The following is a 283314-nucleotide window of genomic DNA, read 5'->3' on the forward strand; positions in this document are numbered from 1 at the left end:
CCTGCAGACTTGCATAAAGAGGCAGTTTCTTTCCCAGCCTCCCCAAACCCCGTTCTTCTAGGAACCCTTCTTCAAGGGACTAGGTACTAACGGGAGATGTGTTCCCACCATCTTTTTTTTTTTTTTTAATGTGTATTTATTATTGAGAAAGAGAGAGAGAGAGAGAGCATGAGCGGGGTGGGGGGTGCAGAGCTAGAGAGGGACACAGAATCCGAAGCAGACTCCAGGCTCTGAGCTCTCAGCACAGAGCCCGACGCGGGGCTCAAAGCCACCAACCGTGAGATCCGGACCTGAGCCGGAGTTGGACGCTTAACCGACTGAGCCACCCAGGTACCCCCCCCCCCGCCCCGCCCTGCCCATCTTTATTTAAGTTGAGAAACATGTGAGACACACACAAATGTGTGTGTGTGTGTGTGTTTAAATAGGCTTCACGCCCAGCATAGAGCCCAACACAGGGTAACTATGAGCCACCCAGGTGCCCTGACGTTGTCTTTTACTAGATTCCTGGGTGATGTCACTGCGCTGATTGGAGCAGGGCCCGTTTACTGAGCCCTTACTGTGTGCCAGGCTCTGTGCTGGCTCTGAGAATACAGTGGCAGATGAGACAACGTCTGACCTGGTGGCGTTTGTAGTTTTTTTGGGGGGGGAGGGGGGAGTCAGTCATAGAATAATCACTTTCACCAGCAATTAGGCGATGGCCTAAGAAGTGCTACACAGGAAAAGTCTGGGGCGTTGTGAGGCCCGGGGGAGCCGGGGTACTTTCTGGGTGCACCAAGAAAGGTCTTTCTGGGAGGCATAGTCAAGCTGAGACTCGAGGGATGGGCGGAGCTTGGCTGACAAGATGGGGTGACAGAGGCCTGGCAGGCCGAATGTCTGTCACAAAATCAAGGCTGCAGTGAGTGACCCTTGGGTTGCTTTGCCAGGTGGCCGCTTTACTGAGCTCCTGTTCTGTGTCCTTGTCATCTAAGTCCCTGTCTCTGAGAAGGGATGGGAAGTACACAAGTGACCAGGATTCAGGGGTGGGCAGTAGATAGACTCTTTGAGAGCACAGAAAGAGTCCATGAGAGGGGCAGAAAGCAAGGGGGTGACAGACGCGTGACTCTCATGGAGGAGATGCCCCAGTGGCATGACACGGGCATTCCAGGTCAAGGAAACAGCAGGACCAAGGACACAGGGGCTGGAGCATGGGATTTATTCTGCTAACTGTTCATGAGGCAATTTTCTCAGGAGCGTAGAGACAGGCAGGAGAAAAGTGGGGACACAGCTAGCAAAGGAAGTTGGAACCATATTGCTGCGTTGCCAGTGACAGAAACTTATGCCAAACTAGTTCAGATCTAAAAAAAGACAGATCTACCTAGTGGCTGTTACGGCTTCAGGCACAGCTGTATCCAGGAACCTAAAGGTATTTTAAAGACCACGTCTTCTAAGCCTGGCAACACTGACCGGGAGGCAGAGAGAGACAGAGAGAGAGAGAAGGAGAGGCACATGTTATAGTTCCCGCCAGGACCCCGGAGTTGGTGTGGCTGGCCTGGCCAGGACCACATGGCCCGCCCCAAACCCACTCTTCTGCCTCCTGCTGGACCTGGGATGGAGGGCAGTCCCAAACCGCATGATCCAAAGGGGGAGATTGTGACCCCTCCCCCGACTCCCAGGAAAACAGACAGCAGAATTCCCGAAAGAAGAGAGAGAAGCTGGAAACCCAAAGCACCGACGCGCATCACGGGAAGGTTTAACGCTACAGTGAGGAAGCTGGTACTTATTTTAGGAGGCCATGGGAGCCAGTGAAGGTGGTGGGGCGAGGGGAGCGACATTATCATCCAAGCTGTTCTTTGGGAAGAGACCTTTGGGAGCGGTGGCGAGAGAGGTGAGGGAAGGTGATGGTGGGGGCCAGGAGGCTGGGGACCTGTCGGAGCCCAGGCAGCGACTGCAGAGATGGAAAGAGAGGGCTGAGCGGGAGGGAACTTGCTGGGGTAGGGGGTGTGCTGGGCGGTGGCAGGGTGGCCCCCAGCCTGCTGGCCGCTTGGTCGGGACAGGGGCCTGGGAGCCACCCTCAGGAGATGGTGGCGATTTGGGGAGGACGCGACCCCAGGCGACGACAGGGCTTTGGTAGGAGAACAGAGGGGCCTGTGTCTCTCCTCTGAGAGCATTTGGGGGCCAGTTGCGAATCCCATGGGCATTTGCGCTCTGACTCCGAGGAGGGTGGGTCCTCAGAGCGTGATGCCATTTTCCACAAAGCTTTCCAGATGTTTGCTTTGTTGGTTTGCTTTATTTATTTATTTTTTTTAAGTGGTAACAACAGAGAGAGAGAGAGAGAGAGAGAGAGAGAGAGAAAGGCAGAACCAAAGTTGAAAGTGAGGAGCCCTTGAGCAAAGGGGCCCGAAAGGTGGGGGCAGAACACACTGGAAGCTGGGGGTGTGGCTCTTGCCCCCTGTGGTCCCCTGCCCATCCGAGGACGGCTCGTTTGCTGTCCTTCCCCTCTCTCTGTGCCTAGGGCCTCGACATCCCACAGGAAAGGAGCCCTCTAGGTTTTCTGCTGATCCCAGCCCCGGTGACTCAGACGTCCCCGGGCCTCCCGCTCCCATCCAGAGGGCGGCCGCAAGGGCTTCCGTTGAAGGATCCCTGGGGAGCAGCTCCTTCCCTAGTCGCCCCAGCTTGGAAGCGTGGTTCCTGGAACCCGGGCTCGGTATGAAGCACGGCTCTACCACTGATTAGCTGCGTGACCCCGTGAGAATCACCCAAACTGCGAGCCTCAGTTTACGTGTTTGTAAAACGAGGGCTGTAGGTTGCCAGGCTCGTAGCATAAAGCTGCAAGGAAGAAGCCAGAGGATGCCTGGACAGCTTTCAATATCTAGTAGGCATTTCCAAATGGGAGGTTGGGGATGGGTCTTTTTTTTTAAATTTTTAAAAGTTTATTTATTTTGAGAGAGAGAGAGAGAGAGCACAAGTGGGGGAGGAACAGAGAGAGAGGGAGAGAGAGAGAATCTCAAGTAGGCTCCACACGGTCCTCGAAGAGCCCGGTGTGGGGCTCGAACCCACGAACCGTGAGATCGTGACCTGAGTCAAAATCAAGGATCAGATGCTTAGCTGACTGAGCCACTCAGGCGCCCCTTGGGGATGGGTCTTTACTTCACAGGTGGTGTCGTTGCCAGCAGGGGAAATCACGGTGTGAAGGAGCGTAGTGGGGTTACAGGGTGAACTCCTGCCTTTGGGCCTTGGGGCTGGCCTGTCGGGGGAGGCAGGCCAGGGGGCATCTCTGAGGTCTTTATCGAAGGGTATGTGTTGGGCGTCAGTTCAAGCCCGGCTTACCTCTTGGGTTCAACTAACCTGGTCCAAACCAGGATTGCCAGCTCAAACAGAGGACACTGAATCAAATTTGAAGTTCAGATAAACAATAAATAAAAAAAAATTTTTTAGCATAAGTATGCCCCCCAAACTGCATGGGACATACTTATGCTACAAAAAATGAATTCATTGTGTACCTGAAATCCAAAGTTCCCCTGGGCCCTGAGCAACCTTACAGACTGACCGAAGCCAAAGGAGGGAGCTTACTATTGATGGGTCCAGACTTCAGACTTAGATGGATAAAGGGGTTCAAACAGTGGGACTCAGATTCGGCTTCTCTCTCTCTCTCTCTCTCTCTCTCTCTCTCTCGGCTCTGCTTTCGCTGCCCTGACTCCACCCGGGCTCACCCCTCCTGTTGCCACGGTGGCCACATCCTTCCACCTTCCTTTCCGGCCGGAAGGAGCGTGACCGTCCGGGGCCCAGCGCAAGTGTGACACTGGCCCGGGCTGGCTCACGTGCTTGTCCCCGGACCGGTCCCAGGGGCCAGGGGAGTTCTGTGTGCTGACCGCCGTAGGCCTTGGTCACCTAGCGCCTCCCTCTGCCCCCTCTTCTGTTTGTTTACCGAAGGACGTTTTATTATTTCGCTGTGGAACGTGGCCGTGACTACGGCAGTTGCATTTTCCCTTTTTTTCCCGGACGGCACACGTCCTCTGGTTCCCGAGAACCCTCCATCAGTTGTCGTTTGGGGAATCTAGTTCCCGACGACGTCGGTGAGACTGTCCCCGGTGGTGCTTAGCGGTCAAGAGCGGGCTCGTTCTGTCATGGGTTCTTGCTCAAGGCGCTCGCCTCCCCCTCGGCTTCCAGCCCGCGGGCAGGACATGTGTCTTCGTTATCACGCGCAGGACGGGGCGCGGGGGCGGGGGGGGGGGAGCAGGTGTCGCGCGTGCATGTGGAGCGTGGGGACGTCTCCTTTGCAGACGGTAAGGCGGGTGCTACTTTGCAATGCCACTTACCTGGAAGAGAGGATTGTGTCGCCTGAGGGCGAAAGGGGGGTATGAAGTTCCCTCTGGGGTTGGAGACAGACGTCTCAAGGTCGTTCTCGTTGGCACCACTGTGGGGAATCCAGATGCCTGTCGGGTGGCCTGAAGAAAAGGAGGGATCTCCTTCCTCCGCGTGATCTGGGGCACCGTTTCTAGGTTTCAAGCTCCGGTGGATAAAAGAGGAGAGAGAATGTTACAAGTGACAGAAAACCTAAGTCAGCGTGGCTTACGTGAAAGAGAAACGTCTGCGGATAAGTGAGAAGCGAATCAACTTTCCTCTGGCTTCGGGTACGGCTGGATTCGGGGGCTCAAATTTGCCAGCAGCACTTAATCTCTTTCAGTCCCTTGGCCTCGCTCTGGGTCGCCCACGTTCTCGGACATCTTGCTCTGTAGGGTGTGGAGCGTCGAGACGGCTGATGACGATTCCAGGCAAATGTCCTTATATCTCAGAAGGAGAGACGGAATGGAGGGGTGAGTGAGATTCTCTCTTCTAACAGTCCAGACGGACCTCACTGGCCTGAGCCCATCACTCTGAATGCTGATTGCCTGTCCCAGGAGCTGGGGATAGAGCCAGCCTCTCCTGACCGCATGAGCTGAGAGTCAGAAAGGTTTGATCCCAAATTAAGAGTTGGATTACTTGTTCCAGAAGAGGGCAGGGACGTTAGGGGCTGGCGGCAAAGCCGATGAGTGTTCAGAGGGACCTTCCTGCAGGAGGGTCCCCAGTCGGCCATGGCATAAGGTCCCTTCCCCCCCCCCCCCCAGGCTCCTCCAGTGGAGGGTTTGGGACTGTTTCGGGTTGGGACCTTGAGATTGCCTGTCTCCGGCGTCCCGTGCTCGGACTTCAGGTGTGGGGAGAGAGGCCAGCGGGAGGCAGGCCCTCCCCGCAGCCTTTTGCTCACAGCTCCCATTTTGGTTTTAATGACTTTTGCTCTTATGGTTGATTACAGTGCAACTTTATACTGCCTGCCCGAGTCCAGGTTGAGTCGGAGCCATGAAAAAGAATCACGCTGAGAGACTCTGCCCCATGTAGCCAATTCTGCAGATTGAAGTGTCTTTGCAAAAGGAGAGAAAGAGGGAAGGAAGGAAAGAAAGAAGGAGGGAAGGAAGGAAGGAAGAAAGGAAGGAGGGAAGGAAGGAAGGAAGAAAGGAAGGAAAGAGGAGGGGAGGAGGGAAGGAAGGAGGGAGGGAAGGAAGGAGGGAAGGAAGAAAGGAAGGAAGGAGGGAAGGAAGGAAGGAGGGAAGGAAGGAAGGAGGGAAGGAAGGAAGGAGGGAAGGAGGGAAGGAAGGAAAGAGGGAAGGAAGGAGGTAAGGAAGGAAGGAAGGAAGGAGGTAAGGAAGGAGGAAAGGAAGGAAGGAAGGAGGGAAGGAAGGAGGGAAGGAAGGAGGGAAGGAAGGAAGGAAGGAAGGAGGGAGGGAAGGAAGGAGGGAAGGAAGGAAGAAAGGAAGAAAGGAAGGAGGGAAGGAAGGAAGGAAGGAAGAAAGGAAGGAGGGAAGGAAGAAAGGAAGGAGGGAAGGAAGGAAGAAGGGAAGGAAGGAAGGAGGGAAGGAAGGAAGAAAGGAAGGAAGGAAGGAGGGAAGGAAGAAAGGAGGGAAGGAAGGAAGAAAGGAGGAAGGAAGAAAGGAAGGAGGGAAGGAAGGAAGAAGGGAAGGAAGGAGGGAAGGAAGGAAGAAAGGAAGAAAGGAAGGAGGGAAGGAAGGAAGGAAGGAAGAAAGGAAGGAAGGAAATAAAGAAGGAGAGAAGGAAGGAGGGAAGGAAGGAAGGAAGAAAGGAAGGAGGGAAGGAAGGAAGGAGGGAAGGAAGGAAGAAAGGAAGGAAGGAAGGAGGGAAGGAAGGAAGAAAGGAAGGAAGGAAGGAGGGAAGGAAGGAAAGAGGGAGGGAAGGAAGGAAGAAAGGAAGGAGGGAAGGAAGGAGGGAAAGGAGGGAAGGAAGGAAAAAAGGAAGGAAGGAAAGAGGGAGGGAAGGAAGGAAGAAAGGAAGGAAGGAAAGAAAGAAGGAGGGAAGGAAGGAGGGAAGGAAGGAAGGAAGAAAGGAAGGAGGGAAGGAAGGAAGGAGGGAAGGAAGGAAGAAAGGAGGAAGGAAGAAAGGAAGGAGGGAAGGAAGGAAGAAGGGAAGGAAGGAGGGAAGGAAGGAAGAAGGGAAGGAAGGAAAGAGGGAGGGAAGGAAGGAAGAAAGGAAGGAAGGAAAGAAAGAAGGAGAGAAGGAAGGAGGGAAGGAAGGAAGGAAGAAAGGAAGGAGGGAAGGAAGGAAGGAGGGAAGGAAGGAAGGAGGGAAGGAGGGAAGGAGGGAAGGACATAGATAAACATAATTCCTGGAGTATAAAGCCCCCCAAGCAGGGCCAGTCCTGCTACTTCGTCCTGCTGCGTCGGGCCAGGTTGTGTGTAAGGACCTCTCGATTCACCAGCTCAAGCTCCCAGACACTAAAGCCTGGGCTGCAGAAGGCGCTTCTAAAGAAATGGCAAATGGTTCCCAAATGGGGCAAATTAAGAGACCTTCCAGAGGACTTGGATCTTCCCCCATCTGCCTGCCATTTTGGGGAGAAGTGGCCACGCACACACGTGAGCTGGGACTGTAGCAGCTTTTGGATAAAGAGTCTGGGAAGTCGGGCGCATTCGGTCCCGAAAACGGATGCATCTAAGGTAGTAGTAAGCTCCTGGTTTTTCTCTAGAGCTGGGTTAACAAACTTTGCGAGGGGCCAGAAAGAAGATGTTTTCAGCTCTGCAGGCCATTTGGTTTGTTGCCAGTCAGTTGCACCATTCTGCCATTTTATCATGAAAACAGCCATAGACAACCCGTAAACAAATGTGCCTGTCTGCATCCCAATAAAACTTTATTTATAAAACCAGGCCACGGGCCACATTTGGTGATAGTTTGTCAACCCTGACTTAGACCAAAGAAATTGTAGAATCAGCAGAGTAGCTTTCTGAGCCAGAAAGCTGGTATTGTTTTTTTTTTAAGGTCGGCTTTACTAAATTATAATTTATATGCAATGAAATACATGTTTTATGTGTACCGTTCAATCAGTCAATACAGAAGATCTCCTTTGCCTTTTGCAGTTGGCTGTCCCCTGCCCCCCGTCCCCTGCCCGGCCAACTGTTGGTCTGATCGCCATCCTACGGATTAGTTTGGAACGTGCCAGCATCTCATAGAAATAGATGCGGCGCGCCTTGCACTAGGGGCGCCCTGCCCCTGCTCCAGGGTGAGGCTCTGTCCTCCCTACAGAGGCGGACAGCCCCGGAGCCTGCTCTCCCCGGACCGGATCACGGCTCGGAAGGCAGAGAGCCCCAGAATCAGAACAAGGGCTCCTCTACTCAGGGGCCCGGAGCCACCAGCCAGGGCTGGGATGAGCTGTGTTTACCTTGGAAGGCCCAACCTCTTTTGTAACACTCACTCATTGTTGCCAGGAGCCCAAAAATACTTTTATTAATGGAAAAACAGGGATGGCTCCACAAAGAAATATTTTGACAAGCCCGGAGGAGCCAGCGGGAAGGTTCAGAGCACATCCTCAGGAAGCTTGGGTTTCTTATCTTCTAGGGAGCCCGCCGGGGGGGGGGGGGGGAGAGTGCAGCACGCTTCTCCCAGCAGGGAGCCTGCCCCATTTCCGCAAGAGGCTCTCAGGCACGGCTTCCTGGGCTGGATCGGGCTGGGTTGATTTTCTGCAACGTGGCCCGGTCCACACCCCACCCTGCATACAGCTCCTGGAGCGGCCAGAGGGGGTGGCGGGGGGGGGGGAGGGGACAGTGGCATCACTCCTGGTGACGGCCCCATGCAGGTGTTCTCCCTTGTGGCGCCTTTCCTTTGACTGCAAATGAAGCTTGGAGCTGGCTCCAGACATCTCTCCAGGCTCCCAGGTACCTACCAGCGCTCGCTGGGCGAGGCAAGTTACCACACGCTTTCTTAGCTCTCCCCGAACCAGCTCTCTTGGACCTTAAGCCTCCCTCAGTGGTGCCAGGTGCTATTTTAAACACCCCTCCGTGTGCTGACTCCTCACAGCAGTTCTCCAGTTGGGCGGCACCCCCCCCCCCGTGCGGATGAGGAAATCGGGGTACAGAGCAGTTAAGTAACTCGCTTAAGGTTGCAAAGTTACGGAGAGGCAGTGCTGGGATTTGTGCCTAGGCCAGCTGGCTCTGGAGCGTGACTCTTCTTTCTGAAGGTGCATATGTGATCCCATTCCTCGGTGTCTCTGTACTTGACGTCTTTGGACTCTTAAGATAAAATCCATGTCGGTCAGGACAAGTTTAGTTGTTATACTGAAGATCCCCAAATCGCAGTGGCCTAAACAAGTTAGATATTTATTTTTCTCTTAGAAAAGAAACTGGTTAGGAGATCCAGGGTTGCTGTGGAGGCCCCATGATGCTTAGGGACCCGAGCTCCTTCTAGCTGGCAGCTTTGTCTTTGTTAACTGAGTTTCTGCCTCATGGCCCCAAAATGGCTGCTTGAGCTCCTACCATCAAGTCCCCATTTTAGCAAGAAGGGAAGAAGGGGAAGTGGAGAGTATGTCCTGTCTCTTTAAGGGTTTGGGGCGCCTAGGGTGGGCCCAGTCGGTTGAGCGGTTGAGCTTCCGATTTCAGCTCAGGTCACGATCTCACGGGTTCGTGAGTTCGAGCCTCGCGTCCGGCTCTGTACTGACGGCTCAGAGCCTGGAGCCTGCTTCGGATTCCGTGTCTCCCTCTCTCTCTGCCCTTCCCCCACTTGCACTCTGTCTCTCTCTTTCAAAAATAAATAAACATTAAAAATTTGTTTAAATATTAAAACAACCTTAAGGGTCTGATTCCAGGCCCTCCCACCATGTGGCCTAGGGTAAGTCATTTAACCCCGTTTGAAAAGGGAAAGTAGTCAAACTTCTTTCAAAGGTTATAAGGATTAGATAAGTTAATTCGTGTCAAACACTCGGAAAAGAGCAAAGTATTCAGTAAGACATTTTAGTGATTGTTAATATTGACACCATTCAGATGACACTGTTCATGAAGGGGACTAGGCCTAGGTTATATGGCTCTCCCACGAGTTTTGTGGCTCCCCAGGCCTTTCCCGTAGCAGCACTAGCACCCTGCTTTGTAATGTGCGTTGACCTCTCTTGCCCCCACTGGGTGGAGAGCTCCCTGAAGGTACGCGCTGTCCGTCTTGTTCTCCCACTGTGTCCCCAGCAGCAAGTTCAGGGTCACGTGGGAGGTACCCGGAAATCTTGGCAACTGCGTGAAGGAATGAGTATTTCCAGTGACAGGAGGCTCACTCCCGTAGAGGATACTGCCTCAGGGCCTTTGCACATGCCGTTCCCTCTGTTTTCAGTGTGCTTCCCCAACTGTCTGCATAACCACTTCTCCTGTTTCACTCCGCTCCGTGCCACCTGTTCGGTGGAGCCTTCCCTGACCATCCTGGCTAGAACCGCCCCCTTCCCCCGTCTCTGTCTTCCTGTTCCGCTCTGTTTTTTTCTTGGCACGGATCGCCACTCAGCGGGGTCGTCTGTGTTCACCCGTTCCCTCTCTCCCACTGGACTGTAAGCTCCACCGAGGCAGCATCTGTATCCATTTTGCTCACAGCTGCATTTGCAGTGCCCAGAATGTTGCAGGTATGTGACGATATTTGTTGAATAAAGCAAGCAAGCAACAAGATAGCCCATTTGCTTCTTAAAGCCCGAGGAGAAAAATTCTCGGTATATGCACCTCAGTCCTTTTGGCAAACGGAAGGCCCGCTTAGCTCTCAGAAAAGTGCAAACGAGATAAACCTTTCCTCCTCCTTTTCTGTTTCTCCTGCCCGCAGAAGGAGAGAGGCGAGCCAAGCCGATTCTCTCTCACTCCACGTCAGCTCTCCAGCTTCTAGGAAAATCTTCCCCATCCCCGAGGGCCCGGGGCATTCCGAGGGCCGCCTTTGGCCTCCTGCCGCATCCCGGCTCAGCGATCCTGGAGCGGTGGAGGGAGCCCCGCAGAGGGGGCAGGCTCTCCCTGGAAACTTGCTGTCAGCAGCCTGATGAGCTGGCAGGGAACGTCCGGGGTTCTCTCCAAATGCCTTGGAAACCTCCCTGTTGGGTCACATTCCGGCTTGGGGGACCCTGGGATTACCAGGGCTCTCGGCGGCGGCCAGCGGCCGAGGGGGAGATGGCGAGATTCAGCACTTCTGAGTTGGAAAAAGCGGTACTGGGTATTATTTTGAGAACAGTCGGTCATGAGAACCTCCAAGAGGGGATCGGGGAGGCTATTAAAAGCAAGACAATGTATTTTGAAACGAACCAGGCTGGGGAGACACCTTGCTCTCTGCCACGACCACAGAACGGGGAGTTCTTTCCAGATGAGGTGAACCTTTCCATCCCTTGGAAACGGGGAAAGCCTCTCCAGCTGTCCAGCCACCGCCCCGTTCCTTCTCCCCTGCCAGCCCCGGTGGAGAATCCCATCCACCTCCTCGGCCACGTGATGGGGTGAGGGGCCTCCCGAGCCAGCTGAGAAGGTGGCCGGGGCAGGCGTGCCTCCCTGCCGTTCCCTGGAAAGCTTTGAGAGGGGCCCGAGGCACGGTTCGGGGCCGACAGCCGCGGCCCAAGTTCGCGCTCTGCCCGCCGCTTACCGGTTGGTGACCTGGGGTCTCTGTGCCTCAGTTTCCTCACCTGCAAAACGAGCATGGCAGTCTGCGGAGGGCTCGGCGAGGGCCCGTCCCGTCGACCTCGCTCGGCGGACGCGAGATGGGACCGTGGCCCGAGCAGCACATACGACGGGCATGCCTCTCTTCTCCTGGTCCGGTGCGGAGACGACTCGTAACCACGCAGACAAGCAGAGGAGATAATGTCATGTTCTGTCCCTCACTCAGCCAGCCTTTCTGAGGTCCGACGGTATGCGGTATGGAGGTGCTGAGACAGCAGCGAGCAAAACAAAGTCCCTGTCCTGGTAGAATTTCTAGTTTAGGTGGGAGACAGGGGAGACCTGTAATACGCCATTGAGTATACAGTCTGTGTGCGGTAAGTGGTAAGTCCTGTACAGAAATACGACAGGGCGTTGAGGTTGAGATCGACGGGGCGGGGTTGAACTTCAGGGCAGAGCTGCTGGGTTTGGAGATGAGGGTCGTAGAAGGATGCGTTCATAGGGTGACGTTAGAACCGGGACAAAGAGGATGCCAGAAGCCCGCCGTGAGCGGTCGGGGGACACGGGGTTCTGGGCAGAGGGGAAGGCAGCACAAAGGCCACGAGGTGGGGCCAGGCCAGGGGAGGACGGGGAGGCTGGGATGGGACGGCGAGGGAGATGAGATCAGACAGATGCGTCGGCCGGGGTCTTGGAGGCCATTGTGTTAGGGCCTCTGTTCCCTCCAAACTTAGTGGCTTAAAAGAAAACCAGTGTTGGGGCGCCTGGGTGGCTCAGTCGGTTAAGCAGTCGACTTCGGCTCAGGTCACGATCTCACGGTCCGTGAGTTCAAGCCCCGTGTTGGGCTCTGTGCGGACAGCTCAGAGCCTGGAGCCTGTTTCAGATTCTGTGTCTCCCTCTCTCTGACCTTCCCCTGTTCATGCTCTGTCTCTCTCTGTCTCAAAAATAAATACACATTAAAAAAAAATTTAAAAAAAAAAAAGAAAACCAGTGTGAATGATCTCACGGTGTCTCTGGGTCGGGAGCACATCATTAAGGGGGGTGATGTGGCCCCATCATCTGAAGACGCGGCTGTTGGCAGGAGGCCTTCGTTCCTCACCCTGGGGACCTCTCCAGAGGGCTGCTTGAGTGTCCTTCCAAGATGGCAGTGGGCTGCCGCAGAGGGAGGGCCCCGAGAACGCAAGGCAGAAGCCACAGACCCGGCCACAGAAGCCACACACTCAATATCCCAGCGTGGCACAGAGCAGGGCCCCCTGGGACCCTGCGGGAGGCTGGCCGGGACAGGCCGCAGTGGGTGCTGGGGAGCCTCTGAAATGGCATTTATGCCTGATCTGGGAGCTTGTATAACTGCTGTCTGCAGTGGCAAGACGGTGGTCATTTTCGCACAATTACCGAGTGCTTATGACACCGGGCCTTTGCACTTGGAAGATGCAATGTTTTCAGACCCTCACATCTCCTGGCGACTAAGTACAGCTCCAGGGCGGGTCCCGGTGGAATTCCCCGGGTGGAGAGAGGAACGGGGACGGGAGAGGAGAGAGCAGCGTGGTTGGTGGAAGGCCCTGCAGTGGGGACGGACGCAGAGGCTGTGCGGCTCTGAGCATTTGGGGGGCACTTCAAGGGGGTAAGAGGTGAGCGCTGAGGCTGGGGGGGGCGGGGAAGATTTTACGGGTCTGTAAGCCTCACACGGCATTCTGGACTCTCTCCTGAAGGTGATTAGATCCCAGTGGGGGGCTTTAAGCAGGGGAGAATGCCACGATGGGACGTCCCCTTCAGATTCTGAAGTTTAGGGAAGATCGTGCAGGACAGAGCGAGGGGGCCGCCATGGGGGTGCCCCGGCGAGGAAGTGTGGGGGGGCGGGAAGAGAGGTGGATGGATTCAAGAGCTTTTTAGGAGGGACAGTGTGGCAGCGGAGGGAGGGACAGAGTTAAGGGTGACAGCCACCAGTTTCCTGGCTGAGGCAGCTGGGCAGTAGGGGCCCCTGGTCGAAGCTCCCCAGCCCCACCGGCCACCCTCGGTGAGGTCTCTAGAATTCATGGTCCCCGCGGACAGTTCTCTGCTGCTAGAGTTCACCGCTGCCTGCTCGGCACTGCGGGGCCTTACCGAGGACAAGGCGAGGCCCACGTCCCCAGTTGTGTCCCCACCCCATTCCCACCACTTAGCCAGTGTCAGGTGCGTGGGATCATGCTGGTAGGCGAACAGGTATTTGGTGGGGAGTTTCTCAAAGCAAATGAGAGGCAGTGTAGCCTAGCGGGTAAGAACACGGGCTCTAGGGAGGGCCCGGGTGGCTCAGTCGGTTACATGTCCGACTTCGGTTCAGGTGACGATCTCATGGTTCGTGGGTTTGAGCCCCGAGTCAGGCTCTGCGCTGACAGCACGGAGCCTGCTTGGGATTCTCTCTCCCTCTCTCTCTGCCCCTTCCACGCTTTCTCTCTCTCTCTCTCTCTCAAGAATAAATAAGTAAACGTCAAAAAAAATTTAATGCAGCAGGAGGGCCGGTTGAGGCGCCCTCAGGGAAAATCCTTCTAGATATGCCTGGTGTCGAATCAGTGGTTGAGGCAGCACCAGGAACTGGTGTCTCAGCAGAAATACCTATGTTTCTTATTTATGAGGCTGTTGGGGGGGAAGAGAGTCTAATAAAAGGCTTCCCCGGTGATTCAAGGTCTCCTGCAGCCCAGATGTCTTACAGTCTCTCCCCAGGCCTTTCTCCCCATGGCCACCTGGACTCCTTCTATTTGCTTTGATTCAGCTTCTTTTTCGCTTTTTCCTCCTATGCTGGCCCGTTCCCACCCCAGCTGAGAGCTTCTATTTTGGGAGTTTTCGTGGATAATTTAGTGGGCGGAAGCTCCCCACCCACCCCCCTCGGAGCATCCCTTAAAAAAAGGGAGAGTGCTCGAGAGAAGTGAAAAACAGTGGGTGGTTCAGTTCAAAAGGACAAAATATTTCTTGCCCTGGCACTGGGAGAGGAAAGAAATTGTCTGAGGAACCGAATAGCTAAACTAAGAAGCCGAAAGCTGCAGCCCATAAGGGCAAATTAGGTGACTCAGCCGCGACTCCCCCAGCTCCCATCCTTGCAGTATTAAAGAGCTTTAAAAGGGAAAAATGCTTAACTGTGACAAAGAGTGGGCTCCATAAAAATGCGGCTAATGCCGATTGTACCAAGCTCCAAAAGGCGGCCCCCTCTCGGCCGTGCTGGGCACCTGTGGACATCGGGACTCGCCTCCGAGGCCTGAGCCTGGGTGGCACTGAGTCTAAAATCATCCCCGATAATGAGCCTTGCAGAAGAGGACCCCGTGTGTGCTACTGTCCCGCCTTGCTTCTGGCCTCTAGGACCTCGGCTCCCAGGGAGGCCTCTGGGAGCAGGGGCCGCGGTGCCAAGAACGTGGGCTTTGTCGCCAGAGTTGGGTTTAGGTCCAGGCTGGTTGTAGGAACGTCAACTCGGCGAGCCTCAGTCTGCCCATCTGTGAATGGGGCTCACAGCTCCAAGCCCGGCGGGAAGGTGAAACGAACGAGATCCTGCAAAGAGCCTCTCGCGTGGCCTGGAGAGCACAGCTGTTTCATAAACGGAGGCTTTTGGAGGTGGGGGGCACGGACTGCAGGGTCAAACAGGGTCAGTCCTGGCTTAAGCACTGCTCGCGACTTGACCGTGGGAAGGTTTGTTTTAGTATATATTTTCGCCACTTATCATATGGCTTCGTTGTTCTTAGCATCACGTTCTTATGTCAACTCTGGGCAAGGCATCAATGGTGGCCCCGTTTGACGGAGTGGGTAAGTGAGTGTAGCAGAACCAATCTGCCCTCGATCCTGCCTCTCGGGTCATCCAACCCAGTGCTGCCCGCTAGAACTTTCTACAGTTAGATGGAAATGCTCTGTTCTGCACTGTCCCAACTTGGTGGCAAATGGCCACATGTGGCTTTTGAGCACCTGGAGTGTGGCTCAGGCACCAAAGGACTGGTGTTTATGTTTTATTTAACTGTTAATTATTTTGAATTTTATTATTATTTTTAAAAAAATTTTTTTTTCAACTTTTATTTATTTTTTTGGGACAGAGAGAGACAGAGCATGAACGGGGGGAGGGGCAGAGAGAGAGGGAGACACAGAATCAGAAACAGGCTCCAGGCTCTGAGCCATCAGCCCAGAGCCTGACGCGGGGCTCGAACTCACGGACTGCGAGATCGTGACCTGAGCTGAAGTCGGACGCTTAACCGACTGCGCCACCCAGGCGCCCCTATTTTGAATTTTAATAGCTACACGTGGCTAGGGGCTACCAGCTCACACAGCACAGGGCCAGCCCCTCCGGTGTCAGGGTATCACTTTGCCGAGTCAAGAGCAGGAATCCACAGAGGACTCGAACTCAGGGCCGGGCACACAGTCGGTGCCGGATTTGGGGCCGGCTAGTCCTAGGATTTCTAAGTAGAGCGATCGTCCTCGGAAGACAGCGGTTCACCATCTTGCCTGCTGTCTGGACGGCAAAAGGAAGCGGAGTCCCGACTTTTATTCGTGCCTAGGAGACCACCTGGAGCCAGCTCGCCCAAGGCTTTCCCAGTTTTAAAAGTGAAAGATCTGCGTCCCGGGAAGCCCCTCAGTCCTCGCAAACCAGGGCGGCCGATCGCCCTGTTCTTGCCTCAGAGGAGGGGGTGCAGAGTCCTCAGGGTTGGCCGGGGCGGGGCGGGGGGGGGAGGAGCTTCCTCCGTAGGCTCACTGCAAAGAACCTTCTCCCTGGCCTCACAGGCAGCAGCCCAATATTTGCCACATCGAGCAACGGGCAACTCATCTGCCCTCTGTGCGCCTCAGTTTCCCTTTTGGAAAGTCGGGGAGAGGATCCCCCGCATAAGGTGGTACAGGGCCCGGGGCACAAGTAGCAGGTGGACGGATGTGGCTGCTCTTGGCGGGGCGCAGGCTCGCTTAGATCCTGCCGCTGGAGGCCATGCTGGTCAATGCCGGCTTCCAGGCGAGGTGGGGGGTGGGGTGGGGGTGGGGGTGAGGGGGGCTTTCCACGGTTGCTCTTTGAGGAACAGCATCTGCAACCGAAGTGGTCACGTCTGAGAGCTCAGCGAGGTTGTCGTGGGTCGAGGCCCGGAAACAGAGTGGTCCCGCCGATGGAGCCAGCTCCCTCCAGTGCCTCTCCAAGTTCCAGGCGATCCGGGACGGGGTGGGGGTGCTGATGAGTCACCAGCCCCGGTGCTACCCACAGTTTTATCAACAGGGTCTGAGATGGCCATTTGCAAAGCTGGCTTCATCTGTGGGCCCGGGGTTTCCCACCCTGCGTGCCGGTAGAGGCAGAGCTGGGCCGTGCAGACCGAGAGCGTCTCACGGTGGCACCCCTCCCCCACCCCCACCGGCCTTCTGGGGTCCGTGGCCTCTTGATGGGAGCCACGCGTGGCATCCCGCGGACCTTCTTCGGGACACTGTGCAAAGTTCATGACATCCCTTCCCTTTATTTTCCTGTTTATTCAGAGCATGTGTAAACACATGGGTTGCCTGGTTCCCGCGTCTCTTTGGCCATTTCATTATTGCTGGAGCCTCTGAACATCACTGGAAACCTTGGGTTTTCTAAATGAATCTAAAAATAAACTCTTTGAAAAAAAAAATCTTGGAGTTGGAGAGTTGACACAAGGACCGTTATTTATTTCTTTTCCCTCCTCCTCCCCTCCCCCTCCTCCCCCTCCTCCCCACCACCCCTGCAAAACAAAACAAAACAAAACAAAAAAAAAAAAAATGGGGGCGGCCAGAGGCCTGGAGGGACCTGGAGGGGCCCCCTCGGGTCAGTGTCCAGGGGGCCTTGACCCCCTGGGGTATGGGTCTGAGCCCGGGGCAGCTTGCTCGGGGAGAGAGGCCCCCCTTGCAAAACGGGGGGCTTAGGCGTGTGGGGCACGGGTTGCTGAGCGCCGCGGCGGGCGAGGGGAGGCGGCGGCCCGGGCGATGCTTGCAGACGGCCGCGGAGCTCCTGCAAGGCCGACTTGGACGCCGCGCGCCCCCACCCTTCTCCTCGCCGTCGCCCGCCTCTGCTCCCTCTCCCCGACTTTTCTCCCGAACAATCAGGGACTTGTGCTGGCGGCCGAGGGAGCCACGGAGCTGGCTGGCCGCGGAGGAGGCGACGTCATGGATTCCTGAGTGTGAAGTTTGCAGGAAAGCCCTTAGTTTTGGAGATGGCCGGGATCCAGCGGTTTCCATGGCGCTGGATAAACAGGAGGAAACAGTGAGGGAATCCCGTTATTTTACTGCATTGAAAGCCTATAAACACGGAGCGCGGGGAAGGAAGTCGCGTTCCCTCTCGAGTAAGCCCGAGCGCCCAGCCGCGCCGGGAGCGGGAGCGGGAGCCGGGGGCCGGGAGCCGGGAGCCCGGAGCCCGGAGGTGGGAGCCGGGAGCCGCAGCCGGAGCCCGAGCCGGGAGCCGGGAGCCCGAGCCCGGAGGCAGGAAGCGGGAGCCGGGAGCCCGAGCCCGGAGGCGGGAGCCGGGAGCCGGGAGCCGGGAGCCGGGAGCCCGAGCCCGGAGGCGGCAGGCGCGCAGCTCCCGGGCCGCTCGCAGGCTCCTGGGCCAGCCCGGCGAGCATGCTTTAGGGAGGACGGGCCCCGCGGCTCTCCCTCTCCCACGGCGCGCCGAGCCCCCGTCCGCCCCCCGATGCAGAGAGAGGCTGCGTTCAGACCGGGGCACTGCCAACCCCTCCGCATCATGGGGTCTGTGGACCAAGGTAAGCGAGCGATCGCCTCCTGCTTCGGTCTCTTCCTCCTCCCGCCCTCCAGCCCTGTCCCTTTCGCTCCTCTCGGGCAGCGCTTTCGGCCCCGGGCTCAGGTCGCGGGGAGGCCCGGGGACCGCGGTCTCCTGGGGCGCGCGCGCAGGTAGAGGGGCCAGGAGGAGAGGTGCCCTCGCCCCTGGCCCAGGAGGGGAGACCGGGGGCGGGGGGGAGCCAACGTCAGGCCACTTGGCAGGGGGGCAGTGAAGGGTCCCGAGGCCGGGATTCCCTGGGCAAGTCTGTCGTGAGGACTGTCCCCTCGGTGGGACAGTGGGAGAGGTTCTTGCTACTAACCCGCGAGCTGCTTAACCATTTCAGCACCGGGCTTTTGACAGGGGATGCCTTTCAATTTCATCATCATCCTCCTCCTCCTCCTCCTCCTCGTCTAGCTTTTTTTTCTTCCTTTAGGAGAACACGCTTGGCATTTTGCTGTATAATAGATACAGTAAGGAGGGTTTTGCTTTTCAACAGTTAGAGCGGCACATGCCCTGGGACATTTAAACAACTTTCTTTCCCCCCCGTTTGATGTGCCTGGTGGATACCGTCCTCCGACTCCCCTTTTAAGTGCAATGTACCATCAGTTTGTTTGGCGATCTGATTACACTCCCCTTTCTGGGTTTCTGTCTTTCCCCGTCCTCTTGGAGTCAGCCCCGGAATCATACTATTTGGACCTTACGGGAGGGGCTTAGCCTATAAGAATATGATATGAAAATAGCCATCCGGTTGGGACAGCGGAGGGCTCTCGGCCGGACGCTAACGACGCGGGCGTTCAGAGTGGGAACCAGGCAGCGTGATGTGTTTTTCAGAGGCCAGCCGGGCGCATAGCGGGGGGGACACTGCCAGAGGGCAGGACTGCAAGAGTTAAGTGAAATAAATATGCGTAGGAGGAGTTAGCCTCGTGTCATAAAATCGGAGTTGAATGTAGGTTTTGTGCTCTGTGTGGCTGATTAAAGTTCTGGGGCAAAAGAAATGACAATTTCAGTAAATAAACCTGAAGGGCTTTTTTTTTCTTTTTTCTTTTCTTTTTTTTTTTTTTTTTTTAAACCAGAGTGAGGCCAAATGCCTTGGGTTAGGTAAATGGTGTGCTTTCCACAGCAGACCTCAGTGACATATATTTTTAGCCGAGCTGCACTTTTGAAAGCAAGCCCTGCCAGTGCTTTGAACCTTTTTACTGGTACCAGTTTATCTTGTTCTCTGCTAGTGGTCAAGCATGTGACAATGGTGGCCAAAACACATTACTAACATCGCATCATCTGTAAAAATGATACTCTCGGCCGGCTGACAGATCTATTACGGACACGAGCCGGCTTTTATTGTCATACAAACCGAAAAGTGGTGTTTGATGTTACGACGGTGGGGGTGGCGGTGGGGGACAGACGAATGCCACATTCAGCTGTATTCAGAGAGAGAGAGAGAGAGCTTGGAGGAGAAGTTGGGCTTCTGTTTTACTGTGTGATCCAACAAGCCTCACATTTTATTGAGGCGGTTACACCCCTGCTCTGGGTTTATGAACTCGCTCCTCTCTCAGGGTCTCGAAGGATGGGTATTTTGGGTGTGCACATGCATTGCGACCCTCCCTGGCCCGAACTCTTGTGTGCAGGGATTGTGAGTGCGTGCGTGCCACTGTGAGTGCACGCATGTGGGAGACAGGGCCCCGCATTGTTCCCGGCAAACCACATTTAGCATGCCAAGGCAACTGGGCACACAGAATGCAATCCCAGGCATCAAAGACAGCTGGCGTGAGTCGTTTCCCCCATGTCCTGCCCAGGGGTCTCCCGAGGGAAAATCTCATGCCCTTTTAAACTCAGCGCCACTGCGCTCCTAGGAATAGACCTGTCGTGTGCATGCCGATGGGTGGGGTCAGCAATAGTGAATAGAAATATTTGCATGGTAAGAAAATACTGGCCTTGCCGGGCGGCGTTGGGTCAGGGTTCTGGGAAAGACTGAAGATCTGGAAGAGGTGTATTCAGGTTCATCTGAAGTGGGAAGATGGAAAGTATTTTAGGAATAAACAACCCCAGGGCGGACTCTGCCCAACCCCGGACCCAAACTCCCCGTCTTCTGCTTGGATTAGAATTTCTGCTTTGCCACATTGCAGCTGGGTGATCTGGGGCAAGTGACTTCACCTCTCTGTGCCTAAGTTTCCACATCTGTGAAATGGAGCCAGTAACAGCGTCTCCCTCACAAGTTGTTGCGAGCTTCGGCGAGGTGACACACGTAGGGCACCTGGTAAACATTGGCTGCAATTCCTTTCACCTTGAAGATGCAAAACAGTGACATCTCGATACGGAGGCTGGATGTCACAGCGAAAACTCTTTGAAGGGATGCGGTGCTTTAAATCTCTCAAGGTACCCTTTTACCTTACCGGAGCTTCCCAGTGGCGCAGATGGGGCTGAGATCACGGCTTGTAAAGCGTTGTTTCCTCACCTGCAAGAGGGGAGAAGGATCGTGGTGACCCGGTGGGGCCATCGTGAGCATCCACGTGAAATCAGGCACACGAAATGCTTCCCTCTGTGCTTCACGGGAGGTTAACACACACTAAATGCTACGATTGCCTGACGGTCGAGGACCACGAGGGCTATTGTGCCTCAGGTCACACAGCAAGTTAGTAGCGCGATGCCTGGCACGTGACGGTGGTGAGGGCAGACACACACGGGCACTGGCTGGGCATTTTAGAAGTATGAAGTCATTTCATCTTCAGGGCAACTGTATATGCGTGGTAAGTACGCAATTTTTGTCTCCTTCACGGAGGAGGGGAGTGAGGCACAGAGACGTGCTGTGACTGGCCAAGTGTCACCCAGCGGGGACGTGATGGAGCTGTAATTTGAACCCAGCCTCTCTACCATGGGCTCTGTTGTCCCTGGAACTCATTAATATTTAAAAAAAAAATTTAGTGTTTATTTATTTTTGAGAGGGGGAGGGGCAGAGAGAGAGGGAGGCACAGAATCGAATCAGGCTCCAGGCTCCGAGCTGTCAGCACCAAGCCCGACGCGGGGCTCAAACCCACGGACCGTGAGATCATGACCTGAGCCGAAGTCGGACGCTTAGCTGGCTGAGCCACCCAGGCGCCCCTGGGACTCATTAATATTATTATAGTTTGACAGATGAGGAAAGCGAGGCAGACCTGACCCTGGTCCTGGGATCTCTTCCCAGCACCACATTGCTCCTTGACATATCCCGGGAGGGAAACAGAGAAGTGTGGGAGGATGGGGAGGGAACAGGCATCATCGTTAGAGACAGGGAAACTGAGGCAGCAGCTGACTTGTTTCAGTTGTAGGATGAGTCAGGGAGAGCTTTTTGCCCATGAAATCACAATGTTTCCACTTCCACTCGAGGGAGACAGTCCCACGATGGCCAGGAGGCTCTTAAGTCGGCACTGCCTCCTGCCTGCCCTGGACAGAGACGTCTCCAAGGCCCCTCCTCCTGGCTAAGCCCTTCCATTCCCCCCACCCCCATCGCCCCACCCCCACCCCCGACCCCCGCGAGACCTGTGGGTCTCTCCCTCTTTCCCCAGAACTTCAGACAGCAGCATTTTTTCCAGATGCTCCTCCGACTACCTTCATTAAAAACTTTCCTTAACTGGATTGTAAGCCCCCTTAGGACAGGGGCCAGGTCTATTCCTGTGACTACAGTGGGGCCCCGGTGACATTTCTACACTGGAGAGAGGTCAGTCGCTTGGGATCCGAGTGACCTGAGGTCACATCCTGCCTCTGCCACTTGTTAGCTGCATGACCTTGTGCAGGTAGCTTCACTTTCCTGTGTCTCAATTACCCCACATTGAAAAGGATGACGGTAATAATACGAAGAGTAATAGCTGATACATTTAACATCTGAGCATCAGCCGGTCGGAACAGCAGAAGCAGGTCCCAACAGACTCCCCCGCTGGGTCAGGCTTCAACCCTTTATTTGCTGAGTTGCAAGGAAGGTCCCCAGGGAGCAGAGACCCTTGGAGGGGATGAGGGCAATTATTTATTCGTCTATGGAGAGTTTCAATCTTTTAATAAACAATATGACCGTCAAAGTGCCCACTTCAAGATAATTGCCGTCATTATTACTGTGTAACTCATTAGCTCAATATTTACTCTCCACCCCTCCCCCCCCCAAAAAAAAGAATCCAAAATAAAAAAAACAATTGCCAGGTGCTTCCTCATGGATTTTCTTGTTGGAGACGTCTCCCTTACTACATGCACGACTGATTGAGTATTTCACATCTTACCTGGAAGAAGCCAGGCAGGTTTCTGTTTTTGTTCCTTTGTTAGAACAGGGATTTAAGACTCTGACTGCCCAGACGGGACTGATTGACCCCGCCCTGTGCTGGTCACACGGGGGGTAACTGTCCATGCTTCCCTCCTGTCTTCTTTCAGACTTCAACTCCAGGAAGCAGAAGCCACAGCTGTCTTGTTCACTCCTGTGGCCCCAGTGCCTGGCACTTAGTAAGTGCTCGGTACTTTTTTGTATTAAATGGGTGGACAGGTGAATGAAGGGATGGATGGATGGATGGATGGATGATGCACAGGATGGGTGATGTGACTTGTTAGGGCCCCAGAGCTAAGATAAACTCTGGAGCAGGGTGTCATCTGTTTGGTTCACTCTCGTTGGCGTCCTTTTCATAACACTGGTGGACTTTGACTTTTGCATTTCCCCCCCCAAGGCTGGTGACCGAAGCAAGGTTCCTCCTGGGCCATCCAACAGGCACATGCTTCCATGTTGTCTGCAATGAGTCAGTCTCAAAGAGCATGGCAGCTAATGCTACTTGCCGACTGTCGGCTATGGGCCAGGACCCCTCCTGGCACCACCCCAGTAACCTCACACCGGCCTGAGAGCTGTCATGCCCTTCTTGCACAAAGAGGTCCGGTCACCGCCCCCCCACCGCCAGGGTCACACGGCTAAGTCACAGAGGCTGGGTGCAGCCCGCTCTACCCTGTTGCTCCCTGTTAGGTTGAATGATCGTAACAACAAGGTGACCTGTGTTCTGTTTCATACACATTCTGTGCGGCCAAGCACTTTACCGGTATTATCTCAGTGGCTTCTCGCAAAACCCCCAGGAGGCTGGTATGGAATATGATCCCCGTTTAGGGACGAGGAAACTGAGACGGGGAGTAGTCGAGCCATTTTGAGGGCAGGCCCAGACCCTGCTGATGCCCAGAGCTTGGCGTCTAATGGCTCACGGTCCCCGTGAGACGGTGAGCGTGAGAGGGGGCCACGTCCCCCTGCAGGACCCTCCACAATATTTGGAGTGGGGCTGGGGGCTGGGGACTTCTCCCGCCTTCCGCCTTGACTTTCTGGGCCACCCAGTAACTTCGGGCAGCCCCCATGCCCTCCCTGTCTGATCTCCTCCGGCACGACGGACCTGTCCAGGGGCCCAAAGCCTCTCTCGGCAGCCAGGGCTCCACTGGTGCCTCTTCGGTGACTCAAGTGCTCCCATCGCTGGCACTGCTGCTGCCCCCGGAGCCAGTCTCTGCCTATTCCACTCACTCCTTTTGCACACGCGCCCCTCAGGCCCTCCCTCTGCCCGGGCCAGCCTGTTCACCTGCTGTCCCCTCCTTCCACACCTTTCCTCAAGGCCCAGCTCATTCTCGCCTCTTCTAAGCAAGCTCCCTTGACCATCGAACTCATGTTCATCAACAATTTTGGAGCATTTGCTATGTGCCGGTTACCATCCCAGATGCTGGGGAAGGAGTAGGGAATGAGACAGTCTGCCTTCATGAGACAAGCGGCGAGCAAGTGGACCCGGGAATATCCAAGATAGTTTCAAATGGGGTCAAATGCTAGAGACCAAAGTAGGAGAATAGAGCTGGGAATGACTTGGCATAAGCACGTATGCACGTATGTGTGCATGTGTGTATGTGTGTGTGCATATGTACGTGTACTAACATACGTGCGTATGTATGCATGTGTGTATGTGCATGCATGTGTATATATGTGTGCGTGCATGCATGTGTATATGTGCATGTGCACGCATGTGTGCATGTATGTGTATATGTGTATGTGCATGCATGCGCGTATGTATGTGTAGGCATGTGTATATATGTGTGTGCATGCACATGTGTGTGTATTCCTGTGTATATACGTGTATGCATGTGTATGTGTATATGCATGTGGGCATATGTGTATATGCGTATATATGTGCATGCGTGTATGCACGTACTCATGTGTGCGTGTATTGTGTGTATAGATGCATGCATATGTGTATGCATGTGTGCGTGTTTATATGTATATGTGTATGCACGTGTGCATGCATGTATATGTGCAAGTGTGCATGTGTGTGCAAGCATGCATGTGTACACGTGTGGGTAATGTGTGCACATGCACATATATGCACACATGCACATATATGTGTGCATGTATGTGTGTATACGTGTACGTGTACACGCATGGGTGGTGGGTGGGAGTATTCGTTTCCTATGGCTGCCCTCACAAGTTACCACAAACTGGGTGGCTTAAAACAACAGAAATCTATTTTCTCACAGTTTCGGGGACTAAAAGTTTAAAATCGAGGTGTGGGCAGGGCCGTGTTCTCTCTGAAGGCTCTAGGGGAGGACCCCTCCTCGTCTCTTCCGGCTTCTGGTGGCTCCTGGCAGTCCTTGCTTGTAGATACATCTCTCTGGTCTCTCCATCTGCCCTCACGTGGCCTTCCTTGTGTATGTGTGTGTCCCCCTTTTTTTTCCATAAGGATACCAGGCATTGGATTCGAGCCTTTAGTTCGAAAGAGCTCACCCTAACTTGATGACATCTGCAAAGACCCTATTTCCAAGTAAGACCACATTTCCAGGTACCTGGGGTTAGGAACTGAACGTGATTTGGGGAAGACACACAGCTTCGAAGAGATGTCTTTTTCACTGACTTCTGAGTGGCCTGGGGTTTGCCTATGAAACGTTTGGGAGAAGAGCATCCAGGCAGAAGGAAGACGTCCCGAGAAGAGAGATGTTCTTGGAACGTTCAGTGAGCAGCGAGAAAGCCTGTACGGCTGGACCCGAGAGGGCCGGGGAGTGTGATAGGGGACGAGATCATGGAGGCAAACCAGGGAAGGAGCAGCTTGAGGTTCACTCTCAGGGTCATGGGGAGGCGTTAGGGGAATTTTAAGCAGCAGAGGGTGTGGTCTCGTTAATCTTGTAAAAGCTCATGCTGACCATTAAGTGCAGACGGCCTCTGGCGGGTAAGAGTACGTGCTCCGAATGCACCTGGGAGGCCGTGGGGGTGGCCTGGGTGGCAGTTACTGGTGGCTGGGACCGGCGTGGGGCAGACGAGGTGGGGAGAGGTGGTACTTTCCAGTCCACAGGGTGTGAGGCTTTGTGGTTCCCGAACTGTGTTCCCTCGGGGTCCTGGGGTCCTGCAAGGAATGGTCCCTGTTTTTGGTGACGGGAGTAGATGCCACTAATTTTGTGAATAATACAGACCACTTCAGACACATCTTGCCCTCGGTCTAGTCGAGACGCCCCAATTCAGCCCCTCCTTCGTCCTCTGCTATCACTGGGAGTCATAAGACTTTTTTTTCAGCGTTTCATCTTGGTCCAAAATGTCCCTTAGCAAATCCGCCCTTAGCTAATAACCGAGGAACAGTGTGACTCAGTAATGAATATCAGACTTGTGTGGGACAAAACCATTTCCGTGGTGGCTTGTGTGACTTTAGAAGTGACATCACGACCTACTCTGGGCCTAGTTTCCTTAACTGAAAAGTGGATAATAGGAATCCTTGCACATGGGGAGGGGGTGCTTGGAGGTTTAAAGATCATGTCTGTGATGCTCTCAGTGTAGATAGAAATGGTCAGTTCAGGGGCGCCTGGGTGGCTCAGTCGGTTAAGCGTCCGACTTCGGCTCGGGTCACGATCTCACGGTCCGTGAGTTCGAGCCCCGCGTCGGGCCCTGTGCTGACGGCTCGGAGCCTGGAGCCCGCTTCGGATTCTGTGTCTCCCTCTCTCTCTCTGCCCCTCCGCTGCTCATGCTCTGTCTCTCTCTGTCTCAAAAATAAACAAAAACAAAAAAGTGGTCAGTTCACATTAGCTGCCGTGTTATTGTTTTAAATTCAAGTTCGTACTTTCCTTCAGCCTCATAACCTTCAAGGCTGTCCTAAAGGGGATAAACCCATTGTCTGCCAGATCTCCGGGGTCTTTTCTGTGGGTTCTGGATGACCTACTTCATTCACTCACCCCGTGAGTTCAGAGGTGTGTATGAAGGGTCTGCCAGATGCAAGGTAACAGCTAGGCCTTATGGAGAAAGCCCAAGGTATAGAAGACATGCCCGTTTGCTTCTGAAAGTCAGGGAAAGATTTTTCCTTTTGTAAAGTCGGGGAGACAATCATACATGAAGCCATTTACCTGCTAAATCACTAAAAAGTTTAAGCGAGATCTAGTGATCATTTTGACAGAGAAATGCAAGGGGGGGGGGCAAGAGCAGGTGCCACGTGCATCTTTGGGGGGCCAGGGTGTGAAGCTGAGGGAGGGTAGCTCTGAGGTCCCCGAAGTCAGCTTGCTGTCCTCATCACTCCCCGACTTCAAAGAGCACGAAGCAAACACGGCTGTCCCGGTCTGCAATGACTACGGCAAGGGAGAGAGTGGAAATGAGAAACACAATTCTGGGGAGGCACGGTCGTCTAGGGGGACAGCCCGGGTGACAGAAAGGCAGAAGAAGGCAGATGGTTGAGAAATGGTTGTGGGGCTGGGCCCTGTCCCCTAACCTGCCAGCCCTTCGTCGCCTTCAACAGCAGCAGATGAAGCTCCCCGCCCCCCATGGCACCCGCTGCTTAATTAAAGGCAAGGGCAGCGGGTTTACGGGGAAGGTGAGTTTGCCGCCACACTCCCCTGCTAAGGATCAGTTTCGGAAGGCAGAGGGGAACTTCCGGGAAGCAAGGCGTCAAGAGGAGAAACACAGTCGGGACGTGCTGGGTGAGCAGGGACCAGGTAGGAGGAGTCAAGAACCCGGAAGCTGGGGTCTCAAGCTCACAGGCTCACGGGGACAAGGGACAGCTGTGGGGGGTTGGGGGGCTACCTTTTCAGTAGAACCTCGCTCCCTCAGAGCAATCCCCTCCTGGAGATTGGTTTTCTCACAGCGGAGAAGTCCTCTGCAGACTTTAAAAGATGACGTAGGTGGCAGAGTGGAGTAGAAGTCGGGTCTCAAACCGGTCTTGCTGTTCCCCCCATTCATAAGGAGCTCGTTCCTGAAAATGGCTTTTGGGGGTGGGGGGGGAGGGAGGCGAAACATAAGGAAACCCCAGAAGACTCCATAATCGAGATGAGTAATATTTTAAAAATCAAAATTGATGTCAAAAATCCATGCTAAACCAAAGATAAAAACAAAAAATTTAAATCAAGACAGGATCAGTATTACTCATTTTTCCTTTAGCCTCAGGCTCCGGAATAGTTTGCTTGCCATGGATTTTTTTTTTTCACATTCATTTTGATTTTTTTGTTTTTTAACTAAAGAAATTTTTTAATGTTTATTTATTTTTGAGAGAGAGAGGGAGAGACAAAGCGTGAGCAGGGGAGGGGCAGAGAGAGGGAGACACAGAATCTGAAGCAGGTTCCAGGCTGTGAGCTGTCAGCACAGAGCCCGACATGGGGCTCGAACTCACAGACTGAGATCGTGACCTGAGCCGAAGTTGGGCGCTCAACCGACTGAGCCACCCAGGCGCCCCTTTAATTTTTTTTAATGTTTATTTTTGAGAGAGAGAGAGAGAGAGAGAGACCTAGCATGAGTGGGGGGAGGGAGACACAGAATCCAAAGCAGGCTCCAGGCTCCGAGCTGTCAGGACAGAGCCCGATGCGGGGTTTGAACTCACAAGCGGTGAGATCATGACCTGAGCCGAAGTCGGACGCCCAACCAACTGAGCCACCCAGGCACCTCATTCATTTTGATTTTTAAAAACATTTTATGGAAATACCATTGATTTGATGGCTGAGATGTTGGCATTGCTTGAATCTAGCCTCATTTGGCTTGTCCGAGTTCCAGGCCCAGGGGAGTCCAACGCATCCATCTATAAATTATAATATTAACATCTAGGGTGAGAATCCCAGGATGTGCTTGATGTCGAGGCGGGATTGTTTCTGGAATCTGGTGAAGAATCTTCTTACTTTTTGGATTAGACTTAAAAAAAAAAGGTTTCAGTGCCTACATTTTGTAGTCAAGCTTTTATCACCACGGGCGTTGTCAAGATGTGGAGTTCGTGATGAGAATCGTGACTTACTCGTTGAATTCTGCCATCGTGCCGGCTGCCTCATTTTGCGGGGCCCGGTGGAACGTGAAAGGGTGCGGTCCCATGTTCAAAAATTAAGAATCTTAAGACGGTGACGGCAGAGCCAACTAAGCGTAGGGTCCTTCTGAGCACGGGGTCCTGTGTGACTTCACAGGTTGTATCCCATGAAGATGGCCCTGGCTGCCACCCGGGTGAGCGTCAGAGAATCCTGGAATATTAGAACCAGAACCGGGGCTCAGGTATTATCCAGTTCACTCTCCACCCCCCCCCCCCCCCCATCTTACAGATGGAGAGACTGAGGCACAGGAAGCCCAGGTGGCTTGCTTGAAAGTTGCAGAGTGAGTTAGAGGAAGAACTTGGATTGGATCCTGGGCCTCCCAGCTCTGGGACGTTCCTTATTATACCAGAAGGTCCCCTCCCCAACCTTGGCCAAACATTTATGTTTTCAGGACTGTGGGTGCCATTGACCATCAGGGAGGTCAGTGGGGGTGGGGGCAGTGGTGACTGATTCCGATGTACCAGTCTTATTTTTTTTTTTAGAGAGAGTGAGAAAAAGAGAGAGAGCCTGCATGCAAGCAGGAGAGAGGGGCAGAGGGGGAGAGAGAGAATCTCAAGCAGGTTCCACGCTCAGCACAGAGCCCAATGTGGGGCTCGACCCCATGACCCTGGGATCATGACCTGAGCCAAAATCAGGAGTTGGATGCCCAACCGACTGAGCCACACAGGTGCCACCCCCCGCCCCCCAGTCTTGCCATAATAACCCCAAGCGCATATTTTCTATAACAGGACATATTTCTAGAAGTATTTTTTTCTTTCTCACCAAAAAACATGTACGGGCAGAATTTCCCTGAAACCACTGAGTCAGATGAGATGTTTCTCTTATAAAAATGATTACAGGTGTCATAACCACTCTAGAGGTTGGGCCGCTGATTGTGCAAAACACAATTTAAGTCCCATTAAACTGAGGAAAGGTGCCCCTGCTGAAGCAGGCTCAGGTATGGACTGATCTCTCAGGAGAAGCTATGATGGGCACTGCTCTCTCACCCCTTCCTTCCTTCAGCTGCCTTTTAGTGGCTGCCTGCCATGTGCTGGGCACTGTTCTAGGATCTGGGGATACAGTCGGAGTACTGGATGCCCAGGCAACTCTGAGTTTCAAACAATGAATCATATTTAGTTTAAATAGGTCCCAGGTAGGGGCGCCTGGGTGGCTCAGTTGGTTAAGCGTCTGACTCTTGGTTTCGGCTCAGGTTCACGATCTCACGGTTCCCAGGATTGAGCCCTGCAGCAGCACGGAGCCTGCCTGGGATTCTCTCTCTCTCCCTCTCTCTCTGCCCCTCCCCGACTCGTGCTGTCTCTTTCAAAATAAAGAAATAAACTTAAAATAAATTATGTCCCATATAATATATGGAACATACTTACACTAAAAAAAAAATGTGTTGTGTGTCTAAAATTTAGATTTAACTGGGTGTTGTGTGTTTTTAATCTGCTAAATCTGACAACCCCAGATAAACCAGGGAGCAAAGCAGACCCACATCCTTGCCCCTGTGGGGCTTACATTCCAGTGACAAGAACAGGCAATAAACAGGTGAGGAAATATACAGATGAGTACCATATACTGTAGAGATGTAGGCTTGGAGGAACACGCGTGCAGGGCCAGAGAATGCTAGGGGGGGCTATTTTTATTGGGATGGTCATGGAAGGTCTCTCTGAGGGACGTTTGGGCTGAGGGATGGACAAGGTGAGGGAGTGGCCTGACAAATATCGACAGCAGTAGTTGGTGCAAAGGCCCTGAGGTGAGGCCACGATTGGCATGGTTGAAGAACAGGTGGACAATCAGGGTGGCAGAAGTGAGTAAGAGAAGGGGAGAGTGGCGACAGATGATATCCAAAGAGAGCTGGGGCTTGGGGCAGCTTCTCCAGGGCCTTGTAGGTCAAGGTGTTTGTATTTGATCTTAAATGTAAGGGGAAGCCACGGGAGGATTGATCGGATCTGTATTTTGAAAGGATCGCCCGGGCTGCTCTGTGTAGTGGCAAGACCGGGGAGGAGGCTACTCCTGCAGTCGTGCCGGGAAGTGGGTTACTGGGGAAGGAGGAAGAGGCCTTAGGTTGGCCAGAAACGGTCGGGCCTAGGTTCCATTTTGAGGCTAGAGATGCCCAGCTCTGCTGCGGGTTTGCCTGTGGGTGTGAGAAAACAACACGGGTCCAGGACTACCACTTGGATTTGGGTCAGAGAACCGGGTGAATCGGGGAGGGGGTGATATTTGAGCTGGGAATAGCAGGAGCGGGGAGGTTTGGACACGTTCGGCTGGAGATGCCTGTTGGACGCCCACAGGGAGTGCTGGGTTGGCAGCTGGGCCTACGACCCCAGATTTAAGGGGAGAGGTCCGGGCTGCAGATAAACAGGGGCTTTAGACCAGGAGGGACAAAGGAGGGAGCTGTGAGCAGTGAGTGGGTCCCTCCAGGGCCAACCCGAATGGGCCTCAGGACTCAGGGCCCAGTGCCCCTCGCATACTTGTATTCAGGTGGAATCAAATTTGTGCTGCATTTTAAGAGGAAGCCTAGAAGGGGGAAGGATGGACCAAGGATGAGGGTACGCACGTGTGTCTGTTGTGTGCTGCCTCCGTTTCCATCTTCGCTGCTGTGGCGGCAGCCCACGCTCCCGGTACCCCTTGCCTGCATGGTTACAGGCACTTCCTAATTGGTCTTCTGCTGCAACCCTTTACCCTGCAGTTTCTTCACACAGAACCCAAGCAATTGTCCAAAAACTTGACTGTGATCTTGTCGCACACCGCCTGATCCTGCTTGGTTGCTCCCCATTGCTCTTATGTCCAGAATTCTCCACGTTGTCCCAGGGCCCCCACTTACCTCCCAGCCTTACCTTACACCTTCTTCAGGTTCCTGAGCACCTGCCACTCCAGTCTTCCTTCGGTCCCGCCAACGCTTCATACTTCCTCCTGCCTCGGGGCCTTTGCACATACTGTGCCGGCTGGCTGTTAGTTCTTCCCCTCACTGTCGCCTGGCGACTTTCTGGTCTCTGTGGAAACATCACCTCCTAAGGAAGCCTTCCCTGAACTCCCCATCTACACCAGGTTTCCTTGATATAAGCCCTGTAGCACCTTCTTTTCTTCGTGGCACTTACCTCAGTGTGCAGTTACACATTAGGGTCAACGCTCGTTGAATTGAGCCGAATTCCTGGCCCAGGGCCAGAGCAGTACAATGTGTGACCAGAAGTTTCGAGCTCTCAGGGGCCTCACTGGCTTCCCCTGGCACTTGTGTTGGAAGGGCTGGAGGAAAACGAAGAGGCTAGGGTTCTGCAAGGAGGTCAGCGGCAGGTCAGAGAGGAGGTTGACAGAGTTGCAATGTCAAGGCCTCCGCCCCACCCCCGCCCCCTGGGATGGCCCCTGAATGCATAAAGGTCACGCATTCTGCTCCCCGTCCCTGCTCCTAAGAGCACAAACTGTGTCTTCCCCCTCAACCCCAACCCCCACCCTTCAAGGTGGCCCTTAGAGGAGGAACACCTGTCACCTCCCACTGAGCCAGCAGAGACTGGGGGCGGGGCCTGGTCTGAACCTCTTCCCTTGAAAGAATTCGGATCGTGTGGGTGCAGATTCCAAACCTTAGAAGGTTTTAAAATATATCCTCTGTTCAGAGGAAAAACTGAGGCCGTTACGGCCTTGTTCAGAGTGTCCTGAGCCGCCCTTCCTAAGGCCGAAAGGTTTGTAGCACTTCGCCAGTTGTCACATGCTCTTCCCTTCATTATCTCATCTTGCTGGGTATCTCGAGAGGACGTTGTTCGGGGAACGATTGAGGCTCTTGCACTGACAACTGGGTGGCCAGAGTAACCCTCAGGGTGGAGGAGCCTTAAAAAACCTAAGGAACTTATTCACATGGGAGAGTTAAACTCTCTTTGTCCATCCATCCCTCCATCCCTCCAGCCAAACGTCCACTTTTTTTTTTAATTTTTTTAACGTTTATTTATTTTTGAGACAGAGAGAGACAGAGCGTGAACAGGGGAGGGGCAGAGAGAGAGGGGGACATGGAATCTGAAACAGGCTCCAGGCTCTGAGCTGCCAGCACAGAGCCCGGTGTGGGGCTCGAACTCACGGACCGTGAGATCATGACCTGAGCCGAAGTCGGACGCTTAACCGACCAAGCCACCCAGGCGCCCCGAAACATCCACTTTTCTATTGAGCCATTGACTGATCCATCTACTATCATCCAAATATCTACTCTTCCATCGATTGATCAATGCACCCATTGATTAATCCACCCACCCATCCATGCATCCATCCACCCACCCATCCATGCATCCATCCACCCATCCACCTATCCATGCATCCATCCATTGATCCATCCACCCATCCATGGATCCATGCATCCATCCATGCATTCATCCACCCATCCATCCATGCATCTATCCATCCATCCATCCACCCACCCACCCACCCATCCATGCATCCATCCACACATCCATCCACCCATCCATGCATCCAACCATGCATCCATACACCCATCCATGCATCCACCCACGCATGCATGCATGCATGCATGCACCCATCCACTCATCCATCCACCCATCCACCCATCCATGCATCTATCCATCCATGCATCCATCCATCCACCCATACACCCATCCATCCATCCATGGATCCATGCATCCATCCATGCATCCATCCACCCATCCACGCATGCATGCATGCATGCATGCATCCATCCACTCATCCATCCACCCATCCACCCATCCATGCATCTATCCATCCATGCATCCACCCATTCATGGATCCATGCATCCATCCATGCATGCATGCATCCACCCATGCATCCATGCATGCATGCATGCATGCATCCATGCATCCACCCACTCATCCACCCATCCATCCACCCATCCATGCATCCATTCACCCATCCACACATCCATGCATGCATCCATCCATCTACCCATCCACCCATACACCCATCCATGCATCCATCCATCCATCCACCCATCCATGCATCTATCCATCCATGCATCCACCCATCCATGGATCCATGCATCCATCCATGCATCCATCCACCCATCCATGCATCCATGCATGCATGCATCCATCCATCCATCCATGCATCCACCCACTCATCCATCCATCCATCCACCCATCCATGCATCCATCCACCCATCCATGCATCCATCCACCCATCCATGCATCCATCCATGCATCCATCCATCTACCCATCCACCCATACACCCATCCATGCATCCATCCATCCATCCACCCATCCATGCATCTATCCATCCATGCATCCACCCATCCATGGATCCATGCATCCATCCATGCATCCACCCACTCATCCATCCACCCATCCACCCATCCATGCATCCATCCATCCACCCATCCACCCGTACACCCATCCATGCATCCATCCACCCATCCACCCATACATGCATGCATGCATGCATCCATCCATCCACCCATCCACCCATCTGTGCATCCATCCATGCATCCATCCACCCATCCATGCATCTATCCATGCATCCATGGATCCATGTATCCATCCATGCATCCATCCACCCATCCATGCATCCATGCATGCATCCATGCATGCATCCACCCACCCATCCATGCATGCATGCATCCATCCATCCATGCATCCACCCACTCATCCATCCACCCATACACCCATCCATGCATCCATCCACCCATCCACACATGCATCCATGCATCCATCCACCCATCCACCCATCTGTGCATCCATCCACCCATCCATGCATCTATCCATGCATCCATGGATCCATGCATCCATCCATGCATCCATCCACCCATCCATGCATGCATCCATCCACCCATCCACCCATACACCCATCCATGCATCCATCCACCCATCCATGCATCCATCCACCCATCCATGCATCCATCCATCCACCCATCCACCCATACACCCATCCATGCATCCATCCACCCATCCATGCATCCATCCATGCATGCATCCATGGATCCATGCATCCATCCATCCAAACACCCACTCTTCCATTCGTCCATCTATCCATCCACACGTCCACTGGACATAAAGCCGTGTGTGAATGAAGCAGTCATGCCCCCTGCCTCAGTAGGCCTCATAGGCTAGAGGAGATAAAATTCTCTGGTCAAGCCTGGGTCATTCATCCACTTTTTTTGCCAGAGGAGGATGGGACAAGTTTTGCCAAAATTGTGTCAAGAGTAGTTTCCCAAAGGAACACCCTGGGATGCTGTTATCAGAAGCAGGGAACGATTCCAAGTAGGAAAAATCAACAGATGTCTACCTGATTAGAGGATGGGGAATGAGAAAGGACACATGAGGGTGACAGCAGCCCTTATTTTTTTTTTCTATTTAAGGGTAGGCTGGTTCCTTTGTTTATCCCTGACCACACTTCAGGGTCCTGTCCTAAGGACCCCAGAGCACCCACCTCCTTCTAGATACTTGGCTCTACGTGTCCCAGTCTGGGTCATCACTCTCCCCTCCTCCATCTACATTTATCAGATGCCCTAAGATGTGTGTTGGGATACATCCAGTGTAGCTGTCCTTACGGTTAGGAACCAATGAACAGGATCATTTTCTGCTCTGACGACCAGAAACTCTGGCTTCTGGAACCCTGGAAGTTGGCAAGTCCTGAGCCCAGCGTGGGTCCCTGAAATGAGAGTCTAAACCAGTGCTACACATCCCTGACCGCACGCTGGAAGCATCTGGAGGGAGCTTTTACCAAACCCTGATGCCCAGGCCCTGTGTTCTAGCATTCTGATTATAACTGGTCTCCGGTGGGGCCCAGCCATTGCATTTTTAAACAGCTCTCCAGGTGATTCTAATACACAGCTTGGGTTAAGAACCACTGGTCTCAGTGCCATTTGGAACCCCCTATTCATTGCTGTGTCTCTTTGCTTCCAGGATACACGCATGATGAGGGTAGAGATGCCGTCCTGTTGATGGCTGCATCCCTGAGATCTGTAGCAGCTCAGGTACCTGGCAGGTGCTCGGTGAATAGTTGTGGAATGAATGACAGTCACTAGCTTTGCACAAATGCCTTCATGGAGCAGAGCGGTGAGAATGTGAAGGATGCACATTCTCAGTTCTTTCTGGCACAGGGGGAAGGATTTGAGTCATTCTCCATGTGAGGTCAAGTTGTGGCTCTCTGGGAATCTTTGAACCTCCCCCATCTAATCTTCTGATGCAGAGATTTTCAACACTGCATGCACTTTAGATTCGTCTGAGGTCATTGGGGAAAAACAAACGGATACACAAACAAAAAACTTTGGATGTTCTGGTTCCGTGGGCCCGGAGTGAAGCTTAGGCACATGTAACAAGTGTTCCGGGTAATTCTAACATGCTGTACGGGTCGAAGACCACTGTTCTACTCTCCCTTTCTGCTCCCGTGAGTCTGTTTTCTGACATCAGCTAACTTGGTCCGAGACCCCTGGAACTGTTTTATGGGGGTGGGGGTGGGGTGGGGGTGTTACTGGATTCCTATGTAGCGTTCCCCAAATGTACCTGTTCACGACATTCACATTGGGTGCCTATTTAAAAATACACATTCCTGGGGCGCCTGGGTGGCTCAGTCGGTTGAGCATCTGACTTCAGCTCCGGTCATGATCTCATGGTTCGTGAGTTCGAGCCCTGCGTTGGGCTCTGTGCTGATATGATAGTTGGGAGCCTGGAGCCTGCTTCAGATTCTGTGTCTCTCCCTCTCTCTCTGCCCCTCCCCTGCTTGCGCTCTGTCTCTCTCAAAAATAAATAAACATAGAAAAACACACACTCCTGAGCCTCTGCTCCAGACTTACGGAATCAGAATTGGAAGCTCCACGGAGAGGCCTGGGATCTGTCTTTATAACAAGTGTCCAGGTGACTTGTTAGCTGCCCACCTCTCTGAATGCACTGCCCTCTTTTCCTTGGCAAAACAGCCAACCCCTTCTTGCTTTAGGATTCATTCCTTTGGTTCCTGCTGCCCGAACACTCTTTCCCCAGATCAGTTAGGTTCATCCAAATGTCCCCTCCCAGAGAGGCCCTACGTGACCACCCAAGAGAATAAGGCCTCTCCAACAGCCAGCCCTTACCCCAGACCCCTGGCGATTCCCTCTGGACACTGTTCAAGATGATCTTTGTCCTTTCGTTTATCGCCTTCATGCCTGCCCCTACCCCCACCTTGAACGTCCCAGGTCGTTAGTGTCTGGGTCACGCTGGGTCCCTGGCACCAGGCACACGGTAGGTGGCCAACGAGGTATAGATGTAAGAGTGAGGCTTGTACTCTCAGAGTACCTCGCGTTCTTTCTCAGGTCCTGGGAACCTGCGGTCAGGGGTACACAAGTGACTGTAGGTCAATATCATGCCACAGCTGTGGGCACCCAGAGGCACCTGGAGACTCAGTCTGCCATAGAAGGGATTGGTTCCCCCCTCCCCCGCTTAGAGGAGAAAGGAGGGAAAAGATTGGGAGCAGCTGGGCAACACTACAGGTGGCAGAGGCTTTGGCGTTGGGTCCTGGGTCCCGCAGAGCGCGCAGCCTCGCCCGCGGGGAGGGGGGAAGGGGAGGCCCCCAGCTCGGCCTGGCCCGGTGGCTAAGCGCGGTGCCCGGGCGGTGCGGCCGCAGCCGGGGGAGGGGAGGGGGGGGCGGTCTCCTTCCTCCCGGGCGCCGGCCGGCCAGCCCCTCCCCCCCCTCGCGCCCTCCCCCGAGTCCCCGGTGGCGGCCCCGCCCCCGCCGGCCCGGCCGCCCTGTCCCCGCCTCCCCCGCCGCGGGCAGCAACAGGTGCCTCCCGGAGCAGGAAGCTCGCGCCGCAGCCGCCTCCGCCGCCGCTCAGCTCCCCGGGCGCGTCCAGCAGCCGCTGCGCCAGCGCGCCATCCCCGGGGCCGCGTGCGTCCCCGCGAGGACAGCGACCCCGCCGCTGCCGCCGCCTCTCGGGCCCGCTTCCTGCCCCCTTCGCACCCCCGGGCGAGGGTGCCCAGGAGCAGGCCGAGGCCGCGCTCGCCCCCGGCCCCGCCACCCTCCCGCCGCTTTGCGCGCCATGGACGCCCCGGAGCCGCAGCCCGACCCCGACGGCGGGGACGCCCCAGGCCACGAGCCCGGGGGCAGCCCCCAAGACGAGTTCGACTTCTCCATCCTCTTCGACTATGACTATTTGAATCCTATCGAAGGTCGGTGAAGGCTCCCCCGGCCTGGCCCCCTGAGCCCGGGCTGGGGCTCGGGCCTGCGGAGTGGACACAGGACCCCTCTGTGCTCCCGATGTCACACTTCCCGGGGCGAGGGGCGTGGGGTGGGGAGGGAGGGGTGCGTCTCCCCAGGTGAGAGGGAGGGCACGAGGCATCTGGGACTGCTGCCACCCACCCTTAGGGGGCGGTAGGCTCACTCTTGCCCAGTAGGGCGTCAGTCTGCAGTTACTCGGGTCTCCTCCCTGGGGGTCGCCGGTAGCCGAGCAAAAGGTGGCAAGGGGCTCAGCTGGCCCCCAGCTGCAGAGTCGTCGGAGGGGAAAGGAAGTGATTTGCCTCTGGACGGAGGCGGTGGGGAAGCCAGACAATGGAGTTAGCAGGGAGGGAACCGGGGCACAGAGAGGTGGCAACGGATTCTCCTCTGTGAACAGCGCCTGGGAGCCGAGTTTGTTGGGAACTTTGTGCTGAAACTAACGAAGAAGTTGTCTGCGCCTCAGACGCAGGAGGTTCAGATGCTGGAGGTTGGCGCGACTTCACTGTTAGGAAGCCTTCCCGTTTCCTCCCTGGTTTTGGCCGCCAGCTTTTGCGATTCCCCCTAAAGGGATCAGTTTGAGCTTTGTTAAACAGTGATCCCTTGCCCCGCTGTCCTAATGGATGTGGGGTTGGGGGAAAGGCCGGCCTGCGGATTGGATTCAGGCAGAAGCCTATTCCTGCCTAAACTAGCTGTCAGTGTATGTGCCGAAGGGCCCTCTGTGGCTGGGGACTTCCCCAGGCTGGGCCGGCGCTCTTGCTTACCAGGAGCATTCGTCAGAAGGAAAAGGAGGTCGCATGCGGAACCTTGCTGTATTTTTCTGGTTAGCAGGTTGTCTTGGAAAACAACAACAACAAAAAAAAAAACCACCCGACTGGGCTTCCTGATTTTGACAGCCCAGCCCAGGGCTTGTCAAAGCCTCCGGGGCAGGCCTGTTGGTAACTTCCAGATGCACAGGGGCTTGGCCGCATCCGGAGGGCAGGAAGGGGTTGTGTAGGAGGACTTCTCACAGACATTTGGGGGCTTGGCGTTTCCCGGAGATGCTGTGCTAGGCAGGCGAATGAGAACTTTTCACTTTCCTTCCTTCGCTGTCTTCACTGACCACCTTAGGTGAGGGGCTTTTGCTTTGACTTGGATACCAAGCGAAGATGGTAATTTTGGCTGGAGATGGAAATAATTAGCAAGCAAAAGAGACCAGTCTTCTCGAGTTGCAATCTGGAGGCCATCCTTTGCTTTGAAAAGATACAATTAAGAATCTGCAAGTGATCCCTTTAAGGTCCCTTTAACATCCGTGGTCTTTGTTTGGTAAGATTAAAGTCATGTTTTGCAGGGAACTAATACACCCCTCCCAGATTCACAATCAGCTAACTTTTTTTTTTTTTTTCTTTTTTTTTGCACGGGGGAGATTTCCGGGGAAATAGTTTCCAAGCCAAATCTGATGGGAGGTGCTTTTTATAGTTTTTTTTGGCAAGTGGTGCTTGGTGGCCGCCAGATGGGTGTCTAAATGGCCACAGTGGAAGCCCTGGAATCATTTAAAAAAAACCAACAAACTTTATTTTTTTGGTAACAGTTTTGGATTCACAGAAAAGTTGTCAAGACAGTACAGGGAGTTCCCATATACTGAGCACCCGGGGCCCCGTTTTGTTAACATCTTATATCAGTATGGGTATATTTGTTATCGTTCATGATCCACTATTGATGCGTCGTGATGAACTCAAGTCCATACTTTATTCAAATTCAAGGGGTCTTTGTTATTTTTTTTATTTTTTGGGGAACTTGAGTTTTGAGGAGCACCGGTTAGATACACCGTAGAATTGTGCCCGACTTAGGGTCTTTCTGATGTTTCTCTCCTGGAAGGACTTGGGGCTATGGGTTTTAGAGAGGAGGACCACGCAGGTGAAGTGACTGTTTCCATCGCATCATATCAAGGGTATGTAGTATCGGCCTGATTGATCAGTGTTGATAATCGACCTTGGTCAACTTGGCCACAGTAGTGCTTGTCAGGTTTCTCTGTCGTAAAGTTACTCCTTTCTAAACTTGGCTCTTGGGAAAGAATTTCCTATGTGTGCCACCCCGCCCCCCTTACGGAGTGGGGAGTTTGCTCTGGAATCTGTAAATAATGATTCCTTGCTGGGAGCACAGAAGCATCATGGCCGAAGAACAGAGCGGGTGTGAGCCTTGAGAGGCTAAGCGAGCTCTTCCAGATGTGGGTCTGGCTCTGGCTTACCCGGATGTTCATGGGGTCACCTCTCTGCTTCTGAACGGTGGCTCTCTCCAAGGGCTGCCACTAGCCTTTAGCTTGCTACTGGGCTTTGTCCCAGGCGACAGTATATTGGCGATGCCTGTGAGGGCTACCCTTAACTCTGTGCATGAGTGAGCTTGGCAAGAGTCCAGGGAGGAAAGAGCCCGCTAATGGGACCGACGTTGTCAGAACTGGATGACGGGACTTACGGATTTGGGGAAATTTGGATGCTTGTTTTAGGGAACTGTAACATTGTAGCAGAGGCCTTTTAGCTCCTGTAATAACCCGCCAACCCTAGCCGGTGGGCCCTGTGGTCACCCTCATTTTACAGAGGAGGCACTGAGGCACAGAACGGTGGAGGAATCTTCCCAAGAGAGCAGAGCCGGTAAATGGCAAAGTTGAACCCTGAACCTGGCCGTCTTGCTTCAGAGCGAGCACTCGGAACCACTGTGTGAGGGTTCACTATTCGTTTATCTGATGAGAGTTACGTAGAGCCGTTTGTAAAGGGCCTGGCACTTTGGCAAGACTGGAGTGGAAAACGTTTACCACCAGAGTGACCCTGGGCGAGTCATTTAACCTCTCCGGACCTTGGTTTGCCTATCTGTCGAAAGCTGAAATACTACTACTCTCACAGGATTATTTGCCTTGAATGGCTTGACCTATTTAAATCAATACAGAGTGTGATTTGTTGCGAGCATTTTATTAAACCCTTGGCTTTGTTAATGGAGGTGCTCAGTTAACGTGAGCCGTTATTCGTTTACTCCTCCAGCTAACTATTGAGCACCTATTGTGCCGACCCTATCAGGAATACCTCGTGTGTCATCTTCAGGATCGAAGTGTCTGTATTTTAATGTGTTAAGGAAGTATCCACCCATTCCTGTTTTCTTGAGAGTTTTGAAGAGGAATGAGAGTTGAATTGTGTCATAGACGTCTTAGGGTCTGTGGAAGAATATGGTTTTATTCTTCTTAGATCTCTTATGCTCACTTACATGAGACTTCGTAATATTGGAACATTACTGCCTTAAACCCTACTTGGTCACTGTGTATTATTCTCTTCTAGCGGTGGGGCTGGTGTCTGATAAAATCGAAGATTCCTGTCAGTGGTATTCATGAGCAATACTTGTCTGTAATGTCCTTTTTGGTGTGTGGTTTGGATTTCTTTACTTTTCTATGCTCAGGAACAATGGATGTGCTGTTGGGACTGTCGCATTTCTAAAGTTGGGATAGAATTCCCCCATGAAGCCATCCGGGCCTGGTGCCTTTTTACAGGGTTGGGCTAGGATTGCTTTCTCTGTCATGTGTGGGGGAATTAGTCGGCTTGCACTTTGTCTGCTGGAGTCCATTTTGGTACACCGTATCTTTCTAAGAAATCATCCACTTCATTTATCTAGGTTTTCAAATCTGCTTTAGAGGCAGGCAAAGTAGACTCTTCCTATATTTCACCGTCTCCCTCGGTTGAAAAAAGTAACAGAAGGAATGGGGACCACGCTGTGGGAGCCCTGACCTCTGCTACTAACCTCATCGTGGAGGGGAGAGACCTGTACGCGTTGCCAGTGGACAGATGAGAAGCTTAGTTCCTTAGTGTGTGCTTGTGAATTCAGCGAAACGAATTATTCTCCCAATGTGTAAAAACCCTGGGAGGGCTGGATGGCCACTGGGAGTCCCCGTCTCCTCCAGGGTGCCACATCTCCTCCGGACCATCAGGGACTGACTCCTTGGGAGTGATCGCTTCTGGGAGGCCTCAGTGGGTCTGATGTGTCCCTGCTTCCCTTCCTTGGAAGCGAATGCAAACGGCACCAACCTTGACCCTTCAGAAAGGCGAATAGACTCCTGGCCATTGCTTGTAGAGTCTGTTCCGGTGGTCCTTAAACTTGCTGGGTCACAGCCCTTGGAAAAGCAGACAAAAGCCACCCATCCTACATGCACCCGCTGTAGGAGTGCGTGTGCACAGGTATCCTGTGCGTGCATGCCGCACGTGAGCATAACCCCTGCACGCCCCCTTCTGCCCTCCACGTGCCCTTTAGACCATTTTCAGGTACAGTCCCAGACCCCACCGTAGTCCCTTCCCTCGTGTCACCTGCCCTTCCACTCAGGAACACCTGCTCTTACCCCATTCACAGGGGACAATTAAAACCTGATTCGTTCAGCAAATAACTCCCTGAATGCTGGTTTTGTGCCAGGCCCTGTGGGGGTGTAGAGACCATCAGATGTGGTCCTGCCCTTGCCTGGCCCCGGGGCCGATGTGGGACAGGGCCTGGTAAACAAATAGGGACAAATGAGGTGCTGGGATATGGTATCATGAGGTGTTTTTGGTGCTTACTAAAAATAGAGTTCTACCCTAAGCAAGCAGTCTCGCTAAACACATGTGACATTCAGAGACATTGCCGTCTGCGTCGAATTAAGGACAGGCCTTATTAAGCCTGCTTTGTACAAATAGCGTCTCCAGGTGCAGCTGGAAAGGTGGAATGAAGGCGAGGACTGAGCGGCGGCCTTGTCAGGGAGGCGAGGGAAATGGGGAGCAAGTTGCCCTCATCATTCTTCACTATTGAACACCTGTCATCCACGCTTCCAAATTAAAGGCCCTCTGTGCTCGAGGCGACCGGGAGGGAGGCTCTTCAAACCTTGGAGCAGTGTTATTTGGGTTGGTTCCCAAGGCCTTCTAATCCTGTAAGGGGATGAGGTTGAATATATTTGAAAAAGGCAGCATTGTGGCCCGGGGTTCTCAACCCTGGCTGCACTTGGGACCAGTGAAGTCAGACTCTTTTCGGGGGCGGGGGGGTCCGTTGCCTTTACTGAGTCATGCAGCGGTAAATGGCAGGGCAGGCCTTGAACCCAAGCAGTTGGGGTCCCGAGTCCCTGCTGTCAGCACTACAACTCAGCCAGAATGTCACGGACTCCGGCTCCGAGGGGTCCCATGTATGGTAGCACGGGGTGCATTCAGTCCTTATATTTGGTATTTATAGCATGGTCAACGTGGCTGCTGTCCCAAGGGGATTATACCTGTGCGGCAAAAATAAAAATGGTAAAGGACAGGAATTAAATGGGCCTTGTGCTGTTGTTCTGTTGCTTTCTGTATCCCGCTGGATTATTGGGCATGCCTCCCGGGGTGCCTGTTCCTCCAGCTCCGAAGGCGCAGCGAGTCAGACCGCCAGATCTGAAATCAGAAAACCCTGACTTGAAATTCTGACGTTGTGGCCTCCTGCCTGCGTGACCTTGGCCAGTAAAAGTACCTGGCGTTAGTAAGTGCCCAATCAGTAATTTCCAAACGAATGGATGAGAAGTTGAATAGTTCCTTGATGATGGTCCACCCACGGGCGTGCGATTCTGCTTCTCGGGGTTTGTGTTTTCTCACCTGTGCGGGGGCGGGGGGGGGGGGGGATGGTGGTGGCAGAGCTCACCTGCTGGACCAGATGTGCGGCTACCAGGAGGCGGGCTGTGTGCAGATGGGCTGCTGCTGGCAGTGGTGATGGGCTTTGGGGGAGCGTCCAGCTCTCCTGACTTCCCGAGGGCCTTGGCTCCTTGGAAGGGACAACCTTCACCTTGGGTGAATGCTGAGCCTTAAGGGAAGGGATGAAGAGTCCGGTCCTTGGTGAGGCGCCCCTGGCTGCCGGGCTTGAGTGGGCGTTCTAGCAAGGTGTCTTACTTAAGGCACCTTCCATTCTGACTCGAAAAAGTCTCATCTGGCTCCTGTCTCAGCTCTAGAACTTGGCCGTCTGCAAAAACTTTCTCAAGTGTCCAGACTCCAGGGCTTGGATTTGTCCTGTGGCTGCCTCTCTTGGGGAGGCAGGGTTTCCCCAGGTGCCCTGCCCTGGCCCCCTGGGACCCTTGAGCCAGGGCCAGGAAGGAGCAGCCCTGGAGTGTGCAGTATGATGGATTCTTGTGGCTTCCCCCCATGAAGGGACTTCCTCCTGCTCTCCTCCCCAGCACAGGAAATAGCCACAGCAGCCTTCGCAGAGCTCCAGCCAAACTTAGCTTCCTCAGGCTGGCGTGGTTTTTTTTTTTTTTTTTTTTGTGCTGATTGTTCAAACTGAGCTCAGGGAAGGAGGCAAGATGTGACCCGGGGGCTCTTCCTGGGAAGGGTTCCCAGGAACCCCTATGGGTTCCCCCAAAACAAGAAGATTTTGTCCTGCACTTGAATGATGAACTTTTCCCACAAGAGGGAAACAGAGATAATGATAATTGACTCTCACGTTCCCATCACCCAGCTTCAATAATTACCAGCATCAGGCTACCCTTCTCTCACCCCTCTCCACCCTGGACATATTCTCTACACTGGGGGTGCGGGCCCCCCACTACTTGAAACCAAATTCCAGATGGTTTAATATTTTGTTAATAACTAGAGTAGTCAGTAGCTCTCAAAGACAAGGACTCAGGGACAAGTCAGACGACATTATCAGACCTACAACAGCACAATAATGGCTTAATTTCAGATATCTAGTTTCAGATTTCTTGCTTGTGTCACAAGTATCTTTTTGCCGTGAACTCGTTTGAACCAAGATCCAAACAAGATCTTCGCGTTGCATCTGGTTGAGGGGACCGTGGCGTCTCTTTTATTCTAGGAAAGTCCCCATCAGTCTGTTTTCTTGCTATTTGTTGAAGAAGCAGGGTGGGTTCTCCACATCCCGGACTCTTTTAACAGGTTCCTCTGTCCTTTGCATTTCTTATAAACCGGCATTCAGATCGAAAGCCCCCTGCCTTGGACTTTACATGCCTTCCCCCAACATCTCCCCCCGCCCCCGCCCTGCCCCATGTCGGGGAGGGGATCTAGCTTTCCAGGGCAGACTAAGCTGTGCACAGGACCAAGAGATGGCTTTTTCTCCGAGTTGGCATTTGGGACTCTCCCTGCCTCCTCCTCCAAAGTTTGGGGAGAGAACCCGTTTTCTCCCCTGGGCCTGTTTGAGTTTAAATGCATTTCTAAAAGCCAGCCCTTCCCATGTGAATTTTAATTGAGCCGTGGCTGGGGAGCTTTCTGAGGGGAAGAAAGTCGCCTGCAAAGCTCAGGATTTATAAAGGTCCTTATCAAAACAAACCTGCTTGGGCATGCCTGCAACAGGGGGGATGTGGAATGAAGAGGGGAAGAACTTGGTCTGCAGCGCCTCTAACCGTGTCTGTAAAGACTACAGAAAGGGGCTGTTTACCTGTGTGATGGGAGGAAGGTGGGCTGCAGGTCTGAGGCCCGCAGTGGGGGACCACCCCTCTGTTGCCACGGAGGAAGGAGGAATGTCCCGAATGGCTGGGGTTGGCAGGGCCACTGATCAAGTGGGCCTGCCTCTGGGAGCGTGGCACCAACATGAAAACTGGGGGGAAGGTGTACATAAAGAACCTGTCAGTCCATCAGCTTTTAATTTTAAATCTCTGCCCCTGGCCCAGTTCAGGGGCCCCCGCTGTTCTCCAGGCGAAGTTTCCACCTGGATTTCAGGTTGGCTCGAGGAAAGGTGGCAATCGGCTTTTCAGGCAGTGCCAGGGGCTTGGGACTCAAATAGGGGTGTGGCTCTGAGGGGCTGGCATGAAGGTGAGGGGTCTTTGCTGCGCTGGTTAGAACGCGTGACCCCCACCGCGTCCCCCCCTCCCCCCCATTGCAGGCCTTTGACGGAGAGGTGGGTTAGCCCCAGTGAGCCTTGTTTCTGAGGCAGGATTATCTGAAGTCTATTTCTGGTTCTGACCGGATCTTTCCTTCTCGTTTTGGTGAGGAAGCTGTCAGAGCCTTGCTCTCGGTCACGCACCACATGACAAGTGTGGAGGGACGGACTCTCCTGTTAGAAATGGACCTCATCGAAGTCAAGTTCGATGTCAAATGGCGGTCTTCTGTATTGTTTTTATTTCTTTAATTTTTTTTTAACGTTTATTTATTTTTGAGAGGCAGAGAGAGAGAGAGACAGAGCACAAGTGGGGGAGGGGCAGAGAGAGAAGGAGACACCCAGAATCCGAAGCAGCTCCAGTCTCCCAGCTGTCAGCACACAGAGCCCGATGCGGGGCTCGAACTCACCGACTGTGAGATCCTGAGCTGAGCCAAAGTCGGACGCTCAACCGACCGAGCCACCCAGGCGCCCCACAAATGGTGGTCTTTTTTAAAAATGGAGGCAGTACAGTCTGCTGACTGGATAAATAAATTACGGTGTCGTCATATGGGGGAATGCTGCCAGGGGTTAAAAAAGAAACCGTGGCTGTATATTAGCACCTAGTCTCTGAGAGAAGTCAGGCTGGGTGAGTCCTTCCGCCTGGGTTAGGGTTGCTGGCTGGGTAGGGCCACAGGGGAACCCTCGGGCAGAATGGAAATGTTCTAGATCTTGAGTGGTGGGCATAACCATGTACAGACACGTATGTAAAAAAGGCATGAGATGTACGTTTCATGCTAGTGCGTTTTACTGCACCTGAATGATGTCTCAGTTTGAAGTCCAGCTCTGCCCCTGATGATCTTGTGACTTTGGGTGAATCTCTGCATCCTGAAGCCTCAGTTTCTCTGTAACGCAGAGGACTTGATAACACCTGCCTCCTGGCTGGGTCGGGGGGGGGGGAGGGCGGGGGAGGGTCGTAAGCTGCGGAGAAGGAGGTAGTACACGTGAAAGCTTGCGGCCCAGTGAAGATCAGCTATCCAATGAATAAAAGTAGGAAGGTCTCTGAACTTCTCGAAAGCGGCAGGGGCCCATGGGATGACTAAACTAGCAGGAGGTGGTTCTTTGCACCCCAAGTTAAGAATGGAGATGACTCACGTCGGCTCGATCTCCGGGCTCTGCTGCCTCCGTCCAAAAGCTGACCTTATGCATGAGGGTTGCAGATTCCTTACACCTCTCTACCCCTCTCCAAAAGGAGTAGGTGTCCGCCTGTGGGTGCATGGGGGTTTGCAAACAGACATGCCCGCAGCCAGTCTGTAAGGCTTGCAAGTCGTCCTGGGTCTTGTGTACTGGGCACCTGGCCTCCTGGCAGCCTGCCTGGGAAGCAGGACGGAGCCCTCTTTTCTGTCCTGTCTGGTGAAGGCAGACAGCTGTCTTAGCTGGGGACAAGGTCAGCAAAGAGCATAGCGTTCAAGGTGGCTTTTTCCGGTGGTTCCACGTTGACGAGACAGGACGGTAAACTGCCTTTCTTCCCTTGCTGGCGTTTCTGGACCTGACTTATCTGGATGGAATTTCTCGCCTTTCGTGCCCTGCGTCTGTGTGTGTCATTTCTCGAGTGACGAATGTGACAACCTGGTTCTCTGGCATTAGAATACACACGATTCATTGATGGGGCATCCAACCCCTGTGCGCGTGTGCGTCTGGTGGGCGTGGTAGGGGCCTGGGGGGCTTTTGGGAAAGTTTGCTGGGCACTGAACTTCTTACTTGAAGGCAGCCTCTAGCTTTTCAAAGGTCTTTGCTACAGGCGCTGCAGGCCGCCAGACGACAAAGCTTCCCCTTCCTGCTCCTTTGGGTGATTGCTCACAGCAACCCCCCCCCCCCACCCCCGCCCTCGGAGGTTAGGAGAGTCGTGCGGTGGCGGGAGGTAGGGCTCATTCCCTCCACCTTCTCCCCTTTCCTCCGCCTGTACTATGTGGTGCCAGGTTGTGGCATCCCGAGTGCTGCCGTGGCAACAGACTATGTGACTCAAACCCAGGGCCTGAGACTCGCAACACCTTGGGGTGTGAGCTCATCAAGTGGTGGGCCTGCCGCCTCAGACAGGGATGGCCCGCAGCCCCGGGGCCCCGTTGCCAGGCCGAGGGGCGTCTGGCTTTCTGGGCCGTGACCTGACTCCTTGCCCCCAGGTCCTTCAGGCCTGAGAGCACTGGTTCTCCTCGTCCCCCTCCCCCCGGGCCTCCCCTCCCCCCAAGGACAGACCCTGTGTAGGTTCCCTAGCGGGGTTTCTATTTTGATCATTCTATTCTGCTTCCTGAAAATTCCACCCGCCCGTAGTTCTAGGCGGAGAAGATGTTCTCTTGCTGTTCCTTTTTTTTTTTTTTTTTTTCAAAAGCGATCTGTTGGCTGGTGGGTTGGCACTGAACAGCTGCCTCAGACTTGGCCGTGTGTCCCCGAGGGTGAGCAACAGGCCCGAAAGAGGCTGGAGGAGGAGAGGCCCTGGCAGAGACCACAGTGTGGCCTGACGGTGATTTTAAAATAAATCGTTGACTCAATCCTGGGGCAAATGGAGGGATTGTGGATATTTCAGAAGAAAGGAATTCATGTCCTCGGTTGTCAGTTGCCTCCTGATGGGACCCCTTAGAGCATCTCCAATTCTTTTAGAAGGAAATTAAAAAAAAAATTATTTAGAGAGACAGAGTGAGTAGGGGTGGGGCAGAGAGAGGGAGAGAGAGAATCCCAAGCAGGCGCCACACTCTCAGTGCGACGTGGGGCTCGAACTCACGAACTGTGAGATCGTGACCTAAGCTGAGACCAAGAGTCGGACACTTAACCGACCGAGCCACCCAGGCGCCCCAGAGCAGCTCCAATTCTTGGGGTACCTCATCTCCCCAGTTGGATACCCCATAACCCCCGTGTTGGGGCTAAGGTATCACCGTCCAACAAATAGCCCCTTTCATCAGTAGCAGGCTGGAGTAATGGTTATGAAGGAGAGGAGCCAGACTGCCACTTGGAAGCTGTGTGACCTTGGGAACGTGCGTCCCCCTCTCTGAGCCTCCCTTCCCCATCGGTCAAGTTGCTTCATAGGGTTCTTGGGAGACCAACGTTTAACGCACACACAGCGGTTCTTGGCGTAGAGTAAGTGGTGTAGACACGTTAGCTGACAGGTTAGACGTCGTTTTCGTTACTGCCGGCAGCTCCCTGGGTCACCAACGCTTCTGTGAGGTTCGGTTGATCGGCTCCCAGATGGCCCGGGGGAAAGAGTAACAGCATAACACAAGAGGGGGTGTTGGAAGCCTCCTGGACCCCCTCCACATGTTTTCTGAAGGTCAGCAGAAAAAAAGACTCCCAAGTACAGTGAAACCTTGGTTTGCGAGCATGATCTGGCCCGGTAACATGCTTGTAACCCAAGGCACTTGTGTATCAAAGTGAATCTCGAGACCCACTGGCTCACGTGGGATTATGTGACGTTGGGCGTCACGTACGACTTGTATTGCAAGATACTGCTCGTTTATCAGGTTACGATTTGTTAAAAATGGTTGCTTATCTTGCAGAACAAGTTACTCACAATCCAAGGTTTTACTGTACTGACTAATCCCTTTATTTTCATAAAACATTCTTAACTTTCTTTTTTTTTTTTTTAATGTTTATTTATGAGGGGAGGGAGGGGCAGAGAGAGAGAGGGAGACCCAGAATCTGAGGCAGGCTCCAGGCTCCCAGCTGTCAGCACAGAGCCCGACGCGGGGCTCGAACCCACGGACCGCGAGATCATGACCTGAGCTGAAGTCAGACCCTCAACTGACTGAGCTACCCAGGCGCCCCTTACTTTCTTTCTTTTTTTTATAATTTTTTTTTTTTTAACGTTTATTTATTTTTGGGACAGAGAGAGACAGAGCATGAACGGGGGAGGGTCAGAGAGAGGGAGACACAGAATCTGAAACTGGCTTCAGGCTCTGAGCTGTCAGCACAGAGCCTGACGCGGGGCTCGAACTCACGGACCGCGAGATCATGACCTGAGCCAAAGTCGGCCGCTTAACCAACTGAGCCACCCAGGCGCCCCCCGTTACTTTCTTTTTTTTTTTTTTTTTTAATTTTTTTTTTCAACGTTTATTTATTTTTGGGACAGAGAGAGACAGGGCATGAACGGGGGAGGGGCAGAGAGAGAGGGAGACACAGAATCGGAAACAGGCTCCAGGCTCCGAGCCATCAGCCCAGAGCCCGACGCGGGGCTCGAACTCACGGACCGCGAGATCGTGACCTGGCTGAAGTCGGACGCTTAACCGACTGCGCCACCCAGGCGCCCCCCGTTACTTTCTTTTAAGTAGGCCCTACACTCAGTGTGGGCTTGAACTCGTGAGCCAGGCTGCCCTTTTCTTTTTTTCTTTTCTTTTCTTTCTTAAATGCTTTTGAAGGCATTGGGGGCTAGTGTGTGTCACAGTGGCAAGTTGTAAAATAAAGCAGTGAGCGCAGAGAAAGGGCGGGATTCTCATTTAAAAAGTCATTCTTTCCATAATAATAATGATCCACTCAGACCCACTTTATTGAGTGCTTCCTGTGTGTGCTTTGGGCTTCATGTGGATGAGGTGAACTATCAGCTTGGTACTGTCACTGGCTTCACCGTGTGACCCATGAGGACTCGGGGGTCCCCCTGGTCACAGGGCCCAGGGGCGGGGCAGTGGAGTGGGGGTCCCCCGACCCTGTGCCGAGCGAGGCCCGGATCTCCGCGCAGATGCCTTGCTGAGGTGGGGCCGGAGTGGCGTCCCCGGCACCCCCCTCCTGCAGCCTCCGATGGTGGCGGAGACCTCCCCCAGCCTTCTCAGAGCCTGGATGCTGGGGTGAGCCCCCGGAAAGCCAAGGAGGGAGGGCGCTGACAATTAGGGCTGACGGTGGGCCGATGTCTCGTTTCTGAAGCATTTTGGGTTGGAGGGCCTGATTCCCGGATTACTGCTTGCATTGCTCTCTTGGGCCTCTGGTGTGAGCGGGGCATGCACGGGACACCAGCACTGTATGCGGCCGTGGTTCTCAGCTGGGGGGCGGGGAGCAGGTGTTCTGACTGCGGGACGAACTTGGCCACGTACCTGGAGATGTCTGTGGTAGTCACAGCTGGGAGCACGGTAGGGATGTCACTGGCCTCTAGTGGTTAGAGGCCAGGCGTGCTGCTAAACACCCCCCAGCCCCCTCCCCTTCCCCCAACAGAAGAATCCTCTAGCCCTGAATGCCACTAACTCCGAGGTGAGGAGCCCCGGCCTGGCGATTGATGGTGCTCTCCAGTCTGCCTGGGTTCGAGCGTGGGCCCTCCGGCAAGTCCGCTCCTTGCGTCTCCGTTTCCTCGTCTGTAAAAGGGGAATACCCAGTGCCCACCTCATAGCGGGTTGTGAGGATAGAATAACTAGGTGGAGTGTGCTTACCACGGTGCCTGGCAGGGAAGTTCTCAGTAAATGTTAGCTGCTTTCCCTGTTGATTATTATGGACTGACGATCCCTAACCGCCTTTAAAAAGCTTACAGCCCCGTAGGGAGACAATTGATAGACTTCATTACACGATTCTGCAGGTTTTCTGGGAACACAGAAGAAGAGCTTTCCGATCCAGACTAGGGAATCAGGGAGGGCCTTCAGGAGGAGGTGGCCCAGGTGTAATCTTGATGGGCAAATAATGGCTTGCTAGGAGAAGTGAGGATAGGGGGCCTGGAAGGGAGTTCCAGGCAAGGGGAACAGCAGGTACAAAGGCCTAGAGGCACAGAGGACTTTGGGCAGCAGCCTCTGAACCCCCATCACGGCTTCCACCTTCTTCCTCTCTCTGAGCATGGATGCCTCAGGGTGGGCTAGGTGACCCATGGCAGGTGAAGGGGTTTTATGTGCTCCACTGGTGAGGGCATCACATGTAATGAGTGCCATTTTTTCTTGCAGCGCTCCGTGGCTTTGAACTAGTCCCAGGTAGAGCCTGTTAGGTGCTCCCTTATCTTTCTAGCACTTGCCGTTTCCTCCCTGCCCCCCTCCAGCCTTAAAAAAGGTAGGCCTCCTGGGGTTGTGGAAATGTCCTACAGCTTTATTGTGGTTGTGGTTACAAGAGTATATAACATTTGGCAACACTCCTCAAACCCTACATATTCAAAATCTTCATATATACATACTATCTCCATAAAAAGGGAGCATTCAGGGGCAGAGAAAGGGTGGGCCTCAGGGTAGAGCCTTTGGCCGGCCACGGTGTCTCGAATCTTGAATTGAGTAACTTTTATTTTTATTGTGTTTTTACCCTACCTTCTATTTATGGAGGTGACACAGATTTTCCATTTGTGGTAGAGGTATAAAGTTTCCTTTTAAAAGAAAAAAAAAATTAAAGTACTGTGTGAGTGAATTTAAATAGAAATATTAAGTAAATAATATTTACTGGTAGTACGTGGATATAGCAAAGATTATGCAAGTGGTTAAGAAAAAAAAAAAAAAAAAGGATTTTTGGAACCCTTTCTGAGAAAATCTGGTGGCTCTGAGATGAAACTAACTTTGTCCGGTTGCTGTGTGGGCACAGCCATGACCCCGAGGGGCTGGCTGTGAGGGGGGCAGTTGTGTAAGGAGAAATAGAGAAGCCCAGCTGCTTAAAGAAACGTGTTCGTCCTGAGCCGTGCGTCTGGGATGCTTACTGTTAAATACCCAGAAGACTGAGAATGGAACAATGATAAATTACCTTCACATTCCCTGCTTGCTGTGAAGCTTTCAGAATCTTGAGAGGAAAAAGAAAGACGGAAAAACTCAGCTGCTCGGATTAATTAAAACCAGTGTAAATGCTCTGGATGCTTTTGCTCAGCAAGCCGGCCTTTCTGTTCTGCGCAGCCTGCCAGCGAGGGTGAGTGATGTGTGTTTTCAGGGCCGAGTTTCTGCGACTGTTCGCATCAGCCCTGAAGCGGGGTGTTTCTGATGAGATGTGATGCGGCCCTTTCTGATAAGGCCAGAATTTTTGCTAAGAGACGTTTTGTGGTTTGTTTTTGCTGGTTCGCAGGGCAGTGGATTATCAGGATGTCGCGGGACCCGGGTTTGATGTTGATCTCTTGCTAGAAGAAAAATCTGCGCTCCGTTACCTGCCAGGAAGGTGTCCGTGTGTGTGTTGTTGTTGACTGGGAACGTGAGAACCTACAGACGCTAGCTAGAAAAATCCCAGCCAGAAGTGACCAAGGAAACGGATCTGGTTTAGTGCTGTCCTGTTATGAATGGGCAGGTTGAGACCTGGAGTCGGGGTGAGGGTCTCTTCCAAGGTCACATAGCTGGTTGGTGGCAGCATAGGGCTAGGTTTCAATTTCCTGCTTCTTAAACCAAGGTGTCATTGCCGTGTATCCTATTAGGCCCCATCACCTTTAAAATAAAATAAAAACCTGATTCTTTTGGGAATTGTGTTTCTTTTCTCAGGGTAATACAGGAAACAGAATCTCTTTTGGGTGTGCCTCCCCTGCCTGATGACTTAGTTCCTTTCCCTGGAAGAAGTCCCTGTTACCTATAACTTGCAGAGAGAGGCTGAACACCCAGCAGCTGTGTGTGTGTGTGTGTGTGTGTGTGTGTGTGTGTGTGTGTGTGTGTGTGTACATTCTCTTATCCTCTGTTTTTGTACTGTGCATACTGTAGGTACCTTGCTTTTCTTTGACCCTGTGTCTTGTGGTCATTTCATATCAAGGCTGAAAGAACTTTTTAAACCCTTTATATAGCAGCATTGTTTTTTGTTTTAAACATTTACACTTGCTGTAAACTGTACCTCATAGCAGCTCACAACCTTTTTAAGTTTATTTTTGAGAGAGAGTTTGAGTGCATGAGCAGGTGAGAAGCAGCGAGAGAGAGAGAGAGAGAGAGAGAGAGAGAGGGACAGAGGGAGAGAATCCCAAGCAGGCTCCACACCATCAGCGCAGAGCCTGACATAGGGCTCGGACCCACAAACTGTGAGATCCTGACCTGAGCTGAAATCAGTTGATTACTTAACTGACTGAGCCACCCAGGTGCCCCTGTTTTTGCTTTTTTAAAGTTTGTTTATTTTGAGAGAGCCAGCGTGAGTGGGGGAGGGGCAGAGAGAGAGGGAGACAGAGGATCCCAAGCAGGCTCCTCGCTGTCAGTACAGAGCCCGATGTGGGGCTCGAACCCACGAACCGTGATATCATGACCTGAGCCAAAACCAAGAGTCAGATGCTTAACCGGCTGAGCCACCCAGGCGCCCCCGTATAGCCCATTGTTGGAACAAACTGGAATTCAACCCATCCCCAACTGATGGACATTAGATTGCTTCCCGTCTTTTGGGATTACCGACAGGGCAGTTTGCACATATGAGGGTTTATCACGGAATAAATTTTAAGTTTTATCTATCTTTGGGAGAGAGAGAGCTCGTGCACGCATGCGCAAGTGGGGGAAGGGCAGAGAGAGGAGAGGGAGAGAATCCCAAGCAGACTCCCCACTGTCAGTGTGGAGCCTGATGACGGGCTCGAACCCACGAACCGCGAGATCACGCCCTAAGCCAAAGTCAGACGCTTAATTGAGCCACCCCGTGCCCCTGCAAGATAAATTCTAAAGCGACATTGCTTGGTTCCAAAGATAGGTATGTTGGAATTTTGGTAGATGTTAACGAATTGGCCTCTCTCGAGGTTAGATCTTTCTACCGTTTGGGTTGGATATTAGCATCTTTGAGTAGTAGTTGAAATATTTCACATAGACTTTTCTGGACTCCCCCTCCCCACCTTTTTTTAAAATTCAGCCAACCGACACATATTTTGGGTGGGGCTGTCCAGGTGCTAGGAAACTCTAAGGGGTGAGAGAGCCCTTATGGAATTTCCTGTTGGTAGGGGTGGAGCTGGAGGTTGGAAGAGAGGCAGGCAATAAACAACTTCACAATTTCTTAATTGGAATTCCAGGAAGTGTATGGACAGAACAGAGAAACGTGAGTGGTCTCTGATCTAGCCAAGGAGATCAGGAAGCCTTCCCCAGCACACGACACTTTAGCTGGAAGGAATGAGCGGCTTTAGTTATGTAGAGAAGGGGTCTGGGTGGGGTGGGGGAGGAGCAGTTGTGGCAGAGGGCACCGCAAGTGCAAAGGTCCTGAGGCAGAAAGAAGGTAGGTGCTTTCTAAGAACAGAAAGTTTGGCTGGAGTCCAAGGGAGAGTAGAGAGAGGTGAGGCTAGAGGTGGCAGGCGGGGCCTGGCCTGGCTGGCCTAGTTGAGATCGTTCATCTTTATCCTAAGACCTGTGAGAAGCCGTTTCGGGGCTCTCACCTGGGGAGGGGGTACCCTCTGGACCCCATGAGATCAGCTCAGCTAAACCAGGCAGCATTTACTCCACGATGGTCCAGAAAGGACACCGAGGAGGCAGAGGATCACCCGTGCAGCTATCTTGGCTCCCCAGGGTAAGGGCCAGGCATCCAACTTGAGGAAGAGGTCCCATTTCTGGCTACATGAACCTTGGACAGGATTCTTCCATTGTTTGCTCACTCAGCAAATGTTTATGGACAGCCTGTGCTAGGTATCTGGCACCCAGTGCTGAACCTTGATAGATATGGCTCCGGCACAATCTTCTATAAAGGGCCAGATAACATTTTAGGCTTTGTGGGCCATAGAGTGTTTATTGCAATTATCAACGTGGCTATTGTTTTTAAAATTTTTTAATGTTTATTTTTGAGAGAGAGAGGAGCACGAGTGGGGCAGAGAGAGGGAGACACAGAATCTGCAGCAGGCTCCAGGCTCTGGGCTGTCAGCCCAGGGCCAGGCGCGGGGCTTGAACTCACAAACCGTGAGATCATGACCTGAGCCCAAGTCGGATGCTCAACCGACTGAGTCCCCCCGGGGCGCCCCCATCAACTCTGCCGCTGTAGTACAAAAACAAGCCACAGACCGTACGTAAACAAACAGGAATGGGTGCTTGCCAATAAAACTTTATTTACAAACACGGTCCGTTTGCCTGCCCCTGATCTATCAGGATGAGACTCCCTAAACAGATAATATCGGATGTGTCAGCTGGCAGCGGGTGTTAGGGAAAAGGGGTGGAGAGCGACAGGTGGGGATGGAGGGGGTCTTTCTGATGGGCCGGTCTAAGGAAGCGTTGGCTGAACAGACACATGAAGGAATTCAGGGAAGCGGCCATGTGAAGATCTCGGGGGGAGGGTTTCCAGCAGAATGAACGGCACTTGAACTTGAAGGCGGGAGATATCTGAAGAAGAGGTCAGCGGGGCCGTTGCTGAGTCAGGCTGGGAAAATGGGCAGGTACGAATAGTGAGACAGACCGGGGCTCAGGGGCTTCAGATCACATTTGGGAAAGCCTTCAAAGTTTTGCAGGCGGGCATGTCAAGGGGCTACTGCATGGCGAACAGACTGGAGGGGGTGAGGACAGAAGTGGGGAGCCCAGGGAGGAGGTGACTGACGTCCAGGCGAGAGAGGACGGGCCGGCGTCTTAGGCCAGGGGGGTTGTGGTGCAAATGTGGCTTCTGCTTTGACAGTAGGGTCGTTAGGACTCGCTATGGTTTGGGTGTAGGAAGGCGCGTTAGAGGGGTCAGGCTGAACCAAGCCCCCACAGGGAGGTGGGAGGGGCCTCTGCTGAGAGGAGGAGCTCCCCCAGGGTCAGGGTGCTGGGCGGAACAGCTCCTTCCCTCCCTAAATCCACTCTCCAGAGTCCGTCCTTTGAGGTGGCAGCAGAAACCTAAGACAGAAGGCCGCTACTAAAGAAAAATCCGGTCCTTCTGCATCCGCTGTTTTTTTTTTTTTTTATAGTTTGGGACACCGTTTAGCCGTGGCTCTGCCTTTTGAGGACCAAGGGGCTGGTCTGTGGGATTTCTCATCCTGCTAACTCTGTGCCTCTGGGTGAATCCCTTCCCCTCCCTGGGCCCCAGTTTCCTCGTCTGTAAAATGGCACAAGATAAGCTACGACTCAGGGGTCCTGGTTTTAAACGAAGCCACTAGTCACCCTTGAGCGTGAGCGGCTGGGGTCTGAACCCAGAGCTCCTGGGACTCAGAGCCGGTGCAGTCTGCCTGTGCGTCCCGTGGCTGTACCAAACGTGCAAAAACGTTGAAACGAGCCTGCGTCCGTGGTTTTCAGACCGTGGGTCCTGACCCACTGGTGGGCCAGGAAATCTGTTCAGTGACTTGTGACCAGCACTTAAACCAAATAACCCCAGACAAGGGGAAAGGTTAGGGTAAGTACTGTTTTTGCGAAGCTTCGTTTCAGGCTCCAGGAGAGAGGGCGTGAACCGAGTCGTGGAGTAAAAACGCGTTTCTTCCCAGGGTCCCCCTGAACCAAAAGTTGGGACGTCACTGGCCCGGGGCGTCCTGCCGGGCCTCTGGCTAGGGCAGCGTGGCTTGGAGGAGCTGTGCTCTGTGCACCTGCACTAAAATCTTTCCGCTTCCATCTCTGTCTTCAAGGAATCGGGGATGAAGTGGCCTCCCTTTCCTCTGGTGAGGGAAGGAGGTTCCAGCTCGGGGTTTGGCAGGGGCGGCGGGGGGCGGGGCGGGGGGGGGGATTATTAAGAAAACAAAGAAGAAAAACAGGAGCCAAAACCCGATCTGGGATTGTTCTGCCCGGGAGTTCTGTTTTAGAGGCTTAAAAAGACCCCTCCCTCCCCCCCTTCTCTTTCCAGAAGAACCGAATGCACATAAGGTCGCCAGCCCACCCTCCGGACTCGCATACCCCGATGATGTCCTGGACTATGGCCTCAAGCCATACAGCCCCCTCCCCAGTCTCCCTGGCGAGCCCCCCGGCCGATTCGGAGAGCCGGATAGGGTAGGGCCGCAGAACTTTCTGAGCGCGGCCCAGCCAGCCGGGGCCTCGGGCCTGAGCCCTCGGATCGAGATCACTCCATCTCACGAACTGATGCAGGCAGGGGGCCCCCTCCGCGGGAGAGACGCTGGCCTGCTGGGGGAGCAGCCGGCCCTGGCCGGGGCGGCCGCCAGCCCGCGGTTCACGCTGCCCGTGCCCGGCTTCGAGGGCTACCGCGAGCCGCTTTGCTTGAGCCCGGCTAGCAGCGGCTCCTCTGCCAGCTTCGTTTCCGACACCTTCTCCCCCTACACCTCGCCCTGCGTCTCGCCCAATAACGGCGGGCCCGACGACCTGTGCCCCCAGTTTCAAAACATCCCTGCTCATTATTCCCCCAGAACCTCGCCAATAATGTCACCTCGAACCGGCCTCGCTGAGGACAGCTGCCTGGGCCGCCGCTCGCCCGCGCCCCGTCCGGCCTCCCGCTCCTCGTCGCCTGGCGCCAAGCGGAGGCATTCGTGTGCCGGGGCCCCGGTCGCCCCGCTGCCCGGAGCCTCGCCCCAGCGCTCCCGGAGCCCCTCGCCGCAGCCCCGGGACGACGGCGCCCCGGCCGGCTACCCCGCCGCGGCCGGCTCCGCCGTCCTCATGGACGCCCTGAACAGCCTCGCCGCCGACTCGCCCTGCGGCATCCCCCCCAAGATGTGGAAGACCAGCCCCGAGCCGGCGCCCGTGTCCGCCGCCCCGCCCAAGGCCGGCCTGCCCCGCCACCTGTACCCGGCCGCCGTGGAATTTCTGGGCCCCTGCGAGCAGGAGGAGAGGAGGAACTCGGCCCCCGAGTCCATCCTGCTGATGCCGCCCACGTGGCCCAAGCAGCTGGTGCCCCCCCTTCCCCTCTGCAGGTGAGCGGGGCTCCGAGGGGACCGGTTTCCCCGGGGGTGGGGGTGGGCGTGGGGGTGGGGGGGTCGTGGTGCTTTAGCGTCTGGGACAGGCCGCATCCACACCCAGGCCCTCCCACCTCCTGGCTGCCAGACCTTGGCGGGCGTGGCGGGGTTCAGTTCTCCCAGCTGTGGTTTCCCCGTGGGCCCCCGTAACTCCCCAGGTGGTCGGGAGCATGCCTGCGATGGCCCCTGGCCGGTTCGCGCATTCGTTCGGGCGACAGGGTTTTATCAGGCACCTACTATGTGCCAGGCGGGCACTGTTGTGGGTGTTGGGGAGGCCGTGGTGAACAAACCGGGCAGAAATTTCTGCCTCCGTGGAGGGGACGTTCTGGGAAGCACAGAGCAAGCCTTTATATGGGGCATTTACCAGCCTCTGCTAAGAGGAATTGGTGGGTTTTCGCATCTGCTGTCCTCGAGGAGCTTGAAATCGTGGGAAGCCGAAGCGCTGCGTGTAGCTGGCGGTGTGTAGGCTTTGGGGTCTCCAGGGACCGGGTTTGAGTCCTGGTTCCACCCCTCGGGGGCTGTGTGATCGTGGGCATGTCTGGTGCTGCCCTCCTGCTGTGTCCATGACAGGCATCAGTAGTCGTGCAGGACGGCTTTCTCATCCAGCATCTTTGGGATGCCGTGCCCAAGGCAGACATTGCTAATCAATCAGGATCCCCTTTCTCACTGAGCACCTTACTAAACCTTGGCTCCTTCCCTGTGGGTTAGTCCCCACCTCATTGTTTTTTCGTTCGTTTTTTGTTTTTTTGCAAGGTGTGAGGATATATATCAAATTCTTGGCACGAAGCCTGCACAAAGTAAGAGTGAAAAGAAAGGGGCAGCTGCTGTGTTTTAGAGGGGAATCTTCTTATCAGGGAGGCACTTTAGAAAGCACTTTCTCCTGGATGAGCCTCGTCCTAGAAGATTGAGCTCCCAATGGTTGTTAGAGGAATGACAGTGACCATAATAATCACCAGCATTTGAGGATGCTTGCTATGTGCTAGGCACAACTCTAAGTATTGCCCACGGATCATTTAATCCTCCAGTAAATCTAGTTGGTATTATTTTTATCTTCATTTGGATGCTAAGAAAAATGAGGCGCCCAGAGGTTAGAAGCACATGACGTTCCATGAAAGCGAAGCTAAAAATCATCCTGACACTTGGAAAACCATACGGTAATAAGATGAGGCCGTTGATTCTTCAGAGCGTTTGCTTTTAGCAAATGGGAAACTGTTTTTTTTTATGCAAATACTAAATTGAACACCAAAATAGATCTTGGTGGGGCTGTTGTGATTGACGAGGTGAGAGTAGTCGAGGGCTCTGTCCCCCGGGCCTTGCTTATCCCACACCAGACCAGAGGGGACCACAGGGGCCTTCCAGTCTGGCCCTTCTTCCCGAGCGGTTCTGAGAACACCGGTGCCATCACAGGTCGATGGGTGTTCCTTAGAAAAGGAGATTCTGAGTTTAACAGAGTTAAACAGATATCTTTATGCAGGGGCCACTCCCAGCTGTGGACACAACGCGCAGTAATCTCAAAGGCCGTTTGGCCACGGGGCTCTGAGTTCTGTGACCAAAGTCGTATGGAGCCACCATAGGAAATGCTGATCAAGGCCAGCGCCTGCTGCAGGTTGAGAAGCCTGGGCTTGGTGAGGCGAGCGGACGTGGCCACGGTCACCCAGCTAGTCAGTGACAGAGTTGGAGACTTAGAATCTCAAATTCTTGACTCCTTATTCTTTCTGCTACAGACCAGTCTGTGAAACGTGGTTTACTTAATGGTTGAGATTGGGGAGGAACAGAATATAAAATATGATTGTGCTGCATTTGTCTGAGACTTTATAAAGACTTTATCGTTTGTCCTTCCTTCTCTACTCTGGGTCCAAACGATACTGACCACTTTAGTCCCTACGAGGGCCAATTTGTGCCAGCTGATGAGATGTTTGTGACAGTTTTCTGTAAGATCGAGAAGATAGGACGTTCAGGGAAGTCTCATGATAACATTTGTTTCCGGGTGTGTGGGGCTGAGGGCTGGAATTCAAATGCAGAATTTCACATTGGCTCTGATGGTCTAATTCTTAAGATTGTATTGTAGTCGTCAAAGACTTGTTCCGGAGCCAAACAAAATTTGAAGTTGATACTCGGAGATAGCCCACTGGGTCTTCTCCTCCCGGAGTATTTTTGATACTTCAAAAGATATTAGAACAGGGGTGAAGTGATATTTTTATGAGCCTTATTTTGCAAATTAAAAAAAATTAACCCGCATGATGAGAGTGTGAGTGTGTAATACACATGGCACCTTGGCTGCGGGCAGAAGCCAGAAGGCATGTTGGGACCGAAACTGAGGTGGATGCTCTAAGACTTCAGGGCAAGGGGGTGGGGGGGTGCTTCAGGAGATGATCTAGTTGCAAAGAAGAGATGGAGATTTGCTTGCATTGTGACGACATAATTTGAAGTTGGACTGCATGTTCCAGTTGGACTCCAGCACTGATGGAGTTTATGGGGTCCCACGGCATTGCCCTTGGTACTGCTATGATGGAGAAGGAATGGAATTGGTTTCGTTGCAAGTGCTTCCCCAAGTCCAGTTGATAAGGGTAGCTTTTAGAAGCTCCGGGCTTAGTGGAAAAGAATATCCTGATTGGATTAACGATCGGTGCCACATGTACAAAATCAGGACATAGTGACACAAATCCATGCGTTTCCAACTTTGAAGCTACTTTGAATATGCGGGGCTTCTTTGGAATAAGACTGCTCACTCACTTATTCATTCACTTAGCCATCCAGCCATCTACCCACCCACCCACTGACTACTGACCGAGAACCGATCAAATATCGAGTATTGTTCCAGAGCCATTCTATAAGTGAGATATTTTCTTGGCCCTATTTTAAATAAATCAGTAAGATAAGAAGTAGCATATCTCTAGTAGCATAGAGACCTGCATGGAGCACTGGACTGAGAGTCAAGAGACATAAGTTGGAGCCTTGTAATCTTGGGAAAATATCTGTGTCCCCTAAGACTCTGAAGGAATGGTCTAGGTAGATCATTAAGACCTCAGCCAACTCTTTAATTACATGATTCTAACCATGTGTCAAGTACCTGTTGGGTGTGCTGGGTAGGGTTAAGATTCTATGAGAAAATGAAACTTAATGGCTGTCATTACAACTTCAGATGTAAAGGCCTATATGTCTAATACTATGACCACAAGTAAATTAGAGTATAGGAGATAACTTTGAAATATGGAGTGTAGATACAGGGAAACATGATTATAGCCTGATATTTATTGAGTAGTTATTGTGCTAAGCTCTTCATGTGATCTCCGTAGCTCCATTTCACAATGGAGGAAACTTAAGGCCCAGGGAAACTTAATAGAGGCATCTACTCAAAGTAGCTAGAGGTGGAGCTTGGACTTAAACACGGGTGGGTACCTCCAGTCATGTTCTTGACTTCTCCTCTTCCTTTAAATTTAGGGGTCCGGGTGGTTTGACTCATCCCTACCAAAATCAGACACTTCTCTATGGTTAGATGTTCTTTACTGGTCCTGATAGCCAATGGCTGTGACTAGAAATGGTCTCTCCTTAAAAGCAGCTTTTAATCAAGAGCATCAGACTTGGAAATAACTGAAACAACTCTCAAGTGCCATCTGGTCCATTTGATATGTTATTATAAGACACTGGAGATAAAAGAGGTGAGGTTACTTGCCTAAGGTCACATTGCACATCTGTGACACACGTGGGCTCCTGATTTCCACTTCAGGTAATTTCTCCCACACTTACTCCTTTGGAAAGGAAGAACATTCTGGGTAAGGGGTGATTTTTAGAGGAAGGAGATGGTACTCCTCAAAATTCCCAGAGGAAAAGGAGTGGTAACATTTAGAAATATGCTAGAACTCACATGTAATGAAATTAGCTTCCTAAACTGAGATGTCAGTCACACTGTTTTCATCAAAGGTGGAAGAGAAAACAAAGAAAAAGATCTCTCACTTGAGTAGAATCCTACCTATCCTGTCTGAGAAGTCTGTGCTTTCCGACAGCCAGTACTTTACTCCTGTACCCTCTGACATGATTTTTCAGAAAAGGGACCATTTATGTTTATTGTACAGGTCGACTGGTTCTGATTTCTTGTACACACGACTGATTCTGTTTCCTCCTTCAGTATTCCAGTGACCGCATCCCTCCCCCCGCTTGAGTGGCCACTCTCCCACCAGTCGGGGTCCTATGAGCTGCGGATTGAGGTGCAGCCCAAGCCACATCACCGGGCCCACTATGAGACAGAAGGCAGCCGAGGAGCTGTCAAAGCTCCAACTGGTGGCCACCCTGTCGTTCAGGTATGGACTTGAATTCTTTTCCTTTTTGGGTCCTTCATTTCTATTAAGTGATCGATTTTCGCTCAGCCACTGCCTATTATTTGTTGGGTTGTGGTATGTATCTCGGCCTCCTACTCGTCTAACAGATGGGAAATTTGAGATGGAATTAGTAGGATCAGAAACTAGTCCAGCTACTCAGAGACCAGAGAAGAAAGTCTTCCTGAGCTGGATAAGGATAGAAATGATATTCTTAAGTTATTTCTTCTCTTTCTGATTGAAAAACTGCTAGAGTTTTGCAGGGGTTTGTGTGTTGACAGAAGGTTTCGGAAGCCATTATTTTGTGTTTAAATTTCAGAGGAGAGTCCACTGAGGAAAATCCATACACTCTTGTGAAGTATAGAAAAACAGGGGAAAATTAAAATGAAACATAACAGAAATACTATTAGCACTTCGACCTATTTCTTGTTGCCTTTTTTTCTGTTCGCAAACATGGCAGTGTCTATTCATATACATTTAAATGTTTGATATTATAGTAGCTGTTTTTCTGATTTTTAAAATATTATACCATGAGCGTTTCCTCCAGTTTTTTCTTCTTAATCATTATCTTTTACGTCTGTGGCTTTTGATTTAACCTCAGTTTTTCTTTCAGTCAAAATAAGTAGAGAAGTGTGCGTTTTTCTGCAAAATAATTCAAGTTGAAATTATCTTTCTTAGTTGTGTAATCTGTTCAACCAGGGAGTACTGATTGGTGCCCACCAACCAACTCGATTAAGCAGAACCTTCAATACGTATAAATTTAACTTTTACTTGTATTTGCCTTAAGGTGGATGTATTCTATGATAAGAATCTGATGTAGTATGCATGAGAGCCTCTAGAGAGGTTGTGAAAAAGGCGGATTCCTAAGCATCCCCTGAAACTACTCAATGAGACATTGCATAACATGAGTAGAGCTGAGACCAGCAAACAAACAAAAATCCAAAATCTCTGAAATCTCCATAGGTGCTTTGGGTGTATACACCTGGTTAAGGACTTTTGTGATAATAATAGGAACTTCCACGTCCTGGCAGTTGCTTTTTCTGGAGTTGCCATCACAGCTATTTTGCCATTTGTGTTTATTCATTGCTTCTTTTCCTTGACCGTGAGCCACACCTTCCTTTCTCTTTGCATGTTTAGTAATTGTTGACTATATTCCAATATTGTGATGATAATATATTTACTGGACAGAGAGACTCTGGATTTTGTTATCTTCCTTTAAAGGCGATGCAGCAGCTGACTGGCCACTTTACACTCGCGTAGACTTGATTTCACATTTTGTTATGGCGGATCTGTGGCAAGTCCAAGGTGTTTGCCATGCTGTGTCAATAACCTTTTTGGGTGCTTGGTGGACGTGACTCCGCGCCGGTGGTGTGGAAGCTGTCCTCAGACAGGGAGCTGGAGGGGACAGGGGCTTCTGTGTTTCCTTTCCCTCAGTGGCCACAGTCTTAGGCTGCCTGCTGTCCAATGCCTGAAAGTTGTTGACTTCTAGATGTTTGTCCCGATTTATAGTTGTTTACGGTGGGAGGGCTGGTCTGGTACCACTCACTCTGGCATGCATGAAAATTGTTTTCTGGGAAGGGAAGTCTTCGTATCATTATTGGTCTAGGCTTATCTATTCTAGGACGGGGCTTCCTGGCTCAGAGGGTGGTGTTACTCTGTGTGTTGGAGTCAAAGTGCGTCTGTGTTGTTTAGTAATGGTAGGGAAACTCACTCATGGCAGATTAGAAGAGGGGGACTGTATGAGGAGGCTACGACTGCAAAACCAGGCTAGGAGACTCAACTCAGAAAGAAGCCAGACTTGAGACCGGTCCCCAATGTACTTCTTTGTTCAGTCAACCCATTCGGCAAGTGGATTCATTCACTCCGCAAGTATGTGTTGAGCACCGACTTTTTGCCATATACCGTGCTCGCTACGAAAATACAGTGAAGGATAAAAAAGAAGCTATGAGCTCTTTCTTCCTGGAGCTCACGGTCTAGGAGCAAGAGTCGTCGGCTAAATCGTCACACACAAATGGTAGAAATACACACGGTGGCAAGTCACACACAGGAAACGAGCGTGCGGCTCTGGGCGTGTAAAACGGAGGAGCCAGTGGAAACGAGGGAAAAACACACGCTAAGATTTCCCTCAGGCTGGGGCTGAGGAGGGGGGGGAGCGGCAGGTGCAGGTGCCTGGAGGCAGAAGGAAGTAGAGGGAATCACGTTAGAGGAGCAAAGGAGGCCAAACATAACTGGAGCATGAAGGACCAGAAGGAAGGGGAGGGAGGGAGGCAGGGGCCAGGGTGCGCAGGGCCTGGGGTAGCCAGCGGGGAGAGTTTGGCTTTATCCTGAGACGTGAAAAGCAGGAAGGAAGCGTGATCTGACTTGGGGCTTGGACGAGACCCGGCCGGATCGCCCTGTTGGAGGAGGAGCTGGGATCAGGAGAAAAGTTAGCAGGCTCTGTCCGGGGTCTCTGTCCTCCCAGGGCTGGGTGGTATCTTCATGGCCCGATCACTCAACACACACTGCTTGAGCACTCCTGTGTACCAGGCACGGTTCTAGGCTCTGGGCTGGGTGTGTACAAAACAGCGAGAAATTCTCAGCCTCGTGAGCTTAGGGTTGCGCAGAACGATCATAATAGTTACTGTGCAGCGTGCATTTACTGTGATTCAGACCCTGTTCCAATGCCGTGTGTGTTAATTTATTTAATCCTGAAAGGAGCCCTAAAAGCAGGTCGCAGTTAGGTCAAGGAGATGTCAAGGAACTTGTTCAAGGTCAGAGCTGTCGAATGGGCCTGGGATTTGGACCCACGGGCCTGGCTGTCTCTGTGTTACAACGTTCCTGATTTTTCACGTCTCTCTTCAGACCATCTTCCCCCGACTCCACACTCTTACCAGGCAGAGAAAGCCTGGGGGGAAAAACGCCCACACCTCCTGCCTGTCGATTTTATGTGCTGTCCCCGCACTGCCTTTTTGGGGCCCAAATTGTGATTTCTCAGGGAGATTCTAATTGGCCTGGTTGGGAAGGCCCACTGGCCCAGTTGGCTTGGCCAGAGAGGTTGGACCACGTGCGGTGGGCTAAGCTCTGCTTACCCATTCGTTTAAGGCTGGGGCCGTGGAACGTTCCAGAGAAGGGAACGGGCTGGATGTGCAATTCGAAAGACCTCTGCTGAGCTGTGTTGAAGTTCATGCCCGTCTTCTGACAGCCCCCAAGGAGCCATCCCTCTTCTCGCTCATAACTTTGAAAACCCAGTGCATGACTTCAAGGTTTGCGGCCACATTCTCTAAAGATACCAAGTGGAGTCTTTTTTTTTTTTTTTTTTAATTATTTGAATAGATTGTGTTCTCTTCAAAATGCAATGTGCTAACCACTGATTTTTAGCATAGTAAGTCGGTTTTTAAAAACCTCTTTGAAAAATGGAGAGGGGACTTGGGACAAGTGCTCTTACCCTGTAGGTAGGAATGAAAACCCCTTTCGAAATTTGGAGGGTTGCCCTTTCGTTCCCAGAAGAGCAGCGTAGCCCTGTTTTGTACTTTGCCTAGCTGCTTCTGCTGGTTTCTCTCTTGATCTGTCTCTTATCTCTACATCTGTTTCTATTTCTGTACTGTACCACGGCTCCTTTCCCCCCTCCATGATTGGTCCCCACCCTTCTCTTTTTTTATTTACTGCACCATAAAACTTCACTTTTTTTTGCACGCCTAGTGGTTTTATGCTCCTCTTTATAAGAAAATAAAATGAGTACAAGACCCCTTCACTTCTTTACATGTAAAATTTAAAATCTTAAGCATATGCCATGTTTGGCGTTGTGTCCCCCCCCCCCCCCCGAATGTCACCTGGTCTTGGAAGGAAGTCTGTTCTAAACCTTAAATGCTTTCAGATCTCCTGACTCCTTCATTTGGCAGCTATTTTCTTGAGGACCTGCTGTGTGCCAGGCACTGCGCTAAGTGCTGATAATATAATGATGGGCGGGATGAATACAGTTTCTGCCCTGATGGAGCTCTGGGGGCACTGGAGGTGCAAAGTAGACCAGAATGGCTTGGCGTGACCGTTGCTGAGCTGTGAGTGGCTCAGGGAGGCAGATGAGGGCAATCTGGAATGACACCTGGACTCTAGGGCAAGACATGCTGAGCGGTGGGGGAGCCCATCTGTTGGATTTACAACATAAATTTATGACTTACAACTTCAACCCAAGCAGCCATGCCAAGAGAATACTTCTATCTGCTGTAGAAGGGAGTCTTGCTGAGGATGTGACTTACCACCTGTGACCTAGAGCAGGTGACAGAGCCGGCGAATGAGGAATGATGACCTTCTTCTCTCTGTTTCTTGGTCTCTCTGGGTAGTGGTGGGAGAGTGTTCCTGGCATAAGGTACAGTGTGTGCAAAGGTCCTGAGGCAGGGAGGAACTTGGTGTGTCTGAGGAGCTAACGGAGGGCCAGTGCCCCTTGAGTTTAGCTTGGGGGCTGTTGGGTTGGCGGGGCCACACTGTGCAGGACTCATAAGCCAAGGTGTGGAGCTTGGGTTTTATTCCAGGGGAAGGGAGTAACGAATTTTAGGTACGGGAGGAAGGTGATGCTGATTTACTGTTTGTAGGATCCTTCCGGCTTCTTTCTCGGGTGTGGGTTAGAAGGGATAAGGAAGGGAGCAGGGGGATGAATTTGATGGGCTATGGTGGTACCAGGTGAAGACGGAGGTGCTGGGGACAAGGCAGCAGTGGGAGGGGCGGGGAGGGGAGGGATTCTACAGTGTCACCTTCAGGACTCCGTTCTGGCCTAGATGTGGGAGGTGAAGGGGCCCCTGGGTACAGGATGGTGTCCTATGTCATGTGGGAAGACTTGGGGGAGGAATCATTTTCTTAGGAGAAGATTATGAATTCAGTTCGGGGCGTAGGAAGTCGGCAGGGCTTGTGAGGTGTCTAGGTAAAGACGTCAACAGGCGGTTGGACTTGGGGGCCCAGAGCTCGGAAGCAAAGTGCTCGACTTGCTCACCCTCAGGCCTGTGGAACGGCACAGGGCCACACGTGCCACCACTAGGGGGCTTAGCGTGGAGCCACGTGCAAGGGTTTATTTCCCACCCCCGGATAGGACCCTGCATCTCTCCAGAAGCAATGGACTTAAGGAGGGAACCAAAGAAGAGATGGGAGAAACAGTATCACCAACTGACAAGCTGGTGGGGGCCAGGCGACGAGAAGACATGGCTGAATTGGCCAATGGCCAATGCCAGGGACCAGTAGGGAGTGGTGGGGAGTAGGGCACAGCAGAGCGTGCACCTCATCTCCAGGAGGCAGCCGCTAGTCAGCCCCCGCTGGGTGTACCATGTGGGAACGTGGGTCCAGCATTGCCAGGGTTTATAGGTTCTTTTCGGGAGAAGCTCAGACTCTGAATTTTCATGTGAAGTTTCTGGTTGTTAAGTTTTGGCTGCAAAAATCAAACCTTGTGTGAGATTTGGCTCAGGGCAGATGCCCTCTGGGGCAAATGAGGCCCTGAGCTGCTTCAAGGTTTGTCAAATAGACAGGGAGATAAGAGGGAGGCTATATTTGTACAATTTCTAAGAATTGTCTGGTTAGGGAAGGGGTAGTGTTCGCAGCCAGGCTCCCGTTGTTTCCTTTATAAAGCTTTCAACCCCTTTGAAATCGAACAACCTTATGGCACTTGCTGAGGAACCAGGGAGTCTCAGTTCTGTGGCCTGACTTTTGACCTGCAAGGATCAGATGAGGAAGGGAACCACCTGACTCACCTTGAAAGAGCCCCGTGCCCACTGGCAGCATCCAGCTATCGTTTCCTCGTTCTGTTTCGGGGCAGGATGCCGGGGTCCTTTGGTGGACAAACCTAAGGGGAAAAGGCTGCTGTGCCAAGTTGGGCCTTCCGGCATTTACACAGCTCTGCAGCTTGTGGGATCTAATCACACCCCGGTCGATAGTGGCCTGTGTGATGCCATTGCCGTGGAATCCTGTCCCGGCCTGCTTCCGGACCCTTTCGCCATATTCCCGCGTGGAAGCGGACACTCTGTCGTATTCCTTATCCATCCCTGTGCTGGGCTTTCAAAACACGCTATTCTTCCCACTCTCTGGGACTTGTTTTCAGCTGAAAGAATGGCTGGAAAGGCATCCTTTCCGTTAGAAAGTAAGCAAAATGAGAGTGTTTAACCTGGGCACACATCTCCAAAGACCATTCTTTCAAACAGATGTTCAGACATATGGGAAAAACATGGAAGGTTCCTTTAGGAGAAAGCCCTTGCCGATGCAGAAACCCGATCTCTGTTTCACGAGGGGGAGCCCCGACCAGCTTCGAGCTCCGCGGGGTGGGGAGCAGAGGCCGGGGGCGCACCTGTTCAGGTTACCCCTCCCCTCGCCTCCATCCGGAGGAGGCCAGCCAGGTCTCCAAGCTTTCATCTGTTGCGAGGCTGTGCTTTTCATCCTGTTGGATTTTAGCCTTTAGACTCTCCGCGACTCACTTCGAATTATGTCTCAGAAGGGGCAGAAAGAAGCCAGGTGTAGTCTTCTCCTTACGGGGCAAAGCTGCCGTCGTCACAGTGAGCAGTCTCCTTTGGCAAGTGGCTGTGCACGTGGGCTTCTCGGCGGATAACCCAATTTTGTGCTTGGTGAGCCCCCCCCCCACCCCCCCCACCCCCAGGCCCCTCCACTTTTAAGATAAGAAACAGGAAGCCGGTCTTACAGATGCTAATTTGTCTAGAAGCTACTGCGTTTGGTCCTCCGGAGGGTTCAGTCTGGCCTTCCTGGGGAGGGAAAGGAAAGCCAGGTGGCTCGAGCTTCTGAGACCCTAGAGGTTCCTTTACTCATTCATCCGTTTGTTTGAAATATTTACCAAGCACCTTCCATGCGCTAGGCACCGTTCCAGGCGCTGGGAATGTGGCTGTGAACAAAACAGACAGAAATTCCTGCCCCCGTGGAGCTGACGTTCTGGCTGCGGGGAGATAAACAATAAATCTACTAAGTAGGAAAGTTAAATAGTATGTTGGAAGGTGATAAGTGCCATGGGAAAATGACCAGGCCAAGGGGAATTGGGGGTACTGGGAGGGGTCAGATCGGCCTTCCTGAGAAGGTGGCATCCGAGCAAAGGAGGAGAGAAAGGAGGAAAAGGCAGGTGCAGGGGGCTGGGGGGTGAGTGCTCCCGGCTGAGGGGCCATCTGGGCCCAGCGTGCATGGGCTGGGGACGCAGAGGACTTTCATTCTGGGTGAGGTGGGAGCTGGGAGGGACGGGGTGTGACTTTAGTTTTCTGGGCATCTCTGTGGCTGCTGCGTGGGTGAGAACTGATGACGGGCCCGCGGAAGAAGCGGGAGGAGGGGATGGGTGCTGCCGCGGTCCAGGTGAGAAGGGAGTGTGGCTGGGCCAGGGTTCGGGGCGGAGGGCACCAGAAGCGGTTGGATTCTGGGTGTATCTTGAAAGCCCGGGCTAACTGGTTTATTTGAGAGATTGGCTGTGGTCGGGAGGCACGGGTGTGGTTGTAGTCTTGGGAAAGGCCTGAGTCCCCAGGGCTGAGCCACCCTGCCCGTCCCCACAGAGACTTCACCTCCCTTCAGAGGGAAGACGGCCTGACCCAGCCTTGTAAAGAGGGGGATGGGGCAGGGTGGGGACGCTGACGCCAGCTTTTAGAGGGGCCACCCTTACAGCTTCTCTTTGGCTCTGCTAGTCTCTCGACGGTAACACTGGCCATTAATTTAAAAACCCTGAAGAGCGCAGTCCAAACCCAGTGCGTCTGTGGAGCAGATGTGGCCTCCTGTGTGTGACCTCGAGTGGGCAGGGAGGCTTTGCGGAGGACCGGAGGCCGGAGCTGACCTCCAGGGCTGAGCCGGGTGGAGGAGAGCGGGTGTCTAGGGCAGGGCCGTGTCCCGGTGTGGGTGATGAGCAGGTGTGAGGCTGGATCCTACCGGGCTCGCAGAGTCCACATCAGAAGGTAAACTGTCACAAGTCAGTGAGACCTGGCCCCCAGAGGTAGGGAGAAAACAGACAGCTTCCAGAATCTTGGAGACACAGTCATTCCAAAGAGAGTGATTAAGTCGGAGGCTTGCCCCATGTCTGGCAACCAGTGGGAACATATAGAGCAAACTTGATTTGTCCCACAGACGACTTTTTGGGTCCCTCCTACAGGCCGGGCACTATGATGTAACAACGAGAGCTGCACTTATAGAGCACTTACTGTGTACTTTCCTTAGAGTGACCTACTTAATCTTTGCAGTTACAACTCTCGTTTTACAGACAAGGGAACTGGGACACAGGTTAAACAACCTGTCTGATGTCACCCAGCTGGTGAGTGGCGGCATTGATCTGGACAGAGGAGGCCCGAAGCCGGAGCCTCCATTTAACCGCCTGCCTCTTGGAAGAAGAAAAAGCAAGTGGCTTAGAGCAAGGCAGTCCTAGCGTTCATTGGCTTTGGGACTCCGGGTAACTGGCTGGGTGGCATTTTCTTCCGTTGTAAAGGGGTGAAGACCTGTGTCTTTCAGACTGTTTGGCTGCGTCCTGAGTCGTTAGGATGCTCAACAGAAGCGTCCAGCGTGATCCTTGGCACAGAGCGGGCATTTGATCTGTTCTTTGGTTGAGTAACGTAGCAATTGGATCTGGGATCTTTTGAGCTGTGCTGGCCGAAGATTAGATGCTGGTGCCTGTTCAGGCTTTCTCTGGCTGAGTTAGCCGAATCTGAGACTCATCTAGGGTGCTGTGAGCCCTCTGAGGGTCGTTTATTGCTACGTTGTTTGTTACACGTGTGATCTTCATCCTTGCAAACACAGACTGAGGTGGGGCTGTAATTCCCATAGTACAGGTGGATAGGGAGGCACGGGAGAAGTTGACCGACATCGTTCGGCTAAAGGCAACTAGTATGTTGCCCTGACCTTGGCTTTTAGCTTCTGGGTTCGAATCTTTCCACTTACCCATTCATTCATCCGTCACCTGCTCCCAGCCGGCCCTGCACGACGCCCCAGCACAGAGCACTGCAGCTGGGGTTAATGCCAGGGTAAAATGGGACGGGGCTGAGCAAAGGCTCCTCGTGGCAGCTCTGGGCGGCCGGTGCCCGGCTGGGTGTGACTGGAGCCCCGGGCCCAGTGTTCCGCATCCAGGTCCCACCCTTGTCCCCACCTTCCCTCCCGAGGGACCCCAAGCGAGGCAAAAATTTTCTCCGGCCCTGTGAGAAAGGAGGCAGCTGCTGGAGGTGGGTTTTCGAGCACCTCTCGGCTCCAACGTGCCAGGAGAGAGAGGGGGAGGTGATGGCTTCTCACCAGGGCCTTCTTCCCTCTGTGACAGCAGCAAAGCTATTCTCCAGATCCTGGGAGATAGCGGGGGAGGTTAAAGTCGCTACTTCTGAGCCTCCGGGAAGACCGTGTGCTGACTGCCCGTGAGCATGTCTATTTATTGAGCACTTACTGTGTGATAAGCACGTCACATGGACTGGCTTAGGCAGGACTGCTGTCCTTGCTCTCCGTATGGAGAAACAGGCTCCGAGGCCTTGAGTGCCTTCTCCAAGGAGCACATGGTCACTAGTGACCTTGACTGAGCTTTCCCTGTGTGCCTACTGCAGCAGGTCGTGGCGCTATTGTTAACCTCATTTACAGATGAGGAAACTGAGGTTCAAGGTCACGCAGCTCATCAGAAGGGATAAGAGCCAGGCCTGCCTCCTAGTGTCTTTGCAAAGAGTAAATGACTCACTGCAGGGAAGTGTGTGGAACAGGGCCCGGCACACCGCAGGTGCTCAGCGTGGGCTCCTTGTTACTGTTTCCGATTATTGTCGATTTTCTCTGCACCGTCCTGTTAGGGTAACAAAGGGGGCATTGATTCTTCTGTGGAAGTTTTGATTTCATGCCACGGTTCTGGAGCCAGGATGGACACGGATTCAATGCCGATGGCATGGGTGACATTGGTGCCCATCGTGTGCCCGTCACGCTCCGTGCGCAGTCAGAGGACTTGCTCACGGGCCTGGGGTCTGGATAAGGTGGACCAGAATTTAAAAGCACATCTGTTGAGCTTCTTGGCCAAACCATTTCCCCTGTTCTGTGTCATCCTCAGGCCTACATTAGGTTTGAAAAGGTGTGTGTGTGTGTATGTGGGGGCACCCCACTCCTGCCCTCCTTACGCGGTCCAGTCTGAATCAGGTTATTGGGATGACCCCAGGGGGAGAATAGCACCTATCAAGATCTGCATTAGATCGCGAATTGCTTTCCGTCTATAAGTGGGTATAATGCTGTCATTGTTTCTAGGTAGTACTTGGAGGCACAGCGAGGTTGAGTAACTTGCCTGAGGTCACACAGGAAGTGAGTGAGGTGCAGACTGAATCTAGGTGGTCTGGCTCCAAAGGAAAAATAGGAACCTTTAATGGCCTTGAGATAATTTACCAGGTCATTCCTTGGGGGCTCTTGTTGTTACTTAAGTATTTTGAAAAATTCAGGAGATAAATCCAGTTTGGTTGAGCATCCAGGCAGATTTTTGGCTCCTGCCTTCCATCGTGTCTCGAGGCCCACCTGGCTTTTTCCCTCCTGTTCACTGCCGCCAACAGCCCCCCGGCCCCCGCCCCAGGTGCGGAGAAACAGCTGGCTTGTGGGTGGGTGGTGCTGTCTCCCGGGGTGTGGACTTCAGTGGACACACCCCACGTGTCCTGATGGAAGGGCCTGGAAGCCCAGAGGCCTGCAGGTTACAGTCCCTGCATGGCCCCTTAAGGCATTTGAATTTAACTCTCGATTGCAAGAAAGGCATTTCTGCTGATTTAAAAGCATCCCTACCCCATTACTTCGTTTTTATGGATGGCGTAGCCTGCACTTGGGACTTGAGATGTTAGCACCTCTGGGGAGTAGGGGGCTGGGGGCCAGCCCCCCACGGCAAACCTGAACGATCAAACCTGTGTCAGCTGGCCGTGGGACCTACCTGTTGGCTCTCCAGCCTGGATTCTTCTCACCGCACCAGTGGTGTGGTTGTGAAGGATAATCGGACCGCCTGAAGCCTCAGTTTCCCCAGTGGCAAGCTGGACAAAATGTTGCTTGGAGGATTTCTGTAAGACGATCAGCACAGTGCTAGGTGTCGACTTCCCTGGTTTCTCTTCTAAATTAAGCTTGAAGGCAGGAGATGCATTCGCAGGGCGTGCGCTTCCCCGCAAAACGTAGGTTTCTGTGAAGGGACTCCCACCTCCCAAGCGTCCTGAGTTGGCATTTCATGTGAAACCGATTCTAATGAGTATCATTTTGAAACGTGCGTCAGGTGAACGTCCAGCGGTGGCTTTTCCTGACCCCAGGCTTGCATCGCACACACGGGTCGTGTAACACCTCTGTGCACGCGGATCCTTTCTCCCTCCATCGGAAAATGATACGTTGAAGAGAAAAGCGATGGGAGCCGCCCATGGTTTAAAAGCAGCAAGGAAAGTGTTGCATAGGATCATGAGTGTTTTTCGGTTTATCTCTTAATGACTTAACAAACGGGGGCGCCCGGGTGGCTCAGTCGGTGAAGCGGCCGACTTCGGCTCGGGTCATGATCTCGCGGTTCGTGAGTTCGAGCCCCGCGTCGGGCTCTGTGCTGACGGCTCGGAGCCTGGAGCCTGCTTCGGATTCTGTGTCTCCCTCTGTCTCTCTGCCCTTCCCCCACTCATGCTCTGTCTCTCTGTGTCTCTCAAAAATGAATAAATGTTAAAGAAATTAAAAACAAAAAACACATAGTGATTGGGCCCCCGCCACATGGCCAGCCCTGTGCAAGGTGCTCCCACCGTTTGGTCCCCGGGCCGGCAGCACAGACATCCCCCGGGAGCTTTGCTAACAGTGCAGAATTTCAGGGTCCCCCACACTTGCTGAGTCAGAATCTGCCTTTTTACAAGATCCGCAGGGGATTCGTGTGCATACTGGAGTCCAAACGAAGCACATTCTTCCAGGATCGGAATTGTCAAACTAAGCCAGCCAAAACCGGCCTGGCACTGCTTTCTAAATAAAGTTTTATTGGAAGATAGCCACGCCCCTTTATTTACATGGTTTATTTACCCTCGAGGGCAGAGTGGAGTCCTGGCCACGGAGACCATATGGCCTACAAAGCCTAAAATGTTTACTGCTTAGCCTTTACAGAAGATGTTTGCTGCTCGGAATCGGGGTCAGAGCAGTGACCAGAACGGAAAGAACTCCAGCTGTGCTGGAGCTGATGTTCTGCTGGAGATAGACATACAGCAAACCAAAAAATCGCCGATCGGTCAGGTAGTCAAAACGCAATAAGGGGGCACCTGGGTGGCTCCATCCGTTGGGCGGCCGACTTCGGCTCGGGTCATGTTCTCACGGTTCGTGGTTCGAGCCCCGCGTCGGGCTCTGTGCTGACATCTCAGAGCCTGGAGCCCGCTTCGGGTTCTGTGTCTCCCTCTCTCTGGTCCTCCCCCACTCATGCTCTGTCTGTCTGTCTGTCTCTCTCTCTCTCTCTCAAAAATAAATAAAAAAAACATTAAAAAAATAAAAAAAAAAAAAAACAGGAGTAAGAAAACTGGCAGGAGAGGGGTGGAAGATGATCCTGAACGGGCAAGGATGCTATTTAGAAAAGGATGCTATTTAGAAGAGAACTTTTTGAAGGGTTGCACTTAAACTTTTTTTTTTTTTTTTTTAATTTTTTTTTTTTCAACGTTTATTTATTTTTGGGACAGAGAGAGACAGAGCATGAACGGGGGAGGGGCAGAGAGAGAGGGAGACACAGAATCGGAAACAGGCTCCAGGCTCTGAGCCATCAGCCCAGAGCCCGACGCGGGGCTCGAACTCACGGACCGCGAGATCGTGACCTGGCTGAAGTCGGACGCTTAACCGACTGCGCCACCCAGGCGCCCCGCACTTAAACTTTTTGAAGAGTGCAGTGAGAGAGTAAGTGTGTCGGCTGTCTTGGGGGAAAGTGTCGTGGGAGAGGGAACAGCCAGTACAAAGGCTCCAAGGCAGGAGTTTTCTTGCTGTCCACACCGTGCCTCAGTACGGAGGCGGGAGCTAGCCAGGTCTGATTTAGAAGTGAAGTGTTGACAGCGAACGCGGGTTTTGGTTTTCAGTTTCCACATGACCTTTGCTATGGCATTTTAGTGCCTTTTTTGAAATGTAGGCAGAGGTCCCCGTCTCACAGCACAGGGAAGGCTTCTGTATGTCCCTGGGTACGGTTGCACACGCTGTGCACTGCAAAGGGCGCTGCATGGCAGGAGGGCACTTTTCACGTCTGCGTATTTATGAAGACAGTGTCCTGACACATGCCTGCTAAGAGTGCAGAGGAGGAGGTGTCTCTTGCTGAGCAGCATAAAAGTGCCAGACAACTTAGCAGTGGCCCTCGTGGTATAATTCTTAAAAAGAGAAAAAAAAATCCGAGTGTCAATGTTTTTAGGTTACAGACGTTCATCATCGGTGCCTGCACTGGTTACTCAGCTCCCTTACGTTCCCTGCATGGCCCCTGAAGGCATTTGAATTTAACTCTTAACTAGCACTTCTGCTGGTTTAAAAGACATCCCTGCCCCATCCACTTCTTTCCTTTTCCAGATGGGGTTTCCATTGCTTTCTCTTCCCCACCGTCTATCAGGCCAGACCGCCTGGGACGGCAGGTGGGGAGTCTTGTCCTTTTCCACCTTGGCCTGTGTGTGCTGTGTAACTTCAGCTCACACACTTCTCCTCTCTGAGCTGTGGGAGCCTTGGCTCTGCAAAGAGGGGGTAGTGCTCTGTAAGCTTCCTCCCACCACTGCGTTCACAGAAGCCTGTGACTCACATTATTAGCAGGTACCACCTGAGTCGAAATGCCTGCATTTAGTTTTGTTGCCTTTGAGGTGGGAGCTCCAACCTCTCTTCAACCTGGCCTGCCTTGACTTGCACGGTTTCCTAGCTCCCAAGTTGACTCATTCCGGGACTTGAAACTGGGTTTTTTTGTTTTGTTTTCTTAGAATTTGGGGATGAATGAGCTAGAAGGAGACTTAGAAATCATCGAGTTGAGTGCCTGGTATCTCTGATTCATGTGTCATTTCACTGAGGGCTTCAGCTACCATTTTGTTGAGGGCTTTGGTTACCATTTAACTGAGGGCTTCTGATGTGTCAGGCCTTTTGCTAAGCTAACGTTGTGTCATTCAGTCGCACACTGAGTGCTTGACTAGGTACCATCACGATTGGTTTGCAAATGACCAGCTGGAGGCTCAGAGAGGTGGTCAGAATTATGAAGATTACACGGTGACTGAGGCAGAGCCACCACTCAGACTGTTACAAGCAGAGGTTAGGAATATATTATTTATTGAGCATGTACAATATGCCAGACATTGTCTGAGCACCAGCTGGCATTACCCATTGTAACCTTACCAATTAAGTCCTGTTATTTTACAAGGGAGAAAACTGAGCCCCAGAGAAATGTGTGACTTCCCCAGGATAAGGCTTATGCCGGTAGTAAGAGGAACCATTTCAGATTTCTGATCTCTTTCTCCTTCTCATGCCCTTCTCTTTGCTCTGCGAACTTTTAGTGCATCCTGTTTACCTGTTGGCATCTGTGCCTTTGGTGGCCACTGGCTTAACCATTTCTTACCACCTTCTCTCTGCTCCCCGGGGCCAAGCCATCGTCATCCCTTGTCTGGGTGACACCTAGAGTTTCCCCACTGGTTTCCCTGCCTCCGCTGGTGCCCTTTGTCCTGTCTGCTCCCCACACAACAGCCAGAGGCATCCGTCTGAAATGCAAATCAGTCCACACCCCTCTGTTCTGAATCCTGTGCCTCCCCATCTCAGTAAACACCAACTCCTTGCCATGGATTGCAAGGCCCTGTGTCACCTGGTCCCTGCCCCTCTCTGTGCTCTTCCTCACTCACTCCACCCCTGCCTTCCTGGCCTTTTGCTATTCCTCAAACACTCCAAGAGGGTTCCTGCCTCAGGGCCTTTACATGTGCTATTCCCCCTCTTCTGGATAGCCACCTGACTCTCTTCTAGGCTTCACTCGGGTCTCACTTCAATTGTCACCTCCTCAAAGAAGCTCTCCCTGATTGCTCTGTCAAAATAGCTACCTCTTCCCCTGCCACCCTCTTTCCCTGTACTTGTGATGTTTTTATTCCTAGCCTGACACATTCCTCCTTTCTTCTTTCCTTCCTCCCTCCCTCCCTCCCACCCATCTATCCATCATTTCCCCCCCACCCCTCATCACTGCTCCGGCCCCAACCCCAAGCGCATTGCCTGTCACACGGCAGGCGCTCAGTCTGCTGCATGAACCACTGTTCCTTTGAGGCATCGGCGAGCCCCACTTTGCCTGGGCCCCTCAGACAAGCGGGGAGTTCGGGTGATGGATGTGCTGACACAGGCAGTTCCTCGGTGGCTTTCCTGTGTTAAAGGGAGTGCAGGAAGGATATGACAATAATTAAGGAGAACCAATTCAGTGCCTGGGGACGAGCCCAGGCTTCCTCTGCCCCTCGTCCCTTTACCCAACGTGACTTTGGGCTCGCCTGAGGCAAACAGAAGCGTGACTTGATGGAATAGGGCATAAGTTAGTTTTATGATGATTAAGAAGAAGAAGAAGAAAAAAAACCCCTTATTTTTCACTTTCCTTTTTTAATCAGTAAGTATGCTGTGGGTGTTCCCTGTGGTTTTTCAGTCAAAGAGAGGATTGTTGTTGAGCTCCGAGTTCCCCTGGGGCTTCAGCTGTGCGTGTGTCTAACTTTAACTTTGAACTAGTGCTTTTAGGGCTCTGCTCGGACGGGGGTCCCGAGGTCCGTCTCGGAACAAGGCAACAAGCTTGGTGATTGTGCCCAGATCTCGCCCCATCCTTGTTCTGTTCCGGTTATAGCCCCTCGCAGCCCCGTCCTGCCCCAGAGGCGGAGGGGAGGGGACCACGTGGTGGAAGGCAGGGGGCTGCAGAAACTGGCCCCCGAGGGGGGTCCTTTGCGTGGGGACACCACAAGTGGCTCGTGTGCATCTGTGACACGGAGGCGGTTTGGCGCTCAGTCGGGGTCTCTAGCAAGTGCCGCCAGGGGGGGGAGAAACGATGCGGAAAAGGGTTGTGTGAACACAGGACCGTATTCGGCCCACACCGTGTCCGCAAAGCAGTGCATGACGCTTACCTTCTGTGCCCCTGCTCTCACACGCTCTTTCTTTTTGTGTTTATTTTCCCGTGCGTGTTTTTTCCTGGCCAGGGGAGCCGGAGCACTGACTCCTTGACTTTAGACCCCGGGTCGTCGGGGATGTCAGGCGCCTTGCGGCCCTCTCCTCAGCCAGCGGTGCGCCTCGGAAAGTGCGTGGCCGGGTGGGAGGTGGGCTTCGGGAAGCTCTGACTTGCGGGGGACCTGGGCGTGTGAGTCCTCCCTCGTGGGCAGCCCCAAGCTCCACCGTGGGCACTGGGGAGGGAATTCGTCTCCCCCCTCCCCACGTTGAATCGCTGAGAGGCTGCGTTCTGTCTGAGCTGAACGTTAGGGTCCCGCTCGAATCCCTGTAAGAAAGGAGGCTTCGGGGCTAGCTGGGATTCTGGCCCCACGGAGTGGGGTCGGGCCTTATTTTGCCCATTGCCCATCTGGAGGTCACTGCTAACAGCCCGATGCCCGTGGAGCGACCGGGTGTCCATTGAGGGCCCACGCTGGCCTGCGTTCCAAGCGTGGGGGACTCGGGGGCGGGCACACCCGGTACAGGATGTGGCCGGCCTCTCGACAGCCGTCGGTCCCCGTTACCAGAGGGCTTCGGAGTTTGGGCGGCCCAGGCCTCGCTCATCCTTAAGGAGCTAGAGTGAGCTTTTCCTTTTTACAACAGACTTCATTTCCCTTTCCTTCGAAAAGTTCTTCTTGGCAGAACTGTGGCTTCTCCGCCTCTGAGCTCCCTGCCGCAGGAGGCGAGCACATCTCCCTTGCTGGGGAACGAGCCGGTGGGGGCCACCCCCCCCCCCCCCCAAACCTCGCAGGTCCCGAATCCCGGGACCCGGACGGGGTCCCGGGAGAGACTCTTGGCCCGGATCGGTTGCTGACGATGGAATGAAAAGCTACCGAAAGCGGTAGCAAAGGGAGAGGGTGTGGGGTCGTTAAATAAAGGGCAGGGGGAGCCGCCGGCCTCTCAGGAGTGAAGCACAAATGAATCGCTGATGTGCGCTGCGTCCCCACTGGACGGTAAAGGGAGCATTTTTTTTTTTTTTTTTAATTTTTTTTTTTTCAACGTTTATTTATTTTTGGGACAGAGAGAGAGACAGAGCATGAACGGGGGAGGGGCAGAGAGAGAGGGAGACACAGAATCGGAAACAGGCTCCAGGCTCTGAGCCATCAGCCCAGAGCCTGACGCGGGGCTCGAACTCACGGACCGCGAGATCGTGACCTGGCTGAAGTCGGACGCTTAACCGACTGCGCCACCCAGGCGCCCCATGGGGAGCATTTTTAAGCAAAGAGGAAATATAAGGAGGGCGTGTAACAGAAGAGCCACGGGGCCGGGGAAGCATCTGGATTTGCCTCTGATTCCCAGCTGTACCCTTCCTGAGCTGGGTGCCTGAGGCCGCTCACTCAGCCTCTCTGAGCTAACGTACAAGCGCTGTCCCTGAGGCAGGGCTCGGCGGGGAGGTGGGCAGGGCGGGCCCCGACCTTCCTGTGACCCTCCTTCCGATAAATCAGCTAATGATGCCGTGGAGCTGCCTTCGAGAAAGGTCCGAAATGAATGACGATGACGGCGATGGTGATGATGGTAACTGCTGATATTTATCGAGCGCTTACTGAGTGCCTGGCACTGTTCTCAGCTCTTTGCGTCTGTTATATCATTGACCGCTCACCGCAGCCACGGGAGGGGTATCTACGGTTAGGGGCCAGTGCCGGAAAGCCCCGATGAAGGTTAGCTCTCAGAGGCCGATGGGGCCCGAGGAAGCTGGTGGTCACAGCCCCCAGGTCTGGGTCGGGCTCTTTGCTAGTGTTTTCTACCCATCCCGGTGGGAGAGCGTCATGCCTGGGGCCTCGGTGCCGACGTTGGCACGGAAGGTGGGGGGAAGCACGCGTGGACTGACTGCGCCCGGTCCCCTGTGCCAGCGCAGCCAGCCCGTCCTGTGGGACGGCCAGGTTGCTGCTGCCTCAGAGCCACCTGAGGTGGGGAGCTGGCCGGTGTCCAGGGCCTGGCGAATGAGAATCAGGCTTGGGGCTGAAAGATGCCGGCCACTGAGTGGCTCTCTCCCTCGAGAGGGCGGCGGGCTCACAGCGTCCGTCTGAGACGTTCACCCAGGAGAGGCGAGCAGGGTCACCTCTGAGACCAAAACGATTTCTCTGGGCTGTCGTTGATGTCACGTCCTGCGAATGTGACGCGCCACGGAATCCCCTTCTGCGTCTGCAACAGCCCCGCGAGAGCATGATGAGAAGGAGAGCAGCGGAGATGACGGATGACGTCTGCCGAGCACCTGCTGTGTGCCGCCCCTGTTCTGAGACCCCGTTCGTCCTCCCGAGTAGATCAGAGGGACACCGTTTCTCTTTCGCCTGTGTGGAAGCATTTTCGGGGGCGGGGGGGTGATCCGAGTGACTTTCCCGAGGTCAGCAGCCAGCAAGATCGGCGGCTCCGACTTGGGCTGGGGTCCGCCCACTCCCAAGCCCCCGGTTCTACTGCTCTGAAACCTCTTCTTCGGGCTTCCTGGTGGCAAAACCAGGCCCTGGGTGGCTTTGGCGGCTGGGCAGATGCCACGTGGCTCACCGGAGGCCCAGGCTCGGAGGCACGTTGTCGCATCCCCAGGCCGCGAGCCCCAGCGCCCTGCCGCGATTCCGTGAGCCCGCGGACACCCGGATGACCAGGGACGCGGGGCGACATGAAAGGAACACGCTCGGCCTTGATGGGGCCCAGCCCCCGGCTCGCTGGAGGCAGTTGAAAGGAAAGCTCCCGATAAGGAGACACTTTGTCATGCCTCTTGACAGGCCGTGTTTCCTCCCCTCTGTGGCCCCAGCCTTAAACCCCTTCCAAGTCCCTGGCGTGGAGCCTCGGCCACCCCGTGCTCTGGTGGGGCCGTGAGCGGGTGGGAGTGGGCCCGGGGGGGGGGGGTGGATGCCAACCCTTTGAAACCACCCAGAGGGCCCCACGTGGCCCTTATCTTGGCCCGTGGTCGTTTCTGGGCCGGAAAAGGGAAGCACAGAGAGGAAGGCCTTTCTCCTGTGGCTTTTGTGTTTGGTTCGCATTAATCGAGGCGGGCCCGGGACTTTTGTTGTCTGTTTTCCCACTTTTCAGCGCCAGGATGATGGATGACTCTCGGGGGCTGGCAGGCCACACGCCATGCCACACTCACGCACGCTCACGGCCGGCGGATGTTCAGACTGCCGTGCGGCTCCCGGACCAGGCGAGCGCTGTGCCAAGTCTGAGCGGGGTCCTCCGGCCCCCCAGGGCTGCCCCGGGGAGCGCGGCCGTGCCAGGGAGTGGAGGGCTGTGAATTCATTCACTCCGGGGCCCTGGCAGCCGGTGGCCTTGTCTAGACAGGAAGATGTGTGTGATCGGATTCGAAGACGGGGCTGTAGTTCCTGCTGCGGTGAGCAGCAGCCTGGAGCCCTGGGGCCGGGGGCGGGGAGGGGTGGGGGGAGCCCAGGCTGGTGGAGGCAGGGGTGTCCGTGCCCCCACAGGAGGCATAGAGGCCAGGAAGGGCAGAAGTGATACAAGGATGGGCCATGGAGAGAGGGGACCGGGCCAGGACAGGAGCCTTACGCTTTTCGCGGGGAGCGGGGCTGGGGGCGTGTGTGCGCCTGATCTCAGAGGGAACAGAGTGACAAATGGGTGGGCGAATTGTCCAGTGCGTATTCCCACGCACAGATGTGCATAGAGATGTCCCCACCCGCGGGGCTGTGCCCAAGCCGGTTTGTACTGGTTCACGGGAGCCGATGGTTAAGTTTTCAGGAATTCTACCACGTTTTACTATATAATCTGTGCTCATTTTACACCCCCCGTAGCCACAGGGTGGGAAGAGCGTCTAATGCTGTGCTCCTGGACGGCTCTTCCCAGCTCCGTGTTCCCTGACGTCATGCCCGTGGCTTGAAATCAGCCACGGTGGGAGCATTTCCACCCTGGAAATTAGCGAGCACCACAAATCCGGCCCTTTGCCTCGGAGAACCGGTTGTCACACACGTACCAGCCCCCTGCTGTATAGCCCGCAGGCACACACACGCACAGAATGAGGAACACAGACAGACACACAGGCCAGCAGCTGCTTGAACAGATGCCGCTTTTGTTTCAGGAAAATGCATCAAACTTTTATACATTGGTCGATTTTTTTTTTCTTTTTCTTTTTGTCTGTTCCCTTCTCTGCATGCAGGACCCTTCTAGCATCCAGGCAGGGCAATGGTGTGTTTTCCTCTTGCAGCGAAGTCTATAGCAGGACTTCTTGGCCCCTTGAGCAGAGGTTTGCTGAGCCTCTCCTGTGTCTGGGCACCGAACCCAGGTAGTTTTTGTAACTCGTCCCTTGCCCCCCCCCCATCACCCAGGCTGGGTTGTGTTTTTCCCTAGCCCCTTCTGTGATCTACTCTGTATGTCAGTCCGTATCCTGCAAACTGGGGTTCCCTGGGAGATGAATTCTTAATCGGCATTTTAGAAAGCACTTCTGTAACTATTTTTTTGGCCCCTTTGTTTTGTCGTGTGTTTATGTGCGCCTTTGATTTCTGACTGGTGATCCTGGTTTCCTATTTATGGTAGTGACATAAAGATTGTCCATACATTTCTAGAAGTAAAAATAGGAGTTAATTTTAATTCTTTTTTTTTAACGTTTATTTTTGAGAGAGAGAAAGGGAGACAGAGTGCGAGCAGGGGAGGGCCAGAGAGAGGGAGTCACAGAATCCCAAGCTGACTCTAGGCTCCTAGCTGTCAGCACAGAGCCTGGCGTGGGTTCGAACTCATGAACTGCGAGATCATGACGTGAGCCGAAGTCGGATGCTTCACCGACCGAGTCACCCGGGCTCCCCAGAAGTTAATTTTAAAGACAAAGATTCAGTAAAAGCTCAGGGACATGGTTGGAGAATGGCTGAGGTTTGGGGAGCACTGTTGTGGCCCCTGTTGTGTGCTGTCCCCTGCCTTCCAAAATAATAGGCACAGATTATCAGTGAGTGGTCAAGAGAATGGGCCTTGGAGCTAGACCTGCCAAGGGTGGAACCCTGGCTTCTCCTTGCCTGGCTGTGTGACCTTAAGCAAATTGCCTACCCTCTCTGTGTCTCACTTCCCCGTATGAAATAGCAGCACCTGCCTCACGAGGTCGGCATGAGGATTGGATGAGTTGGTAGATACCAGCACTGAGAACAATGCCCAACATTTAGCAAGCACTCAAGACGTTATGAGCTGCTGCTGTCCTTGCAGTTGGCATTATTACGATTAATTATAGCGTTCTCTTGTGATACCAATTTTCCTTAGCATGGCTTTTTTTTTTTTTTTTTTTGGTGGGGGGGGGGGTGGAATAGACAGGGTTCAACAAATATTTGTTGACTTGACTTGAATTTTAGATTTTTAGAAAGCTGCCAGGCCTGGCACCTTTCGACCAGGAAAAAGCAATTGGGAAACCAGACAGAAAGTAAGCAGCAATTTTATTTCTAGCAAAAGCCCCATCGTTACTCCTGTGTGCGTCAGACAGCCGTCTGTTCCCCCATGCCACCACCCCCCTCCCGGGAATACCTTTCTAGACGCTCCCTCAGATTGTGCACGAGAGGGCGGGGAGCCTCCTGGATTGACTTGGGTGTCGTCCCCCGATCTATTTCTGAGCGGTTGGATTGCTTGACTTTTTGTTTAGGGCAGTTTCTTTCAGATTCCCTTTCAGTACTGGCTCTTCAGAGAAATCATTTTTGGTGGGGGAAAGACACCTATAAATCAGACATGTGCTCTGATCTGTGGATCTACTGTTTGCATCTTGAGTTTTTTTTGTTTTTTTTTTTTTTTAATTGAGGTTCACCTAACACGGTTGTCTTCTTTCCACTGAGGTACAGTCAAGGGGAACATGGAGGCATGGAGAAAATTCCATTATGGTGGTAGAAGGATGGGCCTTTCAGTTAGGCCTAGAGCTGTATCTCACAGAAATCCAAAATCACAGTTCCTTAAACACTCAAACATTGATTCTCTTATGTGCAAAGTCTAGAGATGAATGATTCAGAGCGCTAGGAAGCCATCAGGAATCCAGACTCCTTCTCTCTTCCTGTTCCACTCAAGGTTGCCTCGTGGTCCAAAATGATTGCGGGAGCTGCCACCATCACATCCGTGTTCCGAGCAGAGAAATCCCAAGGAGGAAAGAAGACAGGGCAAAAGGGGCCCGCTCCCCAGTTGGGTTAGCTTCCTCCTGGGAACCTGTTTGCAAGTTCTCACCACACTTCTGTTTGCATCTCATCGACTCAAACCCAGTAATGTAGCCACATTGATCTGCAAAGGGGGCTGGGAAGTAGAAACTCTTAGCCAGGCTCATTGTCACCGGAGACGATTGGGATCCTGTTACTAAGGAAGGGAAAATGAGTAACGGATAGAGGGCATCTGTTGACCTTGAAGAAGAAAGATACTGTAACCCCATTTTTATCATACAAGCTTAACGTTTGGAGAGATGGGGTATTTCGTTTCTTACCTGATTGTCTATTGCCTGTGGTCTCAGGAGGTGAATGTTCAAGCTGGAGACGTGACAGGGCTTTGGGAGAGGTCCATATAGGATGCCACCAGAGAGGAGGGCAGGAAGGGTCTCCTGTGATGGCTGATGGTCCCTGGGGACATTTGAGATTCTCTCTTGAGGACCTGTGTGCCAAAGTCAAAACCCCCAGCCCTCCCTCCCGCTAGTCCTATAGTTTTCAGTGCTGAGTTGCCGGCATCTAGAACTGTGTGAGGCACATCGGAGGCACTTTGTCTATAGTCCGTAAAAGAATAAGGGAACCTGAGCCTTTTTTGCCTCGTCTGTAAAACCCGGATGAGTGCCTGCCTCCTTCTGGCCTTTATACATAGAGCATGTCCTAGGAGCCATGGGGACAGCAGGCGCCATAGTCCTTTAAAAGTCAGCGCTCAAAATTCTGGGCGAGGTGCAGCTCTTACTTTTTAAAAAGTTCTTTTTTCTTGTAACTAAGGTAATATATGCTCATCGTGCAATGTTTAGAGTATACAGATCACTCATTAATTATTAGGTACCTACTGCATGCCAGGCTCTGAGTCCAGGTGAAACATGAGGTGTTCATTCCATTGAGGAAACAGACATTGAACAGGTTAAACAATCAATAGGATCATTTCAGGTTGTATTATTTATTTGTTGGTTTATTCTTTAAATGTTTATTTTATTTTGAGAGAGAGAGAGAGAGAGAGAGAGAGACAGAGAGACAGAGAGACAGAGCATGAGTGGGGGAGGGGCAGAGAGAGAGGGAGACCCAGAATCCGAAGCAGGCTCCAGGCTCTGAGCTGTCAGCACAGAGCCCGACGCGGGGCTCGAACTCACGGAGTGTGAGATCGTGACCTGAGCTGAAGTCAGACGCTTAACCGACTGAGCCACCCAGGCGCCCCTGTGATAAAGAGTTTTAAAGAGAAAAAGTAGGTAATAGGAGAGAATGCCTGGGGAGGAGGTTTACTTTATGTTGGGGTAGTCAGGGGATTCCTCTCCAGGGATGGATTCATTTAAGTTGATTTTTGAATGACAGTAAAGAACCAGGCACTTGAGAATCAGTGAACATTCCAGACAGAGGGAACAGCAAGTGCAAAGGCCCTGAGGCAGGAGAGCTCAGATATTTGAATGATGAAGAGGCCTGTATGGCTGCCTGCAGTGGCCGAGGGAAGGAACCGTAGGAGATAAAGCTGGACAGAGAAGAAGGAATCCGATCATGCAGGACCTTTGCAGGGCATGGAATTTGAATTTAATTTTTTATGCACTGGGAAGCCATTGGTGGGTTTCAAGAAGAAGAATGATGGTACCTGATTTACAGAGATCTCTCTGGCTGCTTGTAGAGGCTATTTGGAATGGGGTGGGGCTGAGAGAGAAGCAGGGAGATAATCAAGGGGGTGGGTGCAGTGGTCTAGACCAGAGGTGGCGGCCGTGGGACCCCGGGGAGGTACAGGAGCAGGTGAGAAGTGACGGGCTGGCAGTTCGGCCAGTTTGATGGACAAGGGGTGGGATTTCAGTACAGGATTCCTGCAGAAAAAGCATAATTGAAAAGCGGTTCTCACGGGGGTGGTTTTTGTCTCCCAGGGGATGTTTGACGGTGTCCAGAGACGTTTCTGATCCTCACGGCTGGGTTGCAGGGGTGGGGGGTGGGGGGAAGCAGGTTACCGGCATCTAGTGGAGAGGCCAGAGATGCTGTTGAACATCCTACGGTGCGCAGGGCGGTCCCTGCAGCAGGTAATGAGTGATCCGGCCCCCAGATCAATAGTCGCCTTTGGTCAGTCCGCCAAGGCTGAGAAATCCTGACTCGCTCGTTGTTGTTTTTTAAACCCCGTGTCTTTTTTTTTTTTTAATTTTTTTTTTTCAGCGTTTATTTATTTTTGGGACAGAGAGAGACAGAGCATGAACGGGGGAGGGGCAGAGAGAGAGGGAGACACAGAATCGGAAACAGGCTCCAGGCTCTGAGCCATCAGTCCAGAGCCCGACGCGGGGCTCGAACTCACGGGCCGCGAGATCGTGACCTGGCTGAAGTCGGACGCTTAACCGACTGCGCCACCCAGGCGCCCCTAAACCCCGTGTCTTAAATAAATGATGGGGGACCCTGATAATCCCAAATGTTCCCATCTATCCAGAGAGGTCCCTGTGCTGTGCGGTAGTTGTTCGGTAGGACACAGCTCTCCGCTTGACGGCCTTTCCCCGCGAGGCCCTCTGCTCAGTGAACGAATGAATGAATGAGTGAGTGAGTGAATGAGCGCGGGAGCCGCCTTCATAAAGAGGTGAGTCAGAGCGGGTCGGCCCCCAGTCTTCCATCATGTTACGAAAGCCAGGCCCCGTGCGGCCGCACACAAGAACGGGCTCCTTGTTCCTGTATGATGTGATTTGTTCATCTGCCAGCGCGCCCCGCCTCTCCCCAGGTCACCGGCCGCGGCCGGCTTCCCGCCGTCTCGCCGTGCGCAGGGCCCAAGAGCTGTGCGGGGGCCCTCCAAAAACCCACCCTTTGAAATGAAAGAAACTGGATCTTAAAATCCCAAAATAGAGTACGGAAAGGTACACCTCACGTCTGCCTTCCCCCTTTCCCCCTCGTGGCAAAAGTGACTCAGAGCTCTTGGTCTGGATCCAGAGAGACCTGCGCGGCCCTGGGGCTGGGGGGCGGGGGTGTGATTGTGTTGGGGACGGTTCTCACCTTTCCGAGGGCCCTCTTGCATTTCTGGAGTCCGCCTTCCCCCACCCCACCATCCCGGGGAGCTTGCTCAGCTTTTGGCTGCCGTGAAAAAGGAGGGGCCGGAGTGTATGTTTCGCCCAGATGTCCCTGTCTTTGGTGGAACGTTTATGTAAAGCTGAACCGTGGTTTCTTGGCGGAGTTTTTATCAGTGTTCTCGTGGGGCTGCCGTCAGGGCGGGCAAGGTAGAATTCTTGCCCCAGCATCCTTGGGGTGTCCACATGCTGCCGGGTCGGGTACCCCTAGATCGGTGGGTGCACGGACGGGCCGAGAGCTGCCTTGGGTCCTCAGCTGCCCCCCTGTGGGGCACTCGGTCCTCTCCCCCTTCCCCGCTTCTCCCAGAGCCCAGGCCGCTGGCAGACAGTATATCTCCTATTCCTCAATATCAGGCCAGAGCCTGGAATGAGACTCCGGGAGAAACGTTTTTGAAGTGTGCTGTCCCTTCTTGTGGGGTCTTTGGGTGAACACACAGACGGGCTGGGGGGCATCGCCCGGGCCTCGCTTTTCCCTCACCATCTCCATGAGGCTGCCAAGTCACTGCACTTGCGACTCTGTCGCTGCCTGGAGAAGAGATTGTCAACTTCATTTTTCCAGCCCGGGTTTGTCTCTTCTCTGACTTCCAATGGACTTGGCTTCGTATAATATGTCTCTTTCACGGTGAGACACATTCCTGCAGACTGGCTCAAATGGTAGTGAGTTTAGGCGGACTCCAAATGTGGGGATTCTCTTCCAGACATGAATAAGCCTCCTCTTTCAGGGTCACTGGAGGATGAATCACTCGGCAATATGTTGAGCCACATAGGAGCCTGAGAATCAATCTGTTCATTTATTTACTCAGCAAATATTTATTGAATGTCTACTATATGCCAGGTAGTGCTCAAGGTGCTGGGCCACAGCAATGAACAAATTTTCATTCTAGCGGCAGCAGGAGGTGGGGGGGGGGCGACAATAAGCACAAGCGTGAGGGGACACTTAGCACTATCAAGAAGGAAATCAACAGGAAGCTATAATGGGGGCGACAGTCGGGTGAGGGTGGGGGCTCTACTCCAGCCAGGCCGCTCAGAGAAGGCCTTGAATTTAGCCTAAGGTCTGATGAATTGGGAAGAACCGGCCACGGGCAGACGTGGGGGGAGGGTGTTCGAGGCTAAGGGAACAGCCAGTGCAAAGGCCCTGAGGTAGGAGCAAACTCAGCCTGTTGAAGGACCGTCACGGAGGTCCAGGTGGCTGGACCAAAGTTGGGGCGCTGAAGCTGGTGACGTGGGCAAAGACCAGATCATGCAGGGTTTTGTAGGCGGGGATGAGGCGCTTGGATTTTAGTCTAAACATACCTGAGGATCGTTACGTTTTAGGGCGGAGGGACCACCTTCAAGATGATCTCTTCCAAGAACCGAAACTAGCGAAGAGGAATTTGCCAAAAGTCACCCAGCCATTGGTGGGAGAATATTAATAAAAGCTGATATTTATTGAATGCTCGCTGCATGCTTTGGACGTAACTCACTCAATCCTTCCAACAGCCCGGTGAGGTGCGTCACGTCCTTAGTCCCATTTACGGATGAAGAAACTGAGGCCCGGAGAACTCCCTAACTTCCCTTCCATGACCAAGGGAGTGCCAGGGCCAGGATGTAACCCCAGACAGTCTGGCTCCAGGGCTTACGGCCCTGTGTCACAGTGACCCCACTCGAGGAACAGCACAGAAAGACGACCTGAAAAGCCCTCATTTGGCTTAAAACAAAAACAAAAAACAAAACAAAACAAAAACACCAAAAAACCCCCAAACGCTGACTCAAAGAAGGCTTGCATGTTTTAATCCAGGACTTCCAGACTCCTCTCTTGTATGACTCAGTCACTCCTTGGCCAGAGAGGGAGGTGGTCTGGATGGGGGGTGCAGATGGGGAGCCACAGCTGAGCTGACATTTCTGTCGGGTTGGACCAGAGGCTGGGGGTTCAGGGCGGAGGGGGGCGAGTGAGACCCGAGAAGGGAAAGCTGGTGTCTGTAGCCCCTGACGAGGGGAGGGGGCTTTGTGTCTTTGTTCGAAGACTGGGGGTGGCGGGTGAGGAGGGGAGAGGAGGAGAGGGTGTGGCTCTCGGTCCGGAATCCCGCTCGCTAATGTACCTCGCCTCTGATCTCTCCATGGCTTCCTCGGGGTTCCCGGTGTGGACATGGTAATTGGAGACAAATTTAGCGTGTTTCGGGCCATCAGGCCTCTCTTCAGGCAGCGTGCTTGCTGTGCGGTAGATAGGTCTGTTTTTAATTTCCAGTGATGCGAGAAATACAGAATGACTTGCTTCTTAATTTAGAATCCTGAGAGGCACTGTCTTGTTTTGTTTTCGAGCCTGTGCCACATGTCTAATTCTCCGTCTCTGGGCTCACCATGTGATTCCACAACGTGGCCCCGTCCGTGGGTGTCCACGGCGTGCCGGGCACAGAAGGTCTCCTGTCCGGCTGGGGGCGCCCCAGCTCGGGTCGGAAAGAGAGACGTGGGCTCCTTTTTCGTCACACGCTGGAGATGCCGTCCCCTCTGTTTGGAACGGGCGGTCCAGGTACCGGTGGTCCGACCAGCTGAGCCCTCCCCACGCTGAGCAGGACGCAGCGGTCGCTCCGGGCCAGGAAGGTAATTTGAGCTGGAGCGGAGGCAGTGTGGGCAGCAGAGCATCTCTTGGTCAGGGGGATGGGGATGGTCTGGAGAAGTTGCAGCCACTCAACCCCCTCCTGTGGGGCTCTCCTCCCTTCTAGTGTCGCTTACCCGTCGAGCAACAGCATGGCATCATCGTAGGCACTATAGGTGGCTCAGTGAACAAGACAGACAGGTTGCTGATGATGTAGTTGGAGGAGGCAGAAAAAAGCAAATAAATACACCGTGCGAGGTCAGTTAGCGGTAAGTGGCTGACGTAACGTAAAGCGGTGTGGGTGAACGAAGAGTGCGAAGGGTGTGGGGCACCGTATTGGGGTGGGCCGTTGGGATGAGGAGAGGCTTGAACGAAGTGAGGTGCGGGCCCTGTGGGTCTGGGGGAAGAACCTTCCAGACAAAGGCCACAATAAGTGTTGCGACCCTGAGGCAGGAGGGCTCGTTGGAACACAGCAAGGCCAGTGTGGCTGGAGCGGAGGGAATAAGGAGGGTGGGCTGGGAATGGTGAAGAAGGGACCAGATCATCCAGGATCTTCTGAGTCCCGGGAGAGACATCGGCTTGTTGATCTGAGTAAGACGTTTGCTGTCGGTGGGGAGCCGGGGAAAGGGGGGTGGGGGTGGTGTTGAGCCGGGGAACAGGATCTCTAACTTAAGATTTTAAAGATCGTTCTGGCTGGTGTGTGGAGATGACACGGGGGGAGGGGGAGGGGAGGGAGGGCGGGGAGGGCAGGGATGCATGGAAGCAGGAAGGAGGCTACTGCACCAGTCCAGGCAGGAGACCGTAGAAGCTGAGACCGGAGCGGTGGTGATAGGGCCGGTGAGAAGCAGTTAGATTTCGGGTGGATTTTGAGCGTTGAGTCACCAAGACTTGTCACTCGCCTGGATGTGGCATGTGGTTTGCTTCTCTCTTGGTTTGTAGGCCCCATACCCCGAACCCCAAGGGAACCTGCTGGTACTTGGGCCTTCCTCTTCCTTCGCTGAAGGGTCCCACCCTGGACTCCTACCCCCGAGGTTCCCGTGGGTGGGTCCTGGGTCTTTACTTGGCATGCAGGACGGGATGGGGCGTGCCTCTATGCCTTGACGGCTTCAGGGTTTCTTCCTTGTGGCCTTTAAAAGAAAGGTCAAGATTCACAAAGAGAAAAGCGGGGAGGGGGGGGCCTTCTTTCTTTGAAAGAATGTTTTGGCCTTATTTAAAAAAATTTTTTTTAACGTTTATTCGTTTTTGAGAGAGAGACAGAGGGTGAGCAGGGCAGGGGAAGAGAGGGAGGGAGACACAGAATCCGAAGCAGGCTCCAGGCTCCAAGCTGTCAGCACAGAGCCCGATGCGGAGCTCGAACTCACGGACTGCGAGATCATGACCTGGGGCAAAGTCAGACGCCCAACTGACTGAGCCACCCAGGTGCCCTGGCCTTATTTTTTTTTTACATTATACATTCAGAAAATAATTTTTTCTGTTGAAAATTTAATCATTTTAAATTTTGTAATCATTGTAATAGGTTCAGGGGAGCTACAACCACGGGCTCCTGGGACAATAGAACTTCTCCCTGGGAATGATCAAAATCCAGTGGACATTTTAAAAAATAGCATCTGATTCTATTTTTATTTTAAATTTTATTTTGGACACACACACACACACACACACACACACAGTCCCCACCCTCACACCTTCATAACAGAAATAGATATATTCGTTCTTACTATTGATGGTACATTTTGGAGATGATTTTATATCTGCATATGAAGCGCTTCCTTAGAGTTGCCCAGGTTGTGCACTGTACAATGCCAACGGATGCCCTTCATAGTCACTGTCATGTCAGTTCCTAGGATACTCATTCTTCACCGTAACAGCCTTATACTGCGTAACATATTACTACCAACCTAACCAGCCCTCTTTTGATTGGGCCCAGTCTTTTGCTATTTTAAAGAGTGCTGCGTTGAATAACCTTGTCCTTTGTTTTTTTCTGCACATCTGCCAGGGTATCCTCCGGCCAGCCCACTCAGTAGCAGTAGAATTACATTTTTAATTTTGGAAGATGACCGCAAAATCGTGTGCCACGGATTTGTCGGCACCCCCTTTCTGCGGGCTCTGTTCTTAGGTTTATGTATTTCAAGCAGGGTCACCACCTGGGCGGCGCCCTTGTGCTGTCTGTGGTGTCAGGGCACGTAGGGCAGATGAAGGAGGCCAGACCCGGATCCGCATCCCTGCTCTGCTGCCCGCGTGCCGGGGAGGGGGCTGCTCACGTCTCTGAGTTTAGCTTCCTCATCTGTAAGCGGGCAGCTGCATAGTTCCTGGAACTTTACAGGGACGGAAGCGGGGAGACAAGCAGCGATTGATGGGGCAACGAATTCTATCTGGTACTGGTGGTAAACGCAGCAAAGGAGATGGTTGCTGAGGGGCCCCGCCCCACCTGGGGAGCAAGGAAAGACTTCCGTGGGAGTTAAGATTGGAGCCACACTCCGCAGTGTGACCAGGAGTTAACTAGGACAGAGGTGGGGGTGGGGGGAGATCGTTCCCGACGATCAGACGCAGGGAAGATCCTGTAAGGGGCCGGGGCGCACGGCGGGGAGGGGCCGGGCCATGCACGGCATCGCGGCCAGTGGGAGCGGGAGAGACTGATGGCCAACTGAAGGGTCTAAAAGGTCATCCTGGCCGCAGGACGGTGGGCGATGGTGGGTGGGGACTGGAGGGGAAGGTGGGAGTTGGGACGAGGGAGGAGGCGATGGAGGGAGAGAGTGCACTTTAGGCAATGGAATTGACAGGACTTTGAGGTGGAGCCTGTATGAGGGAGAGGGATTAGGATTTAGGGTCAGGATTAGAAACCCGGGAATTAGCATTTCTAGCGAAGTTAATGTGTGCTCCCTAGATGGGTACGGAGTGCTTGTGGGTTGCCTGAGGCGAGAGCAAAACCATGGTCTGGTTTGCCTGGTTGTGTGTGTGTGTGTGTGTGTGTGTGTGTGTGTGTAGGTCTGGGGGGGCGGCCTGTGTCTGGGGGAGGGGGTTGGGGGGCAGGCATGTTCCACACTCTTCGCATCCCAAAATAAAGGCGGAATTTGGGATGCGTGCACATTTGTAAAGATCTTCTCCCCACATGCCTGTGGCAGAGTTGGGAGTCGCAAGAAAACACCCTTGGGCGCTTTTCTCTTCTTTCAGAGTGGAGTCTTTGAGGACGGTACCAATTTCCTAATATTCCAAATTCAACAACAAAAAAAGCTACTTAACATTGTTAAAGTTTGATTTTGGTAAAATTCAAAACAGTTTCTTTGGCCGGTTGCCATGTTGAAAATCAGTCCCACGTTTTGGACGCGGTGGCAGTTGTCCATCTGAGAGTGTTTAAAAAGCTCTGAGCGGAGTCGATAGAAAAATCGTTTTCAAGGAAATGTCCTCTCCGAGCGCTCGCTGCAGTGTTCATAGCAGAGTTAGAACTCATAGGAGAGTTAGAGCGAGCTCACTGCCCAGCTGGGGGGGGGGTGGGGGGTGGGGAGGTCAAAGCTGTGGCCTGGAATAGGACGGAAACGCCAGGGCGAGGCAGGTGGGGCGGGGGTGGGGGCAGAGTTTAAGGCCGCGCTCTCTCCCGGGCGCCTGCCTCGCATTTAGACAGTCCTCAGAACCAGGCCTTCCTTAAATCACGTGACCCTGTGCCCAGGCACCTGACCCGGTCCTGCTAGTCTGAGCCCTGGATACCGTGCGGCCGTTTGAGATCGCCTCATTAGACAAGATTCAGTGACAAGTGACAAGGGGACATGGTCACCCTGTATTGTTAAGTGGAAATAGCATGTAAAATAGAACCCCAGATGTGTGGGCCTAGCGGAAACGTCTGGAAGGAATACATTAAAAGGCTTACTTATTTTGAGGGAGTATTTCCTTTATAACTTACGCAGTTTTCCTATGGTCTGTTTCTCCGACCATGAATGAGCTGTCACTCACTTTTCCTTTGTCTTGTTGTAAGGTTAATATCAACAAAGATCGGTGCCCTTTTATCGGTGCACTGGGGCAGTTAAACTGCTGTTGGGAGTGGGAAGAACTTGAATTTGGCAGGGGGTGGGGGTGGGTGGGAGGCAGGGTCTGATGAGCCCTCCCTGTGAACATGTGCGCCTCTGAGGAGTGGACACCGATGTTCCCCTCTGGGTCCTTTTTGCTGAGCTGGGGGGGTGCCCCTGCCTGTCTTGAAATGCCTCCTCCGGGTTCCGGGAGAGTTGGCCTTTTTCTGAGTTAAGAGGCAGGTATGACACAGAGGAAGCCGATAAGGCCACATCCCTGGGGTTCCACCCGGTGGCTCTGGGGCTGTAGGGTTTTGAGGAGGTCCCTCAATCCCGCCGAGCCTCAGCTTTCTCGTCCAAAAAAGGAGGAACCCTGCTTTCCTGCTGTGCAGATTCCACCAGCTATGCCACTCCCTACCCGCGTCTCAAACCTCACGATGTGCTCTAGAGACATCCCTTCTTCCTGGAACCCTGTCAGCCGCCTGGGAAATGACAAGAAGCAGACCTTTCGCTCTCCCCTCGGCTGCAGGAAACGGAGCCTCTTGTGCTTTGGAGACCGGCTGACCTTGAGCTTCTAGGTTGCAGCAGGAAGGTGATTTCTGCTTGCCCGGGCCCCTGGGAAGACCTTACCTTTGGAGAAGCCTGGAAAGAGGCCTCGTGACCGAAGTCTCCCTAAAATGGGGACCACAGGGTGCAGGGGGCCTTAGGGGCCGATCATGCCATCCCAAGACACGAAGCGCTCTGGGCGAGATCCAAATCGCTCAGTTTTTTGGAGAAGCAAGTCAATGGCTACGCGCCCTTCTTACCAAACCTGCAGATTGCTGGCAGGACTGTCCCGAACGAGCACGCGGGGCCCTGGGCACCTGCTGGTTCTTCTCGGGGAGGGGAGGGTGGAGGTCCGAGGGTGGAGGGGAAGCGTTCTTCTCATTTCATGCGAGGTGGCGAGCTGTCTTCCCTGGGCCCTGCCTCCTTCCAGCTCCCACGTCAGAGGGGCTGTTAGCCCGCAGAGAAGGCTGGGTTGACCACCCACAAGCATGTTTCGGGTTGTTTTCCACTTTACCGGGCTTTCGCAGACAACCTTTACCTTTCCATTCAGTTCTGTAGTACCACCTTTGTGTTCTGAGTCAGCCTCCTCGGGTGACCAGGAAGAATCTCGGTTCACGGGCACCCTACGGAAGTCATCTTACTTTGTCTTTGAAAGAGCCCTGGGGAGTGGGAGGTGGTGTCCCTGTTTCACGGGAGCATTTGAAACTCAGAGGGGCGGAGCCACTGCTCCAAAGTCACACAGCTTTTCAGAAACCGAGGCAGGATTGAAATTCAGCCGTGACTGGCCGAGGGTGAAATCCTTTCTTCTTTCTCCCGAGTCCAGAGCCCTCTCCGGTGTCACCTGGGAGAGGGGGCCTCTCAGTGAGGTGGGCACCCATCTGCTTGCAACGCAGTAGCTGGTCCGACCCAACCAGGGGGAGCTCTGGAATGCAGAGGCGTCCTTCTTGAAGGAGTGGGTTTCTTCCTCCACAAAGGAGAATTTTCTGATGAATTTTCTGACGCCCTTCTTTCTCTCCTTCCATCCCCCTCTTGCTCCCCCAACACCCTTGATCTCACAGTTGAGCCCTTACTTGTGTTTCCTGATGTGCATTTCTGCCCTGTAGTCCTAGACCCCAGGGCAGCTGTAGACCCAGGTGGCAAGGACACGGAGCATGTGTCGGTTAAGGGGGTGGCCTCAGAGCTCGGAATCCACATCCTAACTCCGTCCTATGCTAGCTGTGTTAACTGGGACAGATCGCTGGTCTTGCACAAGCCTCGGTGGGTCCAGCCTACGCAGAGCTGTGACGCACGTAAATCATCGAGCTCGGTGCTGGGCTTGTGGGATATGCACTGAGCTGACGCGTCGCTGTTGATGGTGACCACGAATCCAGTATGTTTACTGATCACGCTGAACACGGTAAACAAAGTTCCTGCTACCAAGATGCCTGGACCTCGTGTTTCGGTGGGGGAGAGAGATACTAAGCAAACAACTAACAAAACAAGAAAACCTCAGGTGGTAATGAAGTCATTGTGCCAGTGGTGTGGTAGTGAACCTTGAACATCCAATTCTCTGGGGGAAAAAAGAAAAAAGAGCCTCGATTTGTAGCATTTGCCAATTTTGGGGGTATTGGTATCCCTACTGTGGGGGACTTCAAGTGACCAAAGTGGCACCCACTGACTCTTAAAATTCCTAAAAATTTAACAAGTGGGTCTTGTAAGGCCCCCAGACCTGGCTCCAGCCTTGGGTGTAAGTACATAATGTGTTTCGGGAAGGATCTGAAGAGCTCTGAAAATGAACTGTACCAGCAGAAGGGTGTTCTAGGCAGAGGAGGGCTGTGCAAAAGCCCTGAGGTTGGAGAGAGCTGGGTGTGCTCCAGGAGCAGAAGGTGGTTGGTTTTGGCAGGACTCAGTGGGGTGGAGGGAGAAGTGACAGACTGGGCTGGCGGAAGCCTCCTAGACCACGTTTGGATTTTATTCTAAGGCCACAGGAAGTCTTTGGAGAGTTGTAAGCAGGGGGAGTGTCTGTGTCTGATTTGCACTTTTTTTTTTTTTTTTTTTTTTTTTTTAAAAAGGCTCTTGGGCTATTCTGTGAAAGGCCAGCAAGAGACCAGTTAGGGAAGTGGTTATCATCCCAGGGAGACGCATGGATGCTGGGACTGGTGTGCCTGAAAGGGGAGAGATTGAAGTGTCTGGATTCAGGTAGAACCGTAGGGATGTGACACACTTTTTTAAAATTATATTTACTTTTATTTATTTTGAGAGAGAGAGAGAGAGAGAGAGAGCACGCACATGCACAAGAGGGGCAGAGACAGGATGAGAGAGAGAATCCCAAGCAGGTTTCACACTGCCAGCGCAGAGCCCTATGCGGGGCTGGAACTCACGAACCCGTGAGATCGTGACTTGAGCCGAAACCAAGAGTTGGACGCTGAACCGACTGAGCCAGCCAGGTGCCCCCAGGGGTGGGACAGGTTTTATCTTCAGGGCTGTTTACCATGAATACACCCAGGCTGCTGCAATTTCTGTTCTGTCCTGGGGAGGAGGAAGGGACCATCGGGGCTCACTCTCCGTCCTACCTACTTTTCCTTCTCCACCCAGCGGGGTGCTGTGTTTACCGCCTCCTGATCAATCCAGGAGAGGAGGTGAGGAAATCTGTTTATCTTGGGTCCAAATGTAAAGCAAAACCAACAGAAACAAAATCTCTTCTCACCTCGGACCTCCTTCCTTTGATTTGTGCATAACAGGACCCTGTTCTGCAGTTGGCATGGGGGAGAAAGATGAGAGATTCTGACTTGGATTTCCATCTTTGCCCTTGGGCAGCTCTTGGGTGTGTATGACACACGGAAATGCTGTGGGTGTCGGCCTGGCAGCTTATGAAAAAAGATGTCACGTGGCTCTGCTCCACTCCCAGCCTGTCTCTGTATGGTTTCTAGAAGGACACGAGAGGACTCCCGTCTTTCCGGAACCGTGCCGTCCAGTAGAACTTTTCTTGACGACGGACGTGTTCTGTATCTGTGCCGTCCATCGCCGTGGCCGCTAGCCATCTGTGGCCACCGAGCCCTGGGAATGGGGCCAGCATGACTGAGAAACTGAATTTTCCATTGTATTTAATTTTTGTATTTTTTGTGTTGGACACCGCAATTCTGGACCACATGTTGTCCTCCATTGCCTTGGAGACTTTGTCTTATGGCAGTTGATTGGAGATCCTAGTTTTTTTAAAAATTATTTTAAGTTTGTTTATGTTAAGAGAGAGCGACAGAGTGAGCTGGGAAGGGACAGAGCGAGAGAAGGAGAGAGAATCCCAATCTGACAGCACAGAGCCCGACGCGGGGCTCGAACCCGTGAACCATGAGATCGTGACCTGAGCCAAAGTCGGACGCTTAACCAACTGAGCCACTCAGGCACCCCTAGCCTGGACAATTTATATCACTCAGAAGCCTATTGCTGTAATTAATTGTTTATATTTCATTTGTTTTAGTAAACATTTTTGTGCATGACTCCTGACCGCACGATTTTTTTTCTAGGGTACGTAGTGAGAAATGGAATTACCAGGTCATAGGGCATATGTAGTTTTAATTTTTCATTGAAATAGTTATACCAGGTTATGTTCCTGTCTGCTGCATGAGAGAGTGCCTGTGTGCCATCTGTAAAACACGTGATTGTATCAGATGCCAACATGCATGCCATTCTAATAGGGAAAAAAATGGTATCCCAAGGTAATTTGCACTTTCCCGTTTACAAGTCACATTGAACGTCTTTTCCAAGCTAACGACCATTTGTTTTTCAGTGAGTTGCCTGTTCAAATTTCTTGCCCATTTTTCTGTTGGATAGTTCTGTCAACTCATTCAGCAAATGTGTACTAGAATACCTGCCAGGTGCCAAGCCTTGTTCTGGGTGCTAGGGATGTTGTGGCCAGTAAAATAGACACACCTGCCCTCAGAGAGGTGATAGTCCAGTTGTAGGAGAAGGACCTAAGCAAAAGGAATTGAGGAACTATGTAATAATGTTAGATGGGATAAAAAGAAGGAAAAGCAGATAGAGAAGAAGGAAGGAGATAGTCCTACCCACTGGGGGTAAGACTCAGTTTTAAACAGAATGGCCAGGAATCTTGTCCTTTACCTATTCATTTGTAGGCATTCTTTATGTATTCTGTGTACTAATCCTTTGCCCGTTCTGTGTCGCACACATTTTCCTCCAGTCTTTAATTTCCTTTTGACTCAGATGATGGCACTTTAGCCTTGCTCTTTATTTATTTTTTTTAATTAAAAAAAAAAATCTAACTTGTTGATTAAAATATATTCATGTAAAAAGCATACGTTTTTTCTTCTGATCTTCCCAAGCAACCCATGTCAAGAGCTCTGGTTTATCTTTCCTGATTATTTTTTTGTCCTCACCACCATGTGACACTCTCCCCCCCACCCTGCTGGCAGCTGAGCGCTGGCAGTTTCCGGCTGTTTCTCCACAAATACAGTTCTGATCTCCTACCTTCTCACGGTCGCAAAGACTCCGTTTTGGAGAGGATCTCCGTAATTCATCGTTTGAGCAGCGCTTCTGTTGGGACACCAGGGTTCCTCCTAGTTCTCCTTTCCTCCAGGTGATGGGGCAGTCCTGCACTCCTTCTGCGGCCCAGGAGCTTCTCAGATTTTTGAGGGACCCTACCCACCAGCACCCTGCATGCTAGAGGTGTGTAATATTTTGATTTTGTTTTCTCCCCCACAGCTCCACGGCTACATGGAAAACAAGCCCCTCGGGCTTCAGATCTTCATCGGGACAGCCGACGAGCGGATCCTTAAGCCCCACGCCTTCTATCAGGTGCACCGCATCACGGGAAAAACCGTCACCACCACCAGCTACGAGAAGATCGTAGGCAACACCAAAGTCCTGGAGATCCCTCTGGAGCCAAAGAACAACATGAGGGCGACGTAAGGGCTTGGGGGCCGAGGGTGGTGGGTCTTTCTGGGGAAGTGAGGGGGACCCAGGGGCAGGGATTTGGTAGTGGGGACTCTCTGGAGCTGAGCTGGTGGAAGCAGTCGTGGATGGTGGTTCCCTCTCTGCGATGGGCCCATAGAGATTTGTTCGAGAAGTTTCTATTCTAAAAGCTTTATGTCTAAATACTTCTCTTGTGTGCTGGGAGAAAGACTACCTATGCGTCTTTGGATCATGTTACTTGGGATGAGGCTAAGTTGATTGACGTGTCAGAATGTATTTGGCCTAAAGAAAATTTTTACAGACGCAGCTAGGTTGAAACTCACAAAGGAATAGGCGTGTAGCTCAAATTTGGGAAACATGGCACCCGTGCACTGGAGTTAAAAAAAAAAAAAATCTCTTTATTAGAAAATAACCTTAACTTCCAAACGGTGAGAATTCTACAGAGGACCCTGTCTGCCGTTCGCTCAGCTTTGCCGATTGTGAACATTTTCCACGTTTGCTTTATCACTTCCTTTGCTCCTCGGTTTTTCCTGAACTGTTAGACACGGCCACTCTTTACCTTTACACACGTGAGCGTGAATTTCCTCAGGACGAGAACGTGGTCTTTGGTGACCACGGTACCTTTGTCAAATTAAAGATATTTAACGCCGATCCACCCCTCTTACCTATTGAAGAGTCTCCAATCAGTTTTGCCAGTTGCATACTTGAGTTTGTCAGATGCTTTTGAGAGTAGAGAAACTGGCATGAAAAGGTTCCCTAGGGAGGTATTTTCCACCGGGGAGTTTCTCTAGTGACCCTGTGAGTGTTTGACCCCCATCTGGGCAGTCCGTTCCTGGCTGGAATCCTGATCGTCGGATTGTAATCCGCTCTCCCCGCCCCCGCCCACCTCCCCGTCTGTGGCTGGCGGTGGAACCGTTTCGGTTAACTGACTTAGGTGGTGTTGTGGGTGATCTTGCCTGTTCACCAAGATGGTCAGTTCTAAGTGGGGTTCTCAACCTCCTCGCAGCATTGACTGTGCGGGGATCCTGAAGCTGAGGAACGCGGACATCGAGCTGCGGAAAGGCGAGACGGACATCGGCAGGAAGAACACGCGGGTGCGGCTGGTTTTCCGGGTGCACATTCCAGAGGCCGGGAGGATCATCTCCCTGCAGACTGCATCCAACCCCATCGAATGCTGTAAGTTGGGCGCTGGGCAGCGTCGGCCTTCGCCGCGTATACTGAACGTGCCCTTCCGCCCCGGGCAAGGTGCTCAGCAAGAACGCGCAGGACCCGCAGGGGTCGACAGGGGGCCCGAGATGACCAGAGGGCCCAGACCCAGAGCACATTGAATGACTTCTCTCCGCTCTCATTTGCTAGTGGAAGGTTTTGTGGCCTCACAGGAAATGAAAAAATAATACAGCTAACGAGTAGCCTCCGGCTTTGTTTAGAGGATTCGAAAATGTATAAACGTTTTGGTCGTAAAAAAGGTAGATGCAGTTGGAGTGAGTTTACTGTACCCAGTGTCCTCTTTTCCTTTCCCTTGCCTCTCAGTGGCTCTCGCTGACCGAGCGGTGACTCTGCTGGTCAAGATGCTGAACGCCCAGCAGTCAGTAGCTCCTTGAATATTACGGAGGTTCTTGGCCACAGCTGATTGCTCGTTTTACAGAAGAGGAGGGGGAGAGATGAGGGGTTGGCTACCCCGGGCCAGCAGGGCTGGGATTGGGACAGGAGCTTTGGCACGCACGACCGTGCCCCGCAGGACCGTGCCCCGCCCTGCCCCCAGCCCCTGCTATCACCCTCGGCCCATCCGTGCCTATTCACTGAGAATCTGCCCACTGTGCCCAAACCAAAATGCAGAGGAACTTCAGAATCTCGTGTGTAGTGGCCGAGATCTGCCGTGTGGAAGGGCTCTGAGCAGAAATGCGGCCCAGTTCTCATCGGGCTTTGAAAGAAGAAGGCGCTTTGGGCTCATTCACGGGTACTTGAGGCAAGTTGCATAATTGGTTTTTGCAGTCAGACCTGGCAAAGCTTCTCGTCGGCTCAGTGTTTGAGAGTTTAGAAATCATTCGTCCAAGCACAGAGAAGAAAACAGTAAACGTTGTTGCAGAAACAAAAGCCGTTTATGTTATTTCTGTGTTCTTCGAAGAGTAGTTTTTATGGTGTTACGATCCCGTTCCGTATGCAATTATGTTTCGGGATTCTGTTTCCTTTTTCCTGGGCATTTTACCCTAATGTGTGCCACAAAACTCAGTTGCCTAGAGAGGCCGGGGAGGTCACACAGATAAGTGGAGATGCAGCCAGCAGAGAGTGGTGGGGACCAGGGACCAGGAAGGCACATTCCACACCTGAATGGGCCTGCCTTCTACAACTCCAGCCGGCATTTCCATGTGGGCATGGAGACTCGGAGGTGGCCGGATCCTCTGGCTTTTTTTTTTCTTTTTCTTTTTTTTCAATTTTTTTTTTCAACGTTTATTTATTTTTGGGACAGAGAGAGACAGAGCATGAACGGGGGAGGGGCAGAGAGAGAGGGAGACACAGAATCGGAAACAGGCTCCAGGCTCTGAGCCATCAGCCCAGAGCCCGACGCGGGGCTCGAACTCACAGACCGCGAGATCGTGACCTGGCTGAAGTCGGACGCTTAACCGACTGCGCCACCCAGGCTCCCCAAGGATCCTCTGGCTTTTTAAGATACACCCCCAATGTCCTGATTTTTAAAAAGCAGCAACAAATCCAAAATACTGTGTGGATTAGAGAAAATCTTCATGTGGCTTTGATTAATCAGAGGGAGTCTTAATCAGACACTAATGAGTAAAGGAAAAGCGTGAATATCTTAGGCAGAAAGGGTTGGGGAAGACCAGCCCTCAGGATTTCATTTATTGATTAAATTTTTTTTCACGTTTATTTATTTTTGAGAGAGAGAGAGAGAGAGAGAGAGCACGTGCAGAGGAGGGGCAGAGAGAGAGGGGGACCCAGAATCTGAAGCAGGCTCCAGGCTCTGAGCTGGCAACACGGAGCCCGATGTGGGGATTGAACTCACGAGCTGTGAGATCCTGACCTGAGCCAAAGTCGGACGGTGAACCGACTGAGCCACCCAGGCGCCCCTGGCCCTCGGGGTTAAAAGCCAGTGAGGAGAGACTGTGGGCCCTCTTGGGGGGAGAGGCCAGAACTTGGTCTTGGTCGGTCTTTGGAAAAAAAGATGAAGGGGCCCTAGGATTTCCTCCAGCCACGGGAGTCACGATGTGGATCGGGCCGCACACGGTGCTGAGTCTCTGCTCTGACGTTAGAAGAGAAAGACCCAACAGCACACAACAAGGGAAAACGAGATTTGAAAACTGTGTCAGAAACGTGGGAGTTCCCCTCCTCTACCCAGCAGACCCCACCCCTGTCCCCTGAGCGCCGGGCACAGTGGCTGCCTCACTACGGTGTTGGTTTTGAACATCTCGAGATGTTTTGGGAAGGAAACCCGGGCTCTTCCTCAGTAATTTGGGGGATTTTGAGAAGATAAGGTCTCCTTTTTCTGGCAGGTGACTCACTCGACAGGATGGGGCTGTGGTTTGTAGCAAGGTGGGGAGCAGGCGGCCTCAGGAGGGACCACACGCCACAGTCCCTGTTCCTCTCCGTCTCTGGGTCCCTCGGGTCAGTGTTCTCCTGTTGATCTGAGAGTTGAAGGATCAGCGCTGAACCACATGCACCTCCAGCAAGATCTTCAGGGTGTCATGAAGTCGTTTGAACCTTGAACATGGGCTTTTTTGTTCTCTATATTTGGCTGATTCAGCTACCTCCTTTTGACAGATAAGGAAACAGGCTTTCTTGGTAAAGTGATTCACTCACTTTTTTACTCGGTAGAGCTAGGGTCTCCAGGTTTCTGGTTCTGTGAAATACCTTCTTATGGTTTCTAGAACACCTCCGTTTCTTGCAGGGCCACACTGAACTACCAGCTGGCCACACGCTCTCTCACCCAGAATCTTCTGTCCTTTTCGTTGCCACCTCTGTTCTCTTTTCCAAGACTGGTGCCCGATCGTTAATATAAATATTTATTGACTAAGGGGCTTACTATTAGAGATTCAGTAAATATTGACGACTCGTCCGTAGCACATAGTGATGATCCTTCGGGACATATCCAATAAATATTTATTGACTAGTCGACTTTTGTATATGCCCCCTGGGGAGGGTGAGCTGGTAAGAAAAACATTCAGCGGACTCATACTTATTGGCAAGGCTACCTTACTTTGGAGGTGCTGATTCTATAACGTCTTGGGGAATCAAGGATGAGTTCTCAGATTCTAGCGAAAACAGGACAAACCCTGGAGGCCACTCTTGGGAAAGTAGGCCAATTTGCTAGACTTGTAGATTCCTTACGTTGATGCATAGCACGCCGGAGGTCACACCTCACCTTTGCATAGACGGGTGCCCTGTGTGTTTCTCTTTCCACGAGACGTTCAGTATTGCCAAGGAGATGCTTTCAGTCCCCTCCCTGATTGTCAGCAGAGCCGATTTTGAAGCTTCTCCAGCCCGCCTGGCTCTGGGTGCCGTCCCCACCCCTTCCCAGTCCTGACGGATAACCGGGTCTCCCGGCTTCTCTGGGAACGTGGGAGAGTTCAGGAGGGAACACGCTCGTCTTTCCCGACGACAGACATCTAACTCCGCTCTCAGGGTTCTGGAGGCCAGAGCCCAGAATCCAGGTGACCGTCAGATTGTTCCTAATGGAGACTCTGAAGGGGGGATATTCCAGGCCCCTCTCCTAGCGACTGGCAACGGCCGGCACTCTTGACTCTCCTTGGCTTGTGGGTCCGTGACTCCAGTCTCTGCCTCCTGTTCACGTGACCCTGTTGTCTGTGTGTCCTTCTCTGTCTCTTATGAGGACACTGTCACTGGGCTCAGGGCCCCCGCTAATCCTGCACAATCCACCCTCCAGTTTTACCTTATTTGTGCCTTCAGAGATCGTATTTCCAAATACAGCCACGTTTGAGGTTCTGGGTGCCTGGGGCTTTGTTCAACCCATGACCCTTCCTCCTCAGCTACATTTCTTGACTTCTCAGTCACCTCTGCCCCTCAGTTCCCAAGTCCACTGGGCTCTTTCTCTGTCCTCTCTCTTGGCTTTTGCCCACACTGTCACCTCCATCCAGAACGCTGGTTCTCAAACTTGGTCGCACGCCGGCACCACCTGGGGAGTTATTAAAAAACAAAACAGGGGCGCCTGGGTGGCGCAGTCGGTTAAGCGTCCGACTTCAGCCAGGTCACGATCTCGCGGTCCGTGAGTTCGAGCCCCGCGTCGGGCTCTGGGCTGATGGCTCAGAGCCTGGAGCCTGTTTCCGATTCTGTGTCTCCCTCTCTCTCTGCCCCTCCCCCGTTCATGGTCTGTCTCTCTCTGTCCCAAAAATAAATAAACATTGAAAAAAAATTTTTTTAAAAACAAAAAAAAACCAAAACAGAAACCCCCCCAGTGTGTTGCCCGAATCCCACCCCAAAGATGGCAAGTCCCTTGGTCTGTGGTGGGGTCTGTGCATGGAGAGATTTTGGAGGTCATCCGGGGATTCTGATGTGCTGGGAAGCACGGGGCCCGCTCACCTTGCCCCCTCCGGTCCCTCGGTTGGCTCCTCCTTATCAAGGTTGCCGTGTCCATGGCCCCTCAGGGAGGACGCACGCCCCCGACCCCACAAGGTACAGGTCCCCCGCTCTGTGCTGACAACCCAATTTACTCCTTGGTCTCTCTCCTATAAGGACAGAGACCAGAAGGCATCAGCCAGGGCCTGGCACACAGCACCTATCTCTAAAATGTTTGTTTAAAACAAAAATAGTGAACGCCAGCCTCTCCAGGCTGCCCAGCGCAAGAAGAAGGTGATGAGGAAGCAGAAGGGGGCTGTCGGCAGGTGCGAAGGCCTTGTCCCATGAGCGTCTCTCTGGGACTCTCCTCCCTGCCCCTCTCTGTTCTTCGAGAGAACACCCAAGGTGGTTTTCTACCAAGTCCTGCCCCACTCCCGGCACAGAATAGGAATCCACTTTGCTCCTTGTGTAGGCACTGGGGCGTGGGTGCATGGTGCAGACCAGAAAGTGGGTTTTCTCACATGCTCTTTTCAGCGTCTCCCTTGTCGTGACATAACTGTGTGTCACCGAGCTCTAATTGAGATACAACAAATGACACAGAGCGTGCGTCTTCAGTTCAGTGATTTTCAACAATTCAACGGACCTGCGTAACCACCGCTCACAAGGAGACGCGGGACATTTCCTTCCCTCCAGGAAGGGCCCTCACACCCCATCAGCCGGTGCCGCCTCCCCATCCCCACACACAGGCAACCACCGTTCTGATTTCTATCGCCAGAGATTAGCTTTCCCTGTTCTAGAACCTCACGCCATGGCATTGGACAGCGTGTACTTTGTGTCTGGCTGGTTTCGCCCAGCATCAGCTCGGTGCTTTTGAGAGCCATTGCTCTTATCACGTGATTCTGGCTGCTGTGAACCTTCTGATCCAAATGCTTTCACTGCCCTTGGGTGAACACCCGGGAATGGAATGGCCGGTTCACAGGGAAAGGTTATGCTCCAGTCTAGGTATTTTGCAAACCATAAAATGATTTACTCTGAGCCAGGGTGCATGAGAACTCCATCTGCCCCACGTCCTTACTGGTGTTGGCTTCTGCCCGTCTTTTCTACTGGGAGCTACTCCGGGAGCGGAAAGTGGACCTCCTCGTGCATGATTTGCATTTCCTCAGTGGCTCACGACGCTGAGTGCTGGCGTGTGTACCTGCTGGCGTCTTCTTTGCTGAACTGTCTGTGCACAGCTTTTGCCCTCTTGCGACGGGGTCCCTCCTCTTGTTATAGTTAATACGCGTCAGTTGTTCGTGCGTCCTGGGTAGGAGCCTTTTGTCCGATGTGTGGAGGATGAATCTTTTCCCCGGTCCACGCTTGGGCGTCCATATTTTATTTTGCCTAAATCCCAATGTATCATTTTCTTTTCTTTTGGGATTAGTGCTCTTTGCATTCCCCCAACACATTTCTGCCGGTCTGAAGGAAGCAAAGGTATCCTTTTACGTTTTCTTCTAGAAGCTTTTTGATGCTGGGTTTTAGGTTTAGGGATGCACTCCATCTCGGGCTAATTTTGGTGTCTGGGGTGAGTAGGGTCGGGGTCCATCATTCACCACCCCCAGATTGGCCCACTTCGGATGCCCTTTCCTGGAAGCAAGCACTTGGACAGCCTGACCGTGTTCCCCTCCCTCGCCAGCTTTCCTTCTCTGCCCCACTTGACTCTTGTAGGTCTGGCCTGGGAGACGGGCGATCACACGGCACTGCTTCGTGAAAATCTTAGAAGCAGCGGGACCAGACTGGCATATTGCCTCCTTTCTCGTGAAGCAGGGCTGCTTACCTCGTTCACCTGCTTCTGCCAGAGGCCGAGAGGACCTCCGTAATTCTTGTGGGCGTCTTAACGTGGATTCTTCCACTGAAAACGCATCTGGAGCGCATGATACGCTGCTCTAGGCACTGGGGATAAGATAAAACAGTGGTCAAGACAAAAGTCCCGATCCTCGTGCAGGCCACATTCTAGCGAGGAAAACCCACCCTAAATAATGAAAACCATCATTTTCAACAGTGAAGTGTGATGACGAAAATATGCGTTGGTGACTTGCGGGGAGGGCTGAGCAGCAGCAGCCTTGGGCGTGCTGAGCAGGGGAGACTTCCTGGAGGAGGTGGCATGTTCATCTGAACCTGAGCGGTGGGGGAGCATGGCCCAGCTGGAGGATACAGTAAGTGCAAGGGCCCTGAGGCAGAGATAAGTTCCACATCTTCAGGGGAAAAAAAGGGCAGCTGGGGAGGCTATGTGGAGTGAATACGGATCAGAAGTCTGAGATGAAGCTGGGGACTTGGACTTTGTTCAAAGTGACATGGGAAGGCTTGAGTTCTAAGTAGGGGGCTGACATAATGGGATGCATATTCCAAAACTTGTTTAGCGCGGTCCCTGGCGCATAGTAGATGCTCATACATGCTTGAAGACCAAATGAAGGAAGGAAGGAGACCACAGGAGCCCGGCAGGGAAGAGGTGAAGGAAGAGGAACAGTGAGCACAGTCAGCTGCTGTGCGTCAGGCACCTTCTGTGTTGCCCCCGAATCATCATAAAAACACTGAGCTCAGTGGCCGTTCCCGTTTTACAGTCGGGAAAACGGAAGCACGGAGAAGTGAAATAAGTTGCCCGGGGTCACACAGCTAGTAAGGGGCCAAACCAGCCGTGACCTCCACATCGTGCTGGATCTCGGGACGCCCAAGGTTGAGGTAGATCACGAGTGACAGATTAATTTGGGCTGGAACCGAAAGTTTGGCCTCGTGTCGTGTAAGCCAGAGGCCAGCCCGGCGACCCTCCGAGGGCTCTGTGTGCCTTCCCCGCGGCGCGGTAGCAGTAAATCGTGGGCGACATTCGGGCATCGGGCAGAGGGTGGCTAGGCCAGGCCCTTGTCAGCCCCCTGCCCTCCGAGGAGACTTTTAAGCAACGACTGAGAAGCCACGTTTCCGGCAACGTTGAAGCCTGTGTGACGGGGAGAAGCCGGCTAGGGTAGTGCTGAGGTGTGGGCCTGGGTTCAAAGAAGTGCCTCTGCCGCTTACGGGCTCTTTGGTCCCAGGAAGTCACTTACCACTCTGTGCCTCAGCTTCCTCATCTGTAAAATGGGGACAGTAACACTGGGTGTCTCTTGGCTCTCGTCGGGGCCAGACGAACGCGTGTACACACGGCAGGTGCCAGCCGAGGTCACCACAGGCCAACCCAGCGCCTGTCTCGTGGGGTGTCTCACACCTGCTAGCTGCCCTCCCCACCGCTTTACAAAGCGGCCTCGCCTGGGCCTCTCACGGCCGCTCTGTGCCTGCCAAGGTTAACAAACACCAATTGTTTCAGACGTGCCGGCCCCAAGCACACGCCCTGCTGCTGAGACAGGACCTGGAGAGTGACCTGGCCGGAGGAGCGTGTGGGCCAGGGGGTGCGTGCAGGAGACCTGGGCGCGGGGGTGGGAACGCAGGAGCCGGGTGGCTTCTCCGCTGATTGAAGACAGAACGTCCGGCCCTTCACCGGGCCGGTCACACAGGTGCAGGGAAGGCATCACTGCCCCGACCGAAGGCCTGCGGCGCCCCTGACCCTCGCGTGTCGGAACTTGGCTCCACGGGGAGGCTCGCCTCGCGGACTCGCTCGGCTGGTGCATTCGGTAACATTGCTGGATTGGCACCTGCCAGCGAGTGTCAGGGGCCTGGAACGCCCCCCTCGTGGAGCTCCTGTTCTAGGGGGTTGAGGTTCGGAAGAGTTTTGGGGTTTGCTGCGGCCGCGCGGCTGGCAAGGAGAAGGGCAGAGCTGGGGGTGACACCCGTGTCCTTTCCCCCGTCCAGGCCGCCTGGGTCCTTCGGTGACCGGGACACTCGTCCAGCTCACGGAGAGGCCTGCAGCTCTCGGGGGGGAGGGTCTTGTATGGAGACACGTGGGAATGTCCCCGCTAGCGCATTGGAAAGGGATAGTAATTGAGCAAGAAAGTAGCTCCCGCGATGGCCCACGAGCTTTGTGGGTTCGATGAGCTGAGATACACCAGCCCTTCAGGGCACACGTTACTGTCCCATACTCCAGGCGAGAAAGCTGAGGCCCCCTGAGGTCTGGAGTTAGAAGGTGGTCACATGCACAGCGGACCCCGTGTATTCGTGCCCACGGTACCCCACTCCTGTGGTGTGAGTGCCGACAGGACCCTCACAGAGGTGGACCCCACACGCAGGGAGCATTGGGGTCTGCTGTCCCACCTCCCACTTCCCAGGGAAGACCGGGGAACATCCGGGGCAGGGGCCGAGGGGCCTGAGGGGCTTGAGGGGCCGGTCTCCGGCCAGGTCTGAGTCAGCACCTTATTCTGAGCCGGGCCGGAATACATCAGCCAAGGACGGCGGCCTGATGGAGACACGAGAAGGGTGTGCAGCAGCCGGAGCACTGTGGCCAGGGGTGGTCAGGGCTTCGGCCAGGACGAGGCTTCCGGGACGCCCCTCCTTGCCTGGTCTGGCTGGCGGCTTTCCCACGGGGAAGCCTTTACCGAAAAGGGGCCTCTCAGGGTAGTGGAATCCCACAGTCTAGCTTGCATTCGTGTAACTCATTTAATCTGCAAACAGCCCCATCAGGCTGGTACTTTGATTATGCCCATTTTATAGATGAGAAAAGAGAGACACAGAGAGATTACGGGACTTGCCCACGGTCCCAAAGCTCGGAGGTCACCGAGCTGGGCTTTGGACTTAGGCAGCAGCCTTTTACCCACGGCCCCAAATTGCCTCTTCACGTGTGTTATAATATCAACAAAAATGTATACGCGAAGTGCTTGGAAACCCAGGCGCTCTCTATGGCAGCTGTAATTATTCGCTATTATTAGCAGAATCCACCTACTTTGCGGCATCAGATTTCTCTGTCCAGCCTCTCCTGCCTGTCTCCTGAGGTTTTTCGGGCAGATCGTAATTCTTGGCCACACACCCCAGTGACGGGGCGGATCCTAGACAGGCAGGCAGAAATGTTCCGTTTCCAGGCTGACTCGGGCAGACCCCGCAGGACCCCACGCCGGTGAGAATTTCCCCTCACCGCCTTGCCGCTCCCCATCAGCCACTGTTGCTGGTAAAAGCAAACACCCAAACTGGTTAAACCAACAGTGCCCTGTTGATTCAGAGCTCGTAAAACACAGGAGCCCCAAGCCCCTTTATGACGTGCCAGAATCTGGGGGCAGGAGGGAGGCCTGGGGAAGTCTCTTGGTGAGGGCCACCTAGAAGCTTAAGCTGGAACAGGGGGCCTAGACTTCACCCACAGGCGAGAGCGGGGCCCTCGGGATGGCTTTAAAATGGCGGCCCCTGGTCTGGGAGGGGGGAGAACAGTGCAGGGTAACCGGTTTGGGTGGTTTAGATTCTCTAACGGTGGACAGGCTGAAGGAGAGTCAGGGGGCTGCTGATGGGGGCTGGTGTGGGCCCGGGCTTCCTGAGAGCCCTCCCACAGGTCCTGGGTGGTGTCGGTCCAATTAACAGCCATAGGTGTGAGCAGTTGCATCAGAGAGAGAGGAAGAAGAGGACCCCAGGAGGGTAATTTTGGTTGCTGTTTTCCTCCTTCAGTTCCTCTTTCGGAGGCTAATTGGCTTTGTTTGCTTTGCTTCTGGGCTCTCTGAGGATGCAGGGGCATTCCCTGGAGGAGGTCCCCTTGCCCGGATGTGGCCTCTTCAGAGTCAAAGTTGGCTCTTAAACAAATGTGGGCAACAAGTCACCTGGAAAGATTGTTCACATGCAAATTCTAGGAGCTCCGGGTGCAGTGGCTTGAGGGGTGGCCTGCGTAGCTGCATGTCGATTAAGCACCTCCTCCAACCAGGTGACCTGGGGACCTTACTTGGAGACACTCTGGCAGTGAAGGTTGGGAAATCCTAGCTAATGGTTCAGGATCCACCAAGACCAGCAGCGCCCAGAGCACACGGGCCGTGCAAACACACGGGGCGTGGTCGGCACACATTTGGCGAAATACTGACTGTAAGGCGGCCACGCTTAGCCAGTGCCTGGCGCGTGGGACGTACTCGAGACACTGCAGGCTTTAGCGTCGGTGACCTTGCTGGCTGAAATTTACCGAGGCAGAGACGCTTCGTGTGCGTTCTCCCATGGATGCCTCGGGACGGCCTGGGAGGGGGGGTCTGGGAAGAGTTGCACTTTACAGATGGGGAGCCAGGTTTGGAGAAGCCCACGCGAGGGTCACTCGAGCGAGGACCGAGGACCGCCCAACGCTCTAGCCCGCACCCAAGCTGGGGCCGCCCCTGGATGGAGCTGAGTAGCCTAGGATTTGTTTCTCAGTCCCTCCAGTGTCGTGAACAGTGCCTCCCTCGGTGCTCCAGCAGGGCCGTCATTTAAGGGTCTGTTACGGTAACAGATGAGAAGATATTTTGAAAACGGCTGGGCAAGAAAGAGCGGCAGTTTGGAAGTTAACGGTGTTAAAGAATAGTTTCTCGAATGGTTACTGTGCGCTAGGCCCTGGCTGAGAGCTTTTGTTTTATACTCGATGGTCTTGTGTTTGTCCTGTTTTGTCCTGTTTTGTCGTGGTAAAATACACCTAACACAGTTTACCATTGAGCCCGCCGTAAGGACTACAGTTCTGGGGTGTGGGGGACACTCGCGAGGTGGCGTTACCACCAGCCGTATGGGTATGGAGCCTGTCCACCACCCCAAAAAGGAACCCCAGACTCCTGGGCTCCCCCGTCCGTTTTCCTTCTCAATGGATGCCCTTATTCTGAGCGTTGTGAATATGGAGCATAGAACAGTTGTCCTTTGGTGTCGGGCCCTTCATTTGGCATAACGTTTTCAAGGTTCGTCTGTGGTGTAGCCTGTATTCCTTCTCATGGCTGAATCGTCCTTCCGTATGGGTATACCACACGTCGGCCATCCATCCGTCCATGGACGGATATCTGGGTTATGGACGTTAGCCATTTTCCCAGGTCTGTCCTGACTGCGTCCATGTTGACATGTAGTATGTTGTCTCGTACTGTTTGTAGCAGACTCGTGAGGGCAGGTACTCTTAGGCGGCATCTGTGACCCAGAGAGGTGAAGTCACTTGCCCAGGGATGCACAGAACGGAGGTGACAGGAGGCAAACCCTTGAAACCAGGGCTTTCCGATCCCAGAGCCCAAGCAGCAGGAAACCAGAATTCTCCTTTGGTTCCCAGGGTCCTGCATCATCCTGCCATGATGGTGCTGCGGATCAGACCTTGTGGGGCCCATTGGAAGCCTTAAGGGTTCTTTTAAAAAAAAAAAAAATGTAGGCTGGGGTCCTCCCCTCCGACCATTGGAGTCCGTGGTTCTCATCCCAGGGCGATTTGGGGCCCCTCCTTCCCAGAGGCCATCCAGCTCTATATCTAGGGGTAATTCCGTGTGTCAACTGGGAGGGGTGCAGCTGGCATCCCGTGGAGGCCAGGGATGCCGCTAAACATCCCGCAGTTCACAGGACGGCCCCACAGCAAACACGGGTCCAGCCCACAGGTCAGTAGTGCCCAGGCTGAGAACCCCTGCTCTACGGTCAGGGCCCGGGTGTCCGTACTTTCTAAACTTCCTGGCTCGTTCTAACGTGCCCCCAGAGCTAAGAGTTCCTCTTGTCAGTGCACAACGGTCACATGGAGTCCTTATTACCCTGAGCCCTTCCTTGGGTTCGGGAGGTCTGGGGTGGGGCCCATAGCCCTGCGTTTCTAACAAGCTCACGGTGACTCTTGGGGTTCCCACTGGGGGTTCAGGACTGGAGAGGAGGCAAAAGAAAGTACAGGGAGCTGGGCTGGACTCTCGTCATCCTCTCTCTTTAAACTTCTGTTTAAAAAGAGTGTTTTCCTTCAGATAAGGAGAAGGGGTGGGAAATGCAAATGCGGCAGAGGGAGAAAAAGTTGGTTGGTCAAAACCGCAAGGCTTTGCAGGAGAAGCAGTCCGTTGTGTTCACAGCAATGCTCAGTGATTCACAGAGCAGCCGTCCGGGCCAGCTTCCCACCCAGCGCCGAGAGTCACGGCCACGGCCAGTCTCCGGCCCGGCTGGCTGCGAGCCCTTGGCTGGCTTGCCCAGGAGTGATGACTCAGGCTTTCCACCTGCAGAATGGGAGGGATGGCTCTTGCCCCCCCATTCCTGGTGGGGGGGGGCCCCCATTCCTGGGGCTCGAAGCCCCCAGCTGCCCCCCAGACTCATCAGAGGCAGATCTTAAAAGTCGGGACCTGCTTTTCCAGGCGAAGCAACTGGTGTCTTCACTGCTCATAAATCTCCGTTTGTGGCAGCTCAATTAGGAAGTCCTACAAAACTCCTATACTGAAAGAAGGGATTAATGACCCAGCCCATGTGGGAGAAATTAGCAGCTTCTGCAGAGAGGCCTTTTGAATGTATGCTCCGAACCGGCAGCCCCTGGGCTCAGCACTGGCTGGCTGGTCCCTGGGCTGAGCCAGGGATGGGGTGAGATCGACAGGGGATCATTGTGAGTCATCGGGTTGCACTTTCAAGGTGAAGTGTCTGGGAGCATCTGGCGGGTCCACCGTAGACTCCTGAAATGTTGCCAGTTGCACGGTTGCTCCCGAAGGAGCGGGCTTCGGGATGGAGGGAGGGGCGTGCTCGCCACCTGGAGGTCCAGGCCGGCCAGGAGGGAAGGGTTAGGTTTGGGCCCCCAGGCCTCATGCGGCTGCTGCCCGCCCCAGCTCCCGGATGGGGAGGTCCTCGGGCCCCTGGCACGGAAAGGGCTGGCCCTCCGCCCGGTTCTTGGGCTTGGGAGGAACGCCAGGAGCTCAGGCTGACTCATAAGGGGAGGGCCGGCCTCGTCAGCCCACGCTGCTAAGGCGAGGCCCGGGCAGATGAGTCCCTCTCGCTGACTGGGATGTGTTTCTCACCCTATGCGGGGAAGGGGGCTGGAGAGGGTCTTCGTTCTTTCCTGCAGCCTGCATTCCAGAACAATCAGTGGCCGGCTGCAGTGACTAAGGACTGGGGCCTCTGGAGCTGGACAAACCATCTTCTGACGATTCAGACCTAAGCTTAACCACACACCCTGACCTGACTTCTCTTAGCTTTAGTTTTCTCCCTAGGCAAATGTGAATAATTTTAATACTTCCTTCCTCAGAAAGTTGCTGTGAGCATATATCGTTGTGACTCAACACTCAGCATAGACCTGTTCTGTTTCTTCATCTTTCATTCATTATAGATACAGATGAGGATCTAGATATAGAGAGACTTCCGTGTACGTACATATTAAGATATATTGAGATATATCCATATCTGTGTCCATCCATCCATCCATCCATCTGTCCATCCATCCATTCATCCTTCCATCTGTCCATTTGTCCATCCATCCATCCATCTGTCCATCCATCCATCCATCCATCCGTCCATCCATCCATCCATCTGTCCATCCGTCCATTCATCCTTCCATCTGTCCATTTGTCCGTCCATCTATCCATCCATCTATCCATCCATCCATCCATCCGTCCTTCTGTCCATTCATCCCTAGCACCTCCTACTAAATCCAAGAAGACACTGTTCCTGGCCTTGGGCTTACAGCAGTACAGAGCTCCGTCCTGGGGCTTACATTCTAGTGTGGGGAGATTTGAAAGACAGGTGACCCAATAAAACAGGGTCATGCAAGATAAAGGGGAAGGGGGAGGGAGGGTAGGGGTAAGGAAGCCTCCCTGAGGAGGGGGCACCTGAGGAGAAACCTGCAAGAAGTGAGGAAGGAAACCACGTAGATCATCAGGAAGAACTTTCCAGAGAGGGAGGGACTAGAAAGTACAAGTGTGCAAAAATAGGAGTTGGGGAGTGTGTTTGAGGGACGTTGAGAACATTCTAGAAGCATGGCTAGAACACAGTGAGCAAGGAGGGGGATCCTAGAAAGTGAGGTCAGAGAGGTGATGGGGTAAGGTGATATTGTTTTGAAGACTGAGTTCAGGATTGCCAGGGAATTGCCAAGCGACTATGTCTGAACTCTGCAGGAACCGGGTCCTAGTGTCAGCATGCATGGTCCCTTCAAGCGTTTGCTAACATCGGGGGCACAAGGAGAGAGTACTCTCTGGCAAAGGGGTGCTCTCATGAAAAAGTTGACTTGCCCTTTTTTGTAAAATAAAGATCAAATCTCACTCGCCTTTCCTCCCCGTTGGGAGAACAGACACCTGTCCCTTGATTTGTGAAAACAAGATGCGTTGTTGGAAGAAGACTTGCCCTAACGACTGAGGGCACTAAGACAGGAACATGTTGTTTCCGGGGTCAGCCGTTGTGGGGGCTGATGGCTCCACGTTTGTGATGACGGCAGGTGACAAAGGTGGGCGGGGCGTGCCGTGAAATCAGCCTCTTTTGAGCAGACTTCTTCTGCCATTGCAATGACTTCTTTTCCCCTCGCCCTCAGCCCAGCGATCCGCCCACGAGCTGCCCATGGTGGAAAGACAGGACATCGACAGCTGCCTGGTCTACGGGGGCCAGCAGATGATCCTCACGGGACAGAACTTCACGGCCGAGTCCAAAGTCGTGTTTACTGAGAAGACCACAGGTCAGGGGGCTTTTTGAGCTCTTTCCTTGTCCTCCAGCACCACATAAAACGGCCGTCTCTTTCTTTCCGACGGCACGGATTTGGGGAATGGGTCCTGTGGGCAGGGTCTTAGTTTCTGTTCTTCTTACTCCCCACGGGAAGCTTCCCAGGCCTCCAGCCGTGGATGTCAACGCAGTTCACTGCTGCGTGGATGTGCCACAGCGTTTCGGCTGCTCCCGGGCTCTCTCGTTGGACGATAACCTTATGACTCTTTTTAAATTTTTTAAAAAAATGTTTATTGTTTAGAGACAGAGAAATAGAGTGTGAGTCGGGGAGGGGCGGAAAGGGAGACACAGAATCCAAAGCAGGCTCCAGGCTCTGAGCGGTCAGCAGGGAGCCCGACGCGGGGCTCGAACTCACGAACTGTGAGATCATGACCTGAGCCAAGTCAGGTGCTTCACTGGCTGAGCCACCCAGGCGCCCTTCTTCTTTTTTTTTTTTTTTTAAACTATTATTTCACACAGAGAGGCAAACCTTCTCCACCTGATGCTATTACCAGAAAAGGAGGCCATTCCACAGGGCGAGTAAGTTTGAGTGCTGTGGCCCTGGACATCCTGGGTTCAGAGGCTGACTTTGCTACTTGTTGTGTGATCTCAGGCAAATGATCTCCCCTTCCAGTGCCTTCGTCTCCTTTTATATAGAACGATAATAACAAGGGTTCTTATTGCCACAGGGTTGTCATGAAGGCTAAAGAGGTTAATGCATGTCGAGTAATCATAACAACTCCAAGTTTATTGTAAGCTATAAACATAAGTTCCATGTATTTTTTTTTTATTACGAATAGTGCTGCAATGAATCTTTTAATACTTGTAGGACAGTTAATTGGTCTTTGATACGTGAGTGTTTTGTCTGTCTTTGTGCATGTACGGTTTGTTCCTAGAGTGCAATTTTGGATAGTTGTTTTGAGAGCTTTAAATACATATTGCTAAATTAACTTCCAGAAATGTACAAATTGAAACTGCCATCAATACTATGCCAGTAATGGCTTCACCCCATCCCAGAAGTGCCATTTTTAAAATTGTTCGTTTATTCTTGAGAGATGGAGACAGAGCATGAGCAGGGGAGAGGCAGAGAGAGGGAGACACAGAATCCGAAGCACGCTCCAGGCTCTGAGCTGTCAGCACAGAGCCCGACGTGGGGCTCGAACCCACAGACTGTGAGATCGTGACCTGAGCTGAAGTTGGACGCCTAATCAACTGAGCCACCCAGGCGTCCCAGAAGTGCTATTTAAAAAAAAAAAAAGTTTGAGAGCAAGCAGGGGAGAGAGCATGAGTGGAGGTGGGACAGAGAGAGAGGGAGAAAGAGAATCCCAAGCAGGCTCCACACCGTCAGCACAGAGCCCAGTGTGGGGCTTGAACTCACGAAGCATGAGATCATGACCTGAGCCGAAACCAAGAGTCGGATGCTTAACCGACTGAGCCACCCAGGTGTCCCGCCATTTTTAAATTTTTTTTAGTTAAAAAATATTTGCTGAATTGGTACTTCTCTTCACTTCACATTACTTTGCTATGAGAGGTTTAATATTTTTGTTTTTGCTCACGTGTATTCTTTTTTTCCACATATCATCTGTTAATATCTTTTGCCAATGAGGTCATGGTAAAAAGAGAATGATAAATCTCAAGTTATACAATTATTTGAGAGTTATGGATGCTAGGTCAATTTTTTTCTCTAATGGACACGATTTCACTAAAAGGGGGTGTATTCGTATTTGTTTACCGCCCTGGGGATGATACAGAGACCATCGTAGGCAGGGTTGTCCAGTCGTGAGGACTGTGCACTGCACAAGGGCCCCTCTCCTCTGGGGGCTGCTCTTCAAATGGGATGCATCATCAATCTGTGTATTACTAAGACCACTGCTAGCAGGAGGAAGCAGGGGGTCTTGGGGGAGGGGTGTTTTTTCCCAGTTCACATAAAGCCTCCTCTTGGGGTGGGCTGGCTCTGTGACCAGGCATGACATAAATAAGCCTACGGCAGTGGGGGGCTGGAAAGGGCTGGGTGGGCTTGGAAGTGGTTTAGAGGGTACGTGGTCGGTCATTGTGGGTTCGAGGGGCAGTGGTGGTGCAGTGAGGGATTAGGGATGCAGACATTTCCACGGATGCTTTGCCTTCTGTCCTATGTTTGTCCAGGACTTTATTCGACTATCTCCTTTTATCGGGCCCGAGGCTGCTTCCCGCTCTGTGCTATTATAAGTGACTCGGCAACGAACATCGTTTATATTCCTTTGGTCATTTAGGCGAGAGCTCACGCTCCTAAGCCCAAACCCAGCTCCACCATTTTCTAGCTGTGTGACCTTGGGCAGGTTACTTATCTTCTCTGGGTAACAGTTTCCTCATCTATACGATATGATGACACTCCTGCCTCGTAGGGTGGTTTAAGGATCAAGGATTTCTACATGGTAAGCACTCATAAAAAGCTTGGCACGTAGTAAGTGCTCAATACACATTAACGATCGCTCTTTGTTACTGTTCTTTCCTGGGGCTGAGGCCTGTATATAGCATAATGGATCCATGGAGGCTCGCACGTTTCTGAGCATCCTGGGGGAGGCTTACTTTTCAGATGGTGGAAGGGTGTGATACTCTCTCCTGCAGGAATTTGCTAGGCTTTTGTAAATCGGAGAGCAAACCAGCGTGGCTGGAATGTGTTGCCAAACAGGCAGAGGCCAGCACAAGTTTCCCAGTACCGGGTAGAGACACGGCCTTGGTATGGTCTGCACGTGGGGGAGCTAAGAGGGAGTCACGGAGAGTTCTTCAGCAGGAGAGTGGCCTGAGATGTACATGACCAAGCACACGTTAGCTGCTGCGGGTTTGACACACCTTCCGTGCGAGCCGACTGTCCTGCGGGCCTTCTGCTGACTTTCGCAAGAAGCCTGTGGCCTCACAGCACCTTCCTGGCAGAGGGGAAAATGCTGGTAATCTGCAGATGTCTCGTTCTCCATGCCCAGGTCTGCGTGGGGGTGGCTTGGAGGCCGGGTCCTTCCTGGTCCCTTGCAGAGTTGGGAACCAGTCAGCCTGCGTTGTCCGGGGAGTTCACGCACTTGAGATGCTGCTCAGACGCCCCGGTTAAGTGTTTGTTGAGGGAATGAATCGACGGCGTTTATCCTGTAGCTTGCTTTCTCTTGGTTTCAAAAGAAGTTTCACAGTTGACCTCGTGGAGGCAAGAAAACTCGGTCTGTCTCACCTTTGAAAAGTGGTGTATGAATAAGGAGAATAATCAGAGCAGCTTCCTGGGATCTTTGTCCGCGACCGTCCACGTACTGTCTCGTCTAAGCCGCTGCCTGCGGGAGGCGCTCCGCTAGGCGTGCAGTGAGGGGACTCCCCCACAGAGAGTGCCCGGCATGATCCTGATGTCCAGCCTCCCTGGGCCTCCGTTTCCTGCTCTGTAAAATGAGGTACTGATGCTCCCCCGCCCCCCGCAGGAGCCCAGTGCAGACACGGTCAGTGCACGCATAACGTGCACGGAGCGCTTGCCGAACGTTCGCTGTTGTTTTTACGGTCACAGTTCTCCTTGCTCAGCCCATAGACAGCATTGACTGGACGGTGACGAGCACAGGGCCTGAGGTCAGAAGGCCCGGGTTCGAATCCCTGACCTGCGCTGAGTGGCTTCGGCATCCTGGATAAGTCACGTCACCTCTCGGAGCCGGCGTTTGACCCTTCCGTAAAATACGGATGATTTCCTTCTCTAGAGAGAAGAAAAGCTGAAATGAGATAGATGGTGGCACACCTTGGGCTCTTGGCATAGCTCGTAGCACATGGTAAATGCTCACCGGATATTAGCTTTTGTTGTTATCATTATATTCAGGCTGTGGAAAGAACAGAGATGAATAAAATTCTATCTCATGGAACCAAGGGGCATTGAAAGACAACAAAAAGTAGTCATAATGAGCTAGATGCCAGGCCTCTGAGCACTTTATATGTATTAACGAATCTCATTCCTCACGACAGCCCTACCAGGTAGCTACCATTGTCCTGATTTTCCTCACGAGGAGCTGAGCCCAGAGAGGTTAAGTGACTCGGGGAAGATCACACAGCTAGTAACATGGCAGGGGTAGGTTCGACCCCAGGCAGCCTGGCTTAAGAGTCTGCCCCCTTGGCCGTTAGCTCTTCTATTTTGAAGAAGCTTAGAACAAGGTTAATTTGCCTGAAGACCCTTCAGCTGCTTTGAACCACTGACTGGAACCATTTTGTGGTGAGATAGACCCTTGGATTCTGCAATGGGCCCCGGGCTCGAAAGAATCCGTGCAGAACGCTTTCATGCCTAGCCTAAAGAATCCCGGGTGAAGGTGGCTTCTGGATCAGTGCCAACAGGCCAGCAGGGGTCTCGGAGACGCCCCTGAGCCCCCAGGACGCGGTGGGCCTTCCCTCGTGGGATGTCGGGCTCCTCGGGGCTCTGACAGACAGGGGGCTCGTCGTGCTCTTTTGACCCTAAGTACTCGCCTCCTAGCCCGGGACTGCCTTCGGCAGGGGGACTCCCTGTTGCTCAACTTCGTTTTTCCAAAACGCATCCCGTTCCCATCTCCATGGACAGCTTGGCCGGCAAGGGCGCAGCGGGGCGGGGCGGAGTGGAACAGCTGAAGTTTTCCAAGGAAGGGGAACCCCAGCTGGTTCTCACATTAAGGAAAGGTGACAGCCTCCTGGGCTAATCTTAGCCCCCGTGTTGGGTCATCGGCACCACTGGGTCCAATGTTCTTTTTATAGCTGTCGACTAAAATGGAGTTGGCAGCTTCTACTCCAGCGGGATGACAAATTGGAGACTGTCGGAAAAACAGTAGGAGAGGGGCAGCATGGTGTTTCTGAAGTTAGAAAAGCTTGGTGTTTTGGAAAATGGCATCTTATTTATAGCAGCAGTAATAATAATGATTATGATATTATTTTTATTACTGTTTTTCATTATTTTCATGACTTCCAGGAGCCGGTATGACCTGGCCCTCGCCCATCCCTCTGAATTCAGCTTTTTGGACTCTCTCCTTGTTCACTTGGCTGTAGCTACACCTGTCTTCGGTCTGTCCTCAGACACCCCCTGCTCGTTTCTGCCTCAGGACCTTTGCTTTGGCTGTTCCCTCTTAGGATGTCCTTCTACCATTTCTTTATACCAGGCTGGGTCCTCCTCTGCCTTCAAGGCTCAGCACAGAGGTGACTTTCTCAACGAGCCCCTCCTTGACCGTCCGCTCTGAAGTTGTTCAGCGTGCCCCATGACCCTGTCCCCTTCTGTCCCACTGTCCTGCTTTGTTTTCTTGGTGGCCCCAGGTATCGCTGCTGAAACTGTCTTGCCTGTTTGCTTATTCGTCTGTTATCTGGCCTCCCACATCGTAGCTCCTTGAGGACAGAGACCTGCTGTTTGCTGCTGTATCCACAGCATCTGGAACGATCCCTAGCACATAGTAGGTGCTCACGCATACTGTGGACTGGGTGTCGTCTCCTTCAGTTGTCACACCAGCCCCAAGGGGCAGGTGACATTGTCCCCGTTTATAGTTGAGGGAACTGAGGCTCGTAGGGGTCAAGACACAAGTCCCGGGTCAGCCCACAGCTGGCGACAGAGCCGGAATCCCAAGTGCAGTTGGACGTGACACCCCCCTCCTGCCCCGCCCCTCCCCGGGGAAGCCCTCCTCTCATGTCCGTGAGGACAGAGAGAGAAACCGAACAGGGTGATGAGGATCTTTCCTATTTACCGTGCTCGGCAATGGCCCCAAAGCCTCCATATATTCTCTGAAATTTAAAAAATGTGTAATAACCTTCCAGGCGAAGTTCACGTGGAGAAGTCCAGGCTGTCCCTGACCTTCAGCTGGTAACCCTGGCCCCCGGCCACCCGGGCCTCAGGCGGAGTTGGGGGTCCCAGCAAAACATTGCAAAACAGGAAAAAATCTAAGGACACAAAAATAAAAGTGATGTGGCAGCAGAAACAGGGTTGCCATGGCTCTGAGCGACTGGCCACTTCTGGGCGGGATCCAATGTTTTGGAAGGTTCCCCCACATGACACAGGGTTTTGGAATTTTTCAGCTGGTAAATCTTTCTGAATTCAGGCCCCTGGCCCCAGCCAAGGAGCTCCCTGGCTCTCTGTGTCCTGCGGGGGTGTCTCTTGGAACCCTGCCTGCATCGGATTACTCAGCTTTGAGACTTAAATTGTTTGAAGAGAATTTGGTGTTTTGTTTTGCTGGACGATGTTCTTGGAACAGTCTGATGGCAGAGGCTCCCATCACCTGTTGAGAGGGCAAATTGATTTTTTAGAAAGGAGGCGTGGGTGGTGGGGCTCCCTCTTCCCCCACTGAGTCATCACATCCTAATATGAGTCACTTTATTACTTGGAGGTTCCCGAAGGTTGTATTTTGAGCTTTGTTTAATAAATATAAATGCACATGCTTAAAATAAAATTCTTCTGCTAAATTAAGCATCTTTCCACGAATTAGTATCCTAGAAACATTGGAACCACCTTAAAGCAGGCCTCTCCTCCTGCCACCTGTTTTCTCCACGGGTTTGGTTTTGCCCAGTGTAGCCACTTTCTGAGACAATAGACCTGGTGTGGGAGTCTCTCTAGCTCGGGCTTCCCTCTGGGAAAGGTCAGACTCCAGGCTGGGCTGGGGCATGACTAAGTCTCTGCGGACCTTTGCCCTCGGTGACTCACGTCCACAGTGGCCTCGGCCCCCTGGGCTGGATCCCGCCGCTTAGGCACAGCTGGCTGGGACGCAAAACTTGCCTCCAAAGCCGGAGGCCGGGTCGCTGCCCCAAAGCCCCGCTAGAGACCGAGCAAACAGTCTCGCTTTCGGTCCCTTGCATGTCAGGACAGGCTTTGGGGTGAAAGAATCCTGTATCTTGCAGTTCATTCAGTGGAAGCCTTTGAAAGACGACACAGACAAGGGACTTTTCTAGCTCACTTGGGCCCAAGCTTTTCCACCATTAGCAATGGTCCTCGATGCCAGTAGACCTGTGTGTGAATTGCAGTCAGCAGGCTGGAGTCTCCCCCTGCACCCCGACCCCTGCCCCCCCTGCAAGAAAGTTCACGGTATCTTGTGGCAATTAACACCCTTTCGTATTTTTTTTTCTACAGTTTTGGTTTCATGCTCTTTTTACAAAATAAAAATTGTATATGTTTAAAGTCTAGGCAGGCCAGATCTTGGATCTTCCAGCGGACGTGGCCCGAAGCCTGGATAGGCCCCATATTTTGTGCTTGGGACTCAGTTTCCCCATCTTTAAAATGGGGTTTGTGTCAGGTCTTTCAGCAGCGAAAGGAGATCAAGGATCTCCAAGTGTCAGGCACATAGTAGGTGCTCAGAAAGTGTCACCTGACCTTGCACGTGCCCCCTGGGAGCTCAATTGACTGTACATGGAGCCAGGACGTCAGGGCTGTGTTGGTTTCTCGTCTTGAGAGTAAGAGTCGTTGGGGGGCACAGGTTGAGTTTCTCCTCTTGCCCCCCAGGCCATCCGACACCTGCTATCGTGGCCTCACGGAGGAGCTGGGGGGAGCTTGACTGATGGCCGCTCCCTGCCCCCATCTGCCAGAGCTCGTGGGGGGGGGAGGGGCTGAGTCCCAGACCCCCACTTCCTGGTTCCCAGGGCACGGGGCTGGATACAGCTCATCACTGAGGAGAGGCGCCCTGCAGCCCAGCCTCTGTGGCAAACGACCCAGCAGTGCCCTTTCAGCCTCGCCACTCCCCAGGTATTTACTGAACACCTACCGTGCGCAGGTTCTGTGCCAGCCCTGGGGATGCATGACAGATGAGGTCCCTGCTCTCAGGGGGCGGACAGTCCCAAACTTGTTTATGAGGAGGGGGGGGGGGAAGTGCTCTGAAGACAGCGCCCCCAGGCCATAGGAGCGAGGCAGTGGGCTCAGACGGGGATGCATGGAGGAGGCTCAGTTAAATTCAGATCTCAGTCAACACATTTCTTTAGTATGAGCATGTCCCCTGCAGTGGCACAGGGCTTGGCAATTCTTGTAGTAAAAAAGCATCAGCTGTCTGCTGGAAATCGAATTGAACCGGACGTCCTACATTTTTATCTGTTAAATCTGGGAACCCGGGGGGGTGGGGTGTGATCAGGGAAGGCTTCCCTGAGGAGGTGGCTTTGCGCAGAGGCCTCGAGCAGAAAAGAGGGAGCTACAGTGACCTATTGGAAGAGGGTCTCAGGCAGAAATAGCCGCCCAGTGCCGTAGTCCCAGCCTGGGGATGAGCCTGGGGTGTTGGAGGAAATGAAAGCAGGCCAGGCCGCGGGTGCAGCCTGAGAGCAGGGGGGAGTCTGACACCGACAGAGCCTGGAGAGGTCTCTGGGGCGGGGCGGGTGGGGGGAGACGTGGTTAGATCATGCCAGGGTCTGTAGGCACGGAGGAGGATTTTGGATTTTATTACAACATAAAAACCGGTAGCTCTTGTCCTAAGCAGGGGAGGGACGTGATCTAATTTAGCTCGTTAAGATGGTTCTGGCAATCTGGAAGAATGCATGGACTCAGGGGTTGGGGGGCGCAAGCAGAAGGTGCTGCGAGCCCCCAGTGAAGTTGTCCGGGGTTGGGGGGGGGGGACGGAGGGACTGAGCCCGCCGAAAAGGTGATGGGACATCAGGAGAAGCAGGATGCTGGGAATCAAGGCATTTCCTCTCCACCCCCCAGCAGATGCATTTGGGCATTGCAGATGCATTGCGGGTGGGCGACATCCTAAGCTGTGGGACACTCCTGATCCCCAGCCCCCATCTGCTCGGCTCGTTCAGCCCCCACACCCAGGGAGCACACGTTTTTCTGCTCGTTCGCAGTCGTGAAAAGAGCAGACTGGAATGACTTCAGCCGTCTTCATTTAGCTAATTTTTAAAACGCAGGGCCAGGACTGGGAAGCATCACGCGTGGTTTCCTAACACAAACTGACACTTTGATTTCCTCCACATTTGCCTCGAGCCCAGTGCAGTGCTCACGGCCTGAGTGAGGACGGATTCGCTTTTTTCCTTCTGAAAGCTCCCTTCTTTCTCCTTCGAGTGCTGACAGGAGCCCGTGGCTCATCCGGGCTGACTGCTAAGACGCCGGCCCAGACCCGATGCCAGCCGTCCAGCTTCCTGGCACTTTGGGCCCGGGAGCCATCTGCAAAGCGGACATTAAACCACCTGCAGGGTAGTGGCCGCCGGTCCACGGATGCGCTGGCTACTGGGGCCTGTGCCTCTGGCACAGCGGCCCGCCTACCACGCAGGCTGACCCGTCGATTGAACCAGGCACCCCCTCCACCCCGTGTTTGTTTAATTCTTGCAGAGTCTTGCTAAGTCTTCTTTAGACCTAACCCCTTTGCCCAAAGAACCTGGCTCTTTTTGCTCTTCCCCTCTGAGTAAGACTTGGAAGGGCCCTTTTCGTGCTGGCTGCCAGTCCCTGTTAATTTAGGACGGGGAAGTTTGCCCAGACATCTGCGCAAGGGACCGGAGTCCTCACTTCGTCTCGGCCCGGAGCAGCAGAAGCGACCTTGGTCATCTCGGGCCTCTTCTGTTCTGGGCAGGGTTTCCCAGGGTCCCAGACCTGGGGTCTGGGTCGGGGGGGTGTGGATTGGAGAGCATCTGGTGTCTCCTAGGTCTGACTCTGGGGACAAAGAATTGGCCGATCATCTTGACCCGAGTGCTCTGGTTGTGTGGGATTCTGTGTCTGGGCTGTTATTCTGGGTGCCTCCCGCCCCCCCACTCAGTTCCCAAAAAGGATTCTTCGCAAAGGGCTTGGCGATCGCTTTGGGGGGTCTTTTCGCTGGAGAGGCCAGCGGTGTGGCTGTGGGCCAAGCCCTAGGGAATCCTGAGGACGCTCTGTGCATTTATTCCGCTGGTGTTTACCGAGCGCTCGTGGCGGGCCGGACGTGGCAGTGCTGGGACAGAGCAGAGAACAAGACAGGTGCGTGGTACCCCTCCCGGAAGCCCACGGCCTAGCAGGGGAGAGAGAGAGAACCAACAGGCTGAGAAAATGAGGTCAGAGGATGGGAGGCGGGAGCAGAAAATGAAAGACGGTGGGGACAGGTCCAGGGGGAGCTCCTGAGCGGTGCCGGAAAGCTGGGAAGAACTGGTCTGAGTGAGGCCCGCAGGAGAGTGAGTGTGGTTATTGCGGGGGGCCGGGGGGGTGGGGGGGATGGAGAAGGCCAGTGGGCCTGGAGGGAAGCTGAGGAAGGAGGCAGGGTCCCTGTCCCAGGAGAGGTGAAGAACCATGGGTCCTCCCTTCTGAGCTCTCGTGGGCCTATGGGGAGCAGGGAGGCATGTGTGGCTCATGTCCCGGTCCCAGCAACCTGCTCAGGGCCTGCCCCGCGGTAGGAGCTCGCTCGTTGCTAGTGGTCCATGCCTGGCTTCCGTCTGAGACGGTGGCCCCAGAGGGCTCCTGGGAGACAGGCTGGTCAACATACAGTTGCCATATACTTGTCCATAAGAGAAAAGCTCTATCTTAAGAAATACTGAAAAATGCACACAGTGTATTTCCACCCCGTTCTTTGAATGGCGTTCCAGAAGACGTGCGTGTCTCAGCTTGTCCATCCGGTCTGGTCTCAGGGGTGTAACCGCATGGGCAGTGTGGGGCACGCATTCTCTGGTCTCTAGTACTTAACGATTCCTGCTTTTTAATGTAACAGGGGCACGTTTCCAGGGCAGAGGATATGATCATGCTTATTCTGAGTGCCGCCCGGTGTTCCTATACCTAATCTACCCGATAACCGCCCCCCCCCCCAGGATGGAGGGCCCATAATTGCTTCAGCCCCCTATCAACGAATACTTTCTGTGGCCATTTTATTTCTTCACGATGAGAGTTGTGATGCAATACAATGACACAACGAACCGGGACACCCACCAGAACCCTTGGGTCAAGATGATCAGCCGATTCTTTCTCCCCAGGGTCAGACCTAGGAGACACCAAATTCTAAACTAATAATGATGGCAATCCTCACTATGGGCTGAGCATTTTGCTAAGGACTTTACATAGAATGTGTTTGCATTTTTGCCAAGTCTTTGAAGCTGGTAAATGAGCTTTCCCTGTGCTTAGGAGGAAACTGAGGCACAGAGAGGTCAAGCTACCACTCCAGAGGCCACGCAGCGAGGAAATAGCAATGATTGAACTTGAACCTGGAGAGAGTGAGCTCAGGCCGAGAGAGCCCTGCCAGCATTTACTGTGTGTTCCTCTGCCTCCTGGGAGCTCAATTCAGAGGATGGGATTACTGTGTCCTCTTGGTGAAACCTCAGGACTTGTGTGCTAGGGGACTCGGGGGCGGGGGGAAGGAAAGATGAGCCCAGAGAAGTGGTCTTGAGGTATTTTGCAAATCATACCCTTCCCGTAGAGACCAGCTCCCTTGAGCGTGCCTTCTACGTGCTACCTAAAATTGAGGAGGACAGCAGGGTCAGCTTCCAGTTCCTGTTGGGGACACGTCTGTTCAGAGCCCAGGGTAGATCCCACTTGAGATGCACAACTAGGCTGGACTCCCAAAGCTGCCCTCTGGGCTTCTGATGCCCAAAAGGAAGAGGCCAGGCCCCTGGGTTTGGCTCATGATTCAGGTTTTGGTTTCTCACTTCTGGGAGCTCTCTGCCCTTTTAAAATTTAGGTAATGGTGAAAAGACCCATCTGAGAGGCAAGAAGTCAGGCATCACGCACACCTGCTTTCTGTAACAGGCACTGTCCCTTTGTGAATTCCCTCCACCCGTGCCCTCAGGCAAGAATATTTATAATTTATAATGACAAGTCGAGAAATGTGTATTCTTTTCTGGTTAAAATACGCTTGTGGTCCCCCCCCCCCCAATAATACATTGTGTAGAACATATGCACGCAGTGACAAGACAGTATTTAAATAATACATTGCCACCGGCCATAATAATCATGCTCACCAATGTCTGTTGAACGTTTATTCTGTGCTGTGTGTCTGTCTAGGAACAAACCAATGAGGTATAGGTACTGTGATTGTCCCCATATTTTGGATAAGAGGCAGAGAGAGGTAGAGTGTCTTATCCAAGCCCACATAGCTAATTGGGCCACTGGGCCTGCAGGGTATTAGGTTAAAAAACCTCTAATTAGGTGCTGCCACGTCAAAAGGAGATTTCCCCTAAAAATGCAAGAATTGCTAGCTGGGTCTGTCTGCCCTGGAGTTCAAGGTTTGCAGGAATAAAGGGGACAGCATCGTGGTGCCACAGAGGACTGTATTTTGGCCACAGAAGGTGCCCGGGATGGCTCGGGTTACAGCGGACGTGTAGCTGAAGGTTCGACAGGAAACACTGGAGTGAGCAGGCTTTTCTCCCGACCTGCCGCCCAGAGCCAGGCTGCATGGGGCCTGCCCAGGCCAGGGGTGAGGACACAGGCCATCTTGCTGCAGAAGCCTCCGAAGGCAAGTGCTGCCTGGCGGGTCCTGTTTGCCCTGGCCGGAGCGAAGGAAGGTGGCTGGGAGGACGGAGGGTTTGTGAGCGAGTGGCCATATAGGGACATCCCTCCGCGGCCCAGCTTGTGGACACACAGGGGCTCTCCTGGACACGTGGTTGTGATTCTGAAGAGAAGAGAAGGTCAAGTCCTTGGAGCAAGGGGCCTGGGGCCCGGGGGGAGGGAAAGCCAGGTGTTTTCCTGTCCTGACAGCCAGGGGGCCCTTGCTCTGGGTGGGGGAGGGGGTAGGGCAGCAGAGAAAGACACTGACCTATCTTGGGCGATGGTGTTTTCTGGACAAAATGTGCAGTCTTGGGGGAGAACCTCAGATACAGCGCAGTGGAGGGGCTGGTGCAGAAAGCTGACCGTCCTCCTCCCCATGGTGTGGGAGGCGGCTCCTGTCCCTCTCAGAGGCCCTCAGGGTGGGGGCACAGAAGGTAAAGGAGAGGTGGGGGGTGGGGAGCCGGGAGGAGGCCCTGTCTGAAGAGGCCACACCCTGCGTGGGTGCCCAGGACGTCAGATCTTCTGAATTTTTTTTTTTTTTTTTTTTTACAAGAGCAAAGTCTGCATTTTTAGGTGAAATCTCATTTTGAATTTTTTCTTAATGTTCGTTTATTTTTGAGAGAGAGAAAGAGACAGGGCGAGCGGGGGAGGGGCAGAGAGAGAGAGAGAGAGAAGAAGACAGAATCCGAAGCGGGCTCCAGGCTCCGAGCTGTCAGCACTGAGCCCGACGTGGGGCTCGAACCCACAAACCGCAAAATCATGACCTGAGCTGCGGTTGGATGCTCAACCACCTGAGCCACCCAGGCGCCCCTGAGGTCTCATTTTGAAATGGCAGCAGCTAATTAAAAAAACTCGAAGCCACCCGACAGGTCGAAAAACAGGCCTGGTCTCTAGGGTGAGGCCAACGATTCTTTAAAAAATACAGAAATTGTGGTAAAATATGTGTTATGCTAATATTGATGATTGTAGCCATTTGTAAGCATATAATTCAGTGGCATTAAATACGTTCAGTATATTGTACCGTCACCACTCACGGTCACCACTACCAATTTTCAGAACATTCTGGAATTTCGAAACAGAAACTCTGTACCCGTTAAGTAATAACCGCCCCCTCCCCCTGAGCCTCTGGAGACCTGCCTTCTGCTCTCTGTCTCTGTGGATCTGCCTATTCTATGTACTTGGTGCAAGCGGGGTTATATCATTTGTCCTTCTGGGTTGGGCCTGTGTCACTTAGCATTATGTGTCCGGGGTCTGTCTGCGTCATTGCGTGTGCCAGAATTCGCTTCCTTTCCGAGGCTGGGTGCCGTTCTGCTGGATGTGTGTACCCCATCCCGTTCAGCCACGCATCTGTCGAGGGACCTCTGCCTTCTCGGAAGAGGCGATCTGCCCCAGCACATACTGGACAGTGATTGTAATTTATGGCGCTCTCTTAATTCCGGCTGTGCTGACAGATGGCTGAGTACGGGGGTACGGAACGAGGAGGGCGCGACATCTGAGGTTGTCCTGGAGAGAGAACGGGGGAGGCAGGTGCACGGTCTCATGGTGACAGAGGGGGGTGAGGGTTGCCTGGGGTGCCATGGGGGCTGTGGCTTGGCTTTCCTGGGAGGGACTGCAGCCGATTCTGGAAACATGAGCCCCCTGGAATGCCTGCCCAGTGTCCTTCACTGTCCTGGCAGAGAAGTTGCTTGGGATCTGAAACCACACCACGTCACGGGGTAAGGAGCACTGGTTCTAAGGGTCAGCTGCTTGGGCTCAAATCTGGCTTCCCCAACCGGTAGCTGTGCATCCTTGGGCCACTGCTTTTGCCTCTCTGTGCCTGGTGTCCTCACCTATCAAAACCCCAGACCTGCGGCATGGGGTTGCCGTATGCGTTAGACAAGTCCATACCTGCGAGGTGTTTTGAGGGGGTGCTTTGCATATAGATTGTGCTCGTAACCAATAGCTGCCACTTCTCCTGACCACTGGGGTGGTCAAAGTGGTGCCTGGAGAGGCCGAAGCAGGTTGTGCAGGACCTTCAAGGCTGCTGGAGGCACAGGGGGAGCAGAGGGGGGCAGGGTTTGAGAAGATGGGCCTGAACCTTTGCGGTGGATGTGACCCTAGAAAGATCTTACCTACATAGGACCCTCCGTCGGCCTCCCAGGAAGCTGGTCACCCTGTCTCGCTTGATAACCTGGGGCTTTTCTACTCGACCGCATCTCTCTCATTGCACTGCCCCTGTTGCTTGAAGACCGTGATTTAGGGACTGCCCACCTCCTGCCTTTGGACAAACCCCCATTCCTTCCCTGGGCCTCACTTTCCCCATCTGATGGTGTGGGGCTGGCTAATTTCTAAGGGTAGTTCCAAGCACCTGCGCCCTGGAGTGGAGCCTGGGTGGCTCAGTCGGCCGAGCGTCCAACTCCGGCTCACGTGATGGTCCCACGGTTTGTGAGTTCGAGCCCCGCGTCGGGATCTGTGCTGACAGCTCGGAGCCCGGAGGCTGCTTCGGATTCTGTGTCTCCCTCTCTCTGCGTCCCTCCCCTGCTCATGCTCTGTCTCTGTCTCTCAAGAATGAATAAATATTAAGGAAAAAAAAAAAACAAAAAACAGCCAACCAAGTACCTGTGCACTGGAATTCTATGGCTGTTAGTTGGTGGAATTTTACTTATTAGGTATACCCACCAGAGATGGGGGAAAGGCTCCCTCTTGTTCCTCTTGGGTCCCTGGCCCAGGAGAAGAGACCCTATGAGAACCCCCTGCCTGGCGACATGCTTTCACTGCACTGCTGTTTTGTGCTTTGCCCTTCACTTGCTGGCGTGAGTGGGGAAGAGAGCTGGCTTGCCAGGCCCAGCTTAGTGCATCCTGATCACTTTTCCGACTACTTCTCCCTTTCCTCCCAATTATGAGACTCCTGAAAATGGTCCTTCCTTTTCAAAGTGGGTCAGAGTCATACAGGGAAATGAGATTATTGGTGATAGAACTCAACTCAGCCAACGAGAGGCTAGAGCATCAACACATTATTGTTCGTTTCCTCCGTTAGTTTATTAATCTTCTGACTTTGAGCTCACATTGCAGTTAGTAAACAAGAACGTTCTTTTTTTAAAAAAATGTTTATTTATTTTTGAAAGAGAGGGAGAGAGAGAGAGAGAGGGAGAGAGGGGGGAGAGAACCCCAAGCAGGCTTTGTGCTGTCAGCTCAGAGTCCCACGCAGGGTTCGATCTCACGAACGGTGGGATCGTGACCTGATCCTAAATCAAGAGTCGGGCGCTTAACTGACTGAGCCCCCCGCGCGCCCCAAGAATGCACTTTTGACAAGGACCACGCCCCATTTATAACCACCGCTGGGAGGGACATAGTTCTCTGGCGGATGATCTTTGACCTGTCTTTGCTAAAGGGATAAGAATTTTTTTCTGTCTAGTCCTCTCCCGAGCTTTTCCCCAGGAAAGTGCCCTGTCTTGATGACCTAACTTCAAATTCCTTGACATCCGTCCATCTGTCCTTTCTTGCTTTCTTTTGAGCGGTGGCTGATGCTAGCTGCCACCACTTGGGAATGCTCAGACATGAGATGTTCATGGGCACTGCGATGTCTCGGTTGTTGGGGAGACAGCAGCAACTCTAACTTGGTCCCTCCCGTCATGGTGGGAGTTGGTACGTTGATTGCCTCTTCCTGTTCCCTTTTTGACATAAACCCATGTCTCCCTTAATCATTTCAGGAGTTGCATCTACTAGAACCGTAAGGTCAAGACTTGCAGACTTCATGGTTACAGAAGGCTCCAGCTAGTTCATTGTCTACATGTTGTTAAGGTTATCTACATTGCGTCAGCTTGGGTAGCAATCACAGGACCTTATTAATTAGTATTTTGGGAAATATGTTCTATACGAGGAAGTTCAAATAATGCTTAGAAACCACATTTCTTTGGGCAAAGCTTGAGAGCCGAGACATTATGGATTCAAATCTAACCTGTCACAGAAGATGTTAACAGTTGTGCTTAAAACAGGGGAGAGGGCTTCCGTGGCCAAATGTCGGGACGTGGTACTTACTCCAGCCCACCTCGGAGAGTTACACCGCACACGAGCAGATTAAAGGCTCTGAAAAGTCCTGCAGTAAAGAAACCCATTTGACATTGACTCAGCATTTTCCAAATGCTTATTAGCTTTAGAATTTGTTTCTGGTCCTCATAAACCCATTTAATATTCTTCAGAGCCAGCGTTCCACAAAACACCCTGGAAACACTTGTGGAAATGATTTGTTTCCGTCGAAAACTGCCCAATGGCCAATGTAGGTGGTCAGAAAAAGAAATCTGTTATTTGCGAATGCAGAGTTTTGTTTGGCCCAAGTTGTTGGCCCCAAACTGGGGAGCTAGTCTTCTCCTCCAGGGAAAGAGAGCTCACTCCTGAGAAAGACCTCTCATCGATGATTATAATGAGTCACGTTGAAATGTAGGCTGTTGACTGCAGAGTGTGTGTGGGGGGGGGGTTGGGCTCTTGTCCCCCCCTGTCCAAGGTTTCTCAAGCCAGGACATTGTTTGAGACAGAATATGCAAGCCACCTGTGTTCCCAGACGATCAAGAAGGCATGTCTGGGGCAGTCAGTGTTCTGTAACGGGGCCCCTGTGACAGTCTTGGCGTGTGGGACATTTTGGAAACAGCCTGTGGTTGCACAAAGCATACAGTACTATCTCTGTTTTCAAGAAAGATATATAGACATTCAAACACTGGGAAAATAATGGCATTGGGATGATGGGCGCTTTCCGTTCTTTTCCTTGTTTTCTACTGTTGCCCAGTTTTCTACTGTCAGCATGCATTCCATTTGGAAAAAGAAACATACACACATGTACATAAGCCACGTATGTTCAAATAGACATGCCTACCGCAAACACACGGATGTCCCTTGCTGAAATGATACAACACGTAAACCAAGATAAACACAAGGCGTGATGAGTTTGGGTCTTAAATCTTTGGCTTCTAGTAGTTCCTTCAAAGTGTGTCTTTTTGAACTCTTTCCAGATGGGCAGCAAATTTGGGAAATGGAAGCCACGGTGGATAAAGACAAGAGCCAGCCTGTAAGCACACAGACGAGACGACTGAGCACCCTGTGTTCCCTCCCGCCTCCCTCGTGCTCTCTTTCCTTCTTTCTCTTCCCCCTCCCTCATCAAAGTCCCAGTGCTTTGGACCTAACGGGCACTCGGGAGGTACTGAATTAAGAAACAAATCGAGCAATTTATTGAGCACCAGACCCCCTGGTTTGTAACTGTGACATCATAATGCACTTGAATACAGTAAGTGGCAACCCTTTCTTTGCTGCAGCTAAAGAGTCCAGTTCCCCTTAAATAGTGTTTCGCCTGCAAACGTACAGAGTGTCTTGACTCCTGTAAGATGGGCTGGCTTGATGTGCTTGGGGCCTTGTGTAGGAATTTAGACGTTGTTGCAGTTAACGGTGGCTCCTTCCTTCCAGAACATGCTTTTTGTTGAGATCCCTGAATATCGAAACAAGCACATCCGTGCATCGGTGAAGGTCAACTTCTACGTCATCAATGGGAAAAGAAAACGGAGTCAACCTCAGCACTTTACTTACCACCCAGGTAAGGAATCTTCTCCGAGGGCCCCTTTGGTGGTGAAAGGCAGCACGGGCGTGCGGTAAGGACACACGAGGTCTGCTTTCAGCTGGTTGACCTTGGGCAGGTGGCTCAACCTCTCTGAGCCTCCATTTCCTCATCTGTCAAGTGGCACCTTCCTTATAAGATTTACCGAAGTCAAATGCACGTGAAGCGCTCAGCCCAGCGCACGGTAAGCGGGTATGAATGACCTTAACACATGTTATTGTGAATATTTTTCTTCGGGAGGGCAGAGTAGGAGAGAGGCACGTGGGGACTTGTTCAACAGAAGGGTGCAAAGCTGGCGCCCCCTGTCCGTGGCTTAGATCCGATCATGATTGGGTAAGCGAACGTGGCCGGAAACCTGCAGACTCTTGACAGTAGGTAGTCACCCGTGGCCACCTAGAGCTCCTGGGTGGACAGCCGGCCGGGACGTCTCATTCCCACAAAGCACCACTGTCAGAAGACGAGTGACAAGGGCCATGTTGCATTCATTCATTTGTCCAGAAAATATCCAAGGGCCCCACACTGTGGTTGGCTTGGAGACACCGTCGTGAACAAAACGTAAAAATCCCCACCCTCGTTGGAGCTCATGTTCAAATGGGGGATTCCGATAAAGGATAATACTGATCACAGGAGATTCAGAGAGTGGGTCATATGGATATTATTGACACGGCAGATTATAACCAGGGCTGCAGAAATGGCCTGCATGCCTCCCAAGGCTGCCCCAGACCTATTAGCCACCTTTCCGGGATTGGGAGCCTGTAATCTGAGACTGTCGCCCAGGGTATAATTTCCATCCTGTGGCAGTTTCACACGGAGCCTCTGGGCTGCTGGAAGCATCAGACCAAGGGGGCTGTCCCAGCAGCCCAGGCTTGGCGGGGCTTGGCTTTGGTGGAGCGTGTCCACCGGTTTCCATGGCCCCTTTGGCCATTGGACCGTCCCAGGACTGACTTGACATGCAGCCAGTGGCGGTGGCCTTCAGGGCCCCCAAACTCGGGGGGGTGGGGGGAGAATCTCTGGGGAGGTTCTAGACCTCAGTTCAATGATCCTTGTTGGCAGAGAGGTTTTCCATTGTGTTCTGCGGCCTTCCCACCTCGTGCTTGTGGTCAGGAGGCCTCCCTGGGCCTGGCGTTGGCACCCGCCTGTCCGAGCATGGCCTGAGCGAGAATTCAGTCCCCCAGGTCGGCCAGGGGCTGAAGCGCACGTCTTCGAAGGGCACCTTGGGAGACGATTCCTGGTTTGCTGCCGTTTGCTCTAGCTCCAGAACCTCCTTGCTGCCCTGCTCCCTGACACCTGGCGGGTCCCCCCCTTGATGACAGTCCTGTCACCACTTCATTCGATCCAGGGAGGGGACTGGTTCCTCAACTCCTGGGGCTGGCAATGCTTTAGTAAAGGATTCTGGAGAAACACAAGTTCTGGTGACCGCCCTAGGGAGGGAGAGGGACAGGAACTGCTACAATACCGATGGTGGTAAGACGATAATAGCGACAACAGTAAGCCTTGAGCACCTACTGTATACCGGCCACCGTGCTAAGTACTTTCCACACGTCTCAGTTCACCTTCCCCACAACCCCATGGGGTAGGTATGCTGGTTACTATGACCGATGGGGAAACTGAGGCTCAGGCCAGCAGGTTTCCTTTCCCCCAGAATACTACAGAACTGAGGAGGTGGACCCCACCCCACTGTTCAGTCATTCCTGTTTCCAGAAAATATCTGAGTGTCGGTGGAGTGCCAGGCATCGTTTTCGGTGCTAGGGACGCAGCATTGAACAAAGCAGACCAAAAAAATCCTCCGTTTGGGGAGCTGACAGTCTGGAGTGGGGGTGGTTCAGCTAACGATGGCACATGAAAGACCCAGAGCATTCCAGGTGATACACGTTTCCGAGGACGACAAGCAGGGAAAGGCGGTGTGAACTGCGAGAGAAGGTGGAGGAGGGGGCTGGAGGGGACTGTAACGTTAAGCCTTCGTCCCTAAGCTCTGCCCCGGGGAAGAGCCTGCAAACACCCCGGGGCTGAGACGCACCTGCCAGCCGCCTTGCGACTCTCATCGCTCAGGGTAAAATTTCGGGCTTCTGAGACAGGTACACAGGGAGGCTCTTGTCCGAGGCTGATAAATGACAGAGCCCAAGGGTCTGCTCCCACCTACGTGGCCGCCCAAGGCCGCGTCCCCAGCCGCAGTCCACTAATCCCCCCCCCCACCGTGCACCCCTGTGGCTCACTAAGAAGGCCCGCCCCCTGTGCTTCTCTGTCGCCCAGTCCCAGCCATCAAGACGGAGCCCACCGACGAATACGACCCCACCTTGATCTGCAGCCCGGCCCACGGGGGCCTGGGGAGCCAGCCTTACTACCCGCAGCACCCGATGGTGGCTGAGTCCCCCTCCTGCCTCGTGGCCACCATGGCGCCCTGCCAACAGTTCCGCTCGGGGCTCTCGTCCCCCGACGCCCGCTACCAGCAGCAGAACCCAGCGGCCGTCCTCTACCAGCGGAGCAAGAGCCTGAGCCCCAGCCTGCTGGGCTACCAGCAGCCGGCCCTCATGGCCGCCCCCCTGTCCCTGGCGGACGCCCACCGCTCCGTGCTGGTGCACGCCGGCTCCCAGGGCCAGAGCTCCAGCCTGCTGCACTCCTCTCCGGCCAACCAGCAGGCCTCGCCGGTGATCCACTACTCGCCCACCGGCCAGCAGCTGCGCTGCGGTGGCCACCAGGAATTCCAGCACATCATGTACTGCGAGAATTTCGCGCCCGGCACCGCCAGGCCCGGCCCGCCCCCCGCCAGTCAAGGTCAGAGGCTGAGCCCGGGGTCCTACCCCACGGTCATTCAGCAGCAGAATGCCACCAGCCAAAGAGCCGCCAAAAACGGACCCCCGGTCAGTGACCAAAAGGAAGTATTACCCGCAGGAGTGACAATTAAGCAGGAGCAGAATTTGGACCAGACCTACTTGGACGACGGTAAGATGCTTTGTTTTTCTCGTCGCCCGTAAGGACGGGGCCCCAGAGCATCCCCCACGCCCAGCAAGTTCTCTGTGTGGTCTGGGTATCTTCCTTCACCCCTTCGGGCCTCCGTGTCCTCCTCTTCCGTTGAAGGGGGTTGAGTAAGATAACCTTTAATGCCTCGCTCACCTGTGTGCAGGAATCCTTTCCCAGCAGGACTTTTGGGGTGGCTGCTTGGCGTTTTAGAGGTTTCGCTACAACCACCGCAACAGAAAGAGCAAATGAGGGCAATTCTGGCCGAAGGAGTGTCCCCTGGGTCATGAACTGGGGTAGCTTGACCGCTTCCACTCTCTTTCCATTGCCGAGTTTAGGCCAAGAATAGACAAGCAGAAAGGAAGGAAGGCTAACCTTTTATTCCCGTGGAGAAAAAAAAAAAAAAAAGTCCTGCTTTATAGCCCTCTTTTGTGTATTTGGGGGAGGGGAGCGGGGAAAGGGAGGGAGCGAGCTCACTGAAAAGTGGAACATGAATGGGGGGCTTGCAGGCAGGCTCCGGGCACATCTGTGCCATGTGCCAGAGGAACAGAGACGCGCATTGACAGGAGGGAAACAGTGGGCTTCCGTTGTGGTAGCCGGGCTGCTGGGGTGGTTGGGCCAAAGGAAAAGAGGCAGGGAGGCTTTGTGTGAGTCTCTAGGTGCCCAAGTGTGTTGGGGGGCGGGGGGCGGTGGGCACAGCTGGAGGGTGGTCACGGCAGAGTGGCCAAGTGTGTGTGATGGTGATCTGTGATCTCAGGGACGAGGGGCTGGTTGTGCTAGGGACTCACCTGGGATCAGGACAGAGAGGGCGGGGCTGGGGCACAGCCTCCCCCGGGGGGCGGGGCGCCAGAGGAAAGAAGACAGGCGGTGTGAGTTTCTTAGTACAAAGAAAACCTATACCCCTGGCCGCCATCCACATCCCCTGATATACCCCGAAGCCTCAATTATTTAGGAAAATTTACTCTCAGGAACCCAGCCAAGCTGTAGGAAATAAGGCAGAAAGCTTCAAAATGGCCACAACGGTTATCATAAAAACCAGGTAGTAAGTATCAGCCTCTTCCTTGGCAGGAATTCTCTGGTGCTTACTCAGAGACTGTTGGCTTTTATTTTATGCAAAGCTTTGACAGTCTGGGGGGATCTGGGGGATCTGGGGGATCTGGTTCTGGGACTTCTCATAGTTTCTACGTCCTCTCTCTAGTAACACTATTGATCAAGAACTTCCCCCCCAAACACATCAAGCAAAGATGTCCAGGGCCACTTAGTGTAAAGCCACGTGCCTGGCAAGGCTGACCTCAGGGTGTTGCTGTGTTAATAATTGATCTGTCTAATCCTGAATAATCAAACACAGGTTGAGTTAGAGTCACTGTGCTCGGTTTTAAAAAGGAGACCCGCGTGCAATCTGCCCTTGAACAGTTTACACCCCAAGTGGTTAAGATGAAATTCGGGTGCTTATTTGAAAGGGGTTTGTCACATAGAAAACCCAGTTCGTGCAGAATGCCTAATGCGAGCGGGTAAGTGAAAGCTGTAACCAGACCTCTCTCCACGTGTGCGCTTGGGGTGTGTAGCAGGGGTGAGGTGCTTTATAAATAAACGATGCCTGAGCAGGCACAGGTAACTTTCCCCAACTGACTCTGTGTCTGGTGTAGGTTCAGTCTCCCAGAGCTAGGAATGCGCCGGCCCCTCCCGTCTGCCCATCATCCCACGTGACAGACGAACCATGAAGATCTCTGTTAGAGACCGTGAGTTAGTCCGTGGCCTGGCTCTCGGGGACCTATCAGTGTCAAGGTGGTCGTGATTCCCCTTCAAGGGTCCGTCGTGGCCCCAGACCCACACAGATGCTTCCTGCTTTCACAGAAGCCTGTGTTACAGACAAAGCAGCTGAGAGCAGAGACCCTTTAGGGCCTCCTAAGTGCCTTTCTGAACACAGGCAGGTTCAAAGTCATGGTGAAAGTGAGCTCTTGGCAGGTTAGTAACATGAGTCAGCTTTAAGGATATCTCAGAGAGCTGAGTGTGCTGAAATTGCTTCTCCTGATGGAGCCTTTTCTTAAGTACTTTCTGCACAAGCCCAATCCCATGGGATTTTAGGAGATATTCTCTGAAATGAGGATTCTGAGGCTTAAAAAGTTGAAAAAATTCTGTAAAACCAGGGTTTTTTTTGTTTAACTTGTCTACTGCAGGACTTCACAGAGCCTTTACTGCACTGACGGACATTGTAAATCTCTAAGGCGAAGGATATAGTACTTCCCAGAGTTTCTCACGGATAAGAGAGCGTGCAACCCCAGGGGCTGCTGTTCATATTACATTTTATTATACTCTCTGTGACTGGAATGTCTGGAGTTGTGCAACATGACAGGCCTGGGACCCCCGTCCCCCGACATTCTGGGAAAATAACATGAAGGAATTTCAGAGTTCAGAAGCTCAGCACTGCTCCATCCCATATAGAATAATTTCTACCTGGGTGGCTCCCAAAAGGCCGCCAGGTGGCTGCTGGTGAGATGTTCAGTCCTTGAGCGGCATTGTCCCAAAGGCTGTGTGGAACCCACAGCCAGCCCTCCAGGGCGGAGGCCCCCGTGTGGCCAGTTGTGCCCAGTGTCAGCCCCAAACAGCCCCACCGCCGTGGCTCCCAGGAAGAACTGCGTGCCGTTTTGTCTCCTAACCAGTTGAGACTTCAGACCCCTCCAACAGATCATTCCGGGCTCCACGGTTGGCTTTGTGGGTGTGGGACTCAGACTTCTCCGTTGATTTTGCGTTTATTTCTGACAGGCGGACCGGAACCCCTGGGTCATTTCTTTAGTCCGGTTGGGAGACATCCTAGGTTTGGAAGCTCCTTTTCTGTCCTTGTCGCCGATGACTCAAAGGGTCACCTTCCCCCCAAACACATACCTGACTGCACGCACCGCGATGGCATGTGCTCCCGGGATTTCTCACGTGCCTCTCATTTGCCTTGGGGTTTCGGTGGAGCACACTTTCCTTGGAAACTTGGTGAGAGCTGGAGTTCAGTGCTTTGAGGGTCAAGGGAGGTTCCTCAAGGTAGAGAAGGACTCGGGTCCAAAGGCAAAGAGGTCGTCTTTGAAGCTGGCCACGCCCCTGGTTACCTTCGCCTGACCCTCCGTGAATGACCCCGAGCGTCTTGTCTGGGCGTCTCACCTGGCTGTGTCATGTCGTGTTCTCTTTTCATCCCTCCCCTTCTCGCGCTGCATTCCTGCGCATAGACAGTCTGTCTGGGCCCCCCCCCCCTCTTTTCTTGGAACTCCGAAACACGGCTTTCCCCACTCCGAGCACTTGAGACCTTTTCAAAAAGTCTCATTTTGAACTGGCAAAAGAAGCGAAATTCCAGGGCAACACGCACCCGTGCTCCTCCCTCTCCCTGTGCTCCTCCCCCCGAACCGGGCGCTTTCTGTCAGTTCGTTCTGAAATGGATGGTTTGCACACACCCTCCCTTGTTTTTTCTCTGTCGTCTTGTTGCTTCCGTACCCAGTTCCTTGTTGGGAAGTCCCTGGTTTTACCTGGAAAACCGCAGCAGCGAATGAATTCTTCCCTCCTTCCCTTCCTCCCTCCTCCTATCTCCTCCCAGCCCTCCCTGCCTGTAAGCCTCCCTCCTTCCCAAGGTCCCCGCCATCCTGACCCTCCTTCCCTCCCTGCCCCCCGTGGGTATTGACCGGTCGCCTACTGCGTGCCAGGCTCTGTCCTGGAACTTGGTTACACAGGTGAAGTCCTTGCTCGCGTGGGGTAATTTTTGGGTAAAGGAGATAGACGTTAGCAGGTGAGGGAATAAGCATATCTCAGATGGTGATAAAAGGCCATGGGGGAAATTGCACGAGGTTAGGAGCAGGAATGCGGCTGGATGGGGGTGGTGTTGGCCCTCAGACGGAGAGAGCACAGAGGCTGCTCTGGGGAGGTGGGAACAGCAGGTGGCAGCGGCTGTGGGGTCAGAGGAGTGGGCCAGCATCGGCGGGATTTTGGCAACGGGCCGTGTGACCTGATCTACCTTTTGGAAAGATCGCTCTGGCTGTGTTTGAAAACTGGACCGCAGGGAGGCGAGAGGCGGCGAACAAGGGGCTTGCTTCATTTCCGACAAAGCCAGGCGGGAAGAGCGAGAATCCCACACAGCAGGCGGGTTATGGAGGGGTGGCGCATTCGCCAGGAGGTCGCCTTCGGTGTCCTTTCGTCCTGCGACTCTTTAACATTTTGAAAACAGTGGTTGCTGCCCTGCCGTTGGCTGGAATGAAGGGTGGGCGGCTGCACCTTGTAAGCCGCCAGCAGGTGGGGAGGGTTTGTGCTGGGCGGGCCAGGCGAGGGGAGCTGTGCCACCGACGGCACGGCCCCCGCAGAACCGGGGGCTCTCCGGTCATCGGGCCATCTCACCGCAGGCTCCGGGGTGGCGAGCCTCTGCCATCGGCCTCGACATCCAGCCACAGACGAGAGGACTGAGGGACGGGGGGAGGCTCGGGACTCCAAGGGGATCCTCGATCCCATTCTGGAAGGTCTTGGGGAGAAGGGACGTGGTCTCGGAGACCCTGGAGCCCCTGTCCGTGACTCGAGGGAACGACAGCTGGTGTTGCGTTCACGTTTGTGTTTCTCACCGTAGAAAGAGCACAGAGCAGTCTGGTTTTGAATCTACTTCTCCGTTCTTCCCGTGAACTGTTTTCAAAAATCATTTATTGAAATACATTGAATGGATTGGAGTATCTCTCTACATGTTTACCCGTTGACATATAGGCACGTGCGGAAATCAGTAGCGTACTTTGAACGTCACCAGCTGGGCCACCCACGTGACTACCACCCGGACCATGCCTGGCATGGAATCATGTTAGCACCCCAGAAGCCCCCGGGTGTCGCCCTCCTGTGTCCCCTCCACCTCCTATGTCCTGTCCTGCCTCCTAACCCCAGAGACTGGTTTTGACTTTCTGTGTAAAAAGAAGTCACACAGGGGTGCCCCTTTGCGCCTGGCTTCTTTGCATCAGCCGCCGGCCCGTGAGATCCAGAGCTGCTGTTGGGGGTAGGTGGGGCTCATCCGTGTCATTGTCGTGGACTATTGAGGGGATGTTGGACGTTGAGGGAACGTCCTGTAGTCTCTGCACCCACGTTTCTGCCGATGGACATTCAGGTTGTTTCCGGTCTTAGGGATAAAACTTCTGCGAACGTTCTTGAATTCTTCCCTTGGTGCCCACACATAAGGTGAGGAGTGGAGCCCTTGCCAGACGGTTTTCCTGAGTGGTTGTACCGCTTCATGCGCCCACAACGGGGCGCGGGTGTCTCACGCAGTTGTCTAAGTGTCTGTCTCCTGGGATGCGGCCTCGCTTCCGGCGAAGGTGCCTGGCGATGGCGTGTCTGGGCCGCAGACCCAGGGCGCGGCAAGCTGGCTGGGTGTCAGCCACTGAAGCTCTCCCTCCGGACCTCTGTTTTCTCACTCGTGAAAACGATACCCCTTGCTCGGCTACTCCACCTGCCAAAGATGCATTCGGGTCTGACCTCGGAGTTGCCAGCCAAGGTCATAAGGCTCTCGAAAGACGCTCCGCCACGGACGGTCGCTCCGCTGACCATAGTCCTGATGGGCATCGTGGCTCTGCTTCCCCTCCAGTTTCTGCGGGTGCCTTCTCCAGGCTTGCCTGTATTGTGGCCACTTTGGCCTTGGTTCTTGTTTGTTTGACAAGAGTAATTTACGTGAAAAAGCAATCAGGAAAAGCGCTAGAGAAGGCACTGATCTGTGACTGGTTTTCAGGCAGCAAAGAAATAGTGTAGATGTTCTGTTCACCCCAGGGCCCAGCTAGTCCCGAATTTCACTTCCCCAACTGGCAGCTCCCTCCCTGCCCAGGGAAGGACGTGGCTGGGGTTGGGCAGGGGGGAGGAGGTTGCTGGGCGGTTCAGTGGGTCAGGCTTCCGACTTCGGCTCCGGTCACGATCTCGCGGTCCGTGGGTTCGAGCCCCGCGTCGGGCTCTGTGCTGACCGCTCGGAGCCTGGAACCTGCTGCGGATTCTGTGTCTCCCCCTCTCTCTGCCCCTCCCCCCTTCATGCTCTGTCTCTCTCTCAAAAATAAATTTAAAAAAAAAAAAAAAAAAACGACAGACATGGTGGGGGAAGTGAGCATTGCTGGTCTCACGGTGGCAGCGGGTACTTTCCCGGCTACCCTGGGGCACACTGGGAAGAGCTGACCACACCACGCGGACTTCTCCGTGGAGGTGGTTGCTTGGGGCCGGCAGGCAGACTTGCAGCCCACTGGTGCGGTAGGCGGCCTGCCCTCCTGCCTTCTGCCTTCCGTGTTTGGTCGTGTTTTAATCTTCCCCTTTGCCTTGTTCACGGCTGTCGGTGTTTGCTCAGCGTGACTCCGTAGGACAGGAGACCCTGGCTCGGAGTGTCTCACTCACTTGTGAACCTTGGGCCGGTGTCTCCGCTTCCCTCTCCGTGGAGGGGAGATGATCCGCACTCCCCCCTCGTGCTCCTCCCTCGCGGGGGCCGCGCAGAGAGAATTGCGCGGGTGCATGTCACGTGCCTAGAGCAGGTAGCTTGGTGCAGAGTAACTGTCGGTAAATGTTAGCTGCCGTTTCTGTTTGTGAGCTTAGTGGGCTTCTTGGAGAATGTGGTTTACGTTTCTTAAAAGTGTATTTGTGGAGGAGAATGAAACGTGGGCCGTTTCGGTCTTTGGAGAGGAGGACCCTTAAAGCCCTGTCTCCCCACGGGGCGTGGGCTCAGGGGTCCCAACCCAAGCTTCCTTCTGGGGACCTGGGGATGTTTGTCTGTGTGAGATGGTGCCTCCTGCCCGGGGACCACCCAGGAGGCCGGTGAGCGTGGCCCCTGCGTTGTCCCCACCCCCCCCCCCCCCACAGCGGAGCACGGACCAGTGGCCCAAGTTTTGCTGGTTGTTTTATTGGCAGAGGGGCCAAAGGAGTCCTTTTCAAAGGCTCTTTACCCAGAAGCCGGACATGCCAGTGCGTGAGAAACAGGCCAGGGAAGAAAGGACAGAGGGACGCGCAGGAAGGGAGAAAGGAGCCAAGGGTGACTGGCACAGCTTTGTTCAGCAGGTCAGGAATCTTTACTGGGGCTGCCCAGTGCCCACGGCAAGCCTGTGACAAAGCCGCTCCTGTTGGGAGAGGCGTGCAAAGCCCACGGATGGCCTGGTGCTGCCGGGAGTGGCCCGTGTGCCCGGCCGCCACATTGGCCCCGGGAGGGCTGGGTGAGACACAGGCGTCCTCTCTTCTGATGAAAACCAAACAGAGTGGTTGCCTGGCCGGGCGGCCCAGAGGCCAAGGAGGGCCTGGAGAATCTGCTGCTTCCGTCGCAGAGTGGGGCTGTGCCACTCACCAGAACCAAAGCCAAGTCTGACTCACGCGGCCGCCTTCGGTGGGCACCGACAGAGTCCAGGCCCCGACTTGAGGTCCTCGGTCAGCATTCTCCTTTAAAGTTCATTTAAAGAGGTTTATCTTTTATGTGGGGAATGTGTTCACATGCTCGACAAAATAAAAGCCTGGGAAAAGGTGCATCCAGCATAGCATGGTCTTGCTCCCCCTTTTTCCCTGCCTCCTCTCCAACCTTCTAGAACAGCCTTCATCAGCCCTGTTTTCATCAGCAGCACCCTCTCCGGCCAGGATCCTTTTACAGTTCCTTCCTATCAGCACCCCCATGAAATGTCAGTCCCACGGAGACGCCGTATATCTGGTTATGCTCGGTGGCCCTTTGTGGTGCCCCTATCATAACACGTAAGACTTTTTCACTAAGGACTGATTCTGGCCCCCTTGGGAATGAAGGCTGTAGAGTTTCCTTATGTAACCACAAGCAGGTGCAGGTACATCTCCCGGTTTTCCTCCTTCCTTCTACAAAATGTAGCAGATGGACCCCCCAGGTCTCCCAAGGATTGGGCGGGGAGGGGCGGGGGCGGGGGGTTGTGCCCCTGTCGCTCGCCATGCGTAGGGGTGGGTGTGTCAGAGGCTGGTTCTCAGGAATGGGAGGTCCGGTCTGAGGGTCCAGCCGTGATTTGGGGGCCTTTCGGCTGGAGCGTTTCTGAGGTTGCCCTGCCTGCCTTTCTTACTGGCCTTACCACTTCACCCTTCTGTGACCTCAGGCAAGTAACTGACAGTAACGGCCCCAACTCTGAGGGTTATTGTAAGAATGGAAAAGGGAGCCTCCTCGTGAGGAAAGCACTTTGGCCGGTGCCTAGTGTGCGTGGTAAGTGCTGTGGTTATCAATATACTTTCCCACCACCACCACCACCGTCATCATCATCAACCCTGGGCCATTGCTATGGTCGGAATGTTTGGGCCCCCACAAAATTCATATGTTGAAGCCTAACCCCCAGGGTGATGCTATGAGGAGGTGTGGCCCTGGGCGGTGCTTAGGTCATGAGGGCGGAGCCTCCTAAATGGGATTGGTGCTCTTTTTTTTGTTTATTTATTTATTTTAGAGAGAGTGAGAGCGATCACAAGTGGGTAACAGGCAGAGAGAGTGAGGGGGGTGGGGAGAGAAGCCCAAGGAGGCTCCACGCTGTCAGCACAGAGCTTGATGAGGGGTTAGAGCTCATGAACCGCGAGGCCGTGACCTGAGCCGAAATCAAGAGTCGGATGCTTAACTGACCGAGCCACCCAGGCGTCCCAGGGATCGGTGCTCTTACAAAAGACCTCCCAGAACTCTGCAGTTCCCTTCTGCCACGTGAGCTTATAGAGAAAAGCGCCTGTCTATGAGGAAGTGTGCCGAATCTGGTCGTGCTTGATCTTGAACTTCTCGACCTCCAGAACTGTGAGAAATATTTGTTGTTTGTAAACTACCCACTGGCATTTTTTGTTCTCGCAGCCCCAACAGGCTAGGACAGCCAGGCAGGTAGTCGCTGCGGTGCTGGCCTTTGAAAAAGAGCCCTCAGGCTGAGTCGGCCTGGGTCCTTACTACCTTGCTAGGCCACTACTCGTTAATTCAGCAAAGGACATTTAGAGTCTTTCTAGAAAATTCTAAAGTCCAGAAAACTGCTTGCCTGGAGACGAGCCCGCAAAATTTGCACGAGCTACCGTTGGAAGATCTCTCGAGAGGAAGAGAGAGAGAGAGGGAGAGCGAACGTAGGTCTGTGCACCTCCCCCAGAAGAGGAAGCATCCCAGTAGAGGCGCGATGAGGTATCTTTATTTTGCCCCTCTTGATATTTTCCCACCTTCCAAGAACCTCACATTTCCAGCCGTGCCACTTAGCCATCCTTTTATCCCAAATGATGTGCACTTTGTGTTGCCAGCTTATGTAAATGTAAGGGGCCACCTTCCAGCTGACTCCAGACCCAGAAATGCTCAGCCATCTTTTTGAAATTCTGCAGCGCAGATGTTTCCAAAGGAACGCGCTCTTGCCTTTCGGGGTCAGAAGCTACCAAACCCCAAGAAAGTCCGTCCTCAGACTGGCCGTGCACTCGGCCTGCGTTCCAGAGCCGCGTCTGACCCACAGAGAGGAGGCAGGGGCCCGCCAAGAGGACCAGGAGAGCCATCACTTGGTGTGATCCCATGGCCCCACAGTCATCTCCCAGAACCCGCGCGTTTAACCGTTCTGAGTCATTTGCACTGGCATCATTTCCACCTCCGTGTGAGGTTACTGTCTTGTGGTAACAAGCAGCTATCCTCGTGCAGGAATAAGGTGATCAGTTAAACAAGATTTGTGGGTAGGTCGGCACCCAAACCCGCTTCGAAACGCTCTTCTCTGCTTTCCTGCTCGCCAGCACAGGGCGCAGAAGTGTTAAGGCTCACTTCCTCCCTAGCCGGTGCGCTGGGCATGCCCAGGCCTCGCCTCCTGCAGGATGATGAAGCAACGTGGTGACTGTTGTGAGCACAGTGATGTGGAGGCTCTTCGCTGGTCCCAGGCCCTAAGCTAAGATAGTCCAGGACGTTTGTATTGAGAAATACAAGACTTCACGGTATCAGCTCTAGCCCTAATTCGTTCCTCTCCCGAAAAATAGAACTTGAAAAGCGATTCAGTTACTGGAGGCTCTGAGCTAGATGCGTGGGCGTCGAGCAAATCTTTCGCCACTACGTTTTTCTCTCTCCTCCCTACCTTCTCCTCCATCGGTAAACCCATTTCAGGTAAATGTAGAGCTTTATTTGCCCCGGGGGCGGGGGGGACCCTTTAGGGAAGAACCGTGGTTGTACTCCGTGCTGTAGACTTGACACGTGGATGCATCTTGTTTTTGTTGCCTTTCAGCATAGTTCTGGACTCTTGTCTTGCCCGGGGCCTGTCTGAGTTTATTTTAGCCCCAATCTCTTTTACTTTTCACCCTTGTAGGAAAAAAGAGGGGCTTTGTTCTCCGGGAATGATGAAACCATTTCCCTGGCCCTTCTCCACCACATTCTTGACACCTCTTTAATTTGTTATTGACCTGAGGATCTGGTTAAGCTGAGACTGCCTATAAAGGCAGGGTTGGGGCCTGTTTTGCCCATCCAGGATGTCAGGAGTCTTTCGCCGGGCAAAGTCACGAGCAAACGGAGGGCTGCGATTCAGGAAAGGAGTCTGCTCAGGTCCTCAGCAACCAATCCCGCCACTTTCAGGTTTCAGGATGACATCTGCCTCGCGCGTCATCCCTTTAAACTGCCATGAAATCAGATCTCTGGCCAGGCAACCCAAGTGGAGCTCTTCCTGGTCATTTTACCATGAGCGCAAAGCACCCCGACTTGATTTTATGATGGGATCGTCTGTTGCAAGTGGTTTGGACGTAAGTCCCAGGCATTCTGCAAACCAACAAATGGGTTTCATTTGAAGCCTGTTAGTTCCAGCATCCCAGGAAAGTGGAAAGGACACTCCCTGGTTGTTAGTTTCCAAAACTCTGGACAGAGCGGAGGTTCTGTTGCATAAGCTAACTCTGTGGACGACGCCTTTGAAATGTTCTGCAGCCGGTTCTTACAGATTTCTGGAAGTTGATGGTGTCTTTTGAATTCTCCGCTTTAGTGGATGCCTAAAAAAGAATTGACCCAAAGTTGATTAATGCACCCTTTCCATTTCTTACAGATGGATCGAGTTGTGGTCTGCTTCAGTACTTGGAATAGGGACGGCCAACTGGTGTTCCATGGGCTCCATTTAGCCTACAGATATTTTGCTTGGCCCGCTCAGTATTTGAAAAAATATTTGGATTAGATGCCAACGTTTAAAAACCGGGAGATTGCACATAAAAATACAGATTTCAGGCTTTCCTTGGAAAACCCAAGAATCGGCTGCCCAGGGCCCCACATTCTGCATGGTGGCTACCTGGAATCAAAGTCAAGGCTGACCTTATGTAGAGACCACCTCCTTTAGAGCGCGTACTTGCCCTTGTCCGTAGCCCCCACCCCTCCCTCCTGCCTCCTGAAGGTGGATGGAGTGTCTGTTGTTTTTTGCCATCATGGTTGTGTTCTTGTTCCTCTCATACTTGGCCCACCTCACTCAGCCAGTGTTTCTTCCCGCACCTGTTCAGCATTTGAATTTGTGATCTCTCTTCTGGAAGCACCACTCCCACCCGTGGCTGCCTAACCCCGCCCTTGATATATAGCGAGGCGTAGGAGGTGTTAGCTCCCTCTGTCCTTCTTCCTTCTCCCTCTCTGTTGTCGGGGTTTAAGATGTTTTTTTAAAACAACCTTTTATTATGAAATGTATGCAAATATAGAGTAGCACCATGTACCCACCACTCAGCTTCAACTGTTATCAACTCACAGCTAATCTGCTTTCTTCCATACCTCTTGTCATCTGCCACTCCTATTTCATAGTAGTATTTTTTAAAAATTTTTATTAGAGAGAGAGAGAGAGCACATGTGCGCACACAAGCGGGGGAGCAGCCGGGGGAGAGGGGGAGAGAATCTCAAGCAGGCTCCAGGCCTAGCACAAAGCCCGGAGTGGGGCTCGATCTCACAACCCTGGGAACATGACCTGAGCCGGTATCAGGAGTCAGGCGCTTAACCAACTGAGCCACCCAAGTGGCCCTCGTAGCGTTTTGAAGCAAATCCTAGACATCAAAAATCCTGGACGGCAGAACCATATCATTGCATGTGTAGATATGGACTATGTGTCTCTAAAAGAAAAGGATTCTGGGGGCGCCTGGGTGGCGCAGTCGGTTGAGCGTCCGACTTCAGCCAGGTCACGATCTCGCGGTCCGTGAGTTCGAGCCCCGCGTCGGGCTCTGGGCTGATGGCTCGGAGCCTGGAGCCTGCTTCCGATTCTGTGTCTCCCTCTCTCTCTGCCCCTCCCCCGTTCATGCTCTGTCTCTCTCTGTCCCAAAAATAAATAAACATTGAAAAAAAAAATTAAAAAAAAAGGATTCTGAAAATACTCTTAATACTGTTGGCACATATGAAACAGTGAAAATTCCTTAATATCATGAAATATCCAGTCTTTGAAACTTCCTGGTGTCTCATATCTATCATCCAGGGTTTTTTCTTTGTTTTCATTATTTTATAGATTGTCTGAATCAGGATTCAGACCGGGCCCATACATTGTAAGTGGGATTCCTTGGTTCCTCTAAGTCAGCTTTAGTCGAGAGGTTCCCCTTTAGAACTGGTCTTTATTATTATTATTATTATTATTAATTATTACTATTTTGCTATTTCTTTGTTTAAAAACCAGGTTCCTTATCCTGTGAAATATCTCAGTCTGGCTTTTGGCGATTATATTCCCATGTCCCCTTGTCTTCTCTATTTCCTGTAAGTTGGCAGTTGATTCTAGAGGCTTAATTGGTTCAGGTTCATCTGTTTTGGCCAAGACTGCTTTGTAGGTGGTGGTGGACCCTTTTGTCAGGAAGCACGAGGTCAGGGTGCCTCTCTTTTGGTGATGTTAGTAACTGTCGACAGCCAGCGCCCAGCTCCCTTAATTCACTGGTGTGCCGTTATTGCAAAATGGCAATATTCTAGTCTAATTCTGTCTTCCCTTCCTCTTCTGTCAGCTTGGAAAACTTCTATAAAGAGAGACGTCCCTTCCTCAACAATGGTATAATTCATATAGGAAAAGAAAGATGAATGCTTGATTCTTTCCCTTTATTTACCAGTTTTTAAAATAATGGCTTGGTTCCTCACCATCCTCCAGGGGCAGTCAATTAGGGTTTTGTACCATTATGAACTCCCAGATTTAAACATAATTGATGTTTTAAGATTTTAATAGGCTTTTGGGGGGTAGTTCCTTTTGTCCTCATCATTGGATGGAGCTAAGTAATATGACTTCCTCTCCTTTCTTTCTCTGGCTTAGCAGGGTGCTTCTTCTGAGGTGTCAGGGAGGAAAGCCTCTTGCATGTAGACTAAGGGGTATGATCCCTACATGTGTGAAAGGGAAATCACAAAACAGCTCTCGCATGCCAGCTGGCTGATGTTCTCCTCGAAGCATTAAGGAGTCTGGATGTGTGACTTCAGAAGAGTTGGAGTTTGCAGGGCAGGAGAAAGTTACGTATTGATTAGGTGTGCAGGACCTCTGTGAGCCGAACACAAAGTAACAGGCGCCTAAACAGGGTAGATGCTTGTTCTCTTACGTAACAGCACAGGTATAAGCCGTCTGGGGCTGGTATACTGGCCACGAGGTGCCAAGACTAGGCTCCCTCCGTCTTATCCTTCTGCCGTTCTCAGGGTGGTGCCCCCATCTGCAGGGTCCAGTTTGGCTCCTGGATGGGGGAGAGGGTGGGGCCCAGGAGGAGGAAAGGCATACCCCTTCCCTTTAAGGGCATAACCTGGAAATCTCACAAGTCCCTTCATCTGACACCTCATTGGCTAGAGCCCTGTCATGTGACTGTGCTGAGCGGCAGAGGAGTCTGGGAAATGTAGTTTTAAGTATTTACACTTCCCAACCATAAAACCTGTTCCTCTGGATGACAGGAGAGCAGATTTGGGGCCTCTGCACATGAAGCACGATGGCAATGGGAAAAGAGCTCCAAAAAGAGGTTGGGTGTTTTGTAATCTTTAACGTTCTTAGGGGTTTCTTCATCTGTTCCCCAAGTATTTACCGAAAGCTTCCCTTGTGCCAAGTGAGCTTTTTAGATCCTGCGGACACAGTCGTACATGAAACGGATGGAGTCCCTGCCTTCGTGGAACTTACCTCCTAGTCGGGGAACCAAACAGTTAAATGAACACATATTATAATGTCCCGTGGCCATGGCGCTGTGAGGAAAACCTAAAACACAATGGGGAAAGAGGCCTTACACATCCGGCTGCTGGGATCCAGATTCAGGGAACACTTCTCCTCGGGGTCAGTCCAAGAACCCCAAGACTTTTCTTTACCGTCTTTTCGCCTGAGTCAAGTTTCTCAGCCTCGACACTACGGACGTTTGGGGCAGGGTAACTCTGTGTGGTGGGCGCTCCCCTACCCACGGCAGGGTGTAAGGCATCATCTCTGGCCTCCGCCCGCCCGACTCCGGCAGTCTACCTGCCCTGCCCCAGTTGTGACAGCCCAAAACGTTCTCAGGATATTTCCAAGAGATCCCTGGGGGTGGAGAATTGCCACAAGTTAAGAGTCCGAAGGATTTAGCGCCTGATTCTGGCAGAAACCGTGCCTTCATCATGTTGCATGCTGACCAAACTGTGCGGTTTTTTGGCGACACGGGGATCCGCTCCAGAAGAAGCCTGTTGTTTGTAGATGGGAGAATTCTTACATCTCCCCGGGGGTGTAAAGCCACCAGGAACTAGTTTCTCGCTGTGCACACTGGCTATCCTGGTGAATGCCCAGGACGGTGGCTTCAGGGTCAGATGTCAATGAGTAGTTGTAGTCAGAGAAGCTTGACTTGGAGCCTGTTTTGCCTCCTCCTTGCTTGCGGTCTTGGGTGAGGCATGTGTGAAAAGCCATTTAGAGACTGTCAAGTGCCCCACAAACAATGGGGGAGGGGAGCTGGCAGGGTGGGTGTAGCCTCCTTTAGCAGGGGCTGGTGGGCTGGCTGCTTCAGGAAACTGCCGGGAGACCTCTTAGTTGGGCATTTGCCTTCTTGGTTTGCTTCTAGTCAACTCATTGCCCATTCATTTATTCCTTCTTTGAAAAGACATCTGCTGCCATCCTACTGTGTGCTGGGCTTTGTGCCAGGTGCTGGGACACAGCAGTGAATCTGTCGGAAAAGGCCCCTCTTCTGACAGTCTCTAGAGAAGAAGATGCTAATCAGAAATGAACCAGTGGGGCGCCTGGGTGGCTCAGTCGGTTGGGCGTCCGACTTCGGCTCAGGTCACGATCTCACGGTTGGTGAGTTCGAGCCCCGCGTCAGGCTCTGTGCTGACAGCTCGGAGCCTGGAGCCTGCTTCCGATTCTGTGTCTCCCTCCCTCTCTCTGTCCCTCCCCCACTTGTGCTCTGTTTGTCTCTCAAAAATAAACAAGCATTAAATTTTTTTAAATGAACCAATAAATAATGAGAATTTCAGATGGGGCTAAGTGCTGTGAATAAAGTAAACCAGGTAATAGTAGGGGAGGGAGGAACTTCAGATGGGGCCGTCAGGGACAGTCTGCTTGAGGAAGTGGCCTTGACCTGAGACCCAGAGGAGGAGGAGGTGGTGGAAGAGAATTCCAGGCAGGTAGAACAGCATGTGCAAAGGGCCAGCGCTGGGAGGAAGCCTGATTGTGCGGGGCGGGGGGGGGGGGGGGGGAGGGCAGAGAGAGGTCTAGTGTAGCTGACAGCCATGGCCAGGAAGGGAGTTGAGAGGGTGGTTTTGAGAGTAAGCCAGACCACACAGGGCCTCAGAGGCCACAGTGAGAGGCTTGGATTTGATTCTGGGAGGGAAGGGAGACTGCTGGCGGGTGGCAGGTTGGGGTGTGTGTGTGTGAGGCTGGGGTGTACAGGAAATAATTATGGCAACATTCTCTCGCGCGTACTGAGCGCCTTTGGAGGGCAGAGACTAATTACCATCTCCGAATCACAGCTGGGAGCCCAGGCCGAGGAGGGGGGTGGGGTCTGTCTCAGGTCACAAAACTGGAGGCCCAGAGAAGGAGCTGTGAGACGCGCCTGCATAGGGATGACACAAGAGGGTCCTCTAGATCAAGTTCGTACACAGAGCGGAGCATTTATCGTGGGTTTTTCACCCCTTCTGTCTGACGAGACCCCAGAAAATCGGCTTTCGCCGCAGAGCCGCCAATCTGACCGCCTCCTGGACGTCCCCACGTGGCCGCCCCACGGGATCAGGTGCCCGCCCCACTCGGTCCCTCGCTCCCTTATCGTACAGCTGCCTGCGGACTGTGGGGGCGTGGCCTTAGGCAAGTGACTGAACACCTGCGAGCTCACCGTCCGCTCAGGAGTGACAGTGCTTCGGGTTTCAACGGTTGACGCGTGGCCGGTCTAAGTGACGCACATAAGAGGGTCAGCCACGTGGTGGGGCGCTTGGCAGGGAGTAACCGTCCGCTCGTCCTCTTCCCCGCGACCATCTCCATCCGTGCCAGGCTGAGGAGTGGCCCGTCCCCGCATCCTCCCCGCCAGCCCTTCTTCAGTACCCTCTCCCCGGTTCCGGGCTGAAGCCGTCTGCTCAGACACCACAGGGAGCCTCGTCTCGGGGCCCCTGGCCCGTCTGCTGGACGCCCCCTGAGTGAGGGGTGCGGGTGTGGGTAGCTGTCCTGGGGGTACTCGCAGACGCCCGGAGGCAACCCAAATGCCTGTCAACCAGGAACAGTCACATAGGAGGTCCTGAGCAGCTTGGGGCAGGTATGGAGGGGAGACCTCTTCCTGCTTGCATTTTTGTACTTAGGGATTTTTTTCTTCTTCTTTGCTCTAGGCAGATATTCCTTAAGAAAATTGCAAAGAGGAAAAAAAAAGGGAACACAATCAGGTCTTAGAAACGATCCTCCAGGCTCGTGTGAAAAACGGGGTTTTAGAAGTAGAAGGCTTTCAGTTCTTTTTTTTTTTTTTTTAAATGTTTTTTAATGTTTACTATTTTGAGAGAGAGAGAGAGAGAGCGAGCATGAGCAGGGGAGGGCAAGAGGGAGACACAGAATCCGAAACAGGCTCCAGGCTCTGAGCTGTCAGCACCGAGCCCGACGCGGGGCTCCAGCCCTCAAACTGCGAGATCGTGACCCGAGCCGAAGTCGGACGCTTAACCGACTGAGCCACCCAGGCGCCCCCAAAGCTTTCAGTTCTGCTTAGGGGTACGTCTCACCATCTGGATGCACAGTTGTCCCTCTTGGCTTTGAGTGGAGGATGACACAAAGCTCTGCGGAGACTTTCTTGCCTCTAAACTCATGCCCACACCGTAACCTCCGCCTGGAACGCCGTCCCCTCCCTCTTGTGCCTTTTGGAGTCTGACCAGTAATTCAAGGCTCTGACGAGCTGTCTTCTCTCTACAGCTGCTGAAGGGGGCGGCGGGGGGGCACGCTTCTCTTTCTCTGAGTCCCGGAGACACACAGGGTCCCTGGCAGGCGTGTTCACCACATACACCTCTCAGGTGTTTCTGTGCATTTTTTCTCCCTCAAGTCCAAGTCTCTGGGTGGGAAGTACTAACATCTCGACTTGTCTGTACCCACAACTGCGCCTGGGATGGCTTTGCACACGGTAGGTCCCTGACAACGTTCGCTCATGTCCCCGTTTGCTCAGAGCCTCACCCAGCCCCCTGCACGTAAGATGTGTGGAATTGAGCGAGTATCCGAGAGCAAAATGGGCAGCAAAAACTGACCCTACAGCAGTATTTCAACCAGACCTAGGATGAGCGAGGGGACGTTTTAGTCGTCTGGCCTGATACGGCCCGGAGTTTCCCCAAGTACAAGTGCCTCGGCCTTGAACGTCCCGCTGGGACTGTGCAGCGCGGGGAGGCTCCAGCGGGTCCCTGGGTTCCCTCTCAATGCCCCGCTCTCCAGGCCTCCGACGGCCCAGCGGACTTGACGGAGGCAGGGCCCGGAGGCCAGGCTGGGGCAGGCCTTCAAAAATGCGCTGGCCGCGGGGCCTGCTAGAAAATCGATTTCTCGCCTCCAGCCAGCCGCGCTGCCCAGCGCCGGGCGATCCTGCAGCTGTTGTGACAGCAAAAGCAAGTGCCATGGAAACGATTGTGCAAAAAGCCCGGAGCAGGCTGCCCGGGGAGAGTATGTTCAGTAGCTTCAGCGCGGCCCTCCGGCTCCCCTGTTATTCTGTTGTCCTTGGCGTGGGCTCGCGCTGGGCTCCAGATCGCTCCTTCTGCAGGGAGACCCGCGACGCGGCTCCCTTCCCACGCCAAGAGGCCGGCCCAGCTGGCACACGTGCCCCTCTTCCCTCTGCGGGGCCGCCTGCCAGCTCCCCGCTCCTCCCTAAGATAGCGTCCCCGGGCCCGGCCGGCCAGGAGCGAGGTGGCCGGGGATGCCCGCGATGGGCATCCGAGCTGGCCCGGGCTTCCCTCTGTAAACAGCCCAGTGTTTGCATCCTGGGGCCTGCCAGGGCTCTCCCGGCCCGGCCAGCAGGGCCTCCCTCCCGCTGTGGTTCCAGGCGTTTCTGGGGGCGGAAAGCAGAAACCAGCCCTGTGTTCTCCAGACTGCCAGGCTTCTGAGAAATGCGTGCCTCAGCCCAGGGACTGGGGCTCCCTTCTCCTGCTGACCCCTGGCCCCGATCAGAGATGGGGACCAGCTCCCCCCGGCCGGTGTCCTGTTCTGATCAGAGAGAAGATTCTAGGGACGGTCTTCGGCCCCACCTGCAGTTGCACCCCTGTACTCACTGGGCCCTCCCCTGACCCCACTCCGGCTGCTGGGTGCACGGGGCCTGGGGCTCACCTCAAGGTGGCCTCTTGGCCCTTGACTGTGGCCAGAACCACCCTGGAAAACGTTTCCTCAATGCCCTGGGGCACTTGCTGCTCTGAGGGAGTTTTCTGCCTTTCAGGGTCCCTCCCCGCCAACCCCTTGTGGCTGGTGTTGGCGGAGGGACAGAAGTAAGAGCGACCTGTTTAAAGTCCTCCTTGCTGAGGTGGGAATGACCGCTAAGACCGGTGGGTGATGGAATTTCCCCCGGTGGGTGCTTCAGATTTCCAGGAGGGGCTTTTCATGCCAGTGGGTCTCTTAAGGAGAACTGGGATGGGGCATCTTCACGCGGACAGTGGCACCTCTGGCTTGTGTTTTGGGAAGTTCGGCATCCTGGCCCGAGCCGTTGGCCCTTGGATCTGTTTGCACTCAACACATCTGCTGAGCGCCTACTGTGTACCAAGCTGAAAACAAGTCACAGGGCATCGGCTCAGCAGATTCACTTGTGGTTTGTGATAAGGTGAGTGTAGTTTGTGTGTGCACAGGGGGGAGTGTGTGCCCGGGAGCTAGTAGGGGCAAGAGAAAGAAGGTGGCCCAATCAGGTCCTCCTCGGACTTCAGGGTTAACTCTGATCATTTTAGGCCCGAACAAAAAGTTCTGTCTTTGCCATTAAACCAACATTTCTGGGCGACGCAGAGGTACAGGGTAGAGCGGTTTCGAGTTTGTGCCCTGGCGTCACCCGCCTGCATTTAAGTCCTGGCTCGGCCACCTGCTGTCTCTTTGGCTCTGAGTAAGTCCTCCAGCAGCCCCCCCTCCCCCACTCCCCGGGCTCTCCGTGAACTACCAAAGGGGAATAATAATTGCCACCTATTCGTGGGGACTCGTGAACACTGATTGGTCAGCATGCGTAGATGTCTTAGGACAGGATGCGGCGGTCACCAGCATTGTGCATCGACACCTGCGGCCAGACAGGTGAATGGGCAGGTGCTGGGTGGATGACGGGGGTCCCTGTGCTGTGGATCTTGCAGCCTAAGGGAGAGTAGGGATGATAAGTGCACAGAATTGTGTTTCACGTGGCGAGACCGGCTGTGAAGGTGTTTCGGAGGAAACGACGTTCTCCTGCCCCCGGTGTGCTAGAGGCCAGTCCCCTGAAGGGTCACTGCTGACTGCTGCTCCTTGCTAGTTCTTACGTGGTAGACACGCAGGGAACCGGGCTCTGCTGTCTTCCTTCTTCCTTGTCTCCATTCCCTTTCCCCCTGCCCCCCTTCCTTCCTCCCCTGCCCCCCCTTACTCCCCTCTCCTTTCTTCCCTTCTTCCGTTCCCTCTCTCCCTCTCTTCCTTCCTTCCTTCCTTCCTTCCTCTACCAAATTGCTTTGATTACCTATATGGAAGATCTAAAAATAACAATACAAATATCGTGTCCCCACCTCGAGTTTAAAGAAAAAGAACATAAGCACTGCCTTTTAGCGCTTCTGTTTTTAAAATCGTTTTCATCTGCCAGTCTTTCCATTAGGTTTCTCGACAAGATGGCTCTTTAAAAAACTTTGCTCTGATTTTCACTATCACGGCTAAAAATGTCTAATTCTTCAGTATCAAACCCCATGCTCAAATTTTCGCTTGCCTCGTAAGTGCCCAATTTTTTTTCTTTTTTCTTTCTTTTTTCTTTATAGCTCATTTGACTCTGGATCCAGGGCAGGGCCCGCACGCTGTGGTGGTTTGACGTGTGTTTTTGTTTCTTTCCTCCGCCCACGTCCCTGTCCTCTTTCTCCCCTTTGCTCTCTCTCTGCGTTCCAGAAGCGACATGGTTTGCACACGGCCCGGTTTTGCCGATCGAAGCCCCGTGTGCCTCTGATGGGCTGTTCCATCCATAGCTGTGATCCTTTCCTTTTCTCTGCTGGGCAGTCTTCAGTCACAGAGTTCATGCATCCATCCCAACAATGGACATTTGGCCGTTTCTAGGTTTCTCCGCTTTGCTTGGTAGAGACGACGCCTTCTGGAATATTCTTGCTCTGTCTCCTGGCGCACACACAGGAGTTCCCGTAGGGTTATCCCTCCAGGGGGGATTGCTAGGCCACTGGGCGTGCACATCTGCCACTTGAGGAGACAAACAATGCCAGACTGTCTCCCAAAGGGGTTGAGCCAGTTGACAGCCCCATCGGCATCAGGCCCCACACGCTCCCAACATTTGACCCTGGGAGACTCGTAAGTGGTTTTGCATGGCTCGTACGTGTGAAACGATACCTTTTGACGAACAGAAACTTTTCATGTAAATTTATTTTCCGAGAGGTTTGAACTGTGCGCGTGGAGCCTCGGGTGGTTCTACCCAAAATGTGTCACGGGGACTGGCGGCCTAGGTGTCACTTGGGAGCTTATTAGAAATGCAAATTCCAGAAACACTAGGGTGGGGCCCAGAAACCTGCCCTTGACAAGGCCTCCAGGTGATTCAGATGCTCCTCGAGTCTGAAGTACTGGCTTAGGAAACCTAGACTGGCTAGGAACCATCAGTCTCTTAAAGAGCTTCTCCTGTATCATTTCCCAATATGTCACGGTCTCACCTTTCACACTGAAGTTTGCAATCCACCTGGAATTGACTGTGTGTCCGGCATCAGGTAAGGTTCTAATTTCGTTGCTTTCCGTCGGGATGACTGGTGGGCCCAGACCATCTGTGGAGGAGTCGACCCCCTCCCCACCGGCCTGTAATCCAGCAGTGTCGTAAATATCATGTCCACGGACGCGTGGGCTTCTTCCTGGTCTCTTGGCTTTGCTCCTCAGAAGAGTTATAGCAGCTTTTTGTACACAGTCTTGGTTTCTGGTAGGGTCAGTCACCGGCCTGTCCTTCTCCATGAGTGTCTGGGCTTCTATTGGCTGCTTCTTGGCTCTTTGGGGATTTTTGTTTGTCTGTGGACATGTTAGGGTCCGCTTGTCAGACTCCACAAGATCGCACTGAATCTCTCCATCAACTTGAGACCATTGAATCTCGAGCGCCAACAGGGACAAATGGACATTGTACAGTCTTGAATTTTTGTGGTTTGTTTTTTTTTTTCTAAAACCCACTCAAGACCATCCTTCGTAACAGAAGTAGAGACAGAACTGCCTCACACGGGGATTCGCTGTCATTCCCAGCCACTGACGCTGCCACACGGGCTGGGATGTGCCTCGCGAGCTCACGATGGCCCTGAAGCCTGCCCGCCCCCTCAACGCTCAGCTGCCTCAGTGGATGCTCCGGGTCAGGAAGATGGAGGGCATTCGTTGGAAAGCCCTTTCTGAGTGTCTCTGGTTTCCTGCAGACGTGCTGTTTAGAACCTGCCTCCTGCAAAGGTCTTTGCATGGGCGCTTTCTAGCCACGTTCCAGTCGGCAGAAGAAATGGGCTCAGGATAGAGATGTTCACAGGTGGAGACCCAGCTTCGCACTCTTTAAGTTGCACTCAGTGGAAAGCAGAGGTTTGGGGTTCCAGATCCCACAGTGCTCATCTCGAGCGTCATGGTTTGCGTCATGGTTCTTTTAGGCTTGCTGTGTGCAACGCTTGGTACTTGGGGAGGGGCGTGGGCCTCGTGAACCTCTTGAGCCGGCATTCGCTAGTCAGAGGGAGCTGGGTGGGTGACGGCATGACCAAAGCTCAGAGGCCCTGGCTTCTCCCGGAGGGACGGCAAAGCGTGATTTCTTCCCGCTTCTCTCGGGACCTGCTCTGAGGCAAGCATGACGATACGCCACGTTTTGCCACAGTGAAGTCAGCGCTGGGTCGCCAATACTCAGAGCCGTGGCTTCCGCGTTCATTTATTCCTTTTTTCACTTAATGGCTCGTTCATCCAGCGGCTACGTATCGTCACTGCTGGGGACACCGTTTGCACAGAAAGGCTCCAAGTCCCTGCCCTCATCGAGCTCACGGTCCAAACACAAACGCAAGAACCAAGTAGCACCAAATGCTGTGAGAAAAGGTGATACAAGGGGGGGGGGGGAAGAGAGAGGGGGTAGCACGGAGGCCTGCTCCTCTAGCAAGGGAAGGATCCCAGAGGAGGAGACGTTTGGCAGAGAGCTCAAGGAGAGAGAGCCTTTCTTTTTTAATTTATTTTTTTAATTTACGGCCAAGTTAGCGTCTAGTGCAACAGTGATTTCAGGAGTAGATTCCTGAGTGCCCTCCCCCCTTGAGCCCATCCCCCCTCCCGCAACCCCTCCAGTAACCCTCTGTCGGTCCTCCATATTTAAGAGTCTCTTCTGTCTTGTCCCCCTCCCTGTTCTGATATTATTTCTGCTTCCCTTCCCTTCCGTTCATCTGTTCTGTGTCTTAAAGTCCTCGTATGAGTGAAGTCATAGGGTATCTGTCTTTCTCTGACCAATTTCGCTTAGCACAGCACCCTCTAGTTCCATCTACATAGTGGCAGATGGCAAGATTTCATTCTTTTTGATTGCCGAGCAATACTCAATGAGAGAGCCTTGTGAATATCTAATGAAAGAGCATCCCAGGTAGCAGGAGTAGGAAGTGCAAAGGCCCTGGGGTATAAGCCTGCTTGCCGTGGTTAAAGCGTAGGAAGGAAGGTGGAGGCGACTAGAGGATGAGGCAGAGAAGCGTATTTTCTTTGATTTTAAAGGTGTGGACTTTCCCGGGGCTGAGGGGGAACCCCTAGGTCCCAGGAGTGTGTGAGTGCTGGCGGGAGAGAGTCCATCCGAGTGGAATCCGGTGGGTGTCCACAGCATCCAGGCACCTACTGTGCATGGTGTGGTCCGGCAGCCACTCACCCGTCACCCTCTGGGATCCCCTGGAGTTCCCATCAGACGGGCCCCTGACTGTGGAGGCTGAGCTGGTTAAACGTGATTTGGAGAGGAAGGCTGCCTTTTGTGCTCTGCCACCCAGATGGCCACCCAAAGCCGGGATCAGATCCACAGCACGAGAAGGCTTGGGTTCCTTTAGGTCTAGAAACAGGTTGCTGGTGGTTTTGTGGGATGTGAGCTTACGCTTGTCTCTTTTGCGGGGTCATACTGTCACCAGGAGCGAGCTGGGAGGCCTCCTGTCCTGCCCGGGGAAGCCACCAGCGCCGTCTGAGCCCCGGGCCTCAGCTCTGTTTTAAGGCTTGTGATGTGCTAATACCGTGTCGCTTTTTAGACATGCGCCCTGGGCTTGGCCTTGCGGTCCTACGAGGAGCCAGGCTACTCTCGGCTTCTTAAATCTCCTCCCCCCAGCTTCACTAGAGTGAGCAGCATTGTTAGCTTAAGCCGTTTTCCCTCAAAAAGTACATGGGTGATTTTTACTGTGGAATCCTAAAAGCTAGGGTATCCCAGGGTCCAGTCTTTGTTCCGATTTGCATCCGGAGAAGCAGGTCCTTCTGGCTGCCCGAGGAGAACCGCGAAAGAATTCCCATCTTGGCGGCACGCCGGCCTGCCCTCCCCACCCGCCAACAACACCCTCCACCCCGTTAGCACCTTGGCTTCTGACTCGGAACCAGAACTGCCGTGTTTACTCATCCTGAGAGCTGGGGACAGTTCGGTGCAGCGTGGCACTTTTTCTCGTAAGCTCCGAGGTCTTGCTGGTAAGATGTCTGGGCGGCTGGGTGCCGTGCGGGACCTGATTGATGCTGGGGCTGGCTTCCGGAGGCCTCTGGCTTGCAGAGCGTGGGTGACTCAGAGGGCTCTTATGCATCTGCACGCCGCTGGCCCAGGGCAGCCAGCACTCTGTGCAGGGTGGCCTGGGAGGGGCCCCTCTCGGCAGGATGTGAGAAGGCATCTCTGAGAGCACGGCTGACCTCAGACCCGCCCACTCTGAAAATGCAGAAATAGCTGCGGAGGTGAAAGTGCTCTGGGGAAAGAGGGTGGCCGTCCAGTCCGTTCAGCCTGTTAACCAAATGTTCTCCACGTGGCCGGTGAAAACACACGTTAACGACGGGGATAGGAACGGCGCGAGCACACTTTTTTGCGGGCTTGACCCGGAGCCGGTTGTATTCACGCACAACCCCTTGCCAGGTGACACGTTGTCATTCCCACGTTGCGGACGAAGGAACTGAGGCTCGAGAAGTGGATTGGCCCATGTTCCCTCCGTGAATACAGAGTGCTCGTGATGGGCCACGCGCTGTCGGAAGCACCTGTCACGTGGTGACTCGTTGATTCCCAGAGATTCGCAGGATGTGCCAGGGCCTGCCTCCAGCCCATGGCAGGACGTGGCAGGCTGAGATCCGGACCGACGCCCTCTGGCCCCCAGCACTGTTTCCCCGCGAGTCTGCCCTGAGGGCGTGCGCCCCTCACCACTGTGCTCAGCCCCTGCACTGAGAGGTCTGTGGCCCCTGCCCTCAGAGACTCCTCCAACCTTGCCAGACGCGGGAAGGCTGCCTTTGTGAGGTCAATGGAGGGCGGAGCAGGGAGAAGGGGCTCTGGGCTGGAGGAAACCAGGCAGCAGTTGAGGCTGGGTGTAGACAGAGATGGGTTCCGATGCATACAGCCAGGAGAGGGGGCCTCCCGGCCCCAGACCCAGACCCAGACCGCATAAAGGTGTGGTGGTAGTGGGAACGTTGGGGCCATAGCATCAGCGTCTGCTCCTCGTTCAAATCCTGCTGCGGACCAGCCGTGTGGCCTTGGAAAAGTCCTTTGACCTCGGGCAAGTCACTTAACCTTGGCCGCTTCGCTGGCATGCCGTGTGAGCATCAACAGAGACATCAGAGAGGCAGGTGCTCTGGCAGAACAGGGCTGGTGGGCGTATCTGAGCTCGGCTGCCATTAATTTTCTCACTGTTTAGAGTCTGGAAGTCCGCGATCGGGGAGCCAGCGAGGTGGGGTTCTGGTAGGAGCCCTCTTGGGACGGGCACCTTCTCACTGGGCTGGCACAGGGCGGAAGGCGAGCGCACGAATTCTCTGGCGTCTCTTCTGATGAGGGCGCTAATCCCATCATGGGGGCCCCACCCTGATCACCTCATCGACTCTGGTCACCCCCAAAGGCCCCATGTCCGGATACCATCATGTCGACGGTTAGCGCCACAGCATAGCCATTTTGGGGACACGACTGAGTTCATGGCTGGGCCTGGAGGTGACAGGTTTGATAAGGGGAGGAGTCAGGAGTTGGGAGTTCTGTCCACATGTGTCTTAGGGACACCTGGAATAACGTCACACGCACACAGTCCTTTCTGGTCAGCAACAAGTTCCCCTGGCCAGGCCTGTGAATCTCACCTGGAGACATTCAGGACTGGGTTTGGTCCGACCTGGTGAAATTTCTTTCCAAAAGCTAGTAGCTTTTTTGATTCTGGAAGGAGTAGACTGAATGGTCCGGGGAGGGGGGAGGGGTCCCTGATTTATCTTGCCGTTCCTCACCTCACAGGCCCTTGGCTGGACCAGGAAGGTGGAGGGTTCTTGGTCCTGCACTTGCCCTCTCCCTCTCCAAGGCAGGTGGGCTTGCCCAGGGCTGGGTCCCATGGTGAGGGCTTGCCCATGAATCTGGGGCCAGGCCTACACCCCCAGGTGGTCGGTCTGTAGGTAGTCAAATCTTACGCTAACCCAGGCTGCGGGCTCGAGGGAGGCAGAGGTGGTGGAAATCTTTTGGGGGTGGATTTAAAGACAAAACGTGCCAAACGGATGGGAAGGTATCGTGGAGGGGGGGGGGAGTGTGAAGGGGGAGGGTGCCTCCTTACGGGACACGGGCTTCTGCTGGGCTTTGGAAATGTGTGGATGTATGTAGGGGTGTCCCCCTGGGGGCTGGGTTAGGCCATTGTGGGTCGTGAGGAAAGTGGCCCAGGACGGAGGGGCTTCCTGCCTCTCCGGGATTCCACCTGCTAACCCGTCTCCCCGGCCTCCATCCCAACTCACACCTCAGCAAGGAGAAATGCACTCAAATGTCTTGACATAAGTGTTTGGTTAATTCCTTCAACCCCCAGAGAGAAAAATGGCTTCCCGAACAATTAAGTATTTATTTTATCATCTCACTGGCGGTCACAGGCTCATTTGTGGGTTTGGAGCGCCATTTCTTTCCCGAACCTCCACTGGATGTAGCAACCGGCGCCTTTCTTTTGCTTCTGTTTTGGCAACAACGTATTTTGCAACGCTTGCTTTGTGGCTGATGCCTCTCAGCAGAGGTTTGGGGTCCAGGCATGATGAAATGGCAGGACGACAAGGAAGCAAGCCGTGGTTTGTTTAGAATGCTTTCTTGCCTGTGGTTGCTACCTTAGAAGCCGTGTGGTTGCTCGCCAGGAGAGGTGCAATGTAGCTGCATGAAATCAGAAGAAAATTCTGCTGAATTGGAGAAAAGGACTGGGCAGAAGGGGCAAACCCAGCTCAGGCTTGAGTTTCTACAGTTGGTGAGTCCTTTCTCCTAGGGCAGCGTAGCTTAGAGAAAGTCCCAAGTCGTCGTTCCCTAGACTGCAAGCGGATGCGTAATCACGGGAAACGTGGAAAAGGGGATAAGGTGGTAGCAGTTTCGACTGTGGTTGGGAGGGACATCAGTGTTTTCATCGTAGAGCCAGCAGACTGCATGCACCTTGGGCCGTTCTCGGAGTCCCGTCAGCTGCATGACACAGGTGCACGCGGGTCTTCCCATCTACTTCCATCCCCCTTAGAGACGCGTGCCTGAGCTTTCAGGAGGCTGGACGTTAGTTGTATAATTTGGCGAGATGACACATTCTCCCGTTTGTGTTTTTGCACTTTATCCGTCGATACCATGTGCTTGCACGTTAATTATCAGTGTTGATTAATAAGGGAAGCGCTTCCAATCCCTGTCTTCAATGATCATCTAATCCACAGCACCAGTGGAAGGATTCACCGCTTTATGCCTAGTGTTGTAAAAATGCAACATCGCTGTGTAGGTCTTCAGCTGTAGCCTCATAAAAGACCACACAATGGGGCAATGATTCTAGGACCAGAGGCTGCTCTCCTTGGCTTTGCGGGGTTGAGGGGGGGGGGGGTAGGTGTCACCCAGGTAACTCTAAACATGGCTGCCTCTCTTGCCATCCACCTCCATATTACTAACAACTGGCCAGAGCAGCCATGCCGATCAAAGGAACCTACTTCCTCGTGAACCGCGGAGGGAAACAGGATCCTATTCTTGGTTATTAGAGAGGATGCTTTGGCCTGGCCTCTGTCCCCTTTCTCACCCTTCCCTCTTACTCTCCCATGGGTCTTCTTTAGGGGCCATATCGCAGAGCTTATAAATACCTGCCAACAGACCAGGTAGAACATCTTATTTAATCCTCACAGAATCCTTGCCAAGAAGGTGTTGTTATTGCCATTTTGTGGCTCAGCAAGGGGCCAGGAGACTTGCATGGCTGTCACTGGCAGAGTGCTTTTTTTCCAAGGGCTTCTGACACCAGTCTGCATTTTCACCCAGCTCCCAAGACAGCCTGATCATCTCCCAACTACAGGGAGCCTGGGCCTAAGGCCCATGAAGCTGGGGCTTTATTGAGCTCTGCCCAGTGCGGGGGCCCGGTCCTGGACAACCCTCTCCACCTCTCTGTGCCTCGCTAACCTGACCTGAGCAATGAGTGTTGCACCACCAATCCCCAGAGACGGCTGGCGGGGAAGTGGGGGGCTGGGTCTTGAGCTGAGGTTGGGGTCTTCATTGAATGGAAATAGGCCCTTCCTCTCCTCTTGGCGCCTCTGCCTTGCACCAAGAAACAGGCCGTGAAAGAGTGAAACTTCATGACTAAACAGGAAGCTGTACCTCAGAAGGCTGCAAACCAGTTAGTTGAATGCTTTATAAATTCTCCGAACACTCTTGATGAGGGCTGGGGAGCAGAGTCAGAGCAGGGCTTGCTTCTTGGGTACTGGCTGGCTGGACTTAAAGGCATGGTCCCCGGGGCTCCCCCCTAGACTGGGCTCGCTGCTCCAAGCATGTGACCTTGGACCTGTGCATGGCACTTGATGTCTACTGAGTGTAGATGGATAGAGTGGAACCTGTTGGCCCTTAGAGCACCTAAGGTTTTTCTGGGAGTAACGACTGACCAACTGCTGTGCCTTTAGTGCCACCAGTTCTTGGGCAGAGACCAGGGGTCCCAGCACCGGGTCAGGGACACAGGGGAGCGGCCGATGTAGTGATCAAGACAGGAGGCGGTAGGGGCTGCTGGTTCCCAGATATAGTTCGAAGGTAAACCCAGGAGCATTTGCATATGGAGGGATGTGAACGGTGACCGAGATTGGTCTGAACAGCCGGAAAAAGAGAGTGAGGTTTCTTATGATGGGAACAAGTGGTGGGGGGGCGGGTGTGAGAATCAGGAAATCGGCTTTGGCCATATTCAGTTTGGGATGCCCAGTGGGTAGTTAGATGGCAAAGTCTGAAGGTCAAGGGTGAGGTCTGGGCTGAAGACATTAATTTGACCACTGTTGGGATACAGATGGTATTTTAAGGCCTCGAATGAATGGTCTGACGATGCCTTTTGCTCTTGGGGTGAACAAGCCACCGTGCACTGGAGCTAAGGCAGTCCCGTGAGGAAACCGCTGGTGGGGCCATGGCCACCCGGAATTTTGGGGAGTGGATGGTTTTGCTTCGGGAGGTGGCCTGAAACGCAGGGTCCAAACTGTTCACAGCAACTGCACTGGAGGAGCTGGTTATTTTCTCCTGTGCCTAACCCCAACCCAGCCAACCCGAGTGGAGCCCAGCCTGGGGGAGTTCAGGCCCGTTAACTACAGCCCTGCCGGAAAGCTCTCATTATTTGAGGGTTCTCCACCTTGAAGGGGAGATTTCCGGGAGTCTGTGCCTCGCCTCTGAAAGAGCATCCTGGTTTGCCCAACGATGCTGATAAAGCTACAGCTAGTAAAAGTTGGATCGCTCCCTGTAAGAAATTCATCCCAGAAAACATTTCTAAGTGCAGGCGAAATGGACCCTGGCCTTTTACTCTGGCACTTTTTAAAGGGGATTAAGAGAACAAGTGATTGGAAAACTGCTGTAGAGGGGGAGTTTATTGCTTGTAATGTACACTCATCACCACCCCCTTTTAAGGGCCCTCCGTGTGCTGACTGGGCAGGAGCTATAAAAATAGGAACTTTTTTTCACTGTCAACCAAAAAAAAAAAAAAAAAAAAAGGAAGAAAACGTGCAGTCTTATGAATTTGCATGCGCACTGAGGTTCTATCACTTGTAAGAAGGAAACGAGTCAATAGAAAAGCCTGAAGGAGGGTTACGTTTGAATCGATTCCTCGTGTAATTCTGACGTTCTTTGCTGCAGAAGCTAGCGTGTACCTTTTTCTCTCTTCAGTCGGCCCTGATTCGCAGCTCCGTGGCCTGCAGGAGGCAGGGCTGTTTTGTGTAGCTTAGAAAAAACAAAACAAAACGCCATCACCTCGCGGGTGCCCTTTGATCTCAAGGACCCTCATTTCTTGGCACTAAGTCCCTCCTCTCAGTGACCGCTACACTGGTTTGGGGTTAATTCCGGCACAGTGGTTTTAAGAGGATACAGAATGTGGGCTTAAACTACAGCCGGAGGGTTAAATTCTGTCCTGGGTTCTGAGTTGGCCCTAGGTGAAGAGCTACCCATTCAACGGATGATATTAACGTGAGTTTGGAGTGTAATAGAGGGCAAAGGTGATTTTTTTTTTTTCTTCTCAAAAATGATTTTGCCAATCTTTTTCAGAGCTGATAGACACACACCTTAGCTGGATACAAAACATATTATGAAACAGAATGACTGTGATCTTTGATCCGAGAAATCAAAGTCAAAGGTAATTGACCTCTTCTGCTTCTCCTTTTGTTTTCCAGCTGTGTGTTTCCTTAACCTGAATTACTTTTAGTAGAAGAAATCTTTTCCAACTGTCCTCACAGACACCACTTCCTGCAGGCTAGCCCCCATCGCCCTGTAAGGGGACGCCCCTGGGGTCCATCCCTGAGCTGGTCTGGGAGGCTGGAGCTCACGGATGGGGTGGGGAGGAGAGAGAGGAGAGGAGGCCCTGGGAATTTGCATGTTCTCCCAGGGGCCCCATCACCCCCTCCCAGGAAGAGTATAGCAAGGCCACCTTCCCACCTCTTGAGAGTTCTGCTCCTGCACTGGACCAGCTCCTTTTTGGTTTTGTACATGTTGCTTGGTGTATCCAGTTAAGTAAGACTCTCTGCATTGGGGAGCAAGACAGGGAAGGTAGATCAGAAGCCCCGGGAAGCTGCTCTCGGAGGGTACTGTGCTTGTTCCAGGATAGAGCTGTGGTTTTCCCACTGAACTCAGCAGAGCCCCTGATGTAGCTTCAAGCACTGGACCTATACCTCAGTTGACTTTGGATTCTGGGCCTGCGTAGAAGAGCCTGGTAACTCACGCAGACTTTACAGCACAGGGGGCAGGACGCTCTGTGAATGTAGAGTCCCCCTGGGACGGTGAGGCTGTTGCTTTACCTTTCTGTGCCTCGGCTGTTTAGATGCTGTTGCTGTGACCGAATGCTGTGCACATGCCGATTCGATCCAGCACACGACGTACACTCACCAGAAGTCAGCCGGCGGTGTTGTTGGTTACGTGCCTCCTGACATCTCCCTGGCTCATCGGGCTGGGGCTTCTGAAGGGTTCCCTGGTCAGATAAAGTAGGTTTATTCCATCAAGGCCAGGCCCAGAAGTTCATGGCGGCATCACACGGGTTTTTAAATTACACCTACCGTGTATGTCCATGTGGTTTTCTATATGCACCTCTGAGCAGCTGTTCTGCAAGCTGTTCTGAAAACGCACCCAAATTCACTGCCAGCTGCCACGCCCATCAGCACACACAGTGGCCTGGACATTCTGGAAGGATGGGCTCTGCTGATAAGACTTGCTGACACTTCCTAGTAGCAGCATGAAAGGGGTATGGGGAGGGGGGGGGTGTTTCTCTGGCACGTTCTCCAACAGCAACTATCAAACACTGTCCACAAAGGCAACAATGCCATCAGGGAACATTTGCTGAATACCAGGTGCCAGACTCCCTCCCGAGGGCTTCGGATCCGGGACTCAGGGTGACACAAATGCAGCTAAAATGTCAGTGTGGACAGTGTAAACCACTTCACAGAGTCCTGAAGGGGCCTTTTTAAAGCGTGTTTCTTCCCTCCCTGGTATTAGCACTTGGCAATGCTTCTGACCTTACAGGGGCCTGGGAACTTTGGCAAGCTGGCTCTGATGTCCAGGGCCCCTGGGGGATTTACTATCCTGTACCTCTCGGACCCCACCCAAGGCTTTGGGCTTCAGGCCTGTCAAGGGTTTTGTTTTTTTTTTTTTTTTTTTTTTTTTTTTTGTCTTTTTCGCTGAGTCTAAAGTCTGGCCTGGCCCATCTGGAAAGCTCTTCACTGTTCCCGAGTTCCCCCAGAGCACACAGAGGTGGCTGGAAAGTTCCTGAGCCAGCAAAAAGCAGAGCGAAAAAGAGTTTTGTTCTTAGAGGACAGATCATTTCAGTTTTGATATCAGCGTCCCAGGAGAAGGGCCACCTTGCCTGCTCAGCCCTTTTCCACATGCTAGTGGGGAAGAGGCCGGGTGCTCACCCTCAGCTGTCCCAGCAGCTTTACCTCACGGCAGTTGGGACAGAATCACCCCGAACACACGTCACCGGCTTCCTGGTCCAGCCTCCTTGCCCCAAGCATGGGTCTCGAGAGGAGATTCGGCCGAGCGCTGCGGGATGAAGAACGGTAGTGAGTGGACCCTGCCCCTATCCTGGCTCTTAGACTCTCTGGCCTAGAGAACGCAGCCTCCCCCATTCCTGTCCAAGCTCGAGGAGTGTCTTTCTGGCTGTGGCCTTTGTGGCTGGCCCCCAGACTCTTGTGGGCACTCACATGATCTAACCAGATTTGAGAAAACATGCTTGAGGCTTTGGGAGAGAAACAGGAGGGGGTCTCTCCACTCCTTCCTGTTGTTGCTTTTTCGGGGAATTAAGTTCCAAAGTCAGCAATTAAGGGGAAAAGGCCCAGAGTCAAAGTTACCCTTGACGGGCTTTTAAATTACACCTACCGTGTGCATCCGTGTGGTTTTCCACATGCACCTCTGAGCAGCTGTGCTGCAAGGTAAAGTTTGAGAACCTCTGAGCTCAGCTGAATGCAAGTCAGTATGGCAGGTGTCTGGCCCTTCAAGGGAATCGTAACATTCCCAGGGCAGAGTGGGATGCTAAGAGAAATCCAAGTTTGTAGACATAAACACCCAGGGTTGTTTGAGGAACATCACAAGTAAGAGGCATTGGCTTTATTCCCCTCCCCCCCTAAAAAAAAAGTAGGTGAAAAAACACCGCTCTGCCATGGTATATACGAGGGGCTGGTACACTAAGTCTCACACCAGTTGGCAACTGGCCTGTTCAGATCTGGCCCCCCGTCTGTTGTGGCGAATAAAGTTTTATTGGCACACAGCCATGTCCGTTTGCTCACATACTGTCTATGGCTGCTTTCACACTACAGGGCAGAGCTGGGTAGTTGAGTAGGGGGCCCATAGCACTGTAAATATTTTTGTCTGGCCCTTTACAGAAGAAGTTTGATGATCCCTCATTCTTTTTATGCCAACAGCCCTTTATTAGAAGGGTTTTATTTTTATTCTCTGCTTGATTTTTCCAGAGTTTTAAAGAGAAAAATATATAATTATAATATACTTACATCTGTCGATCTTTTCCTTTCTGGTTTCAGCCTTAGGTGTCAGGCTTAGAAATCACCCTGAGGTTGTACACGTTCATCAATGTTTTCATCACGGCACCTCGCGCTAGAGGTGATAAAAGGTCAGGGCTGCCTGTGGTAGAGGCGACACCATTAGCCTCAATTCTGTTCTGAGAAAGTGATACTCGATGACCGCCTTAACCACTCAACATATGGCCTTCTCTGCTGTTAACTTCGCAGAGGCTGCCCTCGCCTTTTCCTGACACACACACGCGCACACACACGACACTGAGGACGCCAGGACCGTGGAAAAGACATGATGACTTCTGCACTTAATAGCACGGTCTCATCAATTGTGTAGCCATCTAGGGTTCAGGTTAATACATGGGCCTTGAGTTCAAATCGCAATTCCATCACCTAGTATGGCAGGGGATTGCCTATCTCCGACTATGAGGCAAGGGTTGTATTGCCAGGTTTGGCGTAAGAGAAACTTTGCATTTGTTACAGTGCGTGGCACGCAGTCAGCCTTCAACAAATGCGAATGGCTTATATTCTTTTGTAGAGAAAAGGTTCCAGACGAGTAACAGATTGGCAACCCCTTTGTCAATTGGAGGGCAGAGGAAAGACAGCTTCCCCAAACTAAGTGACCTAGGCTGTGGTGTGGGATATCTGTGGGGGGCTGAGATGCATACATTAGGTACCTGCTGTATGCATGGCACCCTGAGGACACAGGAAACTCAAATAACCTGGCCTAGGAGGTCGCAAGCAAAGCATTGTGAGAATTCGCTATTTGCTTCTGGAGGAAGTGAGGGCCCGAGGGTAGGAGTGGGAGACAGCTTCCGTGCAAAGGTGGCATGGGGACGAGGAGAGGGGCTGTTGGAGAAATGCGTGCGGCCCAGCTTGGGAAGAGGTGGGAGGAAAGATACAAAAGTTGGCCTAGGATAGATGCTCAAAGCATTTACTGACTGGATGGAACGCAGAAGGCGGATACAGAACCGTGTTTCAGCACTCAGAGTGGGGACGAAGCCCAGAGCTGTCTGCGGGACCTGAGGCTACTTACCACTTGAGGAGAAAAAGGAAGCTCAGAAAGGCGTCACTGAGCACTTCCTGAGGCCCTGTTTAAAAGCGGAGGATTCCGTGGGGGAACGAGAACCTAAAGCACTAGCTGGTAAACTGCCTGGAACGGATACCTGGAGGAGACTGGGCAGGACTGGGGGGATGCAGTGCGGAGCAGGAGAGGGAGCAGAGCCTTGAATGGAGGAGTGAGGAGAAAGGGGCCGCTGGGTTACTCTACCAGCAGAATGCAGTAGAAGCCTGCGTGGCTGGCGAGGGAAGCAGGGGGCACCCAGAGCGGGGGTTTTTTGCGTAAGGGAGACCTTAATAAGCAGGTAGAGCTGCAGAGGGAGACGAGAGCTGGAGAAGGAGGTGCGGCAGGGCTGAGGCAGGAGCCCCCGCCCCGTCCCATCCAGCACAGAAGCCGGGGGAGGACCCAGGGAGAGGTTGCATGGTGGGCATCAGGGAACTGGTTTGAATACTTGTGGCTGCAGAGGGGAGACCTCCCTGCAGACAGGAGACCCGGCTCTGGAGCAGAGACCGTCCACGTCTTGGGCTCGAGGTCCCCCAAGTGGGGGGGGGGGGGCCGGCGCTGCCCCTGCCAACACCCAGCTGGCACTCCCGCTCTAGAACTTTCTCCGTGCTCCCAGCCAGGGGAGCCAGCCCTGAGGTTTCAGCAAGAGAAGGTTCCTCTAGCCAGAGAGGTTTCTGCGGGGTTTGAGTGGGCCTCACGTCGGGGCCTGGGCCCACAGCCGCCCCCTCGCCACCCCCAACCACATGAAGGTCTAAGTGCACGCTGTCCGGAGTTTTCCAGACGCAACTATTAGCATCTACCTGACTCTAGCTTTCAGGAAGCGGGCAGAGCGTCTCTGTGCTTGAACACGGCGCCTACCTTCCACCCCCGCCCCGGCCCCAGCCCCTGCCTTCTGAGGAGGGGGAGCAACCCTTTAGTGAGGGCCGTGGTGCCCACATGGCTGCCTACCAGATATTTTTAGAAAGCCGAGGCTGTGGAAAGTTTCCATTAAGGATCGACTCTTCTGGTTTCCTAGATTGAGAAAACAGGAAGCCCTTCAGAATCCGGGCTTTGAAAAGCTTCCCATGAAGCGGCACTGACCCCACCTCCCTCCCCCTGGCATTCTGCTCCCCCTGTGGCTCCCTGCCTGCCTCACAAAGGGCTCTCAGCTTACCAGGCCCGGGCAGGGTTCACAGAAGGGTGGGCTGGGTTCCTGCTTTAGGGCCCCTGGGAGTCAGCTCAGCCAGTACCTGGTATACAGTAAGTGCCCGGTCAACAACGTTGGTTTGCTGAATGTGAATTCATCCTCTGAGCTATTAATGGATCCGTGGCCACGCTTTGCTGTGCTCATACTATGCACGTGTACCTCCGTAGGTATAACATCTCATACCTAATGTGCACCATGCTGTGAACACCTGCCAGACACGGGGCACCGTGATAAGTCCATCACTTGCATGATCTTATCCAAGCTCCTCTAGGACCCTAGAAGGGAGGTGACGTTTTTAGACCCGATTTACAGATGGGGAGACTGAGGCAAATTCAAGTAAGGAGGCAGCAGAGAAGGGATGCTAACCCGAACTCCCACCTCGCACGTGCTTTCAGCGCATACCTGAAGAACAGGGAGCGGTGCCTCAATAGTCTCTAGCACAAAACGAAGCCCACCGAGGCGAAGCACTCATTCAGAGTCTGACCCCGAGCCTGGGGGTGTGGGGAGTGGAGCCAGCTGCTACGGAACACCATTTGCCAGGCGGGCGCCAGGAGCGGGCATGGGCCTCAGTGCCTACCAGGGACTAAGCCGTACACGTTGTGGGTTCCGCTTACCAGAGGAGAAAACCGAGGCACAGAGAGGTAGGGTCACGCCGCTACCAGTGGAGGGAGGGAGCCCAAGGGCAAGCGTGCCTTTTCCAGCTCAAGGGCAGTTGGCTTTTTTGGGAAAGTTTTGCGCTTTCCCTGGGGCTTGCAGACTCGTCCACGCAGGGTCTTCTGGGAATAGCATGCTGGACCCAGGAGGGCTCCGCTTGAGCGTGGGGTGGGGGGCTTGGAGCAAATCTCAACAGAAACAGAAAATAAGCAGGGAGGATTACAGTAAGGTAATCAAAGACGAAACCCACGAAGAGGACTGCGGGAGGAGGCGGGGGAGGGGAGATTAAGAACCTTCGAAGGCACCCAATAGGGGTCTCCCTCCTCTCCGCTCTCCTCCTGCCCCTGGGACCAGTCGACCCATCCCACTGCACAGGCAAGGGCGTACATAGCCCTCGGGTTTGTGCACACCCCCTGCCTCGGATCTGGGCTGCTGCAGAGAGCAACTTTTTACCAAGAAAGTTGTTTTTTTTTTTCTTTTTTGCCAGATCCCCATTCTAAGACCTTCCTGCCTTGCTTACAGAGACAGGGGCCCTGGATAAGGGGGCCGAGATGGGAGAAGAGAACCAGCTTCTTGATGTCAGGGGCTGGCGTTACATTCCTGGTTCCCTTGTGGGGGAGGGGGTGACCGAATTTTCCAGAGCCCCTCGGACAGAGGACACTTCGCCAGCATGGGTGGTGGTGGGGGGGAGGGGTAAGGCCAGAATTTCTGGTTGTGCTGAGAGAGATGTCGTCTACACTGATGGCTACTCTCAGTGGTATCTCCATCTACTCTCTTTTGAAAAGTCTCTTTTGAGAACTGAACGCTTTGTGGGTCAACTATGGTTTAGTCTCGTAGTAGGTATTTTCCGGATGCTGTAATAACGGAAGGAGTGTGGTAGTCAGCAGAGAGCCTGAACATACTTAGATCCTGCCCTAGGGCCCAGCTCAGTTTCTGCCACGATTTTTTAAAGTTCCCTTCACAAACACATCCGTAGCACAAAATATTACTGTCCAGGAAAACAGAAAAAGCACAGGAAGGCATTTCTTACGTTAAAAATTGTCCAACGTATTATCGGAGAGAACAAAAGCGTGGTTTGTTTGTTTAAAGGTTCTAGAAAGCTAATCCGACCCGTGTTGTTGGTGCCCTCTCACTCGCCCCTCCTCTCTCTCTCTCTCTTTCTCTTTTCTTTTGTAGTTAATGAAATTATCAGGAAGGAGTTTTCAGGACCTCCCGCCAGAAATCAGACGTAGAAGATGCCATTAGCAAGACACCTTCCGTATCTGACCCCTCGGAGCCTTCCACTGCCTCTCACCTTCTGTTCTCTTTACTGTACATCTCCTGGCCCGGAGGCCACACGCGGGACCATGTTCTGGCAAAAAGCTGACCCTCGATTAAGGAGCTCGCCACCTCTCTGTGTAAACACCAGGGAGAACGCTCTGCCTTTTTGATTTTTGTTTTAAATCCCAAAGAGCATCTCGGTTGACTTTCATGGTGTCCTTAAGTGCCTGCTGACCAAAAAAAAACACATTCTGCACAAGACAGCACGCCGCGACGGCCCCGAGAACGGACTGACCGGAGCTCAGGGCCTGGGCTGGGGTGGGGGGTGGAAGATGTGGGCCGTGTCATTAAACCCCAGCCCTGCGTTCATTTTTCCAGGTCACAGATACACCTCCTGTACCTTTTGAAGGAAAAGGAGTTTTCAAACAGCAGCCAAGGGAACGTGACCCCAGAGTCTGGCTTATGGGCTGAAGAAAAACGGAAGCCGGACCGTCATCCTTAGGGATCGCCTGTTCCTGGCCACGGTTGGGCCACAGCGAAAGCCTGATTTTTGAGTTTTCTCATTCTGAAGCACAAGTGGCCCCTAACAAGATGGCCTGTTAAAACTCGGCGTTAAGTTATGACACGTGTACACGTTATTTTTTTTTCCTCTGCTTCAAAAAGCTGGCTGGAGGGTGGGGCTCGCTCCAGGCCAGCAGTTCCTCACCCCTGCAGCGGGCGGTCGGACTCGAGCAGGGACCGCAGGCTGCAGTGTGAACACCTCCGCACCCCTGCAACCTAATGGCTTTCTGCTGCTCTCGCTTGCTTTCTTCCTAACGGCCAGAGTGCTTTTTTTTTCCCCGTAAACTAGCGAGGAACAACAATCTCAGGCATGTGCATTGAATTTTGAGAAGGAATTGAAGAGGAGCTAAAACCACCAAAAAAAAAAAAAAAAAAAAAAAAAAAAAAAAAAAAAAAAGTGAAGGTATTTTGGTTAAATTGTGAGAAATGAGGCAATGAGCAGGCCTAAGCATTTCTTTTTCTAAGTGGGTTCCCCCGTGAGAAGGGCAGAGTTCCCTCTGGCCTCGACTCCACGTGGGAAGCCATCGCAGGCTGTGGCCCCCAAAGTTCATTGGTGATCTTTACCTGAAGCCCTTTCAAGCGTCCCTCGGTCCCCAAGACCTGTCTGCATTAGCCGCCTGCATCCGCATCGAAGAGAACCAGCCCATGTGCAGTCCGCAGTTGGACAGAGCTCTGCCCGGACCGCTTGTATGGTGATTGGCCCCCAAATTCTGTCTCCACTGCGCACAGCGAGCCCTCATGAGTCTGCCTCCTCCGGTGCAGTTTCTGCAAACACAGAACACTCTTGAGTCCTCCGCAGGGGTGGGTTCTCATCGCCCAGATGCGTTCCTGTTTGCATGTACCGTGGACACCCCGGGACAAGCCAGGGATTCATTTTCGGCCATTCGGTTTCTTCCCCCGTAATCAACAACAGAATGCAGAGGTCCCGGCACTCTTCGAAAGGCTCTGCTTCGTGATTTCTCAGATCTGCTAGGGAGAAGCGTAGGAAGAGAATCCTGGCCGTTGAGGTCTCCCTGTGGCATTTACAAGTCCTGGCTTCCTAGTCAAGGTTATCCGGAGGTTAAACCTTCCCCACAGCTCTGCCAGGAGCGTGAGGCTTGGTGACTACAGCCTGGTGGGTCTGGTGCTCCAGAGAGTGGACAGAACGCCCAGGGTGTGACCTTTTCATCGAGGCCTAGCATTTGTTCTCCCCCTAACAACCGGGGACCTCTCTTCCACCCACCCCAAGCACAAAGTTTAGCAAAATCCTCTTTTATGCAAATTGCCGCAGAGCTCCTGGGATGTGAAATGCTTCCTAATTCACGAAAAGTTTCCTTACACCAGCAGCTTTACCCAAAGCAGTCTCTCCAGCAATATTGGACTTCGCTGGGGCAGAGTTAGCGTTTGGTGAGAGATCTGTTCTCACTTGACCTGGCTGGGAACCATTTCCCTTTTTTTTTTCTTTGCACATGAGGGATATTGGCCTTCCTCAGTTATCTGAATGTTTTACCCAAGTGCCTTCCTGCTATTAGAGCAAAGTCGCTCTGCTTCATTGTGCCTGGATGGGGCAAACAAGGGCTAACGCGTTTTCCATCAATCTTCTAGGTTAGTGAAAAGGGCCTCCCGCTAGTTCCAACTCTTGCACGAATCTGTGCACCTACGTGTGTGTGTGTATAACGCACGCACAAGCTTTCTCTGAGACCACCTAGGCTGGATATTAGAGGAAGCCCTTTCATAAACAACTCTACCCAACAGCGAAGGAAAGAGAAGCAAAAAGCATTAGTTTTGAGACATAAACAGGCGAGAGAATGTGTATTAGGAACCGACAGCTAGCGAGAAAGTTTGGTCAGTAACAAATGCCAGGAGGAGATTTTGCCAAGAGGAATTGCTCACCAAATATTTTCAGTCTGGGAAGAGGCAATAGGATCCTCTACAGAGAAGGAGAAAGTAAGGATGTCTAAGTGGGAAAGATGTGTGTGTTGCACGCGTGAGAAGGATCTCAGGTGGAGGTTTGCACTTGCCACATCCAAGGTAATGTACATATGTAGCATTGCTAACAGGAATCTACCGTGTTGCTGAATGTAGTATATTTCCCGAGTTTGCAAGTCTTCCTGTATGTACAAAAAATACTGCTGCCTGATAATATATAATAGCAACCCAAAGTAGTAGGTTATTAAATTTTATTTTCTTACCTGTATTTTTATGCTTTTTATCTGTCCCGAAAATATCACACACCCCTGTTGGAATTAGAAAATATTTATAAATGGTTGAAATCTCTTGCAAGTGTCTCTTTTTACATATGCTGAGGATTTCCGCCTCCCCCCCCCCCCACCCCAAGGATGTATCCTTGAAAATTTGTGAATCGTGCTAGCAAAAACACAAAACAAAAATACAAAAAAAAAAAAAAAAACAACCCACAACCCCCCCCCCCCCACCAAGAAAAAGCCCCACGAAACTACCCACCTCAGAGTTTATCAGTCACCTGAGTCTTAGAAGAAAGCATCTTTGGAGAAAGAAGGGGGATGGCTTTGTGGAAAAAGGAACCATCTGTTGCCAACTCTGAGCCTGCGTCTGGTCACGGAGGAGAACTGTCTTGTAAAGTGTTTAGATCCCCCAAAGAAGTGGCCTAGTAGGTGATCGTGAGTTAAAAACAAAACCGCCTGTGTGGTAACGGGATTCTGAAAGACTTCGCAAAGTTCACAGAACCCTGGGTGCAGGCTACCGTTTACAGAGCTGACCAAATCCCGCTAGGTAACCCCTGTACGCATTATCCAAAGGACATGCAGAGTTTTCCAGCATAGACACACCCTAGATGAATCAGGATGGTTCCTTCGAAAAACTGGAAAGCACTGATGGGGCCTTTCTCGTTTACATCCAGTAGCCAAGACGTCGGTCTCAGGAAGTCCGTCTTGGCCAGCGTGGGAGCTGCAACATTTAGACAGATTGGAAGCGGATATGTTCTGGTTGTTACAACAGACTAAAGGGAGGCTGAATGTGTTTGTTTTCATGTCAAAAAACGCTTCCCAAGTGCTTTCTATTCACAATTGAAAGACCGTCAGAGGTCCGACTAACAATTTTGTTCACGTTTACAGGAGGCATGGGGGTTGGGACATTCCTGACAAGGTCCGGCATCCATTTTTTTTTTTTTTTTTTTTTTTTTTTCGGAGGGATGACCCTTTAGCAGGTACCCAACACATCCTAACCGCCAGTCTTCCAAGCCCAGGGCTTAGGCCTTAAACCTCATGGAGCCAAACCAGCCAATGCACGGGTTTTCCTGCATTCCAGCTAAATGCTTAAGAAGTGTCACAAAGGATTGTGATTGCAAACATCAGTTTCCCTCCGCTGTCGGGAGTACCTTCAGTTCTAGCCAACGTCACCATCTTAACTCAGTTTGTTTAAAAACAAACGTTTCTGTGATTGGTGAGCTGGAGATGGTCCCTAAGCGAGCCCCTCTGAAAAGGAGACGGGATGTTGGGTGTTGGAAAAAACGTTTAACACCCTGCCTTCATGCAGGTGTCGGCAGCCCAAACACCTGCCCCGTCCCGGGTCGGACGCATCGGAAGCAAAGGATACACTTTCCATTAGGGCACGGGCTTTCAGCACTACCCCTGGGACAAGTTTAGACCCTGAGCACCTTGTCAAAGAACCTCCCTTACCCCCATTGCCTCTACAGCCCTCAGAGGGGAGAAAATGTTGACCATGCCGTAAGTAGTTCTCCAACAAACAGAATTCTCTCCAACAGGGTGGTGCTGGAAGGCTTAGGTTTTAAAAATCTTGACTGTTAAGGAAGTTTGAATACATCACATTCCTATGCAAAATGTTTTTAATCTCCAGTTTAATGTAGTTTATTTTTGCTATATGTAAAGTATTTTTATACGGCTTATATCGTGATAGTTTAGCAATAAAACAGCTGAAAGCAGTGAGTGCTTTGGTGTATCTTTTCTTCTCTAGAGATGCTGCTCAAATTTGCCTTTTACATTTTGAGTTCATACAGGGACCTTTTCTGTGGGTACAGATACCCCGTATAGGTTTAATCCTGGTCTCAGCCCCAGGGGGTAGGCAAGATGCTATCCACCATCTAGCACCGGGGCTCAGAACCCACTTGCCCAAAGCGGCAGCGTCAGGAAGTCAACCTGGCTTTGTCCACTTCTCTCCCTGCTCCCATCAGGGTAGCTCTGCCATAATCGGTCTTTAAACCTGTTGAGAAGGGCAGCTAGGTAAAGAGGATGTCTAATGTCCTGGGCCAGCTCACAGAGGGTTGCAGAGCATTCACAGACAGCTGGGCTGAGCTGGCCACTTGAAAGGAAAAGCAATTCTTTGAATATTTTACACAATTTAATATTTTACACAATTTAAAAGCGAAAAGTGTCTTTTACCAAACCCACAAAGAGAATATTTAAATACTAGAACTTTCCAGCTGGCTTCCTCCTGACAACAGCTTTCCATCCCTCACCCCCCCCCCCCCCCACCTTATAGCTAAAGCACCTAAGAGTTTGGAAGTGATTGCCGTTTAGTCTTAATATTGCTCAAACTTCACCCACTGGTCAGCTCTACCCTGGTCAGGATCCCTGCCCTGGGCTCTGTGCTTCAGGACCCCTCTACCAACACCACAGCTTTGCCTTTGGAATGCCTTCTTGGGGACTTTCCAGGCCCCACTTCCAGTGCCTGGAACCAATAGTACCATACGGGTGGGGTGTCCCAAGCACATACAGGGTCCTGCATGGGTTCTGGCTACTGGAAGTGCCTCCCCATGGTCCCCTCTGGTGGCCGGGCCCAGCTGGTTCCCATTTCGTCCCTTTAGAGCATAAGGTTGGCCAGATGCCCCCAAAGAGCTCCAGAACCCACACCTATAGGATCTGAGCTGGCTTCTAGAAGAGCTTCCTGGTGAACAGTTTGTTCCTGATGACCAGCACAGTATTTTAGTTTTTTTTTTTTTTGTGGGATGTGAAATTGGGTCACCAGAATGGTGCTGGAATATTGATCTGAGGCAGTCTTAAATTGCTTGTGTACACAGGATCCCCACAGAAATAATTTGCCCAGGCCCACACACTCTACGGACAATCCTGCCCCTTACAGTTTTTGCTGTAGCTGTTGTAAAACTGGTTTTGTTTCAATGAACATTCTGAAAACTTTATGCTGCTTTTCCTGGATAGAAACCCAGAATCATCTCAAGCAGAGGAGAAGGATAAAACTATACAGCCACTTAAAAAATAAGTCTGTGTTCTATGTTTATAGCTGAGCCACACTGGGTAAACCAAGTCAACCTGTGCCTCAGTTTCCCCAGATGTAAAAGGTGGATAAGAATAGTCCCTGCCTCATAGGCATTGTGTACTTAATAATTATTAGCTATTGATACAACATCCCATCAACTGGCAAATTTAAGAATCACCCAAAGGTGGACCCCATCTTCCCATTATCAGGAAGGAAGCATTCCGAGCTCCGAAAACAGGTCTTGGACTTTTCACACTAAGTTGTTAAAGCCAAAAACTTGAGCTCATCCAGTTCCCAAACCCTGAAACAAAAAGGGAAACACAAGGGGCATCTCGTTTCTCTGCACTGGGGCGACTTGGCCAGTCTGTGAACATCTCTTACCACATGCAACAGCATGGTGTAGTTTTGTACTAAGGAGTAAAAATACAACACTGGTTTAGTAACAAGTGGGAATTGAAGAAATAAGATTTTACAAGAACAAGTGAAATGCTGACTATAACATTTTCAGGTTCACAGATTGGAAGGAAACGGATGTCTTGGCAGGAGCAGGCTGAATATGAAATAATCCTGAGAAGGAGGCGTAACCACAGAGACCATTAAGAAATGAAAGCCAGACTTCCAGGGAAGGTGGAGGAGTAGGAGGACCCTAAGCTCACATTGCCCCACAGATACAACTAGGTAACAGACACATCAGTGTAAATAACCCAGAAAATGACACAAAGGCTGGAAGAACATTCTTTCCACAGCTAAAGGTAGAGAAGAGGCCACACAGAGTGGAGGAAGGGCAGAGACACAGTTGGGAGCTAAACAGACCTGTGGGACTGCCCACTGGAAGGACACTGCAGGTTGCAGAGAGGGGACAGAAATACACTCTTACACTGGGAAGCCCACATGCGAAAGACAAATCCCCATAACGTTTGGCCGTGAAAACCAAAGGGGCCAAATTTCAGTTCTTAAAATCAGTGGGGCTTAAAACCCAGAACTTGAAAAATCAGCTTGCTCTGGGGTGCCTGGGTGACTCAGCCGGTGAAGTGTCTGACTTCGGCTCAGGTCACGATCTCGTGGTTCATGAGTTCGAGCCCCGCGTCGGGCTCTATGCTGACCTTTCGGAGCCTGGAGCCTGCTTCGGATTCTGCGTCTCCCTCTCTCTCTGCCCCTCCCCCGCTCATTCTCGCATACTCTCTCTCTCAAAAATAAACTTAAATTTTTTTAAGTTAACATGCTCTGAGAGAGCTGGGAGGGAGAGAGGAAACTGGACCTCTGCCCTTAAAGAAACAGCACAATAAAAAACCCGGGAAATAAATATAGAAGCAGAAGTTTGAAACTCCCCTGTGGCCTACGGGAGGAAGATTTGTTTACTAATCTATCTCAGAGCTGGTGCTGGAGGGCAGGGATCGACGGGACACTTCTCTAGTAACAAAGGAGGTGTCAGGTGCCATTTCCCTCCCCGTGCCCCCCTCCCAGCCTAGACACCCATGGGAAACAGCAAGGCCGCAACGATCGCTACCTAACTTGCTAACAGTGTGCTCTGCCCCTGTGTTCTTCTGTGGACACGACCCCTCCACCAGGCCTCTGCACCAGGTCTCCTCCCATAGCAGACTCCTGCAAACCTTGCTAATATCAGGCTTCCTGCCCCACGCCCCCCCCCCCCACGTCTGTGGGTCTGCCCCCTCTAACTCAGCCTGCCGCTGTTGGGGCTACACGTCCCCTCCCACTGGTGGGGACCTTGCTGGCACTGCGTGTGCATTGCTCCCACCTTCTCTTGCAATTTGCTGCTACTACGTCTCTAGCAAACACCTGGCCTAATTCAACTCCAGCCCAAGGTGGCCTCAGACCGGCCCACTAACAACGTAGGTACCAAATTCAGCCCACAACAGGCAAAAAGAGCTAGTTCGGATGACTGGACTGAAGGCAAAAGTGGCTCTGTGACAATAGGGCACATGCAACACACACAGGAGACACTGCTCAGGCACCAAGCTCTGGCGAACAGGGAGCACTGTGCTTCAGGACTTCTTCTTCATAAGGCCACTACTTTCAAGAGCAGGAGACATAGCTGACTTTCCTGACACACAGAAATAGACACAGAGTTAAACAAAAAGAGGGGACAGAGGAATAGGTCCCAAATGAAAGAACAAGACAATCACAGCAAGAAAGCTAAACACAATGGAGATAAGTAATATGCCTGATAGAAAATTTAAAGTAATGGTCAAAAAGATACTGACTCGACTTGAGAAAAGAGTGGAGGACCTCAGTGAGAATCTTAACTGGGAGACAGAAAACAAAGAACCAGAGACAAAGAACTCAATAGCTGAAATGAAAAAGACCCTAGATGGAATAAATAATAGACTAGAGGAAGCAGAGGAATGGATCAGTGACCTGAAAGAGTCATGGAAAGCAATCAAGCTGAACAGGAGAGAGAAAAATAATAATAAATGAGAATAGATTTAGGGAACTCAGGAACACCGTCAAGTGTCATAACATTTGCATTACAGGAATCCCAGAAGAAGGAAAGAGAGGAAAGGGGGCAGAATTTGAAGAAGTAATAGCTGAAAACTTCCCAAATCTGAGGGAGGAAACAGAAATCTAAAACATAGGAGAAACAGAGAGCCCCCAACAAAATCAACTCAAAGAGATCCACACCAAGACATATAGCAATTCAAATGGCAAAAAGTAGTGATAGAAAATTTTCAAAGCAGCAAAAAACAGTTATATACAAGGGAAACGTCATAAGGCTATCAGCAGATTTTTCAGCAGAAACCTTGAAGGCCAGAAGGGAGTGGCATGATATATTCAAAGTGCTGAAAGGGAAAAATCACCAACCACGAATACTCTATCCAGCAAGGCTATCATTCATAATTGAAGGAGACATAAAGAGTTTCCCAGGCCAACAAAAGTTAGAGGAATTCATGACCCCTAAAGCAACCCTACAAAAAGTGTTAAAGGGGACTCTGAGTAGAAAAGAAAAACCGTAAGTAGGAGTAAGAAAAGTAGGAAACACGGAAGCAGTAAAATTAAGTAGATCTCTAAAAACCAGGGATTCATGAAATAAAAGGACATAATGTATGACATCATATACCTAAAATGTGTGAGAGAGGAATATAGGTAAATAAAGAGTTCAAACTTAAGTGACTGTCAACTTAATATAGACTTCTCTGTAAGAAAATGTAAAATACAGGAGCGCCTGGGTGGCTCAGTCGGTTGGGCGGCCGACTTCAGCTCAGGTCACGATCTCACGGTCCGTGAGTTCGAGCCCCACGTCGGGCTCTGGGCTGATGGCTCAGAGCCTGGACCCTGCTTCCGATTCTGTGTCCCCCTCTCTCTCTGCCCCTCCCCCGTTCATGCTCTGTCTCTGTCTCAAAAATAAATAAACATTAAAAAAAAATTAAAAAAAAAAAGAAAATGTAAAATACAAACCTAATGGTAACCACGAGTCAAAAATTAGTAATAGAAATGCAAAAAACAAAAAGAATCCAACTATATCACTAAAGAAAATCAGCAAACTATGAGAGAAGAGAGCAAAAGAAGGAATAGAGAAGAACTACAAAAAACAACCGTAAAGCAAGGAATAAAATGGCAATAAATACATACCTATTAATAACTACTTTGAATGTAAATGGACTAAATGTTCCAAAAGACACAGTGCGACAGAGTGGATAAGAAAGAAAGACCCATCTATATGCTGCCCAGAAGAGACTCATTTCAGACCTAAAAACATGCAGATTGAAAGTGATGGGATGGAAAAGCATTCATCATGCAAATGGAAGTGAAAAGCTGAGGTAGCAACACTTATATCAGACAAAAGAGACTTTAAAACAATGACTTTAATAAGAAACAAAGCACACTATATAATCATAAAAGGAGTAATCCAACAAGATATAACAACTTTAAATATGTATCTGACATGGGAGTGCCCAAAGACAATAAAGCAGCTAATAACAACCATAAAGTAATTGAAAGTAATACACTAATAATAGGGGACTTTAACACCCCATTTACAACAATGGATAGATTATCCAAACAGAAAGTCAACAAGGAAATAGTTTTGAATGACACATTGGACAGGTGGATCTAACAGGTCTATTCAGAACATTCCATCCTAAAACAGCAGAATACACATTCTTTTCAAGTGCATATGGAACATTCTCCAGAATAGATAACGTATTAGGCCACAAAACAAGTCTCGACAAATTTGAAAAGATCAAAGTCATTCTAGACATCTTTTCCGACCACAATGCTATGAAACTGGAAATCAACCGCAAGAAAAAATCTGGAAAAAAACACAAATACATGGAGGTTAAGTTCATGCTGCTAAACAATGAATGGGTCAACCAAGGAATCAAGGAGGAAATCAAAGAATACGCGGAGACAAATGAAAAGGAAAACACATGGACCAGTATCTTTGGGATGCAGCAAAGGCTGTTCTAGGAGGGAAGTTTATAGCAATATTGGGCTACCTCAAGAAGCAAGAAAAATCTCAAATAAACAACTTAACCTTACACTTAAAGGAGCCAGAAAAAGAACAGGGCACCTGGGTGGCTCAGTGGGTTGAACGTCTGCTTGATTTTGGCTCTCATGATCCCAGGGTCATGGGATGAAGCGCTGTCTCAGGCTCTGTGCTGAAAGTGGAGCCTAGGATTCTTTCTCCCTCCCTCTCCCTCCCTCTCCCTCCCTCTCCACCCCCTCCTTCCCCCTCCCTCCCCCTCTCTCTGCCTCTCCCTCTCCCTCTCCCTGCATCTCCCTCTCCCTCTCCCTGCCCCTCCCTCCCTCTCCCTGCCCCTCCCTCCCTCCCTCCCTCTACCTCTCCCTCTCCCTCCCTTGCCTCTGCCTCTCCCTCTCCCTCCCTTGCCTCTGCCTCTCCCTCTCCCTCCCTCCCTCTGCCTCTCCCTCTCCCTCCCTCCGCCTCTCCCTCTCCCTCCCTTGCCTCCGCCTCTCCCTCTCCCTCCCTTGCCTCCGCCTCTCCCTCTCCCTCCCTTGCCTCTGCCTCTCCCTCTCCCTCCCTTGCCTCTGCCTCTCCCTCTCCCTCCCTTGCCTCTGCCTCTCCCTCTCCCTCCCTTGCCTCTGCCTCTCCCTCTCCCTCCCTTGCCTCTGCCTCTCCCTCTCCCTCCCTTGCCTCTGCCTCTCCCTCTCCCTCCCTCCCTCTGCCTCTCCCTCTCCCTCCCTCCCTCTGCCTCTGCCTCTCCCTCCCTCTCCCTCCCTCTGCCTCTCCCTCCCCGTCCCTCTGCCTCTCCCTCCCTCTGCCTCTCCCTCCCCCTCCCTCTGCCTCTGCCTCTCCCTCCCCCTCCCTCTGCCTCTCCCTCTCCCTCCCTCCCTCTGCCTCTCCCTCTCCCTCCCTCCCTCTGCCTCTCCCTCTCCCTCCCTCCCTCTGCCTCTCCCTCCCTCTCCCTCCCTCTCCCTCCCTCTGCCTCTCCCTCCCTCTGCCTCTGCCTCTCCCTCTGCCTCTGCCTCTCCCTCTGCCTCTCCTTCTCCCTCTCCCTCCCTCTCTCCCTCCCTCTGCCTCTCCTTCTCCCTCTCCCTCCCTCTGCCTCTCCCTCTCCCTCCCTCTGCCTCTGCCTCTCCCTCTCCCTCCCTCTGCCTCTGCCTCTCCCTCTCCCTCCCTCTGCCTCTCCCTCCCTCTGCCTCTGCCTCTCCCTCTCCCTCTCCCTCCCCCTCCCTCTGCCTCTGCCTCTCCCTCCGCCTCTGCCTCTCCCTCCCTCCGCCTCTGCCTCTCCCTCCCTCCGCCTCTCCCCCTCCCCTTCCCTCCGCCTCTCCCCCTCCCTTCCCTCCCCTTCCCTCCCCTTCCCTCCGCCTCTCCCCCTCCCCTTCCCTCCCCTTCCCTCCCCTTCCCTCCGCCTCTCCCCCTCCCCTTCCCTCCGCCTCTCCCCCTCCCCTTCCCTCCGCCTCTCCCCCTCCCCTTCCCTCCGCCTCTCCCCCTCCCCTTCCCTCCGCCTCTCCCCCTCTCCCCCTCCCCTTGCCTCCCCCTCTCCCCCTCCCCTTGCCTCCCCCTCTCCCCCTCCCCTTCCCTCCGCCTCTCCCCCTCTCCCCCTCCCCTTCCCTCCGCCTCTCCCCCTCCCCTTCCCTCCGCCTCTCCCCCTCCCCTTCCCTCCGCCTCTCCCCCTCCCCTTCCCTCCCCTTCCCTCCCCTTCCCTCCGCCTCTCCCCCTCCCCTTCCCTCCGCCTCTCCCCCTCCCCTTCCCTCCGCCTCTCCCCCTCTCCCCCTCCCCTTCCCTTCCCTCCGCCTCTCCCCCTCCCCTTCCCTCCGCCTCTCCCCCTCCCCTTCCCTCCCCTTCCCTCCCCTTCCCTCCCCTTCCCTCCGCCTCTCCCCCTCCCCTTCCCTCCGCCTCTCCCCCTCTCCCCCTCCCCTTCCCTCCGCCTCTCCCCCTCCCCTTCCCTCCGCCTCTCCCCCTCTCCCCCTCCCCTTCCCTCCGCCTCTCCCCCTCCCCTTCCCTCCGCCTCTCCCCCTCCCCTTCCCTCCGCCTCTCCCCCTCCCCTTCCCTCCCCTTCCCTCCCCTTCCCTCCGCCTCTCCCCCTCCCCTTCCCTCCGCCTCTCCCCCTCCCCTTCCCTCCGCCTCTCCCCCTCCCCTTCCCTCCCCTTCCCTCCCCTTCCCTCCGCCTCTCCCCCTCCCCTTCCCTCCGCCTCTCCCCCTCCCCTTCCCTCCGCCTCTCCCCCTCCCCTTCCCTCCCCCTCCCCTTCCCTCCGCCTCTCCCCCTCTCCCCCTCCCCTTCCCTCCGCCTCTCCCTCTCCCCTTCCCTCCGCCTCTCCCCCTCCCCTTCCCTCCGCCTCTCCCCCTCTCCCCCTCCCCTTCCCTCCACCTCTCCCCCTCTCCCCCTCCCCTTCCCTCCGCCTCTCCCCCTCCCCTTCCCTCCGCCTCTCCCCCTCCCCTTCCCTCCGCCTCTCCCCCTCTCCCCCTCCCCTTCCCTCCGCCTCTCCCCCTCCCCTTCCCTCCGCCTCTCCCCCTCCCCTTCCCTCCGCCTCTCCCCCTCCCCTTCCCTCCCCTTCCCTCCCCTTCCCTCCGCCTCTCCCCCTCCCCTTCCCTCCGCCTCTCCCCCTCCCCTTCCCTCCGCCTCTCCCCCTCCCCTTCCCTCCCCTTCCCTTCCCTTCCCTCCGCCTCTCCCCCTCTCCCCCCCCTTCCCTCCGCCTCTCCCCCTCTCCCCCTCTCCCCCTCCCCTTCCCTCCGCCTCTCCCCCTCTCCCCCTCTCCCCCTCCCCTTCCCTCCGCCTCTCCCCCTCCCCTTCCCTCCGCCTCTCCCCCTCTCCCCCTCCCCTTCCCTTCCCTCCGCCTCTCCCCCTCCCCTTCCCTCCGCCTCTCCCCCTCCCCTTCCCTCCCCTTCCCTCCCCTTCCCTCCCCTTCCCTCCGCCTCTCCCCCTCCCCTTCCCTCCGCCTCTCCCCCTCTCCCCCTCCCCTTCCCTCCGCCTCTCCCCCTCCCCTTCCCTCCGCCTCTCCCCCTCTCCCCCTCCCCTTCCCTCCGCCTCTCCCCCTCCCCTTCCCTCCGCCTCTCCCCCTCCCCTTCCCTCCGCCTCTCCCCCTCCCCTTCCCTCCCCTTCCCTCCCCTTCCCTCCGCCTCTCCCCCTCCCCTTCCCTCCGCCTCTCCCCCTCCCCTTCCCTCCGCCTCTCCCCCTCCCCTTCCCTCCCCTTCCCTCCCCTTCCCTCCCCTTCCCTCCGCCTCTCCCCCTCCCCTTCCCTCCGCCTCTCCCCCTCCCCTTCCCTCCCCCTCCCCTTCCCTCCGCCTCTCCCCCTCTCCCCCTCCCCTTCCCTCCGCCTCTCCCTCTCCCCTTCCCTCCGCCTCTCCCCCTCCCCTTCCCTCCGCCTCTCCCCCTCTCCCCCTCCCCTTCCCTCCGCCTCTCCCCCTCCCCTTCCCTCCGCCTCTCCCCCTCCCCTTCCCTCCGCCTCTCCCCCTCTCCCCCTCCCCTTCCCTCCGCCTCTCCCCCTCCCCTTCCCTCCGCCTCTCCCCCTCCCCTTCCCTCCGCCTCTCCCCCTCCCCTTCCCTCCCCTTCCCTCCCCTTCCCTCCGCCTCTCCCCCCTCCCCTTCCCTCCGCCTCTCCCCCTCCCCTTCCCTCCGCCTCTCCCCCTCCCCTTCCCTCCCCTTCCCTTCCCTTCCCTCCGCCTCTCCCCCTCTCCCCCCCCCTTCCCTCCGCCTCTCCCCCTCTCCCCCTCTCCCCCTCCCCTTCCCTCCGCCTCTCCCCCTCTCCCCCTCTCCCCCTCCCCTTCCCTCCGCCTCTCCCCCTCCCCTTCCCTCCGCCTCTCCCCCTCTCCCCCTCCCCTTCCCTTCCCTCCGCCTCTCCCCCTCCCCTTCCCTCCGCCTCTCCCCCTCCCCTTCCCTCCCCTTCCCTCCCCTTCCCTCCCCTTCCCTCCGCCTCTCCCCCTCCCCTTCCCTCCGCCTCTCCCCCTCTCCCCCTCCCCTTCCCTCCGCCTCTCCCCCTCCCCTTCCCTCCGCCTCTCCCCCTCTCCCCCTCCCCTTCCCTCCGCCTCTCCCCCTCCCCTTCCCTCCGCCTCTCCCCCTCCCCTTCCCTCCGCCTCTCCCCCTCCCCTTCCCTCCCCTTCCCTCCCCTTCCCTCCGCCTCTCCCCCTCCCCTTCCCTCCGCCTCTCCCCCTCCCCTTCCCTCCGCCTCTCCCCCTCCCCTTCCCTCCCCTTCCCTCCCCTTCCCTCCGCCTCTCCCCCTCCCCTTCCCTCCGCCTCTCCCCCTCCCCTTCCCTCCGCCTCTCCCCCTCCCCTTCCCTCCCCTTCCCTTCCCTCCGCCTCTCCCCCTCTCCCCCCCCTTCCCTCCGCCTCTCCCCCTCTCCCCCTCCCCTTCCCTCCGCCTCTCCCCCTCTCCCCCTCTCCCCCTCCCCTTCCCTCCGCCTCTCCCCCTCCCCTTCCCTCCGCCTCTCCCCCTCTCCCCCTCCCCTTCCCTCCGCCTCTCCCCCTCCCCTTCCCTCCGCCTCTCCCCCTCCCCTTCCCTCCCCTTCCCTCCCCTTCCCTCCCCTTCCCTCCGCCTCTCCCCCTCCCCTTCCCTCCGCCTCTCCCCCTCTCCCCCTCCCCTTCCCTCCGCCTCTCCCCCTCCCCTTCCCTCCGCCTCTCCCCCTCTCCCCCTCCCCTTCCCTCCGCCTCTCCCCCTCCCCTTCCCTCCGCCTCTCCCCCTCCCCTTCCCTCCGCCTCTCCCCCTCCCCTTCCCTCCCCTTCCCTCCCCTTCCCTCCGCCTCTCCCCCTCCCCTTCCCTCCGCCTCTCCCCCTCCCCTTCCCTCCGCCTCTCCCCCTCCCCTTCCCTCCGCCTCTCCCCCTCTCCCCCTCCCCTTCCCTCCGCCTCTCCCCCTCCCCTTCCCTCCGCCTCTCCCCCTCCCCTTCCCTCCGCCTCTCCCCCTCCCCTTCCCTCCCCTTCCCTCCCCTTCCCTCCGCCTCTCCCCCTCCCCTTCCCTCCGCCTCTCCCCCCCCTTCCCTCCGCCTCTCCCCCTCTCCCCCTCCCCTTCCCTCCGCCTCTCCCCCTCTCCCCCTCTCCCCCTCCCCTTCCCTCCGCCTCTCCCCCTCTCCCCCTCCCCTTCCCTCCGCCTCTCCCCCTCTCCCCCTCCCCTTCCCTCCGCCTCTCCCCCTCTCCCCCTCCCCTTCCCTCCGCCTCTCCCCCTCCCCTTCCCTCCGCCTCTCCCCCTCCCCTTCCCTCCCCCTCTCCCCCTCCCCTTCCCTCCGCCTCTCCCCCTCTCCCCCTCCCCTTCCCTCCGCCTCTCCCCCTCCCCTTCCCTCCCCCTCTCCCCCTCCCCTTCCCTCCCCCTCTCCCCCTCCCCTTCCCTCCCCCTCTCCCCCTCCCCTTCCCTCCGCCTCTCCCCCTCTCCCCCTCCCCTTCCCTCCGCCTCTCCCCCTCTCCCCCTCCCCTTCCCTCCGCCTCTCCCCCTCTCCCCCTCCCCTTCCCTCCGCCTCTCCCCCTCCCCTTCCCTCCCCCTCTCCCCCTCCCCTTCCCTCCCCCTCCCTCCCCCTCTCCCCCTCCCCTTCCCTCCGCCTCTCCCCCTCTCCCCCTCCCCTTCCCTCCGCCTCTCCCCCTCTCCCCCTCCCCTTCCCTCCGCCTCTCCCCCTCTCCCCCTCCCCTTCCCTCCGCCTCTCCCCCTCTCCCCCTCCCCTTCCCTCCGCCTCTCCCCCTCTCCCCCTCCCCTTCCCTCCGCCTCTCCCCCTCCCCTTCCCTCCCCTTCCCTCCGCCTCTCCCCCTCCCCTTCCCTCCCCTTCCCTCCGCCTCTCCCCCTCTCCCCCTCCCCTTCCCTCCCCTCCGCCTCTCCCCCTCTCCCCCTCCCCTTCCCTCCCCCTCTCCCCCTCCCCTTCCCTCCGCCTCTCCCCCTCCCCTTCCCTCCCCTTCCCTCCGCCTCTCCCCCTCCCCTTCCCTCCCCTTCCCTCCGCCTCTCCCCCTCCCCTTCCCTCCCCTTCCCTCCGCCTCTCCCCCTCTCCCCCTCCCCTTCCCTCCCCTCCGCCTCTCCCCCTCTCCCCCTCCCCTTCCCTCCGCCTCTCCCCCTCCCCTTCCCTCCGCCTCTCCCCCTCTCCCCCTCCCCTTCCCTCCGCCTCTCCCTCTCCCCCTTTCTCTGCCTCTCCCTCTCCCCCTTTCTCTGCCTCTCCCTCTCCCCCTCCCCCCGCCTCTCCCTCTCCCCCTCCCCCCGCCTCTCCCTCTCCCCCTTTCTCCGCCTCTCCCTCTCCCCCTTTCTCCGCCTCTCCCTCTCCCTCTTTCTCTCTCTCCCTCTCCCTCTTTCTCTCTCTCCATCTCCCCCTCTCTCTCTCCATCTCCCCCTCTCTCTCTCCTTCTCCCTCTTTCTCTCTCTCCCCCTCCCCCTCTTTCTCTCCCCCTCCCCCTCCCCCTCTCTCCCTCTTTCTCTCTCTCTCCCCCTTTCTCTCTCCCCCTCCCCCTCTTTCTCTCCCCCTCCCCCTCTCTCCCTCTTTCTCTCTCTCTCCCTTTCTCTCTCTCCCTCTTTCCCTCTCTCTGCCCCTGTCCCTTGTTTATGCTCTCTCTCTTTCAAAAGAAAAACCATTAGAAGAAAATAATAAAGAACAGAGCAGAAATAAATGAAATAGACACTAAAAAAAAAAAAACACAATAGAGAAGATCAATGAAACCAGGAGCTGGTTCTTTGAAAAGATCAACAAAGTAGAACCTTCAGCCAGACTCATTTAAAACGAGAGAGAGAGAGAGAGAGAGAGAGAGAACTCAAAAGCAGAAATGACAGAGAACCAACACCACAGAAATGCAAAAAATTATAAGAGAAAATTATGAAAACTTATATGCCTACAAATTGGATAACCTAAAAGAAATGGATAAATTCCTAGAAACGTATCACCTCCCAAAACCGAATTGGGAAGAAACAGAAAATTTGAACATACAGCTACCAACAGTGAAATTAAATCCGTAATCAAAAAATTCCCAAGAAACAGAAGTCCAGGACCAAATGGTTGCATAGGCAAATTCCACCAAACTTTAAAGAAGAATTAATACCTATTCTTGTCAAACCATTCCAAAAAAACAGAACAGAAAGGAAAGCTTCCAAATTCATCCTGAAGCCAGAATTACCCTGATACTGAAACCAGATAGACCCTCCAGAAAAAGAGAACTTCTCTGATGAACCAGATGCAAAAACCCTCAACAAAACACTGGCAAAGCAAACCCAACAACACATTAAAAAAATCACTCACCATGATCACATGGTATTTGTTCCCGGGACAAAAGGGTGGGTTCAATATCTGCAAATCAATCAACATTTACATTGCATCAACAAGAGAAAGGATAAAAACGATATGATCATCGCAATCGATGCAGAAAAAGCACTTGACAAAATACAACATCCATTCATGATCAAAACCCTCAACAAAGCAGCTGTAGAGGGAACACACCTCAACATCATAAAGCCCTGGTATGAAAAACCCACAGTGAACATCATACTGAAGGGTGAAAAACCGAGTTTTTCCTCTCAGGTCAGCAACAAGACACGGATGTCCACTCTCACCACTTTTATTCAACACGGTGCTGGAGGTCCTAGCCACAGCAGTCGGACAAAAAGAAATAAAGGCATCCAAATCACTAAGAAAAAGGCAAAAACCTTTCACTATTTGCAGATGACATGATGCACATACAGAAAACCCTGGAGTCCACCAAAAAACTACCAAAACTGAAATGGATTCAGTAAGGTCACAGAATACAAAATCAATATACAGATATCCACTGCATCTCTACACACTAATGGGACAGCAGAAAGAGAAATTAAGAGAACAATCCTATTTACAACTGTACCAAAAATAAAATATTTAGGATTAAACTTAACCAAGGAGGTAAGAGACCTGTCCTCTGACAACAATAAAACGCTGACGAAAGAAACTAAGAGGACGCACATGAAAAGACATTCCATGGTCACGGACTGAAAGAACAAATTGTTAAAATGTCCATACTACCCAAAGCAATCTACACGCTTAATGCAATCTCTGTTAACAACCAACAGTTTTCGTAGACCTAGAACAAATAATCCTAATACTTGTATGGACCACAGAAGACCCCCAATAGCCAAGGCGATCTTGAATAAGAAGATCAAAACTGGAGGCATCACAATCCCACCCTTCAAGATATGCTACAAAGCTGTAGTACTCAAAACAGTATGGTGCCCGCACAGAAACAGACGCATAGATCAATGGAACAGAATAGAGAGCTTGAGAATTAACCCGTGATTACACACGGTCAATCACTCTTCGACAAAGGAGGCAAGAATATGCAATGGGGAAACGACCATCTCCTAAACAAACGGTGTTGGGAAAACCGAAGAGCTACATGCACAAGAAGGAAACTGGACCACTTTCCTACGCCACACAGAAGTGGATCAACGACCTGAATGTAAGACCATAAAAATCCTAGAAGAAAGCACAGGCAGTCATTTCTCTGACATCGGCCACAAAAATGTCTCCTCAGAAATAAACATTAAGAAATAAAAAAAAAAAAAAAAGGTGGGGAGAGTGCCTGGGTGGCTGAGTCGATTAAGCGACTGACTTGGACTCAGGTCATGATCTGGCGGTTCGTGAGTTCGAGCCCCACATGGGGCTCTGTGCCCACGGCTCAGAGCCTGGAGCCCGCTTCGGATTCTGTCTCTCTCTCTCTGTCCCCTCCCCCACTCACGCACTCTCGCTCTCAAAAACAAACATTAAAAAAAATTTAAAAAGGTCTCCTCAGGCAAGGGAAACAAAAGGAAGAAAAACTATCGGGACTACGTCAAAATAAAAAGCTTCTGAGGGAGGGGACAACATGGGGGCGACGTAGGGGGAAGTAGGGGGATCCCTACTTCCCGTGTCTCTCAAACCAAGAAGGGCTGAAGCCAGAGGACTTGGAACCCCAAGAGTCTGGGAGGCAAAGAGACGGAGTCTACCAAGGAGACACCAGGACAACCTGAGGGGCCACAGGTGGGCGATCGCCAACTGGGGGAGATAAAACGCACAGGCACGGAGGGGAGGGACCCCCTTCTGCGGGGAGACAAAGGGGAGAAAGGACGGCCGGGAAGCGGAGGGCTGTATCTGGACGAGAGAAAAGCCCCGGACCGGGAGGGAGAGGGATCCCATCTCTAGCTGCAGGGCTTTCTTTGGACTGGGGTCCGCTGCCCTGTTCGCACACCTGGGGAGGAGGGGAGCCAGCCCGGGTCCGGTGGTAGGTCAAGGGCGCGGTCTGCAGCAGGAGAAACCAGTCCCTTCGCCCTTCGCTCAAGTGCTGCGGGGCAGGACCCCACATCGGGCTGCACAGAGAGGGGCTTCCCCGGTGCGGGGCGCACAGAGTGGGAGTTTAGGTCCCAGCCAAGCGCCGGGCCACAGGAGTCGGTGGGGCGAGACCGGCCGCCCCGTCTGCACCCGCCGCACAGTGAGGACGCACGAAGGGAATCCACCAGGTCGGTGGACAAGAGCCTGGAGGTGGCCATCTTTGTCCCCGCCCCCACCAAGGCGGGGCCCACAGCGGAGGCGGGACCGGCCACGCCAAGCCACGCCCCTCGGCGCGGGGACCCGCGTGTCTACTGGAGCGGGATAGACGCTGAGGAACCAGAGGGCCCCCTCCTCCAGACCAGCACTGCTGCGTCCCTTGCCTGGGTTAATTCTAGGACGATTCTTATTTAGATATGTTCTCCCTTCCTTTTCTCCTTCTCTCTTCCCTCTTCCAGGCTGGTTACTCTGGTTGTTGGTTTGTTTAAGCAGACATATTTAATCCATTCTCTTGCTACTTGTTCTACACCTCCTTCTTTCCTTTCCCTCTTTCTCTGGAAGGATCAAGACTTACAGGTTTTCTGTCTGGGTAACATTATCTTCGTTTCTTCCCTCCTCCTCCCCCCCCCTTCTTTATTTTCCTTTCTCGCTCTCTGGATTAAGCCATTTAGTCTCTCTGCCTGGTCCATGTTTATTGTTTTGTTTTCCCCCCCCACCCCCGTCCTTTCTTTGTATGGGCTCTTCCATCAGCACCGCCTCCACCCTGTTCTTTACTTGGAGCTGGTGTTTCTGGTGTTTTGCTTTTGCATTGTTTTCTGGTTTTGCTTACTTGTTTGATTTGTCTATGTGTTTGCGTGTTTTTGTTTCCTATTTATCTGTTTGTTTTCCTTTCCAGGGCTACTTCAAGGAGCAAATTAAAGCACACCTGGTGGAGGGTCCAAAACATCACTACGACTAGGGAAATAAAATAACCAAAGTCAGGGGCACCTGGGTGGCTCAGTTGGTTAAGCAGTGGGACTTCAGCTCAGGTCATGATCTCACAGTTTGTGGGTTCGAGCCCCACGTCGGGCTCTGTGCTGGCAGCTCAGAGCCTGGAGCCTGCTTCAGAGTCTGTGTCTCCCTCTCTCTCTCTCCCTGCTCCTCCCCGGCTCGCACTCTGTCTCTCTCTCAAAAATAAATAAACAGTAAAAAAATTTTTTTTTAAATAACCAAAGTCACAACAACGGAGAGCAAGTAACACTCTCCAAAAAACACCTCCTGAAGAGCCAGGCCCTGCACAGTGTATGACCCTCTTTTAATATAGCAGTGCGTGCAGGTGCAGAGCACATAACAAGCTTTTAAAACTCAGAAGGGATAGAAAACTAGCCAAAATAACAAAATGGAAGAATTCTCCTCCAAAGAAATTCCAGGAAGAAGTGACAGCTAAAGAATTGATCAAAACAGATATAAGCAACATAACTGAACAAGAATTTAGAAGAATAGCTTTAAGTTTTAATAGCTGGGCTTGAAAAAAACATAGACAGTAGAGAATCTATTGCTGCAGAGATCAAGGAACTAAAAAGTAGTCATGATGAATTTAAAAATGCTATAAACAAGGTGCAAAATAACATGGAGGTGGCCACAGCGCAGACTGAAGAGGCAAAGGGGGAGAATAGGTGAATTCGAAGCTAAAATTATGGAAAAAGAGGAAGCTGAGAAAAAGATTTTAAAAAATCCAGGACCACGAGGGGAGAATTAGAGAACTAAGCGAGTCAATCAAACAGCACAGTATCTGTATCATAGGAATTCCAGAAGAAGAAGGGAGAGAGAAAGGGGCTGAAGGTGTACTTGAACAAATCATAGCTGACAACTTCCCCAATCTGGGGAAGGAAACAGACATTGAAATCCAAGAGGCACAGAAAACTCCCTTCAGATGTAACTTGAATTGATCTTCTGCACGACATATAGTGAAACTGGAAAATACAAAGATAAAGAGAGGATTCTGAAAGAAGGTAGGGATAATCGGGCCTTAACATACAAGGGTAGACATAGAAGGGTAGTAGCAGACCTGTCTACTGGAACTTGGCAGGCCAGAAAGGAATGGCAGGAAATCTGCAATGTAATGACCAGGAAAAATATGCAGCCAAGAATCCTTTATCCAGCAAGCCTGTCATTCAGAATAGGAGGAGAGATAAAGGTTTTCCCAAACAAAAACTGAAGGAATTCATCACCACGAAGCCAGCCCTACAAGATATCCTAAGGGGTACCCTGTGAGTGAAATGTTGCAAGGACCACAAAGTACCAGAGACATCACTACAAGCATGAAACCTACAGATATCACAATGACTCTAAACCCGTATCTTTCAATAATAACACTGAATGTAAATGGGCTAAATGCTCCAACCAAAAGACATAGGGTATGAGAATGGATAAAAAAACAAGACCCATCTATTCTCTGTCTACAAGAGATTCATTTTAGACCTGAGGACACCTTCAGATTGAAAGTGAGGGGATGGAGAACTGTCTATCATGCTACCAGAAGTCAAAAGAAAGCTGGAGTAGCCATACTTACATCAGACAAACTAGACTTTAAATTAAAGGCTGTAACAAGAGAGGAAGAAGGGCATTATATAATAATTACAGGGTCTATCCATCAGGGAGAGCTAACAATTTTAAATGTCTATGCACCGAATTCGAAAGCACCCAAATATATAAAACAATTAATCACAAACATAAGCAATCTTATTGGTAAGAATGTGGTAATTACAGGGGACTTTAATACTCTACTTTCAACAATGGACAGATCATCTAGACAGAAAATCGGTCAAGAAACAATGGCCCTGAATGATATGCTGGACCCGATGGACTTGACAGATATATTTAGAACTCTACATCCTGAAGCAGCAAAATATACTTTCTTCTCGAGTGCACATGGAACATTCTCCAAGATAGATCACATACTGGGTCACAAAATAGCCCTCAATAAATATAAACGAACTGAGATCATACCATGCACATTTTCAGATCACAATGCTATGAAACTTGAAATCAACCACAGGAAAAAGTCTGAAAAACCTCCAAAAGCATGGAGATTAAAGAACATCCTACTAGAGAACGAATGGGTCAACCAGGCAATTAGAGAAGAAGTTAAAAAATATATGGAAACAAATGAAAACAAAAACACAACAATCCAAACCCTCTGGGATACAGCAAAGGCAGTCCTAAGAGGAAAATACATTGCAATCCAGGCCTATCTCAAGAAACAAGAAAAATCCCAAATACAAAATCTAACAGCACACCTAAAGGAATGAGAAGCAGAACAGCAAAGACACCCCAAACCCAGCAGAAGAAGAGAAATAATAGAGATCAGAGCAGAAATAAACAATATAGAATAAAAAAAAAATAGTAGAGCAGATCAATGAAACCAAGAGTTGGTTTTTTGAAAAAATAAACAAAACTGATAAACCTCTAGCCAGGCTTCTCAAAAAGAGAGAGGACCCAAATGGATAAAACCATGCATGGAAATGGATTTATGACAACCAATCCCTCAGAAATACAAGCAATTATCAGGGAATCCTATGAAAAACTGTATGCCAACAAACTGGACAACCTGGAAGAAATGGACAAATTCCTAAACACCCACACACTTCCAAAACTCAAATGGGAAGAAATAGAAAATTTGAACAGACCCATAACTAGTGAAGAAATTGAATCAGTTATCAAAAATCTCCCAATAAATAAGAATCCTGGACCAGATGGCTTCCCTGGGGAATTCTACCAGACGTTTAAAGCAGAGTTAATACGTATCCTTCTCAAGCTGTCCTAAAAAATAGAAATGGAAGGAAAACTTCTGGACTCATTCTATGAGGCCAGCATTACTTTGGTTCCCAAGCCAGACAGAGACCCAGCAAAAAAAGAGAACTACAGGCCAATATCCCTGATGAGTATGGATGCAAAAATTCTCAACAAGATACTAGCAAGTCGAATTCAACAGCATATAAAAAGAATTATTCGCCATGATCAAGTGGGATTCATTCCTGGGCTGCAGGACTGGTTCAACATTCACAAAATCAATGTGACACATCACATTAATAAAAAAAAGGACAAGAACCCTATGACCCTGTCAATAGATGCAGAAAAAGCATTTTACAAAATACAGCATTGTTTCTTAATAAAAACCCTCAAGAAAGTCAGGATAGAAGGAACATACTTAAACATCATAAAAGCCATTTATGAAAAGCCCACACAGCTAATACCATCCTCAATGGGGAAAAACTGAGAGCTTTCCCCCTGAGATCAGGAACGCGACAGGGATGTCCACTCTCACTGCTGCCATTTCACATAGTGTTGGAAGTCCTAGCATCAGCAATCAGACAACAAAATGAAATAAAAAGCATCAAAATCGGCAAAGAAGAAGTCATGTCGCAGATGACCTGATACTCTACATGGAAAAACGCGACAGACTCCACCAAAAGTCTGCTAGACTTTTACATGAATTTAGCAAAGTTGCAGGGTACAAAATCAATGTACAGAAATTGGTTGCATTTTTATACACCAATGATGAAGCAACAGAAAGAGAAATAAAGAAACTGATCCCATTTACAATTGCACCAAGAACCATAAAATACCTAGGAATAAACCTAACCAAAGATGTAAATGATCTGTATGCTGAAAACTATAGAAAGCTTATGAAGGAGATTGAAGAAGACACAAAGAAATGAAAAACATTCCGTGCTCATGGGTGGGAAGAATAAATATTGTCAAAATGTCAATACTACCCAAAGCAATCTACACATTCAATGCAATCCCGATCAAAATTGCACCAGCATTCTTCTCGAAGCTAGAACAAGCAATCCTAAAATTTGTATGGAACCACAAAAGACCCCGAAAGCCAAAGTAATATTGAAGAAGAAAATCAAAGCGGGAGGCATCACAATCCCAGACTTTAGCCTCTACTACAAAGCTGTAATCATCAAGGCAGTATGGTATTGGAACAAAAACAGACACATAGACCAATGGAATAGAATAGAGAACCCAAAATTGGACCCACAAATGTATGGCCAACTAATATTTGACAGAACAGGAAAGAGTATCCAACGGAAAAAAGACAGTCTCTTTAAAAAAAAATTTTTTTTTCAACGTTTATTTATTTTTGGGACAGAGAGAGACAGAGCATGAACAGGGGAGGGGCAGAGAGAGAGGGAGACACAGATTCGGAAACAAGGCTCCAGGCTCTGAGCGGTCAGCACAGAGCCCGATGCGGGGCTCGAACTCATGGACCGCGAGATCGTGACCTGGCTGAAGTCGGACGCTTAACCGACTGCGCCACCCAGGCGCCCCGACAGTCTAACAAATGGTGCTGAGAGAACCGGACGGCGACATGCAGAATGAAACTAGACCACTTTCTCACACCATTCACAAAAATAAACTCAAAATGGAGAAAGACCTGAATGTGAGACAGGAAACCATCAAAACCCTAGAGGAGAAAGCAGGCAACAACCTCTTTGACCTCCCTCAGCCACAGCACTATCTTGCTCGACACATCTCCAAAGGCAAGGGAATTAAAAGCAAAAATGAACTATTGGAACTATTGGAACAGTATACAGTATACAGGTTCCTCAAAAAATTAAAAATACAACTACCATATGATCCAATAATTGCACTGCTGGGTATTTACCCAAGGAATGCGAAAACACTAGTTCAAAAAGGTATATGCACCCGTATGTTCACTGCAGCATTTACAAGAGCCAAGTTATGGAAGCAGCCCCAGTGTCCATCCGTTGATGAATGGATAAAGATGTGGCCTATGTTGGGGCACCTGGGTGGCGCAGTCGGTTAAGCGTCCAACTTCAGCCAGGTCACGATCTCGCGGTCCGTGAGTTCGAGCCCCGCGTCGGGCTCTGGGCTGATGGCTCAGAGCCTGGAGCCTGTTTCCGATTCTGTGTCTCCCTCTCTCTCTGCCCCTCCCCCGTTCATGCTCTGTCTCTCTCTGTCCCAAAAAAAATAAACGTTGAAAAAAAAAATTAAAAAAAAAAAAAAAAGATGTGGCCTATGTATATAATGGAATATCCTTCAGCCATAAAAAAAGAAGGAAATCCTGCCATTTCCAACAGCGTGGATGGATCTAGAAGGTATTCCACTAAATGAAATAAGTCAGAGAAAGACAAATACCATTTGATTTCACTCATATGGGGAATCTAAAAACAAACAAACAAACAAACAAACAAACAAACAAAAACCCAAATGAACAAAGAAAAAAAAAGGGACAAACCAACAACCAGACTCTTACCTATAGAGAACAAACAGATGGTTACCAGAGGGGAGGGTGGGGCACGGGTGAAATAAGTGAAGGGGGTTAAAGGGTACACTTGTCATGATGAGCAACTGAGTAATATATCCAAGTGTTGAATATCTGTTTTATATACCTGAAACCGATATAACACTATATGTTTAGTATAATGGAATTAAAATTTTAAAAAGGAAAAAAAACAAAAACAAAAACAAAAGCAAAGTCATTTGTGTTTGAGGAGCCCGGGTAATTGAGTGAGCTATGTGAATCACGTTTTCTGAACAAGGTTGGACCAAACTTTCTCCGAAAAGGGCTACCCACTCCAAACTTCTCAACAGTCCCTGCCTTCGCCCTCTCGGTAAGATTCAGAAGTCGAGCATGGTAAATGGCCCAACATGGAGTTATCACCAAGGAGATGGAAACCGTGGCCCTATTCGAGGATTTCTTGGTTTGCTAGAAATTTCAAACCCTGAAACTCTGCACACAAAGCACCATGAGCTTCAGACACAAAGTACAATGGCGTCCCGATCTTAACCGTTGTTTGGCGGCTGGGAGATGATAGCCTTCTATGAGCCACTGCTGAAACTTCCAGGGAACACCCCCACAGCCATTGCTGCTGGTCCTCAAAGTGTCAGGGGGTGGCTGTGATCTGATCGAGAGCCCTCTGCAGTTAATGACGTCAGGAGAGCTCTTGAGGAAGGGGCATTCACAGGACAACCTTGGCACCGGGTTTACACTCACATGTACACTCCCCAGACTCATATGCGATAGCCACTGTGACTTCTCCACTCAGCCATAAGCCCTTTCTAGTTTGATGTGCATCCAATCTTCCCAAGTCCCAGTCTCCTCTGTCCCCAACCCCGGGCCATCCATAGACACCCAGTCTTCCCCGTTAGTTTGTGACAACCGCCTAACCATCCCGAAGTCGAAGCCCCAGGAGTGACCCTGGATCCCTCGCTGTCCCCAGGGCCCACACCTCTGCAAACCCTGGTAGGTCTGTCTCTGAAGTTACCTCTTGGCTTCATGCCCACTGAACCACTTCCATTCTGCCTGGCTGAGAAAGCAGCCCCCTCCCTGCCCTCACTGACCAGATTGAGCCTCAAGAAAATGCAGGGGCTTCCTTTTGCAATTATTTTGTTCCAGCTGTGAGGTGTGACTGACAAATAAGAAGTCTATGTATTTAAGGTATACACAATGCGCGCGCGCACACACACACACACACACACACACAAAGATACACGGTATCTTGATATATGCAAACACTGTGTGGTGATTGCCAAAAATCAAAATATTTAGCATGTCATCTCATAGTTACCTTTTTGGGTATGTGGTGAGGACACTTGAGATCTACTCTCTTAGCAAGCTTCAAATATAATTATTAACTCTAGTTACCATGATGTACCTTAGCGTTCTAGAACTCACTGATCTCATAACTGAAAGTCTGCGCCCTCTCACATCCCCCTATTTCCCTTACCCCCAGCCCTGGTAACCAACATTCTACTCTGTTACTAGGAGTTTGACTTTTTTTTAGATTCCACATATACGTGGGATCATACACCATTTGTCTTTGACTTATTTCACTTACATAACGTCCTCGGTTTCATCCATACAGTCTCTAATGGCAGGACATCCTAAATAATATTCCATATGCCACATTTTCCATATCCATTCATCCATCGACGGACACTCAGGGCTTACTTTGAACCTGTATAGATCGCTTTACCTAGTATGGAGAATTTAACAATTCTTCCAATTCATGGGCATGGGGGTATCTTTCCATTTATTTGCGTCTTCCTCAGTTTCCTTCAATGTTGTATAGTTTCCAGTGTATAGATCTTTAGCCTCCTTGATTAAATTTATTCCGAAATACTTTATTCTTCTCGATACTATTGTAAACAGGATCTTTTTCTTAATTTTTTACATAGTTCATTGTTAGTGTAGAGAAATGCAGCCGATTTTTGTTAATGTTGTATACTGCCACTTTACTGAACTCATTTGTTCTTGAAGTTTGTTCAGTGGAGTCTTTACAGCCTTTTATACAGAAGAGCAGTTCATCTGCAAGCAGACAATTTTGCTTCTTCCTTTCCAATTTGGATGCCTTTTATATGTCTTTCTTGCTTAATAGCTCTGGCTAGGAATTCTAGTGCTATGGTGAATAGAAGACCTTGTTCCTCATTTAAGAGGAAAAGCTTTTAGCTTTTCATTGTTGAGCTGTAGGCTTGTCCCATAGAAACTTTAACAAGTTGAGGTACATTCCTTCCGTACCTAATTTGTTGAGAGTTTTTATCATTAAGGATGAATTTTGCCAAATGCTCTTTGTGCAGCTATGGAAATGATTATCTGATTTTTATTCTTCATTTTGTTCAAGTGGTATATCGTACTTACTGATGTGTGTATCCTGAAACATCCATGCAAACCAGGGATAAATTCCACTTGATTATGGTATAGAAACCTTTTGACGTGCTGTTGGATTTGGTTTGCTGTATTCTGCTGAGGGTTTTTGCATCTGTGTTCATCAGAGATATTAGCCTATCATTTCCTTTTCTTGTAGTGTCCTTGGTCTGGCTTTTGTAGCAGGGTAATGTGGACCTCATAAAATGAGTTTGGAAATACTCCCTGCTCTGCAATTTTTTGGGAAGGGTTCAGAAGGACTGGCATTCGTTTTTCTTTAAATGTTTGATATAATTCACCAGTAACGCCATCTGGTACTGGGTTTTTCTTTGTTGGGAGATATTTGATTACTAGTAAGGAGATTGAATCAGTAATCTTTTCATATTTCCTTTTTCTTCATGATTCAGTCTCGGTAGGTTGTCTGTTTCTAGAAATTTGTCCATTTCTTCTAGATTATCCAATATATTGATATATATATTTGTTCACAGTAGTCCCTTATGATCTTTGTTTCTTTGTTATCAGATGTAATTTGCACATGATATATATAGGCAACTTTATAGATTCCACCAAAAAACTGTTAGAACAAATTTGGTGACATTATAGGATACAAAGATCATTATACAAACATCAGTTACATTTCTATACACTAACAAACCATCAGGAAGAAAAATCAATCCTAAAAGAATAAAATACCTAGGAATGAATTTAACCAAGGAGGTGAAAGATCTGTGTATTGAAAACTGTAAGTTACAGGTGAAGGAAATTATAGAGGATGGAAAGATACCCCAAGCCCATTCTACCTAAAGCAATCTACAGATTTAAACCCTCTCAAAACTCCAATGGTAGTTTTTACAGAAGTAAAAAGAATCCTAGGATTTGTATGGGGCCACAAAAGACCCCACATAGCCACAGCAATCGTGAGAAAGACAGACAAAGCTGTAGGTATCACATGTCCTGATTTTAAATTCCATCACAAAGCTATTGTAATCAAAACAGTATGGTACTGGCATAAAAACAGACACACAGATCAATGGGACAGAATAGAGAGTCTAGCAATAAACCCACGCATACATGGCCGGTTAATTTACAACAAAGGAGCCAAGAATAAACATGGGGAAAGAACGGTCTCTTTAATAACTGGTGCTGGAAAAGCTGGGCGGCCACACGAAGAAGAATGAAACTGGACCCCTACCTTATGCACAAAAACCAATTTAAGAATGGACTCAAGACTTAACAGAAGATCCGCAACCATGAAACTCCTAGAAGAAAACACAGTAAGCTCCTGGACATCAGTCTTGGCAATGCTGTTTTGAAGTTTTGACATCAAAAGCACAGAGACTAAATGCAAAAACAAACCAGCCAAAAAAACCCACCCCAAACCAAGTCTAAACAAAAAACCGAAAAAAAAAAATGAAAAATTCAAAAGAAACGCCACTGCATCAAGCTAAAAAATCCCTACACAGTTTTTTAAAGAAGGAATCCATCTGGGGCGCCTGGGTGGCGCAGTCGGTTAAGCGTCCGACTTCAGCCAGGTCACGATCTCGCGGTCCGTGAGTTCGAGCCCCGCGTCGGGCTCTGGGCTGATGGCTCAGAGCCTGGAGCCTGTTTCCGATTCTGTGTCTCCCTCTCTCTCTGCCCCTCCCCCGTTCATGCTCTGTCTCTCTGTGTCCCAAAAATAAATTTAAAAAGTTGAAAAAAAAAATTAAAAAAAAAAAAAAAAGAAGGAATCCATCAACAAAACGAAAAGCCAACTTACAAAATGGGAGAAAACATTTGCAAATCTAGTAAGGGGTTAATACTCGAAATATACAAAGAACTCATGACTCAATGGCAAAACAAGCAAACAATCCAGTTTAAAACATGGGCAGAACTATATAGACATTTTTCCAAAGAAGAATGCAAATGGCCAACAGGTGCCGTGAAAAGATGCTCAACGTCACTCACCATCAGAGACGTGCGAATCATAACCCCAGCAAGATGTCACTTCATGCCTGTTAGGATGGCAGTTATCAAAAAGAGATTAAGTGTGGGTGAGGATGTGAAGGGAGCCCTTTTACACTGTGGGTGGGAATGTAATTTGGTGCCTCCACGATGGAAAACAGAATGGGGGTTCCTCAAAAAACTACCAGAGGATCCAGCAATCCGACTTCTGGGTGTAGATGCAAAGGAAATGAAAAGCCCAAGAGAGATCTGCACTCCCAGATTCACTGCAGCTGCTGTCCCAGTAGCTAAGACACAGAAACCACCCAAGTATCTGTCAGTGGGTGAATGGATAAAGAAGATGTATGTATACAGAGTGGAGTATCATGCGGCTGCGGGAAGGAAAGATACCCTGCTTGTTTGCGGCTGGCATTGTGCTAAGTGAAATCTGCCAGACACAGAAAGACAACTACTGCATGGTTTCACTTTTCCGTGGAGTCTAATTTAAAAAATAATAAAACATCCAACTCAAAGAAACAGAGAGTAGACAAGTGGTGACCGGGGGAAGCAGGGAGAGGTTGGGAAAATCGTACAGATGCTCAGCTAGAAGACGAGCGTGTTCTCAGGATCTAACGCACGGCATGGTGATAATGGTGGAGAACATGTCGTGTAACTGACACTTGTCAAGAGAAGACAATCTAAATGTTCTGTCTCACACACACAAAGATCACTATGAGAAGTGATGAATGTGGCAATTAACTAGATGGAGGAAGCCCTATTACGAGGTATATGCCCTAGATTAACGCATCGGATGCACACTGGAAGCAGATTACAATTCTGTCAGTGTTATTCTTCAATAAAGCCGAAAACAATCAAAGTTCTGTAGGAGAAGGAGGGTAAACAGCTCCTGGTTGCCTATTTTTCTATTTTGCTGACTTTTTTTTTTTTTTTTTTTAATTTCAAACTTGGAGCAGGCAGCTCGGCCACTTGGATCAGAGGCTCGGTCAGAGCTTCTGTGTCCTGCCGGTCACAGGACCAAGCTCTTCCTTTGGCATTTAGAATGATCTAGATTGCAGGCAAGACTTCCAGGGATCTTCCCTGACAGCCACGTCTCCAGACTCGCCTCTGGCTAAAGCCTCCGTCTCTCTTTTGACCCTTGCACAGATGAAACCTTTTCTCCCGCCTCGGTCTCTGCTCTCCCAGGATCTCAAATGCTCTGACCCCAGAGACTCCTGGACCTGGCTCTCCCTCATTCTTCAGGTCTCCGATCAAACATCTCAGCCTCAGAGGACTTCCCCGACTACCCGGTGATGTGGGATCGACACATAACATGCGTCACAACCCATGCATGCTCCGGTTTGGATAACAACTTGCTCGTTTACGGTCTCTTACACCTGTCGATTCCGTGAGCACAGGACAGGATTGGTCTTTGTTCAATGCCACACACCCAGACCCTGCACGCCCCAGGTCCTCCGGAACGGCGTGCAGAATGAATAAATGTGTCGAAGTTTCACATATGCAAGTGACATGAAGAACACTGAGCTTGTCTGGAATGCACAGATTAATCACTTCCTAATATTTAATACATTTTTACAAATTGAACGTTTATTCATTTTTGAGAGATAGAGAGGGACAGGGCATGAGCAGGGAAGGGGCAGAGAGAAGGAGACACAGAATCCCAAGCAGGCTCCAGGCTCCGCCGAGCGGTCAGCACAGCCAGATGCGGGGCTTGAACTCACGAATTGTGAGATCATGACCTGAGCTGAAGTCGGACGCTCAACTGACTGAGCCACCCAGGCACCCCATTTAATACGTTTTTAAAAGCCAAACATCTGAGTCAGGAGAGACCTTTCTTCTGTTTGTTTACTTCCAATTACGCATCAGTGTGTATTCCAGCCTGTCTTCTAGAAAGAGCCAGTTCTGGCAGAAGCCAATAAAGACCATTATTCCCTAGAATCCTGAAGCTGCCAGGCTATTATCTGCCTTCTGGCATCCTGCAGTCACCTGTGGCCCCTCTTGCCTGTAAAATGCTTGCTGCTGTGGCTCAACAGCTCCTCGGGGACAGATAAGAGCAGGGCGGTCGGCCACCTGCCTTTTACAAGCCAAACGTGAAACTCGACGTCTCTGGGGAGTGTGTCTGAGCAGGTGAGTGACGGAAATGTCCAAAGCGAGGGAGGCGCAGCCGCGGCGTCCTGCTTGCTGCCTTATATCGTGTGAACACGCTGGGCTGTGGCTCTTCTCTCCTTGGTCCTCCCCAGATACACCCGCACCGTGCTGTGCCTGACCCGAGAGTCTCATCCATCCTCCAAAAGGTGTGAGAAAACAGGGCTCCCTCTGGGCGCTCCTGCTGACCCTCCCCCCACCCTGCTCAGGCCTTGCAGAAAGTCCTTCTGAGACCTACCCCCTGGACACCTGCCCTGGGGCTCCAACAGGGACCAGCACTGCCCTGAGTGGGTCCAGGCCCCCTCTGAGCATTGTAAAGCGGGATCCCAGACTCCCCCTTCCCATCTCCCACTTCCTACGGCCCCATCCCTGTGGCTGATCACTTTTGCCCTTCATCCCTGTTCACATCAGGTACAAGTTAGCCCCCACCTGTCTCCTACTCACTTGCCCCCAGGAGGCTCTGTACACCCCCACGTTTTGCACCCCTCACCCCCCGGCTCCCGGAACACGGCTGCCGCTTTGCTCTGTCATCTCGTGGACCACCACAAACAAAATCCCCCCCATTCTCAGTCTTTCCACCCACATGCGCCTGTGTTTCTGCTGTAACTGAAGGCACCACAATGCTGAGGCCTCCCCTCCCCTCGGAGACCGGTGACAAGTGATCACAAACCCAGTAGCTTGGTGCAACACAAATCCATTACCTTATGGTTCTTGGAGGTCAGAAATCCAAGGTGTCCAGGGAGCCTCGTCCCTTCTGGAGGCGCTAGGGAAGAATCCGTCCCCACCCCACCCCTGGCCTGGGGTCTGCCCCATCTTCTAAGCCAACAATCACATCCCCGACCCCTGCTTCCCGCTTCACTTCTCCTCAGACTCTCGGCCTCCCTCCTTAAGGACCCTTGTGATTACACCGGGCTCACCTGGAAAACGTAAGCAACTCTTCCCATCTGGGAGTAGCACGCACACCTGCAGAGTGTAAGGTGACCTTCTGCCGTGCACGGTGACAGCCACAAGCGCTGGGGATTGCGAGGTGGACATCAGCGGGGACTACTGTCCTGCCCTCCGTGTTCCCCACAGCCCTTCCATCACCGGGCTCTGCATGGAGGCGCCTGTCTTACTTCTCTTTGCCACATCCAGGCTGTTCTAGGCTGTTCTCCACCCCCAGCCACTGTTCTCATTTCTTGGTGACTTGAGCTCCTGGGTTAGAGCACTTTCTTCAACTCTGCTCTTGGCTTAGTTTTTTGGCAATTCTGCCATCCATCAAAGGATCCTTTCCTCATCCCAGTTTCTGGGTTTCTTAAACCCTTCTTGTCCTGTGATTTGTGCTCCCTTCCTTCAGCCATCGTACCCTAGAGCAGTGGTTCTCAACATTCCATGTACCGCAGAAAGCCTGGGGGGCCTGTTCCAACACAGATCGCCGGTCCCATCCCCAGAATCTGATGCAGCGGGTCCGGGGTGGGGCCGGAGAATCTGCATCTCTAACGAGGTCCTGGGACAGCGCACAGAGCCATGGCCCTGACCCTGAAATCACTGGCAACTTCAGCCCCTCCCTCGAATCAATTTCAAGCAGCCCCACCCATCTCCATCGAATCAATTTCAAGCAGCCCCACCCCCCTCCATCGAATCAATTTCAAGCAGCCCCACCCCCCTCCATCGAATCAATTTCAAGCAGCCCCACCCTGACTGCATCTTTTGCCTCTTTGGCGCCTGACGCCTACACCTGTTCCCTGTTGCCTTTCTCTTGATCTGCTTCCTCTTCCCCTTTTCCAGCTTTAATGCCATGGCCAAGCGTTCCGGTCTCGTCCATGCTGGCTGAATCCAGCGCTGTTTCCTCTGCGGGTGCACCTGTGCGTGAGTCGCAGCAAAGCACAGACGCACTATGCCTGCGTGACCGCCAGTGACACGCGGGCTTCTATCACGCCCGGGACACCTGAGTCCCTTTCTCCTCGTCCGCCGCTCTCAGCTCTGCGGGATGAGTCCTTCACAAAGCCTTCTCCTCTCTCTTCAACCCCCAGCGCTTCCCCACTCCCCCTCTTTCCCGAGGGCCCGCTTCCTATTCCGTGAGGGAAATGGGGGCCGCTGACTGCGTGATGCCCCCAGGAACCGTCATGCTCCTGTCCCTTTTAGGCCAGGCCTCCACTCCCCCCCACCTCCTCAAGACATCACCCAGCTCTCACTCCTTCTGCCCCAACTGTTTCCTTTCACCCTAGATAATTCTGATCAGAATACACACGCAATCATTTCTCCTCCCTTAAGAATACGGGACACCTGGTGGCTCAGTCAGTTAAGCATCGGACTCTTCAGCTCAGGTCATGATCTGACTGTTTGTGAGTTCCAGCCCTGCATTGGGTTCCATGCTGGCAGTGTGGAGCCTGCTTGTGATTCTCCCTCTGTCTCCCTCTCTCTCTCAAAACAAATAAATAAACAGAAAAATAATAAAGGTTGGTTCTAACAATCCTGTCTAGCTCTTGTGCATTTCTCTGGTTTTCCTTCACAGCAAAACCCCTCAAAGCACCGTGCACATCCACTTTCTCCCATGCCCCTCCCTAGCATTCTCTCTCCAGCTCACTCCCATCAGCTTCGACACCCCCAACACCACCCGGTCAAAGCCACCAATGACTCCCAAGTCACCGTCAAACTCAGCGGCCACCTGCCCAACACCATCTCCCTGGATGGGTCAGCCTCGCCAGCCAGCTGAGTACTCCCCTGTCTTTCCCTTATGTGGCTTCCACTGGGCACCCCTACTCCCCCCAACATTGGAATACCCCCAGGCTCAGCACTCAGACCCCTTTTCTATCTGCACTCATTTCCTTGGTGATCGCATCCATTTTCATGGTTTTAAATACCACTCACGTGCATTGGACTACCTGAATCCTGCCCCTGAATTCCAGACTCAACTACCTACCTGCCTGCTTGACAAACCCCATTTGGTGTGGCTTCTGGCCTCAGACAGTGAGAAACGGAGGCCCTCGGTCAACAGCCTCACGGAGAACTGAATCCTGCCAACAGCTGCTGATTGTGCCTCACAAGACATTGAGGGGACTCTGGCCATGGCAGACACCTTGATCCCAGCCCCATGAGAGACTCTGAGCAGGGGATCCAGCTGAGCTGTTAAGTTTCGAGTCAGTTTCCTATACAGTGATGGATAATTCACACACACACACACACACACACACACACACAGGGCTAGTCACCAGCCTGAGGTCACACAGCTTGTTGGAAGGGAGTCAGGGTCCAAGCCTAGTTCATCTCCTAAAACTTGTGTTTTGTTTTGTTTCGTTTTTAAAGAGAGAGTGCATGAGTGGGATAGAGGAGTAGAGGGAGAGAGAGCAAATTTTAAGCAGGCTCCACACTCTGCACTGAGTGTGGGGCTCGATCCCACGACCCTGGGATCATGACCTGAGCAGAAAGCAAGAGTCAGATGCTCAACTGACTGAGCCACCCAGGCACCCCAGAACTTGTGCCTTTTAATCTTGAAACATACCACCTCTCGATATTCTGTGTCTTGTGTTATGAGGGACATTTCCACCAGCATCTCCGATGAAGCACATGGGGGCTGGTGAACCCCGCTCCTAACAGGCTCCTGGGTACATCTGCCTCCTGACTGATCCCCATGCCTCCTCCGCCCACTCCTTCAGCCGCCAGATATTGGCTCTGGAGCTCAAATCAGACCCAGCTGCTCTTGGACCTGAAGCCCTGCGATGACTCCTTTGTGAGCTTCTTGGGACCTGCCATGTGGTAGGTGCCCATGTGTTTGCTGCACGCGGGCCCCACCCAAGGATTCCTCACCTGTTGCAAGGCCACGCGCTTCCCCGCGCCTCCCTGGGCCCCTCCTGCCGGGAGGGCTGACCTGTCCCCCGTTGCACCCCCAATGCTTGGGGCCAACCCCTCCCCTTCCTCTTCACTCTCTGTCTTCTGGCTCCCAGCAATCGGCATGTCAACATGCTAGGTGTCCCCTCTCAAGCCAGAAGCAAAAATAGAAAAACCCACTGACCCCCATACTGCCCCCAGCCACTGGCTCAGCTCTCTCCCCCCATCTCGGCCAATGGTCTAAAGGAATTGTTGATGTGACTTGTTCTAGTTTCCTCTCCCTCTGCCCACTCGTCAGCTGCTGCCCCCACCACGCTGCCGAAACCAGGGCCACCGGCGCCCTTATCAGGCTGAATCAAATGGATTCTTCTCTGCAGCGTTTGGCACGGAGTTCTCTCCACCACGTGAACCCGGCTCCTCCCCCTGGGTTTTCAGGACACCCACGCCACCTGTTTCCCCTGCTCCCAACCACCCCCCCCCAACTGGCTTCTCTTCCTCTACAGCTAAAATGGAGGCTCCAACCCCAGGTCCTCATCTTGTCACCCACGGGGACCCCACAGCTTTGGTGCCCATCCTAAGACCAATAATGCCTGTGTCCGTTTGCTCCAGCTCGGATCTCCCCTTACCACTGATGCCCCATGTGGATGTAACTTAGACGCTTCACGTTGTCATTCTGTCATACCCACAATGGAACTCACCATCTCCCCTATGCCTGCAAAATGTTCTCCTCTGAACCCCCTCCCCAGAGAATGACATCACCACCTGTCCTGTTGCCGAATCTAGAACCCCAGGATTCAACTTCAGTTCCGCCCTCCCCAGCCCAGTATGGCTACTGGCCACCCCCTGCCACCATCCACCTCCAGGCCCGCCATCTTGTTTCTGTCTTATGTGGTCTCCCTGTCTTTCTTCCCCATAAGGAGGTCAGTCCTTGGGAGCAGGGCCCGTCTGTCCAGTCTACAACTGTGTCCACAAGGAACTAGATAAGCCAGGCACATGGCAGACACGCCAATATCTGACAAGTGAATGGGCACATTTTGCTCTCAGTTTTGTCTGGAATCCTTGGCCACAGCCTTGCCTTCTGAGAAGCCCCTCCACAGCAACCTATGCGGTCTGGGGGGAGATAAGGAGTACTGGGGAGACCTTTCTTCTCCAAACAACTTTCTTCTCCGGAACAACTTTCTTCTCCACTTGACCTAACTAGAACCCTAAATTAGGACTAAATCACTCCTTTGGTGTCTAGGCTGGAGCAGAAGAGAGAGAACCCACTGCAGCAGGAAAAATGGAGGGCCAGGGAAAGAGGCATCAGAAGAATAGTGTGGGCAGCTGAATAATGGCCTCCAAACATGTCCACAGCCTCACCCCTGGAACCTGTGACTATGTCCCTTTACCTGGTAAAAGGGACTCTGCAGCTGTACTGAAGAACCAGGAGATCTGGAGACTCTCCTGGATTACCCAGGTGGACCCACCGTCATCACAAGGCTCCTTAAAGCAGGGAGGCGGGGTAGGGGTTGGTCAGAGTTAGAGAAGCCACGGGGATGTGAGCCAAGGAGCCTGGGCAGCCTCTAGACCTGGAAAAGGCAAGGAACAGACTCTCCTCAGAGCCTCCAGAAGGAATCAACCCTACCGACATCTTGATTTGGGGACTACCGACCTCCAGAAAGGCAAGGTCATGAGTTTGTGTTTTAAGCCATGAAGCTGGTGGTGATTTGTTATGGCAACAATAGGAAACTCATACAAATAGTAACACTGACTCTTGCCTGGCTACCCTGTGCGTGCCAGCCACTGCGTGGGATCCTTGTATGGAACGAAATCTCCAGTGTTGAAATCCTGACCCCCCCCGGGGCCACGGTGTTAGGAGGTGGGGCCTTTGGGAGGTGATCAGGCCCTGAGGGTAGAGGCTAGTCCTCAAGAAGGGACGAGGGCCTTTATAAAAGCCCGCTCTCGGTCCACCACGCGAGGGTACAACCCAGAGGCGGGCCTCGCAGAACCTGATTTATTGCCACCCTGGTCTCCACTTGCAGCCTCCACGACTGTGAGCGATCAAGTTCTGTTGTTTGGAAACCACCCGACTGTGGGAGCTTGTCGACGGCAGTCCAGACTAAGACAGCCGCTCACGGTATTCTGCGAAGCAGGCACTGTTATCTCCGTCGTACCCACTAGGAAAGGAGGCCTCTGAGAGGCGACGTGACCTCCCCGGGTCACGCAGCTGGTTTCCGCAGAGCCGGGCTGCAAACCCCGCTCTCCCTGATTCCAACGCCTACATTGTTCCCACCAAGCCCCGTCGCCTCTCAGCTGCTCCGCCCGGGCTCTGGTTTTCTCCATTTGTCACACAAATCGATTTGATTAGGTCAGCGCTTTGTTGCTCTGTGCCTCGTCGATAGGTGTTCTGGGCGAGTTGGGGTGGGGGGGGGGGGGCGCAGAATGAGGTACAACGTCTTTGGAAGGGCTGAGTTAAAGCCCGAACTCCTTTTCTGCTTTTTGCTGTTGACCTGATCAGGTCCTCGGAGAGCTGAGGAACCCCTGTGACTGTTCAGAGGGTGGACATCAGGGGCTCCCCGGAGGCTGGTCGGTTACGCGCCCAACTCTTGGTCTCGGCTCAGATCACGATCCCACGGTTGGTGAGTTTGAGCCTGATGTTGGGCTCTGTGCGGACCGTGCAGAGCCTGTTTGGGATTCTCTCTCTCTCCCTCCCTCTCTGCCCTTCCCCCCTCCTCTCTCTCTCAAAATAAATAAACTTAAAAAAAGCTAAAATGTGGACTACATGTGCAGCATTTCCTAACTGACCCCTGAGACCATTTGGAGTGGACCACTGCTCTGGACTAATTCTGGGGACATCTCACTCTGAAATGCTGAACGACACGATCTTGAAGTTCTCTCTTTCATTTATAAAGGATCAGGATTCTAGGAGTGTCAACTCACTGTGAGCAGGTCTGAGACCGGTCCCCCCCAGTCCCCACGTTGTCAAATCCTCCTGAGAGGGGGGGCCCTCCACGTGACATTCCTGCGGCCACTGTAACAAATGGCCACAAACGTGCAGCTTAAAGCCAACCGTTATCGCCTTACGGCCTGGGAGGTAGGAAGCCTCTCTGGGCTAAAAGCAAGGTGTGGCCAGGGCTCTGTTCCTTCTGGAGGCTCTAGGATTTCCCTGCGCTTTCCAGCTTCTGGAGGCCGCCCACGTTCCTTGGCTCGTGACCCCTTTCTCATTTTCAAAGTTGGCAATAGCAGGGGTGGGGCCATTCTCGCCGTGTCCCCTGGACGCTGGCCACCCTGCCTCCCTTTTCCACTGCTAAGGGTCCTGTGGTTACCTGGGATCTACTCCAGGCCAGGCTCCCTATCGTAAGGTCAGCTGATTAGCAACCTTAATCCCGCCCCCACCCCCCCTCCACTTGCCACATAATATACCTGCACAAGTTCTGGGGACTGGGACGGGCACACCTTTTGGGGCCTCAACTCCTGTCTCAACACTGATCTCAGCACAGTAATGACTCTCGTTTACGGTGCTGGTTATCTTCTCACTGTGGCTCTTGGGGGCGGGGGCTAGCATCACCCCCACTTTACAAGAAACTGAGGCTCGAGGTGTGGATCCACCTGCCAGGGGCCACTGGGTGGGAAAGGTGCCCAGCTGGGACTCGAGCCTAAGGAGTCCTTACTCTTGGCCGCCACGGGAGGTCGGGCACCCACCGCGGGCCACCTCCCCGCCGGAGACTCACAGCTTCGGGCTGTTTCACACAGAGCGAGAGCAGGGACCCTCCCAGGGGCTCAATGCTGCCACTTGCACAGGAAGTCCGGGCCTCCTCCACCTGGCACCCAGAAGGATCCCACACGAGAGCGCCTGGTGCAGGGAACCAATTCAGGCCTCACCGGCCGGGTCTGTAGAAAGGGGTGGCCGGTGGCCCATGGGGCAGAGCTGTACCTGGCGGCTGTGGGTGGGCTGGTGGTAACGCCTAGGACCACACCCGAAATCGGAACCCGTCCGCAAACTTGCATCCGCGGAGTGCCTGGGACGGGCGCTCCCACACGGCTTTGCTCCCATAATCCCCCAAAGCAACCTCTGAGACGGATGACCCCGTCATTCTTGTTGCACAGCTGGGGAAACTGAGGCCCAGGCAGCGGTACGAAGAGCGCCCATTATTCATTCGTGCACTTTGATGCTGACTATGTGCCCCGAGCAGGGTGTTGGGGACACAGCAGTGGGGAGGCAGGTCGTAAACAGCACGCAGACAAGATACTGAGATAAGTGACAAGTGTCACGGGGGAGAGAAGTAGGTCAAGGCAGGAGGAGTCTGGCAGGCAGGGTGGCTGGCAGTGTTGTGGGGCATGGCTACCATATGCTTGGCACCGTCTAGGCCGGTTCCAGGAATCCTGTCAGCAGAATGGCGTCCGGGAACCACAGCCCCCCTGCAAGGCAGGTCTCCCTTGTTTCTCAGGCGAGGTGGGCGGGTCGGGGAGCATCCTTACTGAGGACCACACGGCGTGCAGTGGCCAAGGTAGGATCAGAACCCAGGGCTGCGAGCGCCCAAGGCAGATGTGCTCATAACCCCCACACTTGCCCCCGGGGGGTGGGGCCACGGGGCTACAAGGGGCAGATCTGTGGTCTCAGTGCTACACCAAAGACACCCCGGGGGCTTCCCTTGTTTGCCAAGCAAGGGGGGGGGGAAGCAGGTGCTCCCCAGGATGGGCAGAGAAGAGCCAGCCAAGGAGGTTTGTTTTAGTCTAAAGACCTGAGTTTGGCCATAAACGTGCACATGGAAATGCACATCTTCATGTGAATATTTTTCTATTTATTTTTTACTTATTTAAAAAAATTTTTTTAATGTTTTTATTTGTTTTTGAGAGAGAGAGAGAGACAGACAGAGAGTAAGCAGGGAAGGGGCAGAGAGAGAGGGAGACACGGAATCCGAAGCAGCTCCAGGCTCTGAGCTGTCAGCACAGAGCCCGACACGGGGCTCGAACTCACAAACCATGAGATCATGGCCTGAGCCGAAGTCGAACACTTAATCCACTGAGCCACCCAGGTGCCCTGTGAATATATTTTTTTTAAGTTTATTTATTTATTTTGAGAGACAGAGTGGATGGGAGGGGCAGAGAGAGACGGAGAGAGAGGGAGAGAGAGGGAATCCCAAACGGGCTCCACGTGGTCAGGGCACAGCCCAAAAAGGGGCTCGAACTCACACACCGTGAGATCATGACCTGAGTGGGAGTAGGACACTCACCCGACTGAGCCTCCCAGGTGCCCGTCCACGTGCACATGTTTAGCCTTAGAAACCTGCCTACCTTCCCCGGCCACAGGAGGTGGCCTTCCTATGCTGGCCTGGAACCCCAACATGTCCCCCACGTGCATGCAGCTGTTGGACTTCTGATTTTTAGAAAGATTCGTGTTACAGTGACACGAACTTCCTAAGGAGCATCCCACCCCCTCCCCTGGCCTCACAACACCCGAGCGTGAAAAGATACAACCTCTGGGCCCAGCCAAGGCGAAGTCTGTGCAGAAATTCCCCTTCGTGCCGAACACAGAGGCCAGAGGCGGGTCCTAAGGCAGGAGCATTTCCTGGCCTCTGGGAGACGGAGATGGGGACACTCAGTGGAGCCCTACTGCCCCCTAGAGGGACAGATTCTGGAGGCCCAGCTGGGGATCCGCAGGCCTGGAGCCTGGGCCCAGGGCTCTCCCCGCGTGCGCCCCCGGCCAGAGCAGCTCCCCCGGGCTTCTCTGTCCCTTCTCTGGGTCTCGCCTCAGGACAAGGTTAGCCTGACCTCGGTCCACAATCTGCTGAGGCGACAAGGTGTAGGAGCCCGGAGCCTTGCTGGCCGAGTCCGTCCCTGGATCGTGGGCTGAATCACAAGGACTCAGCCTGCTCTGCCCAAAGTAGTGACTGGAGTCACAGGCACTTCGGCCAGCCTCTCCAAAGGTTTTATATCCCCAAGCCCTGAATAGAATATGACATCTCATGCCTCCTAGTCTCATTCAGACAAAACCCAAAGTGAAGCTGTTATAAGAGTAAAGAAGCCCAAGGCGTTTCAGAGTGTTACACGATCCCTACTTTGATGTCTTTTTCATTCTTAAAAATAAATATCCCTCAAATGATTGACAAAATGTGGGTGCATCCCTCTGCTCATGTGCTAATAATGGTAACATTTAAGTACTGTATTATGAGGATTAGCTATCGCTCACTGGGCAGGTTCTAGGAACCCTGAAGTTCTTTCTGAGGGCTCTTCCTGGGCTCGCTCACCCGGTCCTCAGGACGGCTCACCAAGGACGTGTTGTCACCATCAACATTTTACATAAGAGGAAACTGAGGCACAGAGAGATTAGGCAACTCGGCCGAGATCGCACAGTTAAGGAGAGAGGGGGAGGTTCCAACCAGGTCCTTATCAGCATCCAGCGCCCAGCTTACGGGCCCCATCTTCTGAGAAGCCTTCCCTGCCCTCCCTGGTTAGAGCTGGCCCACCCCACCCCACCCTTACTGGCCTTGCCTCTCCCTTGTTCCCTTGGCAGCTCTCCCTGCAACGTGCAGTTGTGTTTCTGGTTTTGCTGGGTCTGCCTCCCCCACTGCAAGGTCAGCTCCGTGAGGGCGGGCACTGAATCTGCTGGGATGGTTTCAGCTCCCCGTGACTGGCCCTGGAACGTGCTGGGCGCTCCCTCCATATCTGTGGAACGAATGAATGAATGAATGAATGAATGAGTGAACAAAGATGTACAGTTTCTATTCTCAAGAAGCTGCCACCGAATGGGGGAAAATTGACCTTATTGACTGTAGTAGGTTGAAGGGAGCCCCCCACCTCAAAACGCCCACCGGGAACCTGTGAACACTACATTATTTGAAAAAAGGGCCTCTGGGGATATAATTAGGTCAGTGATCTCAAGACGAGATCACCTTGGATAATTGGGGGGGGGGGGCCGAAATCCAATGACAAGAGTCCTCACCAGAAGAGGGAAAGACTCAGAAAAGGCTGTGGAGATGTAGGCAGAGAGCAGAGTTCCACGGCCACCAGCAGCTGGAGAAAGGACTGGATTCCTCCCTGGAGCCTTGGGAGGAAGTTTGGCCCTCCTGACACCTTGACTGTGGACTTCTGCCTCCAGATCTGTGAGGGAGTAAATTTTGTTAAAAAAAAAAAAAATTGTTTTTAACGTTAAATTATTATTGAGAGACGGAGAGAGACAGACCATGAACGTGGGAGGGGCAGAGAGAGGGGAGAGACCCAGAATCCGAAGCAGGCTCCAGGCTCTGAGCCGTCTGCACAGAGCCCGACGCGGGGCTCGAACTCACAAACCGTGAGATCACGACCTGAGCCGAAGTCGGACGCGTAACCGACTGAGCCACCCAGACGCCCCTAAATTTTGTTTCATAAAACACAGATTGTTGTTTTAAGCCACTCAGTTTGTGGCACTTTGTTATGGCCTAGCCCTGGGAAGCTAACACACTGACCCACCACAGATGGTTTATCAATTGGCAAACATCCCGCACAAAAGCTCCCCAAAATGGGCACCAGGAGGCGCCATTCCAGAAGCTGCTCCTGCGGGAGGCGTGGCCAGCTCCTCCCTCTGCCTTCCAGGCACCTGCTGTTCACCGGGAGATTGAGATGCCAGGCCTCCCTCCAGCATCCTCGTTGCTACTCTCATTAGACCGTCACTGTCTATTCTGACCTAGGTTTCAGATTTTCTAGAATTCCCTTTCCCTCCGCTCCAACCCCTGCCAATGGAGCAGCGCCCTCCCACACAGGTGCACACGTGCTCTCTTGGCTCCCGCACAGGTCCTTCCCTTCCACCCTGTGACTCCAAAGCCGCCTCCCACCGGGAGCTTTCCTTAACCACCCCCCCCCCCCCCACTTGGAGCCGATTTCTACCCCCCGGGTCTCCTCTAGGCTGTGAACTCCTGGGAAATCAAGAACCATAGAGCAGAGGCATAGCAAGAAATAAAAACAGAGACCCTCGCCCTTGGTCAACCACCCCTCTCTGCTGCCCCCCACCCTCGTGCACCCAACGGGCCCGCCTCCCGCTTCCCTCCTGTCAACACTGCCTCTGACCCCACTTATGCCCTGCTCTTGGCCTGTGACCTCCCTCTGCCACACCCACCCTGGGTTCACATTTTCTGCCTCGTGGCTCCGTGCTCCTGACTCCACCCACATAACCATCCTGACCAAGTGGGTCAAGCGCACTGACCTTCCCCCTTGACCTTCCCGGCTCCCGAGCCATGCCCGACAATGCCACTCAGACCTGGAGCTTCAAGAAGATCCCCCCGATCGGAGATGTGAGTACGAAGTGTGGTCACCCATGCCCCTCCCACCAAAACCACGTGGCCCGTGATTTCAGTCAATAATACTGGCCGGTGTCCGGTGTGATGCCGGCAATGACAATCGTCATCATCGCTCCCAGCCGGGCCAGGCCAATACGCTTCCGGGGGCACGACCGGGAGGCACCCCCCACTTCCCTTCGGGCCCGCGCGCCCCCCGAGAGCCCCGGGAAGGCCCCGGGCCCGAGCACACACCCAGTCCTGGCCCTCGTCCACTCAGTGTCCTTTCTCATTCTGAGTCGGTTTCTGTGGTGCTGGAAGATGTTTTCAAAATGATGCGAGCATATTTCTGAGGTCAGCTCCTAATCAAAAACGACTCCCAGACGGTGCCCTGGTTTAAAAAGAAAGAAAGAAGAAATGAAGTGAGTCATCATCCAAACCATCTGAATGAAACAAAGACACAACAAACTCCGCTTTCCTCCTGCGCCAGAAGAGATGAGCTCAGCCTTGCAGAGAGGCAGCTGGAGGGAATTAACGGGGATCTCCGGCTCCCCGAGATAGCGGGGACCGCACAGCCGACCGGGCCGTGACTCACGGCCAGAACCACGGGGATACGGCCACCCCGGGCGGCCTGGACCCCTCCGAGGGGCCTGCGGCAGGGGCTGCGGCTCCCAAGGGGGCCCCGAGGACCCACGCCGATGGGGCAGCAGGGCCGCAGAGACCCAGGAGTGACCATGGAGAGACCCCAAAGCTGGGGCGATTCCACCCCACACTGGCCGCGGGGGAGCTAGGGGATTCTGCTAGACTGGGTTTCACAAAGTCCCAGATGCCCCCAGTGGTGATTCTCTTTGCAATGTCAGTGCCCCCTCCTCCCGATTCTGCCTGGGCCCCTCTTCCCACACCCCTCCCTCCGGGGGAGAACAGCCATTTCCCCGGGGAATCCTGGGGCTCCCACTGAAATGATGAGTCTGCCAAGATTCTGAACTCAGAAGACTCCGCCAGACTGACGTTCCCCCAGATTTGGGAGGGAGGCGTGACTGGACAGAACTGAGGGGTCAGGCCAAGCTGGCTGCTAGCAGTGGGCCCCAGACGCGCCGTAACTGTCATTGCAAAATGTGTGACTTCCAATCAGGACGGTCAAGACGGCCCGCTGCCCTTAGAGAAGTAGGTTTTTTGAAAACGGAAGTGACTTCTCAAATGACAGCAGTAACAGATGCACGTGTACACGTGATAACACTTCTTTTCAATAATGAAAGTATTAGCCGCGAACATGAAGACGTTAGTATCTCAGGATGTGAAGATCAAGGGGGAGAAAAGTGTAACACAGAGTCTCGTTCTACCAGAGGACTCGCCAGCCCCTTCCCCAGTGCTGATAGTTCTTGGCTTGGCTTTTCTAGTTTTTCTGATGGTAAAGTTTACCTTGAACGCTACGTTTATTTGTACTTCTTGATCTACCAGTGTTAGATGGTATTGAATGATTCCTCCCATTGAAAGTTGAGGGAATCGGGGCATCTGGGTGGCTCAATCGGTTAAGCGTCTGATTCTTGGTTTCCGCTCAGGTCACGATCTCATGGTTTGTGAGATCGAGCCGCGCATCTGGCTCTGGACTGACAGCGTGGAGTCTGCTTGGAATGTTCTCTCTCCCTTTCTCTCTCTCTTGCTCTCTCTCCCTTTCTTTCTCTCTCTCTCTCAGGAGGTTGACATAGATCCTTGAGCAGTTGTTTTCGTAAAGAGTACAAGGATTGTAAACGTTTGAATTCTGGAATGTCTAAGAATATCTTAATTTTGTTTAGCCATACGCAAGGAATTCTAGATTGAAAATCTTTAGCCCTCGGATCATGGTAGGCCTAGCTTCATCTTCTGGCATCCACACAGGTGACAGATCTGGCATTCATCTGATTCTTCGTCTTTTGTGGTTTGACACTTTATTTCCCACAGCTTGGATGGTAGCTTCTTTACTCTTAAAGTTTTAAAACTTCCCCTGATGTCGGTAGGTATGCATTGTAAATGGAACCTGGTGGAACACGTAACCTGCAGACCTTAAGTCTTTCCTGGAGTGCGGCGAAATAGTCTTCTCGTTTCTTTTATTATTTCCTCCCCACCATTCTCTCCCTTCTTTGGAAATTCCCATTTCACAGGGGTTGGAAATCCTGGGTTTATCCCCTCTGTCTCAACTTTTCTCATATCTTCTAGTGTTCTCCCTTTACATTCTAGGCCATTTCTTTGATCCTGGACTCCAGACACTAACTTTGTCATCGGCTAGATCTGTCTTAGTTTTCAGCCCGCTCATTGAAATTTTTGAGCACGATCAGATTCCTCTCATTTTCTTCTCCTCTGACGACTACATTTTCCCACCAACCTACTCTTGTTGAGGCAAACGTCTCTCAAATCCTCTTAAAGACACAAACTAGAATGAAATCTTTGTTCTCCCCTTCCCTGAATTATCTCTGCTTGCTCCGGAGTGAAGTATTCCTTCCGTTCATCCACTGTGATCCTTCCCTTTTGTGATATTTGTTTTCCCCATGTACCTTGAGATTCCCCTGAATGTTGGTTTCCATCTACAGATAAAGGATCAAGTTGGTTAATGTCTGTAAGAGGCCTGGTTTTCCTCTGCAGCTCCAACTGGTTTCCTTTCCCAGTGGGTCTCTCCTGGGAAGGGTGGGACAAGCCATGGGCTGTGCCTACATGGGCAGGGCACGACCTCCAGCAAGCCTCCTTCTAAGCTACAAGGGCAGAAAGCCAACAGGCAGGCAAAGGAGATTCCAGCTTGTCCGAGCAAAGAGGATTAAACAAACAGGAGTTCGTTTTTCTCCAGTAGAAAGAAGGAGGCCTGAGGGCAGGCAGTCAGCAGATGTCAGGGTGGCTCAGTGATACTGATCAAGATGCCCACTTTTCGTGTTTGCCAGATGGATGGCTGCTACACCTTGAGCTTCTGGTAGGAAAAGGAAGACCAAGGAAGCCAGAAGGGAGGGCATTTATATCAGGAAACTGAAAGCCACTCCAGAAATCCCCAACAGATTCCTGTGCACATTCGTGGTCTCAAGGGAGCCTGGGAGATCAAACTTTTTAGCCAAGTACTTTGCGATCTTGAACAAACCAGGGTTCCTCTTAGGAACAAAGAAAGAGGGTCATCTGGGTGGCTCAGTCGGTGAAGCGTCTGACTTTTGACTCCTACTCCAGTCATGATCTCACAGTTCGCGGGATCGAGCCCCGCGTTGGGCTCTGCACTGACAGGGCAGAGCCTGCTTGGGATTCTCTCTCTGCCCCTCCCCTGCTCACGCTCACCTCCTCTCTCTCTCTCTCTTTCTCTCAAAATAAATAAGTAAGCATTAAACAAAAGTGTAAAACTTTAACAAAAAAAAAAAAAAAAAAGGAAGAAGGAAATCAGATGCTGGGTAGGCTACCAACCGTGTGTACGAGGGGTGTTTCCACATTCTTCCCCCTGGGGGTGCTGCTTAGTGTTTCCACGAGCCCCATGCCCATGACACAGACCTCAATTTTCTCTCCTCTCTCAGCCCTGTAGCAGAGATCGCTATCTGTCCCCTGCTATTGATTCCCTCCCTCCCTTTTAGTATCAGAACTCCTACTGTTACTGGACAACTGGCCACCTAAAACAGCCACGCTTCTCAACCTTCTGTTGCAACTGCCTGTGCCTGGGGGGCCAGGTCCCAGACAATGGAATTGTGGCGGAAGTGACGGGTTCAACTTTTGGGTGTGCTCATAGAGGGAAAAGAGGGGTGGACTCTCCCCTTCGCTCCTTCCCCTTGGCTAGGCTGCAGATGTGATGGAGAACTTTCCAGAACACCCCCGAGGATGGCGAAGCATCAACGCGGAGAGGGTGAGGACCTGAGGTAAGGACCCCTCCTGAGTTCTGGCAAGAGATTCATCTTGTTTTAGCCACTGCTGTTGGGCCTTTGCTGCAAACGTTCAGTCCAAACAGCCACCTTAAAGATACCTTCTCAGTCCCGTTAAAAAAAAAAATAATATGGGGCGCCTGGGTGGCGCAGTCGGTTAAGCGTCCGACTTCAGCCAGGTCACGATCTCGCGGCCCGTGAGTTCGAGCCCCGCGTCAGGCTCTGGGCTGATGGCTCAGAGCCTGGAGCCTGTTTCGATTCTGTGTCTCCCTCTCTCTCTGCCCCTCCCCCGTTCATGCTCTGTCTCTCTCTGTCCCAAAAATAAATAAACGTTGAAAAAAAAAAAAAAATAATAATCACCATCACCAGTTGTGGACAGAGTAGTAGTCCCCGAGATGTCCACATGCGAATCCCCGGAAACTATGAATATGATCTAAGCCCGAGATGGCAAAAGGGGCTTCATGGATGTGATGCAGGATTTTGCGATGGAAAATTCCCCTGAGTGACCTGGGGCAGCCCAGTGTCATCTCAAGGGTCCGCAGAAAGGGGGCGACAAGAGGGTCAGAGTCAGAGGAGGAGATGTGGTGACAGCGGCAGAGGTCAGAGACAGAGATTTCGAGATGCTGCCGGCTTTGAAGATGGAGGAAGGAGCCACAACCCAAGAACGCAGCTTCTAGAAGCTGGACAAAGCAAGGGAATGGAGTCCCTCTCGGAACATGTAGGAGGAACTCAGTCTTTCCGACACCTTGACTTTAGAATTTCTGAACTCCAGAACCGTAAGATACTGAATTGGTGCCGTTTTAAGCCATTACGTGTGTGGTAGTTTGTTACCGCAGCAAGAAGAAACTAATATGCCAGTGAGAGACACCGTCCAGGAGAACGTAAGAGTCGCCATTCGTGGAGCGTTTCATCCGGCTCTCATCATGCAGATGCGTACAGCGAATGACTCCACTCAATCCTCACAACCCTCCCATCACGTCCATCTTACAGAAGACGCGGAGATTCAGAGAGGTGACGTAAGCCGTCCGAGGTCACACAGCCAGTTAAGTGGCAGAGCCCGGTGCTCGTCTGCCATCATCCCACCGAAACGTCAAGAAGGGTCAGAAACGCGGCTCGAAACCCGTGCCCTGCCCGCCACCCTGGGAAGTAATGCCTTATTTTTTTCCAACTTGTCAGGATATCCTGCTCATCCCCTAAACCTCTCTCTTCTGGTTTAAAATAGCCTTTGCTCTGCTGCAGTTCGGAGGCTCAGAGACCCCTCATTTGCGGCTGCCCATAAGCACACCACGGGCCTCCTCCCTTTGTCTGGAGGAACAGTTCTCCTGTGACGACACAAGCATGAGTCAGGGTGCTGGCGGGGACCTGGGGCGAGGGTCCTCCCAAGGGCAGCCAGGCTCAGGAAACCGCAGCCAAGCCTGGGGCGGGGGGGAATCCGCACCCTATCTCAACACCCTCTCAGGACCCTCTGGGCACCTCTCCCGTCCAGGCCACTTCCGAAGGGGTTGGAGGGAGTTCCGACACTCAGCTGTGAGTGACGGAATCCCTCGTTCTCTCCCACGTTTGCTGTCTTTGCTTCTCTGCTGCAGGGGCACCTCTCCTGAGGCCCAAGGCTACCACTGCCTGGTCGTCTGTGGAGGGGAAGGGCCCCTCCCCTCTCTGTCCCAGCCACAGTCGCGGCTCTGCCACGGTGGGTGTGTGACTAAAATGCATCGTGTCCTCGGTCTCTGGGGCTTCCTGCTGGCCCGAAGGCTCTCACTGACCACATGTACAGTGGGTGTTGGTCCACGTGTACTGTCGTAAACCCTCGGACCCTCCTCTGTAAAAGGACCTACCTTATAGGATTGTCTGAGGATTCAACTAGATAATGCAGAAAAAGGACTGAGTGCAGTCTTGGCACAGACAGCTCATAATAATTCTTGGGCTTTTAATTATTACCACCCTTCTACTTTGATTCTAACAAAACTCGTTTCTTTCCTGTCTTATTCCCCAGGTTTAGGTTTCCAAATCTAAGGCAGAGGTTGCAAACTAGTGGTCCCACAAGTTGTGCCCAGCCTGGGATGTGTTCTCTTTGGCACACCAGGTGTCAGCCCACACGGTGGTTTTAAAACTTGAGATACTTGCCAAAGGAATTAGTTAGGGTACAGGTTCAGCTGCTGACCTGGAGACCCCAAATAATAGCAGCTTAAGGAAGAGAGAATTTTCTCTCTCTCTCCCAGAATTGTTTGAGGACGAGCAGGTGGATATGAAGGCTCCATGGGGCTGGGGACTCGGGCTCCCTCCTTCTTGTTCCACTTCCTTTCCAGAGTGCTACCCTCCAGAGTGGCCACGGTGGCTCACCATCACGTCGTCTGGGTCTGCATTCAGCCAGCAGCAGAAGGGCACGGAAGGGTGTGCCCTTCCTTTGGGGGGTCAAGGCCTTGCAGTTCTTGGAAAGCCCACATCACTTCTGCTAATGGCCCATTGGCCTGAACTTGGTCATTTGGCCACACGTAGCAGCTGCTGGAGGTGAATCGTATTTGGGACGGCCACGAGCCTGACAAGAATTAAGAGGAGCTGTTATCAAAGAAAAAGGAGAGCATCAACTTGGGTGACATTTAAAAATTGGGGAGTTTTAGATTCTGGGGCACGCCGATTACAAGTAGAACTCATGTGCACTGGGCATCTCTCTGTGCTCTCCTTGGACTGGCCATGTGAGGGGCATGCATCCGAGACTGTGAGCTCACCCTCCCCCCCATGAAGCAAAGCCCAGCTCCTTCCTACACTTCCCAGTGCTGCTTGCATACTAGAGAAAGCTTTGGAATGGCCCAGCGAGCACATTCCACAAACCACCGTACCCCCAGCCCCCACCCGAGGGTGACCTCATCCGACCATCTGGGCAGGCAGTGTCCCCTCTCTCTGTTCCTTCCCTCCTGATCGCTGAGGGCCCAAGGCACATGCTTCTTCCCATCTGGTCCTCAGGTTGGGGACCACAGAAGGTGCCCAAACATACTGCTGAGACTACCTCTCATTCAGACCCTGGGAAAGGCCACCGGCCACCCGTCCCCCTGGTTCTCCACTCCCACCAGCCCCAGAAGCAGAAGAGCCTTTCAGAGAAACTGGGCTGGTGACACCAAGGGGAGGGTGCCGGGCCACACCCGGGCCATCCAGTGGCAGGGTCCACTCCCCTGCCCCCCCATGCCACGGCCCCCCAGCTGCTGCGACAGGAAGACCAGCGGTATGTGCCTTCCACCTCCCAGCGGGTCGTAAATATCGCTCCCGGACATTACTGGGCCCCACGCTCCGTCCTCAGCTTCTCCAAGGGACACGAGGAGGAAGGACTGAGTCACGGCCCCCGGCCCTTTCTAAATTGGACTTAAAACGAAAAAATAAATAAAAGAGGGAAAGGGCCTGATTGTTTTTCAGAGCAGAAGAACGAGCTTACTCTGTGCTCACAAGCCTCTAGCAGGACCCAAGGGAGTGAGCTCACGGCAGCCGTTCCCCTCACCGAACTTCACCTTCAAGGTGAAGCCAGGAGCCAAAGAAAATATTGTGATAAAGTCTAAGTTACTGCTGATGCCTGCCCGGCCACTCGATTAACTGAACTGAGTGCAAACGAGTCTCCTCGCTTCTTCCTCTCTGCAAATTTGGGTTGGGGGAGGCAAGCGCTGGGCCCCCAGCCCAGTGCTGCTCACCATACACTACTCGAGGCCCTTGCTCACTTCTTCCCTTTGTCCTTCCTACACACATCTCGGGGTCGCTGCACAAGCCACAGGGTCAGGGACAAAATGAAAATGCAGGGCCCTTGTTCAAAAGGCAGGAAGAAAAGTGCCAATAAAGGTACCCAAGGTACTAAAATAGAGAGTATTTTCCTTTCTTGACTTGTCACGGTGTTTCTTTGCTATTTGGTATTGTTCTCCGTGCAGAAAAAATTCAGAATGATTAGCATGGATTTTTGTTGCCCGGCTGTATATTGCAAAACTCCAATTCTAAATTCAAAGAGAAGGGCACTGAGCCCGCCAGCAGAATCACCCGGATTACATGACTTGTATTTTGTTGCTCATGCGCACACACACACACACACACACACACGTTCCAGCCTTGCCAGTGCAGGGGAAACACCACACAGAAACTTCTCTTCTGGACATACGAACATTCTACCGGCCCCCCTCTGCCTTCTGCTCGCCGCAGAGAGAGGATGGGCAGAAAGGAGAAGGAATCACGGGTTGCGCAATCCTTCCTTTCCTTCCAAGTCTCGTTTCCAGGATCAATAACTGACCAAAACAGAAGTCCCATGGGTAAGAAAGGGTTCCTTGTTCCTTGGTTGGTCGGGTTTCTTTCTGCATTTGCCTTTTTTCTACATCCCAAGCAGGTTCTGGTTCTGACAGAAAGCCTGGCCTCTCAGGGCTGTCAGTGCCCCTCCCCCCACCCTCCAGTTACTACTCGGTCGGCCGTGAGTCTAACACGCATCCCCTGAGTCTCGATGAACTCCCACGGTGGTGGGCGTCTTGGATTCCGGATCCTGGGAACAGCCGAGGTCGCCTCGGCTCTCACACATTCCGCCTCCGCCCCCATCCCATCGGACTCCACTTACCAAATACCCTTTCGAAGATAAATTAGGAATTTTTAGAGGACAGAAGTGCCAGATGTGGGGCTGATCTGAGCACGAGGCCTCGGTGCCCAGCCAGGACGCGGATCCTCACATCATGTTTATTTTTCTGACTCGCAATGTATCTGCTTCGCCCAGCAAAGCGGGTCTGATGTGTGACAATTACCGCCCGGCCACGACACTGGCCGTGTAACTTGCTGGATGTTTCTCTAGGTCTAGGTCACCAGAGAACTCATCAAAACCCTCCGGCGAGTTCTCGAATGGGTCCCCATCCTACCTACACCACAGCACATTCTCCCTACTGGCAGCTGACCCCCACCGGCCCCCCTCCGCCTTATTTCTCTGCTGCTCGCTCACCCTGCCCCAGGCCTCTTTCCTCGAACAAAGCCTTTCCAGTTTTGCACCCGCAGTTCCCTGTGCCTGGCATCCCTGTCCACAGCTCCTCTGTGACTGCCTGTGCAGCCTTGAGGTCCCGGGTGCAACGTCACCTCCTCCAAGAGCCCTGCTCTGACAATAAAGTACCTCCTAGTCCTTCTTCATCGGGCATTTGACTGATTGCCCAGCGACTCCCACCAGGGCTACGCTCGGTGCTGGTGGGTTTCAGATTGGGTTTCCGAACCAATCACTGGTTGGGGGTTAGATGATCATGACTGGCTTAGGCCAGGGGTGGGCAAGTCCGGCCCACTGCTTGGGTTTGTTAATAAAGCTTTACTGGAACACAACCACGCTCACTGGTTTACGTATCATTTTTTGGTTGCTTTCTGGCCACCACAGCAGAGTTGATTAGTTATGACAAACACTGGGTGGCTTGGGGGGCGCCTGGGTGGCTCAGTCGGTTGAGCGTCCGACTTCGGCTCAGGTCATGATCTTGCGGTTCGTGGGTTTGAGCCCCGCATCGGGCTCTGTGCGGACAGCTCAGAGCCTGGAACCTGCTTCGGATTCTGGGTGTCTCCTTCTCTCTCTACCCCTCCCCCACTTGTGCTCTGTCTCTCTCTCAAAAATAAATGTAACAAAACAAAATCAAACACTCCCCTGGGTTAGATAGAGTTTACTCCCGGGTCTGCAGACGGGGTCAGCCTCTCTGGAGTCTCAAGGCTGCGTCAGAAAGAGGTCGATGCCTAAGCAGGGTGAGGATGCCGAGAGGCAGGAGGAAGGGGAGGAATGCAGAGTGATCAACCAGCAGGTGCAGAAAATACTTCTGAGGACACAGATTTTCTGTAGGTTTCTTTTGGGACACGTGCCTTTGAAGCCCTGGGCCGCCACGTAAAGAAACCCGGCCACCCTAAAGCCACCACACTAGACACGCCCTGAAAAGAGATCGGCCAGAGAGAGAGCTTCCCGGGAGCCCCCCGTGTCTGAGCCGACGGCCGGCTTCAGCATCAGCCTCTGCTGGCATTTTCACTGGCATTCGTAGCCACTACGAGCGAGCGAGCCTTCAGGGGTTCCAGATGCCACGTTTCCTGTGAGCCTCCCCAGCTGACACCACACAGAGCAGAGAAGGGCTGTTCTCACCGAGCCCTGCCCAGTTTTCAGGTTTGCGAGATGAATAAATACTGGCTATTTTATACGCCCCCAAAGGTTAAGTGACATGCTCAAGGTCGCCAGCTCGTAGGTGGCAGGATTTCACCTCCGTTTACCTGGCTCTGGAGCTCCTGCCATTCACCGTGTGCGGATGAAAGGAGACGAGACGTGAAAAGGGCTTAGCCCAGCCTCGGGCACACATGAAGTACTCAAGGACGGGGCCACGGTCACTGGCATTGTTATCTTTGCCCTAAGTTGCCCAAGACCCCCCAGTAAGTTAGAAATAACTGGGTCCTCTGCTGCTTCTTAGCCTGCTGCTTTCCACTCTCACTCCCATTTCTGAAGAGAGAGGATGTGAGATGTTTGCAGAGCACTTAGGGAGGCGTGTGTGAAATACTACAAAATATACGTATCAGTCTCCACCCTGGTTCCCGAGCCAGAGCTCCTAAAACCTGTGTAAACAGGGATGCTAGGAGCATCTTCTGTTGTGCTGTTTGGTCTCTGACCCCAGTTCCCAGAGTTCCTAAATCCCTTGGGATTTCCCGGGTGACAGCGGAAGTTTTTGTTCTCGTGGTGGTCAGCTCCCGGATGGGGGCTGGTCACTAGAAAGAGCCAACCATGATTAGAAGCTTGGAAATTTTAGCCCCACCCCCACCTCCCGAAAGAGGACAGGGGCGAGAAAACGAGTGAGTCGTGACTGTGTGACGAACACTCCATAAAAAGTCCCCAAAGTATGGGATTCAGAAAGCTTCAGGCTTCGTGGACATACCCAGGTGCCAGGAGGATGGCATGTCCCAACCCCACGGGGACGGCGTCCCCTGTCCTCTTCCGGACCTTGCCCCGTGAACCCCTTCATCTGGCTCTTCACGGATGCCCTGAAGAGTATCCTTTGTAATAAATCGGCGGTAGTAAGTGAAGTGCTTTCTTGGGCTCTAGCAAATTATCGGACCCGAGGAGGGGGCTGTGGGACGCCCCCTGAGCCGCTGGTGGGCTACGAGCACAGGCTCACCTGACCGGCAGCTCGTGTCAAAGTCGCCAGGGGAGGCGGAGGCAGCCTCGCGGGACTGACCCCGCGGCCTGGGGAGTCTGTGCCGATTCCGGTTAGTGTCAGAATCGGATTGAGTTGTAGACTCGCAGCTGGCGTTGCGGAATTGCTGATGGGGGAAAACCCACACACCTACTGTCAGAGTGCTGTGAGCAGCGTGTGAGAAAGCAAACAGAGAACAGGGTTTTTTCCCTTTTCAGTCTGGCATGTGAGCCTGTGCCGTCAGCCCCAGCTGCCACGACCGATCGGTACAGGTTGGCGAAGAAGACAGCCCGCCGAGCGCCCGCCCCTCTGGTCTCTGCCTCTCCCCGGCCCCATCTCCTCGTGCCGCCAAGATTTATCCTCGCGTATGGCTCCAGGGCCGACTGGTCACCCCAAACCTGGGACCAGCTGAGACTCATCTGAGATACTAAGCCCTCATCGGCCCTGGGGCCGCCCCGCGGAAGCTGACCTCTCTCCCCAGAGAGGCTGGCTCACGGGGCAAGATGCCTCACTGCATCTGGGCAGAAGCAGTTGACATCGGCTGTCAGGACAGAAATGCCCCAGGGCTCGCAGAGGTCGGAAGCTCTGCCGTCAGGAAGCAGACACTAGAGCCTTGTGACTCACTGCTTTCCCAAGGTCAGGTATCATTTTGAAGGTCAGCTACGCCTGAGGCTCTGGGAGCCATGCCCTTATTTGGTGAAGCTTACAAGTGGACCTCTTGGCGACCACTCCTTGCCCCCATCCCTCGAGCCCTGGCCTTTATCTGAATTTTCCCTGAGTGCACTCGACTCCTTAAGAAATCATCTTGAGGTGTTTGGTTCTAAACTCTGTAGATGCCAGACCTCATCCCTTCCCCACCCAGGGATGCCCTTGGGGCCGTGGGTGAGTCACAAGGCATCTGGAGTGACATTATCCCGGGGCTGGCATCAAAGTGGCTGTCCTGCCGGGAGGCTCCCTCCTGACTCCATCCAGGTCCTGTGAGTCAGATACAGACTTGTGCAGAAACACCCTGCGTGTGTATGTGAAGCACCACCCCAAAGAGCAGGGCTTAGGAGAAGGGCTTAAAGCTCCGTGTGAGTCCAAGCTCCTGCCCATCACAAAAATGTCCAGTCCCTGGAGGCAGGAGCCTCCCAGGCAGGCAGCGTTTTGCAGCAAGCCTGTGCTCTGTACCATTTCTGGAGCAGCCTGGACGGTGGTGTTTGACGAAGCGTGTGCCCCTCTAGGCCGCTTGCACTGGAATCACATGGGGATCTTGTTACAAGCGCGGATTTCCGAGCCCTAAGCCAGACCCAGGGACTCAGAATCTCAGGCCTGTGCAAAGGAGCCTTCACGGGACTTGGGGCCACCAGGCCAGGAGGCTGGAGGCTGTACTCGCCAAGCACCTGCTAAGCACTTTCCGTGACGGCTCATCAGGGGCCTGCTCGGGGCCAGGCACAGTCCTCGCCCCTGAGGACTCATAAAAGAAAATGACACATAAAATGTAAAACAAAGGAACAGAACACAAAATGAAAATAAACACAGAGAAAGCCCCCGCCCACATGCAAATTTCGGTTGAGAGCATGTGTGTGTCTTGCTGTTGCCTTAACGGGGAGGCAGAAAGCAGACAAAAAAAAGAATGAGATTATTCCAGAAAGTCCTAAGTGCTGCGAGGGAAAAGAGATGGGATGATAGGGCACAGCGGGAGGCGGAGGGCTGTTTTCGGTAGCAAGACCTTTCTTGGTGGGTGGCGGTCACAGGGAGGGTGGGGGAGGAAGACCTGAGCCGTGAAGCCAGGCATGGGAAGTGGGGGGAGAAGGCCCGGGTCAGGCGTGCTGGGCACTTTGCGTACACTGCCTCATTTGACCCTCGAGGCATCCCTGGGCAGGGTTACAGGGACCCTCCCCCTCCCCCCCTTATGCAAACCTCCCTGAAGGACCCTCCCCCTCCCCCTCCTCTTATGCAAACCTCCCCTAGGGACCCTCCCCCTCCCCTTATGCAAATCTCCCTGAGGGACCCTCCCCCTCCCTCTCCCCTTATGCAAACCTCCCCAGGGACCCTCCCCCTCCCCCCCTCTTATGCAAACCTCCCCCTAGGGACCCTCCCCCTCCCCCCCTCTTATGCAAACCTCCCCCTAGGGACCCTCCCCCCCTCTTATGCAAACCTCCCCCTAGGGACCCTCCCCCTCCCCTTATGCAAACCTCCCCCTAGGGACCCTCCCCCTCCCCTTATGCAAATCTCCCCGAGGGTCCCTCCCCCTCCCCTTATGCAAACCTCCCCCTAGGGACCCTCCCCCTCCCCTTATGCAAACCTCCCCCTAGGGACCCTCCCCCTCCCCCTCCTCTTATGCAAACCTCCCCCAGTCTCAGATAGTGCCAGCCCCATCCTTCCAGTTTGCTGGAATGCGGCACCCCAGAGGGCTCAGACAATAGAAATTCATCTACTCCCAAAGTCTGGAGAATGGAGGACCCGTATCAAGGCACAGGGTCTGTTCCTCCTGGGGCCTCTGGGGGGGGTCGATCCCGTGCCGCCCCCCACCCCCAGCTTCTGGTGGATGCGTTAGCCACTGGTGCTCCTTGACGGCAGCCCGCTGTCGGTCAACTCCACTGTCCAGCCCTCCCGACCACGGCCATCCCACGGGGCTCCTGAGGAAGGAGGCCCCACTTCTCCTGAGGCTCCCCCCACCCCCAGGGCTACCTCCAATGTTCCAGCAAGCCGATGGGAGATTAGGGATGTGATGAGAGCAAAGTGATGGTGGAAGGGCCCACGTGGCGGTATCGCCACCTTGAGGGAGACAACGGAACCGGATCGCAGCCCTGGAATGCTTTTCTACTGGGACAGGAGGGTCGTAGAGGTCAGCAGACTGCGAACGAGGGGGACAGGCTCTCGGCGACGGCGACCGACGGAGCTGCCCCAGGGGCTGTGCTGCCTCCGGAGTGGAGCCTGGAGATACACCCCCGAGATCCCAAAGGAAGACTGCTCCTTCGGTTTTGCTGAGCCCGATTTACTAAAGCCAGTAAGTCACCTCTGACCCCAGATCACAGACCCTCCGGAAGAGGAGAGTCTGCCCCAGGAAATGAAGCCTCGGGGTCAGTGAAGGAGGCTGGAAGCACCAGCGGACTCCTTGGTCCCCAACACCGTGCTGGGTGGTCAGAACTCCAGTTCTTCTGGGCTGCTGTAGTCACAATGCATCCCCGATGGTGACAGAGACCTCGCTGTCAGCCAGTGTCCAAGACTACACTTCTCAGCATCCACTGAAGCTAGATAAGACCGCAGGACTGTGGTTTGGCCCAGGAGATATAAAAGGAGATTTGGTGGGTTATTGCCAAGACAGCTCCGTAAAGGGGAAGGTGTGAGGGCCCTTGGCTCCTCAGTTTCTTCTGGCAGCTGGCCTAGAAGGTCGATGCGATGGCTGGAGCTGCAGCAGCTATTTAGAATCACGAGGTGACCTTGAGGATAGAGGCCACATGCTGAGGACGGTGGAGCAAAAAGACAGTCTGGGTCCCTAATTTTTTATGAAGGAATAATAAACTTTGATCTTTTTTTAAGGCATAACATATTTGGGTTTTTCTTCTGTTATGTTTAGTGAAACCTAATCCTAACAGATATAATTGGTTTAAATGGAAACCTGAAGTGAGACTCTTCGTCTGAATTTTTTTTTTTTTTTTTACAAATGCAGCCATATGCGTTTGGGATGTTTAGATTTTAGAAAACCTCAAAGCTCTCTGTGTTAATGGCACAAACTTGGGGTGGGGAGAAAGAAAGGAAATAGGTCTGGTACTGCCCTATTGCCCAGTAGACAATGCTAATGACAGAAGCTGTAGGGACAAAGAAAAGCGGTTTCTTGGCTGGGGACAGGGGTGGGGGCGGGGATGGGGGGGGGTGAGAGGTGGGGACAGCTGGAAATGTATTCTGAGGGTGGGGATAAAACTCCTGTCTATGTGATTAGCAGAATTAGATGTGGGTCAGTGGCCACAGCTGGAGTTTGTAAACAGTCTTTTGAGTATTTATTTGCACATTTTTTCTGGCTTGATCAAAATGAAACATCATTAAAAACAGCCCCATCACCAATTGCCATCTCTGTCAGGGCCTTGGGAGGCGCCCTCCAGTCACGTCAGGCCGGTTGTAATTGGCTTTGAAGTTTGTATATGGCAAGTGCCTTTGACTGCAGCCCAAGAGAACTTTGGCGGAGGAAGAGACTTTGGGAGAACCCATCGACCGATACGGCATCTCAGCTTAACTACAAAAACATCCAGCAGTCACATAACACAGCCTTTGCTGAATGAACCTGAAAACAGGCTCAGGGGGGTGGCCTTCCTTTCAGCCATCTAGAAAGAGCGACGTCATCTTACGATGCCATGGCCGGGACCCAAACTATCCGAGGCCCGTGGGCCAGTCCCTGGGGACCCAGGCTCTGCAGCTGGGTTAATCGGCCTCAAATTCCTGTTCTCTCGTTTACTGGCCACATTACCCCACCCAACTCACTTCACCGCTCTGTGCCTCAATGTCCCCATCTATAAAATGGGGTGTTATAGTGTTAGCTCATACGATACATAGCATACAGTGTTAGCTCATACGATAAAGCACTTAGGAGAGGGGCAATACGGATGAGCGGCTGTTACGACCACCTACTATTGCTGTATAGTTTCTACTTGAACTTAATCCTCCTGGAAAGTGGTGTTTTCCTTTTTACGGCATGATGTTTAATTTGTATGTTATTATCGTTATTCCATTATAAACTGAACAAGGAACAAGTTCAGAGAGTCTTTTCTGCCTCCTGTTCTCATTTTCAAAGAACAGATGCCACATCGGAAAAAGTTAAAAAACCAAATACAATCAATTTAAAGTTTTAAAACGACTCAACGAAATATTTGCAGGCATATCCAAACCTCTCGCTTCCACAAGGTCTATAGGTTTTTTGGTCAGGTTTCACCTTGAATTTGCTGTATAATTCAACTGGTTTCTTGAGTTTGCCTCCCAATTTTAGGTGAGTTTTTTGGTCAAGAAAGGACGTCTAGTGGGACTTTTGCTCTATGGGAAGGCCACAGGGTCTTTCCAGGGAGGAGCTGAAGAAGTCGGGTAGTGTCCGTGGTGTCTGGGGGGTGCTTTCTTTCCTCTTACTTGTGACCAGAAGGCTCCTGACTCACCCAAGGAGACCGAGTTCTCAGACGCTAGCCCCTCAGGAACTGGCCGCAGACAGGAAGAACTTACCAGGGGTCAGAAGCCAACTGAGGCCCTGTGTGAGCCACTAAGGTACCTGCGCAAGAAACGTGCTGACCACTTGGGCTCATGGGGACCCGAAGGGCCATTTGGGGACACGGAGCTACAGCATACCCTTCCCAGAGTAGCAGGGACTGCTCTCCACCATGGCCATTCCCTGACGAGTCCTTTTGCTACCTGTCTCCTCATACCTTCTGGAAGGTCTATCACCCTGTGCTGGGCACTCATTACCCACCACAACTGGCAAAGGTCAAGGGAAGCGATGGAACCGAGGAGTCAGGGCAAAGACCTTCTGTTGACCCATGAGGAGAGGGCAGGGAGGAATGAAGGAATGAATGAAGGAATGAATGAATGAATGACACTAACATTTATGGAGCAATAAATGTTGCTGACAGGCCAGGTATGTTCCAGGGGCTCTAAACATATCCCCTCCCTCGATCCCCACAATTCTACCAGGTGGGTCCTAGGACAACTCCCATTTTACAGATGAAGAAACTGAGGCACAGAGAGACGACTGAGCACTGTGCCCGGTACAAGGGAAATGACTTTGCGCAGAAACACACGTGGGCCGGTCGTCACGGCATTTTTCAGCATCTGAACTCATCTTAGGAAACACACTTCATTGTCTACCTGCTTCTATCGTCTTCTCCACCAGAACGGTAGCTGGCTCCATGAGGGGAGCCTCAGGGGTCTCCTTCACAGTCTTACCGCTGGGCTACCCAGGACCTGGCACACAGAGGGCACTCAGAATTCATTCAACAAGTGACTTAACCTAGAGCTGAGTTTCTTGTGCTCAGCACTATTGACGACTGGGGCTGGTCCCTCTCTGCAGGGAGGGGGGAGGGGGAGCACTGCCCCCTGCATCGCAGGGGGGTCAGCAGCACCCTGGGTTTCCTTCCACCCACGAGGTTCAAGCAGCACCCGGCCTCACTCCATCCCCCACGGTCGTGACAACCAAGAATGTTCTCGAACGCTGCCAAATGTTCCCGGGGGGCAAAACGATTCCCAGCTGAGAACCACTGATCCAGAGCGTTGGAATGACCCCGCGGATACCCTACATGATCCCCCGAGAGGCAGAAACACAACACCCGAGCCCCCTGACGCATCTGACATTCAGGATGATCCCTTTGTCAAGACCCTGAAATACCCGTGATGTGAACGGGCACGACTGGGCCCCGAAGCTAAGACATGACTCGAGCCCACAAGTATGCTGCAGATCCCTGTCAGCACTCGAAACCCTGAAATCTATACATCTGTCGTGGTGAGCCAGAACACGGAGACCCTGAGTGATGTCAAGAGGCAAGGGCCTGTGCTTGATCGGTCCAAGAAGTGTCCTATTTCAGAGGTTCTGCTGGTCGGGGGAGAGGCCCTTTCTCGGGAGGGTGCCATTTGCAGATGGCAGTGAAAACATGATGCAATCTGCCTCTGCCACAACTGGCGAAAGTGAGCTTTCATGCAGAGGGTTCTCATTTCCTCTGAGTGGCTTGTTTCTTCCCAGGGACAGAGCTGGAGGAAGGAGTTCCAGAAGCGCACGTCTCTCCCGGTGCCTCTCCAACAACCCAGGCTGCCCCTTCTCCGGTGCTCTGATAGTACGTAGACGGACATAAACCTCCCATACGTAAAAAGCACATATGTCATACATAAATCATATATTACACATAAATCGCGTGTAAATCTCATTTTTTTCTCATCCCTGGGTCTTTATTCATGATCTCATTTAATTTTTGCAACGGCCCTGCCAGGTAGGATTTACTAACCCCACTTTCCTGATGACTAAGACTGAGGCATGGAGAGGCTAAGTGACTTGCCCCAGGTCATGGCTCTGATATTTTCTATCACAAGAAAACAGCACGACTGTCCCCCCCCCCCCCACCCCACCCTGCCCCAGTCACTCTGACTATAGCAGTAGGTGTCCTTACGCCCCCACTCCCCTTCTGCCCACACATCCTATCGACGGGCAGGTCCACAGGCCCTCCTTCCAGCGATGCTCCAGGCCTGGTCGCGGTCACACGTCTCCCCTGTCCGAGGGCCAGGGTGGTCCAGGCCGTCTCTCACCTGCAGGACTACGCCAGCCTCCTCCTCCGCCGTTTCTCCTGGTCCCCGGCTCCTCCGTCTGGACCGTTCTCGCTACACAGCGATTATCCCTGCTGAAATGTGAGCCGAGGCCCTGGTGGCCCTAAGGACCCATCCAGGTTCCGTGACAAGGCCAGCAGACCTCGGCTACCTGCTCTGGGCCCTCCTCCCAAGATTCCCCTCGGCCATTCCTCTCTCTCGATCACGCCTCCCACCCACATTTATTGAGCACCTACTGTGTGCCCAGCCTTCACGTGTGGGCGCTGGGGATATGGTGGTCAGTCAATGAGGCGGAGCTCCTGGGGCGCCTGGGTGGCTCAGTCGGCGAAGCACCCAACGCTTGATTTCGGCTCGGGTCGTGATCTCGTGGTCCAGGAGTTTGAGCCCCGCGTCGGGCTCTGTGCTGACGGTACGGAGCCTGCTTGGGATTCCCTCTCTTTCCCTCTCTCTGCCCCTCACGCTTTCTCTCTCTCTCTCTCTCTCTCTCTCTCTCTCTCTCAAAATAAACTTAAAAAAAAATGAGGTGAAGTTCCTGCCCCCACGGGGTGGACGTCTGCAGCCTGCGCTCTACCCCAACCAGACCGTCGCGGTTTCTGCCGCAGCAGCACGTTCTCTTCCTTCTGGGCCCTGCTCAGTTGGTCCCCGCGCCCACCACGGCCTCCCCGTTCCCCTTCGCTTCCCTCCCAACACAGGGCTAATTCCCACTCTTCTATGTTGGTTATCTGCTGCCGTGTAACAAAGCTCCCCCAGAACCAAGTGGCTTGAAACGGCATTTTTTTGTCCCGTGGTTTCTACGGGTCAGGAATCCAGACGCCGTTACCTGCGTCCCCTGGCTCTGGGTCTCCCGAGGGCCGCCATCACCTCAAAGCTCGGCTGACAAGGCCTCTGGCTCACCCACGGGGCTGCTGGCAGATTCAGTTCCTCCTGCGTCGTTGGGCCAAGGACCACAGTTCCTCGCAAGCTGTCGGCCGGAAGTACCCCCTCCCCACCCCCTGCCCGTCCCCGCCGCCTTAGTTCCGCACCATGGGGGCCTCTCCGCAGCACATGTAACGACATGGCAGCTGGCAGACGGGGTGAGCAGGAGGGCAGGAGGGCGTGCCAGCGAGATGGAGGTCATGGTGTTGCGCACCTAATTCTGGAAGTGATAGCCCCTCGCGCTGCCACATTTTATTCGTTGGAAGCAGGCCACTAGGCCCAGCAGGGCCCACACAAGGGGAAATCTGACACGAGGCTGTGAATACACGAGGCAGGCAGGGATCACTAGGGGCTGTGGCAAGAGTAGCCTGCCATAGCTTCTTTCAGCATTAAATGCCCATGTCTCCTCCTCCAGGAAGCCCTCCTTGCCTCCTGCGTTAGGAGCCCCTTCTTTGAGCTCACACAACCCAGGGGCCCCCTTACAACACTTACTATATTACTGTGTATATTACATGGATGAGGCCCCCCCCCCACCTCACCTCACCAGACTGGGGGTTCCTCAAGGACAGTAGGTCTGTCTTTACCAGTTTATTCTTCACTGTGTTCCCGGCCCCCTGCCGCTCCTGGGCACACAGTTGGGCTTGGTGTCTTTGTTTAAACTGTTTCTTTGCTAGTTAAAAAGTAGTGACACATCTAAAAAAAAATTTTTTTAATGTTTTAATTTCTTTTTGAGAGAGAGAGAGAGAGACAGAGCATGGATGGGGGGGGAGGGGCAGAGAGAGAGAAGGAGACACAGAATCCGAAGCAGGCTCCAGGCTCCGAGCTGTCAGCACAAAGCCCAACACGGGGCTCGACCTCGTGAACCGCGAGATCACGACCTGAGCTGAAGTCGGACCCTCAATCGACTGAGCCACCCAGGCGCCCCACGTGACATATTTTAGTTCCACATTCGTTATCATAGATACATATAACAATAGATTACACAGAATTCATAACAAGATTAATCTTTACCGATCATCTAACAGTGAGTAGCTAATTTATTTTATTTTAGTAACAGAATCCTGCCTGACTTCAACTTCCTGCCTCTTCCCTACGCTGCCTGTGGAACCCCGGGCCCCTCCACTCAAATGTCCTCATCTGTACAACAGGGATAAGGGCAGGTCTTTACTAAGCACCTACTACGTGCCATACAGCCTCATTTAATCCTCTGAACGACCTGACGGGTGGACCCCACTGCTGCTGCTCCCCTTTTAGGAAGAAGGAAAACGGGGCACAAGGAGATGGAGTTATTTGCCTAAGTTGAAAGAGGCAAGAATTCGAGTCCAGACTACCCGGCTCCGGAACCCACCTAATTCATCGGGTTACCATAAGGGTTAAATGTGTACCCTAGCACATGGCAAGTGCTCACCAAGCATGGCCGTGTAAGTTTAACTCCAGCTGAATGTAATGGGGAGCTAAGTATAGTTTTTAAAACGTGCAGGGCTCCTTTTCTTTTCACTAACACCCCAGCCTCCCGCTTAACCATCCCCAGCACAGAACTTCCGTGTTCAGTGATGAGCCATGGTCCAAGGTGGCTGCCAGGGCTCCGGCCATCACTTTGAAGATCCGAGCAGCAAAAAGGAGGCAAAGAGAAGAAGGGCCAAAAGGACTCGCCTTCTAGTGAGTGAGTAAACTCTACGAGGAGCCTTTTGAGCCCCAGCTGGTGGCTGCAGCTTTACATCTTACTGGCTGCCTCTAGCTGTAAGCAGGGGAGGGGTTGGGGCCATTTCGCTGGACACGATGCCCCATTCAATAAAACTGGAGTGAAGCAGGGAACAATGGATCCTGAGAAGGCAACGAAGGGCCCCTGCCTTGCATACTTTATATTGTCAGCGTCAATAAAACAAGAAAACTAGTTTGATATTAAGCTAATACTATTCACCTCGAGCCCCACATATGCGAAGGGAGAGCAGAGGTGGCAACAGGGAGAAGTGGGTGCCCTCAGTGCCCTCCGTGCTTAGTGCGACCTCGAATTTACCCGGGAGGGGCCCAGGGCACCACACCACCACAACAGCGTGAAAACCCCCTCTTCACCCTGGCCAAGTTATTTAACCTCTCGGTGCCTTGGTTTCGTCACCTGGAAAATGGGGCTAACAAAGGCATTCCGCCATAAGACTCTGAGAAGGCCCACGAGGGACAGAACGACGTACACATTAGCACAGCGCCTGGCACTCCGTCCACCCGAGGTCAGGGTCGTGACCTCGTGGCTGTTGTTATAACCTGGACAGAAACCTAACGTCTGGGCCTCTGACTTCTCAAAAAGTGCTCTACTGGCTTTTTTTTTTTTTTTTTTTTTCAACCAACGTACCGAATCCCACTGGGCTGGCAGGAGGCCACCGGTAAATCTGGGGCAGCACAGAACCCAGCAGAGTGCCAGGGTGTACCCCACCGCAGCATTTTTCCACAGACTCTGCCGGCCCGGCCCCAGCTCACAGTGGGAGCCGTGCTCCCCGCAGAACGGCGTGTCCTGGGCAGACCGTGTGGTGATTCATGCATGTCTGTGGGGAGCCAGGAGCAAAGCTGACACACTCCACTGCCAAGTGGGCCTCGGCTGGTCCCGCTGTCCCCCGGGGCCGGAGATCCCCAAGCTACTTTGCGAATCATCAGAGCCTTGGACCCGGCCCGAAGCGCGCCCCCTGGGTCACTTACGGCCTGCGCGCGCTCTCTCTCCGGGGCCCGAAGTACGCGTGCCTCCTGCAACGCAGGTTCAAAAGGTCCCAATTTGGACAAAGCATCCCAGAGGGTGATGGCTCCTCAGGGGAACAGGCGAAGCGCCCCCCTCCCCCTTCTTCCCTTCCCACCCAAATTCCGACTGGTTATTAAGACCATAGGTTTGAGGACCTCAGACCTGGGTTTGAATCCCTATTTGATCGTGTGGCCTCAGGTTAGTTACATAAGCTCTGTGGGCCTCAGTTTCCTTATCTGTCAAGTGGGGACAGTAACAGTGTCTACCCCATCTGGTGAGGACTGAAGGAGGCAACGCAGGGGAAGGGCCAGGCCTGGCACTGAGCCACGCCCGGGATCACGAGCCACTACGATCATCTCATCATGGGGCTTTCCGTGCCTCTGGTTAGGCCCCTTGTCATCTCTCTGACCTCATCGTCTACCGTCTTCCCCTCCTCACCTGCTCCAGCCACGTCAGGCTCTGTGTTGAGGGCACACTCAAGCTCCTGCCTCAGGACCTTTGCACTTGCTGATCTCATTGCCCGAGAGACTCTTCCACATAGTTCATTCCCTAACTGCTTTCAGGCTTGAGCCAATTGTCACCTTCTTAGTGAGGCCTTAGTGACTATCTTCTTTAAGACTGCAATTCCCTCCCCACCAGTCCCTCTCCTGCTTTATCTTTCTCCACAGCACTTAGCCTTCACCTGGCACTGTGTGGGGCACTATTCGTTTCTCCCCATGCATGACTTATTTATTGCTGCATGATGAATTACTACAAAACTAAATGGCTTAAAAGAACAGACATGGGTTCTCTTACTGTGTTTGTGAGTCAGAAATTTGGGGGCAGCTCACCTGGGTGGTTCTGGCTCAGGGTTCCCCATGAGGTTGCAGTCAAAATGTCAGCTGGTGCTACCGTCTCATCCGAAGGCTTGACTGAGGCTGGAGGGCCTGTTTCCAAGATGGCGCCCGCACACGGCTGTTGGCAGGAGGCCTCAGTTCCTCACTGTGCGGACCCTGTCACAAGGGTGCTCACAACACGGCAGCTGGATTCCCTCAGAGTGACGGATTTGACAGAGAGTGTGACAGAAGGCACAGTGTCTTTACAACCTGACCTCAGAAGTCACCTCCATCATTTCTGTGAATGTGTGTGTGCGTGAGAGAGAGAGAGGAGAGAGAGAGAGAGAGAGAGAGACCCCTGTTCACTGTTCACCGCGTGTGAATACAAGGAGGCGAGGAGGCCATCCTAGAGGCTGGCTACCACCGAAACGTGAATATCAAGACAGCAGGACCTGCTGCTGTCCTTGGCACATAACAGATTCTTAATCCATCTTGTCGGAAAACCGACTGACTTAACGAACAGCACCGGTGGAACTCAGTCGGCCAAAGCAAAACAAACACACCTCTCCGAGGACGGGCGGGGCATGGCCTCTCCAACGAGACTTTCTCCCAGGCAGCCTGCGAAGGACTCCAACCATGTGGTGGCACAACCACAGGATGATGGGGAAACAAAAGAAAGAGCAACATCTCCGAACGTGGAGCGGCTTCTTCGTACTTCCAGAATGTTCTGATGTGAAGGACAGACGTGAGGAGGTGGGGTGAAGGGCAGAAGGTCCAGCCGCTTCACTGCTCGACGACTAGAGTTCCAGCCCCACCCATCCTGCCTAGCACCCAGGGGCATAGCTCATTTCTCCATCGGCATTGGTCATTCAGTCATAATCCCTGATGTCATGGATCCAGTTTAGTGAGAGACTCGGTGGGACTGGTACCCTCTGAAAACAGCACCGTACGATACGACGCTCTGTGGTTAAGTGCCTTGGTGAACTCCCTTTTCATCTGATGGACAGCCGCTGTGCTATATCTTGTATGTATTATCTATATGAGTTGGTAGTTTTAATTCGCATTTTACAGGTGAAGCAATGAAGTCTCAGAGAGGTTAAGCCACTTGTCCTACATCACACAGTAATGTGAATCTAAGTTTTCTGACCCCCAAGCCTTTCCTACTACATCAGAAGTTTTTCTTATGTGTGTTTTATTTTTTTTTAATTTTTTTTTCAACGTTTATTTATTTTTGGGACAGAGAGAGACAGAGCATGAACGGGAGAGGGGCAGAGAGAGAGAGGGAGACACAGAATCGGAAACAGGCTCCAGGCTCTGAGCCATCAGCCCAGAGCCCGACGCGGGGCTCGAACTCACGGACCGCGAGATCGTGACCTGGCTGAAGTCGGACGCTTAACCGACTGCACCACCCAGGCGCCCCAATGTTTGTTTATTTTTAAAGGAGAGACAGACAGAGTGTGAGCAGGGGAGGGGCAGAGAGAGAGGGAGACACAGAATCAGAAGCAGGCTCCAGGCTCTGAGCCGTCAGCACAGAGCCCGACGCGGGGCTCGGTCTCACCAACTGCGAGATCATGACCTGAGCCAAAGTCGGAGGCTTAACCGACTGAGCCACCCGGGCGCCCCGAGTGACATTTCTAACAAACGCCCAAATCAATTCACTTACTGCTATCTACTTTATAACGTAATAGTTGTGGCGGGTTTGGATTGTGTCAACTCCACCAAGTTAGAATTCCCAGAATTCCTTTCCCTGTACACTTTCTGGTTGGCATGGGGCTCAGGAGACATTTTGGGTAAGACTGGGAAGGTAGAAGTGAAGAAACATAGATGCTGTTTTTTAAAAGTTTCGTTATTTTGAGAGGGGAGGGGGTGAGGCAGAGAGAGAAAGAATCCCAAGCGGCCTCTGCACTGTCATCATGGAGCCCAGTGAGGGACTCGAACCCACAAACTGCGAGATCACGAGCTCAGCCGAAATCAAGAGTCCGATGCTTAACCGACGGAGACACGCAGGTGCCCCGCAGATGTGCTGTTTTTATTCTTGAAGGGTGGGGTGTGGGGGCCTGGCTGTGGCTCGCCCACCCCAGCGCTCATCTCTGGCTCTCCTGGCCGGCCCGGGGCCCCAGGAAGCCCCCTCCCAGTTCCTGCAGGTGTTTCTTCAGTCCTCCGAATCCCGGGCAGGTGCCTGTTTAGTTGCGTGCTGAAGGATGCCACCTTCTCCAGCCGATCCCTCGGGTGGGGCTTCTGGCCTGTCCTTGTGGCTCCAGGGTGTCCTCGAGCCTGCGTCTCTCACTCGCCCTGTCTTCTTGGCAGCGGCCCTGCTGACGTGAGGCCCCAGCATTGAAGAAACAGGCTCACATAGGCTGTCGAACCACCTCCCGTATTTGCATAAGGTCAAATCCCTACGCTAAATCCTTCCGGCTGATTCTCTGATCAAACCCTTCTACAGTCATCGAAGGCTAATTCTCGTGGGATGTCCTTTAAACCAGAATAACCCAAGACTATTCTCGTGGCGCCACTGTTTTCAAATAATGACATCGAATGCCTAGGAGCATGTAAGGAGTAAGGAACACCTACAGGCATGTCACACATCATGGTTAGAAGTTCTGCTTGAGGTTTTGGAAAAAAACAAAAACAAAAACACGCTCGAGATGAATGGCAGGTCTGTCTGTCCGGAGAGGTGCAGCGGTACTGAGGTGGAAGGAAATCCCTTTGCCCTTGACCCAGACTCTTTGCTTCTCCCAGATCACTTGGTGGTTTTTCCCCAGACCTGCCCCCGAGGCCGTGGACATGGCTGTGGCTTTGAGGGCAGGAGCACCTCCAAACTGGCTGCTGGCGAGTGTGGACCGTCTAGTGGAAAATCCTGATGCCAATCTCAGCTGTGTTGCAAGCACGCGGCTAGACAGGGGAGAAAGTGCCCGCACACTAGGAAGTGATGTGTCTCCTTGGACGATATGCCAGCGGACAGTGTTCGAGATTCGTAAGCTTTTCCAGACTCGCGGAGCAGAAGATGAACAGCCTCACTTTTACAACCGCAAGTAGTACATTCTTGAGCTTGTACGTGTGTGTGTAAGTAGATGCTTTCAAATGACCGAATCAAGCACAACCCACAAACAATGAAAAGAACAGTAAGCAAACCTATGATTGAGCTTACACTCACCTAAAGGAGAAAACAATAAGTAACTTTCCACCTATCCAAAGAAGGGAACGGCAATGAGAAAATCCGTTGAAGAGCCTCCATTTACTCAAAGGAGGGGAAAAGTGAGTAAATCCATAAATAAAATAATAAAAGCTACTTATTGAAGGGAGAAAAGGACAATTAGCAAATCCATGGATGAGACTTCATTTACCCAAGAGAGGAAAGAACACTTTACAGAAACGTACACGATCTTCTGTTTTTTAAAGACGGAAAAACTGACCTCAACTATTTACTCCAGGGGTCGGCAAATGAGGGCCCACAGCTGGCTGGCTGTTTTTGTAAATAAACTTTTATTGGAAGACAACTGTGCTCATTCTTTTAGTTATTGCCTGTGGCTGCTTTCATGTTACAAGGACAGAGTTCATTAGTTGGGACAGAGGCATATGGCCTGCCAGCCTGAAGTCTTTATTATGTAATCCTTTGATAAAAGATGGCCGGCCTCTAGTTTATTCTATAACCTCTGTGACCTGTGAAGCAGTCAACTCCTTCCCGATTGCTTTCATGTTTCCAATAAATAAATGACGCTTCATTGAGAAGTCTGACATCTCCTCTTCCTCCCTGACCACGCCTACTGTTCAAGAACCCTGGGATTTACCTGGTCCAAAGGAGGGCCAGTCGAGCATCCCAACAACAGAGTTGGGCAGCTGGACCATGAACGACATCCATGGGGCCTCATCGCCACTAGGGGTCACTGTTGAACACAGGCTGCACACATCCTCCCCAGCTCTCCTGTTCACGATCAGCATTGATCCCAGACCCAACTGTACGAGGACTTCTGGGGCCTGAAGGAGCCCACCTCATCCACCTGCCCTGTCGGAAACAGCCCTCCCCAAAGTTCATTTGGGTTCTCAGTCTCTGGCCAGAGGCTCCCACCCTCCGGGGGATTTCCCACCTGGGTTTCTTATCCTCCTCTTCCAGTGGGTGTTAGGTGAGAGTTTCAGAGTCACTCTGATGGGTTTTCCTGACTTCAGACCTTGAGGAGCGGTGGCTGGATGCCTGAGCCCCTTCCTTCTCTGGAGATCCAGCCTCCCTCAGCCCCAACCCCAGCCGCTGAGCCTTTACAGCGAGAGAATGGCCTTTGCCAGGTCACACAAATTCTTTACAACCTCTCTCAAGCAACATGCTACGTGTCCCTGTCACATGAACTGAGAGAGACCAGTTGCCTTCTGATCAAAGGCTTACTGTGAGATGACTTGAGAAGGGGTGTGGGCAGGTTCAGGGACCTCATTACAGCCTGAAGGAGGGGACAACCCTGAGTCCACCGAGCTAAGCCTTGGCATACATCTCACAGGTTCTTCCCTAGTGTCAGTGGTCTCTGAGATGCCTCCGATGGTCTCCACTGGGTGGCCATCGCATCCCGGATAATCCTGTCCCCCTGAGCAGTCTGTCTAACCAACAGAATACCTCAGAGTCAGTGGGACATCACACTGCGCTTAGATTACAGAAGATTCTGATTTCCATCTTGCTGGCAGACTCTCTCCCCTGTTGGTTGTGACGAAGCAGCCGTACCAGCCAACAGCTGGCTGACATGGTCACGTGGTCAGCTCCACCCCGGGGAGGCCGCTACAGCGAGGAACCAAGAGAGGGGCTCCCCAACGGCCCGTGAGGCCCCGAGGCACCTCAGTCCAACAACCTGCAAGGCACCAAATCTGGCACAAATCTCAACAACCAGGTGAGTGCGCTTGGAAGCAGCTCCACCCCCAGTCAAGCCTTCGGATGAGACCCCAGCCCTGGCAGCCGCCTTGGCTGCAGCCTTGTGACATGCTGAGGCAGTGGACCAGCCAAGCCATGCTGGATTCCTGACCCAAAGTAGCTGTGAGACTGTTTCAATTGTGCTGTCTTAGGCCTCTAGGTTTGTGCTCAGTTCTTAACGCAGCAATAATGAAGATGCCTACCTCTAGCCCACATAGGTGCCAAACATCTGAAAAGCTGTGAGGTATTATAACTGTATCTACCTTTTAAGAGTTCTGCGTTTTTCAATAGCAAGTGGCATGCAAATAAAACTCCTTTGTAGAAAACTAAAAAGTATGACCTGAACAGTTTAGTATTTAGAGACTGACTGTGAAGGCCCAAGCAGAGTGACCAGGTATTGGGTGGTATTATGGACTGAATGCTTGTGTCCCCTCAAAATTCATATGTTCAAACCCCAACACCCAATGTGATGGTATTTGGAGGCAGGTCCTCTAGGAGGTGATTAAGGCAAGAGGGTGGAGTCCTCATGAATGGGATTAGTGCCCTCATAAAAGAGACCCCAGAGAGTTCTCTTGCCCCTTTTGCCACAGTAGGAAGATGGCCTTCTATGAACAAAAACATGGGGAGCACCTGGGTGTTTCAGTCGGTTAAGTGTCCAACTTCGGCTCAGGTCATGATCTCGTGGTGTGTGAGTTCCAGCCCCGCATCAGGCTCGGTACTGATGGCTTGGAGCCTGGAGCCTGCTCCGGATTCTGTGTCCCCCTCTCTCTCTGCCCCTCCCCTGCTTGTGTTCTCTCTCTCTCTCTCAAAAATAAGTAACATATTGGGGCATTTGTGTGGCTCAGTCGGTTAAGCGTCCGACTTCAGCTCAGGTCATGGTCTCATGGTTCATGAATCTGACCCCTGCGTTGGGCTCTGTACTGATGGCTCGGAGCCTGGAGCCTGCCTCAGAATCTGTCTCCCTCTCTCTCTGTCCCTCCCCCAGTTGCACTCTGGCACTCTCTCTCCAAAACAAACATTAAAATTTTTTTAAATAAACAAAACATTAAAAAACATTAAAAAAAAAAAAAAAAAAGAACGAAGGATGTCACCCCAAACCTGCTGGTGGCTTAATCTTGGACTTCTCAGCTTCTAGAACTCTGAGAAATGAATTTCTGTTGCTTGTAAGCCACCCAGTCTGAGGTACGCTGTTACAGGAGCCCAGATGGACAAAGACAGTGTCTCATGCAACCAAATCGTTTTAAGGCTAATATTTATCGCAGGCACACCATGTGCTGGGCATGGGGCTGAATTTGCTAGCTGTATTATTTCATTGGACCCCCCCCCCAAACTCTTGTATTATTATTAGCTTCAGTTTTTAGATACAAAACAGACTTAGTGAGCAGGACAGGCAAAGATCCCCACCTTCAAGGAGCTGACGTTTTAGTAAAGGAGAGACAATCAGTAAATAATCGAATATGTGGGATCATGCGAGCTAATTATAAAGGCTGTAGGGGAAAAAACCCTCTAAGAGTGATAGAATAAAGTTATGGGGGGTGCTGGGTGGCTCTGTCAGTTTAGCATCCAACTCTTGATTTCGGCTCAGGCCATGATCTCAGGGTTTGTGAGTTCAAGCCCCACATCAGGCTTTATGCTGACAGTGCAGAGCCTGCTTGGGATTCTCTCTCTCTGCCTCTTCCTCTCTCCCTGCCCCTCCCCTACTCACTCAAAATACAAATAAACTTACAAAAATAAATAAATAAACTTACAAAAATAAATAAACTTACAAAAAGAATAAAGTTATGGGGTTAGTGTCTTAGATAAGAGTTATCACGGAGGGCTTCCTCGAGGCGGTGACAGGTGAGTGGAAACCCAAGATCCAACACTGTAGGCAGAGGGCACAGCCGCTGCAAACACCCTGAGGTCAGATCGTGGGCAGGAGCCAAACAGCAGGGTGGGTTTTGAGACTGAATCATCCAGAAGGTGTGGGCGGAGTGGGGGCTGGTGCTAGACAGGGCCAACATTATGCAGAGCCTGGCGGGAATGAGGATTTTATTCTCTTTGTGAAGGGAGGCCCGTTCGCACGCAGCGATGGCGCGTCGTTGGGGGAGTGCCACCGCCCTGCTCGAACCTGGCCAGGGAGAAGGACAGGGCCCCCTCGCCCCGGGCTCCGGATCTCCCCTTTCCAGGTTCTGCTCCCCCCTCCGCAGAACAGCCGCAGCGTGAGACAGCACACGTGGAAAGGGGCTGGTGGAAAAAGTGACTCACTGCCGGGCCTGGCAGAGGACCCTCCCACTGCCGTATCTGCTTTCTGCGGGAGCGGGGGAAAAGCCACGTTCCACAAGGGCCCCAGGCCCGCTCCGGGTCACACACGCCCATCTCCCCCTTCCTGGTGAGCTGCAGGTCAGGTCAGGGTCCTCGGCCCCCCTGGGTCTCCTCACGCTGCGCGCGTGTCCCGGCCGCGGAGCCCTGGGCTTTGGGAGCGCACACCTGCGGCGCCCAGGACCCCCTCCCGCCGGCCGGCCCGCCAGAGCCCCGTGTGCCCCAGGCTCCAGAAACGTCTCTTTTGCAGTTGCCAGTTGGCAAGGCAGTTGTCGGTAACCGAATCCCCAGCCCAGGAAATGTGACTTCACCAGGACACCGAAGCCCAGGAAGGGAGACACTTCTGGGCCCTGGGCTGACCACAGACACCGCGGAGGGCAGTTCCGCACCGTGGCATCGGGTGACATCACTGCGGCTTGTGTCCGAGACGTGACACGAGGCCAACCCCTGAGGTGGCCGGACCCGGGGCGTCTGTGGGAGGTTTCCCCTCCGTCTGCCCACCAAAACCCCAGGCGTTTCTATTTCTGGCACCTCGCAAAGATGGATGTGGTGGTTGGGGAAGGGAATTAGCTGTTCACGGACTTGCCAAAAACACAGATCAATTTCCAGCTCTACGGACCTTTGCGTGGAGGGGGGTTTGATGTTAAAGATTTATAAATTTATACAATACTACCGCTAAAACGACTTGTTGGAGCCTTCTCCGGCACCCTAGAAAAACATGTAACCAAGGAAACGCCGGAAAAATTTCCACACCCCTCTGAGCAAACAGTGTTTCAACCCTGTTCTTTAAACGTACACACGGCCAGTTTCCCTACAGCCGTCGAGCTTTCCGCAGAGGCACAAAAGCCGCGGCACCGATTAAAGTGGATTTCCTGGGGGTACTTCCATTTCCTAAGATCCGAAGGGAATGAGCCAGGGCCTCCGTGTCCTGCTGGGCCCCGACTTGTGACAACGGGGGCTAGAAGCAGTGGGGGAACTGCAGGGAGTCTTGGGTGGCCGGTGAAGCATCCGGGTATAGGATCGGAGACCTGAGTTCAAATCCCTCCTCCGCATCCCTCTGTTCAGGTAACACTGGGTGGGTTTCATTTCGTCTCCTTCTGGAAAATGGACATAACGACATTTAGCCTTTCACTACGTGCTGCTGGGAGGACTGGAGGGTGCCATACGTGTAAAGGATCCGGTTTCGGGGGGGTGTGGCGATTATCAGCCGACCCCAGGACATCTCCGCTCTGCTGCTGTACGTCCTCCAGCGGCCTGGGTGCCCTGAGCTCACTGTCTGCACGTCCAGCCCTGGAGGGGTGGCATCTCCCCAGGTGGCTCTGAGCTCCAGGCTCTAGGGCCCAAGTTCAAGTGTGTCATGAGCGGCGGGTCTGCAGCACTGGCCTGTCTCTCTGAGCCCAGTCTCCTCATCTGTCTCATGGCGGCAGGTAACGCTCACCCAGCCGGGGCTCCTGGGCGGATCAGGGCGGCAAAGCCTGGGAACCTCTCTGGTGACTACGAGGTCCTAGACCAAAGTGAGCAGACGATCTCTTCCTGGTCCTTTTCTCCCTTTAAACGGAGTCTTCCTCCCTCACCCGTTCTCGGATGTACTATTTCTCACCAGAGCGGGCAACCAGTAGCCAAGCGGGTAAGAAAGCCAGTGCTGGAATGTGTCCAAATGTGCCCCTGTAAGAGCTCCAGACGAGGCCCCGAGACCAGCTCTAACCCCACGGCAGCCAGTCCAGGCAGAGGGAGAGCCCCCCCCACCCCCACCCCAAGCATCACACGGACGGCAGGCCCGGGAAACAACATCAGGTCCGACGTCTGTGTTTGTCACGGACTCGCCCGCATACAGCAACCCTCCAGCCAGGCAGTCACAGAGAGAACGCTTTTGTGATCTCTATTTGTAGGGTCACCGCCAAGCATTTACGGGCTCGCGGAAGTTTATTATTAAGGATTTCAAGCCTACGACAAAGGACAGAGAGGCACCCACCGCCCGGCTTGGCTCACATCTGCTTCGTGACTTACGTTTTTTAATTTTTACTGAAAAATCACAGATGTGCAGAAAAGTGCACATCGACTGTGTGATCGGCTGCGTGAATTTTCACAAAGCGAAGCCAGCATCCTGATTAAGAAACCTGTTACCGGTCTCCCGGGAACCCCCTCACGTGCCCATGGTTTGTTTTTAAGAAACAAAGCTTATCGCTGTGACAGATCAAGTTAAGGCCTCATGGGTAACTCCCCCCACCCTGCCTGCTTCTCTCTCGTGCCCGGTACCAATGTCCCGAATATGCCGCTCGTCATGCCCAGATCTGCCTTTACCTCGACAGGACTCAGGCACACACACGTAAACAATGCGTGCTGTCACTTGTCAGGCTTAATGCTTTGCATAAATAAAACACTACGCTTTCCTCAGTGTTTTGAGATTTGTCCGCACTAATAAATGTAGCCGTAGCTCATTCTCGCTGCAAATGTATCACAAAGCATGGCTCCATCGGCCTGTTGATGGACACTCGGACGGCTTCTGACGTCACCCTGTTACACATGTTCACACACGATGCTGGGATGCACATCCTTCCGCGTGGCCCCTGCAGGTGGGAGTGAGAGTTCTTCCAGGGCATCTAAGCGGGGGGTGGGCCCAGGGTGTCACAGGGTATGTGTGTGTTCAATTTTGCTCTCCCCGGGGTGTGTGGGTGGGGGAGGGGGGTGTCAGAGTCACAAAAATTTTAAACTGGAGAGAGTATCGTTGACTTTCTGTCCAAAAGTCACAAGCTGTCAGCCAATGGAGCCGGAAGAGTCTGCATCGTATTTGAATAATGAATGTTAATCCTCGCAAATGGGCAGACTGCACACCAAATCTAGCCTCGAAGCTTGTTGCAAAAAACTGAAAAAGCTTGACAATTCTGGGCCCAGATGGCTGCAGAGGTGCTTCTGGGGGCGGGGGGGGGGGGGACCCTGGAAGTCAGGCCAGGCAGAGAGACCCCCCGAGGTGCTCTGCACCAAAGCAAAGAGATCTGGAAGGCAGGGAAAGGTGCAGGGAGAGGGAGGGAGGAGCAGGGGGAAGCGAGGTGGGCACGCAGCTGAGGATGGGCCAGAAGCGTGGAAATGCCTGGAACCTTGTTAGATGGAGGATGTCCAGCATCAAACCGTGAGTTGTGTTTGGTTAGGGAGACGTAAGTAACGTCCTCCAGCGGTCGAAACCTTCTCTGCTCCCAGACGCCTTCCTGGAGCGTTGAGAGTCAGCCTCTCTGTGCTCCTCGCGTGAGATGTGTCACCTGGAGCGGTGGCCACCCGGGCCGGAGACCAGCTCTCATCGCAGCAATTTCAGTGGGAGCAAGAGTGAGGGCTGAGAGGTGCCCTGGGGAGCAGAGCCCTGACAGGCCACCGTCATGCTGAGGCAGCCCAGGGCCTCCCCACGCGCCGGGCGGTGGGGTTACAAAAATGGGCTTTCTAGTGCCTGTTAAGAGTGGAATTAAACTGTATAAACCGGATCAAAACTTACCCTTGTCTGTGACCACTGCTTCCCCTCCACTCCCTAAAAAGGACTTTCAGGATCGCCCACTGTTTTCTAGCATCCTGTCTCTGGCCAGTCACACCCGTCCATGGGCGACTGTTCGGACACCTCCCGTGTCACACCCTGCCCCAGCACGAGCTCTTTTCCCCACTCTAACAGTCAGTTCTGAGGTCTGTGGGGTCAGGCATGAGACCCCACCTTGCCACTGGCTGTCAACAGGGCCTCCGGCATGATCCAAGCTGGCGTGTGCCTCAAGTTTCCTGCTGAATGGGGCTACGGCACCTCAGTCACAGGGCTGTTGCAAAGACAAAATGGTGCAAAGACAAAACAGTACCCGCTCCCCAGGTGTTGGTCTGCCCTGCTGTTAGCACTGTACTGGTGGCTCCCAGGACCCCTCTCTCTGAGCCACGGGCAGTGGGACCGGCAGCCTGCCCTGCGTTCCCCAACCCCTGCACCGATCTCTCTAGAAATCCCAATGCCTTATTCTGCACACACCACACCACGACCCTGAGGCCAGGACTGGCACCCTCAAGTCCCCACACCCCAAGTGTCGGGCAGACAGGCCCCCGGTACTCAGGCGCCCACCCTCAGTGTCGGCCGAACGGACCCCACTTTCTCCTATGGCTGCCTGGGAAGAGGTAATTTTCAAACCAACCTGAAAGGTGAAGAACCGGAAGTTCAAACAGGTTAGCCCAAAGCCACACAGCCCCACGGGGGTAGAAATAGAAACCAAATCCAAAGTCCTAACTCTTCTCATCGTTACCCAGAGGCTGGGAACTCAAAATCATTTCTTCTGTTTTTAGAATGAACTCAGTGCATCCTTTGAGTGGGGTGGTGCTCAGGGTTAACCTCACCCCAAGCCCTGAGGCCGGATGGTCAAGAATTCAGCCTGGGTGAGAAATTTCCTTGGCCCCGTTCTCCGTTCCCTGCCCTGGCCCCAAAGCCTCCGCCCACCGCGCAGAGGAACCTGCTTAGTTGAAGTGGGGGTGGCCTTGTTTCCGCCACCTTCTCCGGGAACTGGAGGGATGCTGGATGCTTTGTTCTCTCTGCTCGAATTCAGCACCTGCGTCTGTACAATTCACACAATTCCGCCCCTTGGCACCCGTTACAGAGGGGGGAGAAGGGCGGGAAGGTGATCTGCCCCACCCCCCGCCGCCATTCATTCGTCAATTCCTCCAACCCAGACTCCTGAACTTAGATGAATGATCACTGAACTTTACGTGAAAAGTACTACTTTATGAAACCCCACACCGAAAACCAACCATAATTTTCACGTTCCCCTTTGGCTTTTAAAGACGAAATTTTTATTTCAAATAGGGAGCGGGGCTCTGGCCTTCCTCAACCCCTGAGGGGCCCTGATTAGGTGTCCATGTCAAGATGTTTCCTGAGCCAAACAAAAGCTGGTTTATGCAAAATCTAAGATCCTCACAAGTCACTTAGGGCTCAGAGAAGCCTTTGTGACAAACGTCTCTAATCAGTTCCATCCCTACCCGCCTCCAGAAGTCTATGGAAGAAATAAGCTTGGTCTCCAAATCATAAGGCACAGAGGCTCTTTGACTTCTTCGGGCCCCAGCCCCTTGGCCCATCTGACGGCTGCTCTGGGCCTCTGTCCAGGGAAGTGTGTGGACTGGCCTATAGCACTTAGCATCGGGCCCCGGGCTTTCCACGGACCCAAGTCCCCAGTCATGGTTTTTTAAGTAAGCAAGTCACAACAACAGAGGGATGTAATCCATGATCAATGCGACTGTCCCCCGGGTACAATACTTATGGGTGCACGTTACAGTCCCCGAATCTGCCGGCTGGAAGCACAGTGTCTGTGTGAGGCAGACGCAGGTCTGATTCCTGTCCCTACGGTAGGGCAAAGGCCCCCGTCACTAAAATTTTGAAACATGAACGGGACTGACCGTGCAGAGCTGCCAAGAGGATCGAGCTAATATTTGTAAGTTGCACGGAAGGGTCCCTGGCACACGGCAAGTGCCCAGGAAGTGTTCACTCGTACCAGCATCACTGGGCCCTTCTCCTTCGGGGCTCCGGGATGGACAGATCAAGCCCTCTGCCTGCGTAGACTGGGGCTCCCTGGAGCCTGCAGGGCTCACCTCTGTGCAGCCACTAGAGGGAGCACTTGCCTAACACAGAGGCCTCGCCTCTGCAGGGCCTTCCACCAGGGACACGGGAGACGGCCACCTTCCCCGCAACATCCGCAACATCCGCTGGCGTGGGGTGGGCGGGGGCGAGGACGGCCCCGCACCTTGGACGGGCCTCTAATTTACAATTTTTAATTTACTTGGCCTGAGAGTTCCCCTTCTCCGCTACCTCCCAGGGCGGGCCTTCTCCTTGCTGGTCTGAGAACCTTGGTTTGTGTGGCAGGTTCAGGGTGATCAACGATGACGGTCGGGCCATTTCCCTTGGGGGAACGCTCCATATCCCGGCCTTCCTCACAGCGGCCACCGGGACCCAGTTCTGGCCGAGGGCTTGCAAGCGGAAGCTCACCGGGGCTTCTGGAAAAAGCTCTATTCCTGTTTGCGTCACAGACGCAACAGGCATCCTCCTAACCCTGTCTCCCCGCCTTGGATGCTGGTGGCTCCGGTGGCCGTCCTGACACTGTGAGGTGACGAACCACAGACAGACGGAGGGCAGAAAGACAGCCTGGGCCCACCCCTGAACTTCCTGTCCTTCCCGGGAACGTGTTAACTCTCCTGCCCCTTCTGAGCCTCCAATGGCTACCCCATTGCTCTGAGGATAAGATCCCAGCTGAGGCTGCTAGGCCCCTACTATAGCCTGGTCTCCTGACCCTCCCTCCCTCCCTCCCTCCCATCCATCCATCCATCCGTCCATCCTGACACACCAGGCTTCTTCTCTGCTGCTCTACTATGCAAAGTCCACTCCTGCCTCAGGGCCTTTGCACTTGCTACTCCCTGTGTCTGCAATGTTCTGTGCCCAAATTCCCAACCCAGGCTCTCATCATTCAGGTCTCAGCCCAGACGTTCTCTCCTCAGAGGTGCTTTACCCCACGACCTCCTGCTCCACCCGAGTATCGACCTGCACTATGGACCCGGCACCATCTGCAATGCTGGGTACATTTATTTGGTGCCTGGTTTAGTGACCTTCCTCTCGAGGAGAACTGAAGTTTCCAAGGGCACGGTGTGTGGCACGGGGTAGATACGCGGGGAACACCTGCCCAGTGAACAACTACATTTACCTTTTTTGCTGGACCTCCTTTGAGGAGGTACCTGTTATTTGCAGTCACAAAGATTCTTGGCCAAGATAACGGAACGGAAAAATCACCCCCAAACCAAGCAACACAACATGTTCTGCTCTGGCTGCTGCGAGGTGGGCTCTCGTTCTGTCTTCTCGGCCTCCTGCCCTCCCTCCGACGCACACACCCTCCCCGCCTCACCCCGAGACACGGCTCGTTCATCTCACACTCGGAGGTCATTCCTGGCGTTAGCACTCACCTCCTAGGCCAGGGCCTTCTACTGGATTACGCAGTTACGGCAGCACGTCCCCTGTGGACGTTCATCAACAAAGTGGATGCAGGCAGTGGCTGCCTGTGGTACCCCCCCTAGCTCACAGGTGAACCCCGACTTCCCCAGCAGAGGGTTCCTGGAAAAGTATACAAACAGCCAACTTGGGCAGAGCCGCGTGCCGAAATGCATCCAAGGGCGTGCTGCTAAGAGGAAGGTTTGCGAAGGAAATATGAATCACGGCCCCCATTGCGCGGCTTTGTGCATTCAGAATTCGTTCATGAGGGTTTCTGTGAAAACTCAGGCTAGCCACGGCGTTCACAAGCACCCTGAGCCATCCAGTACAATCTCTCCAACCTGCACGGTGGCCGAGAGGTCTGGCCCTGCGGTCACACGAACCACCCATCAGCTGTGTGATATCCGGCCAATCATTGAACTTCTCTGTGCCTCGGTTTCCCCATCTGTAAGTGGCCATACAACATGAAGCCGCCTGACGGAGAATGTAGTCCAGGCTTTTTGGAGTGTGATTTGGCCGAATCAGTTTAAGTGAAATGCGCAAAACCCCTTTTACTCCAAAACGTCCCTACTAGGGCGCCTGGTGGCTCAGCTGGTGAAGCATCTGGCTCTTGATCTTGGCTCAGGTCATGAGCTCGTGGTTGGTGAGATCAAGTCCCACATCAGGCTCTGTGCTGTCAGGACAGAGTCTATTTGGGATTCCCCCCCTCTCCCTCTCTCTCCCTTTCTCTCTCTCGCAAAATAAATAAATAAACTTAAAAAAAAAAATGTCCCGACTAGGAATCTAGCTCGAGTGAGATTTATGTTCTACACAGCAACCACCTAAATGTCCCTCGACAAAGGTGGGGATTGAATAAATTCTGGCACCAGCAGAAAACTGAAAAAGTATAAAGCCGTCAAATTAACGAGGTAGAACTCACTGAAAGGCTCAGGATGGGGGAGAAAAGCACATTTTAGGACAATATTATGACAAGATTCCTTTTAATTCTTTTGGAAAACTGTATTCAGCACGAGTATAAACTGTTGCTCAATTAAACCCATGGAGACCCATGGTCTCCAGGCTCCATGCCCTTCACTGTGGGGAGCGGAGGTGGCTTTGTCACTGCACAGAGCAGCCTGGCTGCCGGCCACGGGGCCAGACACGCACTTGGCTGTCCCGTCTCCACCAGCATCTGCCCCTGCCCGCAAGCGGGCGGGCACAGAGCTCCAACAAATACATACACGAACGCTTGAAATAATGCTCGTTTGGTTCTCTACCTCAGAGTCAGATGACAGAATGCAAATCTCGCCACGTCCACCAGGGGTATGGGGACTCGGGTGCTGCTGCTCCAACGTGGGGGGGATCCATTTGCTGGCGTGAGGCTTGGGATCCTAGGGTCTCAGGGGCCCACAGGACCACTCCGTGGACTCTGCCCCGTGTCCCTTTTCTTTCTCAGTGGTTTTTTTAAATATATATTTTTCTGAGATACACACATACACACACACACATGCGCGCGCGCGCGCACACACACACACACACACACACACACACACATAGCATAAGTGGGGGAGGGGCAGAGAGAGAGGAAGGAAGAGAATCCCAAGCAGGCTCTGCGCTGTCAGCACAGAGCCGGGCGCGGGGCTTGAACTCACCAACAGCAAGATCATGACCTGAGCTGAAATCAAGAGCTGGACGCTTAACCGACTGAGCCCCCACCGGGCGCCCCTCTTCCTCAGTGATCTGAATGCTTCTCCTTTACCCCTTGCCCTGGGCTCCACCCTCTCTTTTCCTGGGGGTGGTTGGCTCTCTGCTTTCTGTCCTGGGGAGGGGACGGACAGCAGGGAGCAGCTGCAAATTCTGAAGGCGGAGAAAAGAAAGGAAGGAGGAGCCCCATGTGAGGATCAAGACTAAGGATGGAAAACCCGAGAAGCAGCCGGTTCTCTGTCAGCAAGTGGGGAGCAGTGGGGACAATGCCCAATGACGCCCAAAGTGCCCCTTCTGCCTTGAGCGGCTTCCCAAAGACTGCTCCCTCCGTTCCTTCTGCCATGGGGACTCCAGCCTCCAGGAGAGGGGGGAGGCGAGTGGGAAGAAGCCCACAACACAGGCTGAGTCGGGAGGACACTCCGGGGGGGGGACCTGGATCTGGGGGGGCAGGGCTGGGGTAGGGGCCGGCAGAGGGGCAACTCTCCAAGGCTGCACCAGCCCAGCATCAGACAGTGTGTTTTCTGAACAATACTTCTCATCTTCTTTTGACAGTTGTGTGTGTAAAACCCCTCCGGTTGTATATTTTTAAGTTTATTTATTTATTTTGAGAGAGAGAGACAGCAAGAACAGGGGAGGGGCAGAGAGGATGGAGAGGGAGGAAGGGAGAGAGAGAGAGAGAGAGAGAGAGAGGGAGAGAGAGAGAATCCCAAGCAGGCTCCGCACTGTCAGCACAGAGCCTGACGCGGGGCTTGAACTCACCAATGGGGAGATCATGACCTGAGCTGAAATCAAGAGTCAGACGCTTAACCGACTGAGCCACCCAGGCGTCCCAGAACTGCTACAGATATTAAGGAAAGAGTGGAACCAAGAATCCTGTTGGGGCCAGCAGGCAGTTTTGATTCTGAGATCTGCAACCAGTTCGTTCGTGGACTCTCCCGCAGGAGAGGGAGCCAAGGGGTTAGCGAGACAGCTCTCCAGAGGGCAGACAAGAAATACCAAACTTTTTTTTACCCAGGGCCAGAGAATCAAAATTTTGGATTATGGGTCAAGAGGCAGAACTGAATTATGTATGGTATTAACAAGATTTTTAAAAAATCCCCACACATTTTTTTATTGATGAAATTCAAAACACAGTAACTAAGTACAGTTTTAAAGAAGAATACAAGTTTGGGGCACCTGGGTGGCTCAGCCGGTTGGAGTGTCTGACTCTTGATTTCGGCTCAGGTCAAGATCCCAGGGTTGTGAGATCGAGCCCTGCGTCAGACTCTGTGCTGACAGCACAGAGCCTGCTTGGGATTCATTCCCTCTCTCTCTCTCTCTCTCTAAAATAAAATAAAATAAAATAAAATAAAATAAAATAAACATTAAAAATAATAAGAATACACGTCTACTAATGAGAAGAATGGAATGTGGATGAGAATATTTTGCTTAACTGGGGTTCCCACTGAAATCAACCGCACAGTTTGACTTTTTCCAACAGTGTAAAAAGGGAAAAACTTTTTTTTTAGCTTTTGGGGCATACAAAACCCAGCAGGCACCTGGACCACTGCTGACTCTGGGGCGAACCGCCCCGGGGCCCTCAAGGCCCACCCCGGAAACCTGGCCGCTTCTCTAAACCTCCCAGGCTGGGGTACACAGCCAACACCACACGGGCCCCCAGAGAAGTGCAACTTCTCCACGCACTCTCTGTCGACAAAAACCAAAAGGCTACGCAAATACAGTGGGTGGTTCTGATTTGCCTCGAAGACAGCGCCTCAAACTTGAATCTCGAATGGACTCTGTGCCACTCAGCCAAAGTCATGAGATCACCACCAGGGAGGAGCCCGGGTCAGCGGTGGGGAGACAGTTGAAATGCAGGTTCCAGGACCCAGAGAGGTTCCGTCCTCAGGTTCCGTCCACAGAGAGTCTGATTCTATGGGTCAGAGACGGGGCCCGGGAGTCTGAATTCTAACGAGTACCACCTTCGACCGGCCAGGTGATTTTACGGTAGGTGGTCCACAGGTCCTACTTAGAGCAACGCTGGCAGAGAGGAAGGGTGAGGAGGTGGGACAGGAATGCTGAAGTCCTGCATCATGAACAACAGCGGCCGTGCCCGCAGGTTGCTATTACGGGGTGCCACCTTCCTGCCCTCCTGACCCGCTCCTGTCTCAGAGAACCCTTCCCTTCCTGCAGCCCGGAGCTAGGAAATGCCGTTCAACCCATTTAACTGCTGAGATGCCGGGAGATTAGGTAGCTTACCCCAAGTCACCCGGCTAGTAAGGTGTGCAGCCAGAACTAGAGTGAGCCAGCATCACTCCAGGGCCTGGATCTTTACCTCCAAAGCTTCTATCAAGTGGCTTCTGGTGACACAGGGGCTCACAAAGCCATTCTCGAAACCTAACAGTTTGGCAACACTTGGAAAGGAAGGGGAGTGGGAATGACAGCAAGGCACAGGGGACCTACTACGTTTCCAGTTCTTGAGATACAATCTGTGTTATTCTCACAACAGCCCTTTGCGGTAGAGGTGACCATCCATATTTATCGCCCAAGGACATTCCTCAAAGGCCGCGGTGCAGCAGCATGCCTCAGCTCACAGGAGATAAGTACAAGAGCCTACCAGGGTCAAACCGAGGTTGATCTGGCCCCAAGTCAGCGCCACTGATGCTCACTGCTATCAGTTTTCTCGAACCTCAGAAAGCCCTCGGCTCTGTATCTGTCAGCTCTTGCCGCATAACAAACCATGCCAGAACTCAGCAGTATACATGAGAATTTATCATCATCTCAAAGGTATGTGGGAAAGCTGAGGCGGGTTTTTGCTACATGTGTTTATTCTGATGGAAAGACAGCAACTACCCAGGAGTTTATTATTCTCGTGGGTAAAATCTGGAGCTACCAGAAAGGCAGGTGGAAGTGTGAGATCCTCCTTATGGTCTAGGCTCAAAACTGCCACTTTTACCCTCATTCTATTGATCAAAACAAATCACAAGGTCAAGGGCAACCTCAGTGGGACAGGGCATATGTTTCTTGAGCAGAGGCTGAAGGGCGTAGGAAGAAAGCAAATATTTGCTGAACAATAATCTAAAGGCTGATCTGGAGGATGGGAGAGCTACTGGAACTCCTCTGCTGTCGTGTGTCCAGATACTCTGACACTAGGACGCCAAGTGCTTAGTCTCAACGCGGGAGAAGCCAGACGTTAATTTCGCGACAGCAAGGCAGGCGACAGACATGAGGAAACTAGACAGGGTGGAGGGGCCCCCGGTGACTCAGTGTGTTAAGCATCCGGCTCTTGACCTCGGCTCAGGTCATGATCTCAAGGTTCACGGGTGCAATCCTCCCATCAGGCTCTGCGCTGGCAATGTGGAGCCTGCCTGGGATTCTCTCTCCCTCTCTCTCTGGCCCTCCCCAACCCATGCTCTCTTGCTCCCAAAATAGGTAAATAAACTTAAAAAAAAAAAAAAAAAAGGAAGAAAGCAGATGAGTGTAAAACAACAGGGGGTGGAAGGGACAATGACTCTGCCCAGCCACTCCCTGGCTCCTGCAGACGACCAAGGATATGCCACCTTTCCGCTGACCCTTGCCACCCTGGCCCTACCTCCTGAGCACCTGACCTGCCATCATAGGAGAGGTGACCCTCCGAGAAGCAACATTCTATTTATTTATTTTTTCAACGTTTATTTATTTTTGGGACAGAGAGAGACAGAGCATGAATGGGGGAGGGGCAGAGAGAGAGGGAGACACAGAATCGGAAACAGGCTCCAGGCTCTGAGCCATCAGCCCAGAGCCTGACGCGGGGCTCGAACTCACGGACCGCGAGATCGTGACCTGGCTGAAGTCGGACGCTTAACCGACTGCGCCACCCAGGCGCCTCCGAGAAGCAACATTCTAGAAGAAACTCGCTTCTGTTCTTGCTGTATGGCGTAACGAGACGTTCTCAGTACTGCTGGAGGTCTACCCGAGCCCTTCATTACGCCTTGCTGGGCTCCTTCCCCGGGAAATCAGGGATTTGTTCATCCTGCTGTTTTCCTCCCCCAGAACTCCTTACTGTGGGGCGGGATGGAGGCACAACCCAGTCATTAGTAGTGTAAAAATAGACAGGTTTGATCAAAAGAGATTAGGATGATAACTAAGTGGCCTAAACGTTCTGCAAGACTTGCCTTGCAGGAGGAACGAGAGTGAAGTGTAAGCACAGGTTGAGCAGCCTTGAGCAGAAGGATGCGACTCTGGAGAATCAGGGCTGGGCAAGGACCCGGGCACCAGCTGTCCCCCCGACACCTGCACCGACCTGCAGACATCAGGAAGGACGTCCGGCCAAAGTCTGGCTCTGCCCCAAGCCCGATCTCCCACCACTGCAGTGACGCTCCTGTGTGTTAAGTACTGTCCCCTTGTAGTAGAATCTGCCATTTTTGTGTATTTCACATCCAGTCCTCTTATTAGAACTGAAACAGCGCCCCAACATTTTTGAGGGCCATCCCCCCCAACTGTCACCGTACATGGTAGGGTGGGGCTGTTACTTCTAGTGCTGGACGCCAGCAGGAGTCGAAGACACCCCAGGCCACAGCTTCCGTGTGCATCTCGTGAAGTAGGATGCCCGGCCGAGGCTGTGGGGGCCACCTCGGCCACCGGCAGCCAGCACATGGTCAGCCCCAGCCGTGCCAAGCCCTACTGGAGCCTGAGCCAAAGAAAACATCAGTCAGGCTGATCCTGTCTTTTTTTAAAAGTTTGATATTCTGGGGCGCCTGGGTGGCGCAGTCGGTTGGGCGTCCGACTTCACCCAGGTCACGATCTCGCGGTCCGGGAGTTCCAGCCCCGCGTCAGGCTCTGGGCTGATGGCTCAGAGCCTGGAGCCTGTTTCCGATTCTGTGTCTCCCTCTCTCTCTGCCCCTCCCCCATTCATGCTCTGTCTCTCTCTGTCCCAAAAATAAATAAACGTTGAAAAAGTTTGATATTCTGAGGTGGTTCAGATAGTTGAGCATCCGACTTCGGCTCAGGTCACGATCTCACAGTTCGTGAGTTCGAGCCCCGTATCGGGTTCTCTGTTGTCACCCTGGAGCCTGCTTTGGATCCTCTGTCCCTGTCTCTCTCGGCCCCTCCCCTGCTTACTCTCTCTTTCTCTCTCAAAAATAAATGAAAACATTTTAAAAACTTTTAATATTTTGCCTTGTGGATATTTGCCATGGATCCTTTTTGTATAGATTTTGATTTTTAAAGTATTGCACCCCAACATAATTTATCTCGATTTCTCAGCTTTTTGGCAGCCCCTGACATTTTGCACCTGACCTGATCTGTGTGACCTTGGGCGAGACGCTCGGCCCTCCTGAGCCCTGGTTAATACATCTGTAAAACAGGGGTGCCGATACCCACTGGACTAGATTAAATAAGATGATGTATGTAAATATTCCTTGTAAACGGCGATTACCTGAATATAAGCGATCTTCTGGCTGAACACACAACTCCTCCTCCAACAGTGAATAGGAAAATTCATTTAGGGTCAGGCACTGGGCCAAGGGATGAGGCTGACTACCCTACCAAATGCTCACCACAGCCCCCTGAGATTCGGACCATAGGATATAAATCCTGTAGTTAGAGGTCCCCCAGCTCTCCCAGATCCCGTGACAGGCACAGACAGGGGCCACCCAGTGGTGACTGTCAGATCTGGGCAGAAGATACCCGCTGCACAGATTCGTCAGAGCGAGGGAGGGAGCAGTGAGGGTCAGGCTCGAGACCCAGACTCCAGAACTGAGCCAGGCTGATCAACATTGCTCATCACCACATTTTGAGGCTGGTGAATTTTTGTCACTTTGTGTGGCTTTGGATCAGCTTTTACAACTGAAACGACGATGAAATTGCTTCATTCGGTGCCTGCCTTAGTCACTGCAGCGAGCGACCTGTGTGGCTCAGGCTGCTCCCCGAGCGGACCGCTGATGTCGGCTGCTGTTGGCATTCGGTGTGAACGGCAGGTGGAAGCTTGGTGCCATCCTGGCCAAACCCAGAGCAGAGGAAGCAACCAAACAAAGCTTCTGTCTACAAACAGGCGAAGCCCCGTGTGTGTCTGTCAGCAGCTGCCGGAAAGCTGAAGGACCTCTTGTCTACAGGAGCCCTCTCGTGATCATGAGACAAGAGCAGTCAAAATGTGAAGGAAAGCAAAGTAGAAAGACATAAAAAAGAGCGAGCTCAGGTTCAAGATGTCACTTCTGAGCAGCTAAATCCATGCCAGCAACTCCCTACCTCTGGGCGTCTGGTGTGAAAAAACAAATCCCCCCCCCCCCCCCCGGTGCTCCCTGCCCACCATACATCTCCTTGTTTAAGCCATTGTTGGTCAGGTTCTTGCTGTGTGCGGCCAACCCGGTTCTACGTGATACAGCTAGGGATCAGCCTCTTGCGCTGTGTATAGTTTGGTTGCTCTTGAGCAAAGTGTTGCCTGCGGTAAGAGTTTCTGGTCATTGGTCAATGAAAACGTGTCTGCATATGCATTTAATGTGCCGATGGACTTCCGAAACAAATATCTTACGCCATGAGGCTGCACACATCTCCTGTAGTCTGTCCAACAAACAGCCATGAACATGTGCTAACGTCACAGAAGCTTAATATTAAAACAGAGCAAACTGCCTGAGGGCAAAAGCAGATCTTATGTGCATGCAACTGACTGGCCAGGCCTAAGTAACATCTAGAACACCAGCAGCAAGGGACTCTGGGAAATGGAATCGGGCGCTTTCTTGCCTCTGCGTATGGGAAACAGAAGGACAGAATCAGAAATGGACGCTCAACACCAGTCCGTGCCACCTACCACCTGTGGCAAAAGAGGGGCATCCTTGTATTTCAAACATCTCTTAAAATGTAATTTCAGGGGTGCCTGGGAGACTCATTCGGTTGAGCGTCTGACTTCGGCTCAGGTCACGATCCTACGGTTCATGGGTTCAAGCCCTGTATCAGGCTCTGCACTGACAGCTCAGAGCCTGGAGCCTGCGTCCTATTTTGTCTCCCTCTCTCTCTGCCCCTCCCGTCTCATGCTCTGTCTCTCTCAAAAATAAATAACACCATTTAAAAAATTAAAATGCAATTTCACGCTTAAGTATTAGCACAGAAAACAAATACATACCCATAAAACAGAAATAAAAATCTGGTAGCTCTAACAGGTACTTAGGCCAGTTAGTTAAGTTCCCAGCTCCTCTGTTCTTTTATGTCTGAAACGGATCTCCATCCCAGTTACTACGTGGGGTGTCTGTGAAAACAAAGTGGGATAACGCACAGGCGAGTATTTGGCAAGTGGTCCAGGGCTACGGTGTATAAAGAGCTTCGAGAACCTGACCTACAGCTACGAGTCCGGATCGGTATTTGGGATGGAAAAAAATTAAAAAGACAACAATGGTTGATCAAGGCAAAATATACCCAGCTATGGCAGATGGGCTGAAAAAATATGAGGTTCACTTGGGGAGAGATGACGTCAGCATTTAGAGATCTCGGGAAACAACCCATCATTCTATAAGGCACACGTGATGTGTTTTTTTTTTTTGTTTTTTTTTTTCAACGTTTATTTATTTTTGGGACAGAGAGGGACAGAGTATGAACGGGGGAGGGGCAGAGAGAGAGGGAGACACAGAATCGGAAACAGGCTCCAGGCTCTGAGCCATCAGCCCAGAGCCCGACGCGGGGCTCGAACTCACGGACCGCGAGATCGTGACCTGGCTGAAGTCGGACGCTTAACCGACTGCGCCACCCAGGCGCCCCACGTGATGTGTTTTCAAATCACAGTCAAGGGAACCGAGGATCAGATGGAAACTGGCTGTATTCAGTGTTTCGTCCAGCTGAGTTCTGTCCCTCTCACCTGTCTTGGCCCTGCCCCTCCCTCCAGACCATCCCCTCTGTCTGTGGCCCGTATTAGCTTCATCTAGATGCCCCCAACAACTTTCCCCCTCTAAGGAGACTTGTCCCTCTAATCTCCCTTCACAGCAGATGGGGGAAACACCTAAAACTCAAATCTGACCATTCCGCTCCCTCGTTAGTAAGCTCTCCAAGGCTCCCTGCTGCTCCCAGGATCAGCCCCTAATTCTTGCTATCATCTTTCCACTTTCTTCTTAGCCTCTGACTCTCTGGTTCCATCACATCCCACTGTCTAGTTACTCAAATTGGGCACAACTTCCCGCTCATATTATGCCCCTAAGCATCTGCCCCTGCTAGTCTCTGGTCCAACTCCTATTCAACCCTCAAGTCCCAGCTCAGTGGTCACCTCCTCCAAGAAGCCTTCTCCGAATCCCACCTACTGTCAGGTCGCTCTCCTTCTGGGCTCCCAGAGCTGCCTGTACAAGTGGCTTGTGTCCGTCTTATCATCAACTACACAACGTAGAAACAATCCATTTATATAACTCTCTAAAACCTGAGCCACTTTCATCATCCCCCCCCCCCCCGACACACACACAGGGACTAGGATATCATCGTCTCTGGAACGGTAACCTTGGCACATGCTTAGCAGTGGCTAAGACCCAGGGCCAAACATGAAGTCCTCCTAACCCCCCTCTGAAGCAGGTCATGTGGTCATTCCTGATCTACAGACAAGGAGCAGGAAGCCCTGGGAGGTTTAGGGACCCTGCTCGACAGCATGTGGTTACTAAGGGAGACAAGAATGCAAGAATCCAAACCCAAGTCGTTCAATCCCCGGGACTTGGCATGCTCCCTGGTAACTATTTGCTGAGTCTAAGTGCAATTCTGGGAGTGAATAAGCATGGCAAAAGTACTCGTGAGAGCCCCTGGCTGACTGCAACCTGGAGGCCTGAGGCCCTTGTGTTAAAGCAAGAAGGGGGCCAGGGGAGGCCTTCAGTCTGTGACCCTGCATTTCCTCTCCGATTGCCGACCTTGTCCCAGCAAGTAGCCCTGCCCTTTATACTTTGAACATCTTTCTGGGGGATCCCCAGAGAGCAGCTGAGCCTTCAACAGATGCCCCACGTGTCCATGTAGGTGAGAAGTGGGGTCTATGCCTTGTCCCTATCTTTCTTCCTTCTTGCTATGAGCCGTATCTTTGCAGTAACGTGTGAGGGTGGGGAAACTCAGACACCAAGTTCCTTTATGCGGCCAGGATCACACCAATAGCTATTAGTCAGTACTCTTGCCACCAAACTGAATTTATGAATGCATATACCTATCGACTCCAAACTTAATTAGCTTCAGGAATGGCTGGATCCAGATGTTCAAGTGATCTCATTAGAACTCCATCTTTCCCTCCCTGTCACCCAAGTTCTAGCTCTTCTTTTCTGTGTCGTCCTCACTATCAAAGACACTTTCTCCCAGCACTCTGGCTGCCAGCAGCTTCCGGTCTCCATCTCACCCATTCAGCCAGTTCCTAGCGAGACAACTTCTCTTTGCCAGTAGTTCCCATATAAGTCCCCAAACCAAATCTTGCTGGTCTGGCATGGGTTTCCTGTTTGTGTCTGAGTCACCAAGGTAGATCAGAGAGAGAAATACATTCACTGGCCAAACCTCAATCATGTGACCACCTCTAAAAATGGTGGTGGGGTAGGGGGTAACAGGTGGAATTCACCCCTACCCAAAATGCATGAACTAAGGGTAGAGGCAGCAGTCGTGCCCAAAGAGAATTGAGGTCCCATTTCCAGAAGTGACTACACAGGAAAAATCAAGACAGGCACGACAAAAGGTCTAGGTGAAACAGGAACTCTTTCTTCTGCAGTAAATTTCTGAAGCCTGAACCTGTGTCAGGGGCCCTGTGTCTCATCCCAGAATTAGGGATTCCAAGGAAGGTCCCTGAAAGTCCCCATAATGCAGGACATATGGGTTGTTGATGATGGCAACCTTCCACTTCCTCTCTCACGTGTCTGGCTAAGATGGTATCAGGATTCAAAGACAGGGAAGAGTACAAGCTGTAAAAATAATCTGCTATTAAGCTCTGTGCCGGCACCAACTGTGGTGGCATTTGGAAGATGAAACCAAAACCGTTCCTTTGGAGATAGCAGGCACTTTCCAAGTGCGCTGATAAAAAAGGAAGGCTTGAAGTAAAGTGACATTTACGTGCTAGGAGAAGCAGATCTTCTTTCTTACTCCAAAACCATTTCAGGAGCTGGGCAAGGGGGGCGTTGGCACGCGCTGTGGGGAGCATCTGGCCGGGGGGGTGGGGGAGGTTGCTGCTCGGCGGCCAGGTGGGGCCCAGCCTCCCATCCCTTGTGCTCTGAGGGGCCAACGCTGCCCCCACCCCCATCTGCTACTCTGCTACTGGCAAATTTAAATACCAGCCTGTTTCAGCTCAGAGATGTGGAAATTAAGAAAGGAAACGAGAGGCGGCGGGAAGGAAAGAAAAGCGATAAATCACTTTGGACTGCTGCCGCATTTGAATGTGCGTGGCGAGAAGCAGATCCATGTAGGAGGCAGAGTCTGGGAGGTGAAAAGACCCAAGTTCAAATTATAGCTTCACAAAGTATGGCAAGAGGCCTGGGGCCACTCGCCTCACTGAGCCTCATTTTCCTCATCTGTAAAATGGGAGCACACCTTTCACAGGATGTTTCTGAAGGTTCAGGGCCATGGATAGATGGCAGCTGGTACAGAACTGGTGCTGAAGGACAATGATCCTTCCTGCTTCTCTTTCTTCTCCTAGGAGGCTGGGTCTGAGCCACAACACGGCTCCATCATCCCCCCACCTAGACCAGGAGGCAGCAGTGCTCAATTCCCTTCCAATACATCTCCCCTGGCCTTCTGCTCCTGCCTAGCCCTACTCTGACCTCCAGCGCTTTCTCCATCCTCAGGTTCCACCCACATGGGCTGTTGCCTATTTTTCAAGTACCAGGGCTTTCTGCCACCTCAAGGCCACCATGCTCGCTGTCCCTTCCTCTCCCACCCCTATCCTTCCCAGGGTCAGCTCCTTCTCATCATTTGGTCTCTGCCTAAATGTCACCTCCTCCAAGAACCCCTCCTTGACCACCCTGGTGAAAGCAGCTGCCCACACTTCAGTCACACTCTCTGGCTCATCTCTTGAAAATGATCTCATTTATCTATTAGTTCTTATTCCCGAAGGAGACTATAAGCCCTAATAGCTAGGAAACACTTCCCTCCTGTTCATCTGTGTGTCCCCTAGTGCTGAATGTGTGCCTGGCACAGAACAGGTACTCAAATATTTGAGGAGGGAGGGAAGAAAAAAGAAAGGAAGGTGAGAGTAGAGAGGGCAAGAGGGAGAAAGTTGGAGGCACATCCTCCACCCCATTCTGGAGCTTCTATCCCCCATCCCAATCCCAGGTGCTGGCTCCCTTCACACCTACACCCAGCCCTCTCAGCACCCCCCACCCCCAACACACCCATACTGGACTCCAATGCCTGGCTTAACCCTGTGTAGGCAGCTGCCTCCTATACAACATTCCGCCATTACAACTTCCTTCCGTCACGAGGGCCAGTCCGGCTCACAGACCACCTTTCCACATCGCCGTGCTCAGGGATCAAGCATAATAGTCATCCATTACTTCCCTCTGTCCCCGGTACTGCCCCTTCAGGGCACAGAACCTCCACTCAGCCACACTCAGTCCCTGGAGCTTGGATTGGAGCCCACCCCACCCCCTCCGCCAGGACCTGAACACGTGACCCAAACCCGGCCAGTGAGAACACAGCATTGTCCTGGCCCCACCCCCACCCCGTGATCGGCTAGGAATGGTCCTAAGACTCCAGCTGAGCGGCCCTGGATGTTGAATTCCAGGACCCCTACCACGTGTTGATCCGCAAAGTGGTGCTGTTCCTCTGCCGAGCTCCTGTAGGTGTAAGCCTGGAGCTGACGGCCATCTTGCCACAGCGTGGGACCAGCCTGCCTGAGAATAAAGCCAGCACGGAGGGTGGCAGAGCTCAGAGGCAGGCAGTTCAGATGGCATCATTTGAGCACCTGGATCCCTATTTACCTGAAAGTAAACGCCCCTCCTGAAATCTTCAGTGACCCCAGCCAGTGAACTCCCTTTGGGGCTTAAGGCGGCTGGACTTGAATTTGTCACTTGCCACTAAATTTGAACTTGAACTTGCCACTAAAACTGTGATTTGTAAAGCGACCATTAGTTAGTGGCTAGTGACTGAGACGCGAGGAGGAGCCAGGGGGCAGAGACTACCAGTCACGGAAAGAGGGCCACCTTTCCCCAGCTGGCCAAACCTGCAGAGGTGCCAGCCGCTGCTGGCCTTGTTGCCACCCTTCTCCACGCTGGTCTGTGGCACACGGGGGGCGACAGTCCCCTCTAGAAGGGGGAAGAGGCAGACAAAACTCCAAAGGCCGACTGGAGCAGAAGTCAGCCGGGGCGTTGACCGGGGAGAACCAGCGTCTTCCCAGATGGAGGGATTCCTGAGCGCCTCTGCTGGCACACCCAGCCGCTTGGAGAGCCCTGCTTCCCTCCAGCCCTCTCAGGGTTTCAGGCAGCCTTGAAATCTTTCAAGGCAAAAATAAATCCGAGGCACTAGTCGTATCTTTAGAGGAAAAAGACTTCCTCAGCCTTCTTTAAGGCGCACAGCATTTCCAGCACGCAGGATGCCTCCCACGTGCCACCCGCTCCCAGGCCCATATAAGGCGCGCCTTCTGGACGCTCTATACACTCAAAATGGTCCCTGAGGACCAGCTGGGGCGCGTTCCAGCCCTCTCTGCCAGGCAAGTACTCACCTGAGCCCACAGAAGGGAACTGTCCAGAAAAATGGCCCCACGAGTGCGGGGGAAGGTGGAGGATGTACGGCCCAGCTCCCCAGAGCCACGCTTGGGAGCAGAAACACAGCTGGGGGCGTGAGGCACCAGCAAAGGCCTTGTCTGTGTGCCAGGTGTCCACTTCTCAGGAAGAGTGACAGCCTCTGGCGCTCCTGGGATCTCTGGCTCTAGGGAGAACGTTCTTTCCCAGCTTCTGAGGCCTGGAGGAGGTCCTGGCCGTTTGGAGGCTGGGCTGGGATTTGCGGGGTCCCGGACTCGCCTCACTGGCTGCGGCTGCTCCTAAGGCTCAAGAAATGGCCTCAGGAGGACATGAGGAGAAGCCCCGTGCTGAAGCTACAAGAATGTGGGCTTTCAAGAATTCAGCCCTGAACCACAGGGTCTGAACCACACCCTGCTGTTGGCCTCACTCTTCATGCTGCGGATTGTACACTGGAGGCTGGGAAACCACCACCTTCTGGGGCGCACCTGTCCCTCCCTCTGAGCTCCAGACCCATAATACCAACCTCCAGCTGGACATCTTGGCTGAGACATCCAACAGGAGTCTCAAACTCCACACCTCCTAAACTGAACTCCCAGCTCTGGCTCCCCCTCCACCCCCTCCCCCTCCCCCTCACTCAGTGAATGACGCCTCTGATCCCCCCACCAAATTATGGTATTTCCCTGATTCCTCCTTTCTCCGTCTCGCCACCCGCAGAAAATTAGTTACCAACTCCTGGTGATTCTCCCTCCTAAAGCTCTCACCCAGCTGGCACTTTCCAGCCCAGCCTCCTCTTGCCTGGATTATCTCAACAGACTCCTAACAGGTTTCGCTGCCCGCACTCTGGTTTGTTACTGACAGTTCACTCAGCAGCCAGACTGGCTGTCCCGAAACACGAAGGCAGTCCTGGCCCTCCCCTTTCAACCCCCTGCAGTGGTAGTCCTCTGCCAGCCCAGCGAGTCTCATTTCCTTACCAAGCCTTTCCTGATCTGACTTCCGGCCTAGCAAAAATAAAGTATTCGAACGTTCTCTCTAAACCAGGCAAACTTTTTCAGTAAAGGGCCAGATAGTAAATATTTTAGACTTTGTGGGCCATATGGTCCCTGTCACAACTACTCAACTTGCTGTTGTAGTGCGAGAGCAGCTGAAGACATTATGTAAATGAATGGCTGAGGTCATGTGCCAATAAAACTTTATTTACAGAAACAGGTGGCGGGTGAGCGTTGACCCATGGGCCATGGTTTGCTCTAAAGGAATGACCTAATTACCCACCATTTCCACATCTCAGGGGCCACATCTAGGAAAAGGGGATAGTGCCCATATTGAAGGGTTGGTGGAAGATTTGAAAGAACTTGTCAAGTTCCTGGGACACAGAGTCTAACATGTAGTAGGTGCTCAAGTGGTGATCGTTATCATTAAGTCTATTATATAAGTCTCTTTTTCTGCCTGTTTAAGAATCAGTCAGCCCTGACTCCATAGCAAGGTTTACAAGGATAGAGACCCTTCTTTTTCTGAGGCCTGATGATGCACCATGCATTTATGGAGGTGACAGGAAACCAAACAGCTGAGCACCTACTATGTGCCAGGCGCTGGGCTTCACACTGTAAAGTGGTCAGAATAAATCATAAGGCAATATTCACCCCCTGAGGCCAAGTCTAAAGAAGTGGGGAGTGAGGGGAGAGCTACAAGAAATTCTTTGTTCACCCCGACTGCATGCCTGCTATGTGCCAGGCTTCACGCAGGCTCTAGGGTTGCCCAGAAGTATAAGGGACAAGCTCTGCCTTTAAAAAAAAAAAGGCACCGCCTAGAGAAATTGTTTTCTCCCGTTTTTAAGTTTATGTATTTATTTTGGGAGAGAGAGACGGACAGAGCGAGACTGCCAAGCAGGCTCTGCACTGTCAGTGTGACAGCATATGCAGGGCTCAAATTCACAGACCACGAGATCACGACCTGAGCCCAAGTCAGACGCTTAACCGACTGAGCCACCCAGGCGCCCCGGAACTATTTTCTCTTAAATGCTAAGCTTCTCCCTATCTTTGAAGCCACATTTCCTCCTCAAACGGAGACACAGATTCAATCCACCTTGGGTCCCTCCAGGGCTCTCTAGGCAGGCCTACATCCCCTCTATCTTCTTGATGGGACCTGGGGTTCTCACACTGAATGGAAATATAAGGGGTATGGGGCTGCAGAACCCCAGAGGTCCTGCCCCACTCTACGCCTCATCCTTATCCTAAGCCACATGGGCATAAAACTCCCACAAGTTCTCTGGGCTGTGAGCTCCTCCAAGCCAGGCCCTGTGGGGCACCTGGGTGGCTCAATCGGTTAAGCATCGTACTTCGGCTCAGGTCATGATCTCATGGTTTGTGAGTTCCAGCCCCGAGTTGGGCTCTGTGCTGACAGCTTGGAGCCTGGAGCCTGCTGTGGATTCTGTCTTCCTTTCTCTCCCCCCCACTCATGCTCTCTCTCTCTCTCAAAAAAAAAAAAAAAAAAAAAAAAAAGCCAGGCCCTGTCTCTCATGTATCCCTGTAGTCCCAGCACAGGGTCTGATGAGGGGCAGGCCTTTCACAGCGTGAGCTGGAAGAATGTGCACCCTCTTTGTTTCCACTTTTCCTATCCATCGCTGTGTGCAGCCCACAGCTCTTGTTTTTGTTCTCAGCATCCCTGGCCCTTCCGGCAATAGTGCCCTAGTCTCGGGGATGGGCAATGGGACGCCACCAAAGCGCCGAAACATGCAACCGAAGCCTAAGCTAATCAAAGCACGACACCTCCTAGCCATGCCCACTACTTCCGGGACAGACACTTGGGCCAATGAGGTACGAGACCCCCCCACTCTTTCCCACTTACTGTGAGCCCATGAGGAGTACTGTTGGCAGTTGCTGTCACCTCTTGCTCCCGGGCAGAGCAGGAGACAGAACCCAACACGGAGGAAAAGCAGAGCTCAGTGATGGGCAGAAGCTAGGGTCCTGCTCACATTCACATTCCCAAGGATCAGTCTGCCCCGGATTTTTCTTTCACACGAATCAATAAATTCCCTCACCCTCTCTCTCTTTTCGCTTAAGCCATCTGGCAACCAATTTTCTGTCCCATTTGAACCAAAAGTGTTCTAACAGACACCTCATTTGGGGCCCATCTCCTTCTTTCAATGAGAATTCCAACGTACCTTTTAAGGAGACACCCTCCCCTCCTCTCCGTGAATCTTTCCCCGAGGCCCAGCTGGTTCATACGGGGTTGTCATTCACAACAGCATTATACGGTCACTTCAAGGAGGATTAAGGATGACAACCTTGACGGCTCGTAGGACTAGCGCTGGGACTTGGTCTCAGCTTGGCTCAACATCCTATTTAGATTCAAAACCACGTGTCTCCTCATTTCTCACAGAGACCGCCAAGTTCCACGGGGTAAGTCATGTCCGATGGATTCAACAAGCAACGATTAAGTGCCTGAGGTGTCCTACACGCTGGTGAGAAGCCGTGAACGCAGACATGAAAGCAGATGATTGCTTCTTATAAAAGTTCCGCGCGACGGGATGTTTCCAGTTACGAGTCATGGAGAAAGGCCACTTGAACTGCCTGGCGCAATGGAGGGGATCGGTATCACGCACGCAGAAAGCGCCGGTAAGCTCAAGCCTCCAGGTGGATGATCCAGAAGCTTACAACGCCACCGGTGCGCAAATGTTTGCGGTTTCTCAGCTCTGTGCGCTCAGCAAAACCTCTGCAAGGCCGGCCGCACCCCAGCGGGTCCACCCTTCCGCACGTAGTCTCTTTCCCCAGAAGGCAAGCACAGGACAAAACAAGATGCACCCTGATTGGCCCCCCCGGGTCACATGCTCGCCTGCGAACCAATGACTGGCTCGTGTGGAAACCGCTGCTCCCTGTAAGCCAATCAGGGCCTACCCCTGGAGCAAGGGGGTGGAGTCACCCGTCCCCCAAGCGTGGGCTGCGTGGAGGTGGGGTGCGAGCCTAGGAGGGAATTCTGGAAGCTTGAGGAAGGCTGAAGGGGAAGGAACGGTGGTGGCAGACGCCCACTGACGGTTCTCAGAGGTGGGAGTCACTTCAGGGTACCCGGAGCTGATGCGCAAGCCCTTCTTGCTGCCTCTATCCCTGGGCTGCCCTCGCTGCACATGCCCAGTGTGGCTTCATGGTCCCAGTGGCTTTAGCAGCCGCTCCCAGTGTATGTGAAGCGCCTCGTAGCGCCAGATGCCACAGTGCCCCACATTTGCCATGCATCGGCTCACCTAACAGCATCGGAAAGCGTGGTTATTTCCCTTTTGCAGGTTAGGCCACTGAGGCCTGGAGAGCCAAAGCGACCTGCCCGATGTTGTCGGCCTGAACGTATAAGAGTCAAGGGCGCACCCAGTTGTCCTCAGATTCCTAGTGTTGGGAAGGCACTAGTCACATCCTTGGGCTGGGCTCACTGGGTGGGGTTGCAAGGTAGGAAACAGAAGCCACTTCTCTGCTGAGCTGTTACCTTTGCCTTTGAAACAATCCCACGTGTTTGGAAGGATTGCCCCCAGAGTCCTTGGTAAATGCCCGCATTGGCCATCTCTGCTGATGAATTTAAGTTACCTTAAAAAAAAAAAAAAATGGTTTATTTATTTGGAGGGAGAAAGAGAGAATCCCAAGCAGGCTCCACACTGTCAGCACCAAGCCCAACTTGCGGGGCTCAAACTCACCAAGGGGAGATCATGAGCTGAGCCGAAATCAAGAGTTGGATGTTTAATGGACTGAGCTACCCACGTGCCCCTAATTTCCCTTTAAACTCTAGGAAAATGTAAGAGAAGTGTCCCCTTCAGACATATGATGCTCTAAAATCCGTGTGAATTCTGCCTAAAAATAAGCTCAACGTCCCATTACATTGTATTATTAGGATAACGGCAACCATTACTTTTTAGAATCAGCAGAATCAACACGAGTTGTTGACTTTGTCCAGAGGATTGGCAGGGGCCTTGTTTCACAAATCGTATCACTTCAGGACAGGTGTTGGGGCGGGCAGGCAGGCAGAGAAGCAGGGCCAGACAACGGTTGGCCACCGTGGCCTTCTAACTAACTTGTTCCCTTCCAGCTGCACCTGCCTGTCCGCTAGAGGCACGGGCTTGCCTCTCTGGGCTTGGATAAACTCTCAGCTTCTCTCTTCAGCTGGGTCTACACCCTCTCCTCTGGGAGTGAGGATTCCAAGAAACCCTATTCCCCCCACCAGGAAGTTCTGTCTCTGGTGGGTAGGGGCCAGGGTGGGGCATATGTGTGGGAGAGAATGAGGCAGAAGCTACACGGCTGTCTCCACCTAACAGAACAGGGCACTTTGCATTGAACACTCATCGAGGCCCCAGCGCTGGAAGTTTCCACTTGCTTTCCTCTTTCTTGACTCCGGAAATGAGTTGCTTTTGCTTCTGCTGGAAGCAATCTGCTCCAGTTTGGTGGAACTTGTCTCCTGGAACTTTTGATTTCCTCCTCGTGTTCGCTTTACTCCATTAAGCTTCACCTCCAATTCAGCTCTGCTCTACAGGGGTCCCCGGCGAGAAGACGCTCAGCAAAGCTGATAGAGACACAGAGGAGGAACATGCCTTGGGACACTGGAATCAGGGGTTCCCCCCGCCCCCCCCCCCCGGAGCTGTGTGGCATTAATCACGTTACTTGATAACTCCTGAGGTTCGGGGCACCTGGGCGGCTCGGTTGCTTGAGCGTCTGACTTCGGCTCAGGTCATGATCTCCTGGGTCATGAGTCCAAGCCCCGTATCAGGCTCTCTGCTGTCAGCACAATCCTCTGTCCCTCCCTCTCTGCCCCTCCCCTGCTTGCGCCCTCTCAAAAATAAGTAAAATATTTAAAAGTAATACTCCTGAGCCTCATCCGTAAACTGGGAACAAAAGTGGCACCTACTCCTCTGGAGGTGCCTCCTCCTTTTCTCTGGTGGACCACCAGCTCTCCATCTTAGGTAAAGGGCTAGAAAACCTCAAACCTCCTTCCGATCAGACTGCCATTCCTCACTCCCTTCCACCCCTGAATTCTGGAGCTGCCGCAGGCCTATTTTATACAGATATTGTGAAGTTTTAATGAGCACATAAAATGCCTACCGCAGTGTCTGGGCCTAAAAAGCACCCAACGCAGGGTCCTGATTATTATGACCTGATGTTCAGTCTTCAGGATCTCTGTGCCTCAGTTTCCTCATCTGTAAAAGGAAGATAAGAGGAACAGAAGGTCTCATGAAGTGAGGTATAAATGAGCTGTTACCACAGGGCCTGGCTCATAGAAAAGACTCAGTAAATGTTGGCTATTAATTAAAAATTGAAATAAATACTTGAGAGACAGCAGGGCATGGTCTGTGGTTTCACATGGTCTCCTTCTAGCATTTACCACTTACTACCGCTTAGTAGAAAAGTTCTCCACCCTCTCTGAGCCTCCGTTTCTTCTCCTCCCAATGGCGAAAATGATTATATGGCTTCATAGAGCTTGCTGGGAGGGTTCATTCGTTTTAAATGTCTCACTGTGCAAACCCAGTGACCGTAGCAGACCTGGCTGGTCTCCTTTGAAAGACCTGCTCACAAGGCTGGCCCCTGGGTGGCATCTGAGAAGGTGGGCTGCAGAAGGATTCCCACCATTCCCGGATAAGTGTAGCTCACTGGGCCTGAACAGAAGGCAGAGGGTGCTTCCTCCTGGGAGATTCGCTATGTGTCAGCCAGAGTGCCTATGTGGCCAGCCCAAATAATGACCTTGGGCTCTTGGTACCTGTGCCGTGATTAGTCCTCAGAAGTTGAAGCCTCAAATACGGGTTCCTATCATGGTCATGGCTCAATGTCCTTCCTTGCAAGAATCAAATCAAAGAGACCGGTTTCCCCTAAAAGTAATTTTTTTTTTTTTTTAAGTTTCAAACGATATCCAAGAATCTAAGGCTGGCAAGGACACAAATATGAACTCATGAGAGTATTCGTGGCCTCTTTTATCTTCAACCCTAAAGAAAATTCTATCGGCTTTGTTTTTGCTCTCTTCCTCCCCAATCCAGGAAGGAGTCTTGTCTGATTGGTGACTGAGCCTTTTCTCAATTGAACGCAAGAATCCGTAAGGGAGATAAATTAAGGAAGGGCTAGTGGGGGTTCCCATGGGAACTTCGAGGACTTCAGCTGGGGACTTCAAACGGACTGGGGAAATAAGGGAGAGGGATCAAAATCAAAGAGCCCAAGAGGGTTGAGTTAGAGTTTTTTTGGTTTATGTCATTTTGTTTAAGTGGGAGATAAAAAGAGGAACAAATAACCTCATGGCAGCCGTTGTACATTGTAGAAAGAAGGATCGTAAAAAGAAGTTTTGATATGTATTATCCGTGGGTCCCTTCTTTGGCACACTATTCAAAAGGCTCCAATATATATATTCAAATGACTCTTGGTGAATTTGGGGTTGCTAAACTGTTTTTGTTTTTACACAGATGCCTTGTCATACTGGACCTCAGTGCAACTGGGCTTTACGTGGGTTGTATAAGCCATAGTTATTCCGCAGCCATCAGTCATATTCCTTGTGTGTGTGTCTCTCTCTCACACACACATGCAAAGTATTCTATTTCAGAATCTGCCAAATGATATGCACTATCGCTAACCTTCCCTCCTCAGACAGATTTACTTCTCAAGAAGACCGGGGCAGATACAGACATCAGGTACCGCTCACACCTAGACTCAGAAACCTGGGTTGGTTCGGTGATGAACCCCAGTGTGCACCATCATGGCTCCCAGCCTGAGCCCAGCAAGGGTCCCACTGTCTAAATTCTTTTAGGTCCCAATCTCTGACAGTTTAGGCTTCTTAGTATTCTGAATTTCAGAATCGTCATTATACACGCAAGACACAAGATCAAAATTCGTTAAGGGAAGAAGACCTCAACAAACTCCTAGAGGGCTAACATCTCACAGTAGATTCTGGAATTAAAGACAAATTAGTAACATCAGCAGAACACGGGCCCCTGAAGACTCCTGAGTTTAGAGAAGAAAGGAAAACCAAATTCTTCAAAGGAGGCTGCCAGATGTATCATCCAGGCAGAGTGTGATCGATGCAAATTTACAAGGTACAAATGTGGGGCGCCTGGGTGGCTCAGTTGGTTGAGTGTCTGACTCTTGATTTTGACTCTTGTCACGATCTCACGGTTTGGGGGACTGAGCCCCACGTCGGGCTCTGTGCTGGCAGCATGGAGCCTGCTTGGGACTCTCTCTCTGCCCCTTCCCCGCTTGCACGCATTCTCTCTCTCTCTCTCTCTCTCTCTGTCTCTCTCTGTCTCTCTCTGTCAAAAATAAGATAAACATTTAAAAATTAAAGAAATAAATAAAAGGTACAAATGTTATTGGAAGGGGCACCTCACAAAGAAGACACCCAAAATGGCCGTAAGCATACAAAAAGGTGCTGCTGAGCTTTAACACGTCTCAAACACCAAGTGTTGGCAGACAAATAGAGCGACTGGAAAGCCCCAGCACTGCTGGTTGTGGACAGGTGAAAAATCGGGGCCAACCACTTTGCCAAAGCTATTGCGTTGAATAAACGTGTAACTTTCGGCCCGGCGGTCCCGCTCCTTGGGACTATCCCCAACAGAAATGCAAACGTATGTTCCCCAAACACACGTACAAGGATGTTCACGGCAGTATTATTCACAGATAGTCTCAAACCACAACCTACCCCCAAAAGCTCAACAAAAGAACAGATGAATCAGATGTGGTATATCCACACAATGGAGTGTTCCACGGTAGGGACTGGGAAATACGGCTTTGTGTTTGTAACCCAGGCTGCCTGTTTTTCGTGAATAAAGTTTTATCAGAACATAGCCGTCCATTGGTTTGAAGACTGTCTATGGCTGCTTTCACCCAATGGCAGTGGTGCCGAATGGCTGTGATAGAGATCAAATGGCCGGAGAAGTCTCCTGTATTTAGTATCTGGCCCTGTACAGAAAAAGTTTGCTGAGCCCTGCCCTGCATTGAGGGGAAAACAACGTATAACTACCTACAATAATAAGGATGTATCTCCCGATGAGGAATTAAAGAAGAGTTGGTTCTATTTTTTATAAAGTTGAAAGCAGGCAACACTACCCCATGACGTGGATGTGAGAAGTCAGGACAACTTACCCTTGGGACACATGGTGACAGGAGGGGATGTAAAACTTTATGGGTACTGACCGTGCTCCGCTTCTGGATCTGTATGCAGGTGACACGGATGCGTCCTCTCGGTGAAAACCCATCCCGCGGTGCACATATATGCACGCTTTTCTCTCTCCAATGGCTATTTCAGTGGAACGTCTTTTACAAACATCACTGGCGCTCCCTGTGTCCCATATAAAACTCCAAGCCCTCTGCCTTGGTCTCTCATGTGTTTCTGCCTTCACGCAGGTGGAGAGTTCCCCCGGCAGGCACCCCTCCCGTTCTCTTTGATAGAATAAGACAAACTCACTCTTCAAAACTCAGTTCAGTCGCCCCTCATCCAGGATGCTTTCCTACCACGTCCCAGCACTCACAGACAATCCAGGGGGAGAGAGACAGAGAGAGAGAGAGAGAGAGAGAGAGAGAGAGAGAGAGAGAACACCTAGAGGGTGACACTGGATTTCTGGGTAATTTGGTACGTGGCATCTGAAGGCAAACTTAAGTTATTTTGGGGGAATAAAAGAAGTGTGACTGGCTGAATCTTGAGTGTTTGTCACATGACAGGCCAGGTGGGCATCCCTAGAGAAGCTCAGTAGTTTGTAGTTTAGACCAATCTAAGTTTAACCCATCTAGAGTTGAGGGGAGAGTAGCTTGGTGTGGTGGAGAGAAGGTGGGACATACTTGGAAAAAAGATCTGGTTGGCAGTCAGGAGACAGGGAAGTTCAAGCAACCACGAGGCCAACCCTAACCGCCTTGAGCAAAGGGCAGAATTTGTCTTGCATAACAGAGAAACCCAGGATGGGAAGTGACGAGTTCAGTTAGGGCTCGATCCAGCCTTGGAAGTGACGCCCGTCATCAAGAATCTGCCTCCTCTCTTCTGGCTCCTTTCCGTCTACCCCACCTCCTGGGTTTCACACTCTGACGGGTGGTCTCCCTGCAACCCCAGAAGCTCCATGCACATGTCTTTAAGCCCAACAGAAAGAACGAGTTTTTCTTTCACAACAATTCATGAGTGGTGGCAGGGCCACATCTCCTTTGCCTTGCTTGGGTCACGTGCCAACTAGCCCCTGGCTGAATCCTTGTAATCTGGGGATGGAACGTGGAAGTCAAGAATTGCCCCGGCAGCAGGGGATGAGGAGGAGTGGGTGCCATCCAGACCTTGCACGGCCTGAGGGTGAAGGAGGGATAGGCCCCCACAAAGGAAAATCGAGGTGCCGTGACCAGTGGGGGAGGATGGGAGGCTGAGCAGGTCAGAACTACAGCCGTAGCAGCAACTGCTTAATAACTGTGACCTGAAAGAATGACGTTTCCTGGGGCGCCTGGGTGGCTCAGTCGGTTGGGCATCCGACTTCAGCTCAGGTCACTCTCGCGGTCCGTGAGTTCGAGCCCCGTGTCGGGCTCTGGGCTGACAGCTTGGAGCCTGGAGCCTGCTTCGGATTCTGTGTCTCCCTCTCTCTCTGCCCCTCCCCCGTTCATGCTCTGTCTCTCTCTGTCCCAAAAATAAATAAACGTTGAAAAAAAAAATTAAAAAAAAAAAAAAAAAGATGGACCCTTCTCTACCGTCTTGTCTTTGTGTCATTCCCCAGGGCTGGCGATGAGGGTCAGGTGCACAGGCCGCCCAGCCTGGAGCCACTCTGGAGCCCCCGGCTGTGTAAGGGTCCCTGTCAATCACAGCCGCTTGACCTCAAGGAGAATCATTATGCTTTTTTAAAACCATACAATGGAAACAAACAAGAATCAAGCCTTAGATTAATTCAAGCATAAGAATGGAACACATTTTGTGATCTGCAAGTTAAATGTGGATTCAGACCACATCCTCACTCCAGTTTAATTTTTTTTTTTTAATGTTTACTTAGTTTTGAGAGAGAGAGAGAGAGAGACAGGGTGCGAGCCAGGGAGGAGCAGAGAGACAGGGAGACAGAATCCGAAGCAGGCTCAGGCCCTGAGCTGTCAGCGCAGAGCCCGAAGCGGGGCTCAAACCCACGGACCGTGAGATCACGATCTGAGCCGAAGACAGACGCTCAACCGACTGAGCCCCCCCAGGAGCCCCGACCCTCACTCCTGTTTAAAAGTCACATCCTCCTGGGCTGAGGTGGGAAGGGACAGAGGGAGGGGGCAGGAGACTTGGCTTCATATTGTGGCTCTGACTAATCAATGTGACCTTGGGCAGTCTGCTGACCTACCACAGGCCTCCGCTTTCTCACCTGTAAGATGGAATCATTGTCGTGAAGACTGCAGGCGTGATTGAAGTAGGCAGAGTTCAGCGGCAGAAACAGAAGAGCCGTCCTACCTGTTTCGAAGAGAAATCGGGAGAGGGTACTAGGTGCCTACAGAAACCACGGGGAGTTCACGACGAGCGGTCCTGGGCTAGGTCTCCACCAGAAACACGGCAGAACCGGCCCACCAGGGGCCTCGTGTGTCCGCCTCCGTCAGGAAAGTGGACACCCAGGGGCTGCCTCCGGAACCGCACGCTTTGGGAACACACAACAAAGGCCGGGGTCCTGGGAGCGAGAGGCCTTCACCGAAGGATCCTGACGCACCGGGCCCACCTCTCGGGCCAGTCCTGACTGACACCATCTAAACTCTCCCTAAAGCCCTCCTGGTTCCCGGCATCAGGCAGGGAAAGAAGGAGGCTGCCAGACGTGTGATGATTAAGGATTGTCCCTAAGCCCCAACCTGCCCTCTGTGCTCTCCCGCGACACTGGGCTGGGGCTCTGGACGCCACCTGTCTTCTCTGCCGGCTGGGAGGGGCTGGAGGACGGGGAAGCATGGTCTCTCCCGTCTGCTTGCCCGTCCAGCACCGGCCTCCTGATGCCGTCAGCATCCAGCCGGGACGCGGTGGCCCCAGCAGGGTCGTGGTGCCGCTCTGTGGCTGGCCGGAGCCCCGCTTCAGGCCCTTCGAAGTCTTGGCAGGACCGGCTTTCCCTGGGACCCCCAGCCCTGGCGCAGCAGACGCTCCCCAAACTCACGCCCTCAGCAGCGGCTTCGTGTTCTCCCTTCACCTCTGCAGTTCTTTAATACTTAGGTCACCGTCCTTTATATTAAGTGTATGAAGGCAGCTGGTGTGATTTGTCCCCTGGCGGGCCTCTTGGCCACATGCAGGGCCTTTGGCGCCCAGCTCCGCCTTCAGGGGCCGTGGGACCCACTGCAAGTGGCTTAATCTTAATCAGCCACAATTTCTTCATCTCTATAAGAGGGAGAAAAACAGTCTCCCTCCACAGAGGTGGGGTGACAGTTCATCGCGTCAATGGATGTAACGCAGTTAATACGGCACCCGACAAATGCTGAGCTCCTAACAAGCGTCCGTGGTGGCCCTGCACGCCAGGCCGTCCCTGCTAGAGAGTCCTTACCAAGTGTGTAAAGACTTCTGGAAATATCCCTGGACGCCCCCGTGAAGACCCCTCAGGCAGATGCTGCTGGGCGCCCAGGACAATCGTCACCCTCCTGTTCCTCCCGTGTGGGGCGGCCGCCTCCTGGAACAGAAAATGGCAGGTGGTCCGTGTCGGGTCTCAGCCATGTGACCCGCCCTGGCCAGTGGAGAATGGGGGGGTCCTCAGAGGCTCCTGAGAAATATTTTCCTCACTGAAGGGAGAGTGGGCTGCACTAAGAGAACATTCTGGGGCCCGGGTGGCTCAGTCGGTTGAGCATCCAGCATCAGCTCGGATCATGATCTCCCGGTCTGTGAGTTCGAGCCCCACGTCGGGCTCTGCGCTGATGGCTCGGAGCCTGGAGCCTGCTTCGGATTCTGTGTCTCCCCCTCTCTCTCTCTGCCCCTCCCCTGCTCATGCTCTGTCTCTCAAAGATAAATAAACGTTCAAAAAATTAAAAAAAAAAAAAAAAAAGAACATTTTTGCTCCTACTTTGGGTCAGTGGTTCTCACCCGGGGGTGATTTTTGTCCCTCAGAGGATATCTGGCAATGTCCGGAGACATTTTTAGTGGCTGCAACTTGGGGGAGGGGTGCTGCTAGTGGGCGACAGCCCCCCAGCAGAGAGTGGTCCACTCCGTATGTCCACAGCGCCGAGGAGAGAACATTGCCCTGGATACAGCTGTGTGAATAGATGACGTTGGGGACGGCGACAACCATTTGGGGACCGTGACGAAAGATCTGGAGAGTCAGAGGCGACCAGGGCCCCGACACGAATGAGCTGTTGATACAATGGCAGAGGCACCGCTCTTCAAACTCCTGGCTTAGTAACACAGAGGCCTCGTATTCAAATTATCGTTCATCGGACGTTCTGTTATTTACCGTCCCAATATTCTGACCTCTCCATTTTAGCCCGCGTGCACGAATCCCCACGGACAGCCACTGCTTCGATCCCTTGAATCCTCACCACAAACCCACAAGAGAGGTGAGGAGACGGAGCCTCAGCATCCCTGTGGGTAACTTGCTGAGACGGTGGAAACGGAGACAAATGGGGGGGGGGGTGCTCACATCTGTGTAGCACTTGGTGTCATTATGAGACGTTTCAAACATAAAGTGCAGACGGCAATCTAATCAACACCCACCGATACGCCGTCCAGATTTAACGAGTGTGAAAACTTGCCAAAGGGGCTTCGAATGCTGAATTCCTGGCAGGTTCCGTGTCTCCCAGTATTTATGCGTCTCTTCCCTTTAGGCCTCGGACCCTCGTGTTCCTGCTGGGAAGATGAGTGTTGGAGTAAGACTACTATTCCCAGCTGCTCCTGCAGCCGAGTGTGGCCACATCACTGAATACTGGCCAATGATAAATGCCGAGAAGGGACGTTTACAACATTTGGGTCATGTCGTTAAAGGATGTGCACACCCTTTCTCCTTTGCCGCTGGCTAACTCACAGGTAAAATGAAGACAGCTGGAGTACAGATGTGGTGGCAGGAGCTAGAGCAGCCATATTGGGCCATGAGATGGAAACCGTGTCTGGACGATGGAAGAAGGAGAGGGAAGGGGCCTGGGTTTCAGATGATTAGGAAGCCGCCCTACTAGCCCCATATGCTTAAGCATCCTGCTGCCTGAGAAAGAAAGATAAGCTTCTATTACATTGTAGCCATTGCCATCTCCGGTCTCTATTTCGGTAGCTGAACCACTTTCTGAATATGTGCAAGTTTCTAGTGTTTTCACATGAAGATTTCATCTGTTCCCCATAACCAGACAGGGTCTAGAACTAAGAAAATTCATTCAGTTGTTCATTCATCCAATAATTATTTTGGGGTGTCTATAATGTGCCGGGAACTGCTTTATCGGATGTTAAGCATGGAGGGACGCCCAGAGTTCTCCTACACTGGCTCAGTCTCTGAGACCTTGGTTTCACCTCTCCCTGTTACCTCTCTAGCCTGCTTCTTTCCAACAGTTTAGGTCAGGCCAGTGTCCATTCCTGCTTAGTTTCTTACACCTGTCTTCCTGCCCCCCCTACTCCCATTATTCCTTGTTCTGGATCTTCTCAGGGCTCCCCACTGCCAGAGATCAAGAAGTTCAGACTTCTGGAGGTGGACAGGGCCCCGCCCATTCTGGAAGCCTAATCTCTTGCCAGTCTGTTCGAGCCACAATGAACTCGGTGACATTTCTTTCGTGAGTTCACTCGGCTTAGGGGCTCACATTGCTTACTTCCCTAAGGCTCAGAGAAGTTGCACAGACTGCCTCGGAGTGAAACTTGAAATTGACTGAGGGTCCCCTGAGCCCAAGACACCAAACTGCTCTGAAGCCAGTTCAAAGTCTTAGAGTCGCCCCAGTGCTCAGCCTCGGAGCTGTTACCGGCAGGGATGGGAGGTCTGATGTAGAATTCCACAAAGCAGGGTCTTGTGGGTGCCCTGCACCAAAATGCCAGTGGGGAGCATGTGGAAAACCTAACTTCTCGCCCACCCCAGAGCCAGGGAACAGAAGGCCGTGAGGTGAGGCCCGACTGCTGGCATTTTCC

The 283314-nt window shown here is 52.9% G+C and overlaps 1 protein-coding gene and 3 long non-coding RNA genes across 18 annotated transcripts; 1 reads left to right on the forward strand and 3 right to left on the reverse strand.

Moving 5' to 3' along the window:
* Nucleotides 1–17322: 17322 nt before the first annotated feature.
* On the forward strand, nt 17323–177457 carry NFATC2 (nuclear factor of activated T cells 2). Of its 7 annotated transcripts, none has more exons than XM_045444217.1 (11): nt 36556–36928; nt 56346–57360; nt 61529–61700; nt 98710–98912; nt 99926–100095; nt 114755–114895; nt 132235–132290; nt 132683–132809; nt 135081–135770; nt 165870–165957; nt 172915–177457. In XM_045444217.1, the coding sequence occupies exons 1-10, from the start codon at nt 36799–36801 to the stop codon at nt 165911–165913; spliced, it is 2748 nt and encodes a 915-aa protein (XP_045300173.1). In that variant the 5' UTR covers nt 36556–36798; the 3' UTR covers nt 165914–165957; nt 172915–177457. The 7 variants fall into 7 exon arrangements, with proteins under 7 accessions (XP_045300176.1, XP_045300178.1, XP_045300173.1 ...); XM_045444218.1 differs by having other exon boundaries at nt 173377–177457; XM_045444220.1 differs by lacking the exons at nt 36556–36928; nt 165870–165957 and adding an exon at nt 17323–17569.
* Nucleotides 165182–173145, reverse strand: LOC123580007. 8 transcript variants are annotated; one of them, XR_006703073.1, is made up of 7 exons: nt 173033–173145; nt 171699–171926; nt 170847–171292; nt 166871–166916; nt 166616–166785; nt 166257–166341; nt 165182–165548 (listed from the first exon to the last, which is right to left on the reverse strand). It is a non-coding gene; the product is annotated as an uncharacterized LOC123580007 (long non-coding RNA). The 8 variants fall into 8 exon arrangements; XR_006703072.1 differs by having other exon boundaries at nt 170847–170909; nt 171128–171926; XR_006703071.1 differs by having other exon boundaries at nt 170847–170909; nt 171052–171926.
* On the reverse strand, nt 173949–179796 carry LOC123580008. Its single transcript, XR_006703074.1, has 3 exons — nt 176002–179796; nt 175731–175775; nt 173949–174525 (listed from the first exon to the last, which is right to left on the reverse strand). It is a non-coding gene; the product is annotated as an uncharacterized LOC123580008 (long non-coding RNA).
* A 33946-nt stretch (nt 179797–213742) lies between these two features.
* Nucleotides 213743–217566, reverse strand: LOC123579622. Of its 2 annotated transcripts, none has more exons than XR_006702856.1 (3): nt 217096–217327; nt 215860–216017; nt 213743–215582 (listed from the first exon to the last, which is right to left on the reverse strand). It is a non-coding gene; the product is annotated as an uncharacterized LOC123579622 (long non-coding RNA). The 2 variants fall into 2 exon arrangements; XR_006702855.1 differs by lacking the exon at nt 217096–217327 and adding an exon at nt 217421–217566 and having other exon boundaries at nt 214116–215582.
* Between the last annotated feature and the right edge of the window lie 65748 nt (nt 217567–283314).

The sequence above is a fragment of the Leopardus geoffroyi genome, chromosome A3 (genome assembly GCF_018350155.1).
Source record: "Leopardus geoffroyi isolate Oge1 chromosome A3, O.geoffroyi_Oge1_pat1.0, whole genome shotgun sequence".
Lineage (NCBI taxonomy): Eukaryota > Metazoa > Chordata > Mammalia > Carnivora > Felidae > Leopardus > Leopardus geoffroyi.

Bases quoted from the DNA above. Each gene is read 5' to 3' on its own strand.
- NFATC2 (XM_045444216.1), top strand. From the start codon at position 36,799: ATGGACGCCCCGGAGCCGCAGCCCGACCCCGACGGCGGGGACGCCCCA. The intron at 57,361-61,528 runs GTGAGCGGGGCT...TTCCTCCTTCAG, and splicing joins CCCCCCCTTCCCCTCTGCAG to TATTCCAGTGACCGCATCCC. The intron at 61,701-98,709 runs GTATGGACTTGA...TCTCCCCCACAG, and splicing joins GTGGCCACCCTGTCGTTCAG to CTCCACGGCTACATGGAAAA.